Raw genomic sequence first — 288,358 nt, 5'->3', positions numbered from 1 at the left:
GAAGAAACAAACACAGTCTGTGAAAGTTAAACAGACTCAAGTTTAAATACTATCTTTACTACTTACTTACTGTGTGATTTGGGGCAAGTCCCTCAACCTCTCTGAGACCTGGTTTCTGCATCTGATAAGGTATAATAAAACTTATTTTATATGGTCACTGTGAAATTCAAATACATATTAAGTATCTGACACACTGGTTTTCAATACATTTTAGCTGTCTCTGTTTCCCTCAGTGCTGATAGCATAAAGCGCAGAAGAGTGTCCTTGGAGTTCAGACAAGGACATCGTGTTCTCTCTCAAAGGGTAAGGAACAAGGATAGGACTCGAGCTGTAGAACTGAAATAAAGTCCAGAGCTAGAAGGGCTAGTCTTAGAATCCACAGTCAGGGGGAAACTAAGACATAAATCCTGTAAAGAACAAGAGTTCTACCAGCCATAGGACTAGAGTTAGTTGAGGCAAGCGGCATGAATCGCTGGTTTCCAACCAGTTTCCAACCTAGACGTGACTAAGCCAGAGGACTTGTACCCTAGAAATAGGAGCCAAAGAGCCAATGTGCAGCCTTGGTGATAGGTATTTAGATAAATCATTAATGTAATCATGTGATCTAGAGAGACTATTGATGTATAAAGGATTTACAGCTGTGGCCCTCTTTTAGAAGGAATTATTTGTATATTTATTAGTAGTTTGAATGAGTCACTCTGCTCCTCTGTAGGAAAGAGAAGGCAGCGACGATTAGGCTAGTTTACACATTCACAGGCCTGTGGCCTGGAAAAAGAAGGGTTTATAGGGGAGAAGATTCGGCCTGGGAGTGGGAAGAGAGTCTTCTGAAGATTTGGAAGAGAAACAGAGGGCAACCGGCTGCCTTGTGCTGTATAGTTTGGGAGCTTTGTGTGGACGTTCTATAGCGTGTTTATACGATGTAGTCCCCCTCCTTACTCTCCAAGTGACTTCAGTGTTAACAAGAATACTAGTAATGATCCTACCAGGTGCTATATATTTACTATATACACGGTTCCAAGCTTCTCAAATAAGTTACTTATTCCTCATCACACGCCAGGGAAAAAGGTGCAGTCTTTGCCATTATTTTATAGAGGAGGAGACGATAGCACAAAGAGGCCAAATAATTTGCCCAAAGTTACCCACCCCGTAAGTTATGGAGCCGGAATTCAAACCCAAATAGCTGGATTTCAGCATCTGTGCTGTCAGCCACTAAGGAGTGGTTCTGAATGCTAGAGTCTGGCGTTTGTTTATTTTTTGTGAGAGAGCATGTGGAGAAGAGAAAAAGATAACCTAAGTTTGTTCTAACCAGTTAACAGGACTAATGGTAATAGTGGTAACAGCATTTTTCTTGTCGTGTGCCAGTGACTGAGGCTGAGCACTTTACACATTACTTAATTCTCCCAACAAGCCATACAATAGCCACTGTCACCATGCAGTTCATTTCAGTGAAGAAGCTGATCTCATAAAGATGAAGGAACCTATATTGACACTAAATGAGCTCTATCTATGAGTTTGTTTCCTGGTTTTGAGCTGTTTCAGCTTCTGAGTTAAGATAGATGGTGTGTTGGTAGCAGACCCCATTCTGGAGAGCCAAAACTAGAGTGGACAACGTTACTGGGGACAGTCGTGATTGCTAAGCTCTTCCTTCTGATGGCATGTCACTTACAGGAGCCCCTTAACTACACAGTGAAGCGTCTATCAGATGGATTAAGCCACTCATCTAACTTAGGGGCATCCCTGCAGCTACACACACACACACACACACACACACACACACACACTTCAGTATTAGAGCCTAACTCCTCTCTCTTGACTCAAACCAAGTATCATTATTATTATTATTATTATTATTAACATGAGGCTAAAGAGGAAAGTGAACATTCAGGGACCCTTATTTGCTTTAGAGTTTCAGTTTTCATAGCATTATTAGATAATGACTCCTAAAATAAGCCCTGACCATGATGGGCTTAAATCCAAGTATATTGAGATTTCCATTCTCTATCAGGGTTGAAACCCTGCCTTGATTTCCTAAAACATCACAGTGGAGTGGGCACTGAATTCTAAATGTCCTTACAATATTAATTCCCCTTTGTATTTGAGGCAGCTTAGCCAGCAGCTTTGGGCAGACCTGCAAGTAGGAAAAAGAAGCATGAGAAAGGAGAAGGGGTAATCGCTGGTGCATGAACTGAGGGAACTCAACCATTCACAAAAGGATTCCATAGTCATCATGTAAAAGGGGTTCTTTGTAAATTCCTCACTCATTTTTATTCTTTTCTAGCTGCAAGATTTTTTGTTTTAGACAGTAGGGAAACTGTAGAAAGAATCGTCAAAACCAAGAAGAAAGTAAATAAGGGGGAAAGCAATTTTTAGTCATTACCGAAATAATTGAAAGTAACCTATTTGTAATGCCAATATCCTCTGCTGGAAAATTCGTTAATTCATTCATTGTTTTAGTCAACAAATACCTACTGAGCAGGCAAAGCCAGGAGTGGTAGATACATTTTAAACAAAAAATATGGCATCCTTGGCATTATGGAGATCATATTCTACTAATAGAGAAAATCAGTAAACAAGTCCATGTTCAAATAAACCTATATTCATAAATAATATGAAAGAAAGTAACAGAAATGCAAATAGCAGAAACAGAGATAGTACCTTGGAACTATATTAAAGTGGAGAGCCGGAACAGAAAACAGAACAAATCACATTTTAAAAAATTCCCTTCAATTAAACACTTTTTTTTTCAACAAGCATTAAACACCGTGCTAGGCATGGGTGCATTCTTGTTTTTGATTGCAACACAGTCTAGATGGGGAAATAGGAAGAAAGATGGACACATCATTACCATACCCTGAGACAGCTGCTCCCACAGAGGCATCCATGGTATGATTCAGAAGAGAATGGAAGGGCCAAGTAGAGTAATCGCAGAAGTCTTCCAAAGAGGAGACTTAAGTGGATCGTAAAAGATGAGCAAGAACTCAAGAAATGGTAACGAATCTGGGAAGAAACTCAGAATGTTATTGGAATAATATTATAATGAAGGGATGGATGTCTGGTAAGGAAATTACACCTTATCCTTTGGACAATAGGTAGCTACAGAGACTTTTAAGCAGAGAGATTCTACCACATTAATGTTTGAGAATAATGCCCATGATGGAAGTGCAGGGAATAGGTTAGATCAATCAGAGAGAGCTGGGAAGACCAGCTAAGTAATTAGATCAAAGGAGAGAGGCCCTTCTGCCATGTTCTGTGCTACTAGCAGCCCCAGTGGGAATTAAGGAAGGACCACAGCCATGCACAGCCCTTGCTCAGAGGTCAATGGACCATCTCTAGAGGCATGTGGACAAGACCTCCCAAGCTGGCAGCTGAGAAAACCATGCAAAGCAAGGCTAGAGGTGGGGGCAATCCCTTCCCTGAGAAACTGAGCCTACAGCAGCAAATCACTGTGTACCTCCACTTTGTGCAAAGGCAAGCCTGAAGAAGTGCCCTGTCTTCTGCTCTCTATATGTTTCAGCACTTGTTGGGTGGAAAAATAATACAATTTGTCATGCTCTAGAAAGACACCTGTGCCTTTAAGAATCAAATGCGGATCGCTTCCTCTACACCCACATATCTAGACCTCTAAAAATTGAATTTCATTTCGAACAAATAAATTCACGCTAGTTATGTTTGAATAGAAAAGTAAAAATACGATCAGCATTATAGGTTTAATTGATCATCTCCATAATTATTCAGTAACCATGGTCCCAATTTTAATCAATTTATTTCAAATATATTTATTTTTTTGAAAACTATCTTTGGAAAGAGTGTCATCTTTAAACTTGCAGCTGTCTTTGGTCTGGTTTTGTGTCATTTCCTATTTGAAAATGTCAGGTGTTGCTTTCAACTCTTGCTGCTCTCGTCCATCACTGATGATTCGTCACACAGACATATCAAGCAGGACCTTGTCACTGGAAGTCACGCAGACCAGAAGCCAGGAGGGGCAAGATATATTTTTAATATGCAAAGATGACATGAGAATAAAACAAGGCTACTCAAGTCCAATGACAGAAAAAAAAAAATCCATTCCCTCTTTCTCATTCTACTTCTTGACATTTTCATCTTGTCCATAAAGGTATTTCCTACATAGCTCAAGTCCCCACCCCCCTGAATAATACCCAAGATAAAAAACTATCTTGGCTTTGTGATAAGAAGCTTATTTTGTTATTCATAGAATAATCAACACACTCATCACAGATCCAGGGGACACAAATCTTTTATTGTCTTAGATTTGCTCACAGCTTCTTAGAAGTCTGGGAAATGTTTACATCATATGAATTGGGTAAAAACCACCTTCTTGAACAAGCCAAAAGCCTGGAATATCTCCCTGAGCATCCTGAGCTTTGAGACTTTCACACTTACCCCTGAAACATGAATTACGATTTTTTTCCCTCATGTAATTATTTTTCTATAATAGTTTTTCTGCTTTCTAGTTCTATGCTTGTCTCCTTCCTCTACCTCAGAGAGGATGCTCCCAGATCGATCACACATGAGTGAGAAATAGTCACCTCAGCCTCCAGACTCCAGTCAGGGAGAGGATCGAGTAAGGGATAGAAAATGAGTTTTGTTTCTTGGTTTTAATGGAGAGCTATTGATAGTACCTGACATGGGATACCCGGACCCAATTCCCCCATCTCATGGAAGGCTCTCCAGTTTACCCACTCTCCGAGGTGATCAACCCAAGGGCAAGGAAGAACAAGTAATAAGGTGTTCTTGTCATATAGCTCAAGATTTTTAAAACACATTAACTGTAATTTTTAGATAGTCAGAATTTAGTGAACCATTGAAAGTGACCCAGTTCACTGAACCGGACTGAACTGAACAGATGGAATTCTACCCTTGCTAAGCTTGAGTGACTCCAAGAACAATGCAGAGTCCTCTTAAATCCCTCCTCTGAGCTGCTTACCACATTTATGCAAACATGTGGGGGATGCTTTGGTCATTTTTATATGTGTCTGTTCTCTTATTGCAACTGGAAGCTGGGGGCTGGTGATCAGAATGTGCCGAATGGATGAGACCGGATATTGCGCTTTGCAAGCTGTTTATATGTTGCCATTTTTTTTCTGAATTGTAAGGCTTGACAATGTCCTGGTTTTTTTTTTTTTTCTTTTTCTCTTTCAGAACCTCTGTCAGATCCAGCCCTCTTAATTTTATGACTCTGTTCTTTACTTCATAGTCTCTCTTTCTTCCTTGAGCGGGAAACACATCCTAAAGGTGATATCTTCCCACACCCTTCCTAAGCTATTTGCAGCCTCCCGGGCACAACTGCCACAGATACTTTGAAAATCAAGCATCTATTCTTCAACCTCTAGTGTTAGAAAGTGCAGCTGATACAAACTTTCCCATGAAGCAGAGAAGGGCATCCCCGTGTCTCAGGATCCTCAGTAACAGCAACAATACATCTTCCGTAATTTTTAAAAATCCCAAATATTCTGAAGAACAACCTGATACAACTGTTGGAAAATGAAAATGAAAAGCCTCTCAGAGCCTCTAGGCAGTGAGGAAACAGTGAGAATATCTCACAGAAAGAGATACATAAAAGGTTAAAATTGTGGCAAAATAAGAATAAAACCCAGAGACCAAAACAGAGCCATCTGTATCTACACAGACTTTAGAAAAATAGAGATTAGAGTGGTTTCATTATGCTGGCTCTCACGTGACCGGGGAAGCTGTAAAACAAACTGTGTTACGGTCTCGGGATGAGGTCTTAGAAGTGGAACCAGAATGGGTGCGCATTTGTTTATTTTCGTCTGTATCAGCTTTAAGTGTTAATTAACATAGTGCACTGCATTATCTCTGTGTCTGTGGTGCAGAGAGAGGACCCACGCTGTCCCCACGTAGCTTCTGTGGACCAGTTCCGTTTGGCCTTCCGGCTTCGGTGTAGAGCAGAGAGATGCAAACTTCATATCCAAATCAGAGCTTGGCTCTGAATTTTGGAATGACCAGCCAATTAACCTCTGCATGTCAGCTCACTCTTCTGCAGGATGAGAATGTTAGTACTGCTCATTATGACCCTGAGGAAGCTCACTGCTCAATTCCGATTGGAAACTAGGTCAGCAGCAACCAAAGCAGAGGTTGGCTTTCAAGTTTCCTTATCCCCATTTTCCTATCCTTTACAAACCTCAAGCTCCAGTCTCTCTAAGCTTCTCTACCACCTGCCCTCACTCGTGTAGCAAATAAAGGAAAGTGGCCATCGGTGCCCATGTGCAATCTGACTCCATCTTTTTGGGTGTGGCTATTCTGCCACGGTGGCCAGAGGAGGCTGAGGCACTATGACAACGATTGTTTTCATTTATCAGTTAAATGTTATAGGTATGCAACTAATCTTACTCTTAGTGACATCCAGGAAATTCATTTATTTATTCAACATCTATGGAGCACCTATTATGTACTGGTTGTATGAGACAAAAAGATGAATAAGGCAATCATTGACTTGACAGATGTCTAGGCGTGATCAGACACATGTGGAACAACAATATAATAATGACACAATGGGCATCTGCAATGGCTTGCAGTGTTTGGTATCAGCGCAACCTAAAATGAAAGGAAGAAAGAAAGAAAGAAAGAAAGAGAAAGAAAGAAAAGAAAAGAAAAAGAAGGAAAGAAAGAAAGAAAAGAAAAGGAAGCGAAGAAAGAAAGAAAGAATGAAAGAAAGAAAGAAAGAAAGAAAGAAAGAAAAGGGAAGGGAAGGGAGGGAGGAAGGGAGAGAGAAAGGGAGGAAGGAAGAAAGAAACACCCTACGAACAACTGAAGTTAAATATTAAGCATGGTTTGTGTACCTTTCAAAAAGGGTCACGGATGCCCTTCAGCAGAAACTTTCCTGGGAGAGAAGCATGAGGGTGTTCGTTTTCAATTATCTTTGTGTCCTTGTCTTAAAATGGTCACAACTGCAGCATCACTGATGTCATCTGGAATTTCTTCATCATTCTCAAGCTTCAAGATGAGAGCGAGGAGCCATAGTGTGCATTTTCCTCAGCCGATTTGAAGATTTCAGCAGGGATTCCATCAGCTCCAGATGCCTTGTTGTTTTTCATCTGCTTGATGGCTTTCCTCACCTCATAAAAAGTTGGAGGGATTTTGAGATTGCCACTGATTGGGAGTTGTGGGATGGAGTTGAAAACACTCCCACTGATAAAATAATTTCCACCAAAGACCTTGAAATGCTCTTTTCAATGTGTGTTGACATTTTCTCTCTCACTGAGCAGTTTTCAAGCACCCTTATCTTCCTGATAGCTCTTATAGAGCTTCAGTGGCATCAGACCTAATCCATGTGGATGTCACATCGACTTTACCATGACATCTCACCATCTGCCCTGCATGTTGGAGGACTCCTTCGATCCCCACCTTGACTTACAGATGTAATGTCTTCTTTTAGGATCAACAACAATGCCAAATGCCAAAAGATGAAGAGCAAAACGATCATGGCCGACTTAGGTTCAAGACTGTTATAAAATTGCCAATTTGCATCTACTAAATAATGTTTAAGAGAATCAGCGCCTTAGGGAGAAACTTGTGGCCCTTAGAATGTTTATGTTAGGTCAGAAGTTGTGTATTAATTCCCATGGGAATCCATTGTTTTGATTTAAAAGTCCATCCTCAATAGCAAATTGAGTTCAGAGTATTCTAATCTTGCAGGAAATAGTTCTAAGAAATTGGCTTTCCCTTGTTCTCTTGAGTAGATGCCCCTTTCTTATTTACAGGAACTTATTTGGATTATAGCTTCATTTTTATCATGAGAGTGGTACAGCCCCAGTATTGTTTTAGGGTTCTTAGATTTTACTCTCTAGGATCAGAGGGCATCATTGGGCGTAGCAATCTCATGCAGTTTTCTGCCCATCTTATTTAATACAGAATAAGCATTATATATACTGAGTTACAGTTATCTTCATCATAAATTGTTAAAACTGGAAAGGGGCCAATAGTCTAATTTTATTAGTGAGGAAACAGAACAAGAGAAATAAAGTGATAGTTGTCTCAAAGTTGCACTGAATGGTGGTAGAAACTGTTCTAGAACTCAGTGCTCCCAGGGCAGAGTTCTTCCAACCACGACACTCTTTCTCTCTTGACAGCGTTACATCTAAGAAGAAATAAAATCCAAGTCCTTTATCCTTTCTAATTTCTCTTGTAAACAATACCCAGGAAACAAGAGCTCACTATTATTAGTCTTCATATAATTTGTCAGAACTCTCAGTCTGTATCAATTAAACATAATCAAACCACAAATATTTAGTGCATTTAGGCACTCAACAATATGAAGCACTATAGTTGCTAAATATTGTAGCACTGACATTCATAATATTCCTTGGAAATCTCAATGTTTAGGGCACCAGATGTGTGTGGAGAGAGAGAGAGAGAGAGAGAGAGAGAGAGAGACCATTTCATTTTAAAAAAAGAACAATCACAAGGACTATAAATGTTGTGTGTGTTTCTAACAATGAGGAAAAAATTGCAGGAATTCTGTAAATGTAGACCATAAGGTATATGACCTGCAAGGTGACTTCAAGGTATAGAGTAGTTTCACATGTGGCAGTCTCACAAAAAACATCAAGATTAAAAAGGGACTAGCAATTGGTGATCTTCTAGAGCACAGGAGTTGGTTTACAAGTCTCTACCGGCCTTGAACACATCCATCATGAGCCAAATCACAGTAATACTGCTGTAGACTTTCAAAGACAGCATAAAGCATAAATTCCTGTTCTTGAGTTACTTATTGGCTAAAAGGGAAACGGGATGCATGTGACTCAGAAGTATGCAAATGAGGTGCAAATTATTACAATGAAGAGTCACAAAATACTTAACCTTTGAAAGCCAAAATCTCAACCTTTGTGAAAGTATGAGTAGAAGGTCTTCCTCTAGGAACTTGGTTAGTTCTGGTCTCCTTCCTTCTCAGTCTAGTTAGCAAAGTAGAGCTCTGTCTCTGACCTACCATCATACCTCTCTGCCTTTCACAGCCTGGCCTATCTCCATTCACTCATTCATGCATTCATTCTGCAAATATTTAGTAAACATCCTTCATGCACTAGAGCTATGCTTTATACTTTGGTGAAAAAGATGATTAAAATACAGTGTAACGAATCTGTCTGTAGAGATGGGCATACACTGCTAAATAGTACAAAAATCCAACTTTGGCTTTAGAAAACATGATGTCTAATGAGAGACCTTGGAATAGAGAAACTTGTGCATTGGATAGATTTTTTAGAACAAAGAGAATACTTGAAAACAACAAGCAGGAGCCAGATAAAAAAGGCCTTGTTATACTGATCTTACAAGGTTGAGTTTTTTATTGGGGGGGGGGGGGTGTAATGAAGCAAGATTCTTCTTAATACTCTCTTAACATCATTAAAAGGAGACGAGATGGGACCTAAACAATCCATCACCACAGTATCTTACTGTTAATAATTGCATGCAGGTTATCAGAGAAATGTTCAGGAAAAGAATTTATTTAGGATCTAATATTCTATGGCCATCTACATGCAGCTCACCTTGCCTCCTGTGCCTATGTATCTTTCCTGCCACCTTCTCAATTACACAGCAGCTGTTCTCCCAGTTATGTACCTCCCGGTCCTACCCCTACATGGACACCGCTTCTCAAGTTCCCTGGCGCTCTTAGCTTCCTTCATCCCTCTCTTCTACTTCACAGATGAAAGAGGGAAAAGAAAGTAATCCTCCAAAGTCTGGCCTCAAACAAGGTAGAAAGTCCATAGCAGCTCCCTGAGAGTTATCATGCTACAAAAGTCCCTCCGCTCCTTTCTCTGCTTGCAACTGCTTTACGACAGGCACCACTTCGTCATTGGTGTAGTTACGCCCTGAAAGGGAGCGGATATATCATGCTTTAAGAGTATGTTCATGGGGGGGGGGGGGGGGGTGGTGTCAGGATGGCTCAGTTGGTGAGTGTCCAAATTTGGATTTTGGCTCAGATCATGATCTCACAGTTTGTGAGATCCAGCCCCACGCCCAGCTCTGTGCTGACAGTGTGGAACCTGTTGGAATTCTCTCTCCCTCCCTCTCTCTCTGCTCCTCCCCTGCTTATGTGCTTGCTCTCTCTCTCTCTCAAAGTAAATAAATAAATAAACATTTTTAAAAAGAATATGTTTATGGTATATTAACACGTTCACACAAAGAAGACACCCTATGCTGTTGCATTGTCCCAGAAGAGGGGTGAGGAGGAGCTAAAAATAAAACAGAAAGACGTTCTAGCACAGGGCATCCTGGTGTTTGGAATGGCTATGATCACATTCGTGTTTGAGAATCCTTCTTCTGGTTACCTTGTGTGGAATAACTAGAAGGCAACATATCTGGACAGAAGGAAAACAGTTGAGGCCTGTGTTGGTTTTCTATTGACACTGTAAATTGCCACAAATCCAGTGACTTAAAACGCCATAAATGTATTCCCTTACAATTCTGAAATTCAGAAATCTGAAATGGGTCAGGTAGGCTGTACTCCTTCTGGAGGTTCCAGGTTGCCTTTTCCAGCTTTCGAGGCTTGCTGTGTACCTTGGTCCATGACCTCACATTACGCCTGCTTCTGCTTCGATCATCACATCCACTTCTCTCTCTGGCCCTCCTGCTCCCCTTTTATAAAGACTTGTGATTATATTGGGCCTACCAAGATAATCCAAGATGACCTCTCTATCTCAGAATCCTTAATTACATCTGCAAAGTCCCTTTTGCCACATAAGGTAACACATTCATAGATTCTGGAGATTAGAATGTGGATGTCTTTGTGAGTGGCCATTATTTGGCTGACAACAAGGCCTTTAAAATGTCCAGGCAAAAGAGACTTGGGAGAAGTGGGTAGATTTGAGAGATATTCAAGGAGTGGAATTAGGATTTGGTGATTGGGTGGTTGCGTATATGAGATAATAGAGAGGAAAGTCCAACAAAACCCCATGTTTTTTAACTTGATCAATTGGAAGGGATGGTTCCATTTTCTGAGACAGGACATGCAGAGAAACAGATTTGGGGGAAGTGAGGAGAATAATGAGGTCAATGTTTGTCAGTTGATGGGTGAATGTTCAGGTCTGCGGCTCAGGAAAGGACCTATAAACTAAACTGAAAGGTGTGTATTTGGAAATCATGAGGGAAAATAAAACATAATTGAACAATTTAAAGTAGATGAAATCTATCCAGAAGTGTATGTTAAATGGGAAGAGATAAGGTGTAGGGACAGAGGAATACAAATATTTTAAGTTCTGTCAAATTGTCGAAGATTCCAGAGAGACAGAAAGAATATGGCAAACCTATTTCCTCCTACTAGTCCCCATTGGTTCTGTTTTCTTCCCTAGTCTCTACGCCATGCTTTGGACTTGGTAACTACTCAACTTTTCTCTGATCTTTAAGGAAGCACTGATTCTATACTACCCCCAATAAATGCTACCGCCAACACTCCTGTTGAGAGTATCTGGCATCTCTAAGGAGGTATAAAGAAGGCAGAAAAAAGATAAATGTCCAGAATAATGTGTAACAGATGGAATGAATACAGACTGGGTGGTTAAGAAGCCTTTTCTCTTCCCACCTCTTACCCTTACCCCAACACCATCCTCTCTGTAGTAGCCACCAGAACAATCCAAAAGAGAGGAGAGAGGTCAAGTAAAACATTCTCCATTCCCCATTAGCAAGGAGGTGAACCCCTCTGGGAGCCATGCTGGGCCATCTTCTTCCTCATGCGGGACTATCACAGATTAGGCATAGACAAGACTTCCCTACGCAAGCTGGTGTTAAGTTTGTAGAGGGAACTCTGCATGTTTAAAATATCAGTTCATCATCCTCTGTGTTGAGTCTCTGCAAGTTGAGCAACGCGAGCTGAAGTATCTTGGGGCCCAGGAGGTGTAAGGGATGGCAGGTGCTTGCAAGTGCAATGCCTCTGAAGCAATAGGTAGAAAGACATCATAGCTCCTACGGTTTCAGTGGATTCTGAAAAATCTGAAAGCAGATTCAGATCTCGGCTTAGACGCACATCTGGTGTACTGCCACACCATCCTTATTACATGCCCAGCCACAAATCACATTTCCAGCAATAGCAGGCCCCCCAAAGCATCACAGCACGAAAGGGGAAAACAAACTGCGAGGCTTTACTCCATAGATGTGCCGTGTCTGGACCAGAACCAACACGAGTGCTGGGCAGAGTGGGAAGGTGTGCACAGCAGTGCTGGCTCTGTGTAAGCAAAGTCGAGGGCTGTCGCAAGGGTTTCTTTCATCAGCACTAAGTTCTCTTCCGACCGTCCTCATACTTTGCCTGCTAGGTCTCCCAGCATGGTGTCTCAGGGGGCCTCAACTCTAAATCATATAAGAAACTAGGGAGCCTACAAAAAAAAAAAAGGCAGATGGCAGCATCCACTGCAGACCAACTGGGTCAAGATCTCTGGGATTCAGATCCAGGCGTTGTCGTTTTTCTAAAATGCCTCCCCTGTGATTTTAACGTGCAGCCGGGTTTGAGAACCACTCAGGACCTTAGGAACAAATCCTGTGTGGTACAACTGCTGGTGAGTGAAGTTCAGCCCTGGAGGAGACAGCAACTAGAAATATTGGCTGCCACAGGCCTCAGCTGATAGCAAACTCCGAACTACCACAGCCAATAACTCCGATCGGAACATGTATAGCTGCTACCTACCTACACCATCTTCCCCCCCCCCCCCCCCCCCCCCAGGAAGCAAAGGCAAGGCTTCTAGAGGGCAGAGATATCAAAGGAATCCTCTCCCTCAGAAACAAAAGAATGAACATACTCAGGAGAATTCTTTGTGATTTTTCTCGTGGTTAAATAGGAAACCAATTACTTCTTATCTTCTGTGTTTATCACCCACCGGAGGGCTTTGTCGCCAGTCAACGTTTCAAGTCTCTCCACCAGTGACCCTGTGCCACAGACAGGAGACAGCATCTCAGAGTCCATTTCCTGGCCTCTTCCGACAGGTTTACACAGGGCCTGGCACAAACTTGGACCCTTCCCCTACTCCTGTAAAGGAAATACAAGAAAAATAAGGCCAAGCCCTGGCCTCCAGAGAAACTCCAGTTTAAATGGAAAACTAAAACAAAAATGTACAAAACTTTCACGAAGACAACATCGACTCTCAATTCAAGGAAGCACCAGAAGACGGTCAGTTGCCAAAATTGTTGCAGACACAAAACTCGGTGAGTGAGTTCAGAGGAGAAAGAACACAACATATTACTCACTTGGGTAATGAGTAACAATGAGGGAACACTTTCCACAAGGATGGACCTGCTCTGGGTTTTAGAGAAGGGACAGGATTTGGATTGGCAGAGAGGAGGGAGAAGGGCTTTACTGATACAGGAATCCTGAGAATCAGTGCAAAGGGCCACTATTGAGTAAAAGGCCTGTTTCTCTGTGAATTATTTTCCGATCCGTCATTGGGGAACAGCCTCCTAGTAGCCACATGTCTTCTCCCTTCAGCACAATCGGATAGGTTTTGCCAGATTCTTTTTCACATCCCTGGAGTATTGTGTTGCTGCTGTTGTTTTTTGCACTTGGCCTACTAGGGTCACCCGCGAGGACAGCCTGGCAGGCCTCTGTCCGTGGCGATGGTGTGCGTGGGGAGAGAGCAGATCACCTTGCTCTTTGCCCCCGAGATGTGGTGGAAGGTCCTTCCTCGGGGAGAAGGCGTCACGCGGTGCTTCCGAACTCCAGCCTGCCGCCTCGGCACCGAGGGTTTCAGCCCTCTGCTACTCCCTAAATCGTCTGCGCAGCGGCAGCCTGCCGCTTCACAAAACGGTGATAGTGATCCATTTCTTGAATTTGTAATCCCTCTGTGTTTTGTCACTGATTGTGGAGAGCTTTGTGATGCAAAATACACACTAGGAGGTGATTGGGGAATGAATAGGGCTTCCGCACTCACCTGAGGGTTTCCTTCCTTCCAGCCCTGTCCCCTTCCCCACCGGATATAACTGAGAAATTGAAAAGCTGAACAAGACCTTCCTTCTTTTGTACTCTATCCGGTGCGAATTCGGCAAAGCAAACGAAACTCCCCTCTTAGGCCAAACGTAGAAACTCCCTTCCCAGGGTTTGGGGGTAATGAAACCCAAGGTGTGCTTTGCACAGCCAAGCACTTTTCTCCTTGAGCCGTCAACCCCTGTGCACAGCAAGGGAATTTTAGCCCATTATGTTTCTGATTCATTTGCACTTAACTCATCAAGATATTGTTTTGTATGAGCTGTTTGATGTCCGAAGCACCTTATGAGCCTTTTTACGACCCTTTTATCTGAGAAGCTGGGAATTATGCCTAGCCAAGAATAAACAGAACTCAAAGGTTCGAGCTCAGTTCAAAACGTGGAACCCCTATGTAGGCAAAGGCTAAATAGTCTGTCCTTTCTGAGTTATGCTGTGTTTAATTAAAAAGGGACCCGGGGGCGTATAAGACAAGGCAAAAAGGGACCCTGATTCCAAACTGCTTTCCTGCAGTCCTGGGAATGGTTGGCATTAATTAGCATGGAAAAATATATCCTCGTTTATATCCAGCCTATTTCTGAAGTGAGGTATACTGATAAGCAGATTTCATTTTTTGTTGCTGTTGTTTCCCTAAGCAGTGGTTCTTAATCAGATGAATGAACTTGTTTGTACTAGTTAACTTTGCTGGAGTTTAGGAGTTGTATTTAAAACAGATTTTATCCTACAGTGATATTAATTTGATAGGATCCATGATCTGTAAACCATTGGTTATCTTGGTCTCTCCTGATAAGGAAAAAAAGTGCCGAGGATTTCCAGTTGGTGAGCACATTTGGGCAGAATCTTTCACACGTCACAAATTGCAGATGGGAGGCAGTGATCTCGAACATGCAGTCACATTGCGTGACCATCTGACACCTTCCATTTAGAAAAATAATACTTTCCTCCCAGCATACGCTCCCTGCTGCAACCAGCACCAAAAATTATGCCTGGGAGAGCCGTTCCTCCCAGACCAGGGTCTTAAATATTTCTTAGGCAGCTTTTAAAAGATTCATACTGCGGCAGCACCTAGCCCACACCCTAGTCACCCTTAGAAAAATCCTGAAAAGGCGACTTCTGAAAAGATGCAGCCGATAACGAAAACATCCACAAAGAACAAAAGGGGTGGGGGTGGGGGAAGTAGAAGGAGACGAGAAAATTACACCAGACACATTTGTAAGGTGATTTATTCTTGTCTTCTGTGTGATTCAAGCATATTCACGTTAAAGTCAATGGACTTCTTTGTCGGCTCATTTCTAAGCCGCTTCACAGTGGCATAGAATTTCGCAGTCCCCAGGAGGGGGACCGGAGTCTCCGGGATTGTATATAACTTGCTCATCTGCCAGTGTTCTGCACTAACCCTTGCTCATTTAAGACAAGGAAGAGCATCTCTGCCTGGCCTCCTTCCCTGTACATTTAATGACCCCTGGCAAGAGCAACGGCAGTGATTTCCGACAGACATGTTCAAGCAGAGAGGTTTTTAACCAGAAATTCAGAATTCTGATAGAATGTCCAAATGGGCACAGCTTATTTGCTGATAAACAAAGGCCATGACAAATTCTGTATCCAATTGCTGCGCGCGCACACACACACACACACACACACACACACACACACAGAGGTTACATGACTCTATGCACACACACGGAGCATGCGTGACTATCCCCTCTCCTTTCCCAGAACGAAAGCAAATACACTTTTACAACCTGCTAGGTCACCAATACCAATTTTGTAAGAATGAAGAGGGCCTGGGCAGCTGCTGGCCCAGGAGAACTGACCCTAACCTGTTTTCTTAGAATCCTTTGGGGAAATGGGATGGGGGGGAGGGGTATCACTCTATGATCACAGAACAAAGGTGGCCAAAACAACCACCTGCTTAAAAAAAAAAATACTACCTTCTTCTCATTTTCACACTGCCCTAGGTTTCGGGGGATTTCCCAGCAGCAGCAAATAAGTGATTTAAAGGTTGTATGTATCAGGATTTAACCAAAATGTTTAAAAAGAGAGAAACTTTTTTTTATTAAAACCAAATGGTACTTACAAGATGAACACCCTACTCTCTTTTCTTACAGAAAAAGGAAGCAGATAGCCCGATAATTATGTATAGTAGGAACACCATCTTTCACTTTTATAATGAAGGGAAAGTGCTTGAAAAGTTGTTTCATCAGAGAGGTGGACAGGTGGGTTTGTTCTCAAGAAAGCTCTCATGTCATCTGCAGAGGATTTGACTTATTTTCCTGCGGCTTTTAAGAAACATAGAAGCAACACTCATTTGTAAAATCAGCTCCACTTCTGTGTCCAAGGAACAAGAATAGCAAGCAGAGGACTTCGAAAAGAAAAAGCAGGGAACAAGAGAATGCTGTTTTGATCAGGACTGTCTCAGGAAAATCCATCGCTCCATAGTTTCTGCACAAATATTTTAGCCTGACGTAGTTCCTACCAGATCTCTAACTTGTTAAAGTCTGTAATGACAATACTCTCAGGCTTACAATCTACCTCTCATTATCTCTCTCCTTGTTTCTACTTGCCTGTGGATATTCAAACATACATACATATTTGCGTACATGCAAGCAATTCAATCAGGTAACGTGTGAAACACCAAATGAAATAAAACTCCCTCCTCGGATAATCTGTCCAAAGGATCCACACACACCATGGCTTCGTAGTAGGTTTGAACAGTGTTTGACTGCCTGATGGTTTCAGTAGGTATCAGTGGTGGGTATAACCCCAGTCCATTTGTCTACCAGATACCTCTTAGTCTTCACACCATAACTTTAACCTCATCACTAACGCAGTGACAAGGTATATTGTATTATTCAGATCAGTTAAACAAATAAAATGCCTAACTCCTAAAAGCTCCATATAATCGAAGCAGTAATGATTTGGGCCTGAACTATCGTCTCTATTGTCCAGGTAACGGCCAAGTCTTGATTTGGTATTGAACTCGGGAGATCTATCTATCGTAACAGGGAGATAACAATGAGACCTCCCATTCACTGAGCACTTATCATAGGCCACGCGCAGTTTTAAACACTTTAAACGTATTTGAGCAAGGTCCTCTTACCTTCTTTACAAATAAGGAAGCTCAGACACAGAGAAGTTAATTACTCAAGATAGCAGAGTTCGTGAGTAGTAGTGGTTCCAGGTCCAGTGTTTGAACACCGGCAGACTAAATCCACCCCACGTGCTCTCCGCCTCAATGTAAGCCGCCTCCTGGTGAATTCCACTCACCTGTTAGTACCTGGGAGACTCCAAGGGGAGGAAACAACAGGGGACAGAAGAAATTCCTTATGTTGGTGGAAAGGACATGGTAGTTAGTATACTTTACAGGTTCAAATCTATTACCTTAATGAGGAAAGCATTTTATGCTGAGAATGGTAGGCCAGAAAGATGGAAAGAATTTAAGCTCTGTGTTATCACCGACCCAACCCCGAATGCTCTGCTCCGTCTCCAGACTTCCAGAGATGTTCCAGGTATGGGACATAAGTATCCTTATCATCTTTATGACTTTTTTTGTTATGTTGTTTTTGTTATGTTGTATTATGGAACTATTACTTTTAAAGTTGTATATCCCATAGAGTGTAGAAAAACCATATTAACATCCTCTATTTAATAGTTGTTAATTCCCCATAAAGGGGTGTACCTATTTTTGTCTAGTATTTACTTAACTGTCATGATATGTTAACTGATAAAAGAAATTACACATCAGATATTTAAACCATAACAAGAAAAAAAATGAAACACTAAATGAATGTTAATGGAGACATTTTTTATTAGAAACCTGAGTGCTATAGTTAGATTCAGCATTTTGTGTGTGTCTTAAAAATGGTTTACGTGAATGAGACGACGTCTAAAATCATCAGCAACATATCTTAAGAAGAGAGGTAGAGAAGAGTAACATTTGTATCACGATTCCTGTTAGAAGCATTTGCCAAAACTGAACTAAAAGTGTCCTACCCAGTTTGTAATGTCATTCTCAAAACTGAAAAAAAATAAATGTGATGTAAACGTAAAAAAGCCATAATGTAGAACTAATCACTTGTCAACCTTATTTTTAATTGAAGCCATTTTGTGGTGGCTTTTATGAGGACAGATTCATACAACATTCCATATCTTTCCCTTCAATTTCTTCAGACAATCAAACAGAAATGTCTTAATATTAAATTGAATAGATGCCAAACAAACTTTGGGTGGATGCTTTCCCACCTCTTCTTGATTAAAAAAAAAACATGGGGAGCAGGATTCACCATCATTCATTCAACAAATGTGTACAGAATTTCTGTTATGTAGCAGGCGCTATACTAGGGACATAACACTAAATGAAACAGACAAAAATACCTGTCCATATGGAGCAGACATTCTAGTTGAAGGAGACAAATAATTAACAAACAAAAATAAGTAAAAGTAGTGATAATTATAAGTGATATAAAGAAAATAGAGCAGGAATGGAGAATGGGGAATGACTCTGAGAAGAGGGTGTGTGATTTTAAATAGGAAGCTCACAAAAAAATGGCACTTGGATAATGACCTGAAGGTAGTGAGGTGCCAGCTCTGTGGATATCCAAAAGTATTTCAGGCAGAAGGAATTGGCAAATGCAAAGGCCCTGGGGCAGCAGCATGACTGGCATTCTCAAGAATCAGCATGGAGGTCACTGGAGCCAAGTAAGCAAGGGAGTAGGACTATAGATGAATGTAAGATCCCTGAGGTAACAGAGACAGCCTGGGCAGGGGGGACCTTGAAAGCTTTTGAGATAACCTTGGCTTAAAATACTGTTATAGAACTAGGGCTTGAAAAAAACAAACAACCTATGGTCATCCTTTGGCTATTATATATCTTTTTACTCTGTTTCTTATGTGATCGGGTCTGTTAGGTACAGCCAGGAAAATATGACTGTGCATCATATATCAGATGAAAAGGACATGATCAGCTTGAAATGAAATCGGTCTAATCGGTTATTTTTTTCTTCACCGTAATTCTCTGTAGCTTTGCAAATTAAATTTTTCTTCATGACTTTTTAGATTTTGTATGATCTTTTATTTTTGCATTGCCCCCAAAGCCTTTGGGATTGTTATAAATTTTAATCCAATAATAATACTGAGTTTTAATAAAGACTTGCCCTCCCTCTCTCCATTTCTCCTTAAAAACAATCATTCTCTCTTTTACCTGCTTCTCTTGGCATTTACCTCCCTATTTGTAAAAAGTTTTCTGAGGAGTCCAGGAGGGCGCCTGGGTGGCTCAGTCAGTTAAGTGTCCAACTTCAGTTCAGGTCATGATCTCACGATTCATGAGTTCGAGCCCCACATCGGGCTCTGTGCTGACAGCTCAGAGCCTTGAGCCTGCTTCAGATTCTCTGTTTCTCTCTCTACCCCTCCCCTGATCACACTCTGTCTCTCCCTCTCTCAAAAGTAAATGAACAAAAAAAATAATTTTTTTCTTAGGTTGCTATCTTTGTCTATGTGTTCTCACTTTCTGATACCTGCCATTTTTCCCCATTTTAATATAATTAAAGCAAAAACATAGCTAAATAAAAAAAATCAGTGTTCACATTACTGTGTACTATAGATTGAAATAATTACTATAATTATATTTTCTTTCTAGTACAATTGCCCCTTCTAGAACTTATTTTTGCCTTTGTCCTTTACCTGAATGGCTTTGTAGAAGCAAATTCTTAACTTTTTCCCACTACTCCTTTGAGGTCACCATACATTTAAAACTAGTTATGTATTTTTTTCAAATGCTTAAACATAACTGAAACTCTACCAATCCCTTTTTCACCTGCCCCATTTTTTTTCTGGGAATTTTCTTCCTAGAACCCTCAGTTTTTCTTCTTCATCCCAAGACTTGTTTCTCATTAAGCCTATGACAAAGAAAGCATCCTGGAATTTGACTTCTCAGTCTTCTTTTTTTTTTTTTTTTTTTTTTTTTGTCCCTGGGCCCTCATCTTCCTTTTCTTTGCTTCTTAGTTCTGCCAAAGTATATCCTCTGATAATTTGTTTAAAACTAATTAATTAATTGATTTTTAAATAAGATACACAGGAGATGCATGAGAAATGGCTTTATTCCATGTTCAAGCTCTTGACTGATGGTTTGATTAGGTAGAGAATTCTGGATTGAAAATGAAATTGTGCAAAGAACTTGAAGCCTTTTACCCCCTGGGTGTCTGCCATTCCCAATGTTTTGCCTGAATATGGTAATTTCAGTTCAATTCATTGTGATGTCTTGAATCTCAAATCTCATATTCTTCAGGGCAGAGAAATTGCCTTTTCATTAATCAATTATTTCACTCTGTTTTGTGTGCCATCTTTTTCCACAAGTCTTATTGATTGAGTGTTAGATCTTTTGGACTGATCCTTTATAGAGAGAGATTTTTCTCATATTTTCCCATTTTTTATCTTTTTATCTTACTTTTGAAGTATTTTCATAATTTTATCTTTATGGTAATGGTGGTGGTGGTGGTGGTGGTGATGGTGGAGTTCAGTTTGTTGGTGGGTTGATTTTTAGTATTTTCTTCTGTTCCAAGCATTATCTCTATTTCTTTAAAGTTTATTTTTGGTTTTATTTTTTAAATTTCTCTTTTTGACTTTCACCAAAAATAAGGTTACACTTATCTCAGTTTCTGTTTCCATTTAAGATTCACGGTAGAAAAGTATATTTGAACATCCATGTCATTAGACAAGGCTGGTTGTTGATTGGCAAGCAATGTTCTTGAGTCCTGAGACTCCAGCTGCTAGTTTATTCAGAGAATAGCTCAAAGCCTTCCACCTGGTCAAGGGGAAGGTGAAGGAAGCCGACTTTACTGAGCAAGTAGAGACTCCTGGAATCTGATACCATTAATGCATTTGTGTGTGTGTGTGTGTGTGTGTGTGTGTGTGTGTGTGTGTTAATGTATTTCTAGCCAGCCCTGATTTTCAGAGTATCTTCAACCATTTCCTGCACTAGACTGAGAACTCCAAATCCCAAGTAATTAGAGGTTTGCAGGTGCAAATCAGCTCACTTTTTGTCACAAGACCTTTGGATTAGCTTTCTCCACATTTATGACCCCATCAAATGTCATTTTCCAAAATATATTAAAATCCCTCATCTGCTACTTTCTTCTGTCCTTTTATCTTTGCTCTTACAAGTCTATTTTATCCTTTTATTATCTTTTTAGAAGTGACCTAGAGGAAGAGGAGATGGTATGATCATACAACCTTCTCTGATTTATACCTGTGATTTTTATTTTTAACATTTAAATTTGTTTTCTAACTTTCTTGCTAAAAAATAACAAATCTGAGAATCTGTTGTTTTGATTTGGTTTCAGATTAAATAATGTCTAACAGAGCAGCTACTTATAAACATTTATTTGCAGTGGTGAATATAATGAAAGTATTCTGTAATTTAATGATTACAATATAAGTTATTGATTCATCAATTAGTGAATTAGAGCTTACTTATAGCATCAAGTAAATATTTTACCTTGTCTATATGAAGAACTCTCCTCTTCATTCTATAAAATGACGAGCTTTCTTTTCTTGTGGGGAGTGCTTCTAGTTAATATTTTAGCCTCATTAATATTAATCTCCTTAGTTCTAAAAAGCCATATTAAAATAATATAAGTAAACATTCTAATAGGAGACTGCTTTGAGTTTTCTACTGAAAGACCCTGAATGGATTCAGGACTAGCTACCACCAGGTTATATCACACTGTATAATATTGGGTCCCCCATGGAACCTTATCCTGCTTTGGTCAGCCTAGCCTATGTTCCCTGAAGTTCAAGGCACTGAAGTTTCCATGCTAAGATCTTACCATCAAAAGAAAGATTTCCTCCTGGATTTTTTTCTCCAACTGACCACAGATTGTTTTAAAAAATAAAAACAAAAGCACTAATATGGTAAGTCTCAGCGTGCCCTTAGATCTGTGATTAAGCAGGATAAGCAATAACGCTGACAGGTTGCCTTGATAAATTTCAAAAGCCAAATGAAACTGTTGGCTCTTGGGAACGAATTCACTGGAGGATGTTACACTACTCTTAAGGAGTAGTCACTGGAGATTTCCCCAGGACTCTGCAGACTGAACAAAAACTCTTGGAAAAAACAAAATAGAAGGGCAAAGGAAAAAATAAAGGAAAACTTATGATCAGTTTTTTTTAATTTTATAACAGCTTTATTGAGATATAATTCAAATGAAATAAAATTCACCCTATTAAAGTATACAATTCAGGGGTTTGTAGTGTATTCAGAGTGGTGTAGCCACCATCACTCTACTTTTAGGACATTTTTATCATCTCAAAAAGAAACATCATACCTCTTAGCGGTCACTCTTTCTCCCTTCCCTCAGCTGCTGGCAACCACTAATCTACTTCCTGTCTTTATCAATTTGCCTATTCTGGACATTTCATATAAATGGAATATTTGGTCTTTTGTGTCTGACTTCTCTCACTTAGTATAATGTTTTCACGGCTTATCCGTGTCGCAGCATGGATCAATATTTCATTCCTTTCTGTCACCGGTAATATTCTATTATATGGTGATATTAAACAAATATATCTCTTTTACTTTATCCACTCATTAGTTGAAGGACCCCTTCTGGACCCCTTCAACATTTGGAGTATAATAAATACTTTAATGAACATTCATGTACAAGTATTTTCTAGACAGAAGTATTCATTTCTCATGGGTATATTCCAAAGAGTGAAATGGCAAGTCAGAGGTTTAAATTATTGAGAAAATGCCAAACCGTTTTCTGAACTAGCTGCACTATGTTACAACACCATCAGTGTATTGGGGCTTCGGTTTCTCCATATCCTCACCAACACTTTTTCTTGCCTTTTTTTTAAAGCTGCCTTAGTGGACATGGAGTGGCATCTTATTATGATTTTTATTTGCAATTCCCTAATGAATAACTATGTCGAGCATGTCCTCCTGTGCTTATTGGCCATTTGTATATCTTCGTTGAAGAAATGTCTGTACAAATCTTTTTATAAATAGGGACTATGTCTTGGCTTTCAATTCTATTCCATTGATCTATATGTCTATCCTCTGCCAGTACTACACTGTCTTGATTAGCTTTGAGCTAACTTTTGAAAGTGTGAGTCCTCCAATTTTGTTCTCGATTTTCAAGATTGTTTGTGGCTATTTTGAATCCCTTGTGCTGCCGCATGAATTTAAAGATCCACTTGTCAAATTCTGAAGAAAAACAAAAAGGCAGCTTGGATTTTGATCGGGATTGTGTTGAATATGTAGATCAATTGGGGAGTATTGCCATTTTAACAATGTTAAGTCTTCTAATACATGAATATGGGATGTCCTTCCATTTGTGTAGGTCTGCTCTTATTTATTGAAACAACATTTTTCAGCTTTCAGGGTGCAAGTCTTACACTTCTTTTGTTAAATTTATTCCTAAATATTTTATTATTTATGATATCATTATAAGTGGAATTATTTTCTTAATTTCACTTTCAGATAGTTAGACAACTGAGTTTTGCATAGTAATCTTTTGTCCTGCAACTTTGCTGAATTCACTTATTCTAATATTTTTCATGTGGATTTCTTGGGAAATTTTCAGTAAGATTTTGTCATCTATGAACAAAGATAGTTTTGCTTCTTCCTTTAAAATCTCTATGCCTTTTAAAACAACAACAAAAATCTCTATGCCTTTCAATTCTTGTTTTTGCCTAATTGCCCTGAGACCTCCAGTACAGTGTTGAAGTGTAAGAGTAGATATTGTAGTCTTGTTGGTTTCTATCCATCACCAGAAGTGTAATATCAGCAGTGGGTTTTTCCTGGACACATTTTATCAGATTGAGGAAGGTCCTTTTAATTGTTAGTTGAGTGTTATTATGATGAAGCATTAATGGATGCTTCTCCCGCATCTATTGAGGTAATCATGTAGTTTTAATTCTCTATTCTACCACTAAGATATATTACATTGATTGATTTTCAGGTGGTAAGCCAATCATGCATTCCTGAGATAAACTCCATTTGGCCATAGTGTATAAACTTGTTTATATGTTGCTGGCTAACAGTTTGTATTTTAGTTGTGATCAAATATTTTGCACACTATTGGAAATGTCGTGATTTAATGTGAAACACTTAAGTATAATAACAATAATAATACGCCTGTCTGGCTCTGTGCTAGGCATTTTGATGTCCATTGGCTCATTTAGTCCCTGTACTGACCCAATGAATTAGATCCTAATATTATCCTAACTTTAAAGATTATAAACCTGATTCTCAGAGAAGTTATGTAACTTTCACAAGGTCATAGTACTAGTGAGTGGAGATGCTGGTATTCTAAACCAGTCTAACTCCATAACTGAGTTTTAACCACCACATTCTAGGAATATACATTGAAGTATGGATACTTTTGTATCTTTTCTTTATATTTTTGCTTCCATCTGTCTGTCATTTTCAGGGTTCAGGCCATAAAGATGAACAAATAGTGCTGACTGATGGAGTTGTTTCTTGGACAGAAGTATGTAAGTTCATTCAATCTAGATTCAGTTTGTCACTCATACACCATGATTTGTAAAGATGACAGCCTATAGGATGACTGAAAATAAATCACAAATACACCCTGAATTCAACTAGAAAATGTACAAATCCATTTTACTAAAATGCAGAATTAATGATATCATATTCACTGTCTTTAGCATTTGTAGGATTGTTTGTTCCAGGTGTTTAGAAAGAAAATTTCCCTAAGATTGTCTTACCAGATCTGTTTGGGTCCCTCAAGTAATGGATATATTAAGGATAAAGAGTTTGTAGAGGAACAAAGTCTTTTTTTTCAATATATGAAATTTATTGTCAAATTGGTTTCCATACAACACCCAGTGCTCATCCCAAAAGGTGCCCTCCTCAATACCCATCACCCACCCTCCCCTCCCTCCCACCCCCCATCAACCCTCAGTTTGTTCTCAGTTTTTAAGAGTCTCTTATGCTTTGGCTCTCTCCCACTCTAACCTCTTTTTTTTCCCCCTTCCCCTCCCCCATTGGTTTCTGTTAAGTTTCTCAGGATCCACATAAGAGTGAAAACATATGGTATCTGTCTTTCTCTGTATGGCTTATTTCACTTAGCATCACACTTGTAGAGGAACAAAGTCTTAAAGGGAATATGCAAGACTTGAATAGCCTTAAAAAGAAATGGAAATAACATGTTGGATTCAGGGAACATTGTTTTCTTTTTCCAGAATACTCTTGAGTACGATCAGATTGTTTTATAATTCAAAGGGGGAGAAATATTGTGAATAAATAAGCCTATTTTGAAGGAAAAAAGAGACTATGATTATAACTCTATATTCTAATATCATTTTGAATCTTTGTTCTATTCTTTCCTATTTTCTAACATATTTCTCATGCCCTTTAAATTTCCTGTTACTAATAATCTCCTGGGCTTTTTTCTCAGAAGTTTCTCAGAAATCTCAGCTGCCCAGAAGAGAGCTTTGAAAAGACTTGTACCCCAAAATAACGTTCTACAGAAAATTACATTCAAATTAAATATGAGCTAAAATGAATTAAAGTTTGCAATTTTTTCCTGATGTCTCAGTTCTTACCTGTAGCTAATAGATCATGTCTCAAGGTACATAGGCATTCAGAATGCATGGTCCTCCCAAAGTACCTCAGACTCCAAATCTGAAATCCGGGGACTAATATTTAAGAAGCAACTCATCAATTCTACTCGTATGAATAGAATTTCAGAGCAGCCCTTACGTTTATCGTTAAGAAGAGTTGGAAGAAAGGAGCCCAGCTCAACTCTCCCTGCCCTAAATTCTCACCATTCCGTGCTCTGCTTTTTCACAAAGCAACCCTGTATGAAGTGTCAGCCCCGCGCCCTCCCCCACTGCCCGTCTGTAGCACTGCATGGCTTTGCATTGCTTAAGGATAAACAGGTTGGAGTTGCATATGGTTAACATTTTTTGTTTGAGCTGGTGCAGGGAGGGATTGTTTAGCATCTGCAGGTCTCACATGGTGTCACGGGCAGTAAAGGAATGACTGAAGTAGTTGCAGACAGCATGGAGTCTACATTCCTCTCTTTGCCTAAGAAATCATGATAATTAAATTAACATGGGTTGAATACAAAGCATGAGAGCAGAGACATTAGAACAGAAACCCCTGTCTCAATGTGTGATCACCATATTTACCTGTATTATATGAGGCAATAAAAACCAGAGGAGAAAAGTAATAAAAACAAAACAGTAATAAAAACTTATATTTGCATAATTTCCCTCAGCCCCAGGATTCCAAAGCATTTAATGAAAATCATATAGGAAAACCTGTCATGGCACATGTGACTTATAACTGGCAGAAGATCTCATTAGCAATTACAGGGTGGCCAAAGGAACTGGAGACAAATTGCATTTTTGGAAAAGCATCTTGTTTTGGGTCTTCTGATTCATCCTGTTACTCTTATGGCTATGAATCAGAGTAATCGATGCCAGACATACTCCCACTTACAATTCGAAAGTGGTAAGAATCATTAAAAGGGCACAAACTTGTCAAATTATATCAAGGTGGGATGGTGAAATTCATGCTTACTTAGGGAGCTGTCAAGTGCACACTTTATTTCCGTTTAGTCTCTCCTCATCAGAGCTTCCCAGTGTGGAGGGAAAGGAGCAGGCCTTGGTCTTGTGTGCTCAGCATTGTGGGGGTTCCCAGGCATCTTTCCTATCTACCACTTGAAATTCATACTGTGGTATGAAATCAGGCTGGTTTTGTCATGACTTTGAAAGATTTGTAAGGCACAGATGTTAGCTCCAGCTGTTTTTATCTGTGATCTGCAGGCTAAGGTGGTCCTTTGTAAGTTGTGCTCTTGCAAATGCCATTAGAGTGTGTTCTACTAACACTCACATATCGAGAATCCCCACATAAAAATAGATTCAAGAGATAAATTGTGCTTTAAGTCAAGAGGATTTCTTTTAAAGATTAGACAGTAATAAAATGGCTACTTTCACAGAACATGAGGACCTCCGTGGAAAAATCTATTGCTTTTCAATGCAACAAAATCTCTTGGATGTGTCAGGCATATGCCACTTATTATACTCATAATGCTACCATTCATACGAAGAATAGTGAATGCACACAGTGCATATTCCGTAATGTATTTAAACGTGTTATCTTATGTAAGTCTCAACAACACAATGAGGCGGGTACTACATTTATTCCCATATAAGGTGAGCCAAACCAAAGTTTGGAGTGGTTAAAATTACCTGCTAATGTCACATAGTCATTTGCAAAGTGCCTTAGATTCTAAGATGAAGTCACAACGAGATCATTCTTGACTCTTACTTTTCTTATTTTTTAACTGAAAGAAAAGTGAAGAGTAAAATCTCACAAAGTCAGAGATCAAACAAACAACAAATGCAAAATCAAGCCTGTATCCTAGCTATTGATATCATATCACTATTTTTTATCAATTTACCTAACAAAGACTATCCATATTTTTCATTGTTATAGTTGAGATCACAACTAAACTATTATAATGCCAATTACATGAGAAAAATAAAGCATAACACTATCTCTTGCAAAGGGTTTTTATGTCCTACTTTGATATGACTTCATGAGACAAGATATAATAAATGCCATTATCTATTTGCCAACTTTTGCAATTCACTTATTCACTCCGTACATTCCGAATTTCAGTCTCCCCTCTAAAATCCTTCCAGCACTAAAATTCAATGATTCAATCATTCCAAGTCCCATCAGTTTTCGAAAGCATGTTTTCTTTTATATTCATTATTCTTTTTATGTCTTTCAGAATGTAAGACAGTTAATATTAACCAAGTATTCTCAAATAGTCTCATATACATTGGGTGTTCATTATAGCAATTTTTACTCCAACAAACCTTCCTGAATCAACCTGTTATAAAACAGAACATCCCAGTAAGGCAGATATATACTATCACCTGCTACAGCTTCCCAGAGCATTCTTTGTAAGTGATGTTTTATGCTACGTGATTAGAAAGCACTGCCATCTTCCTTAAGGTTCAACCTGTCATAACTATGGAGATGGGAAATAAGAACCTCTGCCTAGCTTTGCACTCACATCATTTATGAAGCAGAAGTAAGGAATTACATAAGAATTCAGGAGAGCAAAGAATCATGGTTCATATTCCTTGAGCATTTGCTCTGTCCAACACTTTATAGGCATTCCCTCATTTAAATTAAATGTATTCATAGTAACTAACAATCATGGCTAAGACTTCTTTTTTTTTTTTAATTTTTTTTTCAACGTTTATTTATTTTTGGGACAGAGAGAGACAGAGCATGAACGGGGGTAGGGGCAGAGAGAGAGGGAGACACAGAATCGGAAACAGGCTCCAGACTCCGAGCCATCAGCCCAGAGCCCGACGCGGGGCTCGAACTCCCGGACCGCGAGATCATGACCTGGCTGAAGTCGGACGCTTAACTGACTGCGCCACCCAGGCGCCCCAACAATCATGGCTAAGACTTCTTGAGCATTCCCTCATTTAATACTCAACAATAACCCTATGAAGTAATGAAGTAGGTCATTAATATTCTACTCAACATATTATTATTATTTGGAATCTGCACATTTTACTTAAACGGTGACCCTCCAATTCCTCCCCAGTGAATAACAGAGACTGCTATTTGCCCATCCAATACTTAGTCTCCCCTTCTTTCTTTACAAAGACAACCTTCATTGTGTTGAGGGTGCCCATCTAAAAATCTGCACTCCAGTCTCTGCTGTGGTGACAGGTGTTCCTGCTACATACTCCTGGCCAGTAACAATTAAACAGAAATTTCTGGGTAGGGATTCTGGGCAGGTCTTTTTAAATAGGACAGTCTTCGCCAGCTTGTTCCCTTTGTGATTTTGTCCTTTATCCTTCCCCCTTCTTTCTGCCTCGAAGATTTGACAACCAGCTGCCTTTTTTTTCACGTATTAAAATGAAGCCACCCCATAAGGATGGTAGAGTAGCAATGTAGAAAAGTTTTGGCCCCTGATGATATGCGGAGACCTCCTCACCGGCAATGGAGTTCTCATTACATGAGGGAAAATAAACCCTGTTACTTGTTTAAGCCACTCTTTACTGGTTTTTTCCCTATTATATGCAGCACATTAAAGCGTGGTATCAAACTTTAGAAACCTTTGCAGAAATGAAGAAAGGGGGGACTTGTACATATACAAGCAGTCAACACTGTTAAAAACTGAGAACTGAGGGTTGATGGGGGGTGGGAGGGAGGGGAGGGTGGGTGATGGGTATTGAGGAGGGCACCTTTTGGGATGAGCACTGGGTGTTGTATGGAAACCAATTTGACAATAAATTTCATATATTGAGAAAAAAAAAAAGCAGTCAACATATCAGAACAGTAATCTCCCTCCAACTTCCTAAGAGTAAACATGATGAGGGCTTCTTTCAACTTCTGTCTGCTATTCAAATGTCTAAAATTCCACAAAGGCCCTAAAGACCCAGCCTTCCCTTAAACATTTCCCCATCGTTTTTGCCTGATGGCCTAGAACATTTCATGTCAGTCCAGTACCTTTTGCTTATCACATTACTGATTTTCCTGTCCTGTTGCATTTATTTATGGGTTTTTTAAAGTTTTCCTAAACAATAACTGGAGCCTTTTGCATGTGGAAACTGTGTGTGTGTGTGTTTTATACACTCTCCACAAACAGACTGCAAACTCTTATATACACTAACTTTCTTGTTGATTATTGGAACAAACTTGTCCTACATTAACTTTTGATTATCGAATGGTGGGGTAGAACAGTGGTGCTCTTTTAAATCATGGCGTAAGTACTCCTGTATAGCAGCCTATCATGTTGTCCCTGCTCACTACAAAGTGCAGTTCTAGCCACATAGCAGATAATCAACAAATACTTTAGTACAAAGTGTAATTGAATAGAATGATACCACTGCTTTGATTTCTATGTCTAGGTGGTCTCATATCACTTTTAAAGCACAAATTCTGATCCACTCCCTTCCTTTTATTATGCTTCTCTGAACTTTTTCATACCCCAGGTTCCCCATCTGCAAACTGATAATTTTAATATGAACCAAAATAATAGTAATAAAGAAAAATGAAATATTATGCATAAAGCATATAAGATAGTATTTGGTACATAGTAAATATCCAATAATTATTTGATATAATTTTATACTTATATATAACTTTTATAACTATGATTTTCCTCTGGCCTCTTCCACTTGATATAAAGTAATATGCTCATCTTTGCTCATTAAGAGGTTGAGATGATACACTGAAATTATATCACTGTCTCAATTATAATGTTACACTTATTTTTTAAAAATAAGTAAATAGCATGCTATTTTTATAGCCAGTGACTTCCATCATTTTTAATTTAGCAGAAATTAATTAAATAAAACATGACTACAGGTATTAAAGCAACACAATTCCTTCATACACCATTTTTCATATATTTGGATGAAAATTGAGTGCCTACCGCATTTCGGGCATTGAAGATACAATCATGACTAAGACCGGTTCTTGCCTGAGAAGTTATTGAGGGGGACATATGCTGCCAATAAATGGTCTAGGGTGGATTTTACCCTGGCACAATCACATCTTGTTATTCTTTCCATACTGTTCTGTGCCTCTAGCTATCAGGCACCTTCCTCTTTTCCAAGAAGAAAAGAATGCCTTTGCAAAATGTAGTCTTCTCAGCTGGATGGAACTCAGCAAAATCTGGAGCACGTGAAATGATCCTAAAATGAGTGTTGTTGATGGACAACACCCATGCAATGAACTTCAGTCAGGGGAATAGGCAAAGTGGTGTTCACCAGGCTCTCACCGCCCTTCCTTGGCACGTCCTCCCTTGGTGCTGATGCAATTTCTCTCCATATGACTCCACAATATGAGTCTCTAACCCTGACCTTCTCTAAGGTCATGTCCCTTCACCATCAAACCCTACCTATCAGCCTTGATCCTTGTGGGATGGAGGGGACTAAGGGGGATTCTTTTGTCTCTCCCTCTGTTTTCTTTTGAATCTATTATTGGTTCCTGCACTCTTTTAAATAATGCAAATCTAAATTTTAAAATAAAATCATAAAAATGCTAGAAACTGTCCTATAGCTGAAAAGGTATATAATATTAGGGTTGAAATGTGTTAGCAACTGTGACATCAAAGACACTTCAAAAGAAAATATGAACTCCACATATTTTCTGGACTGTGTGAAACAAAATGATTGAAAGCCTTTAAAAAAAAAGCTGGAAAAGACAGTCTCTTCAGCACATGGTATTGGGAAAACTGGGCAGTGACATGCAGAAGGATGAACCTGGACCATTTTCTTAAACCATACACAAAAATAAACTCAAAATGGATGAAGACAGGAAGCCATCAAAATCCCGGAGGAGAAATCAGGTCAGCTTTTTACCTCGACTGTAGCAACTTGTTACTTGACATGTCTCTGGACGCAAGGGAAACAAAAGCAAAAATGAACTTTGGGACCTCATCAAGATAAAAAACTTCTGCACAGTGAAGGGAACAATCAGCAAAACTAAAAGGTAACGGACAGAATGGGAAAGATATTTGCAAATGACATATCAGATAAAGGGTTAGTATCCAAAATCTATAAAAAACTTATCAAACTCAACACCCAAAAAACAAATAATCCAGTGAAGAAATGGGCAAAAGACATGAAGAGACACTTCTCCAAAGAAGACATGCAGATGGCTAACAGACACATGAAAAGATGCTCAACATCATTCATCATCAGGGAAACACAAATCAAAACCACAATGAGATACCACCACATGCCTGTCAGAATGGCAAAATTAACAACTCAGGCAACGACAGAGGTTGGTGAGGATGCAGAGAAAAAGGAAACCTTTTGAACTGCTGGTGGGAATGCGAACGGGTGCAGCCATTCTGAAAAATAGTATGCAGGTTCCTCAAAAAATAAAAAAATAGAATTACCCTGTGACACAGCAATTGTACTACTAGGTATTTATCCAAAGGATACAGGAGTGCTGATTCGAAGGGGCACACGCACCCCCATGTTTATAGTAACACTATCGATAATAGCCAAAGTATGGAAAGAGCCCAAATGTCCATTGACTGATGAATGGATAAAGAAGATATATACCTACACACATATACCTACCATGAAATATTACTCAGTGATCAAAAAGAATGAAATCTTGCCATTTGCAACTACATGGATGGAACCAGAGGGTATTATGCTAAGTGAAATTAGTCAATCAGAGAAAGACAAATATCATATGACTTCACTCATATGAGGAATTTAAGATACAAAACAGATGAACATAAGGGAAGGGAAACAAAAATAATATAAAAACAGAGACAGAGAGAGAAAGAGAGAGAGAGAAACCATAAGAGACTCTTAAATACAAAGAAGAAACTGAGGGTTGCTGGAGGGCTGTTGGGTGGGGGGAAGGGCTAAAGGGGTGAAGGTCATTAAGGAGGACACTTGTTGAGATGAGCACTGGATGTTACATGTGAGTGATGAATCACTAAATTCTATTCCTGAAATTACTATTACACTGTATATTAACTAATTTGGATTTAAATTTTAATTCATGATTTAATTAAAATTTGAAAATAAAATAATAAAATAAATTAAAAAGCTGGAAAAAGTATAACATATATGACATTAAATTTTTACTATTTTTAATACATGGACGTTTCTTACGAGTTACTTTTAAAAAGCGTATGTAGGGGCGCCTGGGTGGCGCAGTCGGTTAAGCGTCCGACTTCAGCCAGGTCACAATCTCGCGGTCCGTGAGTTTGAGCCCCGCGTCAGGCTCTGGGCTGATGGCTCGGAGCCTGGAGCCTGTTTCCGATTCTGTGTCTCCCTCTCTCTCTGCCCCTCCACTGTTCATGCTTTGTCTCTCTCTGTCCCAAAAATAAATAAACGTTGGAAAAAAAAAATTTTTTTTAAAACGTATGTATTCCAATAAACAAATGAGCAAAGAATATGAACAGGCAATAAAATACACACACACACACACAAACTAAAGATAGACCAAGAAAATGTTTTCAGTTCTATTTTTTCAGCTAGTGAAATAGATCCTGATTCAATCAATGAGTTTTACTTAGCAGATTTATTTTAAAATTGATAATTTGGGGGGATGATGAAGAAATAGTATTAAAGGAACCATCAACACTCTCAATGAGTATAAACTGGTACAACTATGCTAGATGAAACTTTGGAAAAATATATCAATTCTTGTAATCCTAAAACTATGTACAAATGATTATAGGCGTGCCAAAGATTGATCTATCAAGATTGTTTATCATAGGCTTATTTAAAATAGCCAAAAACATGGAAATACCCTCAAACCCACAATAGGGAAATGATTGAATAAACTGTATATATCCATATAATGGGAAATTATAAACCCATTACGAATGAGATTGAAAAATAGTATCTAGGATGATAGAAATATATTCACGTGATATTGTGGGAAAAGGTTACACAATAGTTTTTATATAGCCTGATTCATTATTATACTATTTGTAAATAAGAGTATCCATGGAAATAAAGAAAAACTACATACCACAACAGTGGTTATTTCTGGTTGATGATACTGCAGTGTTTCTTATTTTCTCTTTTTCCCTTATGTAATTGTATAAATCTTCCACAATGAACATCAATTGTTGTCATAAGAGATTATTATTTTAAAATATTAAAGTTAATGGCAAATAATTAGGTAATCAAGTAGTGAAGTAATGAATTTTGATGCAATTTGAGAAAGTTGGCTTGATATATGTAAAAGGGAAGTATCAGAGCATTTAAATCCCAATGTGGGAATGAGGAAAGCAATTGTGTAATGGAAAGAATGAAATCAAATAAAACAAGTGTGGAGAGGAAGACAGGCTGAGATTTGAAACTGATAAAGAGGAAAAATATGATGATATCTGACTAGTAGATCAGGTTAGAAAGTAAAGGAGCAAGCTTCTGGTGGATTTGGATATTAAAAATGACCTTTCTATCATACAAAATAATAATGTGTTTTTATTTGGTGCAAATGTGATAATGGCCAAATTACTTACTCTAAAATGCACACATCTTAAAGGGGAGCTAGTCGAGCACTAGATGCAGTTAATTGATCTCCAGCATGACTGGGATTTTCAGGCTGGTGTTAAGTTTAACAATCTTGAAAGGTGTTTTGGAGTTCAAATGCAAAATAAGTCCCTCCCTTGGAGGGAATTCTGTGAATTAGTTGGAGACACAGGCATTTACAGCTCACAGGTTTCCTCATTTGCTGGAGGGTATCGTTATCTTTATAGTTCTATATATAAAATAGGCAAGTGTCCTAGGTCATGCCTCTTCCCATGAAAAATTGATCATGTGCTGGGGGGTGAAGGGAAGCCCAGAAGTGTCTGCCAATGGACGGAGATACAGAATACATAAACGAACACAAAGGCACACCAGTTTAGAAAACTGATGCCTGTCCCCAACCATAAAAGAAATTGTCTTCTTAGGGGGAAAATTGTTATTTCTGAGGACTATTCATGAACACTCCCAGAATTTTCCTATTCTCCAGAAAGAACCATTGCATAGAAATTTCTACCACACTAGTGTTCCTATTTCCTAGCGCATCGATATTTCTACATCTAGAACTAGGCTAGGCTACAGCAATAGACTGCAAATTGGACCAAAGGTTTTGGGTTAATGAAACCAGCTTCTCTGGAGAAGCGGGTATACTTGGATTTACTACTGATCTTGTTTTCCTTATATGCAAAACTGAGATAAGAATGTATCAGTTGCAAGTTTGTTTACAAGACAAAAGTAAATAATATACACAAGTTCCCTATCCATAATAAACAACAGCTATCTTTAAGACATGGATTTTTGAGGGGCAAAATTGGGGCAGGCTTGTGTAAATATATAAGAAGATATGTATGTACTTGAGCTGAAATACATCATTACAGTAGCGACGTTTTTACTGACAACTTCTTATCTGAAATGTGACAAAAATCAAAAGCAAATTGTGAATGCTTATGTTCACAAGAAAGTTTGAAATTTATTTTGAACCCATACTTTCATGAGGGGTGGCCAGCATTTTAACAATTATTTTGTTTCTTTTAGCTCCATTCACATTCTTAGTGGTAAGTATGTACATTTGTACCATTTGTAAGTAATTCGATAAATTTAGCATAGTATATGTGAACAAACACACTTATATTGGTGTCAAAAGACTGGGAATTGTTTCTCTGCTCACAATAAATAAAACATTTCTGTAGCTCTGGTTCCTAAATAAAGAATAAGAAAATTAGTAAGACATTGTTAAGCTAATCTCAGTTTGAGGCTTTTGCTTTTTTTTTTTTCCTCCTTACCTCAACAAAATAGGCTGTTTGCCTGATTTATGTAAGTTAGAGGAAAAAACTTTTCAGATATAGTAATTTTCAAAGGAAATATCTTACGCAAGCTTTATTTTAGCTTGTTCTTATAGAAGCAAACTTTCTGAGCCCATGATTACATCCTATAACCATTACAGAGAGGGCAACCTATGTGGCTACGGATTCAAAGCCAGTTAACAACAAAGCCTGGTTTAAAACTCATGAACAAAGAAACAAGACAGAGACAGACTCATAAATACTGACAACAAACTGGTGGTTGCCAGACTAGACAGGATGGGGGGGTGGCGGGGGGGTTGGGCGAAAGAAGTGAAGGGGATTAAGATGTACAAACTTCCATTTATAGGTCATGGGGATAAAAAGTACAGCATAGGGAATATAGTCAATAATAACTGTATCGATGTTGTGTAGTGGCTGGTGGTGACTACATTTACCATGATAAGCACCGCATAATGTAAACATTATGGAATTGTCGCATCATTACGTTGTACACCTGAAACTCATATAATACCGTATGCCAATTATACTTCAATAATAAAAATTAAAATGAAAAACTCAGGCATCCAGCTCCAAGGTAGAACTATTGGCACCTCTGAGAAAGGGTCAGGAATAGATTTAATAATAATTTAATCATCAGCTTTTAAACGCAACATTGCAAAGCACACCATATACGTGAGGCTTCATAATTAGATAGTTTTTCTTGTAGTTTCCGAGGTTGTGAGCAGAATGGCGTTAAAAAGGTTGTGAGTTAGAATGGCTTTAAAAAAAGAGCAGGATGATAAATGTGTGGGTCTCTGCTCTGCCATTTAACATGCCCATAACCCCTTAACACGAACTTCTCCATCTATAAAATGGGAATAATAACACCTGCCTCACAGGGTGCTAAGAAAACAAAACGAAAGAGATCACAAAAGTAAAATCAATTTGCAAACTATAAAAAAAACGTAAAATGCAAGGGAGTGATATTATCATTATTAATGAGCTTACAAAAATCCTGGCTCCTTTACTGTGAGTGAACTTGATCGCAGGGCTCTCCTGGCTTATTTTAGCAACATAGCTCTTAGATTTAAGATATAGAGGTTTTGTTACCAGTGGGATTTTCACTATGCAATAAGAAAATATAAGTAATTATCTAAGATAAGGCCATCTAATTATATCGGGGGGTTCTGATAACAGCATAAACCATGAAAGTGGAACCTAAGTGCTTTATTATCAGAATCATAAAACAGAAATATAGTCTGTTATTGCATTATTGCAAATTCTTTATTTTGATAATACAGATTTGAGAGTGTTTCCCAAATTGCCCTTTTTATACTCAATATGTTCCTGTTAATTTTTCATATTGATATTAATATTATTTCATAATATCATGCCATTTTACTAATGGATTTTTTTGGTAAATATACTATAGTTTATACATAAAAACTATGAAGGAGTTATGGTCTCTGCTATAGTCATTCATTCTCCCATGTTACACACCAATTAAATCTGTATCTTATCTGCAAAAATATACACTGGGCCATGTGCACATAATTCATACCCATACCTAATGATAACCTCATAAACTATTTTCCCGCCATTGAAGCACACATATGTTTAACTTTGCAATGCATTGCCAGAAGAATGCCTTTGAAAAAAATCCCACTGCTGATGAAGTCTCATCAATTGCTGCTTTTTTTTTCTACTGTATACTTTATGAATTGCCTCATCATAATTAACTCCAACCACTGGAATTAATTACTCCAGATGATTTGGAAATTGGGCTTGTCGATTCCTCTAAGTTTGTCGAGATTATCCCACAAAGCAGGGGAAGGGGTTTAAATATGGCAAAAATGGTCTTGGCAAAACCAAACACGTTTTAGTGTTTTGTTTTTCAGAAAAGAAGAAATAGTGCAACACTATGACTCTAAGTACATTTTATTCCTTTTCAAATTAATCAAATTATAGACAGTAAGAGCTAAAGGCGGTCATACATGAGGTTGCTGTCTTAGCCCTTCATTCCACGCACGTGGAAGGGGAGCCTCTGAAAGCTTGGGTGAATTGGCCTAGGTCACATAGGGAGTTACGGCCGAACCAGAGTAAGAAACCAGGCTCTGCCTCCGCAGTGAAATGTTCTTCATACTTGGCCTGTCTATGTTGATGTCATGGGTTCATGATCCAAACCCGTGGCAGGGTTCTGTTCAGCAGTAAAAAGAAACAAAGATAATTGATCTTACAGGCTTTCTCATACAGGAATCATGCATGGCACTACAGGGTTAAGGATGGTAAGGATATATTGAAAACAGGCAAACTACTCAAAAGAAACCCTCCACTGAGACACTCATTGGAAGTCAACCCATCCCAACTTTCTTCCAACTGTTTTCAGACTTGCCATCATAGCCTTTCCTCCCTAAACCTGCTAGAGTTAGAGAATAAGCATTTATACTTGATAGGAACAAATTCTGTGTCAGAGAACTCCAAAGAAGATTGGAAAATACTTGGTAACAGTTTACAATTTTTTAGTGGTCAAGAGAAAAATTTATCTTTTAAATGATGTATACTTTTTTAACGTTAATTTTTCCAAAATGTTAGTGTTCTTTCAAAAAAATGCCAAATTCTCTCTGACAAAGAGTCCAGGAGGCCTAATCAGAGCAGAAACTTGAAAATCAGGCATTAGAGGCAAGGAATGTCTCAGAGTAAATCAAAAATTGGTATAGGGATGCCTGGGTGGCTTAGTCCATTAAGTGTCTGACTCTTGATTTCCGTTCAGGTCGCAATCTCACAGTCATGAGATCAAGCCTCATGTTGGGCTTCACACTGAGTGTGGAGACTGCTTGGGATTCTCTCTCTCCCTCTGCCCCTTCCCTACTCTCTCTCTCAAAATAAATAAATACACATTTTTTAAAAATTGATATAAATGGGGAAAATATGGGGTGCCTGGGTGGCTCAGTCGGTTAGGTGTCCAACTTCAGCTCAGGTCATGATCTTGCAATCAGTGAGTTCAAGCCCCACATCTGGCTCTGTGCTGACAGCTCGGAGCCTGGAGCCTGCTTCAGATTCTGTGTCTCCCTCTCTCTCTCTGCCCCTCCCCCACGCTTACTCACATTCTGTCTCTCTCTGTCTCTCAAAAACGAATAAATGTTAAAAATTATTAAATAAATAAATAAATGGGGAAAATATGAATAAATGAGAAGTTATAAAAGTAGGCTTATTTATTGTTTTCCTGTATCTTATCTGTGAGCTCCCCAAAACTACAAAGTGAAAGTTAATGCAGCATATGTCAGTTGAGTCTTCCCAGAAGAAGATGCCCAGACACAGCTAGAAGTGCAAGATATTAATTGGAGATAGTGCCTATGAAAGATAAAAGGGAAAAGGAAGAAGAGCAGTTGGGGGAGACTTTCAGACTCTGATGTAGGTCTGACACCTGCAAAAGTACTAGGGAAGGAAGGAATTGGGCAGGAAAGGCTCAATCAGCCAATGAGGAGCTGCAGCATAATGAGCTCCCAGAGAGCAGTCCCCCACTGTCCAGTATTACAAGCCTTTGTACGGAAGCTTTGCTTAGTCGTCAGCTGGGACAGATCCCCATGTCACCTATAGTCAAAGTCTGTAGGCTATACGCACATCTTGTAGCAATCGCTAAATGGCGATCCACTTGCAGACACAGATTCCCTTCCAGTGTGGTTGCATGGGCTGAAATTTATGACAGCCAACCAGGTCATTACATCAGTGTTGCCAGATTTAATGTGCACGGATACTCTATCCAAATGACTTTCCCAATTACTTTCATAAAGAAATTCCTTTGTGAAAATTTTCCACATCAAGTCAAAAATGTATCATGAACACTTTTGAAATTCTCTCAGGTCATGGGATATTTATCCTTAGATATGCCCCTTGCCCCCGGCCCCATTTAAAGCACTAAATGAAAACAACCTTGTCTTTTAGAAAACTAATTCTGAAGAATTCCCTTCTTATTCTGGAAAACTTATTCTCTCCCCTGAGTATCCATAGGACATTTACTCAACCTTGATTCTTCTCATTGATTTTGTCTCCCCACAGAAAAGCAACTTCATTTTTTGTCCTGCTGATTTGTTTTAATCAAATTGCTCAGTGATATAAAACACAAAATAAAGGACGATGAGTTTTACTTTTTTACTCTGGATGTGTTCTAGAACAATTTGGATTTCTGCTTCCCTCTCCCCCTGTTAGGTTTCTGTGTGCAACATTCATTGTTGTTGGCTCACCAGTGCCCTCACTGTGCAACCCCACACAAGCCAATGCAGGAAACTGGCCTTGCTCCCAGCACCCTACCTCCTAGGCACTGCAAGGTACTTGATGGTGTTTTAGGCAAACCGATTTGGAACAAAACTCATATCTCTGGTCAAAATTAAAATCCATGTTAGTTCTGAGCTATGAGTGCGATGTTCTCATCTAACAATGGAGGATAATGCATTTCCAAATTTAATCTGTAGCCTTAAGATCTCCCCTGAATTCCAAAATTATGTATTCAAACTATTTGCTTGCATTTCCACTTGGTAGACGATTAATAGGAAAAGATGTCTCAGACTTAATATGTCCCAAGCAGAACTTTTGGTTTTCCCTCCCAAAACGTGCTCCTCCTACAATCTGTCTCCACTTGGCATATAACACTAACCCTTGGTTGCTCTGGCCAAAAACTCTGGACTCACCCTTGACTCCTCTTTTTCTCACCTTGGTATCTGAACCATGGATGGATCATGTCCCCTCCCCCTAGAGCATTTCTAACCACTCCCACTGTCACAACCCTAGCCCAGGTCACTGTCAGCTCTTGAAAACCACCTAAGTGGTTTCCCTGCTTCTTTCGCCTCAGTAGTCTATTTTCCCTTTTACTGTCAGAATGGTCCCCATTAAGCATAAAATAGATCATCTTACTCCCTTTACTAAAACCCTTCAAAGACTTGTCATCTTATTCAGGATAAAATCTGAAGTCCTTGCCATAGTCTATGGGCTTTACATGATCTCTCCCTGACTATTGTTCTGACCTCATCTCCTGTCACGGTCTCTTTTTCTCCTCTGCTCTGGCCCTAGGACTTCCCTGCTCTTCTTTGAGTAAGGCACGCACACTCTTACTTCATGGTCTTTGCATGTACTATCCATTCTGCCTGGGCTAATGTCCACACAGCTATTCAGAAAAGGACAACGGCAGCTTCTGGAAGGCAAGCAAGAGCACAAAGGAGAGTTAGAGGCGGCCTGGGGGGCTTAGAACCAGGAGTGCCCTAGAGATGCACAGACACACCAGAAAGTGCATTTTGGGCTTGAACAAACCTCCCACTCTCTACCCCTCAAAGGAAATATTTATTAGTGGTTATCATAAACCAGGTGTTTTACATATGTTATTCTTGTAGGTCCCCACAACAGTACTATGGGATATATGTGGTTATTATCATCACTGTTGTACATATAAATGAGGTCACTATGGCTCACGTATGGTGAGGTTTCTTGTCACACAACCAGGGCATAAAGATCCAAGATCCAGTCACAGGTCAACCTGACGCTAAAGCTCATACTTTCTTCTTCACCTCACGTGGGTTCCCGATGAAACAAGATACATACCTGATGTGCACCAGGCCATTTGCTATAATCCCCGCAACTTTCCACATTCCTGCTTCTGATATTCCTGTGGAATATCCTCTCACATTCCCAATTACTTTTTTACATTCTGATTTATACTTCCAGGGCTAGCTCAAATGGCTCTCCTTAGCCACCCTCCTCCCCACCTCAAGTAAGAATCAGAGACTCTGTCCTCCCTCTCAGCCTCGTGGCTTTGGACATGATTTGTGCCTCTACGCTGGCATTTCTGTACCTTTATTGTTGTTAGGCATATGCATGTCTAACTCCACCCATCAATTCTAAGCAACTTAAGGTCCAAGCCATATTTTCATCATATTTTTACTCTTCAACACGTAGGATAGTGCCTTGCACATGTTAGATGCTCAGACACTAGTGCAGTTGAAGAGAAGTGAATGGAAATAATGCTACAAAGTCCTAGTAGCTAGCCATCAGTAATAATAATGGCTTTCACTGATCACTTACCCAGTGACAGGAGCTTGCTAATCCTTTACATGATATATCTCAATTTATTCCTCACAATAACCCTATGACCTGGGTAATATTATTCACATTTAACATGGAACAAAACAGAATGACAGACAAGTTAATTAACTGGTGGCCTCAGAGCTAGGAAATGGCAAGATAAGAACCCAGGCATAGAGACCTCCCCCCCCGCCCCCCATGACTGAACTGCAACACTATCCAAACCTGAATTTTGTGACTTTGATAACCACCGTAATGGCTGTTTCTTTCACTCCAATTCTGTCTACAGCTGGCGACATCCAACGATATTGTCTGTGTGGGTGTCCACTTTAAGCTGTGTTTCTGGGCAAGACCCAGAAGCGAGAGATTCATTTTTATCAGGAGATGAACGTCATATCTGTTCAGAGTGGCTGGCTGGGCTGCATCCAGAACACATCTCAGAACTTGGAATTCCTACTTAAGGTCTTCACTGCATCCACGTAATACCACTGCCAACTAGGAATCAGTCTAACCAGACTTATTAAAAAAATAAAGAACTTTTTTTTAATGCTGAAGATGTGTGGAGACCTGGGAGACCAGTTAATGTCTTCTAGTGATCATGGTTTTGTCCTACAATTACCATCTGGCCTAACAAAAACGATGGAGACAGCTATTAAACCACGGACATGGGACCAACATCAGGGTACACATTGGCCACGACCTCCCAGCCTTCAAATCCCCTCCCAGAAAACATATTTAGTAAAGTCTGAGATCATGGGGACCCTGCCTGAAACCATGGGGACCCTGACCGAGCTCTTTAAAACTCTGACTTGCAGAGGATATTAAAATCTGAAATATATTCTAGGATAATTGCTAAGTTTAAGTTGACTAAAATTTGAGACTGATTAGAAACAGTTAAAAACAGATTTTTGCACTTGGATTTCTATTTTTTTTCTGTCTTATAAAGGATATATATCTTTCTCTTAATAATAAATAATCACATTTTTAAAACTGTACAAGATGGATAACTACTTAACTTGCAAGTGAAAATTAAATTCTTCACCTCAGAGGTAACTGAATGGATTTCAGTATTGATTCCAGAATATCTTACACAATGCCTGAGATCTTCATCGGTGATGGAGGGGCTGGGGTATTAACTCTCACACTCTTCAAGTTGGTGACAATGTTGAGCATTTGTCCTTAACAGAGGGACTAAGTTCTCTCTCAGAGGAAACAGATTTACAAACAGTAGTGCGCACGCACGCGCGCGCGCACACACACACACACACACACACACTTAAAGGAGAAAATGGGAGGGGGGAACCAATGATTTGTTTGTCATTTGAGATGAAGCACAGGGGAGGATTGGTATTGTTTAATTTGAGTCAAGTAGCAGAAAGTCTGAATTTAAACGCAGCTCATTTGATTTTATTACCAAGTACACTTGAAAATTATTAGAGCTGTCTCTTTTTTGCCTATGCCTGCTGCCCTCTTTTTGGTCATTAGATTATTTGATTTGACACTCACCACACAGGAAGGTTGTTCCTTCTGCTCTATCAGGGCTGAGATGAGGAATGGAGGAGGAAGAAAAATGGCACAGCTGGTAGTAGAGTGAACCCAAAAATATACAGAAATGTACCAGAGGGAATAGTCATCAACACGAAGTGAACAAGCACCCAGACTATTGATTACATGCTGCTCACAGAACACCAGGCGTTTCTGCCAACTCCTTTCTACTCATACACTGAACTGCAGACAGCATGTTGTACCTTGCATCATCAGTTTTGATGAATAATGCACTGATAAGCACTGCAGCCAGGATTCCGGGGGAGCTGGGAAGCCAGATGTCATCTGGACCTCCAATAGTTTGAACCCTGGGTCTCTGACAGACACAGATAAAAACACGAGGCGCACACTGCCGAGCGGGCAAGGCCACTGTAAGACGCTGGTGAATATGATGGCGTTTTGGGAGATGAATGAGAACCAACTTTGTCACGAGCAGGCGTGAGGGGGACTATGTTTAAATAACATTTGTTACTACGTGGTAATGTTGGCGAGGTGAACTTTGATCCGAGACAGGAAATCTCACACAAGCACACACAAATGAAGGGCTTTGGAGGGGAAATCATTTTTAAGGGCTGCAATCCACGTGGCTGCAAACGGGCCATCGTGGCAGACAGATGGAATGAGCTCCCTCCACGACGGAATTCAGAGGGTGGTTATGACAGATTTGAATGTCGCCTTAGTGGGAGGGTGCACAAGATCTGATTGGCCCCCCGTGCGCCGTACGCTTGAAGCATTTCGGCAGGAGTGCTGCACAGATCATGTTTTAATTCCATCATTACAGGTAAATGTTCAAAAGGATCAATTAGACACAAGGTTTCCGCCACTCGGTAACTGCAGACCTACCCCACGTTGTTTTATGAGTGAAACCTGGAGTTGGAGCAACAATTGTCTTTGCTCTATTTAATTCTTCACCGAGACAACAGATTTTTCTGACCCTAAATCCAACAATGGTCTCTGGCTCCGTCCTCAATTGCAATAGACCTTTCTTCCCTGCTCTCTTCCAGACCTTGGCCTCTGCCATCCGGGTCTCCTCACTGCTGGCTCCCCTCTCCCTCTGTCACACTTTTCTCTGGCAGGCTCTCCTCTTCCACAGTATTCGCAGCCTCTCCCACCCAAACTGCAGTGTCAGACACTGATATCTGGCAGATCGACTCTCATAGCTGGAAGGATTCAACGTGAAATCTTCAACGTGGGAGATGTAAGCTACAAGCACTGCAAAACCCAAGCTACTACTTTGAAACTGTCTCATTTTGGGAAAGATGAATCGTGATAGACAATCGCCCAACTTGGAGGCTGCCCTTGTTCGCACATTCGACCCACGGCACCATATTGGGCCATGTGAGCGGAGAACCAGAGGGAATCCTGGGTTGCCATTGCCTGGAACGTACAGACAAAAACATGCTTAAACACCCTTACTAAAACAATCACCCCATGTGAGGACTTCAAGACACAGAACAGATGAACATAAGGGAAGGGAAGCATAAATAATCTAAAAACGTGGAGGGGGACAAAAACATAAGAGACTCTTAAACATGGAGGACAAACTGGAGGGGTTGTGGGAGGGGGGATGGGCTAAATGGGTAAGGAGCATTAAGGAATCTACTCCTGAGATCATTGTTGCACTATATGCTAACTAACTTGGATGTAAATTTAAAAAATAAATTTAAAAAATAAGCAAATAGGGGCACCTGGGTGGCGCAGTCGGTTAAGCGTCCGACTTCAGCCAGGTCACGATCTCGCGGTTCATGAGTTCGAGCCCCGCGTCGGGCTCTGGGCTGATGGCTCAGAGCCTGGAGCCTGTTTCCGATTCTGTGTCTCCCTCTCTCTCTGCCCCTCGCCCGTTCATGCTCTGTCTCTCTCTGTCCTAAAAATAAATAAATGTTGAAAAAAATTAAAAAAAAATAAGCAAATAAACAAATAAATATGTTAAAAAAAAAAACAATCCCCCCAGTCTCAGTCGTAACAACATCACAACAGGCAAAAGTCAGACTATGTCAAAGTAGTTTTTCAAAATATTAAAATAGCCCCTGGGGTATGATATAAGCAATTTTGTGTACACAAACTTATAATACACAGTCTATAAACAAGTATTTCCATATAAAACACCATTCTGTGATAGATCTTCTCTCCATGTGGCAAAAAACTCACATTATGGAAAGCCCACACACCTACCTTCTCCTCACTCTCTGCCTGTGCTCTGACTCACCTGCACTGGGTTTGTTTTTTTTTTTTTAATTGTTATATAAAAAAAATTCAAACACAGAAGAGTACAAAGGATGGTATATGGAACATTCATACACCTTTACTAAGTTGTGAAAATGTTAATTTGGGCGTTATTTGCTTTACCTTTTGGGGGAATGATTGAAATTATAAAGCACAGGTATTACATTTCACCTGAAAAACTTGAATATAAGTACCTCATTCCAAAGCGGGCATTTCCTTTCATGGCCCAATGTCATTATCACACCTAACAGAATTTGTAACTTCTTAATATCATCTAATATTCAGTCCATATTCAAATTTCCTGTAGTATTCCTCAGAATACCTTTTGTAGATAGTTAATTCAACTGGAATCCAATTAAGTCGCATGCACTGTGCTTCCCTTCCCCAGCACTGTTTAAATAGGTATTCTCTCTCTCTCCGCATGTCTGTCTCTCATATGGATTGTGTTTAAGTAAATTTTATGAAGTTAAAATGTGCAACATGCAATTTGTTTTAATTAATGATAATTTTTCAAAACATGATATATTTTTAAATAAAGCGTAGTATTAAAAACTTCATGGGATCACAATAACTAAAACAAATGTACTTTTGGCGGTTTAGAAAATATGTACACAAATTCTCCGATCCATCTCTTTTCAGGAGGTAAAGTGCGGGCTGGGCTTAGTGACACGTTTGTAATGAATATCATATGGCAAACAGGATGGGTGTGCTTTTAACAGATTGCAGCTTCCATCTTGGATGCAGTCTCTCTCTCTCTCTTTCTCTAATCTATCATTTTTTTCTTTCCTTCTTCCATTTCTTTCTCACAAACCGTGTCCTGGGAATGATCCTATGGAAACTGCATTATCTATCCCTCAACTTCAAACTTAGACCCTTCTCTGTTGTCATATCATGACTTAGACTCATCCAAATCCTACAAACCATTCTGACCAATAAAGAATCCTTAGTTTCATCATTTCAAAGCTCAGCTACTGTTACTTCTCTGCTGTCATTTCACGGCTCTAGCTGAGAAACAGAAAGCAGCCCCTGAGAGCCAGGAACTGGTCTGACACCAGGAAGCTGGCATGGTGTGCACAACTAGGCCATGTACATTCCTCTGTTAAACATAAAAAATCTCGCAGAACACCAACGCCAGACAAGGTCACTTCATAGTGTCACCTGAACACAGACAAAAACAGAGTCTCTGTGCCACCCACAAAACACCAAACCTGCGTCTCTATAGGCTAATATGAATGAGTGCTACTTCTTTACCATTATGCCTTATACTGAAGGTTACATTTCCTGTCGTTAAGATTAATTGAGATACCTAATTATAGAATTACCCTTGCTTTCTTTCCAATCTGGAGTAAACCTCCACTCCCTCAGACCCCTCCCCAAATCACCCAACCAAACCCCCAAATCCCGTAATAGGGTCTTTCTAACACACTCAGATGCCACACATTTCCACATGGTATGCGTTGTCCCTCTCTGCGATGGGTAATAATCCCCAAACCCAGCCCCAGATATGTTTCTGATGGGCTCTGGCTGGAAAGCATGGGCATAGTAATAATTATCTTTTGTTTTTTTTCTTTTCCAGTAGGGACACAGACCTAGGTTATAATTCTGGATCTTTATGAGTTGTAAGACTTTGGCTAAGAAACAAATTCTCAATGCCTCAATTTCCTCATCTTTAAGATAGGACAATATCGGGGCGCCTGGGTGGCTCCGTCGGTTAGGCGGCCGACTTCCGCTCAGGTCATAATCTCGCGGTCCATGAGTTCGAGCCCCGCGTCGGGCTCTGTGCTGACAGCTCAGAGCCTGGAGCCTCTTTCGGATTCTGTGTCTCCCTCTCTCTGACCCTCCCGTTCATGCTCTGTCTTTGTCTCAAAAATAAATAAACGTTAAAAAAAATTAAAACAAAGAAAAAGATAAGACAATGTCATAACCAATCAGGCAGTTGTAAGAATTAAATGAGATAATGTCTAGCAATCACTGATTACACTGCCTTGAGCAAAGAAGATGCTCAGCATATGGGTTTCCTTCTTATCTCAGTGAGGATAAAAAATTATTTTTACAAAAACCAGGAAATCACTTCAAGTTTTGCTTAAATTTAAAATATCCCAAGATATCTTACATTTGACACTCACCTAAATAAGTGAAACTAATCTTGACTATAAACATGTATTTACCTTCCCAGGATGAGAAATTATTTCCGCTCGGTGAACTCTGATGTAATTTTTTAAAGCTTTGACTTCTGCAAGGGATGGTATATTGGTTAAAATTATTTTGGGCTTGAAACTTTCCTGGGGTTGTTTTTAGGGCTGACCTGTGACAATAGATTCATTAAATAAGTCTAATTTTACGAGTGTTTGGGTATCAGATTGATGTTTTCTCTAGTTAGGCAATGTCCATACTATGGAGGCTCGAAAGGAAGCAGACTCTGTCCTTCTAAAGCAGCCTCTTCAGGAAAGTATATCTTTGTTTCCAAGACTGACCCCCCTCCCCCGTCAGGTGCATTTACTGGAATATTGACCACAGCCCAGGGGCTGCCATAAACCTTGCATATTCCAGAATTCCACCTCATCTTTGTTCTGAAGACCGTCTAACTTAGGAATACTGAACTCTGCTATCAATCCTGACAACAGACTCACCTGTAAATTCAGAATTTTCATTTTTGTTTCATAAGGAGATGTTTCACTGCTGAGGAGAACTTTAATCGACAGATTAAATGAGCATATATTTTCCCTACAGACAAGCTTATAGAAAATCAAATTATGAAAGGATCAGAATGAAATCAGAATAAGGAAGTTATATGATTCTTGTATTTAATAGCATCTGTTCTGATAGGGGGTTGCAGCTGGCTCTTCAATAGACAGACAAAATAACTACTTAACTGAAGAATACATCTCCTAGGGACAAGACCTGGGGTGCCCTAATTAAAGCCGCCCTTCTAAGTAGCCTCTCTCTGCCCTTCGATTGCTGGAAAAACATTACTTCTATTTGCCACATCTCTTCCTTGTGTAATATAGAAATTTGGAAATAAATGAATAACCAAGAAATCTGGAAGCGTACCAACACTACACTATTTTATGTTCATCTTGTTGACTGTCAGTCTAAACCACAAACCTATATGTATGAAAAAACTACCATCTGAAAAGTATGGATGTCTCTTTTGTTATTTGTTCTAAGAGGCGTTCAGTATGCCGCCACAGAAATGAGCACTGAGAGGGAGAGTTCCCAAATGGAAGCTGAAGAATAACCATGGAGAGCAGGGTTGCTTCGGCCCAGACTACAAGGCCTGGAAAGGTTTAGAGCAAGTCCTGGGGGTGGTGAAGAGGACCGAGTGAGCTCCTTTCTGTGGATGGCTGTGAGACAACAGAAAAAAATATATATTGGCCTTTGCCATCCACCCTCCCCACCCCCCCAACGACAGAGCTCCTGAAACCCTTGTGAGCTCCTAAGCGATAAGAGCATTAGGAGCATGTTTTGTTCTGATGAGGTAACTCTGGGTGGGCTCCTGGATGACGGCTGGTCACCAGAAAGACCAAGCCATGATTAGACCCTACCTCCATCCTCCAGAGAGTGGGGAGATGCCGGAAATTGAGCTAATAATTGACCACACCTGTGTGAGGAAGTCTCCTCACATAGGAATAGGGTCCGGGAAGCTTTCAGGTTGGTGAATACAACCCCATTCTGGGAGGGTGACGTATGCTAACTCTGCTGGAAAGGAGCCTCTGCTCTTGGGACTCTTGCCCTATGTATATCTTCATCTAGCCGTTCATCGATATTCTGTATCAGATCCTTTAAAAAGCTGGTCAATATAAAAAGTGTGTCCCTGAGTTCTGTGATCTGCTCCAGCAAATTAATCAAACCCAAAGTGGGGGTCATGGGAATCTCCAGCTGGTAGCCAAGGTCAGAAGTTGTGGGTAACCTGGGGACCTACGACTTGAGATTAGCATCTGAAGTGGGATGGAAGCAGTCCTGAGGGACTGAGCTTTTAACTTCTGGGATCTGACACTATCTCCAGGTAGACAGCGTCAGAACTGAGTTAAACTGTAGGATGCCCAGCTGATGTGGAGAATTGCTACGTGTGGGGACAAAACACTATACCTTTGGTGACCAGAAGGGAAGTGTTCTCTGTGAGAGGAAAGGAGACACACAGGGAAGAAACACACAGCGAGGAAGAACTGGGTTTCCCCCTACAAACTCAGGAGAAAGATCAGGAGTGAAAACAGTTTTCCCAATACAAGGCACATGCTGTCCAGGAGACAGGATGGGAGTGAGGCACAGGGCAGCCAGCGCCAAGAAACTGAGTTTACGTTTAGGAGGCACAGCCTATGCTCCGTGCTGATCTTCTGTTTGGCTTTTTTCTAAGACATCAAGGAAGCCTCATTTTAAAACGTATAGTCTGGAGATATAGGGAGAGATGGCAGAGTAAAGGCACTCACCAAAATCTAAGAAACACAAGGAGAGGAATTAATCTTCACTGAAACAAGAAAATAGTCACAGTGCCAAAGCCCAAAATATGAAGTGTCCCTGCCAAATATTGTATCAAAATACAGAGTTTTACTAAATTATTCAATTAATTAAAGTAATGAAAGTGATCACTTCCCTAAGTGCTAAGCAAGTGGGTATTTGAAGAGAGAGATGTGATCTAGGAGAAGCAGGGTACCCCCCATAGAGGTGTCATGGAGCAACAGGAGGACCATTCTAAAGGAAGCATTATCTTAGCCATCATTTTTATGGTCTACAACCTGGACACCCATCCACAGGATAGTGTCAAGTGAAACATGATGAGCCAATGTTATGAATGCTAACGATCAGATGAGAGACGCGGCATCAGAAAAGGATGTAACTGATTCAGTGAATCAGACAGACCTGGTAAATCTCACCTCATGCTCCCCTGCCCCCTTACCTTTATCCCATCCCAAATCTCTGCCCTCTTTCAAATATTGTATAGCACATACAACTATAAGCTAATTATAAGACTAGAGACACTATGGAACATGTGCATGGAAACCAAACAAGGGGCACCTAGGAGGCTCAGTCGGTTAAGCATCCGACTTTGGCTCAGGTCGTGATCTCGCAGAGAGCCATGTGGGGCTCTGTGCTGACAGCTCCGAGCCTGGAGCTGCTTCGGATTCTGTGTCTCCCTCTCTCTCTCCTCCCCTACTCATCCTTTGTCTCTCTCTCTCTCTCAAAAATAAATAAATAAATAAATAAATAGTAAAAAGAGCAAAGAAAACCTACAGGTTCTGTATTATCTGTAGTAATTAAACAAAAGATTCAAAACTAAGAGAAAGGGATAAGCTAAAACTGAGCCGGTGGAAGAATCAGAAATAGAAGAGAAAATGAAGAACATACAGAGATGAAAGATCATTAGAAGCAGCAAACATAAACACGACTCAAAACTGACAGGAGCAAAATGGACATGTTTGAGGAAAGAATGTTAGAATGCAGTGAAAATGCTGCTCTGCAATCTTCCAGAAAGTATCCAGAGAGAAAAGTGTGTGAAATGTGGTTGCTTTTAAGCCCTGCCTTTTTTTTTCTAATTTTTTTTTTAACGTTTATTTATTTTTGAGACAGAGACAGAGCATGAACAGGGGAGGGGCAGAGAGAGAGGGAGACACAGAATTGGAAGCAGGCTCCAGGCTCTGAGCCATCAGCTCAGAGCCCGACGCGGGGCTCGAACTCACGGACTGTGAGATCGTGACCTGATCTGAAGTCGGATGGGCAACCGACTGAGCCACCCAGGCGCCCCAAGCCCTGCCTTTTAAACATGGAGTTTCTCAAAAACTGCACAAGAAATGATAGTTATTGGAAGTGTCAGAGTGTTGGGTGTCAGGATGGGTTAGAGCCCAACCTGGCCAGTTACTGAGCCAGCCGGTAGGGGAGACTATATGGTGGGAATCATAAGGTTCCAGAAGGTGAAAGCATTCTCTGGGAGGCATTAGAACTCTGATCAGAAGAATACCACTAGGAAGTTCAAGAACAGCAGCTATTACAGACAGAAGAGGGACCAGGTAATAAAGAACCTTAGACACCAGGCATTTCATCACTTACATTCTCAACACTAATAATTCTTTAGTTATAATGACAAATGTTTGAGACCCTTAAGAAACACTTTACTGAGTTCAAAATAAAGCAGATATCCAGGAAAACTATCTTCCATAATTATGCTGCTGTTCTCGATAAAAATCGTTTGCTCACATACAGCAACATGTTCAAATTGTATATATTTTCCAGAACATTATGAGTAAAATTTTACATTTTCCGCTTAAAGTATGTCATATGGAGCATTCCACTTAACTGTATTAACAGTTTTATATCCTTCCTTTCATTGTTACTTTTCCACACTATACTCTTGATATAGGCAAGGTTATTATCTAACATCTAGACTTTGAAGAATTTCAAAGCCACCTTTAGAGATAAGAATTTCTGGAAACCCGAGACTCTGGGAGCCAGATAACTTACCGTGTAGCAGAAAGCAACAGGAGGAATGGTTTTGACCCATGTACTGCAATCTGGAAACCTGTCAAGGAAGGTCATACAAAGAGAAGCCCACTAGGTCGAGGAAGGCCAGTGTTATCTCAGGGAGAGCTTTCCAGTTCAAGTTGCAGCTACCACTTCAAAGATAACCATCCAGGTTCTTTTAGTTATTCTAATAGAGAAAGGAAAACCAAGGGTTCAAGGCTCCCTCATCAGAAGGAGGACTCTAGAACATCTGAGATAACCACAAGGAGCAAAAGAAAACATAAGCATGTAACAGCAAACTATAGCCCTGAGTATTGGTGGAGAAAGGGGATTAAAAAGGAAATTTACCCACTGAAATAATATAGATGATGTGAGACGAGGCAGAATGTAATAGAACTAAATTTTATGTGTACACACACACGCACACACACAGCCATAAGCACAAAGATTGTTGTCAAGAAGAAAGCCCATTTGTACCATTCTCGAGGTTAAAGACAGACCAGGAACTTAAACTATCCCGAACATATCATCTCTAACGTTTGCTGTGTGGAGCTTGGGGTGGCAATCCTAATAAAATAGATGTTATATTCGGGGTCTGGATAGAGCGTTAGAAGTGGTCTTAATTTTAAAGTTTTCTACAATGAAGAAAAACGGAGCCATCTTCTTAATAAGAGTTTAATGGACTACAATTGTGCTGCTTGGATGCAGGAATCTGCAGTTATCTTAGATAAGTGATTTTAGAGTTGGAATCTTCTTAAAGGCTGGACAGGTTCAAGAGGAGACGGGTACAGCAGTGGTTGAGTTGATGGCAATAAACTCCAGTCTCTTCAGAGGAATTAGCTGATGCTGCAGACACGACATCCAGATGGATATTCTTCCTATCCATGTCTTACGTGTAGAAGTTTACCAGAAGATAGAGGCAGACAAGAAGCAAATGTTTCACCATCTCCTACGCCAGTGTCTTAGATTAAGAGAGTTGTGCTATCTGAATAGGAAGGATGCGGAGGAGGAAAACCCAAAGCAAGAGGAACTTTTTCTTCCTCAGTGAAGATGAACTCTGCTCAGTACAGACCACTTAAAACAAGAGAAGCAAGAACCATGACCCCTTGGAGAAGTGCTCTCAAATTTTAATACGCATAGGAGTCTCCTGCAGAGCTTATTAGAATGTAGATTCTGATTCAGAAGTCATAGGGCCTAAGATTCTGCATTTCCAACTCCCAGGTGATGCGGGGACTCCTTCTGGGGCTGTCACACTCAAGCAAGGCTTTAAGAAAACTAACTACAAATCTTGCTTTGTCATAGACGAACAGTTTACAAAACCGTCTTAAAAATCAGTACACTGAACCCTAGGATCAAAATTCACTTAACTGCTTACTTAAGAAGGCAGGAGTTTCAAGGCTGACTTTGAAGAATGTGTGTTATCAAACTCCTAATCCAAAAGAAGACAAAGAAATGATAGCTGTCATCTGGTCTATAAATTATGTCAGTTACAAAGTATGTCCTCAAAGATCTCGGCGGGGGGGGGGGGGTCCTGCTAACTTTCAATAGGTTATCTGGAAACGCTAGCTAATTTGCATGATACAATCATATTTGTCAAATCTCCACAGGACAATAAACAATGGCTAAGTGACCATTATTTTAAATTCACACGATATTTATTGAAGACCCATTATGTCTTAGGCAGAAGGTGCAACTAGAATCAAGACAGACGCATTTCTTTATACAAAGAGCCATAGAAGGGATGGGAGAAAGCAACAGTTTCTCTCTGGAGCCAGAGACAGGCTCTTGTGGAGTTCAGGTGCATGGAGAAATCTGAAAGTGAAAGTAGGTGGACATGAGCCACCCTGCAGGAGCCTGGGAGAGAAAAGGGGGCCAGACCTCAACTGCATCTAAGAGTCTGGGCTTAGGAACAAGTTATGACTTCTCCATATTTCACATCCATTCCTTTGTACCCAAGCCTTAAGTAAAACCTTGTTCAATTTACAGCATGATATTTGTAAGCGCTATACTGTGAGTAAGTGGGGCAGGGTCTGGGCAAATACGATACAGGAAAAACAGTGATCCTCCCCTGAGGATGGGCTAAGGATGGCAGGTGTAGCCGCCACGAGTGAACTTAATAGTCGTTAGAGCATCCACGGTCTCATGAAGGAACACGGAGTAAGAAGTACCTGCATGGCAGCAACTGAGAAGGCTGGGGTAGAAGCATCTGGAATACACTCTCAGAGAACAGGTAGAGCAGCATTTAGGGTGCTCCTTCGGAAGTGAGAACCGGTCTCGTTCAGATGACTGCGTGTGATTCATTCTAGGCGTGCCGATTTTACAGCTTGACCCTCACAGCGTGATCCGATTTCCCTTATTTCCAAGCTCTTCCGTATTCACAGTATTCACAGTACTAAGTGTATGCAATTAAGTAATGCCTTTATCGAATCCTTCAGCAATCACAGTTCAGACATCCAGAAATACAGCATTTATACAAAGGGTGGATTTTCACTCCCCTTTATTTCTCAGTCCCTCTGTGTCCTGTTCCCACAGCATTCACAGCTCCATCCGCAGTGCAGAATTTCAGCACTATTTCATCCTCAGGGACAGTCCTTCTCTGCCATCCGCCCCACAGCAGCAATAATTCCAGCAGGACTTGTTTAAAACAACAGTATGTCATTGCGAGATACGAGTTTTTCAAAGAGGCTCTTTCGGGGCATGAAGGGCCCTCACATGGTCTCCCCTCCATTTTTCTCTCTGGAATCACTTTTGTCAATAAACTATCAGAAAGGTGCCTTGGATCCTAGAAGTAGAATTTTAAAGTGAGAATATTTAAACCTGTAGAATAGTTTTGAAAACTGAATTTGAGTCTGTGGATAACTGCAATAGACCATATCAACTCCAAATTTTGCTGTCCAACAGTTTAGGGAAATGCATGGAATTTAATTTGAGTGTATTATCGAGATCAGTTAGAAGCTTCGTTAATTTCAAAATATTAGATTCTCTTAAATAGTGAGCTCCCTTAGTGAAGATGAAAATGCTGTGTTTGAACGTATCTTGAAATAATATAGCTATGGTATAGAAGGAAACCAAATATGAAACAATTTTCAATGAACAGGTTACAGATTGAGCAGCAAATTTACTTTGTGGAGGTCACTTATATGTGTGTTGATTTAAAAAAATTATCAATATGGGCGACTGGGTGGCTCAGTCGGTTACGCATCAGACTTCGGCTCAGGTCATGATCTCACGGTTTGTGAATTCGAGCCCCGCATCGGGCTCTGTGCTGGCAGTGCAGACCCTGCTTGGGATTCTCTTTCCCTCTCTTTCTGTTGCTGCCCTGCTCTCTCTCTCTCTCTCTCTCTCTCTCTCTCTCAAAATAAATAAACTTAAAAAAATAATGCATTATCAACACAACTGGTTAAAAAAAAAATAAGAAATCATCTGTTTTTAGGCTGTCTGAAGTGACAAACAGATGCCAAATTGTAGTCCTGAAAAATGAGGATGTGAGTTTCCCTTGCTACTCAGTGGCCCCTGCTTTTCCAACAGCTCTTTCAGGAGGAAAATATTGGCGAAGACAAGAGAGGTCCAAGACTGTTTCAACAGCTATAACTCAGCCCAGAGGGCAGGATGGAACAAGGTGAGAGAGGGAAAGGAGAAAGTTTGTCTAATTCATTCCTACACTAATAATAAAAAACAAACACAAACACAAACACACAACTAGGGAAACCTGATAAGAAACCTAGCAGTTTGTGTCAACTTACTTTATAAGGGAATTTGAGAAAACTTGTTACGTAATTCTCTAGTATCTTGTACAGGAAACTTAGGGTCAGAAATCTTTATCTTGGAAACACTAATATGCATTTTAAAAAGTATATTTTGTTATTTCTGCATCGATTTGCCTTCACCCTATCCCACTCCTACACGTTGTTTTTTCCAAATAAAGATTTTTATCAATACAAATATAAGAAAAGTGCACAGGGGCACCTGAGTGGGTCAGTCAGTTAAGTGTCCAACTTCGGCTCAGGTCACGATCTCGCGGTCCGTGAGTTTGAGCCCCGTGTCGGGCTCTGTGCTGACAGATCAGAGCCTGGAGCCTGCTTCGGATTCTGTGTCTCCCTCTCTCTCTGCCCCTCCCCTGCTCACACTCTTTCTCTCTCTCTCTCTCTCATAAATAAACATTAAAACAAAATTTTTTTTAAAAAGTGCAAAGATCCTAAGTGTGCAGCTCAATTAATTTTTACACAATGAACACACCTTTATAACCACCACTCAGAGAGAGAAATAAGTGTCATCCACCCACCCCCCCCTCCCCGAGGCCTTCCATGGACCCTCTCTATCTGTATCTTCTTTTCCAAAGGTAATACTCTGGTGACATGTAATGTCAGAGATGAGCTGTGCCTGATTTTTAACTCTGTATAAATGCAATGATATAGTATGTAACCTTTTGTGTCTGACTTCTTTCAGTCAACATTATTTATGAGATTTATTCATGTTATTGCATATAGCAATGGTTATTAATTTTGCTTCTATGAGGAATTCCATTGTGTGAACATACTAGAATTTATCCATTCTATCGATGATAGACAATTGGGTCGTTACCAGTGTTGAACCATCTGCTATGGTTTGAAGTGTCTGCTGTGAACATTCATACAAATATACATGCACTCACGTACTCCCACGCGCACACACACACACACACACACACATCTTTTGGTGAGTGCATGTATGTATTTCTGTTGGAGTGGAATTGCTAAGTCACAGAGATATGTTCTAAAGACTTTTTCTGTAATTACTTGAAAGAATTATTTACTGATAAAGCCATCTCATCATTGCATTTTTTGTGTGTGTGAAAAGCTGTTTTTTGAAGGTTTAATAGCTTTAATAGGTATAGGACTGTTTGGCGTTTCTATTTCTTCTTATATAGGGTGTATTAGGTTGTATTTCTCAGAGGGATTTGTCCATTTTCTCTGAACCCTCAAATTCATAGCTTTAAATTTTTCTTAACATATTTTTATTATATGTTTACTGTTTGAAGGATCTGGAGGAATTGCTGCATTGCCATTTTGATATTCTGTGTTTATCCTCCTTTTCGTTCCCTTGATTAGTCTTGCTAGGGTTGTATGAATTTATTAATCTTTCAAACATCCAACTTTTTGCTTCTTTGATTTTCTCTGTACATTTGTTTTCTGTCTGTCACCTTTATCCTCTCCATATTATTTTTTGTGTTTTGTTTGCCAGTCTTTTCTAAACTTCTTTAAATGAGTGCTCAGATCATTAATTTGTAATCTTTCCTCTTTTCTATACATGCACTTAAGACTAAAAATTTCTCTCTCGTTGCAGCTGTAGCTACAATCCGGTTTTGAATATCACATTTTTATTATCAAGTTAAAAACGTTTTTCATTTCCACTGCAAGTATTTCCTTGTGAATTACACAAGACACTTTCTTTTTTTAAAATTTTTTTTTTTTTCAACGTTTTTTTATTTTTGGGACAGAGAGAGACAGAGCATGAACGGGGAGGGGCAGAGAGAGAGGGAGACACAGAATCAGAAACAGGCTCCAGGCTCCGAGCCATCAGCCCAGAGCCTGACGCGGGGCTCGAACTCACGGACCATGAGATCGTGACCTGGCTGAAGTCGGACGCTTAACCGACTGCGCCACCCAGGCGCCCCAGACACTTTCTTAATTTCTAAATAATTGGAAATTTTCTTTTCTTTAGCAACTTTTTTGAGTCCTACTTGATATACAAAAGAAATGGGCATATTTAATGTAAACAATTTAATGTGTTTGGGTATATGCATAAACCTGTGAAAGAAACCATCACCACAGTCAAAGTTAGACATGTAACCATCACCTCCAAAAAATAGAAAATAAGGGGCGCCTGGGTGGCGCAGTCGGTTAAGCGTCCGACTTCAGCCAGGTCACGATCTCGTGGTCCGTGAGTTCGAGCCCCGCGTCAGGCTCTGGGCTGATGGTTCAGAGCCTGGAGCCTGTTTCGGATTCTGTGTCTCCCTCTCTCTGCCCCTCCCCCGTTCATGCTCTGTCTCTCTCTGTCCCAAAAATAAATGTTGAAAAAAAAATTAAAAAAAAAATAGAAAATAAAATAAATGGGGTTCCTGGGTGTCTTAGTTGGTTAAGTGTCTGACTCTTGATTTCAGCTCAGGTCATGATCCCAGGGTGGTGGGACTGAGCCCTACCCGGGGCTCCATGCTGAGCATAGAGCATGCTTATGATTCTCTCTCTCTCTCTCTCTCTCTCTCTCTCTCCCCACTCTCTCTCTCTCTAAAGAACAAAAAATTAAAAAAGTAAAAAGAAAAAGAAATACATCCATCACCTCCAAAAGTTTCCTGCTGCCCTTTGTTTTTTGTGGTAAGAACACTTAACATAAGATCTACGCTCTTAATGAATATTTGTGTACAACAGCAAAGTATTAACTATGAAATGTATTCTGTATGTTTTCAACCTTTCAGTTTAGTAGTGGTTTGCTTTACGGTCCAACATATGTTTCATTTGGGGATATGTTCTACAGGCACTTCAAAGAATGTATATTCTGTGATTGCTTTGAGCAATGTTCTATACAAGTCAACTGGGTTAAGAACGTTTTTGTGTTATTCAAACTCTCTACATCCTTACTAAGTTTTGTTTATGCTCGCCTTCAATTATTAAAATAAATGTGTTTGAATCTACCACTATCATTATACACATGTCAGTTTCTCCATTTAATTCCATCAAATGGGTTTTACACAGTTTGAGGATTTGCTATCTGGTGCATATAGATTTGGGACTCTTACTTCTTCCTGGTGAACCAACCCTCAAGCATGAAGTCTCGCTAGCACTTTTATCTTAAAAGTACTTTGTCTTAAAGTTTCTCATATGAGTATAGCCACTCCAGCTGTTTGTTCTTTTTGGTTAACATTGGCACAGTGTTATAGTCAAGGTTATTTTAAAGTCCGTGTACTTTGTTTCCATTATCTGACTCACCTGTCAGTCTCTACTGTGTTTGCTGTTTTCTCTTGGCTTTCTGCAACTTAATGGTTTCTCCTGGTGTTTTCCTTCTTGGTAACTTGTTGTCGTTGGTGGTGAATACCAGACATTGTGCATGATAGTCTGAAGCTCTGAATGGTGTTGTCCTCCTGGAGAGATTATTTATTTTTGCTTCTGGCAAGAAGTAAGAATAGGAGTTGTATTAACTAGTACAAATTTGGATTGAACTGAATTGAAGCTGAATTTCTATTTTTGTGACAGCTAATTCTTGTCTACCTCTACCGATCGAGTGTAGACTTCAGGGGTCACAACTGAAAAACTGGCATGTTCCTACATCCTGCTTTCTTGAAGGGCCCTGAATTTTAATTTGTTTCCCCAGGACCACAAGACTGATAAAAGTTTATTGGGCTTGCCATCCTCTTAGTTGATGCTTATAAATTAACAAATGCCACTTCTCTTCAAGACTTTGACTCCTAAAATTCTGGCTGCCCTCATATCCCTAAATTCCAATTTTCATCTCCCCACATTGTAGAACTGCCAAAAACTCTCTCTCTGCTCTCAAGCCTGTGCACCTATGAATCAGCATATGCATTGAGGATAAATGTGGCCTAAGGTATTGGGATCACCTCAATACACTTCTCCCTGAATTCATGGCGTCTCGAGTATTCAAAGCCCCTGCTAGCCCTAATGCTAGCATTTAACTCCAACCCTCAAGTCAGAGGGGTATTGCCTCTAACCAGAGATTTCTAAAGCTTCTTCCAGCTTTCCTACTTGCACTTGGAAGGAGAATTATTTTCACACAAGTAGTCTGTCATAACCAGAGGTAGAAATTCCACTCACACGCTTCTGAAATAACATTCCTCTAGAAAATTCTAATCTCTCTTAACTGTGCCAAGGTGAATGGAAAATACAAAAGGACTGTTTGGGGTTTTTTTCCCCCAAGAGTATTGCAGAATATTCCCACGTCTTACTGAGGTGATGAAAAATTTGGTTCAAGTAAGAAAACCCTAAAAGGAAACTCTTAAGGAAAACTTCAGTGTCTTGAGTCTTACAGCCATCTCTTTCCCCTGAGAAATTTTCCTTCTAGAGCGTAATGAGTATTAGAAAACATATGCTAGCACGTAATACTTCTCACTGTATGGGTATCATTGCTGAGGACTGAAACAGGTAATGCTGTGATAATGCTGTGAGGTCTGCCCCGGCAGACCTCATACATTAGATCGGTAGTGACTGGGAGGAGTTCGGATGTGGTATCGGGAAGGTGCTAGACGAGGAAACTTTGCACCAGAGGAAAAAAAGTGTTGTGATTTCAAGGTTGGTTCTTCAATGTACCCTTTTCCAGTCTTCGCCTGTGCCGCGAGTATTCTTTTCACATCAACACGACTATGTGACGTATGTGCCCTGCTGCAAGTTCCAGCTCAATTGTAAATGTTAGAGATTCTTCAGTCCTCCAGACACCTCATCCACGTTTCTTAGGGTGCTTTTATGGAATTTCCACTGGTCTTGCTAACATTGTGTTTATTAATGAATGTCTTCTCCCACTCAGAATTAAATCTCAGTCATGACAGAGACTGAAATGTCTCCATCGTTTCCCCTGAACTACTTTGTACTTATAAATAGTTGTTGGCAAAATAACGACATTGAGAATAACAACCTTGCTTTAATGAAGGGCTATATAGCATTCAGTGTAAATCAAAGTACCAGAAAATCCTCTCCCCTGTAGTTGTGGGTAGTACAATATACCAGAATGTGAAAGATATATAATAACAATTAAGGTAAAGTATAATCACACTAAAGTTGTCATGTGTGTATGTGTGTGTATGAGTCTGTGTGTGTGTGTGTGTGTGTGCGTTTGTGTGGTGGTGGAAACGTTATCTTGTCCAGCTAGCAATGGACAGCCAACTGTTGATCATTAATTCCAACAAATTCATCCTTCATTTGTAGTTAGTTATGTTTATTTTCGCAAAAACAATTCAAATCAACAAACATCTTCGTTGCATTTCTACAATGAAAAGCACTGTGTTGTGCATTCTGAGAATGACAAAAAAGTATAATATGTTAACCCTGCCCTCGTTAAGGTACATTCTGAGAAGTTAAGACAGTAATACGTTAACAATAAAAATATGGATAAAATAATTTTAAAAACCAAGTTGAAAGAATGTCACCAAGCATTACATGATGAATTGTCTAATGAATTAAAGAGGCAAGCATTGCATTAGGAAGTGGACGCAGTGTGAGCACCGGGGTGGCGTGAACGGGGCTGTCGCCAGCAGAAGAACATACGTGTTCCGCACACAAACCCTGGTGGGGTGGAAGTGAAGCAGCTGAAATTCAACCCCAATTCCACTCAAGCCATCTCCCCGGATACAGCCTGCTTCAGACAGGATAGGAGGGGCCTTTTTATAATTCACACAAAGGTATTATTTATGCCAAGAACTGAGGAATTTTATGGAAGCTGTAAGATTTAAACAAGGTCTTGGAGAACTAGTGTCATTTGCTGCAAATCCAGCAGGTGAAAAGTATGTTTGGGAGCCACCAGTGTGGGGAGAGTGAAGTGTTTACAAGGGGAGTGCTTACAGATAAGGAAACTTATGGGGAAGACATTATATGAGTGTATGTATACATGAATAGCCTTGTACTCCAGGCTAAAGAGAACAGGATTTATATTATAGATATGTAGAGCCAATAAACACTTTGAACAGGTTACAAGTGGTTGCTTTTTTAGTGACGTTTGTCTAATGCAATATATTCAATGACAGACAAGAGTCGGGGCATCTCCTTGGGGCGCCGTTGTAATTGTCCAGGCATGATGTGATGAGGGTCTGGTCGAGGGCAATGGTAACTGTAATCGAAAGAAAAATGTAAGAGGAATGCAAGAATAAATGCAAGATAATTGAAATACTAAGAGAAATGGGAAAATCTGAAGGAGTTTTATTCTGGAACACAGATATTTTAGTTATCAAAAGCAAGATTTCTTTTTCAAGTAAGCTTAATATTCCTTTTCCATCTTGCGTTCATGTATTCAGTGGTTTTTCTCAACAGAATTCCGCCAGCCTCAGAAAATTCTCCGAAAGATCCTAAGTAAGATCTTAAGATCCTAAGTAAGTAGATCGTAAGTAAGAGTCTACTTAAATCTTGAGACCAAAGGAATGAGGTTCCAGTCTGTTGTGCGACAGCTACCAGCACGGCCTCCGGCACTAGCCTTCCTGAGTTCCTTCAGCATTTAGGAGTCATACCACCTTGGGCAAGACGTGGTTTCTCAGTGCCTCGATTTCACCATCTGCAAAATGGGGGCAGTCATAGTATCACGTGGCAGTGAGGAATGAGAAGGCACCTGGTACATGGCGTCAGCTGTCATTCAGGTCATTCTTGGCCTTGTTATTTCTTGTGTTTCCCACATCATGTCAACCTGAGGCTAAGAAAATGGACATACAAGCTACAAAACGGTATTTCTGTGACTCCATCTCCAGCTTACGTTGCAGGAATTTCGACCGGCCTCCTCAAGCTGCCAAACGATTCTGGAAATCACCACGTACTGTCTCCTTGGGCTATTAGGATGCCCAGTCCTGCCCCTTTCTCGAAGTCTTATGATGTAAGCGGTCTTCACTGCTGCCCATCAGAAGCTCTGTCGTTGCTGATGCCTATACACACAACGATACTTCTAATATCGAATTTCGAGGGCCCCAAAACACACCACGGGCATACCATTACCAGTGTCACCACTGCCAACCCCAGCTGTACGGCTGTCTCCAGCTCTGCCCCTTCCAGGCCAACGTAAGGCCTTCCACACCTGGACACTGATGTCAATGCTGCTTACACCTTGTGTTCTTATTGTCCCTCAGAGGTGGAGAAATTGCTCATTTTATCTTCACTTGGCCTGCTTTTTTCCATGTGCTTTATCCTAAGGACTCAAGTTGACATCCTACAATTAGGCTGTTGGACCTCCACTTGACAACCACCATGCCGTACTTAGAATCCCCTCTCCAACTTGAAATGTACCTTTTGCCCTTGAACTTCCTTTGAAAGGGTCTTTCCTAAGAGGTTACTTGATCCCAGAGGGCAATAGCCTGACTTCTAGGGGCTCCTGGTAAAGGCAACATGGGTTCAAATTGAAACCCTTTGTCTACTTGGTTTAAAAAAAAAAAAAAAGCAAGGCCGCATAGAAAGACCACTTTTCGGAAAAGAACCAAATTCATAAAAACAAATAATGTGAGGAGATGTGTTTTTCTGTAACAGAAAACTAGGCAATGAACAGGGAAAAAAATGTGAAGGCATTAGAGAAATAAAAGTAGTCAACGCGATATAATTTCAATCCCCTGACAATGACGGATAGATCGCAGGAATGGAGTCAGATGGATGCTTGTCTCTGAGTGCATTACGAAAATGTTCCCTCACACAGCTTGTGAAGCAATCAACAGGACCAGGGGCTATTCTGGACTTAGTCCAAGGAAATGAAAGTAGGTGAAATGAATACTGTAACATGGAAGCTAATAAACCCCTAGGGGAAAGTTATACTATCACCAGATTGGAACACACTTCTGAGAATATTTGTGAATGGTAATAGAAGTACAAAAATATTGGAAATGTGGAATGAGTTAAAAAAAAAAGTTGATTGGAATCAACTGTTGTGCACTATAATGGAAAGGTATACAGTGCTAAGAACATATGACATTTGCTATCCTGAAATTCAATTCTAATAACAGAAGTCAATGTAGTCTCATAAAAATGTAGTAATGGAAATCAAAAACAATTTCCTTATTTAAAAATACTATCAGCTGTGATATGGGATTAGATTCTGGAGATTAAAAAGAATGAGAGAAGTCACAAGCAAGCTTCAAAATGTATTTAAAACACAGTTTCAAAGGAAGCTGTGTGGAATTGCAGAAAGAACAGGGATTTTGGAGCCTGACTGGCCTGAATTCATGATGCTAGGCGAGTCACTTCTCTCATTTCCTCTGCTGCACAAAGGGTACAGGAATACCTGCTTGAAAAGAGCTATTGTTCCCGGAAAGTCAGATCAGTCATGTGAAAGCCCTCCCTCGGCGTATGGCATCGGGTAGTTGCTCAGTAAATGTCGCCTCCTCATCCCCCTTCATTTCCAGGGCAACAACCTACCGGTCATTAGCTCCCCTTTCTCGTTTTCTTCCTTCTTCCACCGAGGTGCTCATATCCCCATTTCCAGGCCAACTCTCTAAGTCTACTGGGCCAATGGGGAAAAAAATGGAAGAGTAGAAATGGTCTTGAGAGGTCTTGAGAGAACATATAGAGGAACCACATTATAGGAAGTGCTTTTCACCAGCTGGTAAACCTTGACCTGGATTAAGGTAGCTCTAAAATATGAACTAAGTATGGCAGATCAGCAGAGAATGGACTTGTTTTTTTCAGGGTAAAATGGAGACAATGCAGACATTAGATGGATGAAACCAAATACTTTCAAGTCTCTTTCAAGCCTTTTCTTCTGATCCTAGTCAGACTGACATGTTTGTAATCTGGCTTCCAAGGAGCAGGCTTGGTGACCCATGGCCTCCTCAGATCTGCACCCCCTAAAAGTAGGCAGTGCACCCTTGGGTACACAGAGGTAACACACAGAAATTGTTCTCGAAAACTACGAAAATTATGCATCTTTCATATGAGAGCTCTGTCCATATTTACAAAAGAATGTACATATGAAATCAAGGGAAATCTATCTATCTGCTATTTGGGCTAAGCTCAGTTTATGAGACATCCTCAAAATGTAATTTTACTTCAGTGTCTCCTCCTTTACAATGTACTCAGTGGATGGGGCACCTGAGTGGCTCAGTTAAGCATCCAGTTCTGGGTTTCAGCTCAGGTCATGAACCCACAGTTTGTAGGCTCAAGCCTGGCTTTGGGCTCCTTGCCTTCTTGGGATTCTCTGTCCCCTTCTCTGTCTGCCCCCTCCCCATTCATTCTCCCTCCCTCCCTCTCTCTCTCAAAAATAAATTGATTAAACTTTTTAAAAAATGTATTCCGTGGAGAAAGTTTTCCCCTGCCATTAAAACATCCCATTGGCTCCTGGGTGGCTCAGTCAGTTGAGTGCCCGACTTCAGCTCAGGTCGTGATCTCACAGCTCATGGGTTTGAACCCAGCGTCAGGCTCTATGCACAGAGCGTGGAGCCTGCTTCAGATTCTGTGTCTCCCTCTCTCTCTGTTCCTCCCCTGCTCACAGTCTGTCTCTCTCTCTCTCTCCCTCAAAAATAAATAAAGATTAAAAAAGAAATTAAAAAATCAAACACCTTTTCAACAGGTTCTTTGTTTACTGTTTAGTAATAAATGATTCCAAATTCTCCTTAGGTTCAAAACAGTGTCAAATCAATAATCATATGCCCACTGCTAGCAAATATGAAATATTTGAACTTGGTTTGGAGTTAAATCCTCCTCTATCCACCAGCCGGCCAGTCTCAGGAGAGTTCCTGCCACCTGGAAGGCAGGACACTCATCTTCTTTGTCCTATTTTTCTCTTTCTTCTACCCTACTCATTATCTGTGGTCTTTAACTCTTCCTGGGTTGAAACACAGGCAGCTTAGAAGCAGAAAAGCAGACAGGGAATTGGTATTGTTCTAAGCTGACTTTATGCTACCTGGGCAGAGAATATTGGTTAAGCTGATTGTTTCTCTCGTGGAGGTTTTAGTAGCTAAATTTGGAGGTCCCTTGCTGGTCCCCTCCAACTACATGTCTAGCCTGTGTTTCTCCTTTCACTGGTCCACCTCCCCTCTCAGCCCCTGGTTCTTAGACAACCCATTCTATGGAGATTTTTCTCTGCTGGAGTTCCATTGTCTCTTCCAGGCCAGCTTCTCAGGTAGGACATAAAATAGCTTCAGGCCATTCATTCCTACATCAATCCCTCTCTGGTACCTGGGGTTTTGCTTCTCAGTCTCCAACCTGGCAAGAGAGAGCAGTTACCTTCAGGATGCAGGGGTGACTCACCTCCGCATAGCTGCCAAACCAACTTTCCAACACATCTCTGCTCTTCCTGAATGGAAGTCAGACTCAGTTCACTCTGGGCTCAAACCCAGAGGAGGAATGACAAGCTCTCTGGACAGTTGTTGAAGTTCTCCCTTAATCTCTTGGACAGAGGACAGCTGTGTCTCCAGCCCTCGTCCCTTAGGGAAAGAGGAAGCTCTCAATGCAGCTTTCCTTGTGAAATGGTTCTCAAACGCTTTCCCCTTTCCTTTCTTAACATTTTCACACCCTCCATTTGGGTCAGTGTTCCCCTAATGTCAAGCTCCAAATTTGCAAAACCAGCTCTTAACCTTTTGCTTTAAAATATGCGCATTTTGATCCAGGCCTCACTTTGGTGGGCCACATCTATTGTACGGTGTTAGATTTTACATGATAATACATATACGCAAACAAATTTTTTTAAACATTAGATAAAGGGAAATATCCAGCATTTTAGTATCAGGGCAATATTACACCAAAGTATGGGTGACCATTTAACTACACCTGAAATATTGAGGCTTCCATGCACTCGTTCATTCATTGTTCAGTATTAACTGAATAAGCATAATATGTAAGCACTGTGCTTGGGTCTGAAACCACAACAGAGAACCAAAAAAGTCATGGTCCCTGATAATGGACTATACAGTCTACAAGGAAGGCATCTGTCCCCTTTTTTATTTGCCCTTTTTTGTTTTTCAAATAGAGACTTTAATAAACTCTTATACTCTTGGTTCAACATTGCAAATGCACCCCTTTTGTCAATGTCAGCCTGTACAAGGCAATTAAGTCAACATATATATGAGACAGCTGGTTCTCGCCAAAAAGTGACCGGGGTGTATGATATGAGATTGTTACCTAAAGTCCTTGCCAAGATTTTGTGTTATTGAAACCTGAAAGTTCACTTAATCAGAAGTACTTCTTGGTAGAGCACCATGGGTCAGTAGGTGAAGCAATGGCATGGAAAGGACTCTGGGAACATGAATTTTAATTTGTTTCTGCCACTGACTGTGACCTTGATCAAGTCCCCAGACTTGTATCTCAGTTTCCCTGCTGTAAGAGCAGGAGGGGGCTTGTAATAAAATTGGTTGAGTGTTGTGCTCTGTTTTCTTTACATCTGGAGAAGGCAAGTTAGCACTACAATATCTGTTTTGTGGATATTGAAACTGAGCTACCAAAAAAAAAAAAATCCAAGGATATTTCTATATCCATATAGTAAATGAGAAGTGATATAAAAGTGATCTCTAACTCCCCAATCTCTTGCTTGAGCAAGTCTTCACAATGTTCAATAGGTTTTAGTTGGTTCAGTTTCCATCTCCATTCTACTGTCTTTCATGGAAAGGTTCTATCCTGACTCTTTCCTATCCTGTAGTGAAAGAAATGTATAGGCTACCTCTTGAAGCCATATATTTTTTTACCACAGAATTTAATGATGACATGGGCTGAATGAAACAAAACAGGTACTGAGGCCCTGCTATGAGCCAGACACTGCTCGGCACTAAGCATATTAAACAGCATGATCAATCAGGGTTCATAGCTATTTAGGGCTTACTTTGTACCAAGTGCTTTCTGTGGATTTTTTCTTTAGTTATAAAAGCAACCCCTCTGGCGTAACAAACAGCCATTTTACAGATGATAAAACTAAGGCTCAGAGTGGCCATACATCTTTTTTAAGATCACACAGTTAGTAAGTGGAAGAAACAAAAGTTTCACCCAAACCTTCTAAGTCCAGGGTCCATATTCTTAACCACTAACTTACTCTGCCTTCCAAAGATGAATAAGATTAGGTGGAACCTCCTGTGAAGAAGTTCATGGGTGAATGGAGGAAGAAGATTCATAAACAACTGCTATGGAAGTAAAGAGAAATGTGCAGTTAAATTTGTTTGGGGCCAGAGAACACAAGTGTGTGAGGAAGTGTCGCAAAAGAGACAACATATGAACTTGAAGGAAGCAAACAAGGGATGGAGATAGGCATTCCAGAGGCAGAAGCATGGAGCTAAGACCCTGTAATCTGGAAGATGTACAGGGGAAAGAGCCCTCACAGTGTGGCTTGAGCGTAGTACAGTTGGCTTCTTCCTTCCTAGGGATCCATCTGCTCCTAGATCTTTCAATGGCTCCACAGAATCTGAATGTAGACATAGCCTTCTCACTCCTCTGTCCTCCTGCCCAAAGCCCGTGGGGTAGTGAGAATCTACAACTGCAAAGATATTGCCAACTTCCTATCAAGCCAAAAGTCCAAGTGACCAGTTTGTTCCCCAAGTGAAAGCATAAAATTCTGAGGTACGCTTAATTTATAGATAAGTGAATTCTGTCTGACTGTGGGATCAGCCACAGACTGATGGTTGCTTTTAGGACAATGGCCTTCTTGTCCCCAACATCCAAACTGATGCCACACTGCGTGTGACACCAACATTCAGGCGACACACATGAGTTAAGGTTCAGAAATGGATGTGAAAACACTACTGAAGATAAAATGATGGGAGGGAGTAAGTAGCAAGAAGGAGAACGCAAGCAGGCATCAGGGAAAAAGAAAAAATTCCACTCAAAAACATTTCTCAAGAGCCTATGATAATCCAGGTTCGGATCGATCTAGCCTAAAAAAAGCAAAATTCTTGCCCTTTATTTGATGTCAGTTTAATATTTTTAAATAAAGTGTATGAAAGATCAATGTGAAGAATGGAAGAAAACTGTTTTTTCCTTTGTAATGACACCCATCAGTTTCCGCTTTGGGAGTCTTCCATTTATGGCGGGTATTTTTCCCTCTATAGTAATTCATGGGGAGTAGTTAAAATAGGATTTAAATTAAACACATTCTGAACTATTCCACAGTTGAGTATCCATTTGGTTTAAGTACTGACCACACACACAAAAGAAAACCTTATTAACTCGATTCCTATGTGGGAAATCCAAGGAATCACATAGGAACTCATTTTTGTGTGATTTTGGGGTAGTGACACTGTAAAATGTTTGCCTCGTGAGAACAAGATAGAGAAGGATTTATATTTGCTCTTCCTAGGCTTTTCAGTCCTTCTCCTGGTGTTACGATCCATGTTCCTAGATGGGCACCTCTGGATGTAAGCTTGGAAAACTTAGGAGCAGGCAGGAGGGTTTAAACTACATTTCCTCATAAGCTTATGTTATTGCTGCTTATCAGGACCCATAAAAAATAGGCAAAGACTTTTTAAAAGAAGGTTGAGTCACCGGCTTAAAAAAAATCAATGAGAATAACCGAACTATTAATTTCATAGAATATAATATTTGCATTCTGAAAGGGAAAAGGATAAGATTCCTGAGTAAAAAAATCCAGGTTTGTAATAATGAGGACTATGATAATAAGAATGTCGGCAACTAATAATTTTATATCTATTATTTTTAAATGTTGAGAATATTTCACACTCTTAAATAGGTGTCATTTGTATCTCACACTTGAAGGAACCCTGTCTCTGAGAGGTTAAGTACCCTACATAAGTTCATATGTACGACATGGACCCAAGCTCAAATCTACAATGTGAAAGGCTGAACTTCACTGTTATGTTTTACTGTGTAAAAATTAGATGGCAGATTTAATCCTGAAGGAATATGTAAACTCAGAAATCCAGGTTCACCGACAGATTCCAAATATAATATTTTAATGCTCTCACAAAATACTTAATTCTTTGCCCCCTCCTTCAGCGAATCAAAAAACTGTCTGCTTGTAGACTCAGACAGACATGGCTGCCCCTGTAACCAGCTCCAGCCTGAGTTCAAGAGCCATGTCAAAGGGCTGAGAGCCACAGGATCTGTCGGCATCAAGCTTGTGCTTTCTGTTTACATCCTATGCCTATTATTCAGACCTTTTGAACGGCTCCTAATCGCTTGTGGTTGAGGGGTTGTGACCTGGACTCATGACCCAATGTTGCCAAAAACTTCTTTTTCACCCTCTGACCTTGTGTGTTGCAGAATCCTAACCTTGGTATCCGATCCCTGACGCCGCTCTCCCTGGTTCTTGTCCTCTTACTTGCTAATCTCTCCCTCAACTGACCTCTCTGGAATTAATCAATGATCCACCTGCCAGTAACCTTTGTGCCTAACCAAGCTCCCAGTCTTGGGTCTCCGGCTTTCTCTCTGGCCCATTGTCTCCCAAACCCTGTTAGAACATGCTTTGAAGGAACAGTCTGACTTTCAAAGAAGCAAAATCATCTTGAAGCCTTACAAAACACGAGCCTTGAAAATAAACATATCTACAAAACCCCAAAAGTGAACATTTTGATGGGCTGATCACACGGCAGCAGAACATGGCACCAGTCATGAGCCCAGAAAGGAAGGAGAGCAGGAAAAAATATAGAAATGAAGGAGTCACTTGAGGGTACGAATTTTCAAATGCACAATTGTTGTCTAGCTTCTCTCTTTTAAATTACGTCTCTTTAAAAGCAGAAGCTGAACATCATTCCACTTTAGATCCCACACAATGTTCAGTATAATGCCTGGGCCTCGTTAGCCCTCATAGGTACATATTGAACTAATCAATTGAATAACTAATGCTTAACGAATTGACTACAAACAGCCCTTTGATCTCTTGGTCCTGTAAGACTACCTTTGGCACTTCAGTACACACGTTTATAACTGTGTTGATCAGTTTACCTCCCCCATGTAGTCATGAGGATTTTAAAAGTCGAGAACAGGGGCATGTGGGTGGCTCAGTCGGTTGAGCGTCTGTCTTTGGTTCAAGTCAAGATCTCACTGTTCGGGAGTCGAGCCCTGCGTCGGGCTCTGTGCTGACAGCTCAGAGCCCGGAGCCTACTTCAGATTGTGTCTCCTTCTCTCTCAGCCCCTTCCCCATTTATGCGCGCTCTCTCTCTCTCTCTCTCTCTCTGTCAAAAATAAACAAACATAAAAAAAAGAAGTCAAGAACAGCCTAAAATTGCCTGTGTCATGGTCTGGCATTCAACTGCATTTTCTGAAAAGAAAGAAAATTTAAATAATAAACCAAAGACCAGCAATAATAATAATAATAATAACAACAGTAGTCCGTGTTGTTCAGGCCAATTTGGCAAAAGAAAAAATATTTCAAAAAATATTTTGAGGTATATCTGTATCCAGACAGATTAGAGCAAATTACAACTCAAGGCAAAATGAAAAGAGAACCAAACATCCTCCTAAAACTTACACGTGGAAACAAATGGAAAATAACACTGGGACTTTGAAAATGATGGGGGTGGCCCTGAGGATTTCAAATGAACCGCCCTCCCTGCCGCTTGAACAAGGGCACCATACAACCAAACAAAGGGCGGAGGGGCTGTGTTCTAGCCTGAGATCCCCCCACATGTGTGCACTAGTGAGGTAAGCACCTGCAAGGAGGGAGCTTAAGAGAAGACTTCGCATTGTTCACAGACTCTTTCAAGCATTGCGAGGGTGGGATTCCATCTGTTCAGTTCAGTTCGGTTCAGTGAGCCGGTTCACTTTTAATGGTTCACTGAGTTGTGACACCTAGTAGAAATTACAACCAATGTTTTAACAAAAAAAAAAAAAAACCTTTACATGAGCATTTCTGGCATTTATGAAAGTTTTCTTTAAAGTTTTCAGCTCCGTGTGTTTCTGATCTGTTTCTAGGACACCTTTCCCCGGTGTGTGTGTGTGTGTGTGTGTGTGTGTGTGGAGGGGGGAATATAGCTTTAAAAAATATACAGCCCCTGAAAAAGGGGACTATATTTGTTGGGCTCTGTTTTACAACACTGGCTTAATTTGTGCATGACTTCAGACAAACACAGGAAGTTACAAAGCTCTCACTCAAGGTTTGCATTCACCTAACCATGAGCTCTTTATACGTAGAAAGAGCTGTAAGTGCCTTACAGTCTCTGCAGCAGCTTACCAGATACTCTACCTTGAGGAACAGGTAGAATTCCACTCTCCTCGCTCGAGTGACTCCCTGAACAATACCAAGTTAGTAAGTTTCTCAGCAGCGAGAAGGTGATGGGGGAGGGTTCTCCATCTGATATCCGCTCAGAGGCTGGCGTCTTACGAAAAGTCTGTGTGCTCACACGGGCCTTTGCAGGAGGCCGGGTACTGATCAGCAATGATTGTGATCTCAGTTAGATCATCATTTCCACTCACCTAGAGGAGAAGAAATAAAGCGGTGGCGTGCTACAGTGATGTCAAGTGATGAATGGTTATTTGCTGTGCATTTTGCAAATAGCACATTGGGCATGATGTAGGAGAACCGTTGTAAGAAGTTCAACAAATAGCGCAAGGCATTCCCACTACACTTTAAGAAACCCACCTCGAAGCTGCCAGACCTATTTCTCACAGGGGGAAGGAAGCGTGCAATCTATCGGGAGAGAAAACAAAATCGAGAGAGGAATGCTTGAGGAGGATTTCCACTGCACGCACTGGAGGTCTGAAAAGAATGAAAGCAAATCTCTCAAACAGAAATGTAAGGTAGAAGGAACTGCAAGAAGGCATACCACATCAGGCCCCAAGTCCAGTTGATTATGCCTTCATCCCTGCATGCCACTGATGTTTTTGGCTTATCACACACCATACGCTTCAGTTCACTCCAAAAACTAGCTCCAACATTTTCATCTGATCATTGCTCAGCATAGGAGGGGTAGGTAACCCCAGGCGGACAAGCTATCCCTGGGTGTCGACACTAAAGAGTTTCCTGGGGGCGCCTGGGTGGCTCAGTCGGTTGAGCATCTGACTTCAGCTCAGGTCATAATCTCACAGTTGGTGGGTTCGAGCCCCGCTTCGGGCTCTGTGCTGACAGCTCGGAGTCTGAAGCCTGCTTCGGATTCTGTGTCTCTCTGCCCCTCCCCCACTCACACTCTCTCTCTCTCTCTCTCTCTCTCTCTCAAAATAATAAACATTAAAAAAAAAATTTTAAAGAGTTTCCTGTTGGCAGTAACACTTCATCAAGTGAAAGGATCCTGATTTGTCTGTCATCAATGAAAAGAATACAATTGAAAAATAGCTCCTTTAAAGGAAGCTTTTGCCATTGTGTGCTTCTTATACATCTCTGAGATCACCGTATTTTTTTTTAAGTCCGGTTTACCATTTTCCTCATTCTGAGATTGTCCCTTTGAACCGTGACTTCAGGTATGGTCACTGCCATGTCAAAGCAGGCAGAGAAACGTTTGCTTCAAAGAAACCATTTGATGTGAGCTTTGCTTCTGTAAGGGTGTACTCACATCTCTGATGAAATTCCTCCCACTGGACTTTCCGGCTGTTTGTGTCTTGCCTCTGTCCCTTTGTACTCATCTCACACCAACTTTTAAACTGTTCTCCTCTTCCATCAGAGTGATTGGATGGCTAATTTTTGGCCTGTAATAAGACAGGTCAACAGCACACTCTCTATTAATACATAGAGCACTTGCTATGCTTGGTTCGACCTCCTTCTAGCCCATACTCTCTATACTAATCTTCCTTTCCAAAGCCTCCCATTTTGAACAGTAAATTCTATTGATCAAATTAGTTTTTAACAATCAGAAACTAGGTGACCTGGGAAGCAGCTAATAGATCAACTCCATCCACCTTACATACCCACTTTTCTTCTTTTAAAAGAAAAAGACATTATAAAGCGGTTTGCATGTTAATCACCCCAACAAAAAGCACACATAACACACACCAAACTGTAATCAGGCTTGAATTTTTAGTAAAATTTATATGACAAAGGAAATGCTTCTCTCTAGAAATGAATAGGAAAATAAAGGGAGAAAACTGACAAATGTACTATTTAAAAAAAGATGTTTCTGAGTCCTCTCTAAAAATTGCAAATGAGCTACTTGTGTGTCTGTGGGTTAGATCTTTCTTTGAAACTATTTCAGAAGCTAACCTGGGTGGCATTTAGAAAATCACAGCATGATTAAAGATTGCTGGCATGCTTTACAAAAAGAAAAGAAGAAAAAGAGGAAGGTCGGGCCTCACTAACTTCTTGGAATTTCTGGAAGACACAACTGACCATGAAGACTGAGAGAATAGAATGAACACCCTATTCTTTGCATTTTTTTTAAAGAAAGCTTTTGATACTGGTCTGTGTTAAATACTACGAAAAGTTTTAAAACAGGTAAACTCATTAGGATATGGGGAAGACGTTAAGATATGTCTAGCTATTCCCTGAAAAATGGGCCCATTCGCCCATTCAAAAGGTAACGAATTACCAAAATGTATGTGAAAACCTCTAAAACAGAAACAGAAAATAGGCATTTATTGGACACCTACTGTGTTCCAGGCATGTCACACGCTTGCTCTCATTGAATCTTCACTCAGCCCTGCAAGGTAGATACAGCTGTCCTCATTTACCACATGAGGAGGCTGATTCTCCATGAGATTAAGCAGATAGCCTTACGTCACTCCGCTGGTAAATGAGTGGGTGAACAGGGATTCAAACTCAGGTCTAGCTGGCACCAGCCTTCATGGTCTTGACACCACGCCACCTGGACTCCCGGGGAAACTAATGTTGGTGTCTCTGGCCCCTGCACCCTTCAGCTCTCCTCTCCCACAGGAAGGCCCTCCGCTAGCCTCTCCTTCCAGATACCTGCTGAACAGATTCTGGAGTTCTTCATTCGCAGTAAGGTACAACATTGGAGGTATCTGGATCTCCCCCATATTTTCAGCTTTAAACGGAAGGGATTCTGTTCCAAGAGGAAATTCCGGCAGGCAGGAGTGACTGCAGAAGAGGCTTTCCTTTTCCTGTGACCTGCTTCTGGCTCTGCAGAAGGCCTCCCCTGCTCATGTATACCTTTAAATATGAGTGTGTGCAATGCACCATGCAGAGTTCAGCAACATCTTTTGGCTAACTAGCTGACATTTTGGTGCTTAATAAAAATGGACAGAGCCTGGGGGAGTCAATTACAATGAGGGTACTGAGCTAGAACCTCGTTGGGAAGGAAGAGGAAAAACAAAAGACTGAAGTGGCTAGAGTTGAAGGAAAAGTTTAACAGGTGAGCTTCAGTAATGGTTATATTAGTTCATATCACAAGCATTGTCGTCATAGCCATGGATGCCATTTAATGTTTTAACATCCATATCCCTCGGGTAGTAAATGTTAGACACCAAGTTTAGCACACACACACATACACACACACACACACACACACACACACACACACACATAGGTATACACACATACAACATATCTCTAAAAAGCAATCATAAGTTCAATATTTATAAGGCTTTTAAAAATTAAAGCAAATGAAAATTATTTGACACTGAAGGTTTTTTATAATCATCCCTTGAGATTATTTTTTACATCCTGGGGTATCACAAAATCAAAGTACCTTATGCTCCAGTGCTAGAAGTATTTTGGCCTTCAGAGAATAAATGCCCTGAGGATCTTACCAGGGGGACTTGCTTATAAGGGAGAGTCACTTCCTGTGGTTCTTCTGGAAGTCCATTAACAACTCCCAGCCCCCACAAGAATCCCCCTATGACCTTTAACACAGCAATTTTAACTTTGGCCTTTCATGCTCAAATGTTGCATTTGAGCAAGGTTGTTGAGATCTTCCAAATTGAGTATGTTTACGAAATCAAAACCTTACCAAGAGTTATTTTTTTATAATCCACACTGGTGATTCTCACACCCTTTGTGTCAGGAGACTTTTACACTCTTGAAAAAGATGTAGTAGTCCAAAGAGATTTTAACTACATGAATCATACCTATTGATATTTACCTTGCTAGAAATGAAAAGGCAGACGTTTCAAATGTATATTTATTCATTCATTTGAAAATGACAAACCTGTTTATAAATCATAATTTTATGAAAAGTAACTATATTGTCCTAAACAAACAGACATTAGTGAACAGCCTGTCATTTAAAAAATATGTTTACAAATCATTTTAATGCCTGGATTCATAGATGACAACTGGATTCTTATGTCTACGTCTGCATTCAATTTGCTATGATATGTTGCTCTGGGAGAGGCATGTGAAGAAAATCCAGACTCACACAGAGAGGTAGAGAGAAAAGGGAGGGCATTTGTGTACCCATTTCAGATAACTTTGATATTCTTTTTGGATATTACATCAATTCAACAAATAGTAGTTACCTTTCAATCAGTTGCAACGTGGAATCAGATTCTGTGTCTCCCTCTCTCTCTCTGCCCCTCCCCTGTTCATGCTCTGTCTCTCTCTGTCTCAAAAATAAAAAAATAAAAACGTTAAAAAAAAGACATTCTTAAATGAAACTGGCAATTTTTTTTAACCTGAAAGGGTGTAGCATTTAAGAATACAATGACTGCTTGTTTCGTTTGGTGCTGCTGCCCTGATTTTTACTAAGGCACCAGCAATTTTATCACACGGCTTTTCCACTTAAGTAGACATGTCAACATGCAAAAAAGTTTAAATAACGTCTTGGTTTATTCTAAAAATAGTTTTGGCCTCGTGCGCCCTCTAAAAGGATTTCAGGCACCATCAGGGGTCTATGGACCACACTTTAAGAACCGTTGCTCTGTATAAATAATCTTGTGCTTAGGACTGAAAAAAATGGAGCATCCTAGAGCTATGAGAAACTCTGTATCTTCGCCTTCAGGCCTTTTCTCACTGGTTTATCTGTGGTATTATTTGTAAGGTGTGCATAACTATGTATGCGTTATCATGAAAGTTCCTCAAAATGAGTGGGTTTTAGTTAGTGCTTCGTCTGTTGGCGATTTTCACTCATCTGATTTTACCCCCATCTTCGACAGTTACTAAGGTTCTTTGAGATATCTGTCCTTCACTTACGTTCTGCGGAGCTGTACTGCTGAACTGTTCGAGAGCAGGTATTGTATCTCTTTCGTTTTGGAATTCACAACACATGATGCTTTGTAAGCGTTCAGGGGAGGCTGGGGGTTCAGTGAATTAAAAGACAACAGGGTAGTTGTCTTCCTGCGTAATATTGTTCACCCTTATTTTATTACTGTTCATTTAGGGTAAGTGGTAGATGGCGATGTGAAAATTATTTAAGAATGGAAGACGGGATAGGGTCATTTCTGGATGCTGTCAGTCACTTTGTCATCTTTATTTTTCTCTTTAAAAATTCAGCGCTATATTCTTGTTACTAAAAAAGCATGCAGGTTATCCGAATGTGCCTATTGAGTTCCCTGCCTTTCAGCATACCAGAATTCCAGATCAGCTTTCTTTTTGAATTACTAGGAAATTGGGCATAGCTTTCCCTCAGACACGTTGATAGAAGACTTTGCTATTTCCTCAGATTTTACGTGAGTCCTTAGTGCACTAACTGAACAAAGTCATGAAATCAAACAGGTTTGAATTTTCCAAGTGTGTGTTTAGAAATAGTGATTCCCCAACTATAACTGTTTCACTTTGTTTCCGCAAAAACTAATATATCAAACCAACATGGATGAATCCTTTTACATTTACAAATTATCTCATGTACATTTGCATTGTTTTTTCACATAACGGGAGCTATTGTATATCGAGGACTTTCTATTTGCCAGGCTGTAGGCTGGAAAATCAACACACATAATTCTGGTTGATGCTAACAAAAATTCCATGAGAGAGATATTTTAAGTCCCAATTTATAGATGAGGAAACTGATGTTCAGTGGGATAACTAACTTGGGACTTAGGGCTAGTAAGTCAAAGAGGTGGAAATTGAGCTCAGTTTTTTAACTCCAAAGCTTGAATCTTTTCCACTAAAGCACGCTCCTGGAAATTTAATTTTGTTATTCTTATTGAAAATACTCCAAATTCTTTATCAGAAGTTTGCTTCAAAACACTGTGGTTTGGGATTTGCTGTTTTTGGAAAGCTTACGAAAAGATTAAGGGTTTTAGGATTGATATTACTTTTTTGGAGTCTCAGAGCTAAGAGAGAATATTATCAAACCCTGAAATATTTGGTTGGGATGACAATCCTGGAATATTAGTAAAAGTACTTGGTTAATGCCTTTAAATAAACTCAGCACTTAGCTAGAAGCTGGGCTTTTTTTTTTAAAGTTCTTTGCTTTATTTCTCCCCATTTTCAAAGGCAATTTTTAATTTTTATCTTTAATATAATTTTTAAAAATACTATTTAAGCCATACTTAGTAAACTAATGGAGCATAAAAGCACAATTTGTATTATAGGTATAAGGAAAATGGATTTAAGAATCATTTAAAACAAATTCCTAAATATTTTATTTATGTTCTTGAAAAATTATATTCTCCCATCTAACAATATTTCATAATAACACAAAAAGAATATTTGCCCCATGAGTGTGATCCAATAGCCATCTTGAGCTTGTGTTTTCCATTGAAATGAGGACAGTAAGTCAAGCTTTCCAGTGTAATCTGTAGGTCAGTGAGTATTAACCTCTGTCAAAGGTCTTAGTGTCAAATACATGGTTACAAAATTGAAATGTTTTTCATAAATTATCTCTCCTTCCAAATGGACTTGACCTAAAGCTCCATAGATTTTCCCTCTTATTCATTAGCAAATACCAATCAAATAGTATTATTAAAAATTGTTCATTTAGGTGATCATTCACTAAGTAATATTTATTTTACCAAGTATAGTTTCTAATGCCAGAAAACTCAGCAATAGGGACAAAGAAAAAAATAAAACATGGCCCTGCAACGGTTTGTTTTTATAATTTTGTCCCACAATTAAATTGCATTAACTCAGATGGTATATCTGAATCTGCTGCACAATCAAATGAAATTTTAAATGTGCCAGCACTTTGAAGACTGAAAAAATACTATATGTTGCAAGCTGTTATTATTATTTGTGTTATTTTAGCACAAAGTGAATCATCTTATTGCCTGGCCCAGTTATTTGTAGACTGAAGATAGATGAGATAAAAGTAATATAATTAAATGTTCAATTCCCACATATAGGAATCTAAGATTTCACTTGTATGGAAACGTTGAGGAATATACCTTTAAGTATTCTTGGTGGGTTAGGTTGAAGACATGACTGGACTCACTCTGGAACACTGGTTCTCAAACCTGAACAGGCATCTCAATCATCTAGAAGGCTTGTAAAAACACTGATTTCTGGACCCTACTTCCAGTGGAAGTAGGACTGATTCGGTGGATCTAGGACTGGGTCCAAGAATTTGCATCTCTAACAGCTTCTCAGGTGATGCTACTGCTGCTGGTCCGGGGACCACACTTTGATTGTCCCTGTTCTAATATAACTAGAGTCATATGAGATGTTGGACTATGATATTAAATAATGAATTTGGGCAAGTGAATCTGTAGCCATTTCATTAATCAATGTATCAATAAAGATAATCATGTTAAAGGTTGTAACTGCATCTGTGGCAGAATGAAGGTGAAAAGAAAAAAAGGGACAAAGCCTCTAATAAATGACTTCAATAACTGCGCCAGCAGCAGTGACGGAAATAGAGAATCTTTGCTTGCTGTATTTGCACATTGTCTTAAGAGTCATGACGGTAAGGGTTGGAAGTGTTATCCCTACGCAAAGATAACGACTTGGGAGCATCAGGTTCGGAAACAGAAGAAGTAAAAATACTAATGGGAGAAAAGAAATACAATCTTTTCTTCCTCAAGGTAAAAGGAACACTTTAAGTAAGCTTCGAATGTCTTTAAGACACTGCATTTCATCCATATGTAACAGGCCTAGCCTTAAGTCTGATAAAGGTTAACTTCATGGAGCATGGAGGGCACCACTAAGTGATCAATTGCTCTAACAGACAATCTAGATTCCTGCATGCTCCTCTGTCCTTGGGGCTGCCGCCCTCCCTAGAACCCCCACGGCCAGCCACCTAGCCACTGCAAACCTATCACCTTTCTGTGGGCAACAGATCAGTAGATCCAGGACCGGGTCCAAGACTTTACATTTGTAACAGCTTCTCAGCTTTTTTAACAGCACACAGACCTTTCTGAAATTCTAGGAGTACCTTCCCGACTCCTGAGCCCACAGAAATGTAACAAAATGATGATTAATATTCAGATGCATTCTCACTGTCACGGGCAATAATAAAGCTTGGGAAAAGTTGGGTCATCCAAAGTGGGAGGATTTTGCCTGAAGTTAACCCATAATCGTCAAGGGATCTGTAGCAGTTATTAATCTCATTCAGCTATGAACTATAGTGAATCCCTCCCCCAGTAAAGGGTTAAACACACAGGTTTCATTCTGCCATGTAAGAGAGATCCAGTTATAGGCAGCCCAGGACCAGGGTGGTATTGTCATGAAATCATCAGGGACCCAAGCCCCTTCAAGTTCTCTGACCCACCTATCTCAGGTGTCAGCCTTGTCCTCGTGGCCCAGGATGGGCTGCTGAGGTTCCGGTTAATGTGGACACACATTTAGGCAGCACACCGAAGAAAAGGAAGATAAAGGGCATGCCCCAACCCTTTAAAGGAGCCATTTTATGAGGTCTACACAAAAGCCCCTCTTATATCTAGCTGTCAGGAAGGCTGGAAAATAATAACTGTGCAACAGGGAGCTCAGGTGAAAATTAAGGTCGCATTGTAAAAAAGAAAGAGAAATATGGGTGCGGAGTTAGCTAATAGTAATTTCTGCCATCATTTCCAAGAAAATTAAAACTTTTACTTTCCACCACAGAAAGCAGAAAGGGGTGGGGCGCTTGGGTGGCTCAGTCACTTGGGCGTCCAGCTTGGGCTCAGGTCATGATCTCACGGTTGGTGAGTTCGAGCCCAGCGTAGGGCTCTGTGCTGACACAGAGCCTGGAGCCTTCCTCGGATTCTGTGTCTCCCCTCTCTCTGCCCCTCCCCTGCTTGCCCTCTGTCTCTTTCTCAAAAATAAATAAACATTTAAGAAAAAATGTTTAATAAACATAAAGTGGAAAAGGGTGACTGTGTGTCTCACGCTTTGTGGGACATAAGAACTCCTTGGAGTGCTTGTTGAAGTTCGGAACACTGGTGCCAGCAGAGTCTACGTTGACAATCTCATCCAGTTATTGTGATCCGGGAGGCACCCAGGACCACGCTTTGAGAACCACTGCTTTACAGCTTCATTACCATTTGTCAGCCTTTCATCTGCTGCTGCCCGGAATGTTATTGATCATCCCTCGATAACAAATCCTGTTTTGTTCCTTTTTAACTCTTTAACTCTCTGTGATTAGATCATACAAATGGGTTGGACGCACTCCCCAGAATATTAGTCCCATCAATACAGCAAAGTAGGAAGGATAGTGACAGATGGGTTTCAGCGTTGCAGGGAGCCCCTCCTTGCAGGCGCGCGGTACCAGTCTTCCCCAGGAGGAGTTAACCCGGGTTCCAGAGTGGAGCCGGGGGGCCTTGCCTTCCCGCGACTCTGATGGCCGGAAGCAGCCGCTTCAGGCACGGCAGTCAATCTAACTGTGAGTGATTAATAGCCACGCAGAATCTCTGGAGCTTTATTCCCCAGTCCCTGCTCTGCTTCCTCTTTAACACTCAGGTAAATGTCAAAAGTGGACCTAGGGATTATAGCTGACAAGGGGTAAATGCCTTCATGTTGTCCTCCAAAGGTTAAGGTTTCCCAGACTCAGTTGGAAGCCCCAATCTCCAATAACCATTAATCCACTCTACACTGGTAGGAGTGAGCATATTTATGGCTGCAGTCACTAAAGGGTGAAATAAAGATTAGTTTTTAGTTAGGAACGCAAAGCTTTTGAGATCAATACAAACTCACTGCTGAAATCAATCTAAAGTTTGGAATTTTTAAGTAAAGATTTACTGGGCTTCCTTGTACAGTTAATTTTCCAAAGGGAAAATTTGCTCAGAAATGTAACATAGTAATCAAATTGAGTAAACACTAGTCAGTTTGTAAACTGACCTTGGTTATGTGCATACCAAATAAGTGTGTAAAGCAATAAAAATGCCCATAATGTGGATTGTAAATTTGCCAATAAACAGGTAAAACCAAAATGCACGTATAGATTTACATGATAAAAATACTAGCAGCACATTTGCCTGTTTGAAAACATAAATAATCAATAGACATTAATAATGAAGTTATTCGTGCATTTCCCCATTACTGTGCATGTTAAGTGTTTCAATTATTTCTACTTAGTTTGATAGATAAATGTATGTCCATATTTTGTAAAAGCCTTCCAAAAGGATGTAGACTTGGTCTTGAAAACAAAAGCTACCGTTTGGATACAAGAACAAGCAGATTGGAAATACATAACTTGTTAGACTCCTCTGGTGTTCGTGTTTGATGCAGGTATGCAATTTATTATGCAATTTCTTGAGATTTGACAAAGTGATTGACAAACCATAGGTTTAATGATTGTATTTTTCTGTTTCATATGAAAAGATTGTAGGTATTTTAGGAAAATGGTTTAATAGATGAGTGTCCAGAAGCACTCTTTTGCCTGTTATATGTCTGTAGGTTGTGGAGACCCAGGGATATTGTGGGAGAAGTGTGATTCCATGTAGTAAATTCATTTTCTTCAGCAGAGTAAGTGCATGAAAGCTTACAGTAAGCTATAACTTCAGAAATTATTTAAGCTACCCCTGGGCCCTCATAGTGGAACCACATATCTTCTCAGTAGGGTATGGAAGAGAGCAAATAGGAGAGTGTCTCCAATGTGAAGGGGACCCTGGAGGATGGGCACAGCCTCCAGTTAATTGCTGACTAGGATATTGTGATAACAGGTTGGTGTTTTCTGCAGATAGTAGAGGGTAAAATGACGAACTCCACTCTGAATGATCTATAGCTCAGATTCATGTGCCAGTATTTGCTGCTTGGGTGCCAGAAATGGGCTCAGAAAGTCCTTCACGTAAAACATATGCCTTCCATTCAGTCCATGCTGTGGGGCTGAGCTGTACAAAAATTTAGATTCTGGGGACTTTGAAATATTTAGAGAGTAGAGCGAAATTTTTTTAGTTGCTTAATGTTGGCATCTGCCACCTGGTGCCCCACTCTTGGGAAATATACAAGGCCACTGAGCAAATGTGTATATATTCTTATATGGCAGAATCCACATGGGTCATAGGAAACAGGTAATATTTCTTACTACACTAAAGGTATTACATTGGTCTTAAAACAATATTTTAATAGGCCATACCCTCCAAGAATGGGTAAAGCAATTCTTAAGCTTTACAAAGTGCACACACGCAGACATTATATACGCTATGAGTATCTATGGACATGTATGTAGATGTGCATCTATGGAAAAGTATAATTCACGTGTGCACACGCATATGTGTGTGTGCACACATGGATACATTCATGAATGCATATAAACCTACACGCAAAATCACCCTGGGATAGAGAACTGACTACTTAAATTGTTATTTAGATGTTTTAATCAACAATGCATTATTTTCCCAAATAATTTGCTGTTTTTAAATCATTGCATTTTTATTAAGAAATTTATTTAGCACAAATACTCTATCAGATTCTGACATGTTGGCCATTAGAATAAAGCAACTGAGGATGAAAGCTGCTGAATTGCCACCACATATCTGTATGAGTTCAAAAATATCCAGATTGGGATCCCAGAAGAGTTTTTAGGTTTCTACAGATTTCAGAACCGTATTGGTAAGTGACGGTGTGCTTAGATGATCTCACAGTACCAATTCTTCTGTTGCACAAACCTCAAAGCATTTATTCTATGAAACAACATGTGAATGCAAAAGTCGTCTCACAAATAGCATCAAATATTTGTTGAATGAATGAATGAATGAATGAATACATAGTGAGACCCATCTGTATACAGCACAACTGAAACAAACAAGTCTGGTCCTTCTATCCCCAGTGGTGATCAGTTAACTGCCTAAGCGCCTCCAGGTAGCAAGTTGGGCCTTCAAAAGCCATAGGATTCTTCCAGATTGGCAGGGAGAGGCCATAAAAACAGAAGAAAACTCCAGGAACTTCAACTGTTCATTTCATGGGAATTCCTGAAATACAAAAGATCTAAAAGGAAATGTACATTCAGCCTATATCTTTGTGCATCAGAGAAATCCATCTACCACCACAGCTTTTTGCACAGACTTGGCAGAATTCTTAAAGAAGGAAACATGAGTAGATACACATTCTCTGGTGCCTAAAATGACAAATTTTTTTTTAATTTTTTTTTCAACGTTTTTATTTATTTTTGGGACAGAGAGAGACAGAGCATGAACGGGGGAGGGGCAGAGAGAGAGGGAGACACAGAATTGGAAACAGGCTCCAGGCTCTGAGCCATCAGCCCAGAGCCTGACGCGGGGCTCAAACTCACGGACCGCAAGATCGTGACCTGGCTGAAGTCGGACACTCAACCGACTGCGCCACCCAGGCGCCCCTAAAATGACAAATTTTTAAAAGGCAGCATTACTACAAACATTGCAAAATCCACAAAAATAACATAACTTTAACTAATTAACTAATACATACCTTTATAATGCTCTTTTCCATGAAATTTTGACTTCATAGTCTTCAATTGCATGATGGCAAAAATTTTGTAATAGTTGTTTAGAGAACAAAAGAGCCATCTTTCTAGTCTTTCTTCTACCATGATTGATCAATTTTTTTTATTATTATTGATAGCATAGCACATTTATTTCAGTTTCCCAACATGTACGATACGTTTTGGGGAAAACTCAAATTTGGGGAAAATTCACCTACAAGCTATGAGATTTCACTTTTCTTGTGCAGGGAATCATCTTAAATACCCCCATATTCTTTAAGGACTGTTTCAAGTGTACATTCCTATCACAATAGAACTTCCAATCCTACACTTTTTTTTCCTTGATGCTGTATGAGTCATTACAATGGAAAGCCAGAATATTCCTGATAGTCATTTTTTCACTGAGGCAGCTAATAATAACCTAATTCTACACGAAAGTAATTGTGAACACATACATACACCCTACTCAATTCACACTACATTCTCTGTTCAACTTCCCTTCCATCACATCTCAAAAATGTTTATGGCTCCCCCAATACCATCTGACATGAGGGAAATTCAAAGCGAAAATAGAGAGAAATTTTAATTGGTTGCAATCAAAACATCCTTTTAAAAAAAATTTTTTTTTGCACACTGCAAGGGCCACTCCCAGAGGCTTGGAAGGGGCCCTTGCAAGTGAGGAGTCTTCCCAGAGTAGAGCCTCCTCTGATCATCGAATGCAGGCATCGTTTATCTGAGGTCCCTCAGGCTTGCTTTGGAGGCCCAATCTTCCTACTTACTTCAAGAGAATTTACCGACGCTCTGCATTATGAGCTGGGATCCCATATCCAATGCCTTGATCAGCATTGCAAGGAAATAATTTAGATATTTAGAGCTTAAAAGGGTATTATCAACCACATAATGCCCTTCTCTCTTCCCTAGATGATTAAACTGAAATCCAAATGAATCCCATTCTACCCATAAGAAAACTGATCCTTTGAGAAATTAGGTTTCTTGGTAAACTGTGTAGCTGGGGTCTTAACTCAAACAATCTCTTTCCAAAACCAACATCCTTGATCACTATGCAGTATCACCTCCAACTACCTACATGGGTACGATTTCCTCCCATAATAATTTTACATTGTTTTTCTCAGTTCAAAAATTATTTTCACATATATTCGCTTTCTTTACTGTTATAGTGCTCTTAGAAATAAATGTTATACAAATTATCATTATCCCATTTTACAAATGAGGAAATTAAAGGTTAGAGGCATCAGGATATTTATGCTGTCAATGAATGATGCAGGTGATCCTCAAATCCATTTCTTTCGATCCTAAATTCTGTGTTCTTTTCCCTTAGTCCCCTTGGACTTTGAACCATTAGACCAACTATATCTACAACCATCCTGTTATGGAACTTCTAGTGCTCATCAGAATCAATAGAAGCAAAATCAGGTCTATAGAAACAAGACCAAGCTAGAGCCGGAATGTTTTTCTTAACAGGCCTTCTTAACGTTCTTCTCAATAGGCCTGTGTTAGAATTCTTCCTCTACAGTTGCAGAATTCTGACACCTTTCTTATTGAAAAGTTATTGACAAAATATTGGCCTTGGAAAAGTTCAGTTAAAAAACTTATTTGACTTCAATTGCAAATATTCATTTTCTGCATGTTACACATTTAAAGTATAACCTTATTAGATGATAAATCTGAAGACTGTTACTCAAGTATGTAGTTTATTCCTGCACAAGAGCACTTGTTTACATTCTGCAAGAGCCCAGTGTGCTCTATGGCCTCCTCAACCCCAAAGTAGGGACATTGTTTTGCCTGTTCTTCCTTCTCTTCATGTTTTTCCCATGTAAGCCATTTCAGTTAAAATAAAGTGGGTTAATAATGGATTAGAGTTGGAGACTTCAACATGAACTTGTGGTTAGCTTAATGCAGATACAGATGGCTCCATATAGAAACATGTATAGATGTGTGTACATACGGGATACTATATATACGTATATTTCCTTGTCCTGTCAGCTGTCAGCTCTATCGGAAGCACCCCAGCAGCAGCTAGCACACCTAATGCTCGGATCTTCATTTCTAATCCTGCCTCCAATAAAAGGAAGGAAGATACCATAGAGAAATGGTTGATTCTAGGACTGAGGCATTAAATATATAACGTGAGCATGCAATATCTTGCCGTGCCAAGGAGGGAAGGAAGGATGGAAGGAAGGGAGGGAGGGAATAAAATGGAGGAAGGAAAGGAGGACAGTAATGATAGAAGTATGTCAAGGGATATAGGAGCAGTTCAAGCAACAAAATAAAGTAGTCCTGGATTATAACCCAAAGAACAAAAATAAATATCCATGGATCCAAACTGATATAGAGAAATGATTAAATAAATACATAGGGGAGAATAGATAAATCTCCTTTAAAGACATGTCCCAGATACTTTATGTAGATACTTTACCCCCAAGGAGTTGGATCCTAACTCTTCTCTCCCTAAGTGTGGCCTGTGAATAATGAATTCTTTCCGAAGAGTACAATTTAAGGGGGAAAGGCGGGGGGCGGGAGGGGGGTACCCTTACTGGGCAGAAACCTGGCAAATACTACTTCAGCCAGGTGATCAAGTTTAACATCAACCATGATAAGTCATATTGATCACATGTACCCTTGATACAATGAGATTTAAACGGCACTTTCTTCACTTTTGTGGTCTCCACCTAAAAACCTATAAACCCAGTCTCATCATGAGAAAAATATCATACAAGTGCCAATTGACAGACATTTTACAAGTTATCATTTCAATATCCCTAAAACCTCAAGGTCATCCAAAACAAGGAAAGTCTGGGGCACCTGGGTAGCTTAGCTGGTTGAGCATCTGACTTTTGATCTCAGTTCAGATCTTGATCTCAGGGTCATGAGTTTAAGCCCCACGTTGGGCTCTGTGCTGGGTGTGGAATCTATTTAAACAACGGCAACAACAAACAAAACAAAACAAAAACACAAGTATGACAGACCGTAAAGCCAAAAGGAGCCTAGGGAACTATGACAACCAAATGTAATGTGATATTGTGAACGGGATCCTGGAAAAGAAATTAGGTAAAAATGAAGTAAATTGTAAAAAACTATAGACTTTAGTTAATAATAATAATGCACCAATATTGTTCGTTAAGGAGAGTCTAGGTGGCTTGGTCTGTGCTGACGGCTCAGAGCCTGGAGCCTGCTTTGGATTCTGTGTCTACCTCTCTCTCTGCTTCTCCCCTGCTCACACTCTTGTGTGTCTCTCTCTCTCTCAAAAATAAATAAACATTAAAAAAATTTTTTTAAATCATTGTTCGGTAATTGTAACAAATGCACCATACTAACGTAAGATGTTAATAGTAAGTGACACTGGGTGCCAGGTATATGAGAACTCTCTGTACTATCTTTTCCATTTTTCTGTAAATCTAAATCTATTTTAAAATAAAAATATTATTTTAAAAGTACCTCTGTAGCTTAGAAAGAAACTAAATAAAATATTACATTAATAATAGTTTCAAGAGAAAATACACTTGGCAAGTACTGACAGCTACCCATGCTGAAGAGTAGTAACTTTGGAGAACAAGAACAAATATACACACACATTTAAAATTTTACCTTCAAAATTAAATACTGCACATGTTACCTAAAATCATTATACTTGAGTTTTTCCCAAGCATCTATAGCACATGTCCATTAAATGAGCAAATAAGCATTTACATTTGAGACTCAACTAACAATTTTTACCCACTTTAGAGATGCTGTAGAATTTTGTGTCAAGAGCATATGCATTTTAGGTTTGCAAAAGCAGTTACAACTGAAAGCCCTTCTTTTTTCTTTTATGTTTTAATTTTATTTTTGAGAGAGAGCGTGTGAGGAAGGCAGGGGCAGAGAGAGAGGGAGACACACCATCTGAAGCGGGCTCCAGGCACTGCGCTGTCAGCACAGAGCCCTATGCGGGACACGAACCCACAGATCGGAAGATCATGACCTGAGCGGAAGTCGGTTGCTCAACTGACTGAGCCACTCAGGCGCCCCCGAAAGCCCTTCTTAAAGAGAACTCCTAAGAGCTCCATCTTAAACTTATACAATAAGAGCATTTCTTGACACTTTTTTCTTGAAGCATTTCGTTTCCTTTGACTGTTGTTAGAAAGCCAGTTGATACACATTGATTGATATTGATATAAAACAAGATAAAACCGGACAAAATATTCTTGCAGATGAAATTCAAGTCCCCACCGAGAACTTAAATCAGTCCTTATCTTGACCCAAGTTACTTTAATGTTGAGTTCAATAATATATAAAGACAAAGTGAAAGTTTCCAATCTAGATTTACCATGTTGTATTAGCAGTGGCTGCATGTTACATCAGATTTTGAGAAAACATATCCTTTAGTTGGGCAGTTGTCTTTTAAAAAATAAAATGAAGTGAAATCCCCAACAGAATTCTTTGTCACCTCAACCAACCAAATCCCAAAACGTATCCAAACTGTCAGATGATACTTTAACAATATAACCATATCAATTAATAGAATTTGAACAATTTGAACAACTTTTCTGAAATATTATGAAACACTGTATTTTAAACAAACATATGTAAAAATAGGATTGAGTGTACTCGTGTGGGATAGAGGAGTAGAAAGCGTATGGTGAAAAAGATAAGAGAGCAATGGAGAAAGGCTATTCTGAAAATGGACAATTGGAGAAACTTGTACTAATATCAAAGAAGTAGGGAATGGAAATAAATAGATATTTAAACATATAAACAGGTTATCTGTAAAGGAAATTAGACCTCATTCAAGATGGTATGCCCTTGTAATGATACAATAATATTTACTGATTAAGCACATAGGTATTTGGGGGGCATGGTTGGCTCAGTTGGTTGAGCACACGACTACTGATTTCAGCTCAGGTCCTGATCCCAGAGTCCTGGGATCGAGCCCCCCATCATGGAGTCCCTCGCATTCAGCCTCGCCTCTGGCTCCCGCTCCCCGGCTCATGCTCGCGCGCTCTCTCTCTCTCTCTCAAAAAAACAAAAATAAAATAAAAAATTTTTAATTTAAAAAAAGCATCTAAGTATTTGGCTAACAAACTTACATCCTTCTATTTAACTATAAAAAATTTCAGTGAGCTGGTGAATATTCCAACACAGCAATACGTATTTTTATTTTTAAGAATTAGTAAGAGCACACAAAAAAAATGCCACAAATAAAGAAAACTTTGAGGGTGGAGAAGGTGGTTAGGATAATTTGCAAATTTGGGTGACGACCCTTCGTGATAAAGACGCATCGCCTTGCTAACAGGGAATGATTTCCAGGCCTTCCTTTACTCATCATTCAGAATATGGCATTTCCATAGTAAAGCAAATACTTTCCCTTAAACCCAACTCCTCAAAAACTTTGATGCATATAAAATAATTTATTTGTGAGTGTCTCTGTTGATACACTCAAAATCCTTCCAATTTTTTATGTGTTTGTATCTGACTATTTGTACAAAGATGACTGAGTAAATACTCTGACTTCAAGCCTCCGACCAGTTTTCAGGGGAAGAAGAATTTTTTTTCTTCTTGTATTGTTTAAACCTCCATCTTAGTCTACAAGTCATGAAGAAAATTCCCAATTGATCTTTGGGAAATGTTCACTCTAATCTTGTCTCAGTGCAGCTTCATACTAGTTAAATGAATAAAATCCTCTTTTTCCCCAAATATGGGGAAACTGAGACCTGGAGAATAAAAGTGATTTGTCCAGGGTCACAAGTAATGTCAAAGACAAAAGCTGTAGCCCAACAACATCCTCTCTCTGCTCAGTCGTTGGCATGAAGGCCTATTACCAAAAAGGCACTTTTCAGAGTCGGGTATATATTTGGCAACCTATTGTTAAACCATTATTAATAATAAATGCCCTTCATTTTTAGAATCTCAGTTACCCAAGACACATACATCAAAGACCAAATGTTCCCCAAGGTAAAAGAATGGTGGTTTTTAAAACTATAGGAAAACAAACTGAAACACAAAATATCTAAAGAACAAAGTAAAAAAAAAAATCATGGTTCTTTTGTTAAAGTGGCGAGTTATCTCTTCAACAGCATTATAGATTATTGCAAACCTGAGAAATATAGATTTCTTTATTCCTTCTGTCCCATATTTGTTGAGGACTAGTTATAATGTGCAGAAAAGAAAAAAATAAAAGGAAAGCTATGTGCATTTTTTATGTAGCAAGCATTGACATGGTGCTCACTAGGTATCTAGTACTGTTCTAAGCACGTTTACAAATATTTCCAAAATTTTAAGCATTATAAAACCCTAGGAGAAAGCACTATAATTATCCCCATTCTCAGATGCAGAGACTGGGCAGAGAAATGTTATTTATCCAAAGTCCAAAGAAGGGAAGTATTGCAAAGCTGGGATTCAAATGTCAGTGGGCTCCTTCCGGAATGCAGGCTGAGAATCACAGCTCTCTGCTACCTTTGTTTACTAGTTTAATCAGTATTTCCATAAAAGTACCTATTCTCTTCAAATTTTTAGAGCACTTTGTTGGTGATGGTTGCCGTAAGTGAAGGATTTGAAGGAAATGTTCATAAGGTTCTATCAGACTCTTATCTATGTGCTATGAACAATAAACGTTTACTTCACAATGTTATGAAGATTTTATTAATTTTTAGGCAGTAGATGAGTAAAATCAAGAAATTGAGTAACATCACTTTAGTTAAATGCCCAGCACAGTCCCTGATTATAAAATACATCCTTGTTCTTTCTGCTGTTCCCCTGATAAATTTGAAAATTCATCTTTCATAGTCCATCACTATATTTATTGAATAACTATTATGGACAAGGTACAGAGCTATGGACCATGGGAGATTTTGTCAGATACAAGGCTTTTTCTCCTCTAGAAGCTTATAATCTAGTTGACATCCTAAAATATATTTACCTAAACAAGCAACTAACAATGCAAAGCAGTAAATAATAAATGTCAAAAGAGTATTACAGGTAATAAGTTCTATAAGGAAGGTAGGAGCCTGTTCTTTCTGCTCCAGTAGTTCATTACACATACCCTTATTAGAGCAATTATCACCTTGTAATTATTCACATGCTGTGTCTAATTTACCTGCCTGTCTCCTCCATTAGAATGTTAGCCCCTTGAGGGCAAGGATGCAGTTTTAGTCCTCATTGTATCTTCAATGTTCAGCACATCGTCTGGTATATAATAAATGCTTAGCATATGCTTGGTGAATAAACGAATGACGTTCATAGAAGGCAGGCACTTCTTTTGTGGCTAGTGTAGCAGAATGGTTAATCTCTGGAGTCAGGTTGTACTGATTTGGATCTTGGCTCTACCTTTAAAAAGCTGTATGGCCCTGAAATTTTTACTTGATTTCTCTGCACTTCCTTTTGCTCATTGGTAAGATTAAAATAATGATACCTTTCTTTATTAGCTAACTTTACTATGGAACAAATCACCCCAAAAATGAATGGCTTCAAATAGCAGCCATTTATTTCCTTAAGAGTTCTGCGTGTCAGTAAATTTGGGCTATATTGGTTCCCCTATCTTGGCTGGCTCATTCATACATCTGAGTTCAGTTATCAGGTCATCTGGGACCACATGGGATCTCATCTGCCACCAGGCTAACGTGGACTTTTCACATGGCAGCTGGCAGGACTCAAAGAGGGCAAGTTGAAGCATACAAGGCCTTTTGAGGCTCAGACTTGGAATTGACACACAGTCACTTCTGGCACATTCTATTGATCAAACAAGTCCTAAGGCCAGCTCACATCCAAGGAGTGGGGAAATAGACTTCACTCTTGATGGGGAGAACAGCAAAGCCACCTTATAATCGGGTATTTATACCAGGAAGGATGAAGAGTTGGAATCATTCTTACCATCTACCATACTCTGTCATGGGATTAGCAAAAGGATTAAGAAAATAAAACATCTAAAGGATTTCGGCTAGTGTGCACCAAACAAGTAATGAGTTCAGTAAGAATTAGCTATGATCATTCTGTTCAAGGTTGCCAAGAAGAGTTTCAGTGTGGAAAGGAATGAGTTTAATCTTGTGAAATAGGTAGGATTTCTGTATGTAGAGAACCAAGGCTTCCCGTAGGGAGACAACGTAAATGTGTGGTATGAAAGCGGGATGTATTCAGAAAGCAGCTAATGGCAGACTTCCCAGAAGAGCTAGAACAGGAGCCTAGGAACCTGGAACACTGGCCGAGGAGTTGGGCTTGACCCTGGGGTAACAGTAAACCATTGGCTTTTGACTAAATGCTAGCCAACAGCACCATTTCTTATCTTTTACTTCTACTTCAGTTATTTATTATTATTTTTTGTTGTTGTTCTTCAATAAGTTTCTTGATGCTGATGGTTTTGTGATATTTCTGGCCATATCTACTCACGATGTAAAATAGAAACTTATGATTTTTGTCTGGGTCATGCCTCTCCCTGGCTTTGGGGATCTAGGAGGTCCTTCTTTGTTCAGTTTTATGGTAAAAATGGAAAATTTTTCCCCTCATCCATTTTACAAATGGTGGCAATCAGAAAGGTCAGGCCACAGGAAGTAGTATTTACGAAGCCAAAGAAACACAGGAGACGCCAGGCTGTGATGTTTATATAACTTGGTGATAATCATACATCTTAAGCAGAAGAGTCAAGAATGAGGAAAATAAGGTTTCGGTGTGGCTGCCCCTTCATGTGAAGCAGTGAAAGACTTTTGGAACTGTTCTGAAGACAATCTTAAATTCATCCAGTCCAGCGAGATGGTCCTAAGCAACCAGACCCACTGATTCGCCCGGGTCCCTGCCACCCTGAAGGCTGACCAGACAGCTCAGAGCTGGTGGCTGCTCTAGTGGACTGCTCAGTGGCACTAGCTTCAGAATCTCTCCACTGTACGTGGTTTCAATGCCGATTCACCGATGGATAATTTTGATAATTCTGCCAAAGTATGAAGACTGCTTGAATTACATGACTACATGATCATATTTATTTTTTTTTTTTTTTTTTTTTTTGATAAGACAATTCCGGCTTCTCTTATGCCATGTGAAATCCATCCTGCTGAGTGCTCTTGACTAGTCACGTCCTTCCTGCCATTTTAAAAACAATAGTGGCAGAGAAGCAAACGGCTGATAGTGCTCAGCAGGACAGATCAAACACACAGATGCAATTGCTGTACGTTGAACAGCGAAGTAGGATAAAATTCAAATACTTACAATCGCTTAGTAGCTAGCATCTGATTGCTGCAAATTGAATCTTTCATAACAGGATTTATTGTAAATAGTGTCATATCATTTGTGAGTTCTGCAACAATTTCATTCAGAGCCAGTGCAAGATATTGGAGGTGTGAGCCTTACATGATGGATATGCTAGTTTACATGTAGATTATGAAGAGATTTTTTATTATCAACATTATTTTTAATTGCTTACAAAACGGCCACAATTGTAATTTTTTCTCTGAAATTTTAAACATTCTCAAATTGTGTAACTTTAAAACCCGGGAGAAAACAGACTAGCCACTGATTTCAACAGCTGCTTTAGAATTGCAAGAACCCCAATTCTTCTTTTCCCCTTCCACTCTGGTTGTTAAATAGGCATCAAAATTATAGATATTTAAAAATTTTGAAACGTCCCTTCCATATTGTTTGGGAGCAGCAAAGATCCTTGTAATCATAACTAGTGATCAACATATCTTATCAGTAAAAAATACATATAAATTCAAAATCAAGATATTTAGAGATCTACAAAGCACATCTTACTTCCTTTTTGATAAAATGGAAAGATGGCAATAGCTTAATGATCAATACTCTTATTGACCTTTGAATTTAGTTCCAAATACTTTAATGGAAGCTCATACAAGATAAACATCAAAAGCATACTATACAAATTATACTTTCAATGTATGAGAATTTGGTGATACTCCACATACTTGATAGCTTTAATTGCTAATGACACAGACCCCCCCCCCATCAACAAAAAGACTGTATATTACATTTACACAATCTTCTTGTGTAAATAGGGGAAATTCAAAAAGGAAAAATTCAAGACAAATAGTAGGGCCAGAATATTTGGATAATCTATTCTCTTTCTTTCCCCTGCTCTAAACAAAAAATCCTCTTCTATTACTTTACCATGTATTTGAGCTTTTTGTTATGCATACGAATATCAAATGCAGCATCTCAACAAGATCTGAATAAAGTATCTTACTCTCAGACAACCGAGGACCTTGATGGAGAAGGGCCTTTGTGAGGAGTAAAATTCTTCAGTTGGATCTTTCTTCATTTATTGAAGAGCAAATATCCCACATGCACGTTAATGTTTATTATTCTAAATGGGGAATTCCCTATTTCTAAACCAAAGAATTTTCAGTTTCTCCCCCCCCCCCACACTTAAGCAGGTTTCTTTCCATCTCTCACAAATCAAAAGGGAAGGTGGAAAGACAGTCTTTCAGTGGTGCCCTGATGTGTATTTTAATAAGTTTACTAATCAGAGCACATATGAATTAGAATGAATCATATTCATATCTTTAATGGCAAAGAAAACTCAATTTAACTCATATCCAGCTTTCTTTCATGTTCCTTTTATTCAAGGGCATGCCTTCTTCTTCTTCTTCTTCTTCATCTTCTTCTTCTTCTTCCCCCCACCCCCCTTCTTTCTTTCTTGGACACCTCCAACCCCAACCCCCATTGACAACCAAAATGCAGGGCTATAAATGTAAGGGCACAATACATCATGAAATGAGTCTAGAGAACGTGTCCTCTACCAAAATACACATGAATCTCTGGTACAGCTGAAATTCCAGAATCATTCCGGGCTTCATTCTGCATGCTAAGCAGGGTCAAAAATGTGAGCTTTATGTGGTCATCCTTATATACCAGATGAGGTCCAAAGTTTAAAGGTTACATTTGTGAAATTGCAGCTGGGCTTCCTAGCACTTGACTCTCTAGCTCCTGCAAATCAAACACTCCTAATTGAAAGACATATCTGACAATATGATAATCTTTCAATTAAAAAAAAAAATGTGACTTCTGAACCCTTATCTGTTGAAGAGCTGACACAGAAGTTCCGAGATGGTTGCTTAACCAGACAAAATAATAGAGAAAATATGTTTTCCAACAAGATCAGAAAGCTTGAATAGTACAGGGAAACACACGTAAAGAGAAGGGCTGTCCTCTATTCCGTCCTACTAGTTCTAATTTCCCACCCCACGCCCCCCACCCCAGTTTGTACACTCAGCCACTCACCTCTTAGGCGAGGGCCAGTGTCTTTCAAATCAGACACAAACCCCAAATATCAAGACACTAGAAAGTGGCATCCTGGCATACTTTGAGATCAGACGGTTTCTGCATTTCATGGGGTGGGGGTGGGGGTGGGGGAGCAGCATACCAATGTAGTGAAATCTGGAAACAACAGCATATATACAGACACAAAAAAAAGTTTGCATATTGCACAGAGCGCTTGAAGATCATAAATCTATGCATGAGAAAGATGTAGTGGAAATTTTGGGGGGGATTAGAGTTTATTTTTGTCATCTCTGTGAGACAGCTACTCATTCATCCAGATCACAGCTAAGAAAAAAGCTGGTCACAGAAATTAGCAGTTTCAGCTCAGCAGCGAAGTCGCCAGCCTGTGAAGGCAGAGAGAAATTGACTAATTAGCAATGCGCACTAAAACTTGACGGTTCTTTATAGAGAGAGAGAAGAGAGAGGGAGAGAGAGGGAGAGGGAGGAAGGGGGGGCTCGCTTTTTCCCCTTCTTTCTTCCAAAGATGTTTGAAATCGCAGTCATTTACGCTCGACAATTTTTACAATAGCCTTGAGCCATAATTTTGCGAGTCTCTCCAGCATCCATCCCCCTGTATGGTCTCTCTCTACTGGCCAAGCACGACCGTTTCTCTCCCCAACCGTGGATTTCCTATTACTCTCGTTACGACTCACTGAGCCCCAGGCCCAAGGATAATGATGTGTTGTTTCTTGGTAGCATAATTTGTCACACGTACATTTTTTCTTCTTCTTCTCTTGCAGAAAGCTCTGCTCCCTCTCTCTCTCTCCCTCTCTCTCCCTCTCTCTCCCTCTCTCTTTCTCTCTTTTCTCCCTCTCCTACATTTTCTTGCTGTTGCTAATTCATGGTGATCAAATGATGTACGACAAAATAAATTGTAAAGAGTGATTGCCTGGAGTTGGGATCCAGAAGGTGTTTTCCCCCTCCCAAGGAGAGAGCAAACCTTTAAAAAGGAAGGACAATTGATTTTTGGGGGGGAGCTTAAGTGAGCCTTGACTTTGCAGCTGGTTGAAAGCAGGTAAGTTTCTGGCCTTGTGTCTGCCTTGTGTGTATTTTGTTCTGTCTTTTGGGTTGTTGGCGGGGGAAGGGACTGGGAGGGAGTGTTTCGGGGTGGGGGTGGGGGGGGTTGTGTGGCAAACGCTCATAAAGAATAAAACTCCTATGGCAAGAAATAAGCAGATGAGGGGGAAAGGCAAAGGAGGAGAGCAAGAAGGAAGGGGAACAGGAAAATGGGGCGGGGGGTGGGGGGTGGGGAGCGAGACAACGAAGCGGGGAGAGCGAGAGAGAGGTATGACCGGGTCCAGTTAAAGGGAGAGACTCTGGGAGATGTTTCAGGAAAGCCCGAGCTTTGGGGGGCCGTTGGGGGAGGGGGTCCTGCCGGGGGAGGGAGCTCGAGGGAGGTTAGGGTCCACCTGGAACGGGATGGTAAAGTGAGTCGAGAGGAGCCCAGTGTGGTATAAATAGGAAGCCGGCGATCCAGGACTGGCGCCAGGCAGGGCAGAGAGTGAGCCGCAGTGGAAGGGGCAGGTCCGGCGGGATCCCTCGGAGCCGGGCGGCGGCGGCGGCGGCGGCGGCGGCGGCGGCTCTCCCGGGCGTGCGGGCGGGCGCGCGGGCGGGATGTGGGCAGAGGGTCCCTTTCTGCTCGGCCCTGGAAGGTGCAATTACAGGTTAAGGACCCGGCGGATCGATTTCGCCTCGCCTCCCCCTGTCTGCCGTCCTCCGCCTGGATGCGGGCGGCTCAGACTTTTTTTTACAGAAGTAGTTCCAGGGCCAGGAGAGTGGGGGTGCCCGAGTGGGGGGCCGCTGGGGCTTGTACGGAGGGGCTCGGAAGGAAGCTGCGGCTTCGCGCGGCGACGCGGGGTGGGATGCGGAGACCCCGCACGGAACCTCCACCTCCCACCCCACCCCACCCCACCCCACCCCCAACGTTGGCCAGCCCCCACCCCCTCCCCCAACACCTGCCAGTTAACTTGAACTTCTCACAGTTGCTGGAGTTAAAGCCTGTGTTCCTGCTGCCCTGGGAGACGCAGCCTTTCACGTGAATCCCTCCGGGCCTCCGGGCTCCGGCTCTAAAGCCGCCCCAGTGGCCCCTCCGGCTCCCTCCTCGCCTTCCCCGCTGCCGCCCCGCGAGGGAAGGGGAGATACACGTCTGAACTTCCGCGCTTTGAGATGCGGGGGGGGGGGGGGGGGGGCGGGAGAGAGGAGGCCGGGGGTGGGGGGCTGAAAGGATTCTCCTGCCAGGTCTGAAGGCGTCTCTGGAAAATGAGCAAAACTGAGCGGTGACGGGGAAGCCAACAGTTTGCGAAGCAGGGAAGCAGGCAGGGCCGGGGTGAGGGAAATGAGCTAGAATTGATAAGGACAGCTCCCGCCTCTGCCGAGTCCACTGAGCTGGTCCTCACCGCGCTCCGCTGCACTTTCCCGGGAGAAGAAAGGGCTTTATCTGCTACCTCACACTGTTAGCCTAGGAGTTTCTCGGGGCAGCACGGATAATCGAGGGGGTTCCCAGCTTTCGGAGGGCTGAGAATCGCCCACCCGCACGCTTGTCGGGTCCCCTTCGCTCCCCCCCCCCCCCAAACTGGACCAACTGCGAAGAGCAAAGCTGCAGGCACAAGTTGACCTGGAACCTCCGCCGACGGTCGCCTCTGCGCTCTCGGGGAACCCCCGGGTCCCCACTCCCCGGCCTCTCCCTTCCTCAGGCCCGGCATGGACACAAGCCCACGAGGTGTCTCGGCCTCCGCCGCCACTTTGCCGTCGCTGCTGTCACCGCTGTCGCTGCCAAGAGCCGAGCCGGGGTGGTTTTAGGAAAGTGAGGGACGAAGTGTGTGGGCGGTGGCGAGAGGAGTAGCAGGGAGCTGAACCCTCGCCCCGACCCCAGACAGGGCCCATTTGGTGGCGCTCACGGATTCCTTGCCTTCCGACCTTACTCCTAGGGTCTGGGTCCTGGGGCGCGCCGGGCGGGAGCCGAGCTGAGCACTGATTGTTGTTCTTCACCCTCCCCTCCCCTCCACACCCTTCCCCACCCTGACCACACCCCACCCCCTCCACTACCCTTCTCCCCTCCCTCCCATCCCCCACCCCTGTGTGCCAGGTTGGAGGAGGGTTTAAAGCCAGGTGCGCCGAGTCAGCTCGCCATGTCCAGATCCGGGGACAGGACCTCCACCTTCGACCCCAGCCACAGCGACAACCTGCTGCACGGCCTCAACCTGCTGTGGAGGAAGCAGCTGTTTTGCGACGTGACCCTGACGGCCCAGGGCCAGCAGTTCCACTGCCACAAGGCCGTGCTGGCCTCCTGCTCGCAGTACTTCCGATCGCTCTTCTCCAGCCACCCCCCTCTCGGGGGAGGGGTCGGCGGCCAGGACGGCCTGGGGGCCCCCAAGGACCAGCAGCAGCAGCAGCCGCAGCAGCAGCCGCCACAGCAGCAGCCGCCGCCGCCGCAGGAGGAGCCCGGGACTCCTTCCTCCTCCCCCGACGACAAGCTGCTGACCAGTCCCCGGGCCATCAACAACCTGGTGCTGCAGGGCTGCTCGTCCATCGGGCTGCGCCTGGTGCTCGAGTACCTCTACACGGCCAACGTGACCCTCTCCCTGGACACGGTGGAGGAGGTGCTGTCGGTCAGCAAGATCTTGCACATCCCCCAGGTCACCAAGCTCTGCGTGCAGTTCCTCAACGACCAGATCTCGGTGCAGAACTACAAGCAGGTGTGCAAGATCGCCGCGCTGCACGGCCTGGAGGAGACCAAGAAGCTGGCCAACAAGTACCTGGTGGAGGATGTGCTGCTGCTCAACTTCGAGGAGATGCGCGCCCTGCTGGACTCGCTGCCGCCCCCCGTGGAGTCGGAGCTGGCGCTCTTCCAGATGTCCGTGCTGTGGCTGGAGCACGACCGCGAGACCCGCATGCAGTACGCGCCCGACCTCATGAAGCGCCTCCGCTTCGCGCTCATCCCGGCCCCGGAGCTGGTGGAGCGGGTCCAGTCAGTGGATTTCATGCGCACCGACCCGGTCTGCCAGAAGCTGCTGCTGGACGCCATGAACTACCACCTGATGCCCTTCAGGCAGCACTGCAGGCAGAGCCTGGCCAGCAGGTAGGAGACAACAAAGAGGAGGACGGGGGGCGGGGGGGGGGGGGTGGTGAGCACGAAAGGCCGGAGGGAGGGGAGGGGGCAGAGGGGAGGGGGAGAGGGGTGGGCTGTGTGGGAGGCTCCGGCAAGCTGAAAACAAACGCAAACAAACAATTTAGACTGTGGGGAAAGTTGATTTCTGAGTCCATTAAAGGTCAGCAGGGAACTGGCCTGAGAGCATCCCTGGGCGCTAGAAAGCCTGTGTTCTCTCAACATCCCCAGAGCAAGAAATGCGGGACTTGTGGACTGAAATTGACAGGCAGGTGGGGCCACAGGCCGGGGCAGTTAGAAGTGCAGCTTTGCAACCCTCTCTAACCAATCCTCCCTCCAAATCTCAAAATGAGCTTGCTTAAGGAAAAGGATCCTGCAATGACAAGTCCCCAGCCCACTCCGCCTCTTCCCTGCCTTGGGTGAGCACGAGCACCCTGGGGATGCTCCATGAGGAGAGCTTTCATTCTTTCTGTCAGACACTCAAGGTTTGCTGCTGCTGTTGTTGTTGTTGTTGTTGTTTAGTGACTGAGGTCTGCTCCCTTTGGAAGTTAGAGCTCCCAAGGGTTTTGTCTATTAGGGTCACTATTGGAAATTCTGGCATCACCTATCCAGGCAAACTTTTCTATCTTGTGGAAAGCCCTTCCTTTTCACTTTTAAAGGAGAGCAAAGCAAGAGGTTGCAGGGTGTCAGAGTGAATCATGCCTTGTAGCTCCCATCTCTAAGGGGAAACAGCTGAAAACTGGGAGGAGGGCTGTCATCTGGCTCCAGTTAGGTCCTCGTGCCTGCTCTGAAGTCACAAAGAAGTTGGGGACTTGTTGTTGCTCTTTGCAATGTGTCTGTGTGTGCTGTAAACAGGGTTTCACATCAAAGGGGAGAGAGAAATGACGCCTGCTTAAAATGTTGCTGAGTTGTTTGTTGGTTTGTTTTAACTGTAGGCATTGACAGTCGTGTTTCGTTGGCTCCAATTTTAAAACCCCTTTTAGTGAGCCCTAGCAGAGGGTTTCTTTCTCTTTTTAGAAAAGAGAAGCAGTATCGTCTCAGTTTCTCATGATAAAACATCATGATTTCAGAGGTCAGGCTACCCCAGCCTAATCCAGCAAAGCGTTACATGGTTTAAAAATGCATTATGGCATTTTCCCATTCCGAAGGATATCTAAAGGGGGGGGGTCACTATGTGCAGTTTTATGGAATTAAATATTTATTTTTAGTCAGGATGTTTCTAAAACGTCTAGAAACATTTAAAGAGAAGGAAGACAGTTTAGACAGCACTGGGGTTCAGGTGAGGCCCACAGGGGTATGGGAAACCTTGGACTTACAAACCTTCTAAGTTGATTTTCTAATATTTGTGAGAGATGAGTTAATGAAATGTGTCAAGAAATGACAGTAGGACAATAACACAAGCAAGAACCCAAACCCTTGGGTACTTGAATAGTGAGCACAGGAGTCTAAGTATGGACAAGAACATGAAATGTATTTTTATTTTGTAAGAGTTCTTCATTCGTCTAAAGATCAAAACTTAATGTGATGGGCAGATGTCACCACACCAATGGGCACTGCTGGTTAATATTCTGTAATCTTAACTTTTATCACTTCTAAATGACCTACAAGAATACTTAATTTAGCATATATTATACATATTCAAAGAATTCACAGACAACACAGCTATAGTCCTGAACATGTATTTGTTCATATTTTTAAAAGCATGTAAAATCTAGCATAAGTTCAGAAATCCAGAGGGATAATAAGATCAAGGCTTAACTTGTTTTAAGAATGATTGGAGGATAGGAGCATTACAGATCTGATCTCATAAAGAATTTCTCAAGCCCTTGATGCACTTCTGTCTAATAAGTATTTTCCAGGGTCCAGTGTTAGGACAGTTGACTGTCAAAATGCAAAATCCATTTTCCACCTTAGCCTGGCTTCAGTAACCAGCTGGGGCCTGCTGGCTCTGCCCTGGCGGATGGCTAAGATAGCAGGCTTCCTGGCTCCGTGATGACACCTTCCAGCTTCACTGGGCCATATCATTTGAAGGATATGTAGTGGCGTCTGACCACTAAATGCTTACAAGTGTCATGGATGCTGCAAGAATCTGATACTTCTGCGGTAGGAAGAAAAACTGTATTTTTCCTTAAAAGCAGAAGACACAGAGAAGAAAACAGTTCATGTGAGCCTATTGATGATCTCAAAGTAATACAAGTTCGATTTTGTTCCATTATTGATAACTGTGGCATTTTAATTTTTCAGGATTAATTACATTATTCTCATTTTAATGCGCAGAAAGAATGTAAGGCTACCCATCAGGATCTTAACTTTAATGTAGACAAAGATGCTATAAGTTGCGACCAATAGTATCACATTGGCCCATTTATTATAGCGTCAGCATAATATAAAAATGTTCTCTTAGACTTACATGTAGTTTAACAGAAGGATAAATGTGTTGAACAATTGCTTTTGCAAACGCATCACTCTTATTGAAAACAATTGACTAGAGATGCACAATATTTATTACTTTTTATCCACCTAAATTTTTTAAGGTCTAAATATGAAAGAAATCCTCAAATTTAGGCAAGGAGTTGAAAAATTAAAATTGGCTCCTCTGTTAGAAAAAGTACAAAATATAAGGAAATAGAATGACTTCACAAAGAATTTACTTGTTTAAGAATACGTTTTCCCTATAGAAATAAGGCTATTTGTGTAATAACAATATTTTTAATATTTTTAAAGATTATTAAGTAATTTTGAATTTTTATTACATCTAGAAAAATAAAGCAACCCAAGCCTACAGACCTTATAAATACCCAAATTAATTTTTAATCTTTGTTTTAGTTGCTTAGTCTTTCCAAATATGCCATTTATGCTCAAATTTGTATTTTATCTTAGCAAATTAAGCATTAAGAATGATAAATTAAAAATAAGAGACTTATTATCTGATATGCAAATATATGCATAACTAATTTAAGAGAAAAGGACTTGGGTAGACAAAACTTAAGACATTTGAAGTCTTATTTCTTATTTTTTTGGTTTTTTTTTTTTCAAGAAATATAAAACTTAAGAAATAAGTTCTTGAAAAAGTTTCTGGGAAAGTCATTATTGAAAGCTTCTAAAGCATGAAAATTTAATTTAATAAGTGACATAATATGCAATGTTTAAGGCATTAAAAAGTAAATATCAGAAGACATATAGTCTAAGTTTAGCTTAAGTAATCCCCAAAGTTTCTTTTTTCCTTGTATTTTTAAAAATTGAATGCATAATTTAGTAGTTGTTCAAATAAGTCCATTTGGACTGCATTCATTACCTTCCTGTTCACATTTTCATTGCATCTCACACAATGTATAAGTAAATGCTCATTGAAAGTTGAAAGAATTAAGATTATAAAATAAGAAAGCTTCAGTGTCGCACTTCACCAATGTGTTCCTCAATCTACATTACTAACGCACGTAACAAAAACCTATTGAACCTACAGGAAAACACCTGTCATAGAAAAGCATTAGTGAAAATAACCATATTTTGTAAAACATTTAACCATCAGCTATTACAGTCCCTTTTACAGTCCTGTACTGAAGTGTACTTTTTCAGAGATTATATTTTATAGAAGACAGAAGCCTACCTTATAAAGATTTCACTCTCTAAAAAAGTCTATTTAAAGATTTCACATAAATTAATTTGAAAAACTATTTAAACATCAGAAGGACAATTATCTATTGGCTAAAATGACTTGTAACGATTAAAAAGCCATTAGCTTTCCTAATACACAGTTTTGATTCCTGGCTTTGGTGCTTAAAAAGTGTCTCTTTAAATGTAGGACAATATTTTCGATTGGGTCTCCTCATAAGGCCTGAAAAACAACCTGAGCAAAGCAAACTAATCTTTTATCCATGTATTCTCTAAATTGTTACTTCCTTTTATATCAATTTGATGCCCTCGAATTAGAAGTTGTTAGGTAGTTAGATTTTTGTATCAGAAGTTACTCAACCATTCAGAACACAATTTGTTTATTATGTGAAACAGGACCATTGATTACAAAATTATACCACAGGTATGGGAGCCAAATAGTTATATCCTACAATCAAAAGGCAATTAGAGTAGATATTAATGTGTTGTATTGGCTTAGAGGATTTACTGACAAAAAGTGGACATGTTTAAATTTTAATTCATACTTGTATTTATTCCATATTTATGAACATGTGGAGGTTCACTCATTACCTTAGATAATTTCTAAGTATCTCTATTTTCTTAACTTAAAAATACAGTAAGAAAAAAAAAAGTTCCTTTATTTACAACAGCCACTTCATACCCGAGGACGTTCTAAGCATTTTACAAACATGAACTTATTTAATGCTCAAAACAGCCCTAAGGGATGGGTACCATAATTAACCTCACTCTATAGATGGATAAACTGAGACACAGGGAAGTTAAGCATTTTGTCCAGGCTTGCACAGCTGGTAAGTGATGGAGCCAAAGTCTGAGCCCTGGTACTATGGCACTGTTCTCATCCACAGTGTTCTGCTTCTTGCTATGAGCCTCTCCATGCGAGGATATGATCTAGTGATCATTCTTAGAGTTATACATAGACTCAAGACTTTCCTTGTGGAAAGAAACATGTGAGGGTTAAGTATTAATATATCTCACTTTTTAAAAAATTAAGGAAAGATGCTGTTCTAGTTCTGGGGTCAGAATTTTTTTTTTCTGTAAAAGACCAAACAGTAATTATTTTTGGCTTTGGAAGTCACACGATCTTTGTTGAAGCTCCTCCACTCTTCCCTTGTAGCACAAAACAGCCAACGACAATATGTAAATAAATGGGCATTGCTGTGTTACATTAGAATGTCACTTGTGGGCACTGAAATTTCATATCATTTTCACATCTTAAGAAATATTCTTCTTTTTAAAATATTTTCCCCACCATTTAAAAATGTAAAAACCATTTGGCGGGCAGGGGGAGTGGAGGGGAGGCTATTTAGAAACAGGAGGCAGGCTGGATTTGCTCTGTGAGTCATAGTTAGAAACCTCTGTCTTAGGCACCTGGGATACATCAGTGACCAAAATGGACACAAAATTTTGTCCTTCTTCTAATGGAAAGAATCCAACTGATCTTTCTTTCTCTGCTTGGAAAGAATACAAGTCTCAATAATTCTACCAATGCCAAATTAGTTTCAATTTTCCATAATAAAACTTAAGAATTTAAGTAGCAATCTTAAGAAAGTAAATAGTAATTAATTTAAAAAGTGAACGAGCTGCTCATTTTTATCAAGCATATTATATGTAGAACCAACTAACATAGTTAGTCATTATTCAGAAGAGGTTTAAATATCATTTATATGATATTTAAATGATTTCCAGTAGGAAATAAGATACATTTAACACATTGCTCAGATTGACGTGCACATATCCAGCAGGCTAATCAAGGCACATAAATGAGTACATGAACAATTGTTTCTCTAAGTGCCATCCCAGATCTCCAGCTGCTTTGATCAAATGGTAAGTGGTGTCAAGACTCCTGACTTTGGAGTGAATTTACTGGATTGAGTATGCCTATAGATCCTCCCTGCCTTCTCGAAAATGACTAACCTCTGAAGAAGCACTGTTGTAGGTTTGTAGGTTTGGTTCATGTGTCTGTCTCCCTCAGTAGATCAAGCGCCTGACCTTGATCTAGAAATGTGAGTTCAATTGGAATTGATATTGGCCTTAAATATAATTGAAGTGAACACTTAGGATTTGGTTCAGTTAAGTGTGAATTGACAAAGCCGATGCTGAACTAAAAATGAAGGTTGTTTTGAAGATTGTTAGACACACACACACACACACACACACACACACACACTGCTGTTTACCAACAGTGATAGTAGCTATCATTATTGAGTACCTACCATGAGTTTGACATATTACTTACATTCTTTCTAGTCCTTGTAACATTCTTTTCGTCTTTTTAGCTATTAGAAAATTGAGGCTCAGAATTGAGGCTAGATAATTTTGTCTAATTATCTAGATAAGGTTGAGTTGGAAGTCGGTCATCATCATCTGAAGAATACTCCCTTGCTATGAGTGTATATTATAAATATGGCTTGGACAGAAAGCAAACTCTAATCCAAGCCTTCCATATCTTTGTTTTATCACACCACAGAAGAGATTAAAAGTTACAACTTCCTAATGCTTCTTCAACCCACCCAAACAATGAAAAGGAGTGAGAGGAATATATTGGAAAGCCGAAATCCTTTACCATTGGTCTACCATACCTAATTATCAGTTCTGAGATTAAAAAGCTATGTAATGGGGTTGCTGGGATTTATCACTATGAAACGAACGTACTAAAAATACAATGAGCCAATATATTTTAAATAAATCAATAAATATAAGAACTTTAAATTTAACTATGAAAAATAACTGTGAAAATGGAACAAACTAAAACAAAGCCTAGGTGCTTGAATTAGAACCAAGAGGTTTTTTCCTCTAGGTTTCTGTGCACTGAGTACTAGAGTGGTATCGCTTTGTTTTTGTGAGGACAATAGAGAGCTATTCACACTGGTGATACTTATAGGTGATGAATACAACAGGTAGAAGCCAGAATTATAAAAAAAAAAAAAAAAGCCTGTATATTCTAATAACATAAAATAAGATTACTCTAATTGGAAATTTATTCTGTTTATATTTTGTTTCAAGAAAACCATTTTAACAATTGTTATGCCATAAATGTTTATACCTTCTGTCATTCACTTAGAATTTCAGAAAATATATTCATTGTTATGTCCTTTCCATTAACTTCCAAGATAATTCATGATGCATGAATTACTAATGATGATTTCTTTAAAAAAAGAAACACTATTATGATATAGGCAGGAGAATGAGTTTAACCAGAAGAAGGACTCTCAGTTGTAACACAGATGAACCAGTGAATATGTCTGTTTCACTGTGAATATTAAAACAGTCTATCTAGTCACAAACAATATTAATGAAAATAGGGTTAGGACTATTTGCAACATCAGAATTAAGGCGGAAAGGTAGCATAGAAAGCCTACAATAGTGGGAAAATGAAAGTAGTGAATACTTATGATGCAAAGAGAGAAAATAAATCCTAGGGAAGTGAAAAAGAAGAAAAAGAAGCAGTCAGGAAAATATAAGGCAATATAGGAAATCAAAGAAATTATTAAAAGATAAAGCATCTGAAAAAGAAAGAAAAAGAGGACTAGCAGTATAGAAAGATGGGCAAGGAAATTCTAGAGCTTGGAGAGTAAGTAAGTGTTCAATATTTTTTGGACAAAGAAGTACAAATTTAGAAGCATTTAAGTCACTACATACCCAACTTATATAGTTTACAAGGTTATAGATGGTGTTCCATTGAAAAGAAAAAAGTCAGTCCTTAAAAGAAACAAAAAAAGAATGTTTCCCCAAGAAAAAAAGGTCAATCGTGGTATTTCACTCTTATGATTCAGTTCAGTTCAGTAATCATATATTTGTAATCTGAGTTAATCAAGACATTTTATTAAAAACTCTGTGTTCTTTGGGTGCATGAGTGGTTCAGTTGGTAGAGCATCCAACTCTTGATCTCAGGGTCATGAGTTCAAGCCCCACATTGGGCGTGGAGCCTACTTAAAAACAAAAACCTCTGTGTTCTTGTGCTAGTTAATGCAGTACTTTCAGAAGTGTCAGAGTTCAAAGGGGACAGTCTGTTATGCCAAAGGAGGAGATGAAAATATAGCGCATTCTTTGGAAAATCATCTTGATAATTCAGTATAATTGGAACTGGCAGGAGACCTGAGAAGCGAGGGGACCTTCACAACCTTGGGCAGCTTTTCTAAACCCATGCCTATGACCAACTGACCCCAACAGTGGGAACTTGGGATCATGCGTTGCAATAAACCACCAACAAGAAGTTCTGATGTGGACTATCCCCCAAGTAGGTATTGGCATATTGCTGACTCTGTGTAGTTTACAGTGTAAGGAAAATGAATAAAGAATTACATAAATCAGTCATACCGGTAATACATGCTATAGAGTAGCCAACTGCCATGTAGTGGGACAACATAACCAAGTGCTATAACCTCATCGGGGTGGCCACAGAAGACTTTCTCTACAAAGAAGTTTAAGATGAGCCTTGAAAGATAAGATATCCAGAGTGATGGGTCTGGAGGAAGGCAAGGTGTGCCTCCCAGGGAAAGAACGTGCTGGGAGAAGAGAACACACGTGAGCACCAGGCAGAGAAAAGTTTGGTACCTTCCAGAGCCAGAAAGAAAGTGTGTGTGGCTAGGGGTTATGTGGGAAGTATTGTCCAAATCATAGAGGAAGGACCTGTCAAGGATTATCAAGTACATGGCTGAATTCCACAGTGGAAAAAATCAGCATTTTTTTTTTTTTTGTTGTTGTTAATTTGAACTGAGACAATAAGCAATAATATGGTAGAAACACTGCCTTTGAAGTCATAAACCTAAATATGTGTCCTAGCTCCACTTTAGCTGAACCCCACATCAGTAAAATGGGTTAATAATTATAGTTCTACCTGCCAGGGTTTTGGTGAAGATAGGCTGAGACAATGAAGGAAAACAAACAAACAAACAAACAAACAAACAAAAACATAGATATATAGATATAGATATGTGTGTGTATAAATACATATGTGTATATGTGTATACATATAACACACATACGTGTGTTATATAAACAGAAAATGCTCTTTAAAATTAACTTACTAATTTTAAAAGATACATTAAGCAAAATTTACTCGAATACATTTTTGCCTGTCAAGAAACCTCTTGAACATATCTGTGATTTCACTGGAGCACAGAATTAGTCAGAGACTCTTAAGACCAGAAGAATGAAGTAGAGGGAACCCGAAGGTGAACACAAGGGCATCAGAAGAAAGTGGGAAGATTAGACTTTCTGATTACTCTCAGTCATTTATATATAATTCTTCAAAGGGAAAATGATGGCCTTTTTACGTATAAAAGCCTTCGGTTTCTTCCATTCATAGAGGAGTGTCCGTTTTCTTTTTAATCTCATAAAGTCAAGCTTGGAGGCTTCGTTTTCTGCTGTCCCTGAGCCCCTCACATGCATATGTCAGGTCCTTGGCTCCCAGCGCGCCTGTGAGCGGTTGGTAAATTGCACCTGTGCAGGGACTCTGAACTTCCTCAGAGCTCAGCTGGGCCACCGTATGGAGACTGGCTCACTGGAGGCTGCAGAGAAGTGAACTGAAGAATTACAGTCGGTTTCACTTCCCTGCCTTATGTGCCTTCAGGTGCCTCTGAAGACAGGCGAGGCCGGTGAAATGGAGAGGAGGAGGAAGAGAGACAGCACCAATATTAGAGAAGAAAGAGTCCTTGCAAATGTAAAGGCATTGTGGAAAAATGCGGATAGATGGATGTGTGTACGTGTCTGTGTGCATATCCACAGCCAGAGTGCGTATTGCCGGCTGCCAGCTTTAAGTTTTTCTATACAGAGATTTTCGACATGTGTTTTTAGCAGCGGAAGGTCTATTTTGTATGTGGGAGTGGATGCAGCTCAGTCAACAACTCACATTCTGGCTCTGAGTGAGGAATTACTGGGTTGGGAGAATCAGTTTTTCACCAAAAGAAAATAACCGTGTTTGTAAATCCCGCTTAGAACAAAGCAGCAGACCGCTGTGTGGCCCTGATTTTCAGCACCCCTCAAGACCAACCACACCAGAACGTCCTGGGCAAATGGAAGGGGTTAGAAGAGAGAATGTAATACCTGTGAGTCTGAGAGGGAAACTTTGAAGGAAAAACTTTAATGCTTTACTATGCACACTAGAACCTCAGCACTTTCTACTTCGTATGCATTAACAGGGTTCAGTGATACCGTGATGGAACCCAGCCAATATTGGTGTATTATATAGAGGCAGAAGTGTGTGCCTCATAGCAAAGACCAATTGGGTGGGTTGGTAACTATGACAACTACACCACGACTGTCAGTGGCAATCCCTGTAATCTCCCTATTTGAAGGTTTTCCCGAGTGTTCATCCAAAATGACATTTGTAGGTAGGGACTACAAAGTAAAGCTAGGAAATACACATATATGAATAAGGGAGAGAGTATGGCATAAGAGGAGGTACCAATGAAATGGTTATGTTATAATGAAAATATCTTAAACAGTTCTATGGCATAGTAATTAAGACCCAAAAGTCACACAGACATGGGTCAGATCCTACCTGGACCACTTATAAGCTGGCTTTCTTTAGGTAATTTACTTGTTTTCAGATTGCTTACCTATAAAGTTTATATACTAATACCCACTTCATCTGGGCAATTCTGAATGTTGGAAGAATGTAGGTACAACACTAAACATAGTGCCTGGCTATGAACACTTAATAATTGATAGATTTTATTTTCACAAGAGTAGTTCTATTTATATCTAATTTGCTCTTCTGTTTACTTGTTAGGACTCCTAATACCATACGATACGTTCTTTCTAGAGCTGGATTCTCATGGCATGAATCCCAAGTGTTGCTCTGATAGTGATAAGGTTTCTGCTAAAAGTGTCCGTTTTATCCACCTTCGAGTGAACTACAGAGCTTAGGCCAGGCTTGGAGTCTGTTCTGTCCTCCTCATCCATCCATGTCAGCAATTGGAGACATTAGAAAAACATGGTGGATTCATGTCGAATGGCTTTCTTGAGATGTAATTTACATAGCATACAATTCGTTCATTTAAAGTGTAAAACCCAGTAGTTTTGGAGTTGTGCGGCCATCACCATAATTAATTTTAGAACATTTATCACCCCCCTCCAAAAGACCCTATATCTGTTAGCAATCAGCCCCCATCTCTCTCCTGCTCCCCTCAGCCCTAGACAACCATCAATCCACTTTCTTGGCTCCGGAGATCCATAGTGTTGCTTTTCTGGACACTTCCGATAAGCGGAATCACACAATACGTGGTCTTTTCGACCAGCTTCTTTCATGTAACAAAATGTTTTCAAAGTTCATCCACATTGAAGCACGTAATAGTACTCCATTCCTTTTTATGGCTGAATAGTATTTCATTGTATGGTTATAACACATTTTATTCACCCGTCAGTTGGTGGGCATTTGAGTTGTTTCCACTTTTTGCTGTTATAAATGATGCTGCTATGGGCAATTTATGTACAAGTTTGTGTATGGACCTATGTTTCCATTTCTTGTGGATGTATATATATATGTATACTGGGGAGTGGAAGTGCTCATATGGTATTTAGAAAACAAGGAACAAATGTTTCACCTTTTGGGGAGCTGTCAGGTTGTTTTCCAAAGCAGCCGTGCCACTTTGCATTCTCACCAACGGGGTGTAAAGGTTCCAATTTCTCTACATCCTCACCAATGCTTGTTGTCATCTTCTTGACCATAGCCGTCCTTGTGGCTGTGAAGTTCTAGCTCACTGTGGTCTGCATCTCCCTAATGGCTAACAATGTTGAGCCTCTTTTCACATGTGTATTGGCCATGTGTTCCTTTTGTTTTGAAAAATGTCTATTCAAACCTTTGGCCATTTTTTAGCTGGGTTGTCTCCTTCTTATTGAGTTATGAGCCTTTGAAGCATCTTTAGTAGTGTTTCTTAGGGCTCCTGCATCACCCCCAGGGCCCACCTTCTGCAGGAATTGGGTGTTGCAGCTGATGAGAATCCAAAGAAAATGCATGCTGATGTACAGTGGAAAACTCTCAAGATAAGCTGGTATGACACATATGTCTATTATTAAAACTCCTGGTGTTGGGTACGACAGGAGAATATATCTGTGGTTGACTTTGTTGTTTGTTTTCTTCTTCGTGTGATGATTTTGACTTTATATTTACTTAGGCATTGTATTTCTCAACCGATAGTTTGGACTTGGTGAAGCAAAAATTGTATTCAAAAAACTGTTACGTACTTTATTTATTTATTTAAATTTTCTTAGAGGTACATAAGACATTTTTATTCAAACTCTGTTTACACAATAACTATTTTAGGGAAACGTGGGGAAACTCTTTGGTTGCCGAGACAATGACATGAGGTGAAATTTTTTGGTTTCCAAAACAATGCTAATGCAGAAGAGCCACTGCAGAAGAAGAAGACATATGTAAAAAGAAAACAAAACTGCAAAACAAGTGCTCTCCATTGGAAGGGGAGGCAAAATTGTTCCTTATGGGGATTGGCAGGAAATAGTACAGCCCAGAATTTTCAGTCATGGCTGGGTTTCAGCTGAGGGCTTCACTACACATATCACTGAGGCAGTTTCTGACGTGGAACAGCTAAATTCAGCATGAGAGTAACTTGTCCTCTTCCATCTTCCTTTGCTACAGTCTCCTGGCAGTTTTCCTCGGGGACAAAAGATACCTGGTACTCTTGACAAGAAATTACGTTTACTACTCTTAGTAGGTTAGGCATGTTACTTCACTAACTGTTGCTTTGAGCGTGTGGATACGGAAGTATGTTCAGCACATTGTTTCCTAAACTGAGTGTTTATGCTTCTGGGTGGACGGTTTCTATTTTGATTATGCATCTGTTTGAGCAATCAAATTTTCGCTTTCTGTAAAGGTTTATGTCTCCATTACATAACAAAGAAGACTCCAGGCCATCACAGATCTGGGTGCAAAGTGGTAGGAATTTTAACGTGGATTTCTTTAGCTGGATACTCAAGGGGACAAAGTGTTTTCAGAAAATATGATAACTTTACAGTTTTTAGTATGCACTGCCAACAGATCCCAAGAAAGCAGGTAACCTCTCCAAATCGGTCACTCGTGTGTGTGTTTAGAAGGCAGGCATCTTCTTCCGTCTGTGGAGGTCTTACTCACGGAGAGAAGGTACTCATTCTAGGCAGCCATTTCAGTATCCTTAGAAGCCTAACAAACTTCAGCTGTCACTCAGACATTCTGAGAGTAAACATTTGGGAAGAGACAAAAGCAGACGAAGCAAAATGGAAATATGTCAACATCGCTGTAATGCACTCACATGAACTCAAGGCTTGTGATTTCTCCAGACTTAGGACACAGCAAACGAAACCAGCAGCAGGTAGTCTAAGTAAAACTCTATTCCAGGGAAGAAGCACCCCCTGTACAGACAGGAGCCCCTCAAGCCTTCCATCAGCCTAGTCAAACTGAGAGCCCGAGTTCCAGAAAACAACAGTCTTTTTGACCTAGAAAGAATAATTCTCAACTCTGAAAGATTTTTCTGGAAAATGTTTCACTTTTTTTATGGCAAGGAAACTATAGAGTCTCAGAGCATAAGAAGCATTTAGAATTTCTGAAAGCATAAAGAAATTCGTGTCTATGGCTTTATAGGCACTAATTAGAGTCCGCCACAAAAGCTTATACGAATCACTTCTCTCCATTAGCCGTATCTGTTATTATCCCTACTAGCTGCCCTTCCTCTACTGGAACATTGTTATCCATTAACATTTACTGCATATGTACGGTGCTTGGGCACCAAACAGGACTAGATAAGGAGCCTGCCTCCCCATATTCCAAATTCTCCATATAGAGTGTAGCTGGTAGGCTGCTATAAGGTATGGTTATTTTGTGGTGAAATTAGAAAGATCCTTTCTCGAGGTAGTTGTGCAAGTTTGACCATAGAAGGCCCCTTCTCAAGGCTTAGTTCCCAAAAGTGAGTGTGAGCCTCATTGGTCTCTTCTGCCCTGTGGTCCTGTTGGTTGGACAGTTGTAAGGAAGTCTGTATTAGCCTGGTTGAGCTGCCACACAGACTGGGTGGCTTAATAACAGGACTTTGTTTTCTCATAGTTCTGTGAGGCTGGAAGTCCGAGGTCAAGTTGGCGGAAGGATTGGTTTCTGGTGATGCCTCTCTTCCTGGCTTACCGACAGCAGCCTTCTCACCATGTTCTCACATGGCCTTTTCTGTGGGTGTACTGGCAGAGAGACTGGGACAGAGATTTCTGGTGTCTCTTCCTCTTCTTATAAGGACATCAGTCCTATCGGATTAGTGCCCTATCCTTATGACCTCATTTAACCTTAATTACCTCCCAAAGACCCTGTCTTCAAGTACAGTCACATTGGGGGTTAGACCTTCAACATATAAACTTGGCAGAAACAATTCGTTTTATAACAAGAGCCAGTGATAGGATACAGGCATCTGAAAGCAGGTTGGGGAAGCTAACTGAATGGTTACTTTTCAACTAAGTCTGTACGGCAAAGTTATATAGGCAATTGAGCAGTGATCCAAGTCAGCAATATATTAATAGCTCTTCCAGCAATACAAAGCCTTTATAAGAGAAAAATATCCTCTTTCCTCGACCTCAGAAAGTCTTGCGTGAGTCAGTAGTTCTCTTAAGAATCAACAATAGAGATTTTTATTTTTATTTTATTTTATTTTTTTTCATTTTTTTATTTATTTTTGGGACAGAGAGAGACAGAGCATGAACGGGGGAGGGGCAGAGAGAGAGGGAGACACAGAATCGGAAACAGGCTCCAGGCTCTGAGCCATCAGCCCAGAGCCCGACGCGGGGCTCGAACTCACGGACCGCGAGATCGTGACCTGGCTGAAGTCGGACGCTTAACCGACTGCGCCACCCAGGCGCCCCAACAATAGAGATTTTTAAATAAATATATCTTCCCTAGCCCTACCTCAGAGATTCTTCATGAACTGATCAGGAATGTGGACCCAGGAACCTACATATTTAGCAACATCCCAGGTGGTTTTGCTACTGGTGGCTTTTGGACCACACTTCAAAAATCATAAGACTAAACAAAAAATTGCTTCTGTTTTCCAATTTGCTACATATCTATGATAGAAGAAGGGAGAAAATGAGAACAGTAATTTACTGAAAGATACGTCTGAGGGAAATGTGTTGCAAAATTCAAAGTACTGTGGTAAACTAACATGAGGAGAGGGGAAATGGGTGATAGAGAAGGTTATTGGAATTACCAGACTCTAAGGGATTTATGTCCTCATGATGAGACTGGGGTACCTATTGCACCAGAGAATTTTCAGAATAAGTCAAGCCACACAGTACAGTGTTCACAATTCAGTTTTAGAGAATGTGGTCAATTTTCCCAAGATAATTTGTTTCCGCCTGGCGAAAATCTGATAACTGAAGAAGGCAGTGTCATGTGTTGGCCGACTGGGAGGGTCTGTGAGCCTTCCACACAGATGCCCTTTGCAGGGGGAACGCTGGAGAGTCTCTCAGCCTCACAGAGCCCTGGAGCTAGGGTTTACTTTAGCATTAGGCCCTCCAGGGTTGGTGAAGCAGCAAAGAACAGAAAGAACTGGCTCCCCACAGGGAGGGAGAGGAAAAGAGGAGGAGGATAAGAGATTCCTATTTCACCCACAGCAGCAGGGTGTCCCTAAGCTGGATCCCACAAGCCACACCTCATTGTCTCCACAGCATACACACACACACACACACACACACACACCCCGGGCCTGCCTCAGTCCCTTGCTATGTGTCTACCCAAAAGTAAGGGCAACCTTCTTCATTTGTCTTAACCCCAGGATGGTTTCATAGAATTATTCTTCCCCTAAACTCAAATTCTGGGCCCATTTAGAAGGTATCAGCCGAAACTCCCTTTTCTTGAATTGAAGATGGACACCTATGTGTTGCCATGAATATTCCAAGAGAAGCCTGGAGTAATATATTCGGTTCCTAACTAACTTTTCTCACTGTCTTCCTGTATGGCCGCTCCTGCAGTGACTCTCCAACTGGAAACAGCCCGCTTGGCGGGAGGCTGGCTCCAGTTCCTCAGAACAAGCTTCCTAGCTTCCCCAAGAGAAATCTCTCCCTGGAGTTAGAGTAATGGATAAAATCAGGCTCTAGATCATGAGGTAGGATCTAGCCATGGTCCCCCTCAGCATCACTGGAACGCTGATTCCTTCAGAATGCTGATTTTGTTAATCTATTCGTTTTGACCGTTGCGTCCCAGACTCTCAGAGACAAGGAATTGTAGCCAGGTCTGTTATATCCCGAACGTGAATTTTCAACAGTATCCTTCTGTCTTTCTGCACTTCTTCTTGGGCAGCAAGCAGGTACCAGTTTCCTCAGGTCAGGAAGTCACTTTATCTCTTCAAAAAGCGGGCCAGATGGGCTGGAGAGAGAAAGAAAGAAAGAGAAGTCTCAATAATGAGACTGGTTCTCAGGAGGCAGCAGAGTCTAAAAATTGAGCTTTATTAGGAGTTTAAGAGTAGGCATTACTTATGAGTCCATCACTAGCGTGAGTAATGCTCTATCTCCCCCTGTCACCGAGCTACACAGAGCTCAAATGGCTCCTCTGTGACAGGCTGCATAGAACCACTTCTCCCTTGAACAAGGAGAAGAGCTTTCTCCCATCACACAAACGTGGGTTGTCCCTGCCAGCTCGTTCGGTAGCAAGCATCCGTGCTAGTGAGCAGTGAGACCCGGTGTCCCACGCGCAGGCACGAGGATTAGTCTAGGAGGTAATACTTGCCACTCAACTTCCTCACAGGGATGCGAGGAGGATTAATGAGATGCCATTTCCATTGCAATTTATGCTCTTCAGAAGAAAGGCACTAAGTACTAGGTATTAGAATTAGGGATTATATAGGTAATCAAGCAAAGAAGATATTCAGCTGCTTCTAGTTGCTAAAGGAAGCTTTAATCTGGGAGGTGTGGAAGGAGCAGGGCAGGGCATGCAGCGGGTGTCAAGTTGGCCGGAAGCCATGGTCCCTCGTGAAGCAAAGGACCAGGGATGGAGTGTGAAGTGCTCTGCACAGCGTAAACATGGCCCTGTTCTGGCCCTTCAGGCTTATGCGCTAAGCCCCGGGGAGGCTTGCATTTCATGGGTTCAGATGAACGCTTTTTTGTCGCATCTACCTCTACCACCATTAACCAGTCTGCAGGTTTGGTTCCAGAGGAAAGAGGCAAAGGCACGAGCAAACTACCCCATCCACACACAGGAAGACATGGTCACATTCCCAACTCACCCAGAAGTCGTACGTGCCAGGGAAGAATTGGGGGAGACCCTGGCGAGCTACAGGGGCTGAGGTGAGGGGCGTGAAGGTGGTCATCTGGGATTGCGAAGGGCAAAGCCGTAGTCAGCAAAGAGGCTGATCTTCTCACGGCCAAACACGTAACTAGTGGCAGGGGTGGAATGTAACCCAATGTTTAGAGATTCAAATTTTAAAGTCCCGGTTTCTTCCATTCATGATAGCGTGTCCTCAACTATGATGACCTACCACCGGGAGGACGTGAGGCAATTTCAGACGGTACACAAAAAGCCCTTTCTAAATTTCTCGTAGCAAGTTAGGTAATACTGCGTTTCAATTTTTTTTAACATGTATTTATTTTTGAGAGAGACACACACAGAGCATGAGCAGGAGAGGGACAGTGAGAGAGGGAGACACAGAATCCGAAGCAGGCTCCAGGCCCTGAGCTGTCAGCACAGAACCCGACGCAGGGCTCGAACCCACTAACCGTGAGGTCATGACCTGAGCCGAAGTCAGACGCTTAACCGACTGAGCCACCCAGGCGCCCCCGTTTCTAAAAATTTTTAAATGTTTATTTATTTTTGAGGTATTACTACATTTGAGCATGTATTAGAAATAAACAATTAACCCATGAAGCCCATAATTCATAAATACAATTGCTTAGAGCAGTAATTCTCAGTATTACCTGTGCAATTGAATCCCACAGAAAACTTTAAAAAACAAACAAACAAAAACCAGTGCTGGGTCCCACCCTGGGTTGTTAAACCAGAATCTCTGAGAGGTCGCCCCCATTCTTGATACTTTGTAAAAGCTTTCCCAGGTGATTCTGGGAGCAACCAGCCCTGGGAACCTTAGAGTAGAATGGTATTAAACATTTTTTTAAGTGAGCAGTTTTATGTTTTTTGTTTTTCGGGTTTTTTTTCTTTTTTTAGTGAGCAGTTTTAAATAAAATATTAAATAATATCAGTGTGTGAAGGTAGCAAATATCATGAAGGTTCAATATTGTGCTAATTACTGAAACTTGGTAACATTTCTCTATCGGGGTAGCTCCCCTTCTATGAGACAATAATAATCTCAAAGAACAAAGAGAAAGACAGAGGTATCCACTAACACTCATGGATGTGTGGTAACGGTAAGACATTATTTGGACGTGTGCAGGTAGGCATAAAAAACAAAAGGGTTTGGGGCAGTGCAGAGCAAAGGTGGCAGGTTAGATCTGGGTGTTTGTTAATAAGACTGTACCCCAAATTATTACTCTCTGACTCTCCCACCTTATAGTTCAGAAACATGACTTTTCCTCATCCCTTTTGCCTTCTCATGTCCTCACCACCACACTCACTGACTGGAAGTTAAAACAGATGAGAGGGGGAAAAAAGATGATAAAGAATCTGTAATGATGTGTTTCTCAAAGGTGGGATTACCAGTGACTCTTTTCACCCATTCGTTCTTTAATTTATCATTGTCTCATTCACACAAGAAGTATTTATTGACCACCTATTAGATACTAAGTCCTTTTTGCTTATAAGTATAGACAGAATTTTTCTCAGCAAGCATGAATTGTCTTTATGATATGATCAAGCAAATCTTAAAGTTACTTCCATCTTAGAAAAACTGAATAATGTGTACAACTGACCAGTCCCCTGTCATCATGCAGCCAGACTCACAGTGGTAGGAAGAGGGGCAGCACCAATGTCAGAAGATGGGAAGCTAAGGCATTTTCAATTACACTTGACCCTGAGAATCACAGAAGGGTGGTGTGAGAAAACCCTAGAGACATTTCCTCTGTGAATAGAGGAAATAAAACCCATCCCAAGGCACTGGAAAAGATGCCCAAGCCCTTTTTCCTCTATTCTTTCATCTGTTAAATGGGGATAATGATACTTTGTGTTTACCTACCTCAGAGAGGCATTATCAGGTCTATTTAAAGGCTCTTCCGATGAAAGCTGCTGTGTAATTACCAAGAACAGCTATGATAAAGAAACCTAAATACAACAGCAAATCAGCTGGAACAAATTCTCAAGGGAGTTTACTTCTCTGGAAAAATTTAAGAAAAGGGTAGCAGCTGTCCTCTGGGGACTTTTGGGGACCGTTCTAGCTGGAAGTTTAGGGAAGGCTAGCTGATTTTCAAAGTCTCCTCCTGGCCAATCACTCCGGATCTTCCTCTGCTTACTTTTCCCCATGGTCTAAGCAATTTCCAGCTGAAATTCCTCTTTCAAGTTTTTTCAGACCTTAACTCAGAAACTCTTTTATCCCTGAAAAGAATCTCAGGGAAGGCATTTACCTGTGAGAGAGAAAAGGGAAGTTACAACGTGGGGGAAATGTGCCCCCTGTAGATGATAGGCAATGGGGAATTGTTTGATAGTTTTTCAAAAGAAGACTGAAGTAGTTGATAGTTAACATCAGGCTTTGCTGAAATTAATTTGGCAAATTTATTCAAATTTGAGGGGAGATTCAATGGGAGTGCAGAAAGGAGAGACACCACTGCTACATCAGCTCGAGAGAGAGCCAACCCAGCTGAATCAGGCTAATAGTGGTCTGACTGGGATGAAGAGACAGGCCGAAGAAACTTTACGGCTCTAGAATCTATAGGACTTGGCAAAAGATCGACTATAGCAAGAAAATGGCAGAAGGGTCAAGATTATCATAAAACTTGGTAACTTGAGGTGTGCCTGGGTGGCTCAGTTGGTTAGGCATTGCCCTTGGCTCAGGTCATGATCTCACAGTTCATGGGTTCAAGCCCTGCCAGGGGCTCTGTGCTGACAGCTCAGAGCCTGGAGCCTGCTTCAGATTCTCTCTCTCTCTCTCTCTCTCTCTCTCCCTCAAAAATAAATAAACATCAAAAAAAAATTTTTTTAATTGGTGACTTTGATAGGGTTTGGTGACATCTTTAACAGAGAGATGGCAGACCAAAGGGTGAGCAGGTTGAATTTGTTAATGAGATCTGGATCCACACCACTGTAGGAAGCCCAGTGGTTTTATATTTTTGTGAAACTTGTTTATGCAGTAAAGATTCTGGCTATTTATAAACAGCACAACCTATGGTTTCTGAAAGGCTTCTAAGCAATATAAGAAAAAGTCAAATGCCAATGATTGATTTTCACATGAGTGATTTGTAAAGTTAATAATCATGCATAATAATAATTGTTATCATTAATCAATTGATTACCATGGGAACGACATAAATATTTTCCACATGTGAGCCAAATGTCAGCTGGTGGCTTCCCAGACCTGGTAAAATTGTTGGAAACCCCACCAATCTCATGGCTGGTGGAAACCCAAAACCATCGTCACTTCCGTGAATCCCTGGGAGCTTGCCTCATTCTGGCTTTTCCTGCCTTCCAGACCACCACTATACATCCCTGCTGTACCACCAGATGTGAAATTGTCCTTTCTCCCTGCTAGTAGAAAATACCAAGCCATCATAGGTTTAGGAAAGTCCGTTGAAATTGGAAAGTAATGGGAATGAGTCATAACTTCTTCCAATCTTCTCCAGCCTCTCCCTACTGGATTATGTTGGAGGTATCAGTTTTTCTCTTCCTTCACTATGCAGAGACACTTATTTTTCAAGGCATCAGCAGCACAAAGTACTTTTCATTTGTTAAAGGGACTGGCTCTAGAAGGTGATTTTATTCACAACCATTTATTTTCCCATTACACTTAACCCTCACAGCACCCCCACTTTACAGATGAAGCAACTGAGGTGTAAAGAGATTGAATATACCCAAGGGTATGAACCTATGAAGTGGTAGAAAGAGAATTTAAATTCATGTGTGACTGACTCTTACATTAAAACTAAGCTGGCCTTAAGAGGATGGGAGGATGATTATCTATCCCAGTTTACTTTGCTACTTCATAACTGCCTAGTTTTTCCGTCAAATCTCTATGTTTCAAAAAAAAAAAAGTGATATACTCCTAAAGGCTATATATGAGGAACTCCAGAGTAAAACCCCAATGAGTTCGTATTGTGAACAAGTTACGATAATTAAAACACCTGAACAAAAGAAATACAACACTATTATTTTTAGGTAATAAAACTTGGATGGGGACAGAGGCCACACTACCTTGTCAAATCTGCAAGTTACACAAAGAAATAGCTAATACTGATGATGATGGTGATGAGGGAGAAGAGGAGGATGGCAATGATAGAATTTATCTAGCACTTTATAAATGTTGTGCGTATGTTGTTTAATTTATTCCTGAAAAAAAAAAAAACCATGCCTTACGTCTGTTGTTATCACTCTTTTATAAATAAGGTTAAAAGGGGAAAAGAGCCCAAGGTCACTCATCTTGAAAGAACTGAAACCAGGGGTCTCGCCCAAGTTGTAAGGCTTATGCCCTTAACAACCAGGCTCTCTACTTCAAGAACCATGATATTTTCAATAGATGTTCCCTCTAGGATGGAAGTAAGTGCCATGAGGAACAAGGAATTTATACCTCTTATTCCCATCATTAGCTCTAGTGTTTAGAATGGTACCTGGAACATAGTACAAACTCAATAACTGCTAAATAATAAGTGAATTGAAACAAGGGTGCGTGGGTGGCTCAGTTGGTTAAACATCTGACTTCAGCTCAGGTCATGGTTTCATAGTTAGTGAGTTCGAGCCCCACGTGGGGTCCTGTGCTGACAGCTCCAGGTTTGGACTCCACTTCAAGTTTGGTGTCTCCCTCTCTCTCTGCCCTTCCCCCACTCATGTTCTGTCTCTCTCTCTCTCTCTCTCTCTCTCTCTGTCTCAAAAATAAATAAACATTTTTTAATTAAAAAAATAAGTGAATTGAAACAAAATACTTAAATCAGTAGAAGATACAAAAACATTTAGAAATAATCACGTGTTGATGTTTAAAATATTTAACTAGAAGAAATATAGGATAGGAAAAACCTGACTTGAAAACTCTTGGTTTTAAAAAAAATTTTATATTTGTAGTCCTCTGGAAGCTTAACAGGAATCCACCACTGCACTGTGGCTGCTAAAAGACTATTGTAATTTTAGAAAACCTTATAGCATGTATTTTTATATATATGCATATGTATACATCGTATCACATACCACATTTGTTATATTGTATACAATTCTGATCACATATTTAAAAGGGGACAATGATGGTGCAGAGATATTTTAAGGAGGTGAGTGTGATGCTAGAGAAAACGGAAACTTTCTCAGAAAGAAAGGAGGATTTTTAACACAGAAAAGAAAAGACCTATGGCAACTATCTTGCGATATTTGAAGCCTGCCAGAACAGACACAAGTGCTTGCTCTTTTTTCTCTAAAAGACTTGGGTAGATTTTCAGCTCAGCACAAGGAGAAAGACAGATATTTAACACAACTGTCCGACATCTTTCCACAATAAAGCAGTTTTGAAAAACTAAGGTCCATTTTGTTATAAATTGCATAATTGAGAGGCTCCTGGCTCAGTCGGCTGAGCATCTGCCTTCAGCTCAGGTCATGATCTCACAGGTTAATGAGTTCGAGCCCCGCATCCGGCTCTGTACTGAGGGTTCAAATCCCAGAGCCTGCTTCAGATCCTGTGTCTCCCTCTCTCTCCGCCCCTCCCCCACTCGCTGTCTCTCCCTCTCTTTCAAAAATAAACATTAAATTTTTTTAAATATAAAATAAATCTCATAATTGATAAGAATAATTACCTACAAAAAAAAAACCACTACTGAAAAGATTTCTACTTTAGGTAGAGAGCAGGACCAAATCAGTGACCTCAAATCTGGCTCTACGTTAGTTAGAATCAATTGGAAGACTGTGAAACATTACTGATTTTTAAGGCCTCATCCCAATTGAATCATCATCTCTGGGAGTGGAGCCTGGAGAATCCATATCAAGAATCTAAATCTTGTAATCCCCTCAGATGATTCTGGTGACTCACCAGGCTTGGGGGTCACTGAACTAGATTACTTCAAAGTTGTCTTCTAACTCCCTCATTTAATGAGTCTTAGAAGATTATAGAATATTTTCTTTACCACATAAATGAGAAAGATTTGTAGTCTGTAAAATGAATTTGGTCTAAATGGACATAGGTAGCTCTAAAATGCCAGCAGACCTCCTGAGTTGTTAAACAGGTTAAAACTCTTCTTGCAATTTAGTTAATGAAAACTTTTTTCATGTATCATGGAAAGGTAAACTTTATCTGGCCTGTTTCCCAATAATTAAAGTTCCAAATCACTGAAATATAAATAAATGAGACTTTACTGTACTTATAGCACCAGTATGATGAAAAATTTGTTTACACCAGGAGGTTTTAGGTCATCCTTCAATCATTCATCCCCGTAACCAAACTACATATGCGCGTGAGCACATGCGTATACACACACACACACACACACACACACACACACAAATATGACACATGGTAAATGTTGGGCAATTACTGAGATGGAACAAAGGGGACCTTCAAATTCCATCGCCTTTTTAACCTTATATTTTTCTATGCAAGAATCTAGGAGCCCAAATCAAAGGCATCGAAATAATATTATTAATCATGACATACTAAGCTCTTTGTCTCTAATTCCATGTCTTTTAAACACATTAGTTTGATCTAGGTGGTGTCAAGTTGAAGAGTAAAAAGGAGTACATGTATTTTAAAAATATTAAATTTGAAGAGAACATATTAATTTTGGCTAAATTGGTTCCCTATATAAAGGGCTTCTAACAGGTATACAGGTAGCCATATGAAGGAACTCTAATCTCTGCAAAAGGGCTACATTTATAGATTTTGCTAATCTAAAATGAAACCTGTAAGGTTGGAATTATTTAGAAAAGAGTAACTGAAACCCCCTTCAGCAAGTTAATTCAGATTCTCCTAATTTTACTTTTCTGGTTCACAAGGTATCTTTTTTATCATGGTGTTTTCAAATTGAAGTTCACACACACCAAATAAATAGCATGATAATCAGAGGTTTCAATATCCGATACACATGCATTATTATCTGTCATTATTGTCATTGTCACTATTATAATTGCACATTGTAAAAAGAATGGAAGCTTTTCCACAGGAATTATTCACGTGTATTACTTTCTAGGAGTAATTGAATAGTTGACATTGCATTTAAATCAAAGTAAAATATGTGATGGTTTGTCTCATTTGTTTTATTCTTATGAAATAAGAAATGTAGAGTGATCTCTATTAGGGTCCTTTATTTGGATCCAGAAAGGTTCAGTTTTATGTACTGTCCAAATGTATATTTTCTTATAACAAGGCTCAAAAGATATCCAATGTAATTAAAGTGATAATTTTCTAAGAACACATAAGATAACAGCTGGGTAGCGAAGTCCTCTTCATTAGCTTGTATTTATATACATGAACTCAACAAGGATCTCAGAGAAAAATATTATTTTTCTTTTTTAACTATTTAATCGGGCTTGGTATGTTGAAATGAAGCCCACGTTGTGTTGCCAATATCTACAGATCAATAATCACTTACCTTAGAGTTTATGTAGAACTTTTCACTTCATTTTGGATAATCCTCATGGCAATCCCTTCAAGAGGCAAGTCAGATACTATTCATCTATTATGAGAAATCAGAGGCTCCAAAAAGCCAAGTAATTTATACAAAGTTACTCTGTCGAATGGCAAAATTAGCCCTGGAATCCAGGTCATCTGGGTCTTAGTCAGAAGTTATGGTAAAATAAAAATTAAAAAAAAAAAAAACAAATTTGAATTGTAAAAAGATCACAGGCGTGGTAGCATATGAAGGCCTAGGTCTCAACACAGCGTATGCTTTGACTATGGGAACTTTCTCACCTCCCTGTAAAATGGAGCTCTATCTGGGACGTAAGGCTGTTTTGACAGTCAATGGAGAAAATGGTGAGGAACCACTCCCACGTGTTTTGTTAGTCTATGTGTTCTTTCTTCTGCACTCTGTTACTTCTCACACACTTTATCCTATTTTTGGCTTTTGTGTGATTCACCCTCACCAGGTAGAGTTTTAAACTTTGTTTAGACTTAAATAATATCGATACCGGTTTGGAGAAGTGAGTGACGACAAGCTTTAGAAACAAGATGCTCCAAGCGCAATGCCATAATAAGTGAAATAGATGATGATATGAATGTAGTGATATGGGATTTAAAATGTGTCTTCACTCACTAAGAAGGCCGCGCATGATGAACTTCAAACACTTCGCCTTCACAGGAAACACGCAGCCGCTGAGGGTAGGTGGGATTTCCTTTCCTTCCGAGGAATTCCTGGTCACATTCCCTGCGGAGGCTGGCTGGTTTAGAGATTCGTCTTAGTTTCTGTGGAGGCCGTCGCTGCTGTTGTGCTAGCTTTGAATCGTGTCATCGTTGGCGGGGGTGAGGGTTGTTGTCATTTGCCAGCTATTCAGTGGCTTAGGATCGGTAGTCTCAGGCCAGTTCTCAGGGGACAGATGGCAGCAAGCATTTCTTTAGGCAGAGAGAACAAAGACTCTAGATCCTCGTCTGCAGAGATGGTCCATCTAAATCGCTGTTGAAAATCACCAATGTGGATTGGTCCAGGGAGGCGGGCTTTATCAATTAATGAAACAACCTTACAAATGAATGTAAGCCATTCATTTATCTCCATGTGTCATTCGTGAAACACATTTTAAAAGGAGTACCTTTATTTAAATATCATAACGGAAATTTAATTATATTTCTTTGGTCACACTACCACCTCACTGAGTCCTTTCCTCTTACGTCTAACCGTAGATAGTGGTCTATCTGCCACCACCAGAGGTCTGGCAGCAGGTAGGCGTGTCACATCGTGAAAACCACAGAATGGTGCCTTCCAGTTGAACAGCAATGTCGACACGTGGTAACTGATAGCAACCTAAAAAAGAGTATCTGCTCTCATCTTGATTCCTCTTATACTCACAGGCTGGCTGATTATTTGGACCCAAAAACTACAATAATAAAATCCTCTTAAAATAGTTCTGTAACCATGCATTTAAGAGATTATATAGCACATCAGTCATATATGCTCTCATTTCAAAATAAAAGAAAGGTACTTACTGCACTGAGTTCCCATAACCCCTCTTACCAACCACCCCGATCACCGAAATCCTCAAAGTATGGAGCTCTTTGCTATCATATTCTGTTTTTGTTTCACAGTTACAGGTCTATAAGGCATATGGGTACAGTTCCAAAGTACTGTGAATTCAAAGAAGTGAGGGGTTTTCTTTGTTTGTGACAAAATTAATATTGCAAGCTGCTATCACAGTATGCATTCTTCTGTAAGTATGGCTATACTTACTATCCACGATTCCCCGATAGGAGTTTCTCCAGAAGGTATTTTTTTCTACTGAGGCATATACAATGCATTCAATGGCACCAGAGTTTCATTAAAGGAATTCTCTTGTTCCCTTCCTTCACATGGAAATGTCATTAACTGTATTAAGTTAACTCTCCGAATGTTAGGTTCTTAACCAACAAACAGTGCTTCTCCACAAGGGCGTACTTTGCCAAGCGTCCTTGAATCAGAACGACAGGCTGAATATGTAATAATAGATTCAGAGCCACCACCGCGGGTTGTGATCATATTTAAGGGGAACCCTTTCGTATTTATTGACGTTTTCCTTCAGTCATGGTTGTTCCCTTTCTGCCACCACCACCTTCAGCCTTTCAGGTAAATGAAAAGTTCAATTATATGTAAAGCGACCGTTAAATCAGCAGGCCCCTTGTGGGGGTCTGGGCCTCCCCTCCCTGCTCCAATCGCAAGTGTGCTCAATCCATTACCCTTCCTGAGGATCGCACATCCATCAGGTCGAGTGTGCCGGCCAGGGTGCATCTTATAGCTTTTACTGCATATGAGACGTTGCAGGCCTGTTCTCAGGAACTGCCAGGCAGACTGGGAATCACAGTCACGGTTAATAGCAGCGAATTGCCAGCTCTTGATGGGTGGGTAGTCACTCCTTTCAGTGGTTGCCCCCTGGGGGAGAAGGTAGAAAAACAGAGGGAGGGAATTAGAGTGACTTTGCACAGTCGAGCAGGTTCATGCCGCTGGATCAGTGGCAAGCATTGGCAGGGCTCCACTCTGGGGAGGCTCAAAACAACCTCACAGTCTCATTTTTACCAATTGGTGCTGCTGTGTCGCCAGTGGTGCCCAGGGATGGGGTGGGGGGCGGGGGGAGGCTGGGGAGGGAGGGGGCGCTGGGAAGGAGATGAAGGCAGAAGTCTCAGCTAAATTAAACAAACAAAAAGTCTCCTCGATACCAGTTAACCCACCCCAGTTAGCCCCGTGCTACTAATTGTACCAAACTGGTATTGGAAGTTCCCTGGGTGATTAAAGAGTTGGCTCACAAACTCTCTGCATAACCTTAATTTTTTCAAGGTTCTTTGAGTGGAGAATGGCTTATAATAATGATTTTGACTAATACGATTTTTGACATGCAACTTTAATGCTTAACCTTAGTACAACTCCAGAGCATTTCATGTGTACTCAGCTGTAAAGAGTGATGATTTAAAGGGATAATATAAGAAAAAGGTCGTTCTAGAATGAACCTCTAACAAATTGCATAAAGGGAGCTTATTATTCCATGAGTATGGGGATATGCTGCTCTTCTGATCATTTTTCTGCTTGGTTCAAAAAAAAAAAATTGTTGAGACATGAATGGGAAAAGAAACAGGAAAAAATGAAATAGAAATCTGCAAGCAAGGAACATTCTTTTGATGGTTATGATTTCGTTGCCACTAAAGAGGCTCTACAATAATGTGGTTCTCCATCTCCTCTTTTGTTTTGGGTGAAGAATTCGCTCTAACAAGAAAATGCTGTTACTGGTTGGAGGCTTGCCTCCCGGGCCGGACCGGCTCCCCAGCAATTTGGTCCAGTACTATGATGATGACAAGAAGACGTGGAAAATACTCACAAGTGAGTGCCCTTCTTTATTCATTTACCCACCTATTTATTTCCGCGCAGAGCTGTCCTGATGGATGCGAAAACGTGGTTAATCAAATTAGACATTTTATTGATTTGTTACCCTTTGGAGGTCTGTTTATGTATCCCAGGGGATTTAGAGTAAAAGACTAAATTAACATTGCAGAGGTGGCCAATTTGGTCGTGGAATAGGCCTAAATTAAACTGGCCTAACCACTGCACGAGTTTGTGTTTCTGTGACAGAGAGGGGGTAGTAACTGAGATGTTCCAAAAGAAATTCTTCCGTTTTTTTTTTTTTCTTTTCTTTTCTTTTTTTTTTTTTTTTTTTGGTTTCTTGAAAAGTGAAAGGTTGGTGAATAGCACTAAATTTTCTCATATCCCGATGTTTGTTTAGTTCATTTCTATGTAACTAACATGCATTTTGCCTTTTAAGCATTTCTGCTTGTTAATCTTTAGTCTGTGGAACTGGGTCTTAGAGAAGCACTCCCTTCTGTTGCTCCACAGTTTGGGTGGACAGATACCCAGGGCCTGTCCCAGCTGCATTAAACTGTGCTTGCAGACTTCGGCCCAAGATTCTCTTCCTCCCCTCCTTATAGGGTGATTGTGTTTTACAGCAAACCTCTTGCCTTGGGCACCGAGATTTGGAACTTATTGTTACATTGGTTATGATTCCCAATCTGACTCAGTCATGGAATCAAAAATCATCATTTCTTGAGTGCAGCAGGCTGTGTGCACCAGGCCCCTCGTGGGCACAGTGGCTGCACTGGTCAATAAAACTAAATTTTAACTGTCAAAATTGCCCAGAGCTGTATAGATAAAATAATAAATGAGTAATTTTGATCCATAAATCAAAGCCATACATTTAAAACCGACAAAAGAAAAAGTTACATTTTCTTACAGCATTGTGTCTTTGAAGCAGTTATATATTTTATCAGCTTGTTTTTTTTTTTTTTAAATCAGTTCCTTTCCTCTTACTAAAGCCCTTTAAAAGAATAGAAACAGGACAACAGTTTGCCCATAAGAGCAGAAGAGGAGCACAGACATGTGAGGTGGTGCTTGAAATAATACATTTCGGAGCTGGCTTACCCCAGCGAAACTACCAGTAGCGTTGTCCGCGAGCACAACGCGGAAGCTCCCTGGACGCCTATACACCACGGTTATAGTAAAGAAGTGGGGGGATAATAGCTGCAGGCTTAAGGAGAAGGAAAAAAGAAAAAGAAGTTAGAGATGTCTTCAAATGTTTTTTATTCTCTTTTTGACAAAAGTACTGTTAACAACGAGTGACCAACCGGTATTTTTAAAGTAAAACCAAAGAATCAATTATCTGACACTTGATCAATAGAGGAAGCCTAGGCAGCATAAGACACGGATATTAGGGGGAGGAGAGAAGAAGGAAAGACAAAGATTCTTGAAGAGCGATGACAGACGGGGATAGACAGAGGCAAAAGGATATCGCACTCAAGCAGTAAGTGATATTCGTTCACAAATCCGTCTGTTTTCCCAGACACACCAGGCAAGGTCCAATTTGTTATTGGTTTGAAGCCCTTCATTAAAGGCAAAAAGATTCACTAAAGCATCATGAGTAATACCTAAGAAAAGTCTTATGTTTGTTTTAAACCTTGTTCGGAGACAGGGTGGTCATCCCATTTATTCTCCAAACTGGGACACTTTAGAGCATGAAATGGGGACCTACTGATGGGACAATAGGTATACACTGAAACACAAGGTCACCCTACTCAAATCTTTCACGTTGCCTGATTTAGCTCTTTACTTAGAAGGAACTGGTAAGAAGGCATGAACTTGAATCTGTCAGACCTGATTCAAACCCATGTCTATGATCTTGAGCGAGGCATGTAAATATCCCAATTCATGGCTTCTTCATTCTTGTCAGCACCATTTGAGTATTTTTAAAATAAAGTGTTTATAAGTCATCTGACATTGTGTGAGCTCCACAAAGTGCAGGTATCATGACTAGTATTGTAACATCACTACCAATATTAGCACAAGGATTGTGTATAGTTTTGTACCCTAGAGGTATCGGTCAACTCAGGCTCTCCATGCAGAGGAGAGACAAATTGCACTGCCACAGGTACAACACTTGGACCTGCTGCCCCCGAGTCAGGAGCCTGTCTTCCATGGTTTTCATATGTTGGATGTGGCCATCCACAGACTAAGAAGTAAAGATAAATGGGTATCTATCTATTGACTCCATTCACCAGGTTTGACGTGGAAGGAAACAAAGACATTAATGTATAGACTTCTTATAACGGGAGCATACTCCAAGACCTTGAACCTTTTTTCTACAGTCAGGCACACTCCTAGCTCTGAAATAATGTCTACTCCACTTACACTCTTCGTTTCACTGGAACCTGTACTTTAAAAAATAGAGTTTATTACCTGTTGGGCTGTGACCGCGTGGCCCCAAGTGAGGGCATATTTTTCAGGTTGGTTGGAGAGATATAGACAGCTTACCTGGATGATTTCTTCTGTTGGTCTGTACTTTTTAATCCAGGCATCTTATTGGACTAATAAATAAGTCAGGTCACTGAAAGATTTCCACACTATTTGGGCTATCTAACAATAAAGGAAGAAATGTTTCTCAGTGGAATGAAAAAACCAAAAATCCACATTCTCCTCAAATCCAATGAAGCATTATGGATTTCAAAGCTGCCCACTGACGTTCTTTTTGACCCAGATGAACTGCTGAAGTTTCTGGCAGGGGGACCAGGACGACAATTAAGGCTAGGAGACGGTGCCTGGTTTGGGGTCTGCTTATTTATTAAATGGCTGTCTCCATAAAAACAAACTAACAAGCTTAACTAGCAAACTCGAGGTTAGCCAAAGCCTCTGAATCTTAAGACTCCTTCACCCACTTGGCTCGAGCACGCATTTCTCAGCCTGTCTCTCAAATACGCTCCTTTGAGAAAGATGCCATTCCACGGACAGGAGCATGACCACCGCTGTGGGAGCCATGGCTTACATGAATTATATAACAAAGAAGAATTAAGAGGAAAGGCAGTCATCCTCTCTCTCTTTTCTCACCCTGTTATGTTACGTTTTAGAATCACAGTTGAAGGGGTGCACAAATAATAAGTTGAATGGAGGAGGGGTGAGTAAAAGTGAGAGAGTGGATCTACAGAACATAAAGAAAACAAAATCCAACCATCAGCCAGTCAGCGGTCTGGTCTACCTGAACAGCAAAGGGAACAATTATTCTCGCTGAAAAGACTGTTTTTTGGGAACATGCTGGCACAGATTGCATTTTTATCCTCCCCTTCGGAAAAATCATTTAATATAGCATTATATAATTAACGTGACAGACCTCCGTGGTCTCTCTTAAAAAAGTATCAAGAAATAACAGGCAAAAATGACTATAAAGTCCCTTTGTCAGTGCAAAATGTTAAGCAGTAACAGTAAAATTGGCATTGTTGTCCTCTTGATTGTTAATAACGGACGGGAGGTTGAGATGCACTTTCGTTCATTTTTATTTTACAGTTCTGCTCTTCCTGCATTTCTCACTCCTGCACGCAGTCTCCCGTTTCATTCTTAACTTATTAGAAAGCAGTACAGGAGACATGAATACTAAAATGGCCAGTGCAAAAAAAACATGCCTCCTGTACTTTGCAGGCCCCAAATCCTTGGTGCAGAGATCAGACAAAATAATTCCTGTGGTTACTCTGTACTTTTGATAGCACATTGCTTACAGATCAAAGTTTTCATGAAGCCCACATGTAGAAGTGGTTTGCATTCCCCCACCCCCACCCTGAGAGACAGCACTAAGGAGCCGTCTATTTTATTTGTCTTCTTCATTGGCCAAGTCCTTCACTGGTGGGGAAGGCTGTTTCCTGGGGACTGGCTTCCTTTTTCCTACTTATTAGGTGCCTTCTGTAAGCAACGAGAAGGAAAGGAGTTCAAAACACAGATCTGTCCTTCCATGTGTCAAAGATGACTCCCCTTTCATAATGTTAGAATGAAAATTAGAAGAATTAAGTTAGCAAGGTTTCTTCGTTCTTTCGGCCACTGGGTTCCCTTTGTCAGAGGTAGGAAGAAATGCGTATTCTGCCCCCTCCCTTTCAGTTGATTTGCAGCTCTGGACTCTACCTGGTAATGCAAGGCTTTGGGGCCTTGTGTTTTTTAGTCACAGGAAATAAAAGAAACCCCTGTGCCCAGGTTTCCTGGGTTGTCTCCTCTGATCCCCAGAGGACACTGAACTTGATTCCATCCACACAGGGGCGGCCCTGGGCAGGGTGTCAGCGATTAATTTTAGGAACGTCACAAAGATCAGAGGCTAACTATACTTTCCATAAAGGTTGAAGGAATAGTACCAAGAAAACAAATGTTATAAAAGACATTGAACTTCAGTCCCAAAAGATAAACACAGGGTTGATCATATCCAATATCCAGTAATTGCTGATTATTCAGAAAATCATAAACCTGTGTATTGATACTTTCATCTGGACTTCTTTCCTTAGCCCTTCTGTTTCTTGACCTCAGTTTATTTCTGTTCTTCGAGGATGTGTTGGAGGGAAAGTCAAGTTAGTCAAAAGCTAATATTCATTTCTTATGATTATTTATTTAGCAAGAAATAAAAAGTAAGTTAAATTGAGGGTTTTATACCTGTGGGTTTCCTTTATTTACATTATCTTTAGACCCAAACCCCACAAAGTATTTAATTTTATTTCATTTCATTTCATTTCTAGACAGGTAGGTAGACTCTATAGATAGTGCATTTCTCATTGCAGAAGAACCTCAGAAAACAATTAGGTGCTTCCAGAAGGACTCTGAAGCTGTCTGGGAAGAATTTAGACTTGTTTACAGACTTTGTTCCTTCATGTAACAAGCAATTATTAAATACCCACTCTGTGCTGGGTGGGAGGATAGAATGTAGATAAGATAATCTCTCGAGAACCTAAGGAGGCAATTATAATAGAGTGTGCTAAGGGATAGAGAAGGACCCTCAGGGTGCTAGAGAAGAACACAGAAGGGGCTCTTAGTCTAAAGAGGAGAGGATGGGGCTCCTGCCTGGGTGGCTCAGTCAGTTGAGCGTCTGACTTCAACTCAGGCTATGATCTCACGGTTAGTGGGTTTGAGCCCCATGTCGGACTCTGTGCTGACAGCTCAGAGCCTGGAGCCTGCTTCGGATTCTGTGTCTCCCTCTCTCTCTGTCCCTCCCCCACTCACACTCTGTCTCTCTCTGTCTTTTAAAAATAAATAAGTGTTGGGGCGCCTGGGTGGCTCAGTCGGTTAAGTGGCCGACTTCGGCTCAGGTCATGATCTCATGGTCCGTGAGTTCGAGCCCCGCGTCAGGCTCTGTGCTGACAGCTCAGAGCCTGGAGCCTGTTTCAGATGCTGTGTCTCCCTCTCTCTGACCTTCCCCCGTTCATGCTCTGTTTCTCTCTGTCTCAAAAATAAAATAAACATTAAAAAAAAATAAATAAGTGTTTTAAAAAATAATAAAATAAATAAAGAAGAGAGAGAGGTTAGGGAAGATTTCCTCAAAATGACTTTCTGTGAAGTTGAAAAAAATGGGTAGGAATTATTAAGGCAAAGAAGTGGATGAGGAGGTATTTTAGTAGGAGGGTCTAGGACCAGGAATGCCAAAAGGCAAGAGAGAGTTGGTGCCTTCTAGAAACTGAAATGAATTTATGCATCTTTTGGAGAGTCTGAGGCTAGGAAAGTATATGGTGGGGCTGGAGGGTTAACCACGAACCATATTATATGGGACTATTTCAAGGAATTGTTAAGATAGGTTTAAGAAGCAAGAACTGAGGAGAAATACTCTTCTAATTTTAGTTTTCAGTGTTAGTGAAAACGTAGTGATCTAAAGACTTTATATAATAGCATGGCAGTCGTCTCTTAGCTTGGAACTTATTTCAGGTCATGGAGTGGTTGTTTCCATGACTCTGGACAAGAAGAAGGAGAGAGAATTGTGTTTGGACTTTTTAAATATGTTAGCATCTAATTTTACCTTCAATGAGCTCAATTCTAATTTGAGATACTTGGCTGCACATTGCTATATATCTTGAATTATTTGCTACTGTGTATTCATGCCCCAGTGCATTAGTGGATTTTTCATAGATTTTTTTTTTTAAAAATATGTGTGATGGTCACTCCAGAATACTGTATTTCAAGGAAGTTGGGTGCCTGGAAAAAGTAGTTGACTTTATTTCTGGTTTATACCTCCCTTGAATATAGCAATTGCTTTTTCTCCAGAGAACAGCATGTGTACAAATAATTTTGATGCTTTCTTTGCACGCAAGCTGTAGTATTTGCTACTGAGTCTGGTAGAAAGGAGGTGTGAGTCACATGGGCTGCTTAAATTTGTTCTGTGTCTTTCCTAGGCAAATTGCAGACTAAGTCTGGCAAGCCAATGAATGTGAATACTAAAAGATTAGATGATCTCCTTGCCCAGCCCTCTCATTTTACACATTAATTTCATTCATTCAACAAACGTAATTGAGATCTTCTATGCAGCAGGCATTGTTCTCAATACAGAGAAAACAGTGCTGAGTCAAAGCAAATATTATCACACCAATCCTAGATTTTGGTGCGGGGGGGGGGGGGTGCAGCATTAATAATAAGCCCAGATAGGGGCGCCTGGGTGGCTCAGTCAGCTGAGGGTCCAGCTTCAACTCAGGTCATGATCTCACGGTTCGTGAGTTCGAGCCCCGCGTTGGGCCCTGTGCTGACAGCTCAGAGCCTGGAGCCTGCTTCAGATTCTGTGTCTCCCTCTCACTCTGTCCTTCCCCGACTCGTGCTCTCTCTTTCTCTCTCTTCCTTCTCTCAAAAAAAAAACAAAAACATTATTTTTTTTTATTTATAGAAAATAATAATAATCCCAGGTAGCAATATATAATAATAAAATGTGATAGTGTTCTGAAGGAAGAGCGTAAAGGTGTAAAAGGTGTATGAGATCTGTAATAGAGACGGCTGAGTTTAGCTTTCCTAGAGAATGTCACCAAAGAAGAGGCATTTGAGCTAAGAACTGAAGGATGAGACAGAGTTAGCCAGGTAAAGATGTGAAAAGAAGATTGTTCCAAGTTAGTTAATGATAAATTAATAGTAAGTACTTAGACCCCACAGAAAGAAGATGCATGGCTGAAATCAAAGAGTGAAGGGGAGAAAGATATGACATATGGCAAAAGACATTAGCAGAAACCAGACCATGGAGACACTTCTATGGCAGGTTCACAAATTTGGCTTTTACTTTAAGTGACGGAAAGAGAGAAGGTGTCATACCCAGAGTCACACGATGATTTAGTGGCAGGATGAGGAAGAGAACACTGGCCTCTGTATTTCCATCAAACAGTGCTGCCTCATGTACCACACCAATCTGTCTCACCAACAAGTGCCATTAGTCAAGAGCCCAAGCAGATGAATGAGGTTTAATCTGTGCTGACCCATTTCACCCATGAAAATCTAAATGGATCCAATGTACTTGTCGTAGTACCTCATTCAGAGACTAAAACTAGTATAGGTTAATTGAATGAATATTCTACTCCTAGAGGCTAAGAATATTATCTTGGTTTATGGACTAAACTGCAAATTATTAAAATTTGCATTTCATATTACTGGACAAGCCATAATTCAATGCAGGTTTCTTAACATTTTCACTCTGTCTTTGAAGCAGTATCAAAAATGAAACAACACAACACACACAAACACAGACACACACACACACACACACACACACGCGCACACCACAGAGTGACATCTTTCAGGACAGATAGATCTGAATTGAAATGTACCCCCAGACATTTGCTGACTGTGAGATCTTGGAATGCTGCTTTCACTGATCCTTCTCATCTGCAAAGTGAATATAATTATACCCACCTTTTTAGAGTTATTGTGAGAATTAAGTCAAATCATAGAAATCAAGCTCTAGGCTCAGTATCTGGAAGATAGCTGTTCCTTAATAAATTTTTAGTCTATTTGGTTAGTTTTGCATATAATCAAACAGAGGAAGCCAAAAGGTTGAATCTTGTCTTTCATCGAGGGTTTGAGAAATAAGATACACCTTTGATTCAGAACGAAATTTCTATTTCTAGCATGAAACGATGTGTGTCAATCAAGATGGACTAGATTACGCTGTGGTAAGAAACAACTCCAAGATCTCAACAAAAAATTTATTTCTCACTCATGCTATGTGTCCAACACTGGTTGGCAGAGAGCAACTGTTCATCAGTCATTAAGGATCCAGGCATATGGGGCTGCATCTTAACGTGTATTTCTGTCATCAATGCAATGGGGGAAGAATGTGCTGCAATGTCTTGCATTGGCAATTAAAAGTGACATTTAGCATTTATGCTAGGTCTCAAGACCACGCCCCATTTTAAGTGGGCAGGGAAGTGCAATCTTACCAGGGTTCGGGAAGAAGAGAATCCAAGTACCTGGTGAACAATGCAATGTGTTCACTATAATCTGTCCTACTGGACATTAAATATTCCACGTACCCTCCTTGCCATGCTCGAAGCACATTCACTCCTCCCCACAAGGGGAGATCACCCTAAATCATCAAGCTCAGTGATGATCTCTGGGTGATGGACAATCATCTCAATATCAGGTTCATTTGTTCTTGATCTGGATCTGGAAACAAACGAAAAAATCAAATTATGTAGTCTCCTCCCACATCGTGCACAGTGATGGATTAGGAACAGGATCAGCACAATCAACATCTTCATTTGGAAAGAGCATCACAATTTAGCAATCCCACCAAACAGACATTTTGAAGGGTGCCTATCCAAGTTTGTGTTCCTTGATTAGGGACCTCCCTAGTTCTGTTCCTTGTCCTTTGTCCCCCACAGCCCCTGGTTCCACCTTATGGGAGATCCCATTATCTTTTTCCATTATCTTCCTTGGACATATCTGAAGTGAACCTGAGACTATGCTCTTCCTGGAAGCCGAAGAGTTTTTAAGTATCTTTCATGTCTGTAGACATTTAGGTGACGGTGGTTATTTTAAGTCTCTAATTTTCACAGCCTCTTTTAATCCAGGCTGGTGGCTCTTTTGGCAGTTAATTCCCTAGAAAACTTAGCTATCTTCTTATGTTTACATCCACTCCATGGCCAGTGACCATGCCCACAGTTCTTTTCTGATATACTTCTTAGATTGCTTTTTCCTTCTTTTTTTTTCAATTTTCATTTTTCCTCTCTTTTTCACACATCCATGCACACATACACACAAACACACACAAACACATACACACACACTCTAATACTGTCTCTATTTGTATATTTATCAGTCTTTAATGGGAAAGCTCCCTTTTTATTCTTTTCCCTGAGTTAAAAGAATTTACTGGGGATCTCGCCCTTCACTCAAACTTTCTTCTGAGGTACTCTAATGTGGTGAAATTACTGTGAAAACCATATCTTTAACTTTGTCTCTGTCAGCTGAGTTTTAATTTACACTTTTTGCTCAAGATTCACTTCATTTTGTGTATGATACACAAAATCAAAAGCTCTTACCAGATGAGATTTTAAAAGAAATTACTTCTTTCAATGCTGCACACTCCTAAATTTCTGGACTCCATTTCCTTAATCCTGCTTATAAATGGGCCAATTTGGGGGTGCCTGTGTGGTTCAGTCAGTTAAGCGTCTGCCTCATGATCTCAGCTCAGGTCATGATCTCATGATTCCTGAGATTGAGCCCCACGTCAGGCTCTGTGCTAACAGCACAGAACCTATTTGGGATTCTTTCTCTCCGTCTCTCAAAATAAATAAACTTTAAATAAATAAATAAATAAATAAGCCAATTTTGTTGGTGAGATCACCTCTTTTTTTGTAGATCTTGCCAAGTGCTACCAACAGTAAACAGTTGTGAACATTGTGAACATTCTGTTTTCTAGCCTTGGAAGTGGAAGATTTTTTTTGGGGGGGGGGGAGGTGCAAGAGAGTGAGGGGCAGAGAGAGAGAGAGAAAGAGAGAGAATTGGGGCTCAGCTGGGGCTTGTATTCACCCAAAGCAGGGCACGAACTCACCCAAAGTGGGGCTTATGCTCACCCGATGTGGGACCTGAACTCACAAACTGTGAAGTCATGACCAGAGCCGAAGTCTGACGCTTAACGACTGAGCCACCAGGCGCCCAGAGGTGAAAGATTATTAAATAACGAATCAGCTATCTAAATAAGACCAAACAGCAGTTTTACCAAGTGGTTTTCCATGCCATAACACGCATTTTCATCTTTCCACCCTCCAGTCTCAACTTCCTTGTCATCAGCCACTGTGGGCCTCCTTGATAGCAAACCCTATGTTAGGCTAGACTAGGGAGTCATAACGACAATCCCAAAATCTCACTGGCTCATTTCTCTTCAAGTTACCTGTCTCTGGTAGGTTTGCTGGAATCTCTGTTGCACTTCTTATTCCAGTTCTCAGGCTCATGATAGCTCCATGATTCAACTTGTCGCTGTTGCCATGGCAAGAGAGAGGACAATTTCGTACGGACTCTTTAAGCTCCTGCTCTGAATTTAGCACATTTTATTGGCAAAATAAGTCACTTGGCCACACCTAACTTCAAAGTGGGTGGAAAAATACAATCCTCCCAAGCTCTCAGGATTATCAAGATATTTCTTGAATATCCCTGATGATTACAAACCATGCACCGTATGTTCAGTGAATATTTGAACCACTCTTGTCACATGCAAACTATCCTCGTTCCTTCTGTGAACAGTGATGAGTTAGAAGAGAGAGCTGCTTCATGCATCTTTCTATCTGTTCCTGCATCAGTGTGACTTTGCTGACAGGACTGATATTTATTCACAGAAGATTAGACAGGAAATGTTTAAAAATACATTCCAGGGGTACCTGGGTGGCTCAGTCAGTTAAGCGTCCAACTCTTCATTTCAGCTCAGCTTGTGATCTCATGGTTTTGAGTTCAGGCCCCACGTCAAGCTCCCACCCCTGGCAGTGCAGAACCTGCTTGGGATTCTCTCTCTCTCCCTCTCTCTCTGCCCCTCCCCTGCTCTCTCTATGTGTCTCTCAAAATAAATAAATAAACTTTTAAAAAAAGAAAGAGGGGCACCTGGGTGGCTCAGTCAGTTGAGCATCTAACTTCGGCTCAGTTGATCTCGCAGTTCATGAGTTCGAGCCCCACATTGGGCTCTGTGCTGACAGCTCAGAGCCTGGATCCTACTTTGGATTTTGTGTCTCCCTCTCTCTCTGCTCCTCCCTGCTCACTCGTGCTCTCTCTCTCTCTCTCTCAAAAATAAATAAGCATTTAAAAATTTTTTTTGAAAGAAAGGTATTATAAATAAATAAGTAAAGAAATAAATAAATAAATCCCAAATACTACAATGCATTTGGGATAAAATTTTTATCATCTTTATTTTTTTTAATGTTTATTTATTTTTGACAGAGAGAGAGAGTACAAGCAGGAGAGGGACAGAGAGAGAGGGAGACACAGAATCTGAACCAGGCTTCAGGCTCTGAGGTGTCAGCGTAGAGCCCAAGGTGGGGCTTGAACTCATAGACTGCAAGATCATGACCTGAGCCGAAGTTGGACGCTTAACTAACTGAGCCACCCAGGTGCCCCTGGGGTGGAATTTTTAAAATTTTGACTCCCCTCAGGGCACCTGAGTGACTATGTCAGTTGAGTGTCTTACTTTGGCTCAGGTCATGATTTCGCGGTTTGTGGGTTCAAGCCCCACTTCAGGCTCTGTGCTGACAGCTGGGAAACTGGAGCCTGCTTTGGATTCTGTGGCTCCCTCCCTTTCTGGCCCTCCCTCGCTCACATTCTGTCTCTCTCTCTCTCAAAAATAAACATTAAAATAATAATAATAAATAAAATTTTGACTCCCCTCAAATAGTTTAATTATGTCTGAGTTTATGTAATTTTAACTATTTCTACTGCTTGTTATATGTAAACTACTACACAACTATAATATAGATATGCAAACATGTATATAGATAAAAATTGCATTGATCCACAGAATTCCCATAGACCAGAATGGTTTTTATCATTTAAAGAGAACTCATTAAAAAAAGGATTAAAATGACTTTCAAAATTACAACAAAAAATGGAAAGATAATTGGGGTGAGTGATTATTCTATGCAAATACCTCCATCAAAATAAAGCAGTAATTAAGGCAAAGTGCAAATAAGCAAACTGTTTCTTTTCAGATTCTCAAGATCACTTTGTGCTGGAGTTAGGAAATAAATGTGTATTTCATGACTCTGTGGCCAGTTAGAAATTGGTTTTGTGTGTCATATACAAATGATCACTCTCTGACCACACCTTTGTACTTGTTAATTATATTGTTTTTGATGGAACAAACAGTCATGCTTCCTAGAAGATACCTTAAGAGCCTGGCCACATTTAGCTGGCTTCAACAATGGTTTTGCCGAAAGGGGACTGTTGAGCAGACATGTTCTTACCTCTGTGTCTGGATGCCAAGGCAAACAATTGCTCCTTATAGCGGGTGGTAATTATTAATCCTACTGGCATGCCTTGTTTCGTCATTAAGTCTTAATTTCTCTAAAAAAAAATAAGATTGAACTCCAGTTATTTAGCTAGAACAATAATCATTGTGAATTTCAAAGACCAAAATCTTCCCACATTTTTATGTTGAGAACTGCAAAGCACTTTCAGAAAACCCTACTGCTAAGGCAATGATGTATCGCTTTTGCTTTCATTATATGTTTTTAATCAGAGCATGACTTCACACTAGACAAAGCGATGCTTTATGCATGGTCTCACTTGTTTTTGCTAAAATCTTTTGACATGATTAATTTTACTTTAATGCTTTTGTCTTGTTGTAATGGTAAGGATGATGGGTATAAACCAAGCAAAAATACATGCTTTTCTATTATAATGCCTCTGAGCATTAAAAATATCTTAGATGAAAAGGAAAAAAAAAATCACAGGAGACTGGTCTGACTGGAATTAAATTTCTTGCTACCTGAACACAGAGTACATGAGATTTAAAAAAAATGATTCAATCATTGTTTTTAGTTTTATTTTTGGTATTTTTATAGCAATTTATTCATCTGTATGATTAGATCTGAAGAGGAGGAGAGAGACTGTGGCTCACAGATTTTGATCTCATTTGTCGCCTTATGGCATTTACTTCCTTCACAGTATTAAGAGACCAAAATATTAACCAATTTTATACAAGGTGTATCTCAACCAGAGATGAAGATAAAAACAGGCCATACCTTGCCTTGGTGATGCCTGGCATTGGATATAGGATAGTTTTCGGCTATCCTAATTTTCAGTCTAAACGATACCCTTTGTCCAAGTTACAGAAAAGCAGTGATATAAGTGACTTTATGAAGGAAACAATAGCTCATTCAACAAGTGAGACTTGCCTTGTGAACAGATGCCCAAGTATCAATTTTACCATATTCACTTTTTCTTTTTTTCCTTAATAAATGATGGAGTTGTTTACCCTTATTACAAGAGTATGCTACTTTCCTTTTTTTTTTTTAACATTTATTTAATTTTGAGAGACAGAGAGAGAGCATGAGCCAGGGAGGCACAGAGAGAGAGAGAGAGGGAGACCCAGAATCCGAAGCAGGCTTCAGGCTTTGAGCTGTCGGCATAGGGCCCGACGTGGGGCTGGAACTCATGGACCGTGAGATCATGACCTGAGCCTAACCGTGGCTTAACCGACAGAGCCACCCAGGCGCCCCTGCCACTTTCCTTTTTGCTACATAACTTGTATGCTTGTTTTACTACCTCGTAAATAATCTTAAACAACAAAAATATCATCTAGTGCTATCCAACAGAATTTAATGCAGTGATGGAAACGTTCTTTCTAACATCGAAGTCCAATACAGCAGCCACTAGCCACATGTGGCTATTGAGCACTTTACACGTTGGCTAAAACAGAGAAAATGAGTTTCCAATTTTATCTAATTTTAATAAATTTACATTTAAGTCACCTCCCATAGTAAGTGGCTTCTGCACCAACAGCAAGCTCTAGGTGACAGCTTTGCGATACCCAGCTTTACTTTGGAGAGCTGTCTGCCACCCCAACCTTGCTGGCCCAAACCTAGTCCCCTCTGTGCAAAGAAAAAAATAGGTGACCCCGTGAAATAAGTAAATCCAAAGAACACCCAATGAACCACATGTGAGCTCTTTTCTAGGTACTAGAGTTTCACCTTTTAATTTCACATTCTCTCCAAGTCTGGTGTATTCATTTCCTGGAGCTGCCGTCACAAAATACCAAAAACTAGGTGACTTAAAACAACAAAATTTGGGGGCTCCTGGGTGGCTCAGTTGGTTAAGCATCTGACTTAAGTTCAGATCATGATCTTGTGGTTCATGAGTTCGAGCCCCGTGTCGAGTTCTGTGCTGACAGCTCGGAGCCTGGAGACTGGTTCAGATGCTGTGTGTGAGTGTGTGTGTGTGTGTGTGTGTGTGTGTGTGTGTCTGCCCCTCCCCCTGCTCTGTCTCAAAAATAAATAGACATTAAATTTTTTTTTTTAAACTGACAAAAAATGTACCCTCTCACATTGCTGGAGGCTAGAGGTCTAAAATCAAGGTATCAGCAGAGCCACGGGTCCCTGCAAAGACTGTAGGGGAGAATGCTTCCTTGCTTCTTCCTGGCTTCTGGTGACTCCTGGAAATCCTCAGTATTCCTTGGTTTGTAGCTTCCATCACTTTAATCTCTGTTTTGTCTTTACACAGATTCCTTCTTCGTGACACTCCTCTGTATCCAAATCTTTCTTCCCTTTCCTTCATAAAAACAGCTGTCATTGTCTCTAGGACCCACCCTAATCCAGTCTGACCCGATCTTAACTTGATTACATTCACAAAGACCCTATTTCCAAATAGGTTTATGTTCACAGGTCCTGGGGGTTAGGATTTAAACATATCTTATCGGGAGACACAATTACCTCACAACCCCTAGCAAACGATACACATAAGGAAAACATACAACCAGACAGACAGCTGTTAGACACTGACTGTGTGGAAGGCACACATCCTAGTCACTTCACTTGCATTTATTCATTTAATTCTTACAGCACCACTATGGTATTAGGCGGCATGATGATCCCTACTTGAGATGAAGAAATGGAGGCACAGAGACATCAAGTAATTCGCTCAAGATCACACAGATGGTAAATGGCAGAGCCAAAATGTGTACCCAAATAAAGCTCGAGAGTCTGCACTCTTCTGTTTCTCATTACTCAAGTAATAGCCAAGTGCATATCATAAAAAAAAGTTCAAGGTGAAGCAACACTGGACGGGTCACTTCAGCATTTTATGCAGAATAGAATGGAATGTTCTCTGCACAAATTGAATATATTAATATCATTGATATCATGCATATCTATTTGTTGAACTTTCCAGTATTTCCTTTGTTATTAATTAAAGAATGTTGGATTGAGTTATTCTTAGGGGAACATCATCCTAGAAATGAGGTGATCTTCCCTTCTAAGGGACTTGCAACTCCTGCCATTGCTTTTGTATGTACCTCCTCACTTGCAGAAAGATCCGTGTAAAATCTGTGTGCCAACACGTGATTCGCTAACGAGGGAAAAACTGTGCACGTATGCTTCCTTGCTTGTCTGTTTTATCTTGTATTAGTGACACAGAGGGCCTCCTTCGTCTGTAGTGTATCGGTAAATCTCAGATCTTCGTTCCCTGTCCGTTCATAAATTTGTCTGAAGTATTTCATTACTGTAATCACTAAGTTTACCAAATACCAGTAGCTGCTTTTGTGTGTGCATAAATATTCTTCCACTTTAGAGCTTCCATTTAAAAAAAAAAAAATGATAGAGCTTCCTTTTTTGTCTTTATTCTTGTCAAAAACCCAAGTCCTTTTTCCCACCTGAGTGATAATCAAAAGATCTATGTGCAGATGAATTAAGGAGAAGTGTAATGGTTTTGTGCTTTCAATCTTATTATTAAATTCAAGGTGGGGGGCGCCTGGATGGTTCAGTCGGTTGGGTGTCCGACTTTGGCTGAGGTCATGGGTCTCACAGCTCATGAGTTCGAGCCCCGCATCGGGATCTGTGCTGACAGCTCAGAGCCTGGAGCCTGCTTTGGATTTTGTGTCTCCCTTTCTCTCTCTACCTCTCCTCCACTCATGCTTTGTCTTTCTCTGTCTCAAAAATAAATAAACATTAAAAAATTTTTTTTTTAATTTGCAAGGTCGGATATCTTACATTGTGTTTGTAACAAATACATGTTAGTGGGTTTCTAGATCTAATTCAGAAAATAATCCAAGATGGTTCTCATATTTTGTGTATATATATTTCTACTGTCCAGTTCATTTGCTAACCGCAGCATTAGGGTTTCATCGCCAGCTGGTCTCAGCACTGAACTGAAAAGCTTTGGTAGACCCGAGGACAAGATGAGGCCAGAAGGGTAGCACTACCAAGCGCTTTCACTGGACAGAGTAACCTTTCTTGACCTTTGGAAAATTGTGACGTTTCCCAGACTCCGTTTTCAAAAAGAAAACAGAAATGTCAAATACATATCTTTTTAAGAAGCAACTTTTGTTCTTTTTACCAAGTAAACTGTAGTCACTTGCAAATATAATGGCCAATCCCTAGTCTATCATGGTTGGAGGAAAACCAAGGATAAGAGTCCAATTCTCTTTACAGCCCAGCTGGCCTCATATAGAAGGAATTCTTTTCCCAAGCCACAAGCTGTGCCCCACCGGCTTCATAGGGGCATATGTGACCGCTGGTAATGCCAGCCCACTGAAAGAGAGATGGAACAGTGCAAATCCATTAACACTACTGGAAAATAACAGGACATTTATTCTGCTGAAAGTAGGTTAGTAGCATCATCCTCATGCATGTTGCTTCCTTAAGCAGAACTGATGGAGGCAGGGAGGGCACAGAGCAGTACCTTCTGAGGTCTTCTGAGTTTCACTTGTTTGCAGTGTATAATGTGTCACTTGCCAGAATGCAAACACATGAAAATAAACACGTTTCCCAGAATAAAAAATTCCTGTGGCACCTTTTCCTTTTGAGAAGAAATATTGTTAGTGGAAGTTGTCTATCCGGGGGTCAGCCAACTTTTTCTGTAAAGGGCCAAATAGTAAATCTTCTGGGTTTTGCAGAAGGTCTCTGTCACAACTACTCAGCTCTGCTGTTGTTGCATGAAAGTAGCCATAGACAATACATAAATGAATATGTGTGGCTGTGTTCTGGGAATGCTTTATTTATAAAACTAGGGGAAGAGCTAGATTTGACCTTCTCCATTTATTAATGAGGGTCAGGGCGCCTGGGTAGCTCGGTCGGCTGGGCATCCAACTCCTGGTTTTGGCTCAGATTTCACAGTTCATGGGTTTGAGCCCTGCATTGGGCTCCCTGCCAGTGTAGAGCCTGCTTGGAATTCTCTCTTTCTGTCACCCTTTCTCTGCTCCTCCCCTGCTTGTTCACTCTCTCTCTCTCTCTCTGAAAATAAATAAACATTTTAAAAAATGAGGAAACCAAGGTCAAGGACTGTTTCTAAGAAAGCTCAGGGTGGAGCCAGATTATGAACCCAAGCAGCTGTCTTTTTTTTAAGTTCATTTATTTATTTTGAGAGAGGTGGGAGGAGGGAAGGAGAGCATGAGCACACGCACGCACATGAGTGGGGTAAAAACAGAAAGAGAGGAAGAGAGAAAATCCCAATCAGGCTCCATGCTGTTTGCACAGAGCCAGACGCAAGGCCCTATCTCACGAACCATGAGATTACGACCTGAACCGAAATCAAAAGTCAGACGTTTAACCGACTGAGCCACCCAGGTCCCCCCAAAGCAGTGGCCTCTACCTCTTAAACTCAACACTACCACCTTCATCTTGTCGGTACTATTTTAAGGATAAAAGTAGACATGTATTAAGGGCTCTCCAGGATAATGGAACTTTACAAGTGTATCTATTGGATGCATTTTATTCTCGTAACAACCCTAGGTAATGTCTCTATCCAGTCCTCACATTTGTAAAGCACTTTCCAGTCTGCCATTCATTGGGTCCCCCATAATAACCATGTGGGATAAACAGGTCAGGCATTATTATTACTGTTTGACATATGAGGAAACTAAAGTTCAGAGTGGTTAAGTGACTTGTCAAGGTCATGCAATAATTGATGACTTTGTGACTCAAACCCATGGCTTCTGACCTAATTTAGTTCAGTGTTCTTTCTATTAAGCCATGTTCTATGAAACCTTATTAGGAGTTCTTTGACCTGTAACTGACATTATTTGATCTCTCTCTAACATGGTATTTTTTTTTCCAACTGGATTATTTAGTAAAGTATGTATCAGAAGCCTTTAACTCACTTGAGCCATTTTGAATGGAAAATAATTAACTCCTTGTTGCAAACAATGCAGACCTGGGAACTCACAAGATGCCCTATCAAAGCTGAAGCATACTTGATGAATGACACAGGGTTCCAACAGGAAGCAGATATAAGAGCTTCTTGGAGAGACATGGGCAAGGGCTAAGAGTGGAACACCCCTCTTTCCCACACCCTGGTGCCAATATGGTGGGGCACTGTTCCCACCCAGGCCTGAAAAAAGCAGGGAGAGGGAGAAGTTAGCAGAACCAGGGACAGAGGGGCTGTGCTGAGAAGATCATCTAACAGGACCTTCATTCAAACAAGGGAAGCGGCCCACACTGACCCACAGGAAGGAAGCCAGGGGAAGAAATACCTTGACCTTCCTCTCCTCCTCCCCTCAGTATGCTGAAACCGAATCCGGGCAGAAGCCAGAGGAGAGGGAGGCTAGATGTGCGCAGTACCATCAGCCCTTCAAAGAACTGGGGGTGGGGGGCGGATCTGCAGGGACAATCAGAAGACCCCCCCCCCCCCCGGCTGTTCATAAGCTGCCTTTTTTTACCACCAAACTCGATGATTGAAAATGGCAAAATGCAGATACATTTTCAGCTCTCTGGAACTATAATATCTACTTTGGCTTACCCAAGTTCCTTTAAACCTGAGCTGTTTTATAGTTTCTACTGGATCTAACTGGCTCACTACCAAATTAACAATCTGGAGTGGAGGCAGGTAACAAAGGGACAGTGACACGACACCAGCAAGCCTGTCCACCAAGAGCAACTAATAGCTCAAGCCTGTAACCAGTATTATCCCAGGCCCGTCGCTCACAGTAAGAATAACCGTGAATGTTTGTTTGACTTCTAAAAGATGGATTACTTTTTCTTTTTCCCTATGATTCTCTTTGCAAATTGAAGACATTCTGCGTGGTACAGCATTGTGCTTTTCACATCTTAAAGTTACAAAGTAAAAATTCGTGGTCTGACTCACCTTTATCAGAAAGCGCTATTGGTGTTTGTCGTGAGACCTGAGACTGCTGTCTTCAACAGTGTGGATTCCTGTAGGGCTCTGTGGGTCCCTTATTTACAGAGCACAGCTCTGCTACTGTATTGCCTCTTTCCATTTCCCCAGGTTCCTTTACACTTTTCTCTCTTTTTTTTTGTCATTGTCGTTCCTATCATGTTAGACTGGAGGCTCTGTTTCTGATAAAGAAAAGGCACTATGTGTCTGAGGGACAGCGTAGGTTTGAGCTGGGGCCTCCTGATTGTCACTAAATGCCGAAGGAAAAGCCATTCCTGGGAGGGTCCTGTGGGAGAGTCACGCCGTCTATCTTTCAAGGTCAGATGCGTAATTGTGGATTTCAATGGGTGAGTCAGGCAAGTGAGTTCACTGTGCTTGTGATCTGAAGACAGAGACTACTGGAGAAGGCTTCCCCAAACTTGGGTGAGAATGAAGCGTTCTAACATTTTTCACCACATAAAGATTTTTAGATTGGTAACTGAGGAAGGCCAGTCATGGGAAAAAGAAGAGCTTGATTAATTAGCCATTTAAAACAAATATGTCAAGGTTGGGGGAGAGGAGGCCTTCCCCGAGTGGACCAAAAAACAGGTAAAAATGTAAATGTTATGGGACTCAAGTCTGAACAAATGCTCAGTGACTGTAGATGTCAATAACGAATCATTCTTAATGAGTATTATTAACTTCAATAAAGATCTAGTTTGAAAGTCATTCTTTTCCTTTCTTTTATCCCTTACATAAATGGGTCCCCTTAGGAGGAGCTTACCTTTTACCTTTTATCTCTACCCGTTCTTGTGATGCATGGCACAGGGCATCAGGGCTGGCCTAGATCTCTCCAAAACTTCCCAAAGGTGGGCGCCACACCAGACTACTGAGAAATGCCCAAGTTTCCTGTGAATAGGACTTTAAATATGGACTTGGCCACTTTTGTTGTCCCCTGCCCACAAATGTTACCAAAATGTCTAGAGGCATGGAACTGAGGACGTAACTGTCAGAGTGGCTCAAAACTCACCAGCCTCAGAGCCCCAGAACCCTGAGCCCATGGCCAACGTGGGGGCAAAGAGCCCTCTCTTTAGAGAACACACCCTGTTCTCCACAACCCTACGGTTCACCTTGCCAATGTGCCATCGCCCGTCTCCCGTATTTCCATGTAGTAAAACCAATGTGAAGAAGATCATCTTAAAGTACCCGTGTTTCCAAAGGAAAGGAGAAGAACTTGAGGATTAGGAAAGGAAGGACATTTTTTAATTTTTTTTAACATTTTAAATGTATTTTTGAGAGAGACAGAGAGACAGAGACAGAGCATGAATGGGGGAAGGACAGAGAGAGAGGGAGACGCAGAATCTGAAGCTGCTTCAGGCTCTGAGCTGTTTTTAGCACAGAGCCCAATGCGGGGCTCGAGCTCAGGAACTGCGAGATCATGACCTGAGCTGAAGTCAGACCCTTAACCGACTGAGCCACCCAGGCGCCCCGGGAATGACAATTTTTAAATTGTTAATATGTGAGGAAGCTTGGTGGGCCTGGTATTGAAATCACGAAGAACAAGGAGGGTTTTATTTGGCCGTGAGTTCTGGTCCACAGAGTATCCATTCTGCACTTCTAGCACTTCTAATATATCCTTCGCCTCAGTGAAGGTTGTATCTATCTGGCTAAGTCATCTTCTTACTCTGAAAAAGTAGCTTTGGGAAGAATGTAATGTCTAGGGTACCTTCCTAGATGCCTCTTTTCTAGTTACCCTTTAACTACTAGTGTTTGGCAAAACATCATGCCAGCCCTCTTCTCATCTTGAGCACCCTTCCTGCTCTGTGGCATCCGTACTAGATGGTGACAGACTACTAAGCTCTGTTTCCTTCCCAGACTGTATTTCCACCTGCCTCCTGAACATCTCCACTTGGCCTTCGAACCACTGCCTTGCCTTCAGACTCATCTTTGCTGTTCTCTCTTGCAGTAAATGGCATCTTCGTCTCCCCACTCTGAAAACTGAAGTTTCATCCCTGACCTGTCCCTCTCCTCTAAGCCCTCCTTCATCCTGTGAATAAGCGCTGTCATTATTATCTTGTTTTAACCCGTCTCTTGCTCTCCACTCATGTTGTCAGTCCCTCGTATAAAATCTTTGATGAATCCCCAGAACACACACGGTGAAATCTACCTCCTCGCCACGGCTTCTAAATCCTGCCTTCCCAGATTCACTTCTGTTCTTTCTCCCATCCCACACCTTTTCCTCCAGCTTTTCCAGACTACATGCAGCCCCCTGAAATGTCATCCTTCTGACACCCAGGCCGTTGCTCCTGCCCTCTCTTCTGCATCGGATGCTCTTCAGTTCTAATTCCACACATAATTTGTGCAACACTTGTTCCAGCATTTCAAGCTCTGTGCTAGGAATTTGGGATACAAATAAGACACCATATTCTGAAAGTCTCCACAATTTTCATACGAAACACAGTGAAATAGTTCTATATATGATAGGCCAAGATACAAGGAAGTACAAGGTGTTAAGGGAGCACACAGAGTCACAACTACTTGGCCCTGCACCTCCTTCTGACCATGTGCCAGAGTCACCCCTGATCTACCTCTGACAAGTAATTGCTGTCTCCTCTGTGTTGTCACAGAACGCTGCCCACACTTACCTTAGGAAGCTTATTGTTTTGTGTTGTCGGTGTTTAAATATCTGCCTTCCTATATTGAAAGCAAGAATATTGTGCCTTATTTATCTGATAGCCACCATGTCAAGCACATGTAGTGATTATTGAAGAAATGAGTGAGTAGTGCCTGAACAACAATAGCAGCTTAAGCAACCCCGGCAGCCAATAAACTCACAGACATCAAAGCCAGTTGTACCTTCACATCTTATTTCTACAGTGATCAATCTGGAGGAGCGTTACATCAAATTGTTTGAGCTACGCGCACATACACACACACAGACACACACACATGCATACATTTGTATATAATGTTATATACGTATATACTCATATATATAATGTTATATAGTGAGGCCCCAAAGGGCTTATAGTTGTTAATGAAGACAAAAATATCTCATTCATCCAGATCTTTGAACAGGGACTTAAGGGATACAGATATCTTGTTGATAGTTCAAGTTCAAAAATTGTGGGCAAGCTTTGAAAATGTGTTCTTTCCTATGGACTGTGTACTAAGTGCCTACCATAGTTGCACAAAACAGGTACTAGCTAAATATTTGTTGAAATAGTGTGTTTCCAACAAATTGTAGCATCAGGTATTATCAATTTTGATGAAATTGGCAAGTGCTATCTTTACAAAATGTTCAAGAAAGCTAAACTATAGGAATGTTGTCGAGTATATCTATGTCACTGTAAAAATACAGAAAGATGAAAATAGAGGGGAGCTCATTACAGTGACTATAAAATACTGAAACTATTTTTTAGCTCTGATTAGTGTAATAAATCCAAAGATATAGTACAGAATGTGAGAATTGGCTTTCTGTGTAAAAGAAGCTCTTAGATAAAATACATGACACCAAAAACTGATGGAAACCTATATTCCAAATTCATTCTGTTCAGTAAAATGCTACACCTGAATCTAATCTGGTTTTTTGGGTTTTTTTTGTTTTTTTTTTTGTTGTTGTTTTTTGTTTTTTTTTTTTTTTTGGTTTTTTTTTTTTTTTTTTTTTTTTTTTGGTGCTAGTGTCCATTGATGTTTAGTATCCAGGCTTTCTTGCTAATCATATGACCCTCAGTAAATGATTTACGTGTCCATTGTCTGAGTTCTTCCCATTTTAAATTCTAGAAAATAATCCCTGCCTTACCTCACAGAAGGTGCCTGGGAAAGTCCCTTGTAAACTGTCAAGTAACTTACAAAGGTGATGAGTTCTTATTCTGGCCAGAGGGAGAACAACATGAACAAAGGTGTGTGACACTTCATTTTAAATTGAGGAAACTGCAAAGAGTTGGGAACTGCTGAAAGGTGGGTTGAGAACAGGTGTAAGGGTCAAGTGGAAACCATTTAGATCTTATTCTACAGTCAGTGGGGAGTCACCAAAAATCTTTGAGCAGGGAAATAACATAATTAAACCTGTATTTTAAAAGCTAATTTGGGGCGAATTGGAAAAGGAGAGATTGGAGACAAGCTAATCATTTATGCATAACCCAAGCAGGACATAATAAGGGCCTGATTTACAGCAATGGCTATGGAAACAATGAAAGAATGGTAAAATTAGAACTCATTTTATAAATAGAGTTAAACATCATTTGGTAATGCTGGGCAATTGGAGGTAAGAGATGGTGGGGCTTGCTCAAATTGAGCTGATGCCTTTGGTCAAAAGAGGAAACCAAGAAGATGCAAGTTTACAGGAGAATCAGTGCAGTCTTGAACATCCATGTTGTGTTGTCTATATTTATCATATCCAGACCTGTGCCTGTACAATTATAGATGTTCAATACATTTTTGGTGAATATATCAATGAAGAATGGGAGAATTAAAGACTGGGAGATATTCAAGGGGAGGTATCCAGAGAGGACTGGAATTGGTCTATATGACAGAGAAGAGAATGCTAGAAATACAAATTCTGAAGTCAGCATTAAGCAAATAGCATCACTGAGATCTGAAAGGGAGAAGAGATGGAGGCAAAAGAGAATTAATTACTCAACTCTAAGAAAATAGGATTATGTGTGTCCAATGCATATAGAGTAGGGCTCAATAAAGAGCTATCTGTTGAATGCATGAATGGAGGAATGAATGAATACCAACTTTTCAGGAGTAAAGGAAGTACAGTTAGGAGTCTTGTAATAGCCCTTTGTTTGGTCTGAAGTGTTTTGTCTGACTCCCATAGACTAATTCTGTAATTCATCCTCTGGCTCCATGAGGAACCATGAACTGTAATGCCTAAATTTCAGGCCACCATGAGGAATTTCTTCCCCTTGTCCTTCTCACTTCCACATGTTTTCTTTCCAGTTACTGAAATCTATCATCAAACTGCAGTTGTAACAGATTATTATTTCCTTAAGACTACAACAGTGACAGGAACTTTTCATAACAGTTTTCTGTGCACTAAAAGTGGGCCAAATAGAACCAAAATATTCACTCCACTCACTTCATTTACTATGACTCGTATATGCAACATGATGCATAAGAGATTTTGGAGTTATTGGTCCAATACCTTGACCATCACAGGGAAGGCCAGTTTGGAGAGGACATTTCAATCTCAATCTGAGTTGATTTTGCTCTTATAGGCCCAGCATAGACTGGCAGATGAGGACAGCGGGACAAACTATGTGTAAATAATAAATTAGACCTAAAGCTTTCAGGAGTTATAATGTAAAAGGTTCATATCTATAAAAGTAATATTTAAAAAAAATTAAAGTACAAACTAGATACAAAACAACATGAAAAAATAATTTCTAAATATTAATTATATGAAATAAAAGTCTAAAATTGATTGTTAAAATTCCAGCAAACTAAAAACTTCACAGTTTATAAAATGTTAACCTTATCTTCCTATTTTTTCACCACACACCCCCGCCCAAGAGCAAAGCCTTTCATGGCTAATACATGATCAATTTATTTGCATTTACCACTGCCCTTTGGCTTTACCCACTCTCTGAAGAATTAAATGACCAAAGGACAGGCTGAAAGGAGGTAACAGAAGAAATAATAATACTGAAATAATATATGAACCAGACCACCAGTCACTGAATAATCATGAGTTGACCATATTCCTAAAATACAGTCATCGTTTATCAATTTAGTCCAAGAAATCTCGTCTCTCAGCTAATAAAAAAATTTTCCTTAAAATTACTTCTAAATGTCAGATGACTGTAATTCAAAAGATGAGAACATAAAATTAGTATCTGTTTTCAGAAGCACCATTAAGGCCTTTTAGTAATTTCACTGACTTTTTAGATTTTCCAAGTGAAGATCCACCTATAGACCTTTTTTTTCATCTCATTACTGTGTGGAGGAAATGAACTTTGAGCAGCTCTTGTCAGCTCAGGGGCCCTGATTGATTTGAAGACTATTTTCCCCACAAAGGATGCCCCTACTGATTTGCTATAGTCATCTGTGACTATTAAGGATTCAGAAAGTTAACTGCTACTGAGATGAGGAGCTATAATTCATAGAGGACCTAGGTTAATACGACAAGAAAGAGTAGGAGATATGTTGAAACTACTTAATCAGAAAAGGATCAAACATAGTTTAAATGCATGTGTTATTTGTAAAAATCTGAGAGAGTATTTTAAGGTGAGGGGGAGGACTTTTTTTTTACTCTTTATTTTTTTTAATATTTTAAGTTTTCATTTAAATTCCAGTTAGCTAACATATAGTGTAATACTGGTTTCAGGAGTAGAATTTAGTGATTCATCACTTACATACCAACACCCAGTGCTCATCACAAGTGTCCTCCTTACTGCCCATCACCCATTTCGCCCATCGCCCTACCCACCTACCCCCCAGCAAACCTGTTTGTTTTCTTCACGAAAATGTTTGCTTCTTTTTTTTTTAAGTCTGTTTATTTATTTTGAGTGAGAGCGTGAGTGGGGGAGGGGCAGAAAGAGGGGGAAAGAATCACAAGCAGGCTCCACGCTAACAGTGCAGACCTCACAAACCTGCAAGATCATGACTTGAGTTGAGATCAAGAGTCGGGGGCTTAGCCGACGGAGCCACCCAAGCGCCCCTAGAATGTTTGCTGCCTAACTGAAAGCAATTTACTATTTTTAAAAAATGAATTCAATAGGGGCGCCTAGGTGGCTCAGTCAGTTGAGCGCTTGACTTTGGCTCAGGTCATGATCTCACGGTTCATGGGTTCAAGCCCCGCGTGGGCTAACAGCTCAGAGCCTGGAGCCTGCTTTGGACTCTGTGTCTCCCCTTCTCTCTCTGCCTTTCCCCCATTCCCATTCTGCCTCTCTCTCACAAAAATAAGTAAGCATTAAAAAAAATTTTTTTAATGAATTCAATAAAGAGTAAAGGAGGGGCGCCTGGGTGGCTCAGTCGGTTAAGCCCCTGACTTTCGATTTCAGCTCAAGTCATGATCTCATGGTTCTTGTGTTCGAGCCCCACATCAGGAACTCTGTCAGCTCTACTGGCAGTGTGGAGCCTGCTTGGGATTCTTGCCCTCCTTCTCTCTCTGCCCCTCCCCCTTCTCAAAATAAATAAATAAACATATTTTTTAAAAGAGTAAAATAAATTCTGAAGCTACTTAAAAAAAAATGTCATCCATAGTTAAATGCCTGTGTATTTGTAAAAGCCCAAGAGAGAATTTTAAGGTAAGGCAAAGGACTTTATTTTTTCCTTCACTTTCTCTAAAAAGTTTGCTTCTTACAGCAATTTAGCATTTAAAAATGTTGTATGGATTTATTCCCTAAAAAGCAAAGAAAATCAGATCATTTCCCCAACCATGTGTACACCATATACAGAAATACAAGTTTATACTGATGCATGGATCAAAGTTTTTTGGAGACCAAAGGACAGCAGTAAATTCTAATTCATTACATCTGTGCCACATAAACATCGCAGGACTTATCTGCAGATCTTTTAATTATTGGAGAATCTGGCCTACTTTTAATATCCCCTTTTAATATTATTACCATAGAGTATCACTGCTAAGTATTTGTCCTTGTAAGTTTCTGAAAGAGGAAATAAACCACATTACCTTCAGCACTGAGGTGTATGAAGTTTAAAGATGGATTACTCTGAACGCCAGAATTTTCTCTGCATTTTCAGCTTACTGTTGTAGTTTCCCTCTTTGTTTTGTTGGCCTTACTTAGAGCCCCATATCTGAGCATAGTTCTTGGTGCTTTTTCTGGGGGGCAAGCAAAGAACAGTGTACGCCATCTAGTGGCTCCGCTCAAAATTGCAACAGTCGAAGGAAGGGGAGTTTGAGCAGGAAGCAGCAGTGAGTGTCTGCAGCCATGGCAATTGACAGGCAGTTCTTCTTCAGCATTTCCGAGAGCCTGAAGAACACCGAAGTGGTTGCCGTGAATTCCAGGGGGAAGCCCTCACCGCACATAAAAAGATTCAATCTAGGAAGTTAATTTAAATAGCCCACAGTTAAAATCCTACTTTATTCCGATATGTATCTATAATTACTCTGCTTTAATGAGAACTTTTTCTTGCCTGCTTAGTACTGGAATTAATATTACTCCTGTAATACTTTGTTACAGTGTGAAGTAAGCAACTTGGATGAAAGAGGAAATAGTTTCCATTTGTGATCATATGCTAAATGAATTGTGTGTCTAAATCATCATCAACCAAAGCTGTGGTTGCCAGTCTGTGAACTCCTGGAGAGCCACGGAATCATTGCAGAGGGTCCTTGAATTCACCTCACAAGGCTTTTCTCTGTAGACTGAATCTGTGATGTCATCTGCATACATTGGATTCATAATTGCAATTCAAATGTAATTAGTAAAAGAGCATTACTAAATTATCAATTGCTTATGGTGTTATACAGTTTTCATCAATAAATACAGGTATATCACTCTCACCTAGGGACCTTGAAAAAATATTTATATTTATATGTAATTTACATAAAAAAGATAGATTTCTTAAAGAAATATAATGGTCCTGATTTCAGCAGTCCTACTTCTAAAAATTTGTTCTAAGGAGATAATTATTCATGTTCAAAGATAGTCACTTCAGTGTTGTTTATCACAGCAATTAACTGGGCTCAAACTTCTGCTTGACAGTTAGGGTTTGTTGAATAAATTTTAATTTATTTGTCCCCCCCCAATAGCTTACCATTAGTTTACCAGTTACCAATAGCTTATTAAAAACTATTAATGAAGATCTATATTTTTTGAAATGAAAATAGTTTACCATATATTCACGGTGAAAAAGAGCAGATTAGAAAAGCATGTATGTCATGATCCACCTTTATCTATTTGTGAGTAGGCAAAGAAAAAGTCTAAAAGGATATTTTTAATCCCAAGGGGAATAAATACTGTATTTTATCAAGCATAATATGAGAGAAAGAAGTCAAAAATGCCCGCTTAGTTTTTTGACCTGAGCAAGTAGAGGGACAGAGTTGACATTGACTTAGTTGGAAAGCAGAGTGTTTGGAGGGGAAAACCAGGGATTTGTTTGGGAGCGTGTGACGTTGGAGAGCCCATCTGATACCCACGTGGAGCTATAAAGTCATGTGGCTGGAAGACCACCGAGGTAGTGAGTATGGGTAGAGGTGAGAGGAGATTTAAAGGGCATACTTTTGGGGCATGCCAACGTTTGCACACTGAGAAGATGAGAAGCAAGCAGTAAGGAGTAGGACCAAAGAATGGCAGAGAGGGTAGAAGAAGGATCCAGAGAGAATAGTCTCCCAGAAGGATACGTGGGGAAGAGGCAGTGATCTACTGTGTCAGATGCTGCAGATCGATCCTGTGAGATGAGCACTGGATGTTAACGCAACAACAGCTGTTTCAGGGGAATGATGAAGCTAAAAGCCTAACTGGAAAGTGTTTAAGTAGAAATGGAAGGGGGAAACTGGAAACTTTGAGTAAAGACAACTCTTTCAGGGACTGTTTATGTAAAGAGAAACAGAGAAATGGAATGGGTAGGAAGAAGAGGATACTGATCCAAGGAAAATTTTTAAAGGTGGCAATTTACCAGCATGTTTCTCTGCTGCTAGGAGAGATCTGATAAACAGGAAAAGACCGATGATATGAGACATAGTAATGTTGCTGGGAAAATATCCTTGAGTAGTTGAGAGAGAATGGAACTCACTACACGAATAGAGGGCTTGACTTTAGAAAGGAGCAGCGACAGCCCATCCATCCTAAATAACAAAAGGAAACAAGAGCAAAGGCAGTGTATAGGTAATTTGGTAGGTATGATGCTGGGAGCCTGTGGGAGTTCTTTTCTAAATGTTTCTATTTTCTTAGCGAAATAGAAAACAAGGTTATCAGCTAAAAGCAAGTCAAGGAGCAGATGTTAAAGAGTTGGAGAGAGAACAAGATGTGCAATCATCATTTAGGACAGAGGTCAGAAAACTTTTTCTGTAAAGGGCAAGAGAGTAAATATTTTATCATCTGCAGGCCGTTAGGTAGCTGTCACAACTCTTCACCTCTGCCATTGCAACATGAAAGCCACCATAGACAATATATAAACTGATGGGTGTGACTGTGTTTCAATAAACTTTATTTACAATAAGAGGCTGTAGGCCAGATTTGGCACAAGGGCCATAGTTTGTTAACCCTTGACCTAAAAGAATGAGATCATGAATAGTCTAGAGAAACATGGTAGGAATTTCAGGCAACAGTATCATGAATTTAAAATGAGGTCTGTTGTGGGGCACCTGGGTGGCTCAGTCAGTTAAGCATCCAACTCTTGGATTTGTGAATGTGAACCCCCCACCCCTGTAAGGCTCCATGCTGACTGTGTGGTCTGCCTGGGATTCACAATCTCCTTCGAACTCTGCCCCTCCCCCACTCACTCCCTCTGTCTCTCATGAAATAAATAAAAACTTAAATAAAACTTTTATATATATATAAACAAGTTTTATTTATATATATATAAATGTTTTAAATAAAAACTTATAGATATAGATATAGATATGTGTGTATATATCTACATATATATAAAATAAGGCCGGTTCTAAACCCAGAGCAAAACCAGCCACTTCCCTGTCACACATGGTGCCATCAGCCTATCGGTCCCAAATCTACAGTCCAGCCACCCTCCTGCCCAAGTCAGCGTGCACTGCCTGCCACCTACTTAACGTCAAGTCAACATGCCTTCACCTCAGATCAACAGAGGCTCAAACTGAGACTCTCCCTCAGATTCCAGCCCCTGTACTTAAATGTGTGCAGAAAAGTGGGCATAATTTAAACCACAGAATGAAGCAACCCCAATGGTGACACAAATTTGGGGGAACATGTAATGGATGAAAGGAGTGTGTTGGGTTGGGAAGGGTGCCTGGGTGGCCCAGTGGGTTAGGCATCTGACTCCTGATTTCGGCTCAGGTCATGATCTCACGGTTCATGAGATCAAGCCCCAAGTCGGGCTCTGTGCTGACAGCAAGGAGCCTGCTTGGGATTCTCTCTCTCGCTAACTCTCTCTGTTCCTTTCTCTCTCTGCTTCATCCCTGCTAATACACTCTCTCTCTCTCTCTAAATAAATAAACATTTAAAAAAGTAAAAAAAAAAAAACAAAAAAAAAAGGAGTGTGCTGGGTTGGGAACATCTTCAACAAGCACATTGAAGAACAATACCTGTAGCATGGTTTTGGTTACTAAAAGAAACAAACCCAAACTTGGCCTCTTACTTATGTATAAGTTCGAAAATGGATGGTGGGAGGGCTGGTCTGGATACCACCTCTGGAGAGGGAGGGTTGGGAGAAGGGGACAGGAGGCCTCTCCTTTTACATACCCTTCCTGTATATCTTTTTTAAGTTTCTAAGACAAAGGGTGAATTAAGCAAAGAAAAAAATAAATTAATAAAATGAGGACTGTTCACGTGGTGGTATAAATATCTCCAGTCACATTCAGTTGTGTGGGTGTTGACATAGGGCTGGATATAACCAAGATCTGGTTTGGCACCGCGAGTATGAACAAGAGAGTTGAGTACGTAAGCCAGAAAATGACTATGGAGGTGAGCAATGAAGTCTAAGCTGAGTCAGGGGGGAGGTGCAGACATGAGGGGTACGGGCTCCGAAGGACAGTGAGAAGGAGGTGGGCTTAATGGATTTAGGCCTTTCTATTAATCTTTGATGCTGAGATATTCCTTCTGAGGAAAGAGGACAATTCATTAGCTATTTTAGTGAAGAGTCAGAGCTAAATAGTGATTCAAACTTTGTTGGGTCACAATGCACAGAGCAGTCATCATTCTGTAGGGTAGATGTAATATTACTCCCTATTGTATCAACATGAGGGGAAAGATAATGCAAATCCAATTTGGAAGTAGTGTTTGAATGACAACCTTGCTTACCGTTATGCCTAGTTTCTTAGTTATTAGAACTATTTCCTCTCTTCTTCTCCTTTATTGTATAAAAATTTTCTTGCCTCATCTTTCTCCACAAATAATGCTTATATCGTTAGTGGTCTTTCTTTTTTTTTCTTTTGATGTCTCGCTTTGCCTCTTAGCCTTTACATGTGATTATGTTTTACTTTTTCTGGGTAGACACTTGAAAGTGTTCCTACTCTTCATGTTTTTTCGCCTATAGAACCTTCTCTCTTTCGTTGGATTTATGACCTTTAAGATGATGACTGTTTTTATTTTAGCAGATATATACCCAAGTGGGGCAAGGATGTTAGCAAGATTAAAAGAGAGGATCTATTACCTGTTCACACACTTCAGGCTTTACTCCCCTCCCTAAACCTTCTGTGCTTCCCTGGTAAGAGTGGTAGACTCTTTGGTATTCGGGGAACTCTATGACCTTGTCTCTTGCTAAGTTTTCAACTTGACATCCCATTGCTGCTCAAACTTTACACTCTAGGCACAAAAAACTGCCTAACGGTTCCCCAGCCACCATGCCTCTCTGCACACGGATGGCATTGACTGGAATTCCTCGAGCCCCTCTGCACCGGTTCATTTCCCACTCTTCCTGCACAGACCCAACACACATCCACCTGCGTGGATTTTCCAGGACAACTAAAATAATTACTCTTCATTTGTCTTGTCTTTCCCTGAATTTTGGACCTCTGTCATATCATTAACTATAGTCTGCTTTGCACTAAATGTACATATGTGTGTAAATTTTTCCTCTGATGGGTGTGATCAGGGTCTGTGCTCATGTTCTTCTCTGTTTCACACACAGCACACAGTAGGAGTGTGATACATGTTAAGTAAAAACTAACTGAAATCTCTTACCCTCATGCACTGTGTGTTTTTAGGAAGTTAGTTTAAACCACTGTAAGCATACCGATATGACTCTTGAAAATGTGGAGACCTGGACCACTTCATCCTATCCACATATCCAGATGTGATTTTCTGAGAACCACACATTCTGACTCCCATATGTCAAAACTACATTTTAAGTCAATTCTATATCAAATATATGCTTTAACAATTCCATACTTTTATTAGGTAGCTAATATCACAAGTAATGGAATTTTGCTTGTCTGGAAATGCTTTGTCTTTTGTAAAATTAAACAATGTACAAATACTTGGTAGGGGAAAGGGGACAATAAAAGAACTAACTTTTATAGCTTGTTGATAATGAGCCTGGTGCTTTACGTAAGTTATCCAACTGAATTGAATCCTCACAATAGCCCTTTGAGGTAGATATTATAATCTACATCTTACTGATGGAGAAATCAAGCCACCTAAGCTCACACGGTTAAATGATATAAAAGCTAGATCTGTGTGACAATGTACCATCTTCCCTTTTAAAACGTAAATTGCACATAAGTCTCCACTACTGAACCCAGTAGCTAAAGCCACATGCTTATTGAATTACTATTTCACCTTAACCATATTGCTTTAGGTTCTCCATCTGAAATTTAGAAGTATTGGTTGTGAGTCACAGAAATACAGTTCAGCATAACTTAAACTATTTCATCATTAACAAATATTTACCGGATGCCTACAATGTGCCAGACATTGTTCTAGGCACTGGGGATTTGGTGATGAGTATGACAGTCATGCAGCATGCAGTTAGTATATTAGTATATGGCCTACTTGTTGGTATAGAAATGGTTTAGAAACAAACAAAAAACCTATATCATGGTAGTCATTAACGAGTGCTATCAGGATCATTACAGCCGGGTAAAGAAGTGGTGAACAACAAGGGAGTCCTTTTGTAATGGGATTGTCAGGGAAGGTCTCTCTTTCTAGCAGTCACCTGAATAAAGTGACAGAGCGAGCCATGAGAATACACAAAGGAAGAACATAGAGGCAGAGAGAACAGAGTGCAAAGACCCTCAAACAGGAATGTGTTTGTGGTGGTGGGGAGACCACAGGGAAGCAGTATGGCTGGAGCACCCCTGGGAGGGGAGAGTGAGAGAAAAGAAGGTTAGGAAGGTGGCCAGCAGCCATATGGTCCTTGTAGGCCATTCTGAAAACTCGAACGTTTATTCTAAGGGTGACAAGATGTAAGGAAAAGACCTAATAGAAATGAGTGTCATCATCTGACTTGACTCAGATGCAAGGATCATTGTGAGTGTTCTGGAAAGACTAAGCCGAAAAGGAACAACAGCAAAAGCAGGGAGGCAGGAGGATGCTGGAAAAGCCCAGGGGAAAGAGACCACATGGGCCCACATCACCATGAGGGCAGGGCAGCACATGACCTTACACATGACTCAGAAACAAAACTTTGACATCTTATCAGGATTCTTTCTCCATAAGTCTCTTTTCTCCTCACTGCACAAGCTCGTTTGTTCAGAACTGCTTCTCTGTTGCCACAAGCAGCTCCAGGATCCGTGGTCAGTAAGAAAAGGTTTCCTCTTGTCAGCTCCAGTTCGAAAACCCCTCTGAAGGGACTGGCTGAGTCGTGGGACCAACATGGGACCAATCATTCACTGTGTTCATTCACCAGCTTTGTGGTCCAGGGAGTTGGGTTGCTCTAAGGAGAGCTGGAAGGGCCAGCAGGATGAAAGAAGTTTGCATTTTCTGGGTTTTTTTCTTTTTTTTAAGCTTATTTATTTATCATGAGAGAGAGCACATATGCACACGCACGTGTAAGTAGGGGAGGGATGGAGAAAGAGAGAGAGAGGGAGAGAGAGAATCCCAAGCAGGCTCCAGGCTGTCAGCAAGGAGCCCGACATGGGGCTCAAACTCACAAACCATGAGATTATGATCTGAGCCAAAATCAAGAGTCAGATGCTTACCCAACCGAGCCACCCAGGTGCCCCATTTCTGGATTTTTTTTTAAGATATGAAAGGCACCCTGTGAAGATGTAGAAGGAAGTGATGGCTAGAGAGACATGGAAGGCAGAAGCACATCACCACCTAAGCCAAGGCTCAGGGACTTCTTCCCTCTTCATATTTCTTTGATATAAAGCTCCTTCACCACTGCATTATTCCTTCCAAGTGGTCTCAAATATGTCTATGCAGTGTTTCAACTCGACTATAAATTTTCTGAGGAAATTAAGAAGGGCCATAGTGTCGATTTCTTTGACAAATCCTCCAGCACCTCTGACAGGACAGAGTTGGCCACTAGTAGATCCTCAGGAGAGATTTACACATTGATTCCAACCAGAGGAAATATGGAACCCATGCCTCTCCAGCCAAGAGGGTTCCTCAGAAGTCCAGAAGCAGTCTTTCATAAACATATGCATCCGTAATCAGTTTATTGAAAGAACTTCGCTAAAAGCAACTTGATTTTTCCCAACCACTGATTTTTCAAAACCTCTCTGTTGGATGTCACACCCCTCCCTGGGGCTTCAACCTCAGGACATTCTTTTTTTTTTTTTTTTTGAATGTTTATTTATTTTTGAGAGAAAGAGAGAGACAGCATGAACGGGGGAGGGTCAGAGAGAGAGGGAGACACAGAATCCGAAGCAGGCTCCAGGCTCCGAGCTGGCAGTACAGAGCCCGACAGGGGGCTCGAACCCACGAACCGTGAGATCATGACCTGAGCCGAAGTCGGACACTCAACCGACTGAGCCACCCAGGCGCCCCAAGACATTCTTAAAGCCTCCTCAGTTATACCGGATGTTAAATCAAAACCTTATTCTTTAAATACACTTGAAGATTCTATGTCTCCTATTGTATCAGATATTTCCAGGACCACCCTTGGGTTCAGTGATTCACTAGAAGAACTAACAGGGTCAGCATATAGTTGTACCCACAGCTGTGATTTATTACAGTGAAAACATATAAAGCAAAACCAGCAAAGGAAAAAGGTGCACGTGGCAAAGTCTGGAGGAAACCAGGTGCAAGCTTCCAAGAGTCCTCTCCCAGTAAAGTCCCCCTGGACACACTTATTTCCTCCAGCATCCAATTACAGTAATACGGTGAAATGTTGTCTACCAGTGAAGCTCATTAGAGACTCAGTGCTGGTCAGCTAGACGTCCAAAATTCCATACTCCCAGAAAAAAGGCAGGTGTTGAGGATAAACCACTTTGTTTTTCAATTTGGGCACAAATAGCCACTCTTAGTTAAGGTAGTGGGAACAACCCTAAAATCTAAATTCCCTGATATCAGCCAAAGGTCAACTTTTCTAAGAAAGGCCAGGCTTTTCTATGGGTAGCAGTCTCAGGCCTGCTGGGTTAGCCCTTTCCTGTACCAACGTTGACATGAGGGTGAGAAAGGCTGACCAGCCCTGGAGGAAAACTCGGCCATCCTGAGTAACCTGGTTCTACCAGGAATAGATCTGGCAGAGGGGAAGGCACAGGGAGAAAAGCTCTTATTTGCCTAGTGTTTTTAGAACTTGGCTTTCAGGAGACAAATGCTTTAAGCTGACTTTGTTTTTGATGAGCTGTCTTTATGGGTTCTGTTATAAACCTCTTTCTGAAGACTTTCCACTATGCCATGAGCTGTCTACCACACAGCTTCTATTAGGGTCACCTTGACCTGGAAATTAATATTCTTGGATCCTTGCATGGCAATTTTAGCCAAGCAAGCTTCCCAAGCACCAGCTCAGTGCACAGGCAGGTAGTAGGTACTGTTGCCCCGCCAAATCCACAAGTGCAGGCCCCTTCTGACCCAGCTCTCTCCCTCCACATTCCCATCCCAGATGGCTCCTACCAGCTTCTTGCCTTCAGACTTCTCCTTGTGTCTGCCAAACCCCAAGAGACAAAGAAACATCTGGCCCAAGAATCTTCCACCAGTCTTTGATTTGTGTTTGGGGTGGAGGTGGGAGGAGTATTCTGTTCTCCTGCAGATGGAAAGTGTCCAAGGTTCCCACAAATTCCCACAACATTCTCTCAAGGAAAACTCCCCACTTGCTAACAGTCTTCCACGTCATTGTACATGCAGGCTAAATAGGGGTGTCCAAGTGTGCATGTGTGTGTCTGTGTGCATGTGTGTGTGTGTATATACACATGTAACTAGACAGAACAAGTTTAGTCCTGCATAGATGGCTTGGAATATATCTTTAGATTAGCTTCAGCCTTAGGGTATCAGCCTAAATTCCAAGACAGGAAAAGTGCCAAATATTCATGCACATTCATAAATATATTTATAAGTAAATATCACTTAGCATCCAATGACTGTCTAGTTTTGCCAGTAAAAAATGGTGCCAAAAAAAGGTGAAAAGGCAACTTCAGTATTCATAGTTTTTCCCTACCTGTCTCTCTCTTTAGATCCACACTGTTACAATTCTCCATTTTTCCCCAGAAATGAAGATTTCAGAACTTTCTCAAGACAGTTCTAGGTGCCTTTCCATGGCAAATGCCACCCAACTTGGGCTCATCTCCTAAGACCATGGGCTGCACTTTAATTTCTTTTGTGTGTCATAAGCTATTGACTTTGTATAATTGTCACTGCTAGGCTCAACTGCCCTAGTATTTCTCAGATTTGACACACACAACCTTGTGTGAATGTACACAGACACACACCATGATATGGCCATGGAAGGAATGTATAGCAAATCCTTCTGAATCCTTGCAGTGAAATTTCCTTTGAAGTCAAATAAGTGCAATAGCATAATAACACAAGAGCAAATGCAGTGAAGGATGGTCTGCAAGAAACAAAAGTATTGTTGGCTGTTCTGATAATCCTACCAACTGCTTCTGGAACTAGCAGGTGACTGCAAATGTTGGGAGAGACTTAATTAGAGCAGAGACCATTACTGCCGATTGTCTAAGGAGAGAGTGCTGCAGAGGGAATCTGAGTTGGGCCACAGGACAGCTGCCTAAAAAGACAGCACAGATAATGGTCCATCCCTTTTATTTGTTCCCACATTCCCCAAACACGTTTCCTCAATTTGGAAATTGATCTAATTTTAATAATCAGTTTTTATAAAATACTCTAACAAAAATAAAAATAATGTCACCGGCGTCTAGTCCAAGTTCTGGCACATGGGAAGAGCTCAATAAATATTTCTTGAATCGATGTTCCTTTTTCTGACAATGACTTTGGCTGCTGTGACAACTTGGAAAATGCATTTTTAGCCTTATGATTTAGCTTAAGCCTCTCTTTCTCCCTGAAGTTTTAGTCATTTCCTCCCTGGAACTTCTATTGCTCTTCTCCAAGAGCACCGTGTGTCCTGTTTCCCTGTTTGTATGTTCTCTTACACTGTGAGATCTGGAATACAGGAATGGCGTCCCAGAATTTAGCACAGTAACTGCTAGTTCTTTAATACATGTTTTTGAATCAAATCAACGAAAAAATAGTTGATAGACAAGTGATCTTGATATCTCATGGGTTTTAATGCGAACCACTAGTGCTCACTTTACAATATTGAGTTTATGTGATCTACACCAAAAACACTCTTCTTTGTAAATCCTCATCATACAGACCACACCCATTCCCTTCCTCCTGCCCTCAGTAATTTGGGACAAGGGGGCCATCATCTAAAAGACTTCAAATTATTTGACAATCATATTTGCTACCCTATTGTCATACTGTCCAAAGTAATTAGTTGTGGCTCCCTTGATTTTTATCAAAGGTCTTATATTCACAGCTTGAAATAATATGTGGTGCTCTGCTACTTTAATTCATTTAAAGAGTTAACTAATTTTTTAGTGAGACTTTTTAGGTGTAGAATGAAAAATGCAATTTCTCACTCCCCCCCCCCAAAGATAAGATCAGGAAACCATTGCATTGGCTCATAGGAAGGGGTAAACATCAAGGCACACACATGTTTCATCAACCTGTCCCTGAAAACACGACACTTTATAAAACAGAAAAAAAAAACCCACAAAACTATTGGAAGAGATTGCAACTTTTATTCCCAAAGATATTTTTATTTTCCAAAAGGAGAAAATCAAACTACATTTAATTTCTAACTAACATGCCAGGAAGTATCCAAAATTGAATAGTTGATATGGTAAAACACAGTCATAATTTAGGAACAAATTAGTGAAAATATTCTAATTAAAATAAAAATAAGGCTTTGAAAGTCAGTTTTGCTTAAATAGATAATAGAAGTCTTATTTTAAGCTGGTTGTTAGTGTGTCCCCAGAGCTCAGAACTAAAACCGTAAATCAACAAGGATTTATTGAAAACCTTTGACCTTGGCACAATTAAATCTATGATAGCTCCTAAAGAAATATGTCACAGTTTTTGAGGAACTTACAAACCTTCTTTGTGTAAAACATAAGTATTGCTTATAGGGTGACATCTCTTCTAAAAGTCATCTAAGGCACCTCTTCCTCTCTCTCTTCCCTTTCTTCCTTCAACCCCTCTCTCCTCCACATCTTCTGGGACTCACATTTTTCACATCCACCAAAGAAGTAAATTTCACCATCTCCTTTAGTTAGCATCCATTCATTCATGCTGCTAACATTTATTGATTAACCAGCGTTTCTAATTAATGTATTAGGTATAAAAGCTATAGCAATGCCTGGGTACTATGTATTGGGCATAAAGCTATAACGATGACACAGTCTGGCCTCAAGTTGCTCACAGATCCTTTAGTGGTAACAAAGAAAAGACAGGCAATTTTAATATACTGTGTCATGACTTGTCGAGTGTACAATAAAGGCATGCGTTTAGCACTATCGTTGCAAGGTACGGGAAGTAACAAAGCAATGCTCACTGTCAGGAAAACTCTTACCTGAGCTATAATTTTGAACTGTAAGACAGAAAACAGCCTCTCTTGGTTTCTGCACAACTTCCAAAACCTAATACACATGTACTTTCTTCAGAAAAAAAAAGTATATATAAATATAAATAACTCACTCCAATAATTTTGTTTCCTATGGGACTATGGGATCCTGGCTCAGGGTGTGCAGAACAAGTTGGGGATGAGGGAGAAAGTGTTGGTAACCTTTGGGTTAATTCAGAGCATCGACCAACTCACCACTGAACTCAGACCATGTAGACTTCTTACGGGGCTTAATTTTCCAGATTAGTTGTCCACAGTGATCAAGTGTTCCCCAAATTCACAAACTACTGTTGGTAGTTTACAGAAATAGAACAGTCCGAATACGACATAAAAAAAAGTAATAGAGCCTTTTCTGTGGATTATTTATTCAATAGTATCTATCAAACACCTGCTTCATCCAAGATGTTTTATTATGTATCTGTCTCTGTCACCAGGGAGTCATTGGCCAAGTTGCTAAGTCTTCACAGAGGGTAGGATTAAACTAATAAGATTTTAAATTATTTATGTTTCCCAATTACATTTATGATAAAGTTGAAGAAATTGTTTTTAAAAATTCCTATATGATCCTATGGCAAGGAAGGAATACTCATTCAATATTATTAAAGTGGGGCATCTTTCTTTTATGTTGTATTTGTTTTCAACAGCATGTAATTGCTATTTGAGTTTGCTTCAAGGAATAAATATTTTACAAATATATATTCTAGCAACATCATCCTTCCAGAATATCATTTATTTTGCCAGTCTAGATAGCTCCATAGAAAAGAACACATCAAAAACACAAATCACATAATTATAAGTAACATAAATTCTGATATCATGAAATGGAAAACTCAACAGAAAAAATAATATATGAAAAACAGATTTTAAATTTATGAAAAGATGTTCAACCTCTAGCATAATGAAATATGTACACATTTACATTTTAACTTGGTATCAATTGTTCACCTACCATATTGGCAAAGATACAAATGTAAAAAGGGGTACAGTGTAACAATATCCAACAAAATCTAAAATGCAGCCATAATTTGGCCCAGAAATTTCCATGGAAGAAAATCAGTCCTACAGATGAACTCCTGTGTATGCATGCTGTGTACCTACAAGGACATAGCAGGGCACCATTGGAGCAAAACCCTTCAATACATGTCCCTTCTCTCTATCCCTAGCACTGCTTTCCAATCAGGTGTCTGTCATCTCTCACCCCGATGACAGACAGGGTGCCCTACCCAGTCTCCTTCTTTCCCCTCTTTCACTCCCATATCTACAGGAGCCAGAGTAATGTTTATAAACATACACCAGATTATGCCATTCAGCTGCTTAAACCGCCCCCACCCCCCAATGCCTTTCCATCATGCTAAGAATGAAATCCACACCACTTACCTTGGCCTATGAAGACCTATCTACCCAGCCTCTGCCTGCCTTCTGACTCCATCCCATAACCTCAGAGTTCCAGACACAGAGGCTTCCGTGGGCCTCTCAGGCACATCCAGCTCATTTGTGCTTCGGGGTCTCTGTATGGACTCCTGGCCCTTGTTTTATAGTGGCGCCTCCCTGTCACCTTTCGTACTCTATCTTAAATGCCATTCCCCAGCCACCCCGGGTGGAACAATAACCAGGCACTCCTTCTGTAACACATCATCCCATTTTCTTTCTCCTGATGTCATCTATTTTCATTTGGCCGTGTTCCTGTTCATTATGTATTTGTTTACATACTTCTTTCCCCTGTAATGTAAGCTCTATGCGAGCTTAGTTCCCTGCTGCATTATCAGCAACCAGAAAAGTGTCTGCACATAATGAGTGTTGAATAAATGCTTGGTGAATGAATTAAGAATGGAATACATTATAGGATCCCCATCAAACGGAACACTGTGCGGCCATTAAAAAAAAAAAAAAGAATGCAGTGGTGGACAACCCAAGTATTCTCTTCAGAGGGGGCCTGCATCCTTGCACCTGGCCTGCCCTTGGTCTCCCACCTAGACCTCATCTTGGTCTATCTGTTAAGAGATCCACACTACTCTGTTTTCCCACATATATGTCAAAGCAACATCTATCTCTTCCAGTAGAAAGTAGGTATCATTCTCAACCACAGATTTTCATGAACATCCAAAGAAGAGATAGCATACAGCTAAACCAAGTTTATAGGATTGCTAAATAAATAGCTACTGAATGCCTCTCTGATCTGGTCTTCTTGTGTTCTGGAATCATTCCACGCTCATGCTTCAAGGCCTTTGTGTTTATTATTCCTGCACCTTTACCCTGCATGGTTTCCTAGCTCTCCTCAGGCAGTTTGAGATGAGTCAAAAGTCTCCTCACAAAGGCCTTCCTTAACCACTATCACCATCCCCCCACCCTGTCACTCTCTCTCTTCTGACCCTGCGTTACTTGTCTTCATTGCACCTATCATTTGAAACAAAAGTGTCTGTTTATTTGTGTACTTGTTCACTACGTGCTTCCCCTGACTAGCATGTTCCTTGATGCTGTTTTCTGCTACGACCACCCCAGCAGGTAGGACATTGCCTGGCATAGAGTTGCAGCTGGACAAATATTTGATTGGCGGAGAGGGAGTAAGTGAATGCATTCTTGAGTGCAAAAAGAAGGGTACTAAACAGTATGTCCATTGTATGCTGCAGCCATTTGTATTAAAGGAAATGACTCCTATCTGTATAAACTCTCTGAAAGGAAAATCCAAGAACATCGTAACGGTGATAGTCTCTCTGGTAGGAACTGAAAACCGGAAGCACAGGCATAGGAGGAAAACTTACTGGTCCTGCATATCTTTACTTTTTATAAGATTGTATTTTTACCATGGCCATTAATTTTTTTTTTACCTAAGAAGTATGTCATAGTTGACAGTTTTGCAAGTCTATATATTTGAGGCCAACAGAAAACCAAGGCCCCCATAAATGTTACAGCAAAATGATAAGCATTCAGTGACTATTTATTTAGCAATCCTTTAAACTTGGCTTAGCCATATGCAATCTCTTCTTTGGATGTTCATGAACATCTGTGGCTGAGAATGATACCTATACTTTCTGCTGGAAGAGATATATATTGCTTTGACATATATGTGAGAAAACGGAGTAGTGTGGATCTCTTAACAGAATAAGACCTTCATAAATACAAGCCCCCTACGTGTTTTGCATGTCAGGAAAAGGGCCTGTGTGCCCAAGATACTTTGAATCGGCTTACAGGGTTAAACTATGACCTCATTGTTTTTTAAAAAAATAAAAGCTCTCTGCCAGTAGACTCTACCAATCCTTAACTGGCTAACTTGTTCAGTGTTTTCCTGGCTTTATCAAACAACGATATCTTATTTTAAGAAAACCAACTATTTGAATATCTGGATTTATAAAAAGAAAATTTTGTAGGAGTATCCACTTGGTCTCATTAAGGGTTCCTTCCAATATGAAAATAATAAACTTTTAAGACATGATTCAATGCAAAAAATTATGCAGAAATTTCAGGAACACCATCATTGAACACACAGGTACTCAGTAATTACTTGCTGGTTGGATGAACATACCTATTGAAAATCAGTAGAGTGAAATGGACAAGAACGTGGGTTGGGATCCAGTTATCCCTGTGTTTGGATTCTCTCCGTGCTGTTCATTAGCTGAGTATGACCTTCAACAAGTGACTTAACCTCTCAAGGCCTCAGTATTTTTCATAAAGTGAATGAGTAATGCCTCCCTTGGAGTTAGTTTTATTAAATCAAAGATATCAGTAAATAAAATATTGGTACATTTTATCAGGCATTATATTTTATCATGCATTATAATATCAGATATTATTTCATTTACCTAATTTCTGCTTGCCTGAGTGGACACAAGGGAATGGCAAAAACAAAACACAAGTGTTATATTTTGGAGATACAATATAGGTAACTATACATGAATATCATAACATATTTCATTTCTTTATCTATATCTATAGCACCTGAACCATGCCTTGGCACATGGTAAATGTTTGGTAAATGGTGGTTAGTATTATGAAAGGTAACACGAAATACTCTGAGGGTTTGACTCTCCATTTTCATATCCACGAAGACCAACTCTGTACATAACACTCCAGGACATTTTATTGCACTGGTACAGGGAAGGGTAAAAGAATCTGTGTAACTGAGATTTTTTTTTTATGGCCTTAAAATTATGGGGAAACAATTAACAGGTACATAAGTAAATTGTGACAGCTTGTAACAATTGCTAACATCTACTGTGTGGGTGATGGTTAATCATTCTGCAGAGTAAATACTGTGACTTAATATCCTCTCCAAGTTAATTTTATAGTACTACCTGCTTCCTACTTTCTTAATTAAAAATACTAAATGTAAATGTTTTATTTAACTCCCCAGACTAGAATAGACTATCACGTGTTTGGAGCGGGAAAGGGGAAAATGATACAAATTGCTTCCAATTTAGAGACTAAATGAACGTGTCCCTTCAGGTGACCAAAGGTTTCTTCTTTTTCAGTTTTCTGACTTTTTTTCCTTCCTTTTCCTTCTGGCATTTCAAGTTTGTTTAATAAAGTTTAGAATTCTCACAAAGGGCCTTATAAACACGTGTTATGAGATTTTAAATTTGATTTGAAAGTGCCTCTCTCCTACTCCCTCTGAGTAAAGTGACCTTTTTAAATGGAGGGAAGTGGGTTTAGATGACAGTCATGATAAATGCGGTCATGTTCACTCAATAAAATAAGGCCCAGTGCATTTGAGGATAAATCAGTGAAATGTACAGCCCCACCTGTCTGTCTCCATCATTCATTTCCACTGTCACTTTCACAGTGGCTGATGGATCACAGTTGCTGTAAAATTAGACAGCCTTTAATCTCATTTCATCCTGATTAGCTTCTCTTTACCCTTTCCCTCTAACTCACTGACTGACACGCTAAAAACTCGCACTGGGCTGTATATGAACATGAGTACAAACTTCTCCTCCAATTCCTGCTTGTGAGGGCGAGGCTGGTGTCCACCTCTCGAGAAATCTGGAAAGGGTCATGCATGTATCCCTTGTTGTTTAAAAGGTAATCAAATACGTGCAGTACCAGCGCCATTTTAAACAGATGTTTGCTCATGCTTCCTGCCCTATTTATTTTGCTTTCCTTCACGTTTAATCCGAAGTCAAATGAGGTCTTTTACGAAACTCAAACATTGATTTAATATAGATTTTTTCTAATAAATTTGGAACGTTTCACATTCAGAATAATTTCAAAGAGTTATTTGTGTGTATTTATAGCCTCGATTCACGGTAATAATTTAGAAAAGACAATAATTCAGGAACGAGAATACTAAAATACGCAGCCAAGAAATACAGCATACAAGGTTTAAAAACAAGAGTAAAAAATGAGGATGCCTTCAACAGCCTTTATATTAGGACTGCAAAGACCTTCTCTCTTATTTTGAAGGCTCCAATAGTTAGTTTAGTGTAATAGTTTCATTTGTTTGCATAAAGCATAACAATAGGGGTAATCAAATGAGAAAGAGGCTTAAGAATAAATCATGTATTATTTCCTTCACTTAATTTCTGCTTGCCTGAATGGGAGCAAATAAATGGCAAGAACAAAACACAAGTGTTGTTATATTTTCAGAGATTGTGCTTCATTACCAAGCAGGACTTCTGGTTGAACAGATGATAATGCAGTTTTTCATTTTGATAAGGTTTGGGGCTTGAACTGACCAAAAATTTAAATATTGAAAGAGTGGCAGTCATAAAGTCATTGGTTATAGTCGATGGCCCTATTCCTATCCTCAGGTCCCATGTGAATAGACACATGCAGATGATAACCCATGCTGTGAGTTTACACTGCCCAGCTGACATGATGGTGAACTGGAGTGGCACCAGGCTGTTCACAATATACACAATATACATCATATATGAGCAGCATAGTTTTGTATTTGCTATTCTGGAACCAGCATCATAATCCAAACAATGATGTTTAGCTTAAAAAAAAAAAAAAGGTGTTCAAAATGTATTTGATGTTAGTTGGTCAGTGAACTCAACATATATTCTGCCCCAGTAGATTCTGAGAAACTATATGGTATCTCTGCAGAGCTATGTGGTTAAAAGCATTTTCCAAAGAGATAACTGAGGGTTGAGGGGCAAAAGGGCATCCCCAAGATGACTCCCTACGTCAATGACCTAATTAATAGACCACACAAATCCATAGCACATCCAATTTCTACATTGTCCCAGAAATCAGGGGTTTCCATACCAAGGCCTCTAGCATTAGAAATATAAGTTTAAAAACAATGAATACGCACAGTAAAAAATAAATAACTCATAAAATAGCCCAAACACCTAAAATCCTTTAGTAAGAAGCTTAAATGATCTGATTCGCTCTTTCCGAAGCTGTGTTATAGATTTCGAAGCTGTGCCTGTCCCTTGTTAATTTTATTTACATATGTTAGCCAGCATAAGTGCATTCTGAGAAAAAGAAAAGATGATGAACACAAAATGAAATGAGAGATATATATCATCCCAAATAAGTTGGGTCTAGGATAGGCTCTGTCTCTTTCGGCATTGGCAAAAGAGCACAGAGGAAGAGCTGGCCCTGACTCATATTGATTTCCCACTGCACTGGTTTCTTAAGTGCTCTGTTGATCCGTGTCAAGCAATAAGTTCTCTGCCTGAACATGCACATCACCTCTCCATTTGTCCTCACCTAGATTTAAGGTGCCCATATGATGAGCCGAACAAGGACATCATTTTTCCTACTGGGTGTCACTGGGTCCAAACCACTGCATGTGATGTGATAACTAATTCTGCTCGAGTTTACATTTGCCATATGATATTACAATAGCAGCCACCAACACTGCACAGCACATGGGGTGACAGGGCTGTCCTATTCATACTGTGTGTGTCTCCCAAAAGAAAATGTAAATGAGAACAAACAAACACAGAGCAACCGGGGCTTTGGTGGGTTTCTCAGTAACACCCCCCTCCTGACACCAACCACACTGGGGCAGGGCGAAGGGCGAGACCAGGGGAACGGATGGATATTTGTGATGTTCCTGACAGTTTTTATCTTCGTCACAGAAGAGCTCCTAAGCAGATAGATAGAAAATGTGTGATTGTGCTGCTAATGACATTGTACAGGAAATTAAGCGTATACATTTGGAGAAGGCATTAAATCAGCAGGACCTTAATTTAAAAACTTAAAACTGTATGGAAATTCAGCTTGCTCATTGCTGTGGAATAGAAAGCTACCAAGCACCCTGAGTCTGTTTATGGAAAGATTGCCAGCAAACCAAGTTTGGGCAGAGCATCTTAACGGCTCCAAGCGCGTGCAGGGTTATTTCTTCCAAGAAGTAACCCCCAGCCCTGACCATTTGGGACTATCAGTCATTGCTTTAGAATTCGATCCCCATCATCAGGCAGGTGAGGACAACTTAAGACTCGAAAGCCGCAAGACAGGTTGTTCTTGACTAATTTGTGGAATAACATTATGTAAAATTAATCAAAAGGGGCTGGGTTTGAAATTGCTGTGAACACACGGCTGAACCACTGGAGACCGGCGGGTGTCCCCTCTGCGGCTGCTGCTGTCTTCTTCCTTCCGACTTACTCTCACATTTGACACCCTTTGGTGGAAGCAAATAACTAGTGAGCCAAGGTCTCAAGTCCTAAGGTGGAGAATTTCATGCGTCTTTTCTTTTCTCCCCCCCTCCATTCCAGTTATGCCGTACAACAGTGCCCACCACTGCGTTGTGGAGGTAGAAAACTTCTTGTTTGTGCTGGGTGGAGAGGACCAATGGAACCCCAATGGTAACTATTGAACTGCTCAATAGTAGGTGCGCAACGAGCATGTGCGTCGTGGAAGGCACTGGTGGCAGCCTGTTTTGTGATTACTGTGGGAAATGCACTTCTGTGCGCAGGGACACACGAAGCAGTCGGTAAATTGGGCTGACGATTGGAGGGAGGGTCAACCGTTGAGCTGGCAGAGGACGCGCGCAGTGGAGCATTCGCTCATGGACCGTCTGGGGATTTGGCTTTGCAGTGACGCCCCGGCCCCTCTCCTTATCCGTCCCCTGAGGAACGTCACAAACATAAGCACAGACTCCCCAGAGGCAGGTAGCAAGCTGCAGCTATTAAGAATTCTCACCACCTTCTCCACCACTTTCCTCCCGTTTTATCAGTGTAATAACGCAGTTTCAGTAGATAAGCGTCATGTGCAGTCCGAACTGAAGTGAACTTCACAGCTCAAGTTCTCTTGCAGCATTTCTTACTTGAGACCCATTCTAGTTGGGGCTCCTTTCGAAGACTATCCACCATCCTCCCTGTGGATGTGGTTACTTGATAAATTCCTCGCAAAGAGAAATTGAACACGTTTAGCACCACTCCCAAGCCAGCCCAGGGAGAACACCGTGCCTTGCCGAATGCGCAAAATTATCAAGATATTTTTGGAACTCCTGCACGTGAAGGAGGGGTTGCAGTTGTAGCCTTCTGTGTAACAGAGATTATTATGACTGAGAAACCGTAAAACAGCTTGCAGGTACACATTTTTACTTTAAAACCCCAGAACATCCAAGTGAAATTACATATACTGCATATATTTTATTGTGAATGCTCTCTTTCAGCATCTGCACCAAGGCAAATTATAGAAAATTGTTACATCTGTTCACTCTAGAAAATCTTAAAGGAAAACAACCCAGCCACCCTCCAAGAACATTTCTTTGAAGAGAGCAGGACGTTCTTTCCCAAAACCTGCAGCTTTATTGGTTCCTATCCAAAGAGGACAGTTCCTGGGCTTTGTGAGACACAGGTTTAGAACAGGAGCAAAAATGATATTTAATATCTCTCCTCTAACTTACCTTTGCAATGACAGGCTTGATGCATTCCCCGCCCCGAAAACACCACTGGCATATATACAATCCACTGTAACTCCCCATTACTATTTCACCTGTTCTCCCTCCAACGTAATTTGAACTGAATAGAGTCTTTGTAAGTCAACAGTGCACAGCCATCAGGTTTATCTAAGCAAAGTATCTACAGAACATTCTTTTTGAAGGCCAGATTAAAACGAACACATGACAAGAGAAGGCTGCAAAGTCCTCTTTCTGGTGACAATGTTCTCTCTTAGCCTATCTCCCTTCCCAGATCCTGTAGGTCTCTTTTAAAATGCCAGTCTTGGGGCGCCTGGGTGGCGCAGTCGGTTAAGCGTCCGACTTCAGCCAGGTCACGATCTCGCGGTCCGGGAGTTCGAGCCCCGCGTCGGGCTCTGGGCTGATGGCTCAGAGCCTGGAGCCTGTTTCCGATTCTGTGTCTCCCTCTCTCTCTGCCCCTCCCCCGGTCAAGCTCTGTCTCTCTCTGTCCCAAAAATAAATAAACGTTGAAAAAAAAAATTAAAAAAAAATAAAATAAAATGCCAGTCTTGGGTGCCTGTGTGGCTCAGTGGGTTAAGCATCTGATTTTGGCTCAGGTCACGATCTCACGGTTCGTGAGTTCGAGTCCCACATCGAAGCCCTGCTTCGGGTGAACACGAGCCCCACTTTGAGGGAGCCCCACTTCTCTCTCTTTCTCTGCCCCTCACGCACTTGCTCCCTCTCTCTCTCTGTCTCTCAAAAAATAAAAATAAAGTAAAATAAAATAATGAAATGAAATGAAATGAAATGAAATGAAATGAAATTAAAAGGTACCAGTCTTGGTGCGACCATTTAGTTTTCACAAAACACTATGAACTTCCCACTCCTCTAAGACAGATTTTTTCAGCAACACAGAAAACCTGCTCCCCGGGTTATGCTCTCTCTTCCTCAAAATAACCTATAACTGCTTACTGTTCAACTTTCTATCAAACATAGCTGAGAGGTTGGGTGGGGTGATAAGGAATAGCACCATGGACATATTCCTTCCTCTAGGCTGGAGAGTCCAGGTGTTATCTCTGAACTAATTCAGAGTCCCACAAAACTGTGCCATTGGACTTCACTGACTTGCCTCCCCCCACGCCTGAGATGAACAGGAATTCATTTTAAAGGCCTCAGTGAATATGCTGTGACAAAATACTGTAGAAAACACAGCATCGCATTTACTGCAGGGACATCTGTCACTCACCACTCGGCGTGTCCCATGTGGAGACCCATGTGACAAATTCTTGCCAGACCACAATACTGAGTCACTGTGTGCTTTTGAAAATTACCACTAATGGATTTGTATGGTTTACCGTGTCCCTCCTCTTTTGCTTTAGCCACTAGGAGACTCAGAATTGAATTTTAGTAAAACTTTCATTACTGTATTTTAATTTTATGTTTACTCTCAATATGGGCCTAGCAGCTAACTCTGTGTCTGTAAGACCCCCTTTTAGAGCTGTGGGAGTCCTACCTGCAAAGTTGAGTCATTCTGTCCCTGCTATGTGTGGCATGTGAAGTCACTTGTATAGAGCTGGGCAAATGCTGATGAACCACTGATGTGGCTCCCCTAAACAGAGGAGAATTGGTCACATCAGGAGGCAAGCAGGCAAGTCTTCCCGTCAGTCATTCAGTCATTGGCGGGGGCCTTCCCCTCACGTCAGGGAGGAGGGCAGGCAGGGACATGGCCTGTACAGCTGAGAGCGATTCTCCAGAGAGGGAACGGCAGTGACCATGAGCAACCTGGACGACAACCGTCTGGTCAACCATAGCCAACTCTTTTTCTTTTTCTTTTTTTTCTTTTTAAACCATTAGCAGTAGTATTTGTTGGGTACTAATTATTTCCCAGAAATTTGCTAAACACTCCCCTGCACCATTTTACCGAATCTCACAACCATCCCAAGAGGTCTGTTCCATGATTGTTCTAGTGTTACTATGAGGAGTCTAAGCCTGAAGAGGGCAAATAACTGGCCAGCATATACAGTTTGAACGAAGATGGGCTGATTCCAGTGTAGGTCTGACTCCAGAGCCATATTGCATGACAATTCCCCCTCACGCAAACATACGGATTTTGTTTGATATTAAATAACAATCATGTTTTTGCCTTTGATATTTTGAAATAAAGTCAGTATTGTATCACAGTGGAAAGGGCCCTTATTCTCAAAGAATCTTCATCACTTCTGATTTAGAGAACCACAAAGGGGCTCAAGCACCTCAAAAAAATGGGATTTTCATACTATAATACATTTTGCAATTAAAAAGTAAGCAGTTAATACCAAAATTTATAAAGAATAACAATCCGATGATAATATATAACATGCTTTAATTTCATTGCTACCAGGGAGGAAAAATTAAAAATCCATGAATTCAAATATTCTGGATATGTCAGTTCCAAAGATGAAATCTTAGGTTAAACTTTAGTTCTTACAAAAATGGTGCCTGAGATGCTTGTCTTTGAATGAAATTCAAAATTGTTAAATTTAACCCATGCTCATAAAACACGTATGTACTCATAAAATACAAATATAATTTCATTTATCTATTGTCTTGATTACAAGACAATTTGAAATCATAAAACATATTAGTTACTAGAAGTTTAAGCAGGATACATACGTTTTTAAGTTTATTTATTCTGAGAGGGGTGGGTAGGGACAGAGAGGCGAAGAGAGAGAGAATCCCAAGCAGGCTCTACACTATCAGTGCAGAGTTCAAAATCACGAACTGTGATATCATGACCTGAGCCGAAGTCAAGAGTCTGACACTTAACTGACTGAGCCACCCAGGTGCTCCCATTTTTTTTTCTACTCAGCTAGAGATATTAACTCCTATTAACTCCCTTCACATCATTAGTGATAGGAATGCATTATAATATTTTAATACATATGCATCTATCCTCTCACTGCCCCAGCTTACAGAAAACCAATTTACATTTGTCACTTACTGATGATTGGCTCCCAAAAACACTGCCTGTAGGGAACTTCCTTCCCTCCCCCCTCCTTCTTTTTCCCCCATGTCTGAAAACTGCCACCCATGCTCCATTTTACCTATCACCTAAGGAGTAGTCAACAAACCTGTCTGGTGACAGGGCATCACCACAAAAAAGAGAAGAATTGGGGGAAGAATTAGGAAAAAGTAGAAAAGATGAGAAGGAACTAAAGGAGTGAAGTAACCAAAAATTCTTAAGCTGCTGGTAGAGTCCAATAGAAGCCATAAGAAGGAACAAGTAATTTCTTTTGAGCTCACCTTCCTCACTCTACCACATTCATTTCTTCTGAGGTTCATTACCCCTCACCACATCCTTTGCCATCTCCAGAATGCCTTCCTTCTTTTTCTGTCCCCAGTCCTCCATCCTTACCTCTCCTTCACACCAATGACTCTGCCCCTGGAAATTCTTCATCCACATCCACATCCATATCACACCAGTCCTTGCTTAGCCTTTTCTCTGAGTGAAGGCCACTACCAATACAACCAAAGCACAATTGCTAATTTCTGCCACCACTGCTCAGCATGTGAAGGCACTCTGCCCCATTGCTAAAAGGAGGCAGATGTCTTCCTCTAAGTGGAAATTCTAAACCAAACTTCAAAAAGAAACATTCTTATATATGGCGGGTATGCTCTACATTCCTATTAACAGCATTTATCTTCAGATTCTTTTGGAACCTTGAAACCTACTAAGAATATTTTTTTCTAGAATAAAGTGATTACAAATTCTGCAAAAACTCCCTTATAAACCAACTCTAGACATAATTCTTCCTTGAGCTGGAGCCTCTCTTTGTGGAATCCAAATTTTGGGGGTCATTCACTCTTAACTCTTTCTGTACACCTCCAAATCAAACTTAATTTACCATCCAATCACACTATCCAGACTCTCACAAGATCCTTAGAACTCATAATATCACGTCCATAAAATCCTCAGAATCCTTCAACTCTCCTCTTAATGATCACTTCCATTCTTTTCTAATCAAAACCTGGCTATCTTCTGAGAATACTCTTTTCCCAGCCACCCTCTCTAATGGGGACTGCATGGCTCCACCACCTGAGCCCAGAACCTCTTATTATTGGAGGCAGGTAGCTTTTCTACTGTCTCTTTATTGTCACTCCCATAACCTTAAAATCCATCACTGTAAAGAATATCTTCAGGGTTTTTTTTTTTTTTTACTTTCTGCCCTCTCATGTGGCAGCTAGCCACAGTTATCCTGGAAATGACACCTCCTTCACTCTACCCTACTACTTTTTCACTGTCCATCATCCTCTGATGTCCTTACCTCCCTCCTTACTGGGTTTATAGTCTAGTGCCCATTCCTATGATCACCTTAGCACGTATACCTGCAGTCCTTGAATCCACCTCTCCTTTCATTATACTCTCCTGGTAAAGCCCTGGCCCTGGTTAAACCCAACTCCCTTCCACCTCTTCCCTCTCCTGAGCAACTAAATGTGGATGTAGAAAACCACAGAGCCACACTGGCTACTAATGAACCATGCTCACTACTGGCCAACTCCACCAAACTTCCCTGGTCAATATACTCTTCCACCCTCCAAGTTAACTCTCTCACACTTTCTCTCTCTTCAAATGCCTCTTTCTCCAAAACCTCTCTCTGCACTCTCAGCTGATGGCCTTGCCTCTTAATTCAAAGAAAATAGAAGCAATCAGAAGATAAAATCTTCATCTTGCTACTACCAAATCTGTTCACTTACCACCATTGCTACCCATGTATTTTATCTTCCCTCCTATTTTTGTTTCTGCTCCAACCTAAGGCCTATTTCTCATTCCCTCTTGCCTTGTCCCTCAAGGACTTTCCAGTATTTCTGGACTTAAAAATACAATCAAACTACCAAAAAAACCTACTTTTGATGCTGCATCCTCCAGCTATAATCTACTCCTTCTCGTGGCAAAATCCTAAGAAGCATTGCCTTCCTCTTGCATCTGTTTTCTTAGATCTTAGTCAATCTTGTCAAGACTACCCTCAGCGTCCATGTTGCCAAATACTATGGTCAATTTTCAGTTGTTCGCTCCTCTTTTTGAAGTACTATTTGACATGGCTTCCAAAATATCATACTTTTCGCTCCTGTCTCTGACAATTCCTTTCCTTTGCTGGTTTTTCTTCTTGTACTCCAGGGCTCTTTCTCAGGACTCTTATTTTCCATGCCCATACCCTCTGTCTAAAGGGTTTTATTTTGTTCTACGATTTTAAATAATATCTCTAGACTAATGACTCCAAAATTTGCATCTGCAGCCTCATTGAGCCAGTGGCCTACCATATACTTCTACTTTGAGACCCTATAGGTCTCTCAAGGTTAAGTCCACAACGGAACTAATGGTTTCTCTTCCTAATCCTCAAACTCCTCTTGCCTGGTCTTCTGTACTTCAGCAAATTTCATGACCTTCCATCTAGTTACTCAGGCTCAACATCTGGCAGCCATCCTTAATTGCTTACTTTTTCTCATACCAATATTCAGTCTATCTGAAAATTTTATCGGCACTGCCCATACAATAGATCCCAACATATCTTAATGCCTCCACCTTCATTCAAGCCTCCATCAGCTCTTGCCTTGACTTTTTTTTTTAATTTTTTTTTAACGTTTATTTATTTTTGAGACAGAGAGAGAGCATGAACGGGGGAGGGTCAGAGAGAGAGGGAGACACAGAATCCGAAACGGGCTCCAGGCTCTGAGCAGTCAGCACAGAGCCTGACGCGGGGCTCGAACTCACGGACCTCGAGATCATGACCTGAGCCGAAATCGGCTGCTCAACCAGCTGAGCCACCCAGGCACCCCTTGCCTTGACTTTTATAATGGCCTCCTGATAGCTCCCTTGCTTTCAGAGTGGCCCCTTTACAGTCTGTTCTTCACACAATAGCCAGAGTGATCTTTGTAAGAGATAAATTAGGCCATGTTTTTTATTTGCTCAAAACCCTCCAGCGACTTCCTGCTATTCTTATAACAGAAGACACAATCCTGCACCAGTCCACAAGGCACACTGTATTCTGGTCCTTGATATGCTTCTGACTTCTGTCTAAGTCACCCCAGTATTCTTGCTGGATTTGAACTCATGGCCAACCCCTGGGACTTTCTACTCACCAAGCCCACTATGTGAGAGGCTCATTCTGCAGAAAACATCTGTAGGCAGGTAACCACTCTATTTAAACTAGCCTGCCCCCTATCAATCCTTGCTTTATAACATTCGTCTCTACTTGAAAATATATATTTCTTTATTCATTTACAAGAACAGGGACTTTTCCTTTTTTGTTCACCAATATATTCTCAGAACCTAGAGCACATAAGACATACAATAAATGCTCAAAATATATTTATGCAATTAATAATTGTGTTGGATAGACACAAGCATGTACACACACACACACACACACACACACTCCTATCTGTTTATTCCTGTGGTGAAGTTTAGTACCTGTATTTCAATGTTTAGTTTTACATATATGAACAAAAACATTTTCAGAGTTAAAACTTCAAGTGTTATAGATGATTGTCATCTCGGGTGCTACACAGAAAATGGAATACAGTCTTTCACTTCCATTTCTTGCTTTGGTGTCAATCTATATGTAAAATAGGATTCATTTTAATACCTTAAAGGCACTGCTGTGCTTCCTGGGCACAACAGAGGGGAAAAGCTGGTTCACCAGCTCTGAGGACTCATGTTTCCCACTTCAGCACATGTACCTGCAACCATGCTTCCCCCAAATACACACACACAGAACTTACGTGACGTGAATGGACTAAAACTGATTTCCTAATGCAAACTCTCACTGAAGTGATTGCTGTTATTTCCATGGGGAGAGAGCTGACTCAACCACTGCTAGGTTCTTGGATCATTTAAAAAAAAAAAAGGCTCTAACCACAGATATTACACAAGTTAGTCTCTAGAACAGGGGTGCCTGGGTGGCTCAGTCAGTTAAGTGTCCAACTTCGGCTCAGGTCATGATCTCACGGTTCATGGGTTCGAGCCCCACATCAGGCTCTGTGCTGACTGCTCAGAGCCGGGAGCCTGCTTCTGATTCTGTGTCTCCCTTTCTCTCTGCCCCTCCCCTGCTCATGCTCTGTCTCTCAAAAATAAATAAATGTGAAAAAAAAAACTTTTTAAAAAGTCTCTGGAACTGATTATGTACAGACAATAAGTTCCTATTTTTAAAACACAAAAATACCAAAATTCAGAAAATTTCCCCCTAACTTTGTGGTAAAACTGGTTTGGTAAACATACTTGCTTTTATCATAATGGCTGATTTAGTTTTGTTCTGACTCAGTCCAAAAAATGAAAGAAAGAGAAGATGGAGTGGAAAAGAAGAAAAAGGAAAAATATTTGAGGTGGCACATTTATTCTACTGACTTACTGCTTCTCAGACTGGGCTAACTAGTCGCCCTACTTAATTCATGTGTGTGTTAAACCTGAAAACAGACACATCTTACAAACACTATTAGATGTGCAAAACAACAAAGGAAACTAAGTTTTAAATGTCTCACATATATTTTTGCAGGAAAACACAGTACAAATTTTGTCAGTCGATATGATCCTCGATTTAATAGCTGGATACAACTTCCACCCATGCAAGAAAGGTAAGTGTTTGTTTCTTATGTCTGAAACATTTGTGGCTACTTTACAGGAAGCATAGATGCTGAATGGTTTCCTATCACAAATTATGCTAAATGGAGCCAAGGAAAGACATACGAGTCAAAATACAAAATTGGGCCTGGCCCATTTGGAATAACTCCTTTGTTAACTCAATGGGGAAAACTAATCAAGTAAATCAATTATTGGTCCTAATGTAGGAAGAGGAAAAAATGTATGATTGTCTTCCATTATTACATTACTTTGGTTTGTTGGCGAGTGGAGCTAAAATCTCACTGCCTATCCCACTTTTCTTGGTGATAATATATTTAAATCCTATAATTGGAAAAAAAAACCCCACCATTCTTACAATGGTATGCATTTTGATGCAGAAATTTCAGTCTTAAATTTTCAAGTCTCACTAACTCAAATCTTGTACATTTGCCCTCTCAACTATCCTCCCATTATACATTCAAGAACAGGTCATTTGTTAGCTTTAAAAAAAAAAAAGAGTTTTGCAAAGTATCATCTCAGTTTTTTACATATTTGGTGTTCATCTCACCCCAGTCTCCTAGCGGCCAAGGGACGAGTGACTACTAACTATATTTATACATATTTTGCCTCTCCTGGTTGTTACCTACATAAGGCCACACCTTAATAGGCATATGCAAATTCTCAGGCTAAATTCTGAGCCCTTGATTCTTTTCAAATAATACTTCAGCATCCTCTTGAGCAAAGTATCCGATATAATTACAATAAGCTGCAACCTATTGCTTCTTCTCAACTGAAGTATTTAAGAAATAACTTTCTTTCCTGTTTCCCTCACGACTCGTCACCTTAACATCTCGTTTATAAACATTCAATTAGATTGAATTACATCACTAAGATCCAATCAGTTCCTTCATAAATTCCAAGTTAAAAGGAAGTTTTCGGATAATATCATTTATTCAAAAACGTGCATTCCTACAGCAGGACAGTATGAATCTACGGTATGAGAAAACTCCCTATCTAACCCTCTCTTCTCTATAAATATATTAAAACCCTCTTTCGGGAGACTAAAAGCTACACGCTGGAAACGATGAGGCACAATGTAAGAACCACAGACACTTTTGAGAATGTGCAGCTCCAACGTACCTGAAGAAATGATTCTAAGTCAGTTAATATCCAGACAAAGTTCTCAGTCCTCCTCTTGTGCATACGTGCCTGCATAAAAGCCGCCTGATGTCCTCTCCGCTGCACCTTGTTTCTCTCCCTTTGGGGTTATTTCCTGGTTGCTCTTATTGTGGCTGCATCACCCTACCCTTTAATCAAAACCATTCCAAAAAGTTTTCTTTAAGAAACATATTTTAAAAATGAATATCAATAATCTATTGGAAATGTCAGCATCTCATCACCGCGGTCCCCTTTGCGGGGGGGCTGCACACCACGATAATTAACCTTCACGCCTTCCGTTTGGGAGGCATAACTCACGTCGCGGTCAATTATCTCACTCTAGAGCCCCTAAGGATGAGAAGTATTGCTGCAAAACCTAATTAGTAATTTTTTTAAATGTGTATTGTTTACTTGATATTCTATAATGACTTCCTCTGAGGCACTATGGCCTATCATGGCAGGGTCCTACTTAGACAATTTTTAGCAGCTCATTGACCTGATAAAAAGACCTGCCATGGTCTGTCGGCGCCCGGCAGCCACCGTTGACAGGATGGACTGTTTAACGTTTCTTTCTAAGTCATTATGGTATATCATGTCAGGTCCCTAGTAAAAGAAGTTTTTTTTTAGATTTAGAACAATCAACTCGATAGACCAAATAAAGAGCTCCTTACAGAGCTGAGTGGGAAAAGGCAGATCTCACAAATGCCCAGTCAATCTTCTAGCTCCCTATCTCCTATGGGTTGGTTGACCCTGGCAACAATCCATAACCTAAAATGAAATTTTTCTGTCATTGCCAAGCCTCCATTCTAAGTAGCAAATACAGTCAGTTACCATCATGGCTTAATTGGTGAGCACACAAAGAAGAAGAAAAAAAGAAAAAATATATATATGAGACACCCTTCAGATCTGAAGTTTCTTGAAACACTTAATTGAATTAATTGTACATTGTATAGATCATGAATCAGGCTCACCAGAAGTTCCCCCACCTCCCTCCTTCCATTCTTGGTACCAAACTGCTGAGAAGTTACCAAACCGAGAATAATAGAAGCCTGTTGAAAACCACCTCTGGGATAACCCACTTTTCGAGCCGGCTGGACAGATTCTTAGGATATCTCACCTAATCAGAGCTTCTAAAGGAGTACTATAATCAAAGCGCAGACTATCCCCCAGTTCAGCAGGGAAATGGGCACACTGCTTCTAGGCTTACTCAACCAACTCATGAAATGCATCCCTACTATCTGTGAAATGATTACAGGAAAATACACGCTTAAATGTAATGCTACTGAGTTGTTGTGGTCTCAGATGTAGGATTTGATTCTTCAGGAAAAAGAAGAGAGTAAAAATTAAAACTAAGATCAATAGAAATGCTTTGGTAACTTTACATTTTTCTTCAATAAAAATAAACATTGTAGGTGTGATTCATCTGGAGCTCTTACCCCTAGCTAGTCTAGAAAAAAAAAAGAAAAGAAAAAGAAAAAGCAGTTTGGAAAGCACGGACAGCAAAGCTTATATTTCACAGAGTAAGACAAAAGCTAGAAGCAATACGTAAAAAATGTTTCCAAATTTTAATGGTTACTACAAGCCTTAAGAAACAATGTGAGACAATATTCTGTCTGAAAAAATCTTTTGTTGTTTTTAACATGATGGTGAAAGTCAAGATTTCAAGCTGAGATAAGGTTATAGTAATTCAATCTCATGCTCTAGGATATAAACTGACCATCCAAAGGGTCAGAAAGAACCAGGAAAGACCTGTACAATATGCAGTGTTCACATTGTGTTTGTGGAAGTTGACTACCAGCAACTGGTAGTCTTTTTTAACTTCTCACAATACGTTGACTATTATTGCCTCTGGCATTGGGGGAGGAGGGGCTGGAGGAGGGTGAGATGAACAATTTGCAATACAAATAGTGTAATCCCATTTAAAAATTTTCAGTAATCTTGAACTTACTTTCCAAAAAAAAAAAAAACCAAAACACCCAAATAGCCTAATTATGTGTGCTCTTCATGTGGGGAGGAGGGGCAGGGAGCACTCCCAAGAGAGACCTGGTATGGTAAAATTTTAGCCTGGAGCAAATGTTCACAGTTGCTGACAGACCATTAACTATCCAGTGTTCCTATAATGTATCTCATGAATTCTCACTTTGGACATGCAAGGGAATAAGTCATAGGCTCAGAATCTTCACTATTGGAATTTCTACATAAAAATGCAGTTTTAGTCAGGAAGCGGAACCTACTGATTTTTTTTTTTTTCCATTTAGATCCTAACAGTGACACTGTGTGGATAAAGCTAGGAGTACACACGAAGCATCAAATTAAGAAAATCTTGGCTAGAAAGACAGCAAGTTCTGACAGGCTCACTCAGTGTCAGTAAGGAAGGAAGGAACCAGGATAGAAAAAAGTGAGAAAACTGAAATTTAGACTAGATGAAAGGAGTGCACACTACTACAAGGAGATTTTGCTCTTATTCTCCATTATCTACACTTATTTGGTGGAGGGTTTTCATACTTGTCATGACTAGCAGGCATTTTCTCTTGTAGACCAGTATCTAGCGCATAGAAGAACTGAACACTTTACCGCCCGCATAGTCCAAATTATTTAAAGATGGCCCATTAGTAGGATTGGTAAATTAATTATTTCAGAGGCTCTAAGACTTGTTATAGAATCATCATATGGAAGAGGGATGGTGTCGAAGGCGCAAAGAAATACGATACTTTCGTCTATTTTTATAGAATGTCAGGCTTTTCAATGACACATTTTAACTGAGAAGGTAAAAGCACTATTAAGACAACCTTGACCTATCTTATTCAATGAGAAAGCAATTGAAATCTGGTTAGAGAAATAGAAGGAAGCAATGGACATCTGTAGGCACTTAATTTTGCAACTGTTTTTAATCTGATTTTATATTTAAATGGGTTTTACTTCTCTGTAACAGGAAATCTCAAAATTTTTAGATTAATCTGATTAAAAAGCTTCTTCCTAATACCTTTCTCCAAACATATTCTCCAAACAATGCATACGTGCAAGACCTATATATGCAACATTTTATTACAATTTTATTACAATTTCAGAGCTTCATGAACCCCTCAGAAGACCCAGGTTAACCAGACTCACTCTATGAAATCTGCCACACCTCCTCTTTATTTTCCTTCCTCCTTTCCTCCTTCCTCTTTTTCCATCATTGCCGTTCTTCATTGTCCTTCTGAATTTTCCACAGCACATATTTCTTTCAAAAGCATCAGGAAAATACAGGGAAAAATACAAACAGAGCCAAAATTTTGCTCTAAAATTATCCATGATTTTCAGGACTATTAAAAAAAATAAAAACCATATGATCCACCAATCCCACTTCTGTTTTATATCCAAAAAAAATGAAATCAATATCTTGAAGAGGTATCTGCACTCTTATGTTCATTGCACCATTATTCACAAAAGCCAAGATATAGAAACAACCTAAGTGTCTGTCATCAGATGAATAGATAAAGAAAAGGGGGCATATCTTTACAATGGAGTATTATTTAGCCATGACAAAAGGGAATCCTGCCATTTGTGACCACATGGATGAAATTAAGGGTCGTTTTGCAAAGTGAAATAAACTAAACAGAGAAAGAGAAACACAGTTACTTATATGTAGAATCTGGAAAAAAAAAAAAAAAGAAAAAAGTCAAACTTAAAGAAACAATGGATGGTGGTTGCTAGGGGCCAGGAGGATGAGAGAAATGAGGAGAGGTTGGTCAAAAGGTATAAATTTTCAATTATAAGATGCAGAAGTTCTGTGTATCTAATATATAACATAGTGACTATAGTTAATATTGTAGCGTATACTTGAAATTTGCTAAGAGAGTAGAAAACCAAAAAAAAACAAAAACAAAAACAAAAACAAAAAACAAAAAAACAAAAAAAACAAAAAAACTAACTATGTGAGGTGATACATGTGTTAATTAACTTGATTGTGGGAATCCTTCCACAATGTATCTATATATCAAATTATTGCATTGTGACTTTAAATATATTACAACTTTATTTGCCAATTATGCCTCAAAAAAGCTAGAAAAAAATAAAACTGAATACATCAACATCTATAACATATACCATACCTACTGGTAATAAATCACCTACACAAACATTAAGAAATTTCACTGTCATTTAAAATATGGCTAGGCAAAGTTTATATGCAAACATCTTGATGGCTGATTTTTAATAACATTTTTACCCGGGTCATGGTAACTGATGGTTCTGACACATGAACAAAAACTGGACACTATGACAGCACTTTACATATGCATTTGCAAATAACCCTGTAAAAAAAGGTACCATTAGCATCCCCTTGTTACAAATGAGCAACCTGAGGCTGAGAGGGGTTAACTAATGTGTCAAAGGTCACACATCCAATAAATCACGTAGCCATGCAATCTGTTCCAGAGACCAAACTGTTAATCAAGACGCCGTCTCCTGCTTCCTAGAGGTTTTGGCACTTTGTAAACACAACCTGGAAAATCTGATAAAAATCTTTAGGACTCTTGATCTTGCTACTGACATTGCCCAAGAGTCTTGGCCCTTATTTTTATGAAGACCATACATTTATCAAACATAAATTATATCCTCTGAGGGGCCTGGCACTTAACAATCGTACTTATTCATATCTTATCCTTATAAAGTGTATTATTCCAGTAGCATCAATGAGAAAAAAAGAAGCAAAGGGTCAAGGACTTGCTTAATATATCAACCTAGTCATCCTAACTCCAAATTTTCAGGTCCCCTTTGAACATTTATTCTCCCTCAGCTCTCATGTCTTACTAGTTACTGAGTCTTACATCGTCCTTTAAAATATCTTTTGCTCAGCTCTTCTGTGTCTTCCATAAAACTCTACTTCAGGTCCTCAATATCTCACTCTTATTTTATGGTCTACATCAGGATTGGTCTCCCTTTCAACACAGCTTGTGTCTTTTACCTTTGAAGGCATAATGGGATAATTAATGAATTGCCTCTCTTGAAAAGAGACTAAAAAATATCCTGTAGCTTTGTAAGAAACAACACTAAAAGCTCTATCAGTGAAATTCCTACGATTGGTTTGTATAAGAGCAAAATTTCAGCACTCTATTCAGTTCACAAAAGTTTCTCCATTTGTGGTAGTACTGGGAAGAAAAAAAATGATAATTGAAGAAAAATTTTGATGATGTAGTTCTCTTATAAATTGGGAACAATGACCCTTGAAGGACCATGAAAAAAGTGAATGTCAAGATAATTTATTATTGTTACATTATCTACCTCATTTTTCACTTTGTCTTACTGAGCTGTGATATCTGTACAAGGTACCAAATATCCCAAACATTAGTGAACACTTTAACAGTGTATAAAAAAGCAAGATAAAAGAAGCTGAAACAGGGTTGGTGACTTTCTCCTCTCCTGTTACTTTAATATGAAATTGCTAACCAGAACAGGCAATGCGTACAATTACTGTAAAGGTCTCAGATTTAGAAGGGAGCTGTGTGTGTTATTTCCAAATTTCTGCAACCCTTCCTAGAGCGGGATGTACCTCCTTTTCCCTGACTGACGGAGCCCCTTTTGTGATTTATGGTGGGTTGTTGTTTTCATTGTAGAAGAGCCAGTTTCTATGCATGTCGGTTGGACAAGCATTTATACGTTATTGGTGGAAGGAACGAAACCGGCTATTTGTCCAGCGTGGAGAGCTATAACCTAGAAACGAACGAATGGCGTTATGTGTCCTCTTTGCCCCAGCCTCTGGCTGCTCACGCAGGAGCAGTGCACAATGGGAAGATATACATTTCAGGCAAGTCGTTCCTCCACTTTCTGTTCCAAACTTCAGTTCCAAGGCACTTTCTTGACTTGTATGTATATGTTTAATTCACAGGGGGTGTACACAATGGAGAATATGTCCCATGGCTATATTGCTATGACCCTGTAATGGATGTCTGGGCTCGAAAACAAGATATGAACACAAAACGCGCCATCCACACTTTGGCTGTAATGAATGATCGCTTGTATGCAATTGGAGGAAATCATTTGAAAGGTCTTCTTCTTTTTTTTTTTTTAATCACAATATCATTTGCATCTCATGTTTCTTGCTAAGGGGGTTTCTCGTTAGATAATCATAGTTAACCAAGTAAAAAACATGTTGACCAAATAAAATCTACTCTGTGTAAATTAGCTGTACCCTTGGGCAGGCATTTATTTTGGCTCCTCTGCAGATAGGATTATTTTTAAGTTACCACACACATTAAAGAAATGAATAATGATGTCAACAGAAAGTAAAAAACGGAAGCATTAATAACTGAAAGCACAAACAATTTGTTGTAACAATGAATTCAGTAAAATAAATTATTCCCTATCTCCGAAGTTATAGCAATAAATTTTTTCCAGAAAATTGTTTTTTGTAGTGATCATAAAGAACTTCAGTCATAGCTGCACAAAGAAGCTAATACGTGATTTTTCTTAAAGAAAACATTGAGTAGAATTCCATGTCTAAATTTGGAATTATTTCTTTTAAGAGTTGAACACCAAACCTATGCTTCTCAAATTCTACTTGCTTTTTTAATAAAAAAAAAAAAAAACCAGATGATATTTTTAGAGTTTTGTTTGGGCTCCTCTCCTCTCCATATATCTGTATGACTACAACCTTTTTTTTTTTTAGTTTATTCATTTGAGAGAGAGAGAGAGAGAGAAAGTGAGCACGCAAGTGGGGGAGGGGCAGAGAGAGAGAGGAAGACACAAAATCTAAATCAGGCTCCAGGCTCTGAGTTGTCAGTACAGAGCCCAACGTGGGGCTCGATCTCACGAACTGTAGATCATGACCTGAGCCCACATCAGATGCTTAACCCACTGAGCCACCCAGGTGCCCCTGACTACAACTTTTTGTAGTTTACGTGCATGTGTGTAACTATCTACATGCATATCACACTGAATTTGACAGGAAAGCAGAGAGAACTGTGTTGTTAAGATTCCTGAACTGCATTGGGCCTCAGTTTTCTTACCTAAAAATGAAGAAACTGGTATAGATGATCTCTAAAATCTCCTCTGGCTCTGACCTGCCATGATCCTTGAAATTGGACCAAATGTGAAACAGGCCATCCAAGTATGGTAGATAAGGCCTTCTATGCATTTATTTTTCCATCATACAACCATCTAAAAAATGATAGATGTAGACATTCCTTTTGGTTATCCCAATACATATATACCCCTAACATAATAAAGACCACACAGGTGTAATGTTTATGTAAATATTTCAAGGTTCGTATTCAGTCAGAAACATCAATACCCTAGTCTATGCTGCTCACCTTTGTACTCTCCCCAGTGGGAAGGGATTGATTACCTTTGCTGCTGCAACTTTTCCCTTTTTATTCTTTTTCTCTTTCACTGCTTCTCTTTCATCTCAAGCCATACACCATTCCTTCTCATCAAAATATTTGTATGCAGTATTAACTTTGTAGCTTTCTACATTAAAATGTGATTTCTACTAATTTCTTTTGCATAATGATAACTAAACATCCTAGGAATTTTTAAAAATGTTTATTTAGTTTTGAGAGAGAGAGAGAGAATGCGAGTGAAGGAGGGGCAGAGAGAGAGGGAGGGAGACAGAGAATCCTAAGCAGGCTCCACACTGTCAGCACAGAGCTCAACATGGGGCTCCACCCCATGAACCATGAGACTATGACCTGAGCCACAATCAAGAGTCAGATGCTCAACAAACTGAGCCACCCAGTTGCCCCACATTCTAGGAAGCTTTAATATTTGAGGTTATACTTGGACAGGGTAATGACAACCTAAATGAGAACACACACACATCAAAGTTAGGTCAGCTCAGGAAGGCATTATGGTGTAGAGAGAAGGGTATGGATCTGGGTTCCAGTTACGCACTTGTAGTTGTGTGGTCTTACTCAAGACCCTTAATCCCATGTCTATAAAAGAGGGGTAATTATCTTTTCCTTATAGTTTTTGAGAAGGCATACGTATCCTCCTATGATGCCACTAGAACTTCAGAACTGGAAATTTTCCCCAGTCCTCATTCCAATTATCCATGCTTCAGAAATTATCATCAATAATCTTACAGGAAAGGAATATACCACAGAATTCCAGTAAATCCTTCACTCTACTGTTCTCAAATCTATGTGATTTATTTTATGTAAGAAGTTAGTGGCCTGAAATAATTTGTCCGCTTCTTCAAGAATGAAAATTATTCTACTTTTTGGTCTATCTTTTTAATTACTTTGAAGAGTCCAGTAGGTTGATTTTGATTGAGTGTATGCATTGTAATTGTCAGCTAGCAAATATCCATTGCATACATGTAAAGAGAAGAAAAATATTATCAAGGATTTGGTCTGTTCAGTGACCAGGAAGCACTCCCCCTCCAGATTTTTGACTTTCTAAATTAAAGGCAGGACCCCAGTGGAGTCTAAGAATTTAAGTTGTTCTCTGCAACCCACTTACTGCCCCAGTCACTGAAAAACTTCATCAGAGGTGAGAGAAGAAGCCCTCAGTGAAAGTTAGCCCCCTACTTGACCTTGATCCTTAGTAGATATTGGAAACTATTCACTTCATCATAGTTGCTTATAAACATAAACTGTTGAAAAAGGTAAAAGATTCTGAACACCATTTAATTAAAACAGTTTGATTGGGCACCTGGATGGCTGAGTTGGTTAAGCATCTGACTTTGGCTCAGGTTATGATCTCACAGTGTGTGAGTTTGAGCCCCACATCAGGCTCTGTGTTGACAGCTCAGAGCCTGGAACCTGCTTCGGATTCTGTGTCCCTCTCTCTGTCCCATCCCAGCTTGCATACTCTATCTCTCTCTCTTTCTCAAAAATAAATAAACATTAAAAAAAAAATTTTTAAACATTTTGAGAGTTAAATATTAGTTTAGGAAAAGCAATACAGTTTAGCCTGTAATAATATGAGCTCAGAAGCCTGTTTGCCTGAGTTTAAACCTCAGCCTATCTACTTACTGGTTGTGTGACTTACTCAAGTCATTATTTCTCTCTTGCTCTCAGTTTTCTCCTCTCTAAAATGAATATAATGGCATAACTATCTCATGGGGTGGTTGAGAGGAATTAAGTGAATTCATCTACAGAAAGCATTTGGAAGACAACCAGCTTATTGTAAGCACTCTATAAAATGCTTACGTTTAATTATTTTAAACCTTTTAAATAAGGTTTTAATAAACATTTTAAAATAAGATATACCCCCATATAATCAACATTTACCAACGACATTGAGTCAGACATTCTTGCTTTGAATGAATTGGACATACCCAGAGTTTGTTTTAGGTCTCTCGTAACATGTCTCTCTATTTCACTAGTAAACTTATACCTTTGTCTCTTTAAAAACACAATTATCTATTTTGTAGACCTAGAGCTATTTTTAAAAGAACTCCTAGCCTTGGGGCACCTGAGTGGCTCAGTTGGTTTCAGCTCAGGTCATGATCTCACAGTTTGTGAGTTCAAGTCATGTGTCGAAATCCGTGCTGACAGTGTAGAGCCTGCTTGGGATTCTCTCTCTCTCCCTCTCTCTCTGCCCCTCCCAGCTTGTGCTCTCTCTCTCTGTCTCAAAATAAGTAAATAAACTTTAAGAAGAAGAAGAAGATGAAGGAGGAGGAGGAGGAGGAGAAGGAGGAGGAGAAGGAGAAGGTGAAGGAGAAGGAGAAGCCCTAGCCCTGAATTGGGACCCTGAGAGTTTATTCTTTTTTATTTTTTTTATGTTTACTTATTTTAGAGAGAGAGCATGAGAGAGGGAGTGGGGGAGGGGCAGAGAAAGGGGGACAGAGGATCTGAAGCAGGCTCTGTGCTGACAGCAAAGAGCCTGATGTGGGGCTCAAATTCACCAACCGTGAGATCATGACCTGAGCCGAAGTCGGATGCTTAACCTACTGAGCCACTCAGGCAGCCACCCTGAGAGTTTATTCTTATGTGGTTCCATTTTGCTATGTCACTTAGGTTTCTCCCACCTTGACGTAATGCTTGTGGAATGCTATGACCCAAAAGGTGACCAGTGGAATATTCTCCAAACTCCCATTTTGGAAGGTCGAAGTGGCCCTGGCTGTGCAGTGCTTGATGACAGCATCTACCTTGTGGGTGGCTACAGCTGGAGTATGGTATGTGTCCACATTTCCTCATCCTCTCCTTCTGTTTGTGCTTACTTTGTGTTTCCCTCTAAATGTTAACCGCCTACACATAAACCTTTTTTTTTTTCACTTAAATTTTATTTAGTTAACATACAGTGCAATATTGGTTTCAGGAGTAGAATTCAGTGATTGATTGTGTACATACAACACCCAGTGCTCATTACAACAAGTGTCCTCCTTACTACCCATCACCCATCTAGCCCATCCCCCACCCACCTCCCTCAATCAACCCTCAGTTTGTTCTCTATCATTAAAAGTCTTCTGTGGTATCTTTTCCTCTCTCCTCTTTCCACCACCCCCACCCCGATATGTTCATCTGTTTTGTTTCTTAAATTCCAGATATAAGTGAATCATATAGTATTTCTTTTTCTCTGATCGACTTATTTCACTTAGCATAATACATTCTAGCTCCGTCCACATCATTCCAAATGGGAAGATTTCATTCTTTGTGATAGCTGAGTAACATTCCATTGTATAGACACACCACAACTTCTTTATCTATTCATCAGTCAGTGGAAATTTGGGCTTTCTCCATAGTTTGGTTATTGTTGGTAATGTTGCTATAAACAGTGCAGGTACTCCTTTGAATCTGTATTTTAGTATCCTTTGGGTAAACACCTAATAGTGCAGTAGCTGGATCATAGGGTAATTCTATTTTCACTTTTTTGAGGAACCTCCATACTGTTCTCTAGAGTGGCTCCACCAGTTTCCATTCCCATGAACAGTGCAAGAGAGTTCCCCTTTCTCAGCATCCTCCAACACCTGTTGTCTATTTTAGCCATTCTGACAGGTCTGAGGTGATATCTCATCATGTTTTTTATCTTGATTTCCCTTATGATCAGTGATGTTGAGCATCTTTTCATGTGCCTGTTAGCCATCTGGATGTCTTCTTTGGATAAGGATCTATTCATATCTTCTGCCCATTTCTTAACTGGGTTGTCTGTTTTTTTGATGTTGTGTTTGATAAGTTCTTTATAGATTTTGGATACTGACTCTTATCAGTATGTTGTTTGCAAATATCTTCTCCCATCCCATAGTCTGCCTTTCAGTTTTGTTGTTTCATTCACTGTGCAGAAGTTTTTATCTTGATGACGTCTCTATAGTTCATGTTTGCTTTTGTTTCCCTTGCCTTTAGCGATGTGTCTAGTAAGAAGTTGCTCTAGCCAAGGTCAAAGAGGTTGCTGCCTATGTTCTCCTGTAGGATTTTAATGGTTTCCTGTCTCACATTTAGGTCTTTCATCCATTTTGAATTTATTTTCACACATAAACCTTTTAAGAGTATCATGCTTGTATGCTAGGAGTAAGTTACTTTAAGTAATAAAATAGAATTGGTGTGGTTGCTATTGAGCTGTCTTGCTGTCTGATCAACTATATCCCCAAATGCAGTAGGTCTCTGCTTCTCTCTTCTCGCCATGCTTTTGGGATTCTGGCTTTCCAACTAAAGTAAAGATACTGAAGTGGTTTTACAAATATTGCATTGAAATTGTTTGAATAGTTTGTTGAACTGTTTGAATTGTCTGAAAAGTTTCTGACCAGTAAGGCATAAACACTGGAACCTGTTAAATATCCACAAATTCCCTTTAGGATATATAATTTTCCATGGCTTTTCACTTTCCCCCATCTTTATCAGGAAAATTTCCAAGGTTACACAAAAATTGAGAGTACAATGGACTCTTGTTAACCTAGCATCCAGCTTCAACATCCATCAAAATTTTGGCATACTTCATCTATTCACCCTTAAAAACTTTTGGCTGAAGTATTTCATCCTACATGCTTCAGTATTTATCTTTAAAAAAGTATTCGTTTATGGGGGTGCCTGGGAGGCTCAGTCGGTTGAGTGTCCGACTTCAGCTCAGGTCATGATCTCACAGTTTGTGACTTCGAGCCCCGCGTTGGGCTCTGTGCTGACAGCTTGGAGCCTGGAGCCTGCTTCGGGTTCTGTGTCTCCCTCTCTCTACCCCTTCCCCGCTCATGCTCTGTCTCTCTCTGTCTCTCAAAGATGAATAAATGTTAAAAAAAAAATTAAAAAAATAAAAAAGTATTCTTTTATGTAAACACACTGTCATCTCACCCAACAAAATTAACTATAATTCCCTTATTCTACATCCAAAGTTTTCCTATTCACTTGTAAAAATATATATATATTTCGGGGTGCCTGAGTGGCTCAGTCAGTTAAGCGTCCGACTTCAGCTCAGGTCATGATCTCGTGGTTTGTGAGTTCGAGCCCCACATCAGGCTCTGTGCTGACAGCTCGGAGCCTGGAGCCTGCTTCGGATTCTGTGTCTCCCTCTCTCTCTGGCCCTCCCATGCTCATGCTCTGTCTCTCTGTCTCAGACATCTCTCTGTCTCTCAATAATAAATAAACATTTTTTTAAAATTTTTAAATATATATATATATATTTTTTTTTTTAAGTTGATATGTTCAAGTCAGAATCCAATACCCTCACTTGTATTTGGTTATTATATCTCATCCATCTCTTGCAATCTGGAAAATCACCCCACTCCACTTCTTCGTCCATGCCATTAACTTGTTGAAAAAAACAGGGTCAGTTATTAGAGAGAAAAGCTGACATTCTGGAATTAGCTAATGATTACCTTGCAATATCATTTAATACAGTCTCTGTCTCCATATTTTCTCTAAAACTGGAAGTTAGACATAAGGACTTAACACAAGTTAGGCCTGTTTCTTTTTTATGTATTCTTCTTTTAAATGTATTGTGTTCCTTATTTCTTCTCTTTTGTTAAGAACACTTGAGGAGGTGGCCATGCAGTTCGAATTACATCACATTACATCACATAGACACGTATGACCTCATGGTCTACACATTCACTTTTTAAATGATGACTGTTGATTTATAGGTGTTGGTTTCTTAATATTCATTTGGGGTATTAATAATATTAGCTTATTTCTTTTGCATCAAACGAGGTTCTTGTATAATGTTTGGGGGGAGTTTTAAAAAGGTATTAGTTATATGTAGGCAAATATACATTGAACTACATATTCATAAGGGGTTTGTTCACTGGTGCACATTACTAGCTGCAAGAGTGGGCACATTTAGAACCAGGTACCAGGAGGACACTTTCAAAAAATGATGACCAGGTTGGTTGGAATTTTGGGGTTTTGCCTGTGCTAAAAGCCAAATTGCTTTGGTTTTAGAAGCGAAATGTCATACAAGCACTACCCCCAGAGGTTGACAAAGGAAACAAGATTAAAGACATTTTTTTTTTAATTTCTCACGTGGCCACTTGAAAATAAATCAATGTGCAAAGAAGTTGACAAGCCCTCTTGTCCAGCTTATTTTGAACTAGTTTTGAATCTTCTCTCTTACTCCCTACAGTAGTAAAATAAAACCGGAAAAGTGAGGCAATGATTTAAAATTGACCAAATTGTTTGACCCAAATTATTTGAAAATCTAAGATGAATTTTTTTTAACTGAAACCAGCTGGATAAGTTCCAATTTTTGGTCCATTATTTTAAAGGATTTTGCTGATCATCTAGGTGTCGAAGGCGCTCGACTTTTATTATTAATCGCAGACACACATCCAGATTTTGCAGTCTTGCAAATCTCAGATTTTCCTGTAGAAAAAAACAGTTTCAAATCCACCGCTTTCATTTGGAACTTTTTAGCAAGAGCAGAGAATTGACATTTTCTTTCCAATGTAAATGTGAGAAGTAGGATTGCCATTGCACTTCTCGGAACATTCTTCCCTAAACGCCCCCCCTCTGCCATTACAGGGGGCCTACAAGTCATCCACAATATGCTACTGCCCGGAAAAAGGCACCTGGACAGAACTGGAAGGGGATGTAGCAGAGCCACTGGCAGGTCCCGCCTGCGCACCGGTTATCTTGCCCGCCTGTGTACCTTACAACAAATAACGCCAGGGAACCCTGGAATGAACACTCTCACATTCTAGGAAACAATGACAGCTGACATCACTATTGTACTAGGAACAGTGCATCTAATGGCACAACTGCCGAAACCCGCCCTTGGGTTCTAACGATTTACAAGTAATGACAAAAGAAAAAGACCTGTTCTTGAACAGATACTGTGTCTGCAACTCGGATCACACCAAACTTCCTGTGGTGACAGACTCTTCCATCTCAGACTGGTTTTAACTTGTCCCAGCTTTACGAAAACTCCTCATGTGGACCTTAACGTTCAAAAGGAGAAAGATACAATACAGAAGAGTGCCCCAGACAGACCTAAGATCAGTATTGTGCATTGTAGTCTACCTGCATGTGACCTATGTTGAAGTTTTGGGGATATTGTGTTCATGAACGATCCAGAATTCGACCCACTGAAATACTTACACTGCATTACAGAAATTGCCACTCGATTCTATATTCCTAACCTGTGGCTCCTTCACAGACACCATAGGCAACACAGTTATAGAAAATCATATAAGATTAAAGGGGAACATGTTTGTTTCTATATAACTTCATTTCACGTACCGCCTGCCCCTTACAGCACCTCACGGGATCACAGAAGAGGAAGATGTTGGCTCTCGTAGCAATTGCTTTCTGCCCTGTGGGCTCTAGGCTAGCCAGTCATAATTTGTGTCCTCAATTTTATATGAAAGATTAAGACAAAACATACTATGTCACTATTCATTCCACAGAAGCTCATGTTTTGTCTTTTTTTTTTACAGTATATAAAAAAGTAGTGAACACATCTGTTAGTTCCTTCAAAAGGTAGGACTGACAGTTTTCGTACAATATTGAAGAGATTCTGTTGGATAACACGTCTGACCCAAACTTAACCTATGATGAAACTGGGAGATTGCTTTCAGGAATTCAGGGATGAAAAGAAAGAAAAAATTTCTTTTAAGTGCCATCCCAGTTGTCTCTCTGTCCCTAAAACACACCACTTAAAAGAGCCACAAGAACGAATTATAGCTCTTAACAAATATGTCTCCCTCTTCCTCACCTTTGGCTCTAGAAATGGCTCTGGATTTGGCTCTAGGAAAGCACATGACTTACCCTGATTATTCTCCAACTCATCATATTTGTTTGTTATCACCAAAGATGCCTGAGATCAGTTAGCTGAACAATTGCTAGTTGTCTTTAGAAGCATGAGGAATGTAGGAGCAGAAGGTCAGGAGAGCATGAGATAGTTTTCAATGTGAACAATCAAAAGAGCAAAACTGGAAGGAACATGAATTTGATTTTCAAGCGCTTCAGAGCTGAAACAACGGTTAATACTAAATTGTAGCCTAAAATATTTTTTAATCACCCAGAGGTGTTGTTGAATCCCTCCACAAAAGTGTCATTCAAAACAACAACATGGGGAAGCCACAGACTAAAAATGCCTTGGTGATAAACTTTCACCGTGGAGCATGTCGAGATAGATGGGTGTACTGGAATCCAATGCCGTTTCTACAGTAAAGTGCAATCTTTGTTGTTTTTGTATTTATTTGTATGTTCAGATCCAAAGGATCCGTTGTAAAAATATATATATAAATATATATATATATTCAGTGCAATCAACTTTCATTTCTTTTTCCTTGAAAACATATATATAGGAAAGAAAAGTTACAGTACTTGGGAAAAATCCCAGCTGACATCACGAAGAGAACAAGGTCTGCTTCAGAACCTTTTTTGTCAACTGTCACCATTTCTTCTGAAAGTCACAGTTTATACAAGGATATTCACTTTCCTTAGACTTGTTATTCATTTATTTTTTATTTCTAGCCAAAATAAATAAGAGCATTTATGAGAACTGTAAGTAAAGCTTTCTGTATTTCAGAAAGGCACAAACTATTAGAAGTGAATAGTGAATAAGTAAGTCACAGAGATTGTAAATTTTGTACAGTATTAGAATGTGTAAATGAAGCTTGCTTGGAAGGGGAAAACTTTAAATAAAAACTTTATGTACTAATTCAACTGTCTCATACTCCTACTTATAAGGCATATGTATAAATCTCTACACTGAATTGTTTAAAGGTTTACAATATGTAAATACCTAAATATTTTTATTCTGCTGATACATTTTATACGTTCATTTAGCTTCCTGGAATATATAAATGTATACAGTATGGACAATGCAAAAAATTATGGAATGCTTCTGAAAAAATGTTGTGTTAAAAATTACGAGTAGAGGGGTGGCTCGGCTGGCTCGGTCAGTAAAACATGTGACTATTGATCTTGGGATTGTGAGTTCAAGCCCTATGTTGGGTGTAGAGCTGACTTAAAAAAAACTTTTTAAAAAAATCATGATTAGAATCTGATTTATCCACTGCAAGAGGGGCATAAGTTATCTAAGATCTAATAACTCTTTGTGTAAATTACTAGAAGTACCATATGTATTAAACAGCACTGTCACACTTTCTAAAGAATAAGTGAATCACATGCTAATTAGAACAATTATCTAAATACATAGTATCTAGTTGTGTTTTATTTTTTAAAATCTGAGAAAGAAGTGCAGTGCAAAGAAAGGGTGTGGGAGACAGTAGGGGAAACTGAGGCATGTCACTGAAGGTAGAAGTTGGTCAACCTTCTAGGCAAAGAGATATGAAGGGTTGGAAGCTATTTCCTGAAACCTGCAAGTGAGAAGAACCTACTTTAATTTTTCCCAGCCAAATGTACCTTTGTTGATGACTAAACTCACAATTGGGGATCATTTGATCCCTCCTAGTATTCCATGAAAGCAACAGAAATGGGGTTTCTGTGTTCATCTACTGAATCTTCACCTCTCCAATGCTTGCTGTGAGGTAGCCTCTGTTACCATCTTCTCCTGAGCCAATTGGCTAGTTGCTGAAGGGATTCTTCCAAATGGCCTGAATCCCCAAAAGTTCCAGTACTAACCAAATATCATGGGCAGTTAAACAAAAATTTGTCTTTTTCTTAATCCCATGAAACCACCTACTTAAGTCCATAACTAGACTGGCAAAAACTGGGAGAGTGAGCGTAGGGACCAGGTTTTTCAGTTAAGCTGTGTCTATAGGCTAAAAATTAGTGCCTGCATTTGTGCTTCCCAGTTAGGGCCAAATTTATATTTTCCCAGCTGCATGACACTTACATCACTTAAAAAATTGTCATCATTATTGACACTGTAAGTATCAAGTATTTATTGAACATATCCCAAAAGGCATCACTATAAATGCCAGAGTTCTTATTAAACTCGGTTCTCTAGGTCAAAGCATTTTTTAGGTGAAATAGCAAATGAGCTAAAATAAGTTTGGTAAAGCATCCCTTGATAGACTGAGTTCCCATAGATGAGGTAGCAGGAAGATCATGACTGATCAAGCCTGACTTCCTAGAAGCACCTGACCTAGAGGATGTTGAAACTGTGATAGAAAATAAAATGGCAATAAGAAACAGAAAGGTCAATATAAAAAAAAATCTAAATAGTATGTTTGCTTTGTGTAGCTATAGCTGTATAGGGCTGCCCTGGCTAGTACAATAAACATGGGCCAAGTAGTGGATGGGGTTTCTTGATGGAGTATTCTACATTTGTTGCGTTTTCAGGCATGGTGCAATAACAAAAGGTTCAGTTCTACAGATGCATACGAAAAACGTGCTTCAAGAATGCAACACAATGGCATAAGAATAAGACAAAAGTGTTCTGGTGCCTGGGAGGCTCCGTTGGTTAAGTGTCCAACTCTGGATTTAGGCTCAGGTCATGATCTCACAGTGGTGAGACAGAGCCCCAAACTGGGCTCTGCACTGAGCATGGAGCTTGCTTGGAATTCTCTCTCTCCCTCTCTCTCTGCCCACCCCTGCTCATGCTTTCTCTCTCCCTCAAAATAAATAAACATTAAAAAAAAAAGTTTCTACAAACTGAAGTTTGAGTGGCTTATTTTATTCCAGGTTATTGCCCAGCATATATTAAGGACTCACTAAATGTCGATTCTTAACATTAGCAGGAGTAATATTACTTTAGTGTTTTGGCTCACTAATGATGCTAAAAACAAGATGACTGGAGGGAGTTAACATGTAGACAGTAGAACTGTCTACTCCTCAGTCTAAGAAGAATTATATAACTTCAGGTAAAGTGATCCTTGATTCTAACCTCCCCTTCTGGTTTTGTTTTGTTTTGTTTTGTTTTGTTTTGTTTTTATGTATTGGGCTGACTCTTCCTCTCTGACCTTCCAAACCCCCATGTACAACAAAATGACACACAGGGTTAGGCAGGCAGGGGGTGGGGAGGATAGGGTGAGGTAAACATTTGACTGCAGGACAAAGTCGTCCTACATTTAGAGAAACGGCAGGCTTCTGGCTTCCAATCAAGTCACTCAAATTCAAGACATTTGGGAACTGATTGAATTAAATTAGGAAAAAGGAATAAAAGAAATAGGATTTAATTATTAATTCAAAATTATTATGTCAACAATATTATAACATAACAACATAACACTTCCAGTAACGTAATGCTTATTATGAATCAGGTATTATGCTGATATTTTATACATATTTTCTCATTTATTCTTCTGAGAAGTTCTATGAGGTAAATATTGTTCATATATTAAAGGTAAGGACACTTATGCTCAGAAAGGGTAAACTATTTGATAAGGTTAGACAGCCGATAGGCAGTGGAGCTAGGATTCAAACCAAAGCTTTAAAACAGTCATCATCTGCAGTGCATGGGTGGCTTAGTCAGTTAAGCCTCCCACTCTTGGTCTCAGCTCCGGTCTTGACTCAGGGTCATAAGTTCAAGCCCCACACCGCTGGGCATGGAGCCTACTTAAAAATAATTAATTAATTGATCAATTAGAATAGAGTAGTCATCCTCTAACCACCATTTTCTCCTGACAACAAAGAAACTTCTTAAGTTGACCATTTGAAGTCATGTAGAAACTCCAGGTGAAAGGTCTGCATTTGCCATATATGAAGAGGCTGTGCTAGAGGGGAAAGGGAACAATTAATGGTGATGCAGCATGACAAATGCCACATTATTGGTGTAAACTAACTACAGGGAAGTGCAAGAATGGGCAAAAGGAACTTGCTCTGTGACCTGGGAGGGTCATTTAGCTTCTCCAATTTCCACTTTGTCATCTGTACTTAGGGCGATACAATCTCTTCTTCAAAGCATTATCGTGAAAATCATAGATGAAGAATGTGAAAATGTTTTGCATCTGGTAAACTCCAAAGTAAAACACGCAGATCAACTATCAGGATGCAAGGACAAAGTCCGACTTTTCAACTTGCCTTGCAGGATACCTCAAAATCTGGCCTCAGCCTCACTTTCAGGTCACATTTTTCTTTACTACGGTGTCCATTAAGCAGTGTGAATCCTTGCTTTTCCACAAACACAGCTATGCTTTTCCATCTTTGCCCTTTCGCTTGTGCGTTTTCTCCACAGAGAATGCCATTTCATGCTCAACACTACCTATTAAAATCATGTCCTTCAAGGTCCCGTTCAACCTCTACTGCTTTCATTAAGCCTTCATGATCACAACAGTCTTGTGTGATATTTTTCGTCTGACTTACTATGGCTTTCTTACTTTATCTATTCCATACTATTTGTGAGGTTTTTACTAGATTCGGGGTTCCTTGAGGGTAGAGATAATATACAATGTGCCTTTGAAAAAACATAATGCCATAAAATACTTATTGAAGAAAGGTAGTATTTCTTTAATTATCAATGTAATATAACCAAATTATGGACATTTGGGGAAATACAGGAGGAAAAAAAGATTACCTTTAGTCCACCGTACAACACAATAATTGTTATCTTTTGGGGTCTGAACTCTTACCCATGTCTTTCTCACTTGACATTTTGCATTCTATGCAACTAAATTTACATCTTGACGCCTTAAATTTTTAGCATTTCACAAGCCTGTTTCCATGTGACTAAGTGGCCTTTATGGTAATTTTTAATAAGGTCATAGTATGCTAGAGGAACATTCAAGCATTGGCAAGTTTCGATTTAGGTACTGGTGCCACAGGACCCCCAACCAGGATTCTTACGTGTTCTTTCTGGTTCCCTCCCACCAATTTCACTCCTCAGTTCAGTTCCACCCACTGCTAATATTGTTTCACTATAACAAACACTTTGAAATACACAAAAGCCCTGGCTCTCCAGAGATCTTGTTTATTCAGCTCATCTCTGCTCCTTTTCTTCATGTAACATTTCTAGTGAGAAATGCCGCTGCCCGCCCCTCACCCTGCCGCCCCCCCCCCCCTCCAGGCTCTTCCAGAATAGTTGTGGTAACTTATACTTTCCTTGCAAATGGACTCAGGCCACCAACATCCCAATTCAGGACACATGGTATTCATATAGTTTGGCAGGAAGATCTTTACTTGTCTCACAAGTACTTCTTAAAAGCAATTCAGACTATTAAAACCAGCTGAGATAGGGTGCCATATTAAATGTATTTGTTTATTTTCCAACATGATTGGCCATGTTAATCCAACTCACAGGAAAGAAAAAAAATGAAAGGAAAAGAAAGAACTTTAAAACCAAAGGCCCTTGGGGCTACATGTCCGATGAGAAAATATAATTCAAGTCTCTGACTAAACCATTCATAGGCTGGTCATCATATCCTTTAAATCCTTAGAATATTTACTACCTATACATACATTCATATAGCATCCATCGTATATTTTATTATATTGATGGTGTTATATGACATACTTATGCCTTGTTTTAATTAATCTCCTTGGTGCAGAAAGGACAATGCCTGAAATATTGTGTTTCCCCACAGTGTTTTGCCCACAGTTGTGCTCAATAAATGGGAAGAGGTTGATTTTTGAGGTATTAGAATCTGTGGAGTAGTAAAGTCATTTGTGACTCCGAAATTTTATGGTCATAATCTTGAAAACGTAAGTTGTACATGATTTTCTCAAGGACAATTCTGACTGCTTTCACTATGACAAACTCCACGATGGCCTCTGTTTGTAAGTGTGGGCGAGCTAATTGCCTTTGTCATATTAACCATGTTTCCTCTATTTAATGACTGTGAAAGCCAGAATTTTAATGAAAAAAACCCTTGTTCAGTTGCATTAAACCCTTACTTTTATAAAAATCTTTGCCCCGGTACACAAATAAGATAGTGCTGGTGCAATTCTGGCCTCTGTTCAGAAAACATTCACAAATATTGCTTCTTAGGGGATCTCTTCACAAATTATGAGGATGAATAGGTAATAATTCTCTTGGTATACCAGAGAGCATCTCCAGTATTATGCTGTCAGTTTTTTTCCTCATTTATTCCTTTTGGGATGGACAAAGCTGTGTGATGTGCCCTATAAAGAATATATATATAACTATGATGCAAGATATATGTGCAATAAAGACACATAAATAAGGTGATGTGAGAGTTCCTGGAAGGAAGAGTTTATGTCCAACTAGGGGTATCAGGGAAGGACAGGGCAGAGGGAATATATAAAGTCAGTCCAAAGAACAGGTAGAAAATAAATTGAATTTTTTTCTTCGATTAATGCTTGTGAGGTAACTCTTGAAAATATGGTAAATAACAACTAATTTAGTTTCATATGGAAAACTGCTAGATAAAATATATTATAATCCTCTCCAGAGTAGAGTACTGAATGGTGGCATAAATTATGAAGAAAATGAAAAAGTGGGAGGGCAAGGACTTTTAATGTTTACATAGAATGAAGTAATCCACAGTATCCAAGACGCTCACTGTGGCAACTAACAAAAAATGAATCAGGTAATTTTAAAAAATATTTTGTGAGGCATTAGAGAACACTAAAAGCAATTAAGACTAAATGAACTAAAGTTCCAAAGAGGGGAACAGTGTTCTAAAGTGAGCTGATGATGACCAGTAAATTTTTTCCCTGGGACATTTTCAAGTCCTGGACACAGGTTGATCAACCTTGGCCCAGGCAGAGAATCCGCTGTGGGAAAGAGAAACAAGCAAGCTTTTAGCTGTCATACAGAACTGAAGTGACAAAATGAAAACTTTTATCACTAACGCACAACCCTAACCCTAAACGCACAACCAGTTTTCCTTGACAGGAAATGTTTGGAGTTCAGGAGAATAGGGAACTAGGCCAAAAACTTCTAGAAGACAGGAAAAAGTTTCCACAATCTCACGGTGCTTAGGAATTAAAGATTTGCCAGGTAAAGAGAACTGTCTAAAATATATGACTTCTCATTCTCTTAAGACATTTGTGAATTTTAAAGGTATACGAGTCAAGAAGATTAAAAAATAAAGCCGAAAGCCACTGGAAGAAAGAACTGAATCTTCATCAGACTTCAGACTGAGGATACAAAGACCAGACTCTCAGCCAAGAGTTTAGGAGACACTGCCCTAGGAACAGGAACTAAGGGTAGACTAAGAAATCCTGAAGTGGAGGGTGCCTGGTGGCTCAGTTGGTTGAGCATCCAGCTTCAGCTCAGGTCATGATCTCCTGGTTCGTGAGTTCAAATCCCACAATGGGTTCTGTGTTGGCAGCTCAGAGCCTGGAGCCTGCTTCAGATTCTGTGTCTTCCTCTCTCTGCCCCAATCTCTCTCTCTCTCTCTCTCTCTCTCTCTCTCTCTCTCTCTCTCTCAAAAATCAGTACACATTAAAAAAAAAAATCCTGAAATGAGCCCCAGCCAACCTCAATCCCTGAATGAATTGAGACAATCACCTCCTCACTTTGTCTGCACAAAATAGTTCAGAGGAAACTTTTCCTAATGGAAAATAAAGTCATATGGAGCCACTACAGTTCTTTTATACAAAAAAGCAATATTAAGTCAAAAATTACTATACAGGAGAAAAAGTACAAGACCATATAATCTATAATAAATAGAACAAAAAAGACAAAAAGAGAATACAAATAAATGCACTATTGATCCAGATTTTTGAGTTACCAAACTAATAACTTTGATCAATATATTAAAGAAAATGTAGGAAAATGTAGACAATATAAATGAAAGGATGGAAAATTCACCAAAATATTAGAATCTGCATTTTAAAAGAATCAAATAGCTAGTCTAAAACTAAAAAGAAAAAAAGATACAGTATCTTAAATTAACCCAATGAATGGAGTTAATTAGATAATTTTCTAATTAGCAATTTAGATATAGCAGAATACAAGATTGGTAAACTGAAAGATTAATAGAAAATATCCAAATGGGGGTGCCTGGATGGCTCAATCAGTTGAGCATCTGACTCTTGATTTCGGTTCAGGTCATGATCTCACGGTTTGTGAGTTCGAGCCCTGCATCAGGCTCTGCACTGACAGTAGAGAACCTGCTTGAGATTCTCTCTCTCCCTCGCTTTCTGCCACTCCTCCACTCACTCTCTCTCTCAAAATAAATAAATAAACTTAAAAAAAAGAAAATATCCAAATGAAGCACAGAGAGAAGAAAGAAAAAAAGAATAGAAAAAAGTTTATATATGGGTAATATACATATGTATTGATAAATATGCAGGTAACTATAAATGAATGTTGACCATACAAAAAAATTGTGAATTCTTAGGAAATTTAGAATATATAGATAACTAAATTGTAAAATAAGAATAATTTGAAAGACAAAAAGGAATGGTAAATACAGTTCAAATGTTCTAAGTTTCTAGCAGTATTAGGGAAGAGATAAAAGTAATCATTTATAATAAGTCAAGGAGACATGTGGTCTCTCTGGGTTAACCATCAAAAGAATAAGAAGAAATGTAAAATAACAAATGAATAGGCGAAAAATGGTATAGTGAAAATATTTAATTCAAGAAAAAGCAAGAAAGGAGAGAAAAGTGGATATAAAACAGAAGAAATAAAAAGCAAATAGTAAGATGGGAGATAAAAAATGAAATATGTCAGTAATCTCATTAAAGGTAAATGGACTAAATTTACTCTAAGTAAAAGAATATGACTGTCATAACGCTTACAAGAGATAAAATTTAAATGTAAGAATATACCAAAAGAAAGCTGGTATAGCTGTAATACCACTAGGTATAATATAAACATAAGCAGAATTTTAAAAGTTCATCAAAATGGGTAAGCCTAGCACCTCTGGGTTAGTGATATTTGCCATATTAGATAAATGGTTTTACATAGTATTAATTAATTGTAACTAATCAGTGTTTTGAGAAACAATTTGTGTACAAAAATTATTTAACATGAAAGAAAAAAGGAAAGAAAGAGACAGGAAAAAAGATAGATGATAGATAAATACGGAGAGAGAGAAAGAGATCCTAAATATTTATTATAAGCTGTCTCAGAATTTATATCTGCAACTTAAATTTCTAACATGATATTTAGATCTTTAGACCATCCCCACAGCATTGTTTTTTTTAAACATGGTTCCTAGTCTCCAGACGGTCTGCACTGCCTGTTCCCCAATATCTACCCACATACAAACACAGCCCTCTCAGTAATGTTTAGGAAAAAAAGGTACCATGTGCCCCCCAAAATCCCAAAACTGAGTGTAGAGGTGGAGGGCATAAAGTAATGATGGAGACAGGATGACATTTCCTGAGAATAAAAAGAATCTTGTTCTGTACAAAGGAAATATATAAGGAAGCATTATTCATCCCCAAACAAAAACAAAAACAAACAAACAAAAGTCCTGTTTGGGGGTAAAAAGTCAAGGAATGTGTCTGGTATATATTACTTCGAATATCAGTTAGACTCTCAGATTCAGGTTTGACTTTAAAATGCCAGGAGAAGCAGATCAAATGAATTGTGTGAGAAGTGAGTAGTTAATGGGAGAGGCAGATAGTGTTAATAAATTCCAAAGGGCTTGTTCCATCAAGAAAGATTCCTTTAATCCGCAGAAGCCGAACTCATAGGACCTCATAAGACACATTCTGTTAGTGTCAGTGTTCCACACCAATTACAGATTTCTGAAGGGCCATCAGAGCAAATCTATGCCCTTAATATGTAAGCCGGCACTGCTGTAACTAAGATTGCAATTGGACTGGGACAAATCTCTATGATCTTGATATATGAAAATCCAAATAGATGGTTTCCACAGAAATGAATAAAAACATTTCCAAATTACTTATTCAGAATTAATCCACTGCAGCTCTGCAAAGCAAATACATTTGATGAAGCTCAGTAAAGCAGCCAATGAAAAATAAACTAAAATCACCCAATAAGGTAGGGTTGTTCGCTGACAGAAAATCCATGCAGTTAAAATATGAACTTAGACAAAGTGTTATCTTTTAATTTCAAGTGTATAAATCCATCGAGTTAATAATTGGAGACATCTTAAAGATGACTGGATGCAGTTTTAACTAGATGAAAAGAGTCAAGACTGTAGCCACTGACCGTCCTATCCAGATCTAGATTCTGTTGTTGCCTAACTAGGTTGACTTGGGCCAGTTGAATTCTTCTCTCTTAGTCTTAGTTTTATCATCTGCAAAATAGGAGTAATAACATTATTTTTACAGTGATGAAGTATTGTATTCAGGACCGGCATTAGTAAGAGATAGAGATAAATTTAGGAGTCACATAACTGGGCTCAGAGCCTCAAATCAATCCTTTTCTATTACTACTCTGTTTCCATTCCGACATGTAAACTGAGCTAGAAACCTACGAAATTATCCCAGGAATCTAGACTAAAGTGATTTTTCTTCAAACGTTCTGTTGATTCAAATCTATCTCCTCTCCCACCCTCCCCCAAAAAAGTTTGAGTTTCAGATATCTGGCATTAAATCAAATCTTCTATAATTCGAACCCATGGCATATGTAGCGGGACATTAAATGGATTTTTTTCTGGTGTTTCAAATGAAAATTTCGGCTAAATCCTCAAAACTGAAGACAGTGGGTATTTAGTACAAATACGTGTTAGTTTATGTTCTCTAAGAAGAAAACACCAAGACAGGTGTAGACATGAAAGAGATGTATTGAGGTAAATGCCTATTAGGGAAAAGGGGAGAGCACCAATGAAGATAGGACTTGAGACTGCAGTTCAGATCTAACTCCCGTGAAGGAGCGAGGGAAGAAAGGAGGGCTGGGCAGGAAGGTCTAAGGTTTGAGGAAGGCCAACGGGAAGTTCTGGAGCCAAAAATTACTGTAGAAAAGTTCTCCGCCTCATAGGAACAAGGCTATCTGAGCATCCCTGACACACTTGGTCATTGGCTGGAAGCAATCTGTGGGAAGTGTGGCTCTGGCATAAACTCAGTGATAGATTCAGAGCGCAGCAGCTGGGCCTGTCAGTCAAATATGCTCCCTACAGGGGAGGATCTGAGTGGCTCATTTTTATGGCTGCTGCACCACGTTTTCTATATGTGCGTGTCATATCCCCAGAGGACTTACTCAGAAGGAGGCTTACTGATCCAGTGACTATAACCTTCAAGCACTTCTGAAAGCAAGGACTATAAATTAATTAGAGGGAGATCTTCAAAGGGAATTTGTAGGCAAGAGAGTGCTGAGGCATTTCATCTCCCCTCGGACATTCATGGAAATTGGAATCATCTGATTGAGTAGAAGCTGAGATCCCTACCTCTTACCCCAAGCTATCGCGCCTGCTGTAAAACACTGCTTCCAGAGCAGAAAGCAAGAACATCATTGGGAGAACCTAATGCATGTCACCATTGAGATAGGGACCACAGAGAGCAACGATACCTTCCCTCAACCTGGGGAAGCCTGAAGGTAGGATTCTGGTTGAAGAACCATGACATATATGTTTTAGACACACCTTCCTCACATCAGATCACTCTACTGAGAGACACCTTTAATACAGCCTCACAAGGGGCAAAGGAAATGCAATCGCACTGTTCATTGCCTTGCCCCTTATTTGTGAATTGAAGTAGATTATTTCACTCTCCTGAGCCTCAATTTCCTCATCTACAGATGAGAATAGCAATTTCTACTCCAAAAGTTTGTTGTCAAAATTAAATGAGGTGATGTATTTAATAGCCTGAGAAACCTCAACAAATAGTAACTCTACTCCCAAGTAAAGAAGTAAATTTAGCGCTCTGTAATCCTGGCCTATTGTACAGTTTAAGAAAACACAGATTTTGTCATTTAAATAGCACCTTTCGGGATGCCAGGGTGGCTCAGTCAGTTAAGCATCCAACTGTTGGTTTTGGCTCAGGTCATGATCTCATGGTTCGTGAGTTCGAGCCCTGCGTCTGGCTCTGTGCCAGCAGCAGCACAGAGCCTACTTGGGATTCTCTCTCTCTCTCTCTCTCTCTCTCCCTCTCTCTCTGCCCCTCCCCTGCTCGCACTCTCTCTGTCTCTCTCAAAATAAATAAATAAACTTTAAATAAATAAATAAATAGCACCTTTGAAGAACTTGCTGCCCTAAAAGGAATTTATGAAGACCTGGAGACTCAGTGGTATTAAAGAGAGCTAATGAACTTTCTTAAGTACTCTTATTATTTGAGGACAATATTTTAATAAGTCCCAGTGTTTTATATTTAATGGCTGTAAATTACTTTAGAGATTGCTTGGACTTGATGATGTGACAGAGTGACCAAGTGTCCCAATTTCCCTGGGATCTTTACAGTTTTACCACTGCAAGTGCATAAGCAAACCAAGACACTGGGTCAGCTCCTAGAACATTGCCTAGGATATTTTAGGTGTTCAACAAAAGTTAGCCTTTGTGTTGTCTCTGTTCATTGAAATTTGATGTTTACAGCATCATAATGCATAATAACCCAGTACTGGAAACAGCCAAAATGTCTCACAGGAGGTAATGTTAAATAAACTGTGGTACATCCATGCCTTGGAATCAACAAAGAGGAATGAACTATTGGTACATGTGACAGCCTGCATAAATCTCCACTGAATTGGGCTGAGTGAAAGAAGTTGTCTCAAAAGGTTAGGTACTATGTGAATCTATTTCTAGAACACTTTTTAAATGGCAAAATTAAAGCCTAGAGAACAGAGGAGTGGTTGTTAGGGGTTAAGGAGAAGGTGGGAGAAGGAGGAGAGAGGGCAACATAACATGAGGGAGCCTTGTGGTGATGAAATATTCTGTACCTCGACTATATCATTGTCAGTATCCTGGCCGTGATATTTTACTTTCACAAGATGTTACCATTGCTGGGAGACCGGGTAAAGGATACCCAGGATACTTTACCCAGGATCTCTCTGCATTATTTCTTACAACTCCGTGTAAGTCTACAATTACCTCACCACAAAACATTTCACTGACAAAAATCTGATAGTGTAAGAAAACCAGGGTGTGAAGTTTGTCTGGAGTTGATTAGAGTTCTTTTCTTACCATTCGATAGAACAAAAGTGGAAAGAAAGTTTAGGATGAGTTGTTGAAAAAGTCAGTTAAAGCTTTAAAAAAAAAAAGGATAACACAAAACTATCTTAAAGATTTTATCCTAACTCAAATACACACCTACATTTATTTGATAATCTGCTGTCATGACATCACAGTCTGTTCTTTGAGTATCAGGACCTGGCAGAGCTCCGTGTGGCTGCAGACACTCACAATGTGCTCTCTACCATCACCAGGTCACTTCATTAAAGCAAAAAAAAAAAAAAAAGCTTAAAGAATTCGGGACATGATGGGGCACCTGAGTGGCTTGGTCAGTTGAACGTCTCACTTTGGCTCAGGTCATGATCTCACACTTGATGGGTTCGAGCTCCGCGTGGGGCTCTGTGCTTACGGCTCAGAGCCTGGAGCCTGCTTCAGATTCTGGGTCTCCCTCTCTTTCCGCCCCTTCCCTGCTCACACTCTGTCTCTCTCTCTCTTTCTCAAAAATAAATAAACATTAAAAAACATTTTTTTAAAGAATTTCAGACACGATCCAAGTACTTCACTGCTAGGCTTTCAGTTTTTTGTTGTGTTTTGTTTTTTCTTCTTTTTAAAGTGTTTTCTAGTTATGCCCCACAGAGGTCTAATTCAATAGCACTTTGAAAGCAACTCTTTGGATCTCTCCAAAGAGAGACCATACTAGCAATCCCTCCACCAGGAGAGTTACTTTTAATACATGGTACAAATCCTTCACTGCATACCTAATTCCAATATATTTTTAACTGAGGTGAGTTTTTAGATGTGCTTATTTATATTTTTTCTAGTGCTTGCTTCGGCAGCACATATACTATATTTTTTTCTATACGATACATGCTACTTTTCTAATGAAAATAAGTTGTTGAAAATAAATTAGTGTTCCTATAATAAAAAATCAGTTAAACAAGTACATATTTTATCATTTTAAAAAAGTTAGCAGTGTTCCCATAGTCCTCCTCAGTACCCTTCCAACCACCACAAAAAGAGGAAATTTCTGTTTGAGGCAATGTTTTTATCCCCTTTGTTTTCCCATTGCACTCAATACAATCCTGGACCACCTCTCTCCAATTTCAGGTGGTAATTGTGCTCAGGAAATATAATCTGATTTTCACGTCAGTGAAAATGATGTATAACTAGAATGGGAAACATGGTATATAGGTTTTACAAAATAAGTACACTTTTATAGTACATTCTAAATCCAAATGTAAGCTGTCTGAGAGAATTCTTGCTCTGTTATCCTGATGCATATTAAACTGATAGAAAGAAACCATTAATGAAGCAACTAATTCTGCAAAGGCGAAAACATGTAAGTTATTCTCATTTGGGGACTTAACCCAATAGTTGAATAATTGATGTTAATCCTACCTAATAGTAAGTGGGTTGTCCATGTTTTGAAAGTAGTGTTTATGATCACCTGGGACCTTCTGTCCTTCCTTGCCTGATTCAATTATGCCCCTACATAGAGGCCTTGTAACAAAATACTGTGTGTGTGTGTGTGTGTGTGTGTGTGTGTGTGTGTGTACCCTGTGTGTGTGTGAACATGTGTATACCCTGAAGTAATGGAATATGTGTATACAAAAGATTGTTGTTTGTGTGTGGGTGCATACCTGCACCTGTGGAGAAGCCTAAAGCTTTTAATTATATTCCAACCAAGTAGACATTATAGACCACATGATGTATTGGAAAGAACACTGGAGGGGAATTTTGGAGACCATCCACAAGCCCCATCTTTGACAACCCAACTTCTACACTTGACTTTGACTTCCTGCTTAGAGCATCAATGGCTGTACTAGCAAACTACCTGAAGAAAGTGATTTCTCAGAGGACACTGAGCAGGAAAGAGAAATCAGCTGAAAGAGAAAAAGTGTACTCAGGATGAACCCAAGGGAAAGCTGAAAGGTTTAGAATTTAATTTTTCTGGTAATGGTGTAATTCTGCTCTCAAGCGAATCACTCTTTATTCCATTTTGTTTTGTACATACTATCTTGAAGGAACAATTTTTAATTTCTAATTTTCTTACCATGTAATGTAGACCTTACCTAAGCAGTAAGATATGCTTACATAAACTAGTCTGTTGCTAAATTATTTTGCTGGGATACGTTTTATCATTCCCATTTTTAAAATATATCTCTTTGTTCAGAGCCCCCAACAAGCTGCTATGTCAAAGGGTGGGAAAGGGTGCTCAGAAAGCATGCTTCTTTCTGCCAAAGAGAAGTTTAAAACTTCTCATCCTATTTCCCCCAAGAAACTAAGAGGTAGGAAGAGCATGAAAGTGAATGTCAGGCAGAGCTGCATTGGGAAGAAAAAGGAAGGGGAAAGAGCAGGACAGAAATAAGAAGGAGGACTAATGCAGAAAAGAGACAGAAACTGTAAGAAGAAAGTGTAAACAGAATCAGGACAAAGACCATTCTTTTGGTCATCATGACTACGAGATAAAACCAATTTCTTCCCCATTTGGGTAATCTCAACATTAACTTCCACGGTTTTGTGCAGAGCATAGCATTGTGCTTACTCATTGACAAGTGCAAGAAAGAAAAAGAGAGGGAGGGAGGGAGGGAGGGAGGGAGGGAGAAGGAAGGAAGGAAGGAAGGAAGGAAGGAAGGAAGGAAGGAAATAAGGAAGGGAGGGAGGGAGGGAGGGAGGGAGGGAGGAAAGAAAGAAGGGAGGGAGGGAGGGAGGGAGGGAGGAAAGAAAGACTTGTTGAATGACCCATCTTTTCTGTGTTTGGTGGGAGGGGAGCTCTTCTACAGGAAAAATCTTAACAATCTCCTACCCTCCTTCTCTGGGTCTCCAAATAAAAACACCCCAGAAAAGACTCTGCTCCTCTTACTCTTTGTAAATTACATAATAAACAGAATCTCATTGGAAATTTTTGCTCTTGTTGTGGGTCAGCCTTTCATCTTAGTCATCCAGACTACTGATGATATAGTGGAACCTGAATTTTTATTAATCTGTTTTTACTTAGCATGTGAATTACTCACGGAAAGAAAACAGACAGTAGATTATAAGCAATAAACTGGTCCAAATCTGTGAGTTTTGGTCCAACTTCCTTACCATCCAAAAGGGTCTAACATTGAAATTCCAGCTACAGTGAATGTATTAATGCATATTTTAATTAATGCAAACCTTGAGATTTAGCAATTTAGTGGAAATAATCCTTTTAAAAAGAAAAATAGTGGGGTCCCTGGCTGACTCAGTTGGTAGAACATATGACTTGATCTCAGGATCATGAGTTTGAGCCCCATATTGGGCATGCAGCCTCCTTAAAAGAGAGATGGGGCACCTGGTGGCTCAGTTGGTTGAGAGTCCAACTCTTGATTTCAGCTCAGGTCATGATCCCAGGGTCGTGAGATCAAGCCCTGCATGGAGGCTTAAGATTCTCTCCCTACCTCTCCCTCTCCTTCTGCCCCTGTCACCGCTCAGTCTCTCTCTCTCTCTCTCTCTCTCAAATAAAAAGAAAGAAAGAAAAGAAAAATAGTTCCAGAAGAATATATAATTTTAACTCACACCTATAATTAAAAAAAAAAATATTCCTAATAAATATACAAATGTCATGTTACCTGAAAATCAAATTTACTTTAATTAGGGACAACAGGAAAACTGTAGACTGTATTTTGCCAGTAAAAAGAAATAAAAAGCATTGGAGCATTGACGGTAATACGGTACTGGGTATGTCTTACAGAATATTACCCATATAGGATTTTAATAGAGGCATTTCTTATATTTTGAATTCAACTCTCATCTGAAATTCATAAGATTCATAAATAATAATGTTATTTTAAAAAGTCATTTTATTTCAGCAAAAAGGTAGATGCCATGAAGAGTCCATAGACAACACTTTATGGTAAAAATAAGTCAAAGGTTACAAAAAGACCCAAATCTAAAAACAAAAAAGTTTTCAACTGAAATAAAAGCAAACAGAACAGACAGTGTTATGTCGCAGTCATAAGCACCCCCCTCCCCAAATTTTAGTGGCTTAACAGAACAGAAATTTATTTGTCACTCAAAACTTGCTGAATGTGACCCTCAGGAATCTCTCTCAGACACTGAGTGAGGAAACTCAGTGAAACAATCCACTAATCTGGGCTGGCCAAAGCTCCACCTTCCTACATTCGTACCTTCTGGAACACATGATCTTCCAGTCCAGTGGAACAACGCAGAGTGTGGAGATTAGCGTGCTAACATTTATGCGCCTCCACCCAATTCACTTCTGCTCACATGTCATTGGCCAAAGCAAATTCCACGGCTGTGTCTTTGGGGACAAGGGAAATTTAATCTTCTATGTGACTGGAGAGGGCACCGGATATATTGGTGAACATGAACAATATCAACCACAAATAGTAAAATCAGGTTAGGGAGTGGAGGGATTTCATTTTTCTGATTACATCTAGGCCGACTCTCCTGCCAGGGATTACTTCATACATAACCTGACGAATAGCACTAGAGTGTGGAGGCATGGAAATCGGCTGCCTCTTCTTACCATTGTGATGTGCCACCTGCATGCCCTCCTCTCACACTGCAGCTCACCCCTCCTCATTTAAGAAATCCACCTTCTCCTGGAAACCTAAAATAATCCTCCTAGAGCAGGTTAGATACCCTTCTTGTGTATCTTGCTATTTCATAGCATATCAAATTACTCCTATCTATCAGAGTGTTCACATAAAGATAAAATGTTTGGCGCATGTAATATATTCTTGACACCCGATAAGTGCTCAAAACACATCATCATCATAGCACCTAACTCTTCACATCTGTTAATTTAGCAATCTCTTTACAAGACTGAGATCCCATCCTCCTGCCCCATTCTTGCTTAAGGACACAGGACACAACCTACTCAGGTCACTCTGCTGCCACCCAGCTCCTATCAGCCTTGACCACCGGCCTTGACCAGTGACCTGGACTTGAGTGCGTCATAGCCTCTGCTTCCTAGTGGTTCCAGGTACCCACTCCTTCACTGACTTCAAAATTTCTAGATAGTGACTTTCTACCATGGCTGTGCTTAAAGTGTTACAATATACATAAGTACTAAGACTTCCTGTAACACGCATACACATTAGTACAACGTTCCATTTGCAATGCATATCGATACCAGGACATTACAACAGATATATTCAAATGTTCAAAAATGGTGGCTGTCAACATCCATGTACTATAGTAACGTACTTTCTCCTCTCTCTTATTCCAGATAATCTTTTCTCCTACCTCTTGTTCCAGGTAATCTTATCTCCAACATCCCACGTAACTGTCACACAGTGTGGATGGTTCCATTTCAAAGTGTATTTGTCCAACAGCTTTGCACATTTATTTCCCAATAATTTCACAAAGCACATTCACTTATTCAGACAACTGAAACGATTCCATCATTAGGAATAATAATTTAGATTTATATAACAGATAATATGCATATGCTCTCCTATACATATATGATCTCATTTGATCAGCAATATAGCATTTTAAAGGTCCTCTTTTAAAACCTACATGAAGGAGTGCCTGGGTGGCTCAGTTGGTTGAGCGTCTGACTTTGGTACAAGTCATGATCTCACAGTCTGTGAGTTTGAGCCCTGCAGAGCCCACTTCAGATCCTTCCCCCGCCCCCCCCCCCCCGCCACTCTCTAACCCTCTCTTTCAAAAATAAATACACATGTAAATAAATAAATAAATAAATGAATAAATAAATAAATAAATAAAATCTATATTAAAATCAGTGCATCACAAGATAAATAACCAGCACCAATTATAGTTTGATCCTAGAGTAACAATAAATTAGTACATTGTTATTATCTGCACTTGTATATGCCTTATTAACATTCCTTCTGAAAACAGGTTGCATTGAAATACTCTATACATCTGGTTTTCCCAAGAATAACTCCTGGCTTCTCTGGGTGTCACAGTGTCTTCTCCCTGTAGGGTAAAAACTCTGATCTCATCAGTGTCAGCCATGAATAATTTTACAACCTCCCCAGTAGGTTATGTGCTTTGGAATTTTTCATTGGCCTGTGAAACATTTGTTATATTCTGAGAACTTATTAAGCATGGTATAAAACATGGAAAAGATATAGTCCCTATCCAGTACCCTCTTCATCTAAATAGCACAAGCAACCAAATAAAAATAGTGTGTCGCAAAGATTGGTTTCAATTTCCTTCATTTCTTTTTAGGATTATGATGTCATTTTTCAAAGACCATGTCCGGGAGCTTCGGTCTAAGGAGAGCCTGTGGTCATATGAGATTAGAGGCTGGTTCACCAAAGAAATGAGTTTTGAACAAGACCCACTGAAGCAGAATTTGAGCCATACATCAGAAGAAACGCTGAAATGGAGCTTAGCATAAAAGAACTGAAACACCAGCTTTTTTTTTTCCTTTTGCAGAAGCATCTACTAGATAAAATTCTGAATTTGGAGTATAGAAATATTTGAATGCCTGGTCCCTGTTCTTAGCAATGACGAAGTCCGTGACCTTAGGCAAATGATTTTACCTCTTTCTACTTGTTTCCCCAGGTGTGGAAAGGGGATAAATTTTTGATACTGTGCTGATTCCAGAGATGACAGAAGTGCATAGAATAGATACACAATGAGCATTTTGAGAACTTGTGTGTAGGGGCCTGAGCACTTTGGTTGCTGACTCTGGTTTCTCTCCTCCCATTGACAAGGTGCAGATCAACAGAGCAGCCAGCATTCTGCACTGGTCCAATCTCGAACTTGTGTGCAGCACCCAGAGGACAGCAATTCTCCCTTTGCTTCTCACCTAGCACAGGGAGAGGACTAACATCCCTGCAGTCATTGAGCTGTACCTCCCCAGGAGAGGCTGGGGTCTCTGGACACCAGGAGATAGGGTGTAGCCAGGGGAGCCCTGCCCGGTCTGGGACCATATGTACAAGATGGCCACGTGCTGAGGGACTCGGCCATTTGTCCCTGCTCCCAATTATGTTAACTAGCGTCTACACAGGGCTTAATCATTTATAAACACTGTTTTATTCCCCTGGGCTATCACATGAACCTCAAGCACTATCATCTAAGAACTGCATAGCACTGGGGGACCGGAGTCTAGAGACAAGCATTCCTAGGTTAGAATTCCAACTTAACCATTTGCCAACTGTGTGACCTTGTGCAGAGTGCTCCACATCTCTAAACCCCAAATCTCTGTCTACAGTATAAGGGTCACAAAAGGGGATCTAACAGGGCACTGTGAATATTAAGTTTGAATTTAAGTAAGGCATTTAGTGTAGTGCCTCATTCACTGTAAGTACTCCATAAATGCTGGCTAAGTTTGTTTGTTGCTATTAAAACAACTTTTAGAGCAGTTTTAGATTCACAGGAAAATTCAGGGGAAGGCACATAGATTTTCCATATATCCCCTGCCCCCACCACACTGACCCGCCCCTCTACTCTCTCTACTGAGAACCGCAGGGTCTCCCTCATGATCAACATCCTCATCAAAGTGGTACATTTGTTACAATTGATGAACCCACAAGGACATCTCATAATCACTCAAAGTCCACGGTTTACATTATGGCTCCCTCTTAGTGTTTGCAAAGTCTATGGATTTGGATGAACGGCATGTACCCATCATGGATCATACATAGTATTTTAACTGCCCTAAAAATCCTCTGTGCTTCATCCATTCATCCCTTGCCTCCACCCCAACCCTAATAATCATGGATATTTTTACTGCCTCCATAGTTTTGCCTTTTCCAGGATATCATGTAGTTGGAATCACACAGTAGGTAGCCTTTTCAGACTGGCTTCTTTCAGTTATTAATGTACATTTCTTCCATATTTTTTCATGGATTGAGGGCCCATTTCTTTTTGGTGTTGAATAATATACTATTGCCTGGTTGTGCCACCTGGCTATATTTTTAATGCACATGTCAAACAGACACAGAGAGGTAATAATATGCCCAACCCTATATGGCCAGTAAGTAACTAGTCAGGACATTAACTCGTGATTCCCTCATTAGCACTCCTGTAGTCCAGCCTGGATGAGCCCATGTAGTTGGCTAACACACTAAGACATGAAAAACACAGCCTCACTTCCAGGGAATTGTCGGTAGACTGGACATTTTTGTTGTTGGGGAGAAATTCTTATTCCCCTTGCATAGAGAGACAACCACTACTGGGTAGAACACAGAGGGCACTCACAGAGGCACCCATTCTTTCTCTCAGTCTGCTGGAGCAGGGCTGCTCAGACTCATACAGTGATATAATTGGCCTGCATTTCTAACAAAACTCTGCCTTTCTAACAAAATTTCAGATGGTGTCATGCTGCTGATCCATTGACCAGACTTTGAAAAGGAAGAGACTAGCCTATCAGGCTCTCTTAGAAAATGTCAATGATTTGGGGCACCTGGGTGTCTCAGTCGGTTGAGCATCCGACTTCGGCTCAGGTCATGATCTCACGGTCCGTGAGTTCGAGCCCCGCATTGGGCTCTGTGCTGACAGCTCAGAGCCTGGAGTCTGCTTCGGATTCTGTGTCTCCCTCTCTCTCTGGCCCTCCCCCGTTCATGCTCTGTCTCTCTCTGTCTCAAAAATAAATTAAAAAAAAAACATTAAAAAAAAAGAGGGGCTGATCCATTGACCAGACTTTGAAAAGGAAGAGACTAGCCTATCAGGCTCTCTTAGAAAATGTCAATGATTTGGGGCGCCTGGGTGGCGCAGTCGGTTAAGCGTCCGACTTCAGCCAGGTCACGATCTCGCGGTCTGCGAGTTCGAGCCCCGCGTCAGGCTCTGGGCTGATGGCTCAGAGCCTGGAACCTGTTTCCGATTCTGTGTCTCCCTCTCTCTCTGCCCCTCCCCCGTTCATGCTCTGTCTCTCTCTGTCCCAAAAATAAATAAACGTTGAAAAAAAATTTTTTTATAAAAAAAAAGAAAGAAAGAAAATGTCAATGATTCAATAATTCACCCAACAATTCTTTGAGTGATTATTATATGTTAAATACTAGAAATCCAATGAAGAGAGAGCAAAAACCACTGCAATCCTTGATATCTTGGACATTCTATAGAAGAGGACAATTAAACAAATAAAACAGCAACAAACACTGCACATGAGAAAATAAAAAAACAAGGCAGGCCAAAAAAAAAAAAAAACAGAGATGGACAATGAAATGAGGATGGTCTTTAGCCTGGTCAGAGAAGACCTCTCTAAGGAGAAAGGATAGAAAGCTAGCTGTGCAAAAGAGCAGAAGGGGAACACCCTGGGCTAAACCATTTGTAACATCCCTGAAATGGCAAGAGGAGAAGAACTCTGAATTTCATTTTAATGCATTCATTCTACCTGCTGGATGAAAAATGGGCGGTAAGGGAACAAAAATGGCAGCAAGGAAGCTAGCCAGAGGCCACTGCAGGGGTTCAGGAAAGAAAGGATGGAGTTCCAAGCATTTGGTGTTGAAATAAAGCATAAAAGATGGCCTGGCAGAAGGAGAGGGTTGAGCAAGGGCAAACAACCCAGACTTTTCAATCTTTGTACCCAGTATCAAGTCGGCCTATCACAAAGACAACAACAAAGGCAGCACAGAGAGAGAAAGTATGCACAATACAGAAGGGCTGGTCCCATGGAGAGAAGGATACATACCACTTTGGCAGGAAGACTTTCCAGGTAGCAGCAATGATGCTGGAATGAGGGCAATGCCCCAGCTCTAAAGCTGCACTGTCCAGCATGGTAGCCACTAGCTACATGTGGCTATTTAAACTTAAATCAATGAACATGTAATAAGATTAAATTTCAGTTTCGCAGTCTCACTAGTCACCTTTCAAGTGTCCCACAGCACATGTGGCCTGTGACTACCATTTTTTTGAACAGTAGAGATTCACAGAACATTTCAGTCATCATAGAAAGTTCTAGTGGGCAGTGCTGCTGTAAATGGCTAAGATGTGAGTTAAAATAATGGAATGATGACAACTCATAAAATATTCCCTGAAGGAATTTGTTATTTTCTGGCATAAAGACTGCACTCAGGTAATGTGGCCTAGGGTATATTTGCTATGCAAGTAAACAAGAGGAAAATGTGTAGTGGGGCTTCCACGGAATGAAGATTGGAAGAGCAGGTGCCATATAAAGATAGGTGGGTAGGGAATTAAGTATGCTGTTATGAGAATCATTTCGTTGCCCAATCCAAGGGAACTAGGCTGGGCAGGAACTTAACTAAAGCCAAAAGGAAAACAAATGGATTTTGAGAACTGAATATGTTAAAGGGATGTGAGATCTGGATGTTGGTCAGTAACGAATCAGTCAGTGAATGGATTGGAGAAGGGAATGTGGAAAGTGAGTCCAGATAAGGAAATGTCATGGTCTGAGATCTTGAGGGAGAAATAATCTGGCCCTCCCCCGTTCATGCTCTGTCTCTCTCTGTCTCAAAAATAAATTTTAAAAAACTGCCCTAAAAATCCTCTGTGCTTCATCCATTCATCCCTTGGATGAATCCCTTCTTGAAGTCCAGAAGTGAAGATAAAGATCATATTCAGGAACTGTAAAACCAGAATTCGGGAAGGGTCCTCAACATGGATTATTTTAACTTCTTATTATGAAAAATCTCAAGCTTACATAAAAATAGAAATATGGTATAATGGATCCCAATATACCTTTAACCCAGCACCAACAGTTAGTAACTCATGGCCAGCCTGATCATCATGAATTTTAACATCACCAAGACATTGGGAGGTCTTAGTGTAGAGACAGGAAAGTGGGAGCAGGTGGCCAAAACAGAAAAAAGGATGGGAAGTCCTCCTCCCCATGGGCAACAGTGCAACTAAATACAAGAGGTGAAATTCAAAACAAGGATGGTGCTAACGCAGGAACAATGGGAATCAGCCAACACAACATCTGGCATGTAGTAGAGACTCGATAAATAAGAAGGCAGAGAGGAATAGACAGTAGAGGGCAAGGGATATCCTATTCCCATCTCCCTATGTCTGTGGGGGATTTTACCCAGCAGGAGACAGACACAGTGAAAGAACAAACACCACAAAGAAGACTTCCCGCTTTAGAAAATCTAGGTTGCAGTAACGGATACAGCCCCCATAGATTATAATAATCTGGCCAAGCCACATTAGATCCATAAAATGTTGAGCAAAAGCAACACAGCAGAGAAGTTTGCTCCCTGCTGGCATTTGAAAATAAAACTCAGCTACAAAGATCAGTCTCCATTAATGGGACCCCGGCCGGCTCTTCATCACCCTATGCTCCGTCCTCATGAAGATCAGCACCGCCTCTACAATTCGTCCTCAATAAGCACAAAAACCCTTCATGAGCCAGTGAGTTACTCTTTCAGGTTGAGTGCAATGAACACAGCTACCAATGCACAGGCCTACGGTGCCTGAGAGACCTTCAAAGGTTTTCTGTCTTTCTCTCAATTTTAATAGAATGTGTGAGTGACACAAGTCCACAATCACATCGAAAGCCTCCTTCAAAGTTTGCCTCTTGGAGCACTCATACTCCTAAAAATCTAAACACAACAAACAAAAGCATAGACGTTAGTATTCCTGTGTGCTTAAAGCAAGACTAGATTTGTCTTCCTTTTCCTAGAGGAAAACACACTACAGTCTCCAGACCCCACAGAAGTTCACTGCTTGGCTTTCTAAGACACTTTCCTGGTTCGGTTTCGGTCTATAAGTGTATCGAGCTGGTAGGGTGGGTACAACTAATACATGTGGTTTACATTAATGCTATTCATGATGTTTATCCTAACTCTGCGGGAAGCAGCTCACCATATGGTATTCATGTTTGTGTGTCGCTGAAATACATTCAGAGTCCCCATTTTAAAGAAGAATTCATCAATTGCAACGTAAATAAAACACATGCCTCTGCATTTGTTATTGCAAAGGCCATTTTCAATCAGAGTAGAAATACTGCAACAGTAAGCTCAGAATTAAACGTCAAAATCAAGCATCTACCCAAGGCTGCATCGTGACTAGGGGATCAGCTGATACCTACAAAACAAAAGAGATGCTTAGGAAGGGGAATTTCAAGTGAGTGAGAGTTTGGTGGCTTCAAGGAGGAGAGCGAGTGATTCAGTGCAAAAAGGGTAAATTTCCTCAGCACCTTCCTCACTGAGGACATTGTGCTCATCTCAGGCGGGTACTAAGTGGTGCAGTAAAGCAGCAAATTAGAAGAATGTAAATTCTTTAGTAGGAATTGCACGCAGGGGAAAAATGCCTCCTAATGCTCATATTTGTTTTCATGTAAATAATGTACACTCTTCCTAAAATCAGACTGACACAGGTCTAAGTAAGATGTCAAAATCTCCGGTAGATAATATGCTGGGCTCCAAAATGGCAGAGAAGCAGTTATCTTCCTTCTTGGGGGCAATTCTTGCTGGCAAATGAGAGAGATCTACCCAACATTGAAATCCAGCAGTTTCGGTCTTTTGCTTCCTCTCTTCCTCTTGGTAGGCGCATGTGTTCTTGTTCTCATTCTCTCTCTTTCTCCCTCTCTCTGATTTCTTATTACACTAAATTGTATGCTAATTGGTTGAGTGATCCCAGCTGATATCATTTCTATTTTAATTGGTGTAACTGCTATTGTTATTCCTCCCTCATCCCTCTGTTTGTCACCCTTGCACAGTTCTGGTGATGCCCAGAGCTCTCTCTGAGGTCAGTCGGAGCCCCACTGTCCTGCAGAGACTGGCCCCTGGAGCCCAGTGGGTGAATCACAGTCCCTTAGGACTGGGAGACTTAGGACAGGGGCTCATCTCCCCATCCTTGAAATGTCTTTCATTGGCTTTCTATCAGCCTCACCTTCATTTTTCCATCCCTAACTGCTCATGACCCTTACAGACTGTATCTCAACATGTAGCATCGAACAGTACTGTGTCCTGTATTTTCCACTGCAGACATTATTCTCTCACAGGTTAACCTTATCACCTCCCAAGACAACTTCTCACGGATGCATGTTGCCGACCATATGGCACTGTCTGCTGCCTTCTGCTCTTATCAGTCACTTAAGAAGGTCTAGCCCAGCTCTTAGGGAGCTCAAGACCGAGGGGCCAAGAAGAAGGAGTTAACAGAGGATCCACAACATACTGCTCAGAAGGCAGATAGCAGAGGATGTTGAGGTGTCCTAGGGGAACACCTGGCTTATTTGGAGATCCCAGAGCTCCCTGTAACAATATCTCAGGATGAACAGTATGACTAGCAGTTAGCAGGAAAAGGACTGGGACAGAACCATCTCAGGCAGAGCACAAAGGTCAATGTCTATGAGGAGGTGGGGCATTCAAGGATAGCAGCAAAGATGGAGCAGAGAAACAAAGAGACAGCACAATGTACTTAGAGACATTCAAGGATGAAGCCTATGAGATTACCAACCTTCAACCAGAAATTTCTGACCTAAAAATACATCATTTTCATACAATAGTGAAATTTGTAATACTATCTTTCTTTGTATTTCCCAGGCATGTGACCTATGATTTACTTTAAAATACTTTCCCATAAACAGGGTTTATAAGGTAGTTTCCATCTAGCTGCAAGGATGGAGGCCTGAGAATACTCATTCTGGAGGCGGTCGGAATTTGAAAGACTGTAATGGACGCCTCACCTTCTATGTGAGGCTCTAGGCTGATCAGCTCCAGAGACTTTCTTTGTTAGGGTAATGGATGTGAGAAATGATTTCTCATTGGTGAAATGAGTGGTGATCAAGATGTGTGTATCGACCGAAATATTGTACAGGCATTCCCGCTCATGCGTGAACAGGGCGTAAGAATCCAACGAGCCCAACAGCCTATGCAATTAGGAGCGGTGCCCGAGGCTTGATTCGGAAATTGTCCTGGGTCCAGCTGCTGACTCAGAGGATTCGCCTTGTCTGAATCTGGCTGGAATGTTAGCTGAATCCTGCTGCTAAATTACTGCCTCTTTGCCTCTAGTGAACCATCCATGCAAGGAGCAGTTGCAACACTCAAAGGGACCTAGAGCTGGGACTTTATCAAGCTTATAGAACAGGTTATAGGACTCCTTTTGTGTCTCCTGGCTAAAAAATGTTTGTATATTCAGCAGAATTCTATCTAAGCCCCATCCTTAAAACCTGATGTCATGGTTGTCCTACTCTAAGACATCTATCACCCTCCCAACTTTCGGCTAATGGAGGCTGCCAATATCCTTCCCCAAAAGCTTAATGTGGATGATTATATTGGCGGAAGTCAGTTCACAACACCCCTCCAGCATCGTGCCAGCAGAGCAATAGACATGCAGTGGGTAGACAGTCGAATTGTTAATTAAATTAATGTTTTGACACAAGGTAAGATAAAGGATTATAGGTGCATACAGGTTAATAAGAAGAAGTTAGAGACTTTTGGGGAAAGGTACTTCTGTTCCCCCAAACAGTAGAGAGAACAGCCACTGTCTTCTCCAAGCAGTCTTTGGAGCCATAATGAGACTGAATCCCAGTCCTGATCAGGTTTGGCACAATAGAATTATACCCTGGCCTTCACATTTTCGTGAAAGCCTTTATTTCACGAAGAATATTTCGTTAATGTATCCTTGGGTACTCATGATGAAAGACTTTCTGTAAAGAGGATGACAGTTCAGAGATGATCTCTACCAACCTTCTCAGTTAATAGAGAAACAGGGCCTTCATAATCTCACTCATAATCCATGAGAACCACTGCTACAATCCAGGTTTTTTGACCCTTGGTAAGGTGTCCATTTCACCAGACAATGGCCCTCAAACTGGTGCGTGCATCACAATCCCCTGGATGGCTTATTAAAACACAGATTGCTGGATGTACCCCAGAATGCCTGATGCAATAGATCTGGGATAGGAACTGAGAATCTGCATCTCTCTCTAATAATTTTCCAGGTGATGCTAGCATTGCTGGTCCAAGAACCACAGTTTGAGAACCCCAGCACTACACCAGACTCCTTTCTTTTTCATCATCCCACACTCCCCTCTACTCCATCCAGCTATACCAGTTTCTGTACAATCTGGGTCGGCTCCACTTACATGACCTCCATCTGCAACCTGAACCAAATGCACTCAAAGTAGCACCCTATCTTCTCACGCTACTCAGCAGGGGCCCCACATTCTCATCACAGGCTTAGCAAATGATCCACCTTCAGGGAACTACCAGGACATATTCCGTTTTCTTTTCTTTTTTGAAACATAGGATGTCTGAGAGGAAGTAATGCAAGTTGACCTTGGAAAAGTCTCTGGGGACCAGATCACACTGAGTCTAGAGTATCAGGGTAAGGCATAGGGTGACCAACTCAGCCCAGTGTTAGTACTAAGAGTGACACACCTCAGCTCTGGGCAAACCAGAATAGCTGTTCAGCTTATACCCCACGGAGTTTGATTTGCAACTGTAAACAATAGAGTCCAGCCATTCCTTCACTGTATATGTGTTACCATGCTTCATTCTCAGCACTATGTCAGGCCCAAGGAGACCGAACAACATCCCACTCCAGATCCTCATGGTCTATTGAAGGAGAAAGAGAGGCAGACAACAAATTATCTCATTATATGCTATGCACTTTAATGGAAGGTGCTTCTGTGCCAGAGTTAGAGGAAAAGGGCTGTGCTTTAGGAGTATTAAGAATCCAATGCAGGGGAGGGAGACTGAGAGAAAGAGAAGCATGGGGTCAGTTTCCTGACAATGTTTTTTTTTTTATAATAGGGAACGCTAAAGATGCTCACAGGCAGAGGGATGGAGAATAAATGCAGAGAAAAGAGAATAGTTTGCAGTTGGGGAGGAGAGAATGAAGTGGATGTGGTAGAATCACCTAGAGAAGTTTGGCTTTGTTTTAACCACACATCCCATGCTCCTTGCTGACCCTCTGTGTTGAGAGTGAGCTCCGTTGAAGACCACAGGTGCAACAGGAGAGACTGAAGCTGTAAGTGAGAAAGAGGGAATATTTTAGAGAGATGGTCGCAGGAGAAGCAGGAGGAGGAAGAATAAATGGCATACCTGGAGGGGTTAGCTTTGGATAAGTGCAGGGTCTCCATGTTCCTGGAGACCTGAGCAGGGAAGGGTCTCTGGGACAGCCTTAAGCCCTCCCCTCTCCACTTCAAAGCCCTTTAGCTCCAGGGGCCCACTGCTCTTTCTCTACAAAACCAGATACATCCCATTCCTGCAGAGTAAATCTTAGGAAATCATCTAACTTTCCTGAGTCGCAGTTTGCCTATTTATAAAATAGAGATAGTAATGCCTACCTCAGTAAGACTCGTGCAAGTCAGGTGAGAGAAGGTAAGTCAGAATCTCAGAGACAATGTCTAATTTGCATTACCTTCTCATTAACTTCATTTCTTTCATTCATGTCTTTCTCTCCTACTCCCATGCAAAATCCTATCTGTATATCCTTCTTTCCCTTACCTGTAATGATATAATAGCTTTTGAGCTGAAAACCCCTCTCCAGAAAATGCTTATCAATTTCACATAGAATTGCAGGGGACCAACTGACCATTTGGAGCCTATCCATGGATTTTCCCAGGTTTAGAGCAGGAATCTATGAAGCAGGATCTATCACCCAATCCACTAGGGATTGGGAAAAATGTATAATTTGTACACATTTATGTCTTATTGTTACTTTTGCATTAGTATAATATATATAATGTTGGTATAATCGTTTATGCATATTTTAAGGTCAAGACACATATTTTGGGGTCATCTTCAAATTCATTGAAAGGCACCATAAAATTACAAACCTCTTCAGAGGAAATTCATATTTTAAGTAACTAGGGTTTAAATAATAAAGGAAAGTACTAGAATTTCAGAGTAACCAGTATATGATGAACACTGGCAGACAGGAGAGATTTTAGGCCTTCCTGGAGGTCTTTGTAGTACCCTTGAAATCACCCTCCCTGGGCTGCTGTCTGCTTTTTTACTGCCTAGGCAGAGCCCTGAGGGAAGGAAGAAGAGAAGGATTAGTATTATCCTAGCCCACAAAGACAAAGAGAAAGGAGTTATTGCTGCTCAACACTTAAGGCCTCCATACCCTGCCATCATCCATTCCCCCTTAAACAAATGCTGGTTGTCATCGAAATGATGATTATTACTATGCAGGCCAGATCCTCTGATGAATCAAAGCTGATGAAACACTCCTCTCAAGTAAAGAGACTAAACTATTCCCAGGTGGTCTGATTTATTCCCCGGAAGTTGTGGTTTTCCAAGTGGAACCCTGATCGTTGAAAAGCATTCCCTCATCGCATGAGAATGGAAAGTTAACCCTGAAGAGTACACTTCTGTGGAACCCGAGCACAGGGATGGAACGAGGAGCCCACGCAGGTGACCAGAGAAGAACACAGCAGTTCCCCATAAGCATCTTAGAGCAACGTCCACAAACTTGAATGTGCCTACGAATCTACTGGAGGGCATGCGAAAAGTTTCCTGGACCCCATCTGGAGAGATTTGGATGCCACAGGCAGGGCAGGGCCTATGAATGTGCATTTCTAACAAGCTTCTAGGAATTTCTGTGCTGCTGGCGGCGGCCATCACCCTTTGAGAACCAGCAGACACTGTGGTCAGAGACCCCTGACCTATGCGATATTAATTTCCTCCCCACTGGTCTCTCTCTCCCTCAGTGCTCTCTGCTTCAGCTCCTTTACTCTGCTGGCTGCTAGAGTGATCTTTTTAAAACCAGAGCATATCATTCCCTTATTCAAAATCACGTTGGCCTCAAACAGCAGAATCCAAATGGCTTAACATGGCACAAGAAACACATAGTATAGCAGGCCACATTGGTTTAGTTTGGTTCGGTTTTTTGTTTTGTCTTGTTTTGTTTTTAGCCCCCAGTTGCATCAGTGCAGGCGTGTGCACACCTTCTCTCCAGGCCTTCATTTTCCACCTATCAGAGGAGACTTAAAGATGATCCGGGGCACGCCAGTCCTATCAGGAAGTCAATGAGTCGACACTGCCAACCACACTCTGTCTACTGTACGCCCTCCCACCAAGACGCCCTCCCACGGCACACGCTACTGTCTTCCTGTCACCAAAACTAGCATGCCCTTGGGGCACCTGGTGGTTTCAGACGGCTAAGTGTCCAACTTCGGCTCAGGTCATGATCTCACAGACCCATGGGTTCAGGCCCTGCCTCGGGCTCTGTGGTGACAGCTCAGAGTCTGGAGCCTGCTTCAGATTCTGTGTTGCCCCCTCTCTCTGTCCCTACCCAGCTCGCATTCTGTCTCTCTTTCTCTCTCTCTCTCAAAAATAAATATTGAAAAAAAATTTTAAAAAACCCAAAAACTAGCATGTCCTTGCTCCATGATTTCTCCTTTTCTCACTAGCTTTTGATAAAATGAAAGCATTTCCTTTCCCAAGAGGGTGCTAGAGCTATGGAGGGGAAAAGAAGGAAAAGTATTTATTAAGCATACCTTTAGCCTAGGTCATCCTAAGCAAAAATATTTGTTTCCCAGTGTTGCTTGTCAGTAGACAAGGAGGATTGGGAACACTTGATCACGTGGTCTTCCTTTCAAAGCTCCGCTTTTATTCTCCCTCTTTTTTTTTTTTTTTCCAGTCGGGAGGCATCGGTAAGTCTCCATTTGTGGTCCCGTTAACCCCCCTACCTTGCAAGGAGTAGGAGAAACTGAAACCTAGCCCCACCTGTGGAGAACAAACATGACCTCAGGGTTGGCCACCAAATGCCTCCAGAAAAAATTCTAGCTAAAGACCTTTTGTTTGGGTAACCACCGAAACATCTAAGAGAAGGTGGGGGGCAAACTGTAAAATAAACAATTAAGTAGTTTGGATTCTCCTGAAGAAAGTCTAAGAAATCCTTGCAAAGGTAACCTTCCCAAGAAGGTGTGGCCAACCCCTAAAATTCCCTTATCTGAGACCCAGCCCTGCCTCAGAACCCACTTCTACCATTCTGGCCCCTCTACTGAAAATCCCAAAAGCACAATTTTCAAGAAAATCATTCAGTTTTTATGTTTTAGAGTTTTTATTTCAGATGAACATTGTGAATATATTTTCCTTAAAGAGTAAATTGATCTGAATAAATATCTTGGAAACCTAAGCTTATTGCAGCATTTATTTAAGTGATTATTAGATATGAAAACTATCCCCTCTCTATATATGTATATTAATGTATACAGGTATATAAATACAGGTACACATGCACACACAACACTCATGAAACTTAATTCACTTGCTATGTTAACAGCCTCACTGGTACTCTCTTATCTTTCAAGAATGGTTTGGTTGGCTGCCTTTATGGCCTCATTTAGCATCTCAAAATGGGCACTTCTTTTTTGAGAAGGGTTACAGTATGACTCAGCCACTTAGTTAATCTGACTAATTAGCATTCTGTCACCAATTAACAACATTGAAAACAACAACTAGGGCTTTAAATACTTCCTGGATTTCCAAACAGACCTTTTCAGTGTCAAGGACATTTGTTGCTCCCTGACCTTGGTGAACTTTTGGCCCAGTTAATACCCCAAAAGAAGCTCTCCTACTATCCTTAATAGAGAAGGCATCATTTTAAATGGCCTCCTAAATTGTTAGCCTCCTAAATTGTACCACCTTTTCAGAAATACAATTCCAAATTAAAATTCTGCGTCAGGAGGAAAACATTAACCAAATTGCAACCGTTCTTATGAGCCTCATTTAACTCAGGTGCATAAAGTTGAGAAGACAAATTTACATAAAGCTTGTTTTGACTTTTGATGTTTCTTTTCTGGAGGTGGGCTTGGGGGAGAATTCACATATTCATAACTGTGAATGGGCTATAGCTAAAATTTAGATATAAAATTACAAAATTAAAATTCAGCATTTGCTCCAGGGCAGTGGGGAGAGAGAAAGAGAAAGCTAGCTAAATATTGAGGAAGCATAACCGTGCGTGGATTGCATGCCATGCAAATTTATCAGGTTTTCCCTTACTCAAAGGGGGGAAACTTAAGCAGCAACTTCACTGAATAAAAGCAGACTCAAATTACCCAAGAATCATAGCAGTTTTTAGTATTCTTAAATCCTCATTTATTTTATACAGTAAAAATGAAAGACAAAAATGAGTCACTGTGTTGTCTCAGAAGAACGTTGACAAGAGAAAATAAATTCCTGTTGCCTAAGACCACCCAGTATGTGGTATTTTGTTATGACAGCCCTAGCAAACGAATATACCTGGTTTCTGGACTCTAAACACATATCCAACTGCCACAGAAACAAAGTTAGCATCTTCCCCCTAGTCTATTCCTTCTCAATTCCCACTCTTGGTGAACTGTATCCAGTCACTTAAGCCAGAAGCATAGGATGCATTGGTTTAGGAAGTTCAGGATTGCAGCAACAGAAATCACGGAGGTCAAGTTTCATCATCTCTTAATTTCTTTGAACTTCAATGTCTTCATCCATAAAAATGGGAAAAAAATCATAATATCTACCTGAAAAGACTTTTGTGAGGCTGCAATTCAAGAGTCCCCCAAGACCACATTCAGGTTCAAGAATTGGCTCAAACTCACAGAACTCAGAAAAGCCATTATACTAACAATTACAGTTTGTTACAGTGAAAGACACAGACTAAAATCAACAAAGGGAAAAGGTTCATAGGGCACAGTCCAGGAAAGACAGGCACGGAGCTTCCAGTTGTCCTCCCCCAGCAGAGTCATGCAGACAGCACTTAACTTCTCTCACTAGCAACACATGGCAACACGCACAGGGTATTGCCAACCGGAAAAGTTCTTGCAAGCCTTGGTGTCCAGAGTTTTTAATGGCCTTGGTCACAAAGACATGGCTGACCACCCATTGGCTGATTTTTGTCGGCTGTCCCTCCAGAGTCAGGCTGATGCTGTGTGGCTCAAAGCCCTCACCACAAATCACTCTGTTAGCATAGACTATCTGGCATGGCCCAAGGCCTTTCATTAAACAAAGATATTCTTTTTTTTTAGTGTTTTATTTTTTATTTTGAAGAGGGGGGGGGGGTCACGAGAAGGGAAGGGAAGAGGGGGGAACAGAGGATCCAAAGCAGGTTCTGCACTGACAGCAGAAAAGCCTGATGCAGGACTCAAACTCATGAACCATGAGATCACGACCTGAGCCAGTCGGAAGCTTAACCGAGTGAGCCATCTAGGTGCTCCTAAACGAAGCTATTCTTATCAGGCCTATAGGTTTACTACCAGGAACTACTAAGGGCCAAATCTCTCATTGTAAAGATTAATGAGTTCGTGCATATAACATGTTTAGCACAATGCCCAACCATGCTAAGTGCTCAATAATGTTAGCTGTTAATAGTTTTATCTTATGTTCCTTTTTTTTTTAATGTTTATTTTATTTTTGAGGGGGGGGGGAGGGATGGAGAGAGAGGAGAGAGAGAATCCCAAGCAGGCTCCACACTGTCAGCACAGGGCCCTACTCAGGGCTCCAACTCACAAACTATGAGATCATGACCCAGGCCAAAATCAAGAGTCGGATGCTTAAGCGACTGAGCCACCCAGGAGCCCCTCATCTTGTGTTCTTTCTTCTTTACTTCCCATGTTCAGTTAGTTCCCAAGTCCTGACAACACTACCTTCTTTCCTTTCTTTCTTTTTTTTTTAACTTTCTTTTCTTTTAAAGATTTTTATTTTTAAGTAATCACTACACCCAACTTGGGGCTCAAACTTACAACCCCAAGACTGAGAGTCACGTGCTCCACTGACTGATCCAGCCAGGCACACCCACCTTCTTTCTTTACTTAACTATCTTTTTTTTCACATCACTGCCTTTATACAGAGTGGAGGAAATATAATGAAATGATAGGAAAATACATAAAAAGAACAGGTCCATTTGAAAAAGGAGCCAATAAAACCTCAAAAACTGTCTTGGAATTAAAAACTCAATAGATATCATAAACATCAGCTTAGACACAGAAAAAGAAAGATTCCATTTTTAATTCCATCTTAAATTTTTGTACATTTTTATAAGGAAACATGCAAAAGGATCCACTGCAACACTGTTCGAAATAGTGAAACACTAGAATCAATAGCAAGTGTACGAAATATAATGGTGTATTTTTACAATAAAATACTATTCAGAAGTTAAAATAAATGAACCAGATTTACATCTACAAATTTGTATGAATGTTTAATACATTAAGTCGTGAAAAACATAAGTTACAAAAAAGATGAAGTATTATGCCATTTATGTAAATTTCTAAAACTCAAAATACAACACTCAGCAGTTTGTTCATTTACATATATTGAAAATGTGTAAACATGGATCAGAAGGCTATGCACCAGCTGTAGAATGCTCCTTACCCTAGGAGAGGAGCGGCAGGGAATGGGGGAGTGAAGACTAGGATTGTAAGAGCTTCAACGGTTTCAACAATACTTTATAACAAAAAGTTTTTAAATGGTGCAAATATAGCAAACATACTCCATAGATTACTTTCAGTTCTGCAAACGTGTCAGGGTCTTCCTCCCCCTTCCCCTGTCCCATGCTTTTGCATCAGCCAGTGTTCATCCAGAGAAGGAGAACCAATAGAATATGTATTTTTTATTGACCGTATGACCCAGTAATTTAATTCCTAGGTATATACCCATAGGAATTGAAAGCAGGAGTCAGGCAGCTAGTATACCAATGTGCACTGCAGCATTATGCACCATAGCTAGAAGATGGAAACAACCTGTGTCCATCACTGGATGACTAGACAAACAGAATATGCTGTATCCAGGGCGCCTGGGTGGCTCATTCGGTTGAACATACAACTTTGGTTCAGGTCACGCTCTTGTAGTTCGTGAGTTTGAGCCCCACATGGGGCTTGCTGCTGTTAGCACAGAGAACCCCCGCTTTGGATGCTCTGTCCCCGCCTCTCTCTGCCCCTCCCCTACTGACATCCTGTCTCTCTCAAAAATAAATAAACATTTTTTAAAAAAGAACATGCTGCATCCACACTTTGGAATATTATTCAGCCATGAAAGGGAATGAAGTAACGATACATACTATAACATGGATGAACTTTGAAAATTTATGCTAAATGAAACAAGATAGACACAAAAGGACAAATATATGATTCCACTTAGGTGAAATATCTAGAATAGGCAAATTCATAGACAAAAAGATTAGATGTTACCAGGAGTTGGGGAGGAGGGGGAAAGAGAAATTATTGCTTAATGGTTCGTTTCTGTTGGTAGCGGTGAAAAAGTTTTGGAAATGGCCAGTGACGATGGTCTCACAGCACTGTGAGTGCAGTTAATGCCACTGAATCATACATTTAAAATTATTAAAACAGCAAATTTTGTTATATGTATTTTACACAGTTTTAAAAATTCATAATATAATAAAAATCACTGAACTATATACTTTTAAATGAGGGAAATTATTTGGTATGTGAATTATATCTCATTAAAGCTGGTGGTTTTAAGAGATTTATTAAAGATATTGGCTTGTGCACTTGTGGAGGCTGACTGGGCAAGTTTGGAATTGGGTGCAGGCCCTTCCGAAGGGCAGCTTGGAACTCCCAGCCAAGGGCTGATGCCACTATCCATAGGGGGAGGGGAAAGGGATTTCCTTTTTTTTCCAGGGAAGCCTGTTCTGCTCTTAAAGCTTTTCACTTTATTGGACCAGGCCCACCCAGAAGATTATATAAGACAGTCTTCCTTACTTGAAGTAACATGATTATAGATTTTAGTCACATCTACAAAACACCACTCACACCAACACCAGATTACTGTTTGAGCTGAATAACTGCCTGTAGCCTAGCCAAGTTGACAGATGTAAGTGACCATGGTATTGTGGTTTACGTTATGGGTACATCTCCCTCCTGTCCTTGACACCGATGTGCATTCAGATTGCCAGCTCAACAGGGCTCAATAGAATCCAAAAGTACTATGGAAGCATTTTGAAAAATATAAAATGATTTTTAACATGTGATATGAAAATTATTAGTATAATTACCCAGTGGCTTTTAATGTCCCCTGACAAAAGATGTGAACTAATGTATTTTAAAGTGTCTGCCATAAATTCTTCATTTGCCCTTAAAATAAAGTCTCTGTACCAGGCTTTGAGCTTCTGTTGAGAATATTAAAATTAATAAGGCACAACACTTGCCCTCAGAGAGTTTACTCCTATTTAAGTAACAGTGAAACACAATTCTTTCTTAGTCAGTAGAGGCTGGACTCCACTGACCGGGTCTGCCCTACAGTCCACCCAGGTTCAGATGTCTGTGATGCAGCTTGTACCCATTGGTTTCCGAACCTTAGGCATCAGGGTATACGAGTTGGAAAACTCAATAGTAAGAAATGGAAATCTTACCCTTTCAGAAAGATTACAGCCATTTCTTTCTGGTATAATTCTTCCCATGAAAAGCTTCCCAAGGCAGAACTCCTTCAAAGAAGCAGAAGCTAGACGTCTGTTTCTAATTGAGATGGAAGAAAACAATGGTCCCGACACCTGGGGTAACTGATGATACCGACCTATTTATCTCTTTGGCTGCATTTCATACCTTTCCGTACATTTTTGTTCCTGTGCTTCTTTTCCCTTCTTTTATACCTCTCTTTTCCTCTCCTCTTTTCCTTTCCTCCTGCCTTTTCATGCCTCGGGGCCCCTCATCTCTCTGTGGTCATTGTTAAACCTCCCAGTCACACTCCTTGTTAAAGAGAATGCCACATTCATTCTCTAACCTGAAGGGTAAAGGAAAGAAAATTAAAAAACAAAAAAAACAAAAAAAAGGAAAGAAAAGGAAAGAAAAACGCTCTTCAAGGTGACGTGGTAAGAAATGGGAAGTCCTAAAGTTCAGTTTTCCTTTAGTTTGTTTGGTGGTGTAATTTTTAATGATGTTCAATAATGTAATCACAAAGCACCAATGACTTCATTCTTTTAAGAAACTTCATGAAAAGACAACCACTACTATAATGTTGCAGCATATTTTTTTAAAGCTTACGAGTTCCTTTTCCCCATTTTTGCTGCCTTTAATTATCGAATGTCTTTGAAAAAAATCAATAATTTGCAAACTGAAACTGTACAATCTCCACCCTTATTGAGCATCAGACAGCATGCAGTCATGCGTGTAAACTTAATTGTGAACAAATAATTCAGAATTCTATTAAAATTAATTTAATTATGCTCTCAATGTTCTTCTATTGACGGAATGTGTACCTAAGTCCTTTAGGATAATAACAGGAGTTGTGAAGTCTAAGTCATGGGAGCAAAAAGTTCTTGGTTGTTGTTGTTTAAATCATTTAATTTTTTACCCCTGTCAGAAACCATGCTGTCCACGTCAGCGGTTTCATTGCCATTCGAGAGGATAAACTGAGGCAAATGTACTATTAAGCCAGGAGCTTTGTACCAAACATTACAACATATTCCTGTATCATTTGCCTTCTCTGCATCGAAATATCAGTGCAATGCTGTATGCTGTTAGGCAATGCAGAATCCCAGCACTGCATAGTCCCTGACATTTTAGTTGAACAAATACCCACAGGACCCTCCCAGGTGGATGTAACTTGGCTCTGGGCAATTAGTGTCCAAAGCCACATTAATGTTGTCTTCCTGAATCTGCAACTTGACAGTCTGATAAACAATAGCACTGAGAGAGGTGTGAACTTCCACTATTTATCTCAATGGGCTGTTAACTTTGAAACCTAATTATGATCACTTAAATGCCAACACTGTTAATCATTTCACTGCTGATCACTGTACCAGAAACATCCAGCCACAGTAATATGCTTCTTCCTGGGGCTGCCGGACTCAATTGCCATGCCCTGATGTGCTTTTTCAGAATGTCCTCTTGTTAGTAATGTCAACCTTTGACTGTTTAAATGGGTATATTCAGTACTTGAGCCCTTGGGTAAGCAAAGCACCTATTAATCCATTTAAAACAAAGAAAAGAAATGGATATCTGCTGTTGTTTCCTTTTGTTTGTTGGATTTTAAACACTGGGATTGATGAGTTTTCCTTATAGTAATCTCTCAAATCCCATGAGTCCTTATGGAAATCTAAATTCTTTGGAATATATGGTCATCACTGGGGACAATGTAAAACAGGAGACAGGGTGATTTTCCAAAGTCGCTGGGGCAAATTCACAGTATAATTGAATTTGAGAAATTTCCAACATCATAGACTCCAACCTCCCACCTAAGGAGGGAGTCATTTGAATACTTTCTGAGTTAGGCAACTCACTGCCTCACACAGGAACCCGTTCCATTACTTGCCTAGGTTTGCTTCTTAGCAGGTTCTTTGTTGTATTCAGGGTAATTCTCCTTTGTATAATATTTGTCCTCTGGCCCTAATTCACTTATTGCACAGAAAATGTCCATCCTCTCATCTGTCTTATGTTTTTCACATCCTCTCGTCCGTCATATTTTTCACCCATCCTAAATGCCAGCAGTTCATTCGTAATGGCCTCCTCTATTGCATACCTATTATGAGCCATGCTCTTTACATGTGTTAACTCATTTAATTATCAAAACCCCATGGAGTAGTCATTTTATTGCCATTTTACAAATTAGGAAATTAAAACTCAGGAAGATTACGCAAACCTGGTCCACTAGTGTGGGACTCACATGCAGCCACGTTCCCCCACAAGGCCCAACATAGACATAACTGAGGATGGCATTTTTCCCCACCGAGCACAGATGCAGTCAAGATTCATTTCAACTTAGGACTCTAGGCAGCCCTTGTATACCTATCAATTGACCAAAAGAATAGCCCAATTTGTCATCCTAGTAACCAACTTTGGTTACTAATTTGTTTATATTAATCATATACTGAACTGCATATGACAAATTTCAGATGTGATGAATACAGTTAAGTTAGAATGAATAAACTGACAAAGGATCTATGAAGAGAAAAAATGTGCAACAACCAAGTAAAAGACCATTATTATACAAAAAGTAAACATTTACTGAAAGTATAAGTCCAGGTGGGGTTGATGCTGGCAGGTGGGTTCTGAGGACCCAGAGGGGGTTCCCACAGGACTAGTCAAGAAGGTCCTTGGCCTCACATGTCCATCTATGGATGAATGGATAAAGAAAATGTGGCATACATATACAACGGAGTATTACACAGCAATCAAAATGAATGAAATCTTGCCATTTGCAACTACGTCGATGGAACTGGAGGGTATTATGCTAAGTGAAATTAGTCAGAGAAAGACAAAAATCATATGACTTCACTCATATGAGGACTTTAAGAGACAAAACAGATGAACATAAGGGAAGGGAAACAAAAATAATATAAAAACAGGGAGGGGGACAAAACAGAAGAGACTCATAAATATGGAGAACAAACTGAGGGTTGCTGGAGGGGTTGTGGGAGGGAGGATGGGCTAAATGGGTAAGGGGCACTAAGGAATCTACTCCTGAAATCATTATTGCACCAAATGCTAACTAATTTGGATGTAAATTTTAAAAGATTAAAAATAAAATTAAAAAAAAAAAAGAAGGTCCTTGGCTTCATGCAGGATGGAAATCAAACGTGAGCCAGCAGGAGGTGACAGCAGAGTTTACTAAAGATATAGAGATACGGACATAGCAATCAGAAGACTCAGAAAGGAAAAGAGGGAGTCTCATCTTTGTTCAGGGTCCGGAGGTTTTTATTGACGATTGTGGTCTGGGGCACATGCCCTCTTAGGCACCCAGGAAGTGGTCAGAATAAGGACAAGGTCAAACTGTCAATCGTAAGTCACTTATTCCCTGACACCAGGGGTCTTGGTAATGAGATGTCTAGTACCAGTGGTCCAAAATATGCATATGACAGCTTCATTTGGCCATTCTCACCTGGGCCTTCCTTAGATGTACATTATCTACTCTAGAGAAATCATTAACTCTTTGTCTCTTATAAGGAGGACATACACTATTTGCATTCTGAGGCCTGTGTAGAATGGGGTGGGGGTGCAGGTCTTAACAAGAATAGAAGCCAGAGAAGAAGCAAAGGGGAAAAAAAACCCAGCTTTTTCTCTCATGGGGTCCCTTCAGTATCCCTGTCTCTTGGCCTTAAAGGTTATGCAATTTGATGATGTACGACACTCAGAAATTCAATAGGTAAAATCTAAAAGGAAAATAAAATTGGCTCCTTCCCATTCCAGAAGGAACATAATGGTCATTTGTTGCAGTTTAGAAGAGGACTGCATAATATGCATTATTTTGCCCAGAAAAACCACCTAAAAATCAGTGGGTGTTGCTTCACACTTGAAAGAAAAAAGATGATGCAAGAAAAACAAAAAGGAAGGAAGGAAGGAAGGAAGGAAGGAAGGAAGGAAGGGAGGCCTGCACCTGACTTCACTACAGGCTAAGGCAGGGTTTCATTTTAACTTATGTAAAGTAGGAATACACTAGAAAGAAAAAAAATCAGCAAGTGGAAGGAGGTCCCCTGGGAAATAAAAGTTCTTACCTTCCCTAAGGCAAATACAGAAAATAGCCTAAATATTTACCTTTCTAATGAGCTCTGCCTCCCCAGTCAGAGGCCTATTTAATCCCACAGAACAGGTTTAGGGCAGTGGGTAGCAAAGTGCACTTCTCACACCAGCAGTATCAGTGTTATCTGGAAACAGAAGTGCAGATTTTCAGCCACACTCCAGACCAAATGAACCTGACACTCTTGGGGTGGCTTGTGAGACTAAAAGAGCAAACCCTTTCAGGGGATTCAGATGTTCACCAAAGTTTGAGAACTACTGGTCTATGGAAGTCTATAGTAAATTCGCCAGGACTGGCCCAGCTGAAGCCAATATTGCCGTTATTTGAAACCAGCTACCTCGTTCTCTGCAACCGTTACCATTAATCCAATTGCAAAATTAAAAAGAAGGAAATCCATGCACTCATATTTGAAATCTGTGCTCTAATGCGCCACTGACCAGACCCTGCCTGGGAGCCTGCATATTTTGGCTACTTTTTCACACAGTGTCCTGAGTAAGCCCTGTGCCTGAGCTGCTAAGCAGAAAATTTAGGGAGAGATTAAATATGTGCCTGAAATTTTAAATAGTTTGAATAAAACCTTGGGTTCAACCTTTCGAGTGTATGCCTGTTGCATGAAATTAGGTAAACATTCCTAAAATCTACTGAAAATTGTGGAAAACCCAAATTCTTTGAACTCTGAGAACACATAGTATTCAGAATCATTTTATTTAAGTAAAATTACTACCCTTTGTACGTTCTAATAATCACTTTTTCTTAATAAACTAAAAGCTTGGTTTCCCCAATAAACTTCTAAGATTCTCCCAAACAAGTGTCACTTATTCCAGAATGACTCCTCTTCTCAAATCCCATAACTTTTGACACTAGATAGGTTCTGGTGTTAATAGATGCATGTCAAGCACGAAAGTAACAACAAACTCAGAGTGAGTGAACTTGCCCTGTGTTTATTGTATCCATTAAAATGAGTCCACATCCCTTAAGAGCACCAACCAAGACAACCCAGCAAAATGCCCTTCTATTTTGCAAACTTAAGTTGGAAGCCCTACTTCAAGGTATTCTTAATCAGAACTAGTTTCTAGGGGCGCATCGACTTTGGCTCAGGGCATGATCTCACGGTTCATGAGATCAAGCCTCACATCAGGCTTGCTGTCAGCACGGAGCCAGCTTCACTTTGGATCCTCTGTCCCCTTCTCTCTCTGCCCCTCTCCAGCTCTCGTGCACTCTCTCTCAGAAATAAATAAAACATTTTAAAAGAAAGAAAAGAAAAATGAGAAAAAAGAACTGATGAGGGACCATAGGCAAGCTGAGAGCAACTCACAAGCTAACAACACCTCCCTCCAACCCCTGCAGGTGGGATATGCGTTATATTCCTCATGACATTCCTTGGACACTCCCAGCTGCCCAGAACAAAGGAAAGGAAAGAAAACAAATGGTTAAACTGATAGACATCACAGTCATGCAGGACATGAGTATCGGTTTACAGATGTCTTAGTAAATTACAAGAAAAAGGAAATCTTATCAATAGCCTAATCTCTGGAAACCTATAGACTCAGTTCCTGGAGCCCCAATATCACCTTCACCTCCACAGTGATGTGGGGAACAAAAGCAAGAAGGAAATGGCAGTTACCATTAAGTTTCTTTATAACCTGCAGCCCATTGACAAGTACTTGAGTCAAATACAGAGTATAACATTTCTCCAGGACCCCTCTACTGTCCTAATGTTAATGCCTTACTAGAGTGGGGGGAGCGGGGGGGGGAAACAACCTTACTGGATAATAGCAAGACCCCAGGCATCTTATGAATCCTCATTAGCATATCAAAGTCCTTCTGGAGGCCTCCCTTTTGCCTTTACCTCCCCCAGTTCCATAGTATATAACCAGTCACTCTTCACAACCCCAGTGCAGCTCTTTCTGCCCACCGGTCCTGTCCCAGTGCTTTAATAAAATCACCTTGTTACACCAAAGATTTCTTCAAGAATTCTTTCTTGGCTTGGCTGTCAGCTCCAGACCCCCACCATTCCAAAACCTCATCAGAACTACATTTCTAGGCTATCATGTATACATTTTAGTTGCTATCTAACAGAGATACACTACCATCTTCTAAGGCTATTCATTAAACTTCTTTTATTTTATTTTTTATTAAAATTTTTATTTTTATTTTAGAGAGAGAGAGAGAGAGTGGGGAAGAGGGGCTAAGGGAGAGAGAGAATTCCAAGCAGGCTCCACAATACTCAATGAGGAGCCCAGCACTGGGCTCAGTGCGGGGCTTGCGTCGGGGCTCCATCCCATGACCCTGGGATCATGACCTAAGCTGAAATCAGGAATCGGATGCTCAATTGACTGAGTCACCCAGGTGCACCATTATATAAACTTCTTGAAAAGATAATTCAGAACAAGGTAGTCAGTGCCTCTGCTCACAAGACAAATGGAAACGCAAGAGATCCTTGGAGGATTCTCTCCCAACAATAACTAGGGCTACAGGCAGTGGGAGAGACTGTCTTTCCAGGTTCAAACCACAGTTCTTAGGTACATTACTTAACTTTTTCACCTGTTTCTTAATCTATACAATGGAGATAATGATAGGAAGCCTTTCAGAGGGTTGACGTGCAAAATAAATGACATAATACCTAATACATGTAAAACATTTTATATAATGCCTGGTTCAGAGTAAGCATTTAAATGTTATTATTACATTTCTGTTATCACCACGGCCAGGAGTATTGAGGGGAATATCCTCAGATGTCACAGAATTCCCCATTATAATAGGCCCCTAAATTTTCCAGACCCTAAAAAAAATGCAACTATAAAAAAAATTACAGAACGTGATACATGATCTACGTGAATTACGAAAAAACACAGTTCAATTTATTATAACATTTAAGTGTCATATACAATATATTTCTTATCAAAAAGGAACCAACCCAAAATAAGTACCATCTTGTGGAAAAACCAAACCCTATCACATTTTCTCCTCCTTTGCCACCACACCCAATACTAAGACTGAGAGAAACTCACATAGTGTATTTGAATTTCAGCCAAGTACTCAGTAGGGTTCTGTCCTGGTGTCCTTATGGACAAGATGCAGAAGTCTTGTCTAGAAAGAAATCTGGCCCAGAAGAAAAAGCAGGTTGGTAGCTTTGTGGGAGGCTGAACATTCAAGCAAAGAACTTCAGGTAATTAGAGGCAACTGGGTTACTGGTACTGCCATTCAAGTAATTAGAGGCTCTTACTGGGTAAGAGCATAGAGTTAGATGTGGAATCAAAAATGAAGACCATCACTTGCTAGCTGTGTTTCCGTCATTAAAGGTTAAATGTGGTAATGCATTCAAAGAATCATTTATAATACCAGGTACCTGGTAGATGTTCCATAAGTTGTTTTCCTGCTAGTTCCCCCATTAAGTGATCCATATCATCCCACGGGAAATTCTTCAAGGCTTGAGAGCTTTGTTCTCAGCCCCATCCTCTCCACATTTCCAATCAATTATTTGGATGAAGGTGTCAGTGGCACAAAGCTGGGCGAAACAGGTAATACTCTGGATGGCTAAATTAGTATCAAGAACTCTGAACAGCGTCGGAAATTTGGCCTATTTCAAAATCACAAGATAACATTAAATAGAGATAAATATAAAGTCCTCTACTTGGTTCCAGGTTCCAAAAGCTTAACTCTACAAATTACATGATAGAGAAACTCAGATTTGTGTTAAAAAAAAAAAAAAGTAGAATATGACTCAGAGTTGAATACGATTCAGTGTTTTTGCAAAAAGTAAACTGTGGAGGTCTTTAAATACCAGGCTACGGGGCTGTGACAGTCCAATCTGTTTTCCAGATTCCAACTTTACTTAAATCCTAGAAATTTTTTGTGCAGGGGAACCATATCTAATACTATTCGATTGCTGCCTATTTTAATACACTTTACATTTCCTGAGTGGCATTTGGCAAGCAGTCCCCTTGCATTCAGCTGGGGGAACTTGAAACAGAAGGCCTTTCAAAGAGATCCCACTGGTATCAACCAGAGTCACCCTGGAGGGATGGAAGGCACCTTCCTTCCCCTCCAAGGCTGAGCGCTCTCCCTTGTCCTCACCAACCTCCCCTGCTGATGCTGCTCAAAAGCCATTCTTATATTCTCCAATTATTAAACAATTTCATTAAAGAAATTAAATTACATTTAAATTATTGACATTTAAAAAGACTTCGTGTTAATAATATCAAATAGGAAAGAGAGAAAAGGACATACTTAAAAACCAATTATCTTGACTAAATTCAATCTTACTATTTCCCTGCAATTCATAAAATGATTCCAGCTGTGTTTCTTTTAGTTTTTGCTGCTAAGAGGACTTCAGTGAATAGTCCCAGACCTATACTATGTCTTTCTTGATTCCCCTTAGGAATCTTTATAGCAAAATCTCCAGTTTTTCCTCTCTGAAACTTCAGAGGGATCACGTGATAAATTCAAAAGACTGTAGCGTTATTGTTAGAAATACAAAGGGCAATGGGCCTGGATCTCCCTTCTGAGTTTAGGAAGCGCTGACTTCAGATTCTAGAGCCTGAGGCAAGAGGAGCTGCCTCGCATCCCTTCCCCAACCATAAATTCGTGCTTCTGGTTGTGCTCTTCCTGATTCCCTGATCCCCCACATCCTGCCTGCTGTATCATTGAGCTCTCGTGCCTGATAATTGCTGGCTCAGATATTCCCTGGACTCTGGAGACAACCTTATCTTCATCCTGGGGATTTGGGGCATTTTAGGGCAATACTGCAATTCTTCAGCATTAATGCAGCCTAACTTCCAGTCTTCCCAGCGCCGTGTGTCCCAGTATGTTGGCTTCTGATTCCAAAAGTCCCAAGCTATGCTAGAGTCTGTTTGGTTCCCCTGTGTCTGAATCCCTTTCCTCACAGCCTGACCACCTTCTTGGTCCCTCTTGACTGGGATTGTCTTTCATTCTGTAACTCATCTCTCATCCACTCCCCAAAAGCCACTGCTGTTCTGCCTTGGACACTTGTAAGTGGTGAGAGGTTGGAGGGCTACAATCTGTTTGCTGAGCTCCCCCACACCACCCAATGGATCCATCCTTTGTTTTGTTTTAGAGAAACCAGTGTCTCCCTATTTACCAAACTCACAGACAAACCTTAGTTCTCATCTGCCTCTTTTTTTCAGTATCTAACATTGTTGAACACCCCTCTTCCGTGATCCTCTTTCCTACCGTAGACAATTCACTGTCTTTCCATGTCTCAAATATATATTTCATTTTGCAATTATAGTGACACCATCCTCTTAGGCACTCATTAAAAATCTGAGTCTTCCAAGAATTCCTACCATCCAGTCCATCCCCATATTAATCCGTCACAAATCCTGTTGATTTTAACTCCTGGGAGCCTGCCCCTTCTCTTGATCATCTCCTCCATTGCCTTATTTCAGTTCTTAGACTTTTGCAAGAGCTTCCTACCAGCCTCTTCCCCCCTCCCCCCCATTTCATTCTCCATCTTGTTGTCAGAGTCATATGTCACAGGTCATGCCACGGGAAGATCCACGTTTTGGAGAGGCTGAAGATTTTCCAATTAAGAGTGCCCTCCATAAAATAAAGTATTTCTTTCTTAAACTTGACCAAAACATATGGGCTTGGGCACATTGCTCAGGACCTTCCCAGGGTCTTGGAAAGGTCTATGCAGATGAGGAGCTCTGAAGATTTAACATCATTACCTTCATGATAAATGCATGTATGTCCAGCAAATGCCAATCCTACGATGAAAACATTCAGAGGCTCCCCAGTGGCAAAGGGATGGTATTCAAAGTATTTTGCAAACACCTATCTGGTTATCACTACAGTTGTATATCTTTTCACTTCCTGTGACATATCCTGCATTCCAATCTCTTAAAAGTGTTACCGTTCTCTAAATACAAGATGACTTTTCATCCCCCAATACTCTTCTACAAGCTGTTCCTATATCTGTAATGTTTTGCCTTCTTAACCTGGCCTTAACTTTAACCTTTCAAGGAACAGGCAACTTCTACCTCATTTACCTTATTTGTGCCGGCTTCCCAATATGATTTTGTCATTTGTTTCTACTGGATTCATAACACTTTTTCTTTACCTATATTCTAATACAACCCATTATATTATAATCGTTTAGATTTTGCTTCCATCACAGGATTGTGAGGAAGAGGCCATGTTTTATTCATTTATATTCATAGCACATAGTATAGTGTTGTCCCATAGAAGGCACTTAATTAATGCTTAATGAATGAGTAAATAAATGATTCTAGGTCTGATACTTCCTGTTTCAAAACTCGCAGACATCATGCTCTGTTCAGCTTACTTATGACTCCTTTCTGAACCACTCTGATGGATACCAACTTCTAGGACTCATACCTGCTGCCCATCATATGCCTTAAATAACTTTATCACCTGCCTGGATTTCCTGCTCTCAATTCTTGAATCCATTTTTCTATTCCCTAAGCACAAGCTCTAGCCTGATGAAGATATCTTTTCAGGTGTGTGTCTCAGACATTGTACTAAGCGCTATTTTCTATCCATTCATTATTCACAGCAAATAATGTCACAACATAGAGAGAGAGGAGATGACTAGAACAACTACCAGAATAATTTGTGGTAGTTATTATAATGTGACTGGAATGCGAACAAGCATGACAGTAATTGGGGAAGTGACTCCATCCTGTCTGGAATATATATATTTTTTTCAGTTTGGAAAAGTTTTCTAGTTAAAAAAAGCTGAAAATCACTTCTGCTTTTGCCTATGGGCTTTTTCATAAATTTGGTCATTGCATTGGCCCCTTCTCCCAGGCTTGGTCAGCGAATTGAGCTAAATGATATACTGTTGAGATCAGGTCTCCCACAGCTTACTCCTTGGAACCAGCTACCTTTATATTAAAACATTTTTGAGAAACAATTATCCTTTAAACTGTATAATGGTAATGAGTATGCATAGTAAAGAATGACTATTCTAAAGAATATGTCAACTTCACCTGTCTGGGGCTCTCAGGCAGTTGTCTGTATTCAGGCATTTGGAATCTCAGTGCAGCCTCTTACAGCCATGTGAATGTGTTCAACTTCTTGGACATGTTATTTCACCTCTCTGAGCCTCTTTGCTCATCTGAGGGTAAACTTGAGATTAAATAAGATGAATATAAAGCACTTAATGCAGAGTTTGTTAAATTTTGTTTTTATTACTATTAACCTTTCTGCCCTTGGCTAAACACACACACACACACACACACACACACACACACACACACACCACTGCTTTATAGGTTGACTTAAATGCCTATCAAATAAATATCTTTATTCTGACTGCAGGTGGACAAATTTGCACAATTTAAATGTGGGACTATGGATTTTAGCTCCACGTGTATGCAAAGCCAAAACATACTAGTGAAGGAAAGGATCAAAGTGTAACAAAGTGTAAAATCCTAGAGAAAATATATGAGATAAATAGAAGTTTGTATTGACCATCAATATAAAAAAATTTTAATGTTTATTTATTTTTGAGAGAGACAGAGTGTGAGTGGGGGAGGGGCAGAGAGAGAGAGAGAGAGAGAGAGAGAGAGAGACAGAATCTGAAGCAGGCTCCAGGCTCCCAGCTGTCTGCACAGAGCTCGACGCGGGGCTCACACCCACGAACCATGAGATCATGACCTGAGCCAAATATGAACGCTCCACCAACCGAGCCACCCAGGTACCCCTACCATCAATATAAAATAGCTACTAGAAAAATTGTTCCTGATTATAATTGTTAAACTATCACATGCATTTGTTCATAAACATCTACTCAAAAGTTTTCAGCACTGCATTTGGACTCTGCAAGCACAACAGAATCCTCACATTACATAAGCAACAAGGTCCTGTGATTGACCAAGTGATGTTCAAGATAGAAAAATATTCCTGATTTTAACTATCTTTTAAAAATTTTCGTGTTTATCTGGCTAAATTCAATTGAAGATGTAATTTTAGAACTTTGGATACATGTCTTGTTTTGTACAAGGGTTTTTGAAAGCTACTGTGATCAATTAGCATACTCCTATTAATGGACACATATTTACATCCACTGGTAAGATCTGGCTCTTAGGCTTTAAAAGCTGAAGCAAAGCAAGCACAATCAAAACTGATCCTATACAAGTTTTACCACTACTTTTGTAACCACCCCCACTGTGAGTGATATCCAGTTTTCCCAGGAGATCTCATGCAGGGAGAGGCTTTTGTGAAGCAATTCTCTCTGCAGAGTCCCCAGAGTAGGCAAGCCAGCCATGAAAAGAGTTTTGAGATCAGCCTAGGGTTTGCACCAAGAGGGAAGATTTCACTGCTCAGGAATAGATACTCCTAAAGCTGCAAGTTAAACAGAAACCGAAAAACTATCCATAATAGGCTGAAAGTTATTTTCAAGAATTTGCCTGAACATTTTGAACAAAAAAACCTAGATCTTTAAGAAATAATGAAACCCAAATTGTGTAAACATCATTTGCCTTAAAATGAAAGCTTCTTTGAGCAAAGGATACCCCATAGCTTAGGAGACACTGCATTTTCTTTAAAATTTATCCCATAGTGTTAACTGCCTTAAAATTTTTATGGACTAGAGAAGAGAATAAGCAAATGTACTCCAGAGTGCCAATGAAAGATGTTTGGATTTCATCCTTCTTTATTATTATTATTATTTTTTTTTGGCTTAAGTCCCTGAGTGATAATGTTCACTCAGATTTCAATCGTCAAATATTTATCAGGACTATATCTTTTTAGAAAAAGTCAGATATCATATGTTTTCACTCATATGTGGATCTTGAGAAACTTAACAGAAAAACCATGCGGGAAGAGAAAGGGAAAAAAAATAGTTACAAACAGAGAGGGAGGCAAACCATAAGAGACTTAAATACAGAGAACAAACTGAGGATTGATGGGAGGGTGGGGGAGAAAGGAAAGTGGGTGATGGGCATTGAGGAGGGCACTTGTTGGGATGAGCACTGGGTGTTGTATGTAAGCCAATTTGACAATAAATTATATTTTAAAAAAAGAATATATTTTCTATGAGGTGAAACAGAGTGATTTTTCAGGATATATTTTTAAGTTTAAAAACCAAGATACAAAAGAATGCATATAGTATGTTACCTTTGTGTGATAAAAAGAGAAAATAAGAATATATAATTTTTTTGCCAAAAAGAAACACAGAAATTATAAACCAGAAACTAATAAATTTTATGACATAATAAGGGTGGGGGGCAGGATGTGTCAGGGAAAGGAATGGGAATGAGACTTCAGTCAGTATACCTTTTTATATTATATTGGATTTTCAATTATGTAAATATTTTACATACTCTAAAATTAAATCAAAAAGTATGAAAAAGTGCTGGAATATAAACAAAAACAAAAGAAGCAAATGCTTATCAAATTGATGAAATAGTAAAATAAACAAACATCACAGAGAAAAGAATTAATTCAAATAACTTTTAAACATAGTGTACCGACCATAAATTTTTGTGGGATATATTATAAAGACAAAAAACTACAAAGTAATCTTATGATTTACTTGTGGATTTAGAGTGATATTGGTATTTAATTTTCTAATCATTTTATGTATATTATAAGAAAACAAATAAGGAAATCCATTAATGTTATCAGGAATACAGATTTTTGCTGTACAAACTTAAAAGATGGTAAAGAATATGATACTGTGTGTTAAATGCAAATTCGAAATTTCACAGGGATATTTCTTACCTACTTCCATTAAAGTGATATAGAATAGTGTTTTACAGAGTGAGCTCTGTTTCCCTATGTTAGAATCATATAAGGTATTTTTTGGAAATGCATATTTCTAGGCCTACTGACAGATTTACTTAGAATCACTGAGAGTAGAATCTGAAAAAATAAATTTTTAATTAAACTTTCGATACTGAGATAATTATACATTCACACACAATTGTAAGGAATAAGAGATCCCACGTACCCTTTACCCAGTTTCCCCAATGCTAACATCTACAAAACCATAATACAGTGTCACAAGCAGGAAACTGACATTGATACAGTCAAAATACAAAATATTTACATCATTTCCAGGATTCCTCATGGCCACACCCACTTGCGTCCTGTTCTCTTCCCCCCATCCCTAACTCTCCCCCTTTGTTAACCTCTGGCAACCCCTACTCTGTTCTGTGTTTCCATAATTTTGTCATTTCAAGAACGTTCTATAAACAAATTCATACAGTATTATGACCTTTTGGAATGGGCTTTTTCCAGTTAGCATAATTCTTTGGAGATTTATCCAAGCTGCTATATGTACTAATAGTTCATTCTTTTTTATTGCTAAGTAATAGCGTATGGTGTGGATGTACCAAAGTGTGTTTAAACACTTACCCCTTGAAAACATCTAAGTTGTTTCCTGTTGGAAGTTATTAACAATAAAGCTACTATAAACATTGATGTACACGTTTTTGTGTGGACATAAGTTTAATTTCTTGGATATATGCCCATGTTTAATTAAAAAAAAAAAACTGTTTTCCAGAGAGGCTGTATTCTTTTTATGTTCTCACCAACAGTGTACGTGATCCAGTGTCTCCACACCCTTGAAAGCACTTGGTGTTATTGAAAGCACTATTTTCTAGTGAAAAAACCCTTCTAATAGTCATTGTGGTTTTAATTTGCATATCTCTAATGACTAATGAATATTAGTACATGAATATTTTTTCATGTACTTACCATATATATATCCTCTTCAGTGAAATGTCTCTTCATATATTTTCCCCATTTTATTTTATGGGTTTTTTAAGAAAGCATTTTTTACTTAACTGTTGAGTTGTGAGAATTCTTTGTATACTTCCAAATACTAGCTCTTTGTCAGAAATGGTGTTTGTAAATATTTTCTCCCAGCCTGTATCTTGCCGTTTCATTCTCTTTACATGGTCTTTTGCAGAGCAAAAGGTTTTAGTTTTGGTAAAGTCCAATTTATCTACTTTTCCCTTTTTGGATTCTGCTATTAATGTCAAGTCTAACAACACTTTTCCTAAAGATGCTGAAATTTTTATTCTGTGATTTTTCTAAAAGTTTTAAGGTTTTATGTTTTATATTTAGTCAGTCATGCACTATAACTTAATTCTTGGATAAGGTCTGAGTTTTAGGTCAAGATTTATTTCTTTGCCTACAGATGTACAGCTGCATCAACCATGGAATTGCTTTGGCACTTTTGTCAAAAATCAGATGAGCGTATTTGTGTGGGTCTTTTTCTAGATTCTCTATTCTGTTCCATTGGTCTAAGTGTCTCTCCCTCTACCAATATAGTCTTTATTACTATAGCCCTATAGTGAGTCTTGAAATTATATAGAATGGTTCCTCCCACTTCATTCTTCTCTTCCAGAATTGTTTTGGCTATTCCAGTTCCTTTCTCTTTCCATGTAAAAATTAAAATAATCTTTGTTTATATCTACAAAAAATATATTGCTGGGCTTTTGAATATGAATTGCATCAAACATGTATATCAATTTAGGGAGATTGACGTCTTTATTATGTTTAGTCTTCCAATTTATGAACATGATAATCTATTTCTCCATTTATTTAGATCTACTTTGATTTTCTTCTTAGCATTTTGCAGTTTTTAGGAAACAAATCCTGTACATGTTTTAAAAGAGATACATCTTAGGATTTCATGGGTTGTTTTGTTGTTGTTGTTGTTGTTTTGAGTGACTGTTAATGGTGTGGTATTTTTAATTGAGGTGTCCATATGTTCATTGCTAAGATATTGTAGTACAATTGACTTTTGTGTGTTTATTTTGTGCTCCATGACTTCACTAATAGCCATATTATTTATAGCTATTTTTTAGATTCCTTTGGATTTTCTACTGATACAATCATGTCATGTGCAAATAAAGCCAGTTAGATTTCCTCCCTTCTGACCTAAATGCCTTTTATTTCCTTTTCTTGATTTATTGAATTGAATAGAATGTCCAGCATTATGTTGAGTAAGAGTGCTAAAAGCAAGTATCTTTGCTTTGTTCCCAAACTTAGGGAGAAAACATGCAGTCTTTCACCATCAAGTATAATATTATCTGCAGGTTTTTTGTAGATGCTCTTTACCACATTGAAGAAGTTCCCGTTACTCCTATTTTTCTGAGAGTTTTTATCATGAATGGGTATTGAATTTTGTCAAGTTCTTTTTCTGCATCCATGTATGATAATGTGTCTTTTACTCCCTAGCTTACTAATACAGTGTATTACACTTATTGACTTTTGAATATTAAACCAACCTAGTATCCCTGAAATAGACCCCATCTGGTCATGGTGTAAAATCTATTTTACACTGCAGAATTTGTTGGCTAATATTTTAAAGATTTTTGTATCTATGCTCATGAGGGATATTGTTCTGTATGTTTTTTGTACTGTCTTTAATTTGATGTCAGGTAATACTAGCTTCTTAAAATGAATTAGTATGAATACTAGCTCTGTTTTCCAGAGAGATTGTACAAAGTTGGTGTTAATTCTTCTTTAAATATTTTATAAAATTCTCTAGTGAAACCATCTGGGTCTGTAGATTTATTTTTTGGGAGTTTTTAAATCACAAATTCAATTTATCCAATAGTTATAAGGCTACTCAAAAATCTATTTCATAGTAGGTGAATTGTGGTAGTTTGTGCTTTCAAGGAATTGGTCCGTTTCATTTAAGTTGTTAAGTTTATGTGCGTCATGCTGTTTGTGGTATTTGTTTATTATCCTCTCCATATCTTCAGGGTCTGTAGTGGTATGCACTGTTTTGTTCCTGATATTAATAATTTGTATCTTTTCTCTTGGTTCGTTCTTTCTTGCTTGCTTGCTTGCTTGCTTGCTTGCTTTCTTTCATCCACCTTGTTAGAGATTTCTCTTTTACTGATCTTTCAGGAAATCAGAACTCTGTTCCATTGATTTTTCTCTATCACTTTCTATTTTCAGTTTCATTGATTTTTTTACTCCTATCTTTATTACTTCCTTCTTTCTATCTGCTTTGAGATTATTTTGCTCTCCTTTTTAAAATTCTTAAACTGGGAACTAGATTATTGGTTTGAGTCTTTTCCTCTTTCCTAAGGCATGCATGTATTATCTTTAATTTCCATTTTAGCATTACCTTAGCTGTGCTCCTCACATTTTGGTATATTACATTTTCATTTTTATTCAGTTAAATTAATGTTTTTCTTCCCCTACAGATGTCCTCTTTGATCCATGGATTATTTAGAAGTGACCTGTTTAGTGTTCAAGTGTTTAGAAAGTTTCCTGTTATCTTCCAGTTACTGATTTCCAGTTTGATTCCACCACTATTGGAGAGCAGATTATCTGCATGATTTCAGTTAATTTAAATTTGTTGAGGTTTGTTTTACAGCCCCCTTTTATCCACTTTCAGTTGTTCTTTCCTACTTTCTGATGTTCCAATTCTCTTTTATCATTTCCTTTTGCTTAGAAAATTTCCTTTCAGCCATTCTATTAAGGTCAGTCTGTTGGTGATCAACTTTCTTAGTTTCCTTTCATGTAGGTTGACAGCTCTTTTCTTTCAGCACTTCAAAATGACCCCTTTTTTTTTCTGGCCTCCATAGATTAGGAGGAGAAGTACACTTATTCAAATGGTTCCCCCCTATAGAAAAATATCAATAATAAATGTAAAAGGAATGACTGAATATTTTTTAATTAAAAAATTCTTTTTAATGTTTGTTTATTTTGGGAAGAGAGAGAGAGAGCAGAGGAGGGATAGAGAGAGAAGGGGGCAGAGGATCCCAACGCAGGGCTCGAACTTACCAACCATGAGATCATGACCTGAGCTGGAGTTGAATGCTTAACCAAGCTACCCAGGCACACTTGATTGAATTTTTTTAAATAACTGTTTTGTAACCACTGCTATACTGATTAATTCTGGTAACAATCATTAGTAAGTGATAAAATTAGTGAATGAAGAGTATAGACACATCTCACAGTATTACCCCATAAATTCCAACAAATTATAAAAAGACAAAAGCACATTTACAGTGGAGAGTCACCACCCTCACCACATGGTCAAAGCTAGCATTGCTAATATAGGAAAACTGAAATTATGTGCCTCCCAACATGAATGTGATGCAGTAAGAATTATACAACCTGACCTAAGCACTGCTGTGACAAAAACAAATACATAAATATACAGATCAAGTCGTGGAAATTGGAAGCCAGGACTCACACAGGTATTTGCAGACCAATGTTCATAACAGCATATTCAAAATAACCAAAGGGTGGAAACAACCCAGATGTCCATCAGTGGAGAAATGGATAAACCGAATGTGGTATATATAAACAATGGAATATTATTCAGCCTTTAGTAAGAATGAAATTCTGACATCAGCATGTATGAATCTTGAAGACATTGTCTAAGTGAAATAAGTCAGACACAAAAGTTTGAATATTACGTGTTTCCACTTATATGAAGTGGCTAGAATAATCACATTCATGGAGGCACAAAGTAAAATGCTGGTTAGCAGGGCCTGGGTTGGGGCAAAATGAGAAGTTATTACTTAATGGGTACCCAGCTTCAGTTTAAGATGAGGAGAAAGTTATGGAGAAAGTGATGACGGTTTCATGGCAATGTAAATGTGCTTAATGCACTAAAGTCCCAGTGGTAAACTCACAAGTGATTAAAATGTTAACTTTTATCTTTATATATATATTCCATGACAATTTTAAAAATCTCATCATGAAGAATTAATTAGGAAATTTCAGATGTGGAACATTTTACAATACAATGGGTCTGGTGTGTTCAAAAACAGCAGTGTTGTGAAAAATAGAAAAAGATGGAGGGATTGTTGTAGAGACTTAGATCAGTGGCATAACTAAACACAACATGTGCACTTTAACTGAATCCTAAATTTCCTTTTAAAAAGCTATAAAAGATATTTGGGTGATCATTGGGGACATTAGAAGATGGATTGTATCTAAGAATATATAGAATTATTGTCACATTGGTGGTAATAGTATTGTGGTTATGAAGTAGGTATATGCTAAAGTATTTATGAATTGTGGTGTGATATTTACAAATTACTTTCAAACAGTTCAGCAAAATACAAACACAGAGAAAGAAGAAATGTGGCAACATGTTAACGATTGGAGAATGTAGGTGAAAGGTAGATGGGTAGTCATTCAACCAATTTGTTCAACTATTTTGAAACTTTGACATTTTTTCAAAATTAACTTATCTGGGTTGAGAAGTACCATTTGCTGACTTTTGTTCATTAATGGCAAATGGGACAAGAGCAAGAAGCCCTCCCAGTCCCTACTCTAAATATATAAAAATGCCGGATAATTTTTTTTCCCCTTAATCCAAGGCTAGGCTTGAAAGTAAGAAAAAGGAAGCTCACGTTCCAGAAGTGAACAGAACTTAAAGGGAAATGTTGAATAGAAGCCAAACTGAACAACAGAGGACATCCAAACCAGGAATAGATGTTGGAGGCTGAAGAGAATGATTCCCCCGTTCCTGTGAAGAGGGTAGCTGAACTAACTTCCTGGGAAACCAGGAAGGACTCTTCAAATGTGGAATTTTTTTTAATGTTTATTTCTGAAAGAGAGAGAGACAGAGAGCTCCCAAGCAGGGAAGGGGCAGACAGAGGGAGAGAGGGAGAATCCCAAGCAGGCTCCACACTGTCAGTGCAAAGCCCAACGCCGGGCTCAAACTCACGATCCATGAGAACATGACCTGAGCTGAAGTTGGCCACTTAGCCAACGGAGCCACCCAGGCACCTCTCCATATGTGGAATTTTTTAAATTAAAACAACAAAGCACTTCACGCTCACAGAATCTACATGGCTGCTAGCTCTCTGTCTAGAGATGTGAGTGGGAAAGGGAGAAAGAAAGCAGAACCCTAGCCCAGCCCCATGAGTGCATAGGACCCAAGTCCCCACTAGTCCAGAATCTATAAAATCCCAAACTAGGCAAACTAGGACTAGGAATGAGCCCCACAGGAGCACCTGCACCATTCAATGCAAGAATACAAGCCAAACTGTGGCAGAAACAAGGGAATTTATTGCTACTTTATTTGGTTCTGCTTAAAAAAAAAAAAATCTCAGCTCCCAGTTGAGGTTCCTAGAATTTCCCTTGCTTCTTTGCAGGAACTAAAGAGGGGAAGACACCTGACAGTGGTTGTGGCCTCTCCTCCCTAACCCAGCCTCTGAAAATATATTCTAACCCTAAGCATCGAATTTTTCTGCATGGCCTTCAAGTTACTGATTATTAAACAATCAGTGTTATTTGGAAGGGGTAATGCCATTTTTTTTTATTTATAAGCAAAGGGGCACAGGTTGCTTCCTAGTAATGTAGATCTCTAGATCTTTCAGTCCTTCATGGAGATGCACCCTCTCTTCCTGCTTGGACTAGGCATTTCTGAAAGTGACTGCTCACCAAGATCTGTCTTTTATATTCTGATGACTTACTGAAGAACATATTCTTCCAGTTCAATGACCTTACCTTATCTCTTAGCATTTGCCTCATCTCTGTTCTGTAATCTACTAAAAGCTGCTTGTAGCTTCTAACATGTGACAGGTTGCAAGAATAAAGGTTACTTTATGCACAAATCCGCATTTAAAATAGCTCTACTTTTTACTTTTTCTTTTTTTTTCAATTAGGCTCTATGCCCATTTGGGGTTTGAACTCATGACCCTGAGATCAAGAGTTGCTTTTTACTTTTTCTAAAGTACTAGATACTGGTCTGGTTGAAATCCCATTTGGGGTATAAAAGAATGGAGATTGATTTTAGGGAACAATCAATAACAATGGTAACTATATTTGGGTTTTTTTTTTCTATTCTTTCTTCAATCATTGCTGATCCCAGAACTGTGGCCTCCCGTTAGGACCTGTATTCTTTTCCCAAGTCGGTCTAAATCATGGCCTTTCTACTGACAGATGCTCACTGGCCAGTCTGTTCTCTTGCTGGACAATTATAATTATCAAGAAACCTGTTTTGGAAGTGATTTGAAAGCTTAATTTCCACCAGATAATCTTAACTCTGCCCCTAGAGATACAGCAGATCCCTGTGATTTGTGGATTCATATTTGCAAATTCACCTGCATGCTAAAATGTATCCCCAAAATCAGTACTCCCAACACTTTTGTGGTCACTTGCAGACATGTGGTCACATGCAGATGGGTGAAAATTTTGAGTAACCCAACACACACATTCCCAGCTAAAGACAAACAAGGGGACACTCTGCCTTCTTGTTTCAGCTGTCATATAATATGCAAGTGTCCTTTTTGCAATTTATCAATGCCACATTTTTTTGCATTTTTATGTGCTTTTTGTTGGTGATGTCACTGTTTAAAAGGGCCCCTAAGCATACTGCAGTCCAGAGTTCCAAAATGCAAGAAGGCTGTGATATGCCTTACAGAGAAAACATGTGTTTTAGAGAAGCTTTGTTCAGGAATGAGTTATAGCACTATTGGCCATGAGTTCAATGTTAATGAACCCAACAATATATATTTTAAAAGGTGTCTAACAAAAACACACAAAAATGAGGTTATGTGTTGATTGGTTGATAAATATGCTTTGACCAGAAGCTCCCAGAAGCCTAACCCTATATTTCCCCCAGGAGCAATGGTTTCAGTATTAATTAATTCAGTGTTCTTGGAAACTTTACAGAACATACCTATTGTGAATAATGGGAATTGACTGTCCTTCTTCATGCTGGTACATTGTTCATCTGTTATCAGAGAAAACAAACAGGCTCACATTGGTTTCTTTTTTTTCTTTTCTTTTTCTTTTTTTTTTTTTTTAGAGGTCAGATATAAGGGGAAAGGAATAGATATTAGTGAAGAGGAATGGGGAAAATTATGGTTATAAATCACCTTTGAATTTTTCCAAGTTCTGAATACAACTACAGAATATTGCTCCCAGGGCATAATGAGAGTCACAGAACAATTAAGAACATTCCAGTAATAATCATCTTAACAACCACCTCACTTGTGGTGCACTTTACATTTTATGAAGTATTTTCATGGGCATTATTTCATTTGCTTTGCACTTATAGCCACACTAGGAGATAAGTAAGGAGCAGGATTATCCTTATTCCTAAGGAAGAATTGAAAGCTTCAATGGGAAGCAGACGGAGCAGGTCTCTCCACTTATCCATGGCACAACTGAGAGTTGAACCATACTTTTGGATGCATCTTGCTCTTGCTAAGATACCACAGCTTTCCAGGCAGGCTGCGGTTCTCCTACCCCATTTTTGCTCTTTCCTTTATTAGTGCATATTCCTGACCCTCAATTTCATAATCCATTAAGCTAAATTATTGATGTTTAATTTTTTTAATGTTTATTTTTGAGAGAGACAGAGAGAGATAGAGTGTGAGCAGGGGAGGGTCAGAGAGAGAGGGAAACACAGAATCTGAAGCAGGCTCCAGGCTCCAGGCTCCGAGCTATCAGCACAGAGCCTGACACATGAACAGCGGATCATGACCTGAGCCAAAATCAGATGCTTAACCTACTGAGGCACCCAGGCACCCCTAGGCTAAATCATTGTTAAAAAAAACAAGCCCCAAAACTAAAATGTGTTTGTCTTGGCTGCACACACAGCGACTTAGAAATGTGTTGTTGTTCAATATGCATCTACTAAGGGCAGGTTGTACGCCCAACTCCAGACAATGTGACAGGAAAGTCAAGAAAATTTTATCTGGGAAAACAAAATCCATATACATAAAACTGAGTGACATTAGTTACTCTGATGTGTAATCAAACCATCACCACTTAAATCATTTCAGTTGGGGCATACTGGTAGTGCAACCTGGAGAGAGCTATGATTTGTTTGTTGGCAAAAGAAAAGGAAGCTTCTAGTTTGGAGTGCATCTGCACATCAGTATGCCCTACAGCCATGGCACCGTATCGTGCCGAAAGTGCCCTCCAAAAGATGGAGGGGTTAAGGGAATCAGTAGAGACCTCATCAAGAAATAGTCCCAATATCATTTTTATTGCCTGTGACCACAGCTTACAATCACTACTCAACCAGGGCTTTATCGACGGACATTTAGATACCTCAGGAGGCCTTGGAACTGTTCTAGTGAGGTACCCCAGTAGGCCAAGGGAGCCAAGTTACCTTGAGTGGACTTAAGACCACATTTACCTGACCAGTGATTGTCTATAGCCAGCCAAACTTGCATTTGAACTTGTAGTCCCTACTTTAGCTTTTATTTTTTTTATTTTTATTTTTTTTTTTTATGAAATTTATTGACAAATTGGTTTCCATACAACACCCAGTGCTCATCCCAAAAGGTGCCCTCCTCAATACCCATCACCCACCCTCTCCTCCCTCCCACCCCCCATCAACCCTCAGTTTGTTCTCAGTTTTTAAGTCTCTTATGCTTTGGCTCTCTCCCATTCTAACCTCTTTTTTTTTTTTTTTCCTTCCCCTCCCCCATGGGTTCCTGTGAAGTTTCTCAGGATCCACATAAGAGTGAAACCATATGGTATCTGTCTTTCTCTGTATGGCTTATTTCACTTAGCATCACACTCTCCAGTTCCATCCACGTTGCTACGAAAGGCCATATTTCATTTTTTCTCATTGCCACGTAATATTCCATTGTGTATATAAACCACAATTTCTTTATCCATTCATCAGTTGATGGACATTTAGGCTCTTTCCATAATTTGGCTATTGTTGAGAGTGCTGCTATGAACATTGGGGTACAAGTGGCCCTATGCATCAGTGCTCCTGTATCCCTTGGATAAATTCCTAGCAGTGCTATTGCTGGGTCATAGGGTAGGTCTATTTTTAATTTTCTGAGGAACCTCCACACTGCTTTCCAGAGCGGCTGCACCAATTTGCATTCCCACCAACAGTGCAAGAGGGTTCCCGTTTCTCCACATCCTCTCCAGCATCTATAGTCTCCGGATTTGTTCATTTTGGCCACTCTGACTGGCGTGAGGTGATACCTGAGTGTGGTTTTGATTTGTATTTCCCTGATAAGGAGCGACGCTGAACATCTTTTCATGTGCCTGTTGGCCATCCGGATGTCTTCTTTAGAGAAGTGTCTATTCATGTTTTCTGCCCATTTCTTCACTGGGTTATTTGTTTTTCGGGTGTGGAGTTTGGTGAGCTCTTTATAGATTTTGGATACTAGCCCTTTGTCCGATATGTCATTTGCGAATATCTTTTCCCATTCCGTTGGTTGCCTTTTAGTTTTGTTGGTTGTTTCCTTTGCTGTGCAGAAGCTTTTTATCTTCATAAGGTCCCAGTAATTCACTTTTGCTTTTAATTCCCTTGCCTTTGGGGATGTGTCGAGTAAGAGATTGCAACGGCTGAGGTCAGAGAGGTCTTTTCCTGCTTTCTCCTCTAAGGTTTTGATGGTTTCCTGTCTCACATTTAGGTCCTTTATCCATTTTGAGTTTATTTTTGTGAATGGTGTGAGAAAGTGGTCTAGTTTCAACCTTCTGCATGTTGCTGTCCAGTTCTCCCAGCACCATTTGTTAAAGAGGCTGTCTTTTTTCCATTGGATGTTCTTTCCTGCTTTGTCAAAGATGAGTTGGCCATACGTTTGTGGGTCTAGTTCTGGGGTTTCTATTCTATTCCATTGGTCTATGTGTCTGTTTTGGTGCCAATACCATGCTGTCTTGATGATGACAGCTTTGTAGTAGAGGCTAAAGTCTGGGATTGTGATGCCTCCTGCTTGGGTCTTCTTCTTCAAAATTCCTTTGGCTATTCGGGGCCTTTTGTGGTTCCATATGAATTTTAGGATTGCTTGTTCTAGTTTCGAGAAGAATGCTGGTGCAATTTTGATTGGGATTGCATTGAATGTGTAGATAGCTTTGGGTAGTATTGACATTTTGACAATATTTATTTTTCCAATCCATGAGCAGGGAATGTCTTTCCATTTCTTTAAATCTTCTTCAATTTCCTTCATAAGCTTTCTATAATTTTCAGCATACAGATCCTTTACATCTTTGGTTAGATTTATTCCTAGGTATTTTATGCTTCTTGGTGCAATTGTGAATGGGATCAGTTTCTTTATTTGTCTTTCTGTTGCTTCATTGTTAGTGTATAAGAATGCAACTGATTTCTGTACATTGATTTTGTATCCTGCAACTTTGCTGAATTCCTGTATCAGTTCTAGCAGACTTTTGGTGGAGTCTATCGGATTTTCCATGTATAATATCATGTCATCTGCAAAAAGCGAAAGCTTGACTTCATCTTTGCCAATTTTGATGCCTTTGATTTCCTTTTGTTGTCTGATTGCTGATGCTAGAACTTCCAGCACTATGTTAAACAGCAGCGGTGAGAGTGGGCATCCTTGTCGTGTTCCTGATCTCAGGGAAAAAGCTCTCAGTTTTTCCCCATTGAGGATGATGTTAGCTGTGGGCTTTTCATAAATGGCTTTTATGATCTTTAAGTATGTTCCTTCTATCCCGACTTTCTCAAGGGTTTTTATTAAGAAAGGGTGCTGGATTTTGTCGAAGGCCTTTTCTGCATCGATTGACAGGATCATATGTTCTTCTCTTTTTTTTTGTTAATGTGATGTATCACGTTGATTGATTTGCGAATGTTGAACCAGCCCTGCATCCCAGGAATGAATCCCACTTGATCATGGTGAATAATTCTTTTTATATGCCGTTGAATTCGATTTGCTAGTACCTTATTGAGAATTTTTGCATCCATATTCATTAGGGATATTGGCCTGTAGTTCTCTTTTTTGACTGGGTCTCTGTCTGGTTTAGGAATCAAAGTAATACTGGCTTCATAGAATGAGTCTGGAAGTTTTCCTTCCCTTTCTATTTCTTGGAATAGCTTGAGAAGGATAGGTATTATCTCTGCTTTAAACGTCTGGTAGAACTCCCCTGGGAAGCCATCTGGTCCTGGACTCTTATTTGTTGGGAGATTTTTGATAACCGATTCAATTTCTTCGCTGGTTATGGGTCTGTTCAAGCTTTCTATTTCCTCCTGATTGAGTTTTGGAAGAGTGTGGTTGTTCAGGAATTTGTCAATTTCTTCCAGGTTGTCCAGTTTGTTGGCATATAATTTTTCATAGTATTCCCTGATAATTGTTTGTATCTCTGAGGGATTGGTTGTAATAATTCCATTTTCATTCATGATTTTATCTATTTGGGTCATCTCCCTTTTCTTTTTGAGAAGCCTGGCTAGAGGTTTGTCAATTTTGTTTATTTTTTCAAAAAACCAACTCTTGGTTTCGTTGATCTGCTCTACAGTTTTTTTAGTTTCTATATTGTTTATTTCTGCCCTGATCTTTATTATTTCTCTTCTTCTGCTGGGCTTAGGCTGCCTTTGCTGTTCTGCTTCTAGTTCCTTTAGGTGTGCTGTTAGATTTTGTATTTGGGATTTTTCTTGTTTCTTGAGATAGGCCTGGATTGCAATGTATTTTCCTCTCAGGACTGCCTTTGCTGCGTCCCAAAGCGTTTGGATTGTTGTATTTTCATTTTCATTTGTTTCCATATATTTTTTAATTTCTTCTCTAATTGCCTGGTTGACCCACTCATTCGTTAGTAGGGTGTTCTTTAACCTCCATGCTTTTGGAGGTTTTCCAGACTTTTTTCTGTGGTTGATTTCAAGCTTCATAGCATTGTGGTCTGAAAGTAAGCATGGTATAATTTCAATTCTTGTAAACTTATGAAGGGCTGTTTTGTGACCCAGTATATGATCTATCTTGGAGAATGTTCCATGTGCACTCGAGAAGAAAGTATATTCTGTTGCTTTGGGATGCAGAGTTCTAAATAGATCTGTCAAGTCCATCTGATCCAATGTCTCATTCAGGGCCCTTGTTTCTTTATTGACCGTGTGTCTAGATGATCTATCCATTTCTGTAAGTGGTGTATTAAAGTCCCCTGCAATTACCACATTCTTATCAATAAGGTTGCTTATGTTTATGAGTAATTGTTTTATATATTTGGGGGCTCCGGTATTCGGTGCATAGACATTTATAATTGTTAGCTCTTCCTGATGAATAGACCCTGTAACTATTATATAATGTCCTTCTTCATCTCTTGTTACAGCCTTTAATTTAAAGTCTAGTTTGTCTGATATAAGTATGGCTACTCCAGCTTTCTTTTGGCTTCCAGTCGCATGATAAATAGTTCTCCATCCCCTCACTCTCAATCTAAAGGTGTCCTCAGGTCTAAAATGAGTCTCTTGTAGACAGCAAATAGATGGGTCTTGTTTTTTTATCCATTCTGATACCCTATGTCTTTTGGTTGGCGCATTTAATCCATTTACATTCAGTGTTATTATAGAAAGATACGGGTTTAGAGTCATTGTGATGTCTGTATGTTTTATGCTTATAGTGATGTCTCTGGGACTTTGTCTCACAGGGTCCCCCTTAGGATCTCTTGTAGGGCTGGTTTAGTGGTGACAAATTCCTTCAGTTTTTGTTTGTTTGGGAAGACCTTTATCTCTCCTTCTATTCTAAATGACAGACTTGCTGGATAAAGGATTCTCGGCTGCATATTTTTTCTGTCTAGCACCCTGAAAATCTCGTGCCAATTCTTTCTGGCCTGCCAAGTTTCAAAAGAGAGATCAGTCACGAGTCTTATAGGTCTCCCTTTATATGTGAGGGCACGTTTACCCCTTGCTGCTTTCAGAATTTTCTCTTTATCCTTGTATTTTGCCAGTTTCACTATGATATGTCGTGCAGAAGATTGATTCAAGTTACGTCTGAAGGGAGTTCTCTGTGCCTCTTGGATTTCAATGCCTTTTTCCTTCCCCAGTTCAGGGAAGTTCTCAGCTATGATTTCTTCAAGTACCCCTTCAGCACCTTTCCCTCTCTCTTCCTCCTCTGGGATACCAATTATGCGTATATTATTTCTTTTTAGTGTATCGCTTAATTCTCTAATTTTCCCCTCATACTCCTGGATTTTTTTATCTCTCTTTTTCTCAGCTTCCTCTTTTTCCATAACTTTATCTTCTAGTTCACCTATTCTCTCCTCTGCCTCTTCAAGCCGAGCTGTGGTGGTTTCCATTTTGTTATGCATTTCGTTTAAAGCGTTTTTCAGCTCCTCGTGACTGTTCCTTAGTCCCTTGATCTCTGTAGCAAGAGATTCTCTGCTGTCCTGTATACTGTTTTCAAGCCCAGCGATTAATTTTATGACTATTATTCTAAATTCACTTTCTGTTATGTTATTTAAGTCCTTTTTGATCAGCTCATTAGCTGTTGTTATTTCCTGGAGATTCTTCTGAGGGGAATTCTTCCGCTTGGTCATTTTGGATAGTCCCTGGCGTGGTGAGGACCTGCAGGGCACTTCCCCTGTGCTGTGGTGTATAACTGGAGTTGGTGGGCGGGGCCACAGTCAGACCTGATGTCTGCCCCCAGCCCACCGCTGGGGCCACAGTCAGACTGGTGTGTGCCTTCTCTTCCCCTCTCCTAGGGGCGGGATTCACTGTGGGGTGGTGTGGCTCGTCTGGGCTACTTGCACCCTGCCAGGCTTGTGATGCTGGGGATCTGGCGTATTAGCTGGGGTGGGTAGGCAAGGTGCTCGGGGGCAGGAGGGGCAGGCTTAGATCGCTTCTCCTTAGGTGATCCACTTCAGGAGGGGCCCTGTGGCAGCGGGAGGGAGTCAGATCCGCTGCCGGAGGTTTGGCTCCGCAGAAGCGCAGAGTTGGGTGTTTGCGCGGAGCGAGCAAGTTCCCTGGCAGGAATGGGTTCTCTTTGGGATTTTGGCTGGGGGATGGGCGGGGGAGATGGCGCTGGCGAGCGCCTTTGTTCCCCACCAAACTGAGCTCTGTTGTCAGGGGGCTCAGCAGCTCTCCCTCCCTTTGTCCTCCAGCCTTCCCGCTTTCCGAGCAGAGCTGTTAACTTATGACCTCCCAGACGCTAAGTCGAGCTTGTTGTGGGAACACAGTCCGTCAGGCCCCTCCGCTTTTGCAAGCCAGATTCGGTGGCTGTGCTTGGCCGGTGAGCCGCCCCTCCGCCCCGGCTCCCTCCCGCCAGTCCGTGGAGCGCGCACCGCCTCGCCGCCCTTCCTACCCTCTTCCGTGGGCCTCTCGTCTGCGTTTGGCTCCGGCGACTCCGTTCTGCTAATCCTCTGGCGGTTTTCTGGGTTCTTTAGGCAGATGTAGATGGAATCTAAGTGATCAGCAGGACGTGCGGTGAGCCCAGCGTCCTCCTAAGCCGCCATCTTGCCGCCGACCCCCCTACTTTAGCTTTTAAAGCAATGCCATTTTTTTATCCTTTCTGAAACGATCAAATTACTTGCTATGAATTAAGATGATAATACAAAAATAGCTATTAATGACAAACAAAGAGCATCCCTATGGAATAAACAAAGACATGAGCTCATGCCTATCATACTGAAGAAGACCAAGTATGACAGCCTCCACTCATTAGCCACTCCATTGGCTGTTCCAGCCCCCAAATAAGGTGCTTCTAAAGAGATAAGGCTTTACTAGATATCAGGATTTTAAAAGCCCAGAGTTCAGCCTGCCCAGTGATCTGGTGCTCAGAAGAGCCGTGTAATACATACACCCCTTCAAAGCAGTACATTTCAAATTCTGGGGAATGTACTGGACACTTTGGAAAAGTATCCCCCAGGATACATTATTTGCTTGCTGAGGCAGGGAATGCAATATCTTAGAAAAATGTAAAAAAAAAAAAAAAAGACCCCCAAATCTGTCCTCAGGTCACCTTCATAAGAGATCACATTGTCCACATTTCCCTTCTTTACAACTGGTAGAACAGTGGACACAGAAATTTGGGCCGACAAGTGAAGCCCTTTGCTACGTATTTCCCCATTGAGAGATGCAGACTCAAGAGGCCATCAATGCTCCCACAGAATTATAGATATTTTTATGAGCTGAAAATTCCCATCTGATGGAGCTAAGACTCAGAAGCATGAGAAGGTAAAGGCTTCAAATCCCTAGAGGAGAATATTTTTTAAGGAAAAATTAGGCACTAGCAAAGTTGGGAAGAAGAGGGCCCGGACATCAGGCATTTTTACTATGTTTTCGTAATGGAGAAATAGTAAGATACGTATTCTCTTCAGAATTCAATGCCAGTTTAAAGATGCAGGCCAATAGGAAAGCCCTGCCCCTCTCTGCTCCTTATCTTAACTGGGCGAATGGGGATAGAGACAGCTAAACACTCTGAAAAGAAGATCTTTGCTGCTGCTATTGCTGCTACTACAATTATTATTATTATGAGCAATCTACTTCCTTCCTTCACACTGGAGAAATGTATTGACTTATTCATCTGATCAAAACCGTTTTGGATGTCCACAAGCCATTAGGAAATAATTCAGGGGAAATGCCCCATTGCATTCACAACGCTTTCCTAAGCGCAACCAAGAGACTTGAGTTTCTTTCGTAGGTTACGTAGGCGTGAGACCAGGACTCCAGGTCTGCCCCTTGCGAGGGGGAAAAGAAGAGGCAGGAGGGTGAGCGGCAGGTCACTCGTTTTTGCCTTTCTGACAGAATGTGACATTTATCCTTACCACTCTGTCAGAGGCCTGAAATTCTCATGTCTTTACAAAATATTTTTCTATTTAGTTGAATCAGGCAGCACAACTACAATATGTCTTCTCTCTGTGACTGCCTTTCACAGCCTTTGCCTTCACGAGACTTAGATGAGGTTTGGGTGATTCATGGCGCTTAAACTTCTCCAGAGCACTTTTTCAATTGGAAAATTCTCCTAAACTGAATGCATCATCAGCACGGTTGTCCATGCATAAAAGAACTAGAAGCAAAACAATGAGCACCATTTTTTAAAACCTACGCTTAAGCCAAGAAAAACAGTTATATCACAAAATGTTAAAAGACCTTATTTTTCAGCTTCCAGGAACCTTTCATGGAGAACATGGCCTATCTTTGTCTTAGAGCCCTTTATTCTAGGCTTTCGAAATTACAAATAAAAGAAATAGTTTATATTCAGTTTAGCTTATCTTCAGGTTATTAACATGATATATAACAACACAAGTAATGCCACCTGCTATATTTATGGAGAACTGATCGCCCCTCAACCACATTCATTTTTTTCTTCGTTCTTTGGGAAGATGCTTAGAAATTATTTGTATTTTAGTTGATTTTCTCATTATTAGTTTTGTATTGTTTACCAAATAAGAAGATACTTCTTTTAAATGTTTTCATGTAGAAGATGGCCCTTTGTGAAAATAGGAGTTATACTAATGGACCCAAAATATTACCTGGAGCTTCCAGTTAAAGTACTTACCTATCTCTTTGATTCACAGGTAAGCACTGGCTGATGGAAAGAGTGCCCCAGTAGGAGGCAAGAGTTGTAAGCTCTCACTTCTCTCAGTAGTGACTCAGTTTGCCCAAATGTAAAACGGGCATCATAAAAGTTTTTCATCCCAACGTCAAAGCTCTATATCATTTCATGTAGCAAGTATTTACTGAGCACTACTATAAATGAGAAGCAGTTCAGGGCACCGGTTAAGGAACACGCTGTATAGGTTTGAATCCCAGCTCCACCACTTAGGAGTTATGCGCATGAGTATGTTTCTCCATCTATAAAATGGTACCCACCTCCTAAGGTGTGAGGATTAAATGAGTCAAATTTGTGAATCTGTGCCTGGCACACTCAGTAAAGACTCAACAAGTGTTGCGTTCTATCGATATTGTTCTCACTGGTTACTAGAGATATGAGACAAATATAGAGCCCGTGTCCTCAAGAAGCTTACAATCTAATGTGAGGAGGACACATGAACAGAGGAAATCAGTCACATAATTCCTACAAGAGAAAGCTATATAATAATGGAGTAGAGATTCAGCCTTCTTTTGCCAGAATCAGCTGAAAAAACTGAAACCATTTTGTGCTTCCACAGTTATATCTGAACCTACAGTTAAACATATGCTGTTGTATTAGGTCTTCTCCTTGCAAAACTGAAATATTTTCACACCAGTAGGAAGTGTAGAAATTTAAAAAAAAATTCTAATGTTTATTTATTTTTGAGAGAGAGAGAGAGAGAGCACAAACAGGGAAGGGGAGAGAGAGAGGGAGACACAGAATCCGAAGCAGGCTCCAGGCTCTGAGCTGTCAGCACGGAGCCCGATGTGGGGCTCGAACTCAGGAACCTTGAGACCATGACCTGAGCCAAAGTCAGACACTTAACTGACTGAGTCACCCAAATGCCCCAAAAGGGTAGAAATGTTTATAATAAAACTTCAGATCATAATACCTGATGTGTAAGTTAGAACTGTTCTTTTACATGGAAAAGAAACTCAAATCAAATTCAAATCAAAAAAAGGATCAATTGCCTTATGTAACTGAGAAATCAAAGAGTTCAGCTGCTTTAACAATGACCGTACCTCTCTCTTTCTCCTTGAGTCACTCCCTCTTCATTCATGGTCAAGCCTGTCCTCCCCATGGACTAGCATCAAGAAACTCCAGGCTCTTGTCCACCCCATCAAATAACCCCTGCATAAACAGAACTCCTCTTTGACACTAGCTGCAGCAAAAGTCCTAATCTGCTTCTCATTGGTCATGAGTCTGTTCCTAAACCCACAGGATGATAAAATATTCTGACTGGCTAGATTTTGGCCACATACCCACCTTTGGAACCCATCAGCACCACATAAAGTGAGAATGGAAAGTGGGTAGTTCCCTCAAGGGAAAAGGATGGTGAGTTCTATAATCAGAAAGAGGGTTCAAAATCCAGCTATAACTTTCATAGGTAGGTAAGCTTGAGAAAGTGCCAGAACCTTCTGGAACTTTAGCTCCAACATCCAGAAAGGATGAATATTGAACTACATTACCTCTATTACTCTTGTACCATTAAAGTTCTTTAATTCTATTGTCCTACTTTTCTAAGAAAATGGTATATGAAATGTTTAAGGACATCTAATTCTTAGAAATAAATTATTCTATAACAGGGAGTTTTTATGAAATTTCCCAAAACGGAGCTCTGGCATGGAAGATTAAAGATGAAATGGAGTCAGATCTAGTTCTTTAGGGCACAACTTCCTCTTGGGGATATCTTAGACACTAGTAAAATATGACTCCATTCGTTTTTTATTACTCCTTCCTTTCAAGGATCCACCCCAAAACAACACTGTAAGGATAATTATTTGATCAATTTCACAGATTTTTCCTGGGGAAGTCAGAGGAATCCAGTATAGGTATTTATTAATCCCATTTCACAAAAAGAGAAACTGAGACAGAGGTTAAGTTGTATACTAAATTGATATAAAAAGCTGAATCACTTAATGGAGCTAAAATTAATTTAAAAATCACCAGCTGGCAGGGTGCCTGGGTGGCTCAGTCAGGTAAGCATCCGACTTTGGCTCAGGTCATGATCTCACTGTTCTTGAGTTCGAGCCCCATGTTGGGCTCTGTGCTGACAGTTCAGAGCCTGGATCCTGCTTCAGATTCTGTGTCTCCCTCTATCTCTGCCCCTCCCCAACTCATGCTCTTTCTCTCTCTCTCAAAAACAATTAAACAACAAAAAAATTCTTTTAAATCACCAGCTGGTAACACACCAGCAAAAGTGACAAGATGAGATAACACAAAAAAATCAGATTATCAAATCAGACTCACACATATATGAAATATATATAACCCACATATATGTATAAAACTTTCCTAATAATCTGAAGGATACAAGTGAGACAAAAGTGAAGCAGGGACAGGTTCAGCACATCAGTTCAGTTCCCCAGATTATATTTTTTGCCACATTGGATGACCTCTAGGCTCAGATTTACCAAGTGATGTCTCTAAGCTATGTATATTATCATATCACTTACCCAGAAGGAGTCATTTTGACCAAAAAGCATTTCTATGGTAATGTTAGTTACATTATTCTCATAACATTTTCCAGGAGCCATGCTCCCAAATCCATAAATTCTAGGTTGGTTTGCCATAAGATATTCCAGACAAGCTGGTTCACTCTGCTAAAAACATTTCATAGTTAAGGCTCTCTTGCTAGTAAATACCACTGTTTTGTTTGCACAAGTCTATCTTTAGATGAAGTCGCCTATTTCTTCCCCAAATCATCTCCCGTATAACTTGAGAGAATGGATTACAGATTTGCTGCTTAACCATTTACTTGCCCACGAGTAAATTCCAGCTCAAAGGGGCTCATGGTACTGGAATGAAAGCCAGGGTAGTCCCTCCCCCAATCCCATTCAAGCTGACTTGATTTGCCGAAAAGCTTATCATATTCAACAACCATTTAAATGATTCTGTCTTGACCAATTTGATCTTAGACCTCCTGAGCCACACTGGAATCAATCTCAATATAGTTAATTCTATGTAGTCCCCAAGTATTCCAGCTTTTTGGAAGCTCAACAGATTATGTTTATGTTTATGTTTATTTTATTTTTATTTATTTATTTTGAGAGAGAAAGAGAGAGAGAGGCAGAGGATCTGAAGCAGGCTCTGCGCTGACAGCAGAGGTCCTAATGTGGGGCTTGAACTTACAAACTGTGAAATCATGACATGAGCTGAAGTTAAATGCTTAACCAACTAAGCCACCCAGGCACCTCCAGCTCCACAGATTATGACCCACCTTGGCCTAGTCCTAATTTTATATCTCCAGAAAGGGCCTGTCTTATCTCAGGATAGACTGTCACTTACATGGTATGAATTAAAGAGCAACAAAAAGTTTCCTGACCCCAAAATATCTTTGCCTATCAAAGCAAGTGCTTGAAAATCAACTTCCTACTTTTGTGAGATTTATTCTTCTGGGTTAAACATTGGCCTTTCTATGCAATCATCTTTAAAATACCTCAAAAAATGATGGGGCGCCTGGGTGGCTCAGTCGGTTGAGCGTCCGACTTCAGCTCAGGTCATGATCTCACAGTCCCTAAGTTTGAGCCCCGCGTCAGGCTCTGTGCTGACAGCTCAGAGCCTGGAGCCTGCTTCGGATTCTGTGTCGCCCTCTCTCTCTCTGTCCCTCCCCTGCTCATGCTCTGTCTCTCTCTGTCTCAAAAATAAATAAAAACGTTAAAAAAAATTTTTTTTAAATACCTCAAAAAATGAAATAGATTGGGCCATTTACACCCACAATAAACAAATAAACCACAGCATCTTCCTTAGAAATAGGATGTCCCAGAGCTACTTGTGACTATCAATTGTCCATAGTCCGTAGGTAGGGGCAAGGAGATAGTAAAGAATAGCAAAGGGAGTATGAAAGGAAAATGGCAAATTCTGAAGACAAATTTAAATCAGTTCCCTTTATGTTAATTACCACCATCTGTCAATCTACTTCTGACACAAAATATGTTTAGCTAAAGCACAGTAAAATTTTTCTGGTTTAGTTAATTAGATCCAGGACCTAATACAAGATTGACTAAGTATATATAATTTTTCCAGATTATTTTGTTTTATTACTATTTAGAGCATTTATTTACCTTAGTAGGTAGGCATTTGCTTTATCTTTCAACATTGCTCATAGCCAGTGGCACACAGGCAAGGCAATATTCAACTTCTGGCAACATCTAGCCACCGTTTTACTCTCATTGCCTTGGGACTGCTGGTTTAAACAAGCCTGCTGGAGATATACTTTTACTTTAGAAGATTTTCCTATCCTTCCCCTTTTGACAGCAGACACAGTTTAAGAGTATTCCCAAGAGAATTAAAATCATAACATGCTTGACATTTTTAGAATAATCGGGAAAAGAAGTGACACTTGCTTTCTGGAAGATGCCATAGTCCAGACAGCCAGATATCCAAAAGCAATCGTTTCCTAAATTACCCCTGATAACCACTTATTTCTGAATGAATCTGTAGATAAAGCAACTATGACAATTTGGCTAAATCTCTTAACCTATCTGTGCCCAGGTTCCCACTGTGAAATAAGGAAAATAATACTTAGGCTCTAGAGTTGCACTGAGAAGCCAGTGTGGCAATACATGTAAATAAATTTCATGAAAATGTAACTTGCTGTGCAATTGTTATTTAGTCATTAAATATGTATAGAGTGCCTACTATCTGCTGGGCGCTATGCTGTCCACTGGGAGTTCAATGATAAATAAGGCATGGTCCCTACTTTAATAAGCTTTCAGTCTAATAAAGGAAAGAAACGAATGGCATATGGCGATGCAGTGGGTTAAGTGCTATAGTGAAGGGATTGCACAGGGTTTTATGGGCATAGCTGTATACATGTAAAACTAACCCACCTTGAAGACATGGGCCATATGCAGTAAAAGATCTCTGAGGACTAGGGCGGAGGGCATTACAGACCGAGGGAGTAAATGCAATGTCCTGAGACAAGAAAGAGCGTGGAATCTTTGAAGCCCGACAAGCATGCAGGACAGGAGCATGGAGCGGTGAGATGAAAATCTGGTGGGGCCGTGTCATGATGATTATTTATGCTCCTTTCACATGTGACCACTTGACAGTGTCTCCTAGTAGACTCTGAGGTGTTCTAAAGAAAAATTTTAAAGGATTACATAGAGGCAAGATTTAGATGTTTGAGAAATAATGAAATGAAAAAGACAGGACTTGCTCATTCAACAAAGATTTATTGAACTTTTAAAATTAAGATGATGAAACTTCTTCTTCTACACAAATTACATGAATAAGGGAGAAAGAAGGTAATTTTTTTCAGGGATATTTATAAGAAGGTGATTTTTTTTCTTGGTATTCTCAGCAATTAAACTTATAAATTACAGTTTACAAATTTACTTATGTTTCCAAAGTACCAATGTCAGAATCAACATTCTTCATCACATGTAATCTTGAGTCATTTGTAATACGATCTTTTCTTCCTACAGCTAGCAACATCTCTAAAGCTTTCAATAGATGGCCTGAAGACTCAAGGCCATAGTAACTCTTTGGAGACTGCCATTCCAAATTAAGCTTAATTGAATTTTCTACTCCTTCCTATTTGAGCTTAAGATATCACTTCTTCCAGGAAGCCTTCCTTGAGTTCCTTGTTGCCCCATCTCAGTTATGAGCTTTCCCAAGTGTGTGCATAGTGTCTGTGCTTCCTCTTCCATAGTCCTCACCTCACCATATGGAAATTGTCTACCACTCATCTGTCTCACCCACCAGAATGTTGATCCCTGAGGGTCATAACTATGTTTACCATGTTTATTATTATCCCCTAAATGCCTGGTACAATAGCTGTCACATAGTGACACATTTAGCTGAATAACCAAAAGAACAAATAAAGAAACAGATAGGAACTCAAAGAACAGCTGTTGATTGGTTACCACTCAACAATTTATAAGTACAGATACAGCACCTACTATATGCCAAGAGCAATGACAAGGTTGAATTTACTATTTAAAGGACAATGAGGATAATCATGTTTTTGCTGTTTTTCTTTGACCCAAATGAAGTGGCTTTGATAATTGAAAATGGTGGTTTTTAATAGTCAGTAGGTAGTAAACAGCTTCAGTCTTCCCAGTATGGTCATCTTTGGAATGCTGAAGACCAAGTGATTTGGAAAACATAGATTAAAATAAGGTAGAGTAGAGTCGGCTGGGTGGCTCAGTCAGTTAAGGATCTGACTTCAGCTCAGGTCATGATCTCACGGTTCGTGAGTTTGAGCTCTGCTGTCGGGCTCTGTGCTGACAGCTCAGAGCCTGGAGCCTGCTTTAGATTCTGTGTCTCCCTCTCTCTCTGCCCCTCCCCTACTTGTGTAAGCGTGCTCTCTCTCTAAGATAAATAAATGTTAAAAAAAATTTTTTTATAAATAAGGTATAGTAACCCCATGCAGGCAAGGCTACCCACTGACACCGGGCAGAGAACAGAGAGAAGCCACAAATCAAGTGAGCTCAGTTTTTTAAGGTTTAATTTATTTATTTTTTCAGAGAGAGATACAGAGAGCACGAGGCAGGGGGGGGGGGGGGGGGTAGCGAGAGAGGGAGAAAGAGGTTCCAAAGCAGGCTCTGCACTATCAGCACAGAGCCCAATGCAGGACTTGATCTCATGAACCGTGAAACCATGTCCTGAGCTGAAATCAAGAGTTGGACACTTAACTGACTGAGCAACCAAGGCGCCCCTCAATTTTTTTTTCTCTTGCAAATGATGTCATCGTGAAAGCTTTTTGTTTGTTTAAGAATCTTTATTTCCAGCTTGTCGTTAACATAGTTCATATGTGTTGCATCTATTATAAGGATATTATGAGGGTTACTTAGGCACCAGTCTAAATCTTCCATAATTAGAGACAGTAAGTGTAAAATGATGAGTGACTAAAGCAAGGCGGCGGCTGTGAGGATGAAGCGTGAGTGAGTATTTACTGGCCCATGGAAGAAAATAGAGCACTGGCAAGCTAGGAATTAAGGAGGATACTAAGGATTGGGGGTGGGGTGGGTGGGCATTTTAAATTACTTGATACTTGAGCATATTTGGGGCTGCAAAGAAAAATATTGATGAAAAGGGAATGATGGAAAATACACAATGGTGGAGAATGGCTGCAGAATGGTCCAAGGGTTACAGGACAGGAGGGAGGAGACACCCAGAAAGCCATCTACTCTCAGTCGATGGAACCAGAGAATGCTGCCTGGTGAAACATCCTGACAATGCTTAGAGTATGGTCCTCTGGGCTGATACTCCTGGCCCGAGGGTCACTGAACCCTGGGGTCATTCCAAGGGGTCCAGGAATCTAGAGGTTAGGCAAGCTCACTGAATAAATACCTTCTCCCACCTGTACCATTTTTTTAAGGCCATAGATGCTGTCATAAATACTAAAACACAAATTCACCAGAAAGCGTAGCAAAATGATTCTAAAAATACCATGTGGCTCTTTTTTATTAACATTAAAAGGAGTTTATTTATTACTCTGAATGATTGGAATTTGGGGTCTAGATAATGTGGAATTTCTGACGATTCGTCAGATAGGCAATAATGTGATGACTTCAGAGGTTTTTCGAAGATTAATCTGACAGTGGATCAGATGAATTGAAATGGGGAGAGAACAGAGGCAGGAGAGATTCATACAAGCCAACCCCAAAAGCCCCTGACCAACTTTTTGCAAGCATCTCACAAGGCCACACACAGATGAGGCATATTGTTTCTTCCTGAAATTCCTGGTCTGCTTCTCAAAGAAAACAACGCTCCCAATTACCCAGCCTCATTTAAAAGAGCAAATCTGGTTTTGTTTTTTTTGTTTTTTTTTTAAATGTCTTCTCTTTTTCTGACTGTATCATTGGCTGCAGCATCCAAACAAAGGGACCTATACCTCAATATGGTCACGGCCACACTGTCTTTTCTAAAGTGTGTGCCAGTCTTCACTTTCTAGAACTGTGGGGAGAGCAGCCTACGGTGGCTCAGACTACGGCACTTGTGGCCCTCTAGTGGGGCTACAGTAGTTCCAAGTTGCACTGGCTGAGACCAAGTGCAGACAAAATACTAAATCATAGAGGTGAACACAAGAATGTCTTCAGATGTAATGAAACATTTCCTATAAAAAGCCAAAAATGCAGAAAACCTACAAACAACAAAAACAGGCTCAGACAATGAGACTGAATGCAGAGAAACTGAACATGGAGACAGTAGGCAATAAAATAAAATTAAAGTTGACTAAAACACAAAAGAAAGATTAGAAGAGCAACATCAAAGTGGCCATCTGGTCTAAATATAGCTGGCAAGGCTGCCATCATAAAGAGGGGATGGGGGTCCTCTCCCAAAGGGCTGATGGCACAGCTGTAATGCCGAGGGTCATAGCATTGCTAGGTGCTCCTGGTCAGCACAACCTTTTCCCTGTGGAGTCACCCTACGAGGTGCTTTCCTTGCTCAATTTGGGAATTTGGGGGGGGGGGGGGGGGGCAGTGGTTGCTTTGTTTTGTCAGCACCCAGATTGACCACTTTCAGAACATTACATCTCCTAGAATTTTACTATATTTTCAAGCACAACGCTAACAACTAACTGGATATTGTGATGCTCAGATTCGTTCTATACTGTACGCTAATCAGTCAGTGCCTTCCTTAACTGTCCTGTTGGGCCCAGATGTAAAGCACACTGAGAGTTGTGGTTAACGCACTGCCACTGAGTTAGCAAGCAGCGTGCAGCTTGCTGTACATTCCTAGGTTACATTAACTTCGTGAAAGCCAAAACTACAAGTGAACAAGTTACACATAGAGCAGTGGGCTGGTAGTAATCTTTCATTCCTCTTCCCCACCCCACACTCCCCCCCACCCGCCAACCCCCAACCAACCCCTCTCACCACCCCCCGACTCTCCCTCACTCACTGGAAACCTAGTCTTCAGGATCCTCCTCTGCCCCAGAGAGATAGAAATCTATCCCACCAGAAAGTCCCATTCTCACTTGTTAATTCACACCAAGAAATAATTCTCCCACTCTGGGAAGTCATCCTTATCTCTAACCTAAATCAACGGAAGTTTTTTTTCAGCCTGTCTCCTGAAATTCTATCCTCAGGGAAGATATATTAAAGCTGGCCATTGTCTTTTGTTTAAGAACCCTCAGTGTCAAAGAAAAAGTAAATTTATTCCTGGTCTTAGAGAATCATCAAATGCACAGCTGAAAGTGATATTAGAGATCATCTCAAGCAACTACCTTCCCATTTTCACACCCCCTCCCCAGCACCGCAACTTCAAATAGGAACGAACTGAATCCCACAGAGTTGAGGTGACTTTTGTCCAAGGACACACAGTGAGTCCATCAAGTTTTACCACGTATTTACCACGTATTTCCTTGGTTCCTTTAACATTTCAGCAGGTATTTTTCAATTACAAATAAACTCTGAAGTTCTCTCCTAAGTAACAAACTTTACCCAGACGATCGCAAACCCTGATGCACAAAGAGGCTCCCAGTCGTGAACAACGTGGGCCAGTGAAGAGAGGAAGTGGCAGGTGAACAGCACAGCCAGTTTCTGAGTCCAGCTCTGTGTCCCAACTCTGCACTGTTTGTCATTAAAGACAAGGGAGATATTGAAAGTGCTTTTAAAAGTTAACAGGCCCCTGGGTGGCTCAGTCAGTTAAGCGTCCAGCACTGGCTCAGGTCATGACCTCGCGGTTCATGGGTTCAAGCCCCGCATCTAGCTCTCTGCTGTCAGCACAGAGCCTGCTTTGGATCCTCTCTCCCCCTCTCTCTCTGCCCCTCCCCTGCTCCTACTCTATCTCTCTCAAAAATAAATAAACATTAAAAAATTGTTTTAAGTTAACAGAACATTTTTTTCTAAGGTATTCCAATGCTTTATTTGTAATTAAGCTTCTGCATTAAATATTTCAAGTCTTCTCCATGGAGAAGCCAATCTGAATATTGTCCCTTTTAGCCTAGAAGACATTGGAAAGCAGAAATCATATTTTTTAGAAGGGTTCCAGGGGCAAATATGTGCTGCCTACATTTTATTGGTTTGAATTTAACAACAGTCAGTAAAAAAAGGAACATTTTCTCCGCTGTCAATATGTTCAGCTTGTGTTTACCACTGAGCTAACTGTACTTTGAAACCACCTGGCTACACGGTTGGCCCAGATCCAGGCTTCATTCCATTTCTGCCTTTCCTGCCATATTTTACACAGCCTGGCTTTTGCCTTCCTGAAGTTTTTTGAAAGGTTGTTTTTATTTCCCCTGCATATTAACACTGCCCTTCATTGTCCACATTTCCAATCTCTCTTCAAAATTAATAGGGTCACTGTGGATTCTGATTCTGCTCCCCAAGGATCGAGAATCCTGATGAGTCTGTTCTGCCAAGCTTTGGAAAGTGTCTCTCATTAGTTGACGTATTGTAGTCAAGGCTCTTTTCGTTACATGGAACATAAATTCTCTCATGCTGGATCAAGAAAGTAAGAGGAGCTTATTCGGAGAATGTGAGGAACTCTCACACTCTCTAAGGGCAGCAAGTAAAATAGAATATTATTTCTAAAGTATTATTATGCTCTAGCTGTACTTACCCTTGTGCATTTAATGCCTCAGTCTTCTGCATAAGATAGTTCATCTTTCTTGTATAAGCTTCTAGAGAGCAGAGATGGTCTTTGTTATTTGAGATGGGTGCCAAAGTCAAACGTGTGTCTCGTGGGGACAGAAGAAGGGAATTGAAGTGTGAGGCACAAAGTTGAGTCTGGAAAGTCTCCTCTCTCCAGTCTTTTTTCATTTCTGTCTTGTTCTCCCATGGTATCTCTGCACCTTTTTCCCCATCTCTTAGCACCCTTATTATCTCTTTATTCTTTTTTTTTTAACATATTCATCATTCTCTCTCCAAACAGGTTTCCTATCCTTGTGGATGGAGAGACTAATTCCCTGAGTATACATGAACTCAAAGCTCCAGGTTTCAGAACCAAATCCCAACAAAAATCTCTCTTTTTATTAATTCCAGTTCTCAGGAGAGAATGTGAATGGTGACTGGTCAGCCACAGGATTGGCTCAACGGGTCTGGGCTGAAAGCCCATCTCTGGTTTAGTTAGCCACAATGGGGAATGGATAAGGAAAGTGACATGTTTGAGGCGGGGCTGCTCCAACCAGCAGCTGTGAGGACAGCAGTTTCACTACAAATGGCCAAAGCAAGATCATCAATCACATGGATGTGGCACATTCCCTTGCCCTAGCATATGCAATCCTGAAAGTGTGCGTGCATACCTACATGTTCAGAGTATCCCTGTTAAAGCCATACTCACATTTACCTCCACCCAGCAGGACACAATCCAAGTCATATCTAGCCACTGTGTCCTGAGGTGATGCCGTGGGGATATTTTTCTCCACGTGAAGTCTCTTCCTCTCTAGCTCCATCTCACAGTGTTGCAACCTATGGACTAAGTAGTAGTCACCACCTCCAAATATATATTAAAAGGGCAGACAGGACTTAGGAAAACTTCGAGGGAAAAAAGAAAAAGGTTTACAAGATGAAACCAGGTTAAAGCATATATGTCGGAGGGAGAATAGACACACTGCCTCTTTGTCCTACCCACCCTGGACACATCTTGTAGCACTGGGGCCCCATACCAACTTTGGAAGTGAGATGATCACATTAAGGTGAGTTATAGGACTAGTGCAGCAAACCCCAACTACATCAGCTTATGGATGGTTCCTTAGCAAGCTAAAGAACCACTTTAAGTTTGACATAAGAGAAAGATTGTCCACTGGGAAGATTTCCCATCCGGTGCTCAATGAGAAGGACACTGACAAGGATTCCCACTTCTCTAACACATTAGCAATTGTCTTTATAGATATAATATATTTTGGAGATTTGATTCAGACTTGGAAATTGCTTGAGACATGAACCTTCCTGAAGTCTTAGTCTAAATTGAAGGCCATTGTCTTAGCAATTAAGTGAGATTCCCTAGAAAGAGAGATGTTTATTTGAAACAATTCTCTCTGATAGATGCCAGCAGCATTCACTCAGTGTCTTAGTTCAAACTTTCAAGAAAGAATCTGAATGTTTGTTGACCAGGACTATAATCACACGACACTTAGCCTTGCAATTTCCAGGTGGGGCAAGTTTTCTAGAAGTTCTGGGCAGAGCAAGCAATGAAACATGCAACTATATAATGTAAATAAATTAATGTGTGAGTGTGTGTGTGTGCATAACACTGTAACAGAAACAAAAATAGCACAGAGTTTCTGACTTTGAAGAGGTTTTAATCTAATTGGGAAGCAAGATACCTTTACTTAAAAAAATAACAACACATGATAATGAATTAAAAGAGTCAGATGAGTCTGTCACAAAATAAATACCACAGGAATTCAGAAGAATGAACACTTTAGTCTCAGAGGAAGTAAGCTGTATGCTGAACTAAGTGCAGGGGTCAGCAAATGATTTTCTGTAAAGGGCAGATTAAGAAATACTTTAGTCTCTGTGGTTCATATTGTCTCCATTACAATTACTCAACTTTGCCATTATAGTATAAAAGTAGCCAAAACAATACATAAAGCAATGAGCATGGCAGTGTTCTAATAAAATTTTATTTACAAAAAACAGCAGTGCACCAAATTTGAAATGTAAAAATTGGTCAGATGTCTATTCTTGAAAAATGCATAAACCTTGGGTGGCTTTACAGTAATTTCTACCAATTAAAAAAAATAATCCTTATATTATTTAAATTGTTCCATAGAAAATCATGGGAAGCTTTCCAACCTCACTCCCTGAGGACAGAATAATTCTGATACCAATTCCAGGTGAAGAAAATACTAAAAATCCTATTTTTCAAAACAACTTATGAAATCCCAATGAAAACTTCAGCGAATTAACCTTTACAGTGTATTAAAGAATGCTGTGTAGGGGTGCCTGGGTGGCTCAGTCGGTTAAGCATCTGACTTCAGCTAGGTCATGATCTCACGGTTTGGGAGCTCAAGTCCCATGTCAGGCTCTGTGCTGACAGCTTGGAGCCTGGAGACTGCTTAAGACTCTGTGTCTCCCTCTGTCTCTGCCCCGCCTCCACTCTTGTTCTGTTTCTCTGTCTCTGTCTCTCTCTCAAAAAAAAATACATTTAAAAAAATAAAAATAAATATTGGCGAGGATGCAGAGAAAGAGGATCTCTTTGGCACTGTTGGTGGGAATGCAAACTGGTGCAGCCACTCTGGAAAACAGTATGGAGGTTCCTCAAAAAATTAAAAATAGAACCACCTTACGACCCAGCAATTGCACCACTAGGTATTTATCCAACGGATACAGATGTGCTGTTTTGAAGGGGCACAGGCACCCCAATGTTTATACCAGTAGCACTATTAACAATAGCCAAAGTATGGAAAGAGCCCAAATGTCCGTCGATGGATGAATGGATAAAGAAGATGTGGTATATGTATACAATGGAGGATTACTCAGCAATCAAAAAGAATGAAATATTGCCATTTGCAACCACATGGATGGAACTGGAGAGTATTATGCTAAGCGAAATTAGTTAGTCAGAGAAAGACAAATATCATATGACTTCACTCATATGAGGATTTTAAGATACAAAACAAAAAAAAAAACATAAAGGAAGGGAAACAAAAATAATATAAAAACAGAGAAGGGGACAAAACATAAGAGACTCTTAAATATGGAGAACAAACAGAGGGTTACTGGAGGGGTTGTGGGAGGGGGGATGGGCTAAATGGGTGAGGGGCATTAAGGAATCTACTCCTGAAGTCATTGTTGCACCATATGTTAACTAACTTGGATGGAAATTAAACAATAAATAAATTTTTAAAACAAAAATATTCTTAAAAAAATAAAAAATAAAAATGCCATATATGATTTACCTATATTTAACTAAAGAATAGAAGAGTAATTTAATATTAGAAATGTATTCATTTAATTCACTATAATAATATATTGCAAATGAAATAACATAAAATGATCTTGCTAAATTCCAAAGCACTTTGTAAATTAAGGCATTTACTCCTGATTAAAACTTACAGTATGCTGGAAATAGGGGCCGCTTACTAAAATTGACAAAGGATATAAGATAGAAATATATCACAAATGCCTTACTTAAAAATGAAACATTAGAACCATTCACATTAAAATTGAGCTGAACAATACTAATAAGACTTCTACTTCATACTATTTGCTACACCTCCATATCCCAATATTTATTCATAAGGAGACAATAGTATCATTATGCAGATGATACAATTATCTATCTAAAAATGTCTAATATAATTAACTGAGCAAATATTAGAACTAATAAATACAATTTAGTAAAGGTACGAGACTTAAGATCTAAATCCATAGCTTTCCTATATGAAAGCAATAATCAGAAACAAGAACAAAAAAATTTCCACTCACAGTTGCATACAAAGAAGCAATATACCTAAAAATTATCTTTTTTTAAATGTATATTCATTTTTTGAGAGACAGAGCATGAGCAGGGTAGGGACAGAGAAAGAGGGAAACAGATTTTGAAGCAGGCTCTGAGCTATCAGCACAGAGTCTGACACAGGGCTCAAACCCACAAACTGTGAGATCCTGACCTGAACCAAGGTCAGTCGCTTAGCCACCCAGGTACCAGCCCCCCCCCCCCCACTGCTAAAAATTATCTTTAAAGCATACAAGAAATATAGACAGGAAATAATACTTTACTGGAGCGCATTTTGGAAAGAACTGAGCAAACAGAGTGGCATGCCATCATCCTGAGTAAAAGATTTTCATATTCTAATGTTACCAACTTCCTTAAAGCAACTAATTAAGTCAATAAAGTCCCTTTGAGATTTGTGGTATCTGACAAAATTACAAAGTTCATCTGAAAAAGAAAATGCACAAGAGCCAAAATATTTGGGGGAAAGAAAAATGAAGTGAGAAAAAAAAAAAAAAGAACAATTAAGTTGGAATTTGACCTGCTGGTTATCAAAGCTTACCATGAAAAAAATAGTATAAGGTTAGAGTAATACAGTATGATAATGAAGCAGGTATATTAAAAAGATAAGTGAGCCAGAATAGAGATCCAGAAACACAGCCATGTATATTAGAAGATTTAGTATATGATAAAGATGGCATTTCAAAATAAGGGGAAAGGATATAATAGTCAAGTGGTTGAGGCTGCTAGCTACTCATTTACAAACTGGAATTTATTTTTTTTTTAAATTTTTTTTAATGTTTATTTATTTTTGAGACAGAGAGAGACAGAGCATGAACGGGGGAGGGTCAGAGAGAGAGGAAGACACAGAATCTGAAACAGGCTCCAGGCTCTGAGCGGTCAGCACAGAGCCCGACGCGGGGCTCGAACTCACATACGGGAAGATCGTGACCTGAGCCGAAGTCGGACGCCCAACCGACTGAGCCACCCAGGCGCCCCACAAACTGGAATTTATATATTGTATCAGCCATAAACATATAATTCCAAAAACATTAGAAGCTTAAAATTTTTTAATTATGAAATATCTGTGTAGTAAAGAATAAATTTTACCGAGAGAGAGAGAGAGAGAGAGAGAGAGAGAGAGAGAGAGAAAGAGAGACCTGGTCTTTGTCTCAGCTCCTGGGAGGTAACATCTAAACTCCTAGAATTTTCCCAGTGATTGAAGTGGCCTTGTTATTCATGATCGGTCCCTCTGACCACACTTGATAATGTTTTCAATGATATATTATTTTTCTATCTTCAGAGTGGCAGAAAATAAAAATCCAGTATTGGCAAGGGTATGATCAAAGCAATAACCTCCTGAACTAGTCATGGGAGAATACTTTGATACAATATTTTCACTCTTGCAATTTGACAATACCTCACAAAATTTTGAGTTCTAGGAATCTATACTATAAAATCACTCACACGTGTGCACAAAGATGTAAGTCCAAGTAGGTTACTGCAGCCGATTTAGTTCCAACAAAAACCAGAAACAATTTATATGCACATGCCAGGTACTGTTTTACAAAATAATGTTTTACAAAAACACGTACTGATGAAGAAAGAGCTTTAAGATGTATTTTGGGGGGGAGAAAAAAGACAACCCACAATATAGTATGTTTAAACATACTTTTTTATATAAATTATATGCTGCGATATAATGTAGGGAAAGCTGTATACGGATACCACTGAAACTGTCAACCAAAGTGTGGAAGGCACTACAGACTAGACTTCTCAACTGGCCTCCCAGCCTCCTTCTGGTAGGAGAGGTTGGAAAGATAAAAACCACTGTGATTCTGCATACGAATGAGGCTCAGCCTGTTAGAAGGACTTCTAAGAGATTTTGGAGTGCAAGTGAAGCAGAGGCAATTTCCCTGTCTGTCTGGGCTGTTTCTTTTGGCAAGTAAGGTTGTAGAAAGGCTTTTTCCATAGAAACATTCCCACTTCCTGGTGTTGATATGCAGTTGTGGGGCAGCTGGCACAGTAGAGGATTCTTGATTCTGGCTTCCTGACCCATGGCTCACAGCTGCAGGTGTCCACTTTCCAGCTTGCTGGGTGTCAAGAGTCCGTTATAGCAGTGACCCTGGTAACTTCTTGAACTTTGGGCACACCTACAACAATGAGTTGTTGACTCCCATCTCCCAAGGCAGGCTCGAAGGCAGTGGCTTCCCTAGCGAGTCAGTTCTGTACCATTCTGCGGTCCCAGCCCCAATACCTCTCTCAGTGATTTGTGAGCGCTTAAGTCCCTATATTAAATTTCTTGGTGTTTAGAATGCCTACAGAGGTTTCTGTTTCCTGCACTTACTAGGTAAGAACAGTGGGATTGGTGCAGGGGCCCAGGAGTCTGCACACCAGGAGTTTAACAGATGTATGTTTCAGCCAAATTTCATTTTGAGAAGCAATGCTCCAGGAAGTGAGTGCTTGCCTCCGGTTACCCAAACAGTATCTGAAACAAAGTTGGGTTGTCTTTTCCTAAACACTTCAAGACTTGGGCTTCTACTTAGAGGCTTGGCAACAAAGATGCCCCTACTGTATAACAGGGCCTCCAATTAGCTGCATTGGAGCTCTGTGTTTATGGAACAGATGTCAAAAGAGAATTGCTTAACATACTTTGTTGAAAAGATTGCAATAAGCTGTCACCTAGATGCTTCATCCAAAATGTAAAGGGACTTGATTCCACAGGATGGACCTACAGAACATTTCCACCTAATGGACAAGAAGGATAAGAGTGGGATGCAGTTGAAATTTCTTTCTCTGGAGGCTGGGTGCAAGAGAGGAGCAAGTTTGAAAAGGAAGGTAATGAATGATGTTTGGGACATCATGAACTGGAGGTATTAGAAATCCAGCAAGTGTAGAAGACAAAGATCAGTAACTAAAGAGATGAGTTCATAACAATCACAGATACAAGAAATAATTCCTGAGATAACATAAAGCCTGATTTAAAAATCTTAATTGCACTACATTTTAAAAAACCACCCTCTCTTCTGGCACATCAACTGGAGTTTCTGTAGTCCCATGAATGAGCTCTTAACTCTTGTAATTAACTAATTTAGTAAGTATTGTATTGACTGTCTACCGGGAGTAGATTCTTTAGGGAAGAAATATTAACAATTGACTGATATTTCGAATTTTCATTATGTTACATAATGTTTGGTTTCATATTAAGGAACACGGTGCGGATGTTGGGGTTTTTTTCAGAATAGTAATCAATCTCAGTTTATGATGCTTATGGGTATTTTTTTGAGACCATGGAAGATTTTATCTGAAATCAGTGAGCTGTCTTGATGTTTCTTGTTTTTTACATTTTTCTGACCAGTTACGAAATTGCTTGAAATGTCACATAAAGACAAGGAATTCAGGCATGCAATAGATATTGACTTGTGTATTTTTCACTAACATTTGCTGACCTTTTGGGTCAATATGTTTTGAAATTTACTTAACAAGCCAGTGTAACTTATTTCAGTTTAGATTTAAATTGTTTTAAATCGCCAGAATTTTTCCTTTTTTTTTAAATACAAAACTACTGCTAGACTATCTTAACATATATGTTAAAAACCAGTTTCTTTGGGAATTAGAAGTATCCTGCATTATTATAGAGTTTTTTTCAAAATAATAGAAGCATATTTAAAATGACCCTTTGTCTTTTCCCCCTTCATCTCATGTGCCCTTATTTCCTTTAAAGAGCTATAATGTCTAGAAAGCTGTACAAACAATTAAGCTAAATCATTTTGTAAGCGGTTCTATGAAATGCAAGAGTGATTTTTTTCTTAAAGTCCAAATGTGTAACTCAGCTTACATGAGCATATAAGCATATTTTGCTTAAATTACATTTCCATCTGACAATATTAATTTCATCAAGGAAGCTTAGTATAAAATTAATTATAGCTATCATTTATGTTATTTCATCTTCCCCTTCCATTGAAGCTTCAATGAGAATTCATCAACTGAAGGGCATGATTCACATTTTAACAACAATAATAAAGAAAATAACCAAAACTACTTTTTTTCCCCCTCCTACTAGAATTCCGTGACTAAAGACTTATCTCTTAATGTCATCCAAAATGTAATAATATATTTTGAGGATCAGAGGAAATGCTTCCAATGGATATAATGAGAGCACATCTAGTTATATTCTCCTGCTGACAAAGAACATTTCAGTTTCATTGACTTTGGTGAATAACCTCCTGTGATTCTTTGAGAAACAAATTCTAAGAAAGAATCTGAACAAGCATTCAAATGCCATTCTGTTGAGCATGAAGACAAGGATATCTGCTTATACTCTCACCAATTCCAGAGCACTAAGGTTTGTAATAAAAATAACCTCCACACTTCACAGATCTTCTCCCCAGCCCAGTCCCCCATGAAAGCTCATGCTGGCAGTGGAATACATCCCTCTAGGTATTTGCCATAGGATTTTATCCAGGTTGCAGCAAGCAACCACAAAGTAGGCAATAACATCACATACCGCAGATATCCACTAAGGTGAGAGGACCCTTGGAAAAGACAGACTTTCTGGGGTAAACACAGAGGTGGATAGCTGTAAGGAATTCAGTTTCCATATCCTCAACTTCCCTTTGTGTTTTTTTCCTAAAGCTGACCTGCCTGAGAACCTGGGAAGGATTATCCTGGTTGCCTTTCCCGCCCCACCCTTTCACAGATACCGGACAGGGTCCCCATATTAGGAATCGAAGTCTTATCCCTCACCCACTGTGTATTGAACTATGGTGTAAAAATCTCCAGAATGCCAAAGAACAGATAAATTCCAAATATCAGTATAAGCAAGGCCTTCTTTGATTATAATACTAATCTATGGTAGAATGGGGAGGCAGAAGTGAAGACAATGTTCTTTGAAGAGTCTCACCTCTTCTGCCCCTTAAATTAGTGCCAAAGGATGCAGCACTTGGAAAGGCAAAGAAAAGGATGTGAGTAAAACCTGAAAGAGTGTCTGTTACCTTATTCCACTCAGGTGACAACATATGGAAAGATTCCCAGGTCTTATCAAGGTATCTTAGAATAGTATTTGTAAAACCAAACCAAACAAAACAAAGAGTATGCTGGGAAACCAATCTGCTGCAAATCCAGCCCCTCTGTATTTTCAACATTCTTCGTAATAACAACATTTGGTGTCAAGATGTCAATCAGACACTTCTTGCGCCCCCATCTGTCCTCCTCCGGGCCCACCCATGCACTCCAGCCAACAAGTTGCACACACAGGTGTAACTTCAGTGGCACCTCATGCCTCTCACTTTCTACCCAGCCTCTCTGCTGCAGCCATGTAGGACACCCACATCTGACACCCACACACACCCGGAAGGGGGGTAGTTAATATTCCATAGGGTGACCTTTGACTAACAGAGCAAGAGCCAGAGGGTGAATACTTCTGGGTGGATACTTCTTAGGCATTTCACAGGATACTTCATAGGGTCCTTAGCAGGATCAGCTGCAGTTGCCCACAGTGGTGACTGACTCAGCTCCACAACACATCCTTGGATTGGCTTTTCCTTCTTCCCCCTTTCAATCCTTCCTATCTCCTATCCTTTCATTCCTTGGAATCACATCTCAAAACAGGCCACTGGACTGCAAGCCCTTGTCTCAGGCTCTGTTGTGGGAGGGAACCAGGCCAGAGTGTCTCCACTGCATATTTTGCAAACTTTATGATTCCAGAAGAAGAGGGAAATTTTTCCGTGATTAGTTCTCTAGAATGACAGTATATCTTTAAGTGAAAGGATTTATGGGTAATAGGTAAGTCAATGTCTTCTAATTTCTGGTATTATTCACACAGGTAGAAGAAACATCTTCATTAACCTTTGCCCAAACACTAGCTACTGTAAATAGATACTCATTTTTAATGTGGGCACAACTCTTTCACATGCCTGCATCTGTCAACTACTTCTGAGTTCATTTATTCCATGTACTTTTGGGTTTACTGTTAAAATAAAGAGACTGTGTTAAAGCTTTACACGATAAATCATGCACTTAGCAGTAATATTTAATTCATCTCTTAATTTGATGCATCTTTTAATTTAACACATCATTTACATGCCCTAGAATTCATAGTGGCCATGGAGATTTAAATGTCAATTTTTATAAAAATATAAACCTGCATTCTTAAAAACAGACCACTCTTATATGTAGATGTGAGATAAATGTTTCCAAAGTGTATCCTAGGATATACTACCTTAAATTCTAGAAAACCAGCATCATTTAATTAGAATTAGTTCCTCTTTTGCAGATTCAAACCTGTTCCAATTCTGACAAACATACAGTTATAAAAAATCATTTTACATCATGAAATAAAATTAAAATATATTTGTAAGTAATAATTCTCATGTATTTTAACTTTAAAAGAGTTTGAGATGACTTCCTCAATAACTTAAATTGAGCATTAATATATAGATCTGTGTTCAGAAGCAATGGGTAAATTGCTAAAACACGAAAGCCCAATTTTACAGGGTTATTTTTTACCCCACCTTTATGTATTTTTAGCTCTAAAAACAAGGGAACTCTAAGTTAAAGACTAATAGAATAATATCTGATGTATTATATTATAATTTTTTTTAAGTAATCTCCACACCCAACATGGGGCTTGAACTCACTACCCCAAGATCAAGAGTCCCATGTTCTTCTGACTGAGCCAGCCAGACAGCCCTATATTATAGTCTTTCTAATATATTTCACAGATTGAGAAATCAAATGATTTTAATAACTGGGTAACAAATCCCTTTGCCAATCAGATGGTTTCCAATTCTTGCCTTTTACCAAATTAAATGATCATTATGAAGTCATCAGCTGCTAAACAATTACTTTTTATTATAGATTATTACATTCTTTTGGCATGCATCGCCAAAGAACTTCGAATAATTAAATGATATTCCAATAGCAAAACTCCTTCCATTCCAGTCAACTTTTGCCAGCAAGTTTCTTTGGTACCTACATCTGATTAAGAAAGGAAAGAAGGGACAGGAGAAGAAGGAAAAGAGGGGAGAAGAAGGGAAGGAAGGAGAGGAGAGACAACCAGAGAGAGAGGAATTTGAAGATGAATTCTGTCATATCCTAGTGATAAATAATATTCATCTGTAGATTCCTAAAGAGGTAAAAGGAGGCACTGGGCTGGTTCAGTCAGTGGAGCATGCAACTCTTGACCTCAGGGTTGTGAGTTCAAGCTCCACATTGGGTGTAGAAATTACTTAAAAGTAAAATCTTGGGGCACCTG

General features: G+C 40.0%; 3 protein-coding genes across 8 annotated transcripts in view; 2 read left to right on the top strand and 1 right to left on the bottom strand.

The window, feature by feature from the left end:
• CCDC178 (coiled-coil domain containing 178) overlaps nucleotides 1-16,368 on the top strand; it is a 514,890-nt gene extending 498,522 nt beyond the window's left edge. For all 5 annotated transcript variants that reach the window (XM_047828874.1, XM_047828873.1, XM_047828870.1 and 2 more), the window contains one exon: nucleotides 16,045-16,368. In XM_047828874.1, the coding sequence (XP_047684830.1) occupies nucleotides 16,045-16,200 (156 nt within the window). In that variant the 3' untranslated portion in view covers nucleotides 16,201-16,368. The remainder of the gene's footprint in view (nucleotides 1-16,044) is intronic.
• Nucleotides 16,369-94,379: 78,011 nt separating this feature from the next.
• LOC125149606 (neural Wiskott-Aldrich syndrome protein-like) lies at nucleotides 94,380-97,659 on the bottom strand. Of its 2 annotated transcripts, XM_047828723.1 has the most exons (3): nucleotides 97,572-97,659; nucleotides 96,367-96,602; nucleotides 94,380-95,301 (listed from the first exon to the last, which is right to left on the bottom strand). In XM_047828723.1, exons 1-3 carry the CDS (start codon nucleotides 97,657-97,659, stop codon nucleotides 95,224-95,226), a joined length of 402 nt encoding a protein of 133 aa, XP_047684679.1. In that variant the 3' UTR covers nucleotides 94,380-95,223. The 2 variants fall into 2 exon arrangements, with proteins under 2 accessions (XP_047684679.1, XP_047684678.1); XM_047828722.1 differs by having other exon boundaries at nucleotides 94,380-96,602.
• Nucleotides 97,660-98,042: 383 nt separating this feature from the next.
• Nucleotides 98,043-198,820, top strand: KLHL14 (kelch like family member 14). Its single transcript, XM_047828721.1, has 8 exons — nucleotides 98,043-99,035; nucleotides 126,613-126,734; nucleotides 173,246-173,335; nucleotides 181,902-181,980; nucleotides 188,722-188,912; nucleotides 188,994-189,152; nucleotides 193,069-193,226; nucleotides 196,993-198,820. The coding sequence occupies exons 1-8, from the start codon at nucleotides 98,086-98,088 to the stop codon at nucleotides 197,131-197,133; spliced, it is 1,890 nt and encodes a 629-aa protein (XP_047684677.1). The 5' UTR covers nucleotides 98,043-98,085; the 3' UTR covers nucleotides 197,134-198,820.
• Nucleotides 198,821-288,358: the final 89,538 nt, after the last annotated feature.

Source organism: Prionailurus viverrinus, chromosome D3 (assembly GCF_022837055.1).
Source record: "Prionailurus viverrinus isolate Anna chromosome D3, UM_Priviv_1.0, whole genome shotgun sequence".
Classification (NCBI taxonomy): Eukaryota; Metazoa; Chordata; class Mammalia; order Carnivora; family Felidae; genus Prionailurus; species Prionailurus viverrinus.
Note: the sequence above shows the minus strand (reverse complement) of the source record. Positions and strands in the feature narration are given on the sequence as shown.

Bases quoted from the DNA above. Each gene is read 5' to 3' on its own strand.
- LOC125149606 (XM_047828722.1), bottom strand. From the start codon at position 97,659: ATGCCGGGCCTGAGGAAGGGAGAGGCCGGGGAGTGGGGACCCGGGGGT. The intron at 96,603-97,571 runs GTCAACTTGTGC...TGCACCTTCCAG, and splicing joins ACCGTCGGCGGAGGTTCCAG to GGCCGAGCAGAAAGGGACCC.
- KLHL14 (XM_047828721.1), top strand. From the start codon at position 98,086: ATGTCCAGATCCGGGGACAGGACCTCCACCTTCGACCCCAGCCACAGC. The intron at 126,735-173,245 runs GTGAGTGCCCTT...CCTCCATTCCAG, and splicing joins GACGTGGAAAATACTCACAA to TTATGCCGTACAACAGTGCC. The intron at 181,981-188,721 runs GTAAGTGTTTGT...TTTTCATTGTAG, and splicing joins CTTCCACCCATGCAAGAAAG to AAGAGCCAGTTTCTATGCAT.